This window comes from Caretta caretta, chromosome 5 (genome assembly GCF_965140235.1).
Source record: "Caretta caretta isolate rCarCar2 chromosome 5, rCarCar1.hap1, whole genome shotgun sequence".
Classification (NCBI taxonomy): Eukaryota; Metazoa; Chordata; order Testudines; family Cheloniidae; genus Caretta; species Caretta caretta.
This window is the reverse complement of record NC_134210.1, coordinates 125,339,870-125,626,607: the sequence shown is the minus strand read 5'-3', so window position 1 is coordinate 125,626,607 and position 286,738 is coordinate 125,339,870. Positions and strand designations below refer to the sequence as shown.

The following is a 286,738-nucleotide window of genomic DNA, read 5'->3' as shown; positions in this document are numbered from 1 at the left end:
GGCTTTGGGAGTACATCCAGGAGAGCCGCGAATGCCAGGGCAAAGTAATCCTTTCACATGCTTGCTTTTAAACCATAGTATTTTAAAAGGTACACTCACCGGAGGTCCTTTCTCCGCCTGCCGGGTCCAGGAAGCAGCCTTGGGTGGGTTCAGGGGGTACTGGCTCCAGGTCCAGGGTGAGAAACAGTTCCTGGCTGTCGGGAAAACCGGTTTCTCCGCTTGCTTGCTGTAAGCTATCCACAACCTCATCATCATCATCATCTTCTTCATCCCCAAAACCTGCTTCCGTGTTGCCTCCATCTCCATTGAAGGAGTCAAATAACACGGCTGGGGTAGTGGTGGCTGAACCCCCTAAAATGGCATGCAGCTCATCATAGAAGCGGCATGTTTGGGGCTCTGACCCAGAGCGGCTGTTCGTCTCTCTGGTTTTCTGGTAGGCTTGCCTCTGCTCCTTCAGTTTCATGTAGCACTGCTTCGGGTCCCTATTATGGCCTCTGTCCTTCATGCCCTGGGTGATTTTGACAAAGGTTTTGGCATTTCGAAAACTGAAACGGAGTTCTGATAGCACGGATTCCTCTCCCCAAACAGCGATCAGATCCTGTACCTCCCGTTCGGTCCATGCGGGAGCTCTTTTGCGATTCTGGGACTCCATCAGGGTCACCTCTGCTTATGAGCTCTGCATGGTCACCTGCAGCTTGCCACGCTGGTCAAACAGGAAATGAGATTCAAAAGTTCGCGGTTCTTTTTCTGTCTACCTGGCCAGTGCATCTGAGTTGAGAGTGCTGTCCAGAGCGGTCACAATGGAGCACTCTGGGATAGCTCCCGGAGGCCAATACCGTCGAATTGTGTGCACAGTACCCCAAATTCGAGCCGGCAAGGCCGATTTAAGCGCTAATCCACTTGTCAGAGGTGGAGTAAGGAAATCGATTTTAAGAGCCCTTTAAGTCGAAATAAAGGGCTTCATCGTGTGGACGGGTGCAGGTTTACATCGATTTAACACTGCTAAATTCGACCTAAAGTCCTAGTGTAGACCAGGGCTAGGTTAACTGTGTCGCTGTAGGAAGCTAATCCTGATGCTGAGGGCATGATTCTGGCCTATTTTTCACTAGTTGTAAAGTGGTGTAACTGCATTTATTTCAGTGGAATGGCCCATGTAATTCACACCATTCTTCAGAGAAAGCAGAAGCAAGCCCTAGATCTGAAAATTACTATTCCAGTCCTGCCTCCCCACCACTATCCTCCTGCTGCACCTCAATCCTGGCCGATAGCCCCCTACCCTCCCACTCCTTCACTCCTTAGCCCTCTGCTCCAAACCCTGCTGCTGTCTCTCAGTGCTGGCCCACAGTCGCCACTCCCATTGCAGTTCTGGGTTCCCTCGCACACCAGCATCCCTCATTGCTATTCCAGCCCCGGGAACCCAGCACAAATCTCTGTTGATGCCCCTTAATACTGAACCACAGTGCCCACTGCTAGTCCAGTCCTGGGCTCCCTGCTCCCAGCTCTGCTGGGGCCCCTCACTCCTGACCTGCAGCCCTCCCCCACACCTCTATCCAATAGTCCCACCCTGGGCTCCCCTCACACAGCTCGCCCTTCCCCTTTGGCTATTACAGTTCTGGGCTTTCCACGCGCCTAGGAGACGGGATGCTCCGCCAGAGAATGTAGTTCCTGTAGTGGAAGAGGAGACTCGGGCTCATTAACAGGAGTGGCTGGGTTTTTCCCTTTGTGCCCTGATGTGAGGTGTGAGGGAGACTGGTGTGTTGAGACCTGCTCAGAGATTCTCGGCAGCCCCAGTCCTTGGGAATTGGATCCTGTTTTTAAAAGCAATCACGTTAGTTCGGGGGGAGGGGGGAAAGAGGAGGGTCTGGTCATGAGAAACAGGGAAAAACGCAAAGGAACCCCTGCTCTGATGGTGAGGTCTAGGCTGCCTTGGGCACGTTATTGGACTCAGGAAGAGGCTCTTTGGGTTCAAGGGAGGCTGTCCAGTTGCACAGTGGCGCCTGTCCAGCAAAGGAAAGAGAGGCTGAACGGGCTGCTGGTCTTTCCATGGCTAGTATCAGTTACTGCTGTGTCCGAGGAGGGGACTCTGGCTTCCAGGGACCATTCATAAACCCTGGTCACTGGTGGAGCCATGGTGCCCTGGAGTCTGTCGGTTTGAGAATCCCGTCCAGGGCTGGAACCGTAACACTGAAGGAAACACCCGCCCATCCATTCCAATTCACAGAAATGAAACAAATCATTCAAATGATTTCCACCCAGTAATTTGCATAGCAGCTTGTTGCACTATGGCCAATTGTTGCATTTCAGCCTCTTTTCAGGCTTGCAGGATCTGACTGCAGTCCTTTCCCTGGCTAGAGATCTCATCTTCTGTCTTGGCGGAGGAGGAGAAACAAGTTAACAGAGAGAAGCAAATAGCTGGTGGGAAAGCGCTAAGCAGGGATACGGGGATAGAAGCCAGGTTTTGCTAACACCCACCCACAGGCCAGTCCTTGTCAGAGTTGGCACAAGGAGCAGATCGTGAAATGCAGCAGCTGTAAGTGATCCAAGTGCTTCCTACCTCCGGGAAAAATCAAGGCAACTTGAAAAAATGATTTGAACAAAGACTCAGGCTGTGGGGCCTGCAGGGAAGAAGATGTCCTACCTGCCAATCAACTAGTGAGCCATCACCTGCCCCGGCAGAACACCGGGGCTGTTTAAAAAAGAAACAGCTTCCTTTGTATCCCCACTGAGCATCTGCCTGCACTGAAAGGTACCCACTGCCCCTTCCCTCCCGGGGGTGTGTGGCAAGGATCCCACCTCGGCTTGCTTTGGGAGAAGTGTTGTGAGAAGTTAGCCCTCCAGGGATCCCCCATCATGCACTGCACTCACCTTGGCTCGTGGGGTCTGCCCAGGGGGCCGTGAAACCCAACAACCCAATGAGGAGCGACTCAAGTCCAAGCAGGCTCAGAGGCCCTGTAAAGGAGCATGCCAGGGTGACAGCATGGGCAATGCCAGTCCATTGGCTTGCCATCTGGCCCACGTGGTTGTGAGGAAGTTAATTGCCTGGGCATGCTGTCCTGTCTTCCAACCAGGCCTCACTTCTGCCCCAATTAAAGTCTGGGGCAAAACGCAATTGGCTCCCTAGGAGTGAGATGCAGCCCCTAAAAGAGGGGCCACTGTGACCTCACGCAGCAGAGATGCCATATTAAAGCATGGCGTCTGGCTGCTTTCATAGGTCCTTCCCTTTAAAGAGGCAACGTCACACTCCTCCTGGGGCCTGGGAATCCGAGCAAGGCTGCCTGCCTGAGTCTGTGGGCCGGTGCCCTGAGCGACAGAAACTGCCCCGGGCAGGGCTGGGCTGTGACATGGACTCACATGGAGCAGCCTGTTCTGCGAATGGGGCCACCAAGGGGGTGGGAGGAGGCAGTCCCATGGCCCTGGCTCACGGAGCAGGGCAGCCATGTCAGAGATGCCCTACCTGCCAGTCAACCAGCGCACCACCACCTGTGCAGTCCCCATCCACCTGAGCCTCCCAAGGAGGGATTATGCCTCCTTGGGGCATGCGCGTTTTCCAAGCTCCCTGTGGGACAGCGCAGCCAGAGGTCGAATGCGGCCCTTTGTGGTGGTGACTTGGGAAACCCAATAATAATCGTTTCCGTATTTGTAACTTTTCCCGCCCTTATTGGGCTTAGCAAAAACGGCCAGTTTTATCCCATCTGCTGGGGCTCCCGCATCGGGCCGGGCCTCCGGAGCAAAAGGGGACGAGGCTGCCAGGGTTAAAGCTAGGAGCTATCCCATTGCATTGGTATTCAGCCCTTATCCCAGAACGCTGGAGGTGGGAGGGCAAGAGCACTCAAGGAAATTGTAAGAGTGCTGGGCAGTGCGGGGGGAGGGGGAGGAGACAGGTCTGGGGAGGTGTGGGGATGAAGACCTGAAGAGAGGACATTAAGGTCCCAGGGAGTTGCCGATGGTGTCTTTTAAAACAAGACTGGGTGAAATCCGATGAGAATTTGAGTGAAAACTAACTTCCCCTGGGTGTTAGAGTAAGGCTCTGTCTACACTGGCAAGTTTCTGCGCAGTAAAGCAGCTTTCTGCGCAGTAACTCCCGAGGCGCACACGCGGCCAAGCCACTTAGGGCGCAGAAACTGAGCCGCTGCAGTGCTGTAAAAAACCCACCCCGACGAGAGGCCAGGAGCTCTCTGCGCCGGGGCTACAGTGCCATGGTGCCAGTGTAGACACCCTAGTCGATTACAGGGCTGCGATTGGCCTCCGGGAGGTGTCCCACAATGCCTGTTCTCGCCTCTCTGGCCATCGGGTTGAACTCTACTGCCCTGCCCTCAGGTGAGCCCCACCCCGTAAATTCCTTTGCAATTTTGGAAGCCCCCTTCCTGTTTGCTCGGTGACGCGTGCAGTGGTCTCAGTGCGTCTCTCCAGGTGGCCATGCCTGCTCCATTCACCCGGCGATCCCCCGCTTGGAGCAATGCCGAGCTGCTGGACCTCATCGGCGTCTGGGGAGAGGAGGCTGTCCAGTCCCAGCTGCGCTCCAGCCATAGGAATTATGATACCTACAGACAGATTTCACAATGCATGACAGAAAGGGGCCATGACCGGGACACACTGCAGTGCAGGGTCAACGTGAAGGAGCTGCAGAACGCCTGCCACAAGGCGCGGGAGGCAAACCGCCGCTCTGGTGCTGTGCCCATGAGCTGCCGGTTCTACAACGAGCTGGACACGATACTCGGTGGTGACCCCACCTCCGCTGCGAAGGCCCCTGTGGATACTGCGTTGGCTCGCATGCCAGTCAAGAGTGGACCGAGCCAGGAGGAGGAAATCTTGGATGAAGATTGGGAGGGGGACCCAGAGGCAGGGGATGACTTGGAGGTCAGAGATGCATGCAGCCAGGAGCTCTTTTCTATCATGGAGGTGCCTAGCCGGTGACAGCAGTCGGATCTTGGCGAAGCGCAAACAGGAGAGCAGGCTCCTGGTAAGTGGATCTGATTTTGGGAATTGCTGAAGTGAGTTGTTGGGGGTAGGAGGGTTGCAGAAAGCAGGCTTGTCTCCCAGCACATGCCTAGTCTGAGCAGTGGAACAGTCTGTTGATTGACTCCCTCACTTCACTGGAATCTCCCTCAGAGATCTCCAGGAAACTGTTGTGGAGATACTGGGCAATCCGCTCCCGCAGGTTCCTCGGCAGAGCTGCTTCGTTTCTTGCCCCATTAACAGTAACTTTCCCATGCCACATTGCTGTCATGGGGCCGGGGGGAGGCAATGCTGCACACAGGAAGCCGCACAGGGGCTAAGGCGGAAGCCGGAGGCTTGGAGAAGAACCTCCCTTGATTCCCTGCCCACCCTCAGCAGCGAGATGTCTTCCATAATGATCACCTCCTGTGGAAAGCATGGGGACAGGAATGATTATCAGGCCCATCCTACAGTGCTGGCTCTCCCCAAGAGCCACGTGCCCAGTGTACAGCAGGGTCCGGGAAGAGTGATTTACCCTGCCCCTGTGGCTATTCACCATCTGGGGGGTCTTGTGACTCGTGTGTGCTTGCCTGGGGTCAGCCAGTTAGTGACAGGTATGTGAGTACTGGCTCTGTTTTAAAGCACTGATCAGTGTTGTCTGTGTTGCAAACAATACTGCTTCTGTAAAATGTTGCTTTTAAACTTCACAGAGATGCCTTGGGAGCCCAGCCTCCCTCTTTGTTATTGGTGGCAGAACAGCTGCACAGAATTAGAAAGCGGCCACGAAGAACTGAGGAGGACTTTCTCTGTGAGGTTATGACGCACCCCGCCGCCAAGAAACAGGAATTGAAGGAGTGGCGGGACACTGAGAAAAGGGACCGAAAGGAGAACGTGGCACACCAGAATGAAGTCATGGAGCGGCTCTTAAACATTATGGAGTGCCAGGTGGACATGCTCCAGGTGATACTAGCTCTGCAAACCGAGCAGCTCCGCGCCCGCCCTCCCCTGCGGCCGCTGTCACAAAACTCTTTCCCATGTGCCCCTCCCAACACAACCAACACACTGTTATCAACCTCCTGGCTCCAGTCTGTACCCCCACTACCCACTGCACTCAACACCCGTCCCTCTGCAGTTTGGCCCTGCTGAAGTACAGCACCCGCTGCATCGTACTCCAGAGGAGAAGCTTGGGTATGATCCCTGGACATACACAAATCCATAGCCATCCCGGGACCCTTCCTCCTCTTGAGACCTTCCTTTCCCACACCCCCGATCTCCCTCCCTGCTGATGAATTTTTTCATTTGACTCTCTTCTCTGGTGTTGTCTTTTAATAAAAGAATTGTGTTTGTTTGACAGCAATCTTTATTCTAGTAAGTGAAAGCAAAAAGAGCCCTGCAAAGGCAACATACAGTTATGTTAAGGCCCCTTCTTGCATCATCTCCTAGCATTACAAGCACTACACTCCCGAGCATAGCAACAAATATTAGTGGCTTTCAGCTTCAAATTGCCTCCTCAAGGCATCCCTGATCCTGATGGCCCCATGCTGTGCCCCTCTAATAGCCCTGGTCTCTGGCTGTTCAAACTCAGCCTCCAGGCGCTGAGCCTCAGCGGTCCAGCCCTGAGTGAAGCTTTCTCCCTTCCCTTCACAAATATTATGGAGCATACAGCACGCGGCTATAAGAATAGGAATATTGTCATCGACCATGTCCAGCTTCCCATACAGGCATCACCAGCAGGCTTTTAAACAGCCAACACTCCACAGTCATTCTGCACTTGCTCAGCCTGTTGTTGAACCACTTCTTGCTGCTGTCGAGTTGCCCCACGTATGGCTTCATAAGCCACGGCATTAAGGGGTAGGCAGGGTCTCCCAGGATCACAATGGGTATTTCAACTTCCCCTACAGTGATCTTCTGTGCCAGGAAGAAAGTCCCTGCTTGCAGCTTCTTGAACAGGCCAGTGTTCCGAAAGGTGTGTGCGTCATGCACCTTTCCAGACCAGCCTGCGTTAATGTCTGAAACACCCACGGTGATCCACAAGCGCCTGGAGAACCATTGAGAAATACCCCTTCCGATTAATGTACTCGGTGGCTAGGTGGTCTGGTGCCAGAATTGGAATGTGCGTGTCATATATCGCCCCTCCGCAGTTAGGGAAGCCCATTTGTGCAAAGCCGTCCACAATGTCATGCACGTTGCCAAGAGTCACAGTCTTTCGAAGCAGGATGCGATTAATGGCCCTGCACACGTCCATCAACACGACTCCAACGGTTGACTTTCCCACTCCGAACTGGTTAGCGACAGCTCGGTAGCCGTCTGGAGTAGCCAGCTTCCACAGTGCAATCGCCATGCACGTCTCCAGCGACAGGGCAGCTCTCATTCTCGTGTCCTTGCACCGCAGGGCTGGGGTGAGCTCCTCACACAGTCCCATGAAAGTAGCTTTCCTCATGTGAAAGTTCTGCAGCCATTGCTCCTCATCCCAGACGTGCATCACGATGTGATCCCACCACTCAGTGCTTGTTTCCCGAGCTCAAAAGCGGCGTTCTACTGTGGTCAGCACCTCCGTGAACGGCACAAGCAATCTCGTGTCGTAGCTACTATGCATGGCGAGATCAATGTCGCACTCCTCTTGCCTTTGTAGTTTCAAGAATAACTCCACAGCCACTCGTGACGTGTTAGTGAGAGCGAGCAGCAGACTGGTCAGCAGCTTGGATCCATTCCTGCAGCCCGAAAGAGGCAGGCCGTACAGTAACAAACCGTTGTTGAGAGATGGCGCCAAATGCGGACAGAAGCACAGGGACTGCTGGGATGCGAAGCAATGCATCAGGGGGCATTGGGACAGGACCCAGGATGCCCCGCGACCCTCTCCGCCTTCCCACAAGTCTTAGCAGCAAAAGAGAAAGAGGTGCTCTGTGGGATAGCTGCCCAGAGTGCACCGCTCCGGATAGCACCGCAAGTGTGAACACGCTATTGTGCAGGCAGCTGACAGTGTGAACACACAACAGCGGGTTTCCATCAGCGCTCTCTGAGCAGCGCTGTAGCTGTCGGTGCTGTAACTCTGCCAAGGTAGATGTGCCCTTACTGTACTAGGGCCCTTCCCCACAACCAAGCACGAGTGGTCACAGGGCAATCAGCTGAATGCCAACAAAGCTGGTGAGTCACTGGTTTTTCAGTTCAGCCAACAAACCAAAAAATTAAATAAAAAATACATTTTGGATTGAGCCAGAAACGAACATTTCTCAGTGAAACAAAAAAGGACAGAACATTCCGTTTCCGATGGAATGCATGTTTTGTTTAGTTTTTAGGTTCTTAATGACTGAAACCATTTGCCAAAATCAACCCAAAGTCATAAATTGACCCGATCGCTGCATTTTTTGGCGAATATTGACGTGAAACATTTCACCAGCACTAACCATAACTATCCAAGGCAATGCAATGGCTAAGAGAGCTAATGGGATCCTTGGGTGTATAAATAGGGGAATATCAAGTAGAATATCACCTCTGTATATAGCATCAGTGAGACATTGATGGCTTCTGTGCCCAGCTGTAAGTGTCCACACTTCAAAAAGGATGTTGACAAATTGGAAAAGGGTTCAGGGAGCAGCTACAACAATGATTCGAGGTCTGGAAAACCTGCCTTCTGGTGAGAAAGTTTAGGAACTCAATCTATTTGTTTAGCCAAGAGAAGTTAAGAAGTGGCTTGATCATGGTCTATAAGTACCTACACAGGAATAGGTTTCTGATAGCAGAGGGCTGTTTTATCTAGCAGAAAAAGGCAGAAGCTGGCCCAAAGGCTGGAAGCTGAAGCTAGACTATTCAGACTAGAATAAAGGTGCACATTTTTAACAGTGAAAGGAATTAATCATTGAAACTACTCACCAAGGGATGAGGTGGATTCTCTATCCAGAAAAGTCTTTGAACCAAGACTGGCCATCTCTAACAGATGCGCTCTAGCTCAGGTAGAAGATCAGATTCACTGGATGGAATTCCCTGGCCTGTGTTATACAGGCGGTCAGGCTAGATGGTCAGAATGGTCCCTTCTGACCTTAAAGGTTATTAATCTACTAATGGGGCTATGGATTAGCCATATGAGTAAGGGTTGCAGAATGGAGCCCAGTTTATGCATGTTTGTATTCAGGGTGAATTTGCTTTAAATAAAATTCCTGAGAAAGTTTTGTACAGTGTCACTGTCATGCACAGAATCACAGAAATAGTCACTTCCTCTAACGCTGAACAAGGAACTTTATTAGAATAAGGAAAAAGTACTGTCCCTAGAACTACTTTCTCCCACGCGCACACACACTGCTTCACTGTAGAGCTTCTGCCTAGACCTCCCCACCCCCTCCCATCTGATTTCCCACAATGAGAGAAGAAAAATTCAGCAGAATGTAGTCAACTTTTCCATAGCTTTCAAGCAGCCCTGGTCAGAGATACTTACTAATACAGTTGAAAGTAAACAGTTAACTAAACCCCAATTCACAGTCTCCCCAGTCCTTCCACAACAAAACTCTACTAACAAATGCCCCACAATCAGAGGCTCTGGGAATTCACCCTCTAACCAAAGGGTTGTGTCGAGCCCATGAAAGACAGTGGGCGTTCTTCCATTGACTTTTCTGGGCTTTGGATCAGGCCTTTTCTCTGCTAACTTTTGATCTTGAATAAGACTCCAGTAACAATGAAAAGAAACCTTACATTTGTGGCAGACACGTCCTTCAATGGCTATTAGCCAAGATGATTGGGGATGCAGCCTCATGCTCTGGGTGTCCCTAACCCTCTGACTTCCAGAAGCTGGGAATGGGCGACAGGGGATGGATCACTTGATAATTGCCCTGTTCTGTTCATTCCCTCTGGGGCACCTGGCATTGGCCACTGTTGGCAGACAGGATACTGGGCTAGATGGACCATTGGTCTGACCCAGTTCTTAAAGAGCCAAAGGAATGTTGGTGACAAACCCCCGTTCTTCAGCACAGCCTAGTTCATTGGAACAGCTGCAATAACGCACCCTCCAGGATCAGTGTCTCAGCTACTGTCTTAGTGCAAAGCCAAGCAGGCCAGGGTGATGACAGGAACAGTTGTGTTAGACTGCTGAGCCCTCTCAAAATCGTAAGACAGCAAAACCCCCAGCCTGCCATGCCCTGACTCACACAGAGGGGCACTTTCTTCAGCAAAGAGCCCCCGGAGGGTACTCACTCAGGAGACCCTGTATGTGCAGCCTCCTGGTCTCTCTCTGGTAGCATGGGGTGCTGTGTGCCCATCTCTGCTGGGCGTTCCTGTTGCTGTTACTTGCCACCGGAGCTGTCCCATTTGCCATCTCGGAACGCAGTGCGCCCTGCCTGAGCTCCCTCAAAATAATTTGAACATCTGCAACATTTGCCATGAGCTGTTGTGGTTTTTTTCATCTGATGCATATTGATTTCTTTCTGGCCTATTACTCCTCTTACCTGTGCCAACACCGGAGAGGCCAGACAACACATCTGCTTACGTGTCACTGGTGCTGTTTATTTATTAAACTGTCAAAACCCATTCGAAAGCACAACCGAACCAGCTGTGGAACATTGCTTGAGCAACGCTCGTCTGCCTGTTGCAGCTTTTGTGCACCTCCTTCCCACACCCAAAGTCCTCGGCTGGCTGGCTGTCTAAATACCGCCGGTGTTTTGAATGCGGTGCCGAAGTTCAAGTGTCTGAATCCATCCCACAGAGCCCCCTCTCTGCCTGACAGAGCAGGAGAGTAAGAATGAATAGGGGCAATCGGAGTGTGGATTGCAGAGGGGGGCAGTCTGGTGTGGCTACCCTCCAAACATAAGTAACTCCTGATGCGAAAGCCATGCAGAGGCATTGCTTTTCAGAGGCTGTCCTTCCAATCACCCTCTGATCATCAAAATGGAATTTCCTCCACCTGAATAAATGTGTTCAAGGGGAAATCTGTCCCAGGAGCAAGGCAGGGGATGGGGCAATTTTATGGATTCATTTTTCTCCCGGCTTCCTCTGAGCTGTCAATAGGCTATTTGATGTGAAATTGCTGCCGTGAAATGATATTGATCGTTTTTGCTGTACGTGTCAGAGGCAGCCCAAACACTCCTGTATTGTGTTTAGTTTCTCCGGGGCCTTATCTCCTGTGATGCACCTCCTGCGCACAGCAATGCCTGTGGACAAAAAGCACCAGGAAGAAGGAGTTAAGGCTATGAGCCTGATCTGTAATTTACATGGAAGTGAGTGCTTGGGCCTAATGTGGGAGGTGCAGAGCTCTGGCAAGTCTCAGGTACCCCCACCCCCGTGTACACAGCACCCTCAGGATCTGGCTCCTTTCCAGGCTCAGTGTGCAGGTACACCACCAAATGCTGGCCAGGGAATGCCAAGCTCAGGGCACTTAAAATCCCTACATCTATGCAAGTGTGAAAATGCAGAACTAAAGTTTGCTAGGCACCCTTCACTCTGCTTCCATCCCACACCCCATTCTGTGCACCGCTGATTCTCCCCTGCCTGGTGCCATTCACTGTGTGACATGCTCCTGAGTCTGTGCCTAATAGCAGGGTAATAGAAATCCAGGTGATTTGTGGAGTGGGCCGGGCCGGGAATCCCTGGCTGTCAGCTGCCCTGCAGCCAAGCTCGGGAGAAGCTGGTTTGTGTAGTGTATGCAGAAGGCGAGAGGGGGAAAATAGTAGCATCCCTTGATTACAGGGGGAGTGTGGACGTGTCTTTGGTGCCTGTCCAAAGGTACATGACAAGCTATCGATGGAGCTGGTTTTCAGGGAGAAAGAATTATAACAGGGACCTAAGCCAAGCTTCTGAAAAACAAGTGTTCAGCTCTCCATCCTCTCTGGCTCTTCCTGTCACTCATGGCTGTGACATCTGAGCTCCAGTTGCAATGTACCGTACACATTCAGACAAGCTTTTCAAACACAGGTGCCTAAAGGTAGGAATTAAAAGTAAGTGGCCTGATTTTCCAAAGTGCTGAGCACCCTGCAGCTCATGTTGACAAATCAAGCCCTTTCCTTAGCTGCCTAACCATGGGTCTGTAGTGAGGCTGGATATTATAGGTTTCAGAGTAGCAGCCATGTTAGTCTGTATTCGCAAAAAGAAAAGGAGTACTTGTGGCACCTTAGAGACTAACAAATTTATTTGAGCATAAGCTTTCGTGAGCTACAGCTCACTTATTATAGTCACTCTGTAGCTTCTTCAGACTCAAGCCATCAGAAGTGTGCCTGCTTTGACCACAGATCTGGCTACGTCTCCACATACAGCTGGAGCCCAGATGGCTTCTGACCTTAGTAAGGTGGTTGGTCATAGTCAGAATTCAGGCATAGCCACAAGAACATAAGAAAGACCTTACTGGGTCAGACCGAAGGGCCATCCAGCCCAGTATCCTGTCTGCTGACAGTGGCCAATGCCAGGTTCCCAGAGGGAGTGAACCTAACAGGTAATGATCAAGTGATCTCTCTCCTGCCATCCATCTCCACCCTCTGACAAACTGAGGCTAGGGACACCATTCCTTACCCATCCTGGCTAATAGCCATTAATGGACTTAAACCCCCATGAATTTATCTAGTTCTCTTTTAAACCCTGTTATAGCCCTAGCCTTCACAACCTCCTCAGGCAAGGAGTTCCACAGGTTGACTGTGCGCTGTGTGAAGAAGAACTTCCTTTTATTTGTTTTAAATCTGCACCCCATTAATTTCATTTGGTAGGTGAAATATCTGCATTGCACTAAGCAGTGGGCTGTAGCCTCAAATGCATTTGGTTCCTTGAACGGCCGTTCATCCGAGATTCACAGTGAGATGCCATGGGCATGTGAAGGCTTCCACAAAGCGCTCCTGTTAGTGATAATGGACGGGACATGAGCGAACCTCCTGCTTACCAGAGGGAGAATATTGAACACGTTTCTTTTCCCCTTCCCAGAGGGGAATAACGAAACCAGCACTACTGTTGGCCCACAGTGGGGCCTGAATGATGCCATGCATGAGAAAATGATCAACCCTTTGAGGAGCTGAAATCTGGAAGGTGCCATGGACAGGACCGTAGGGGTCAGAATGAAAATGCCTGAGAGGAGATATGGGGATATGGCAGTCAGTGTGGGGACAAGGTGGGGAATCTGACCCAGAGGAGAGCTCCTGGCAGCCCAGGCAGGAAGGGTGCGGGGACCATAGTGGAGTTAGACATAGAAACAAATACCCGTTGGGTTACTGCATCAGCTCAAAGCCCCCATTGCTAGGTGCTATCCCAGTGCTGTAGCCTAATCTCCCTGTCAGGTGAGCAGCATCCACAGCCCCGCAGGCATCATTAAGTGACTTCTGGGTTCTGCTGCACCCAGGGTTTCTGTCTTTAACGAGCTTTTAGTGCCGGTTCTCTCCTCAGCTTAAATGATGCACGTAGCTCATCCATGTTCCTTCTGGCTCGGCAGCCTGTCCCATCTCCATAGTTCAGGACCTAGAAGGCACCCATAGGCAGCCTTTAAAGGCACTGGGACAAATTTAGCCCTGGTTTAAGCAGCTCAGGTCCACTGACTTCCGTGGAGTCCTCCCTCATTGTATCAGGGCTGAATTTGGCCTGTGATGTGACTCTGGAAACAAACACCCCCCATTAATGTCCCCAGTAATTGCACTTCAGCATCATTTCAGCAACTCCCCTACGGTTCCTTGGGGGCTGCTGAGGCCAGTCGGCACATCCATGCTCTATGTCTAAGGAAACAAAGCGTTGGACTATTCCTGTGTCTCAACCTGTGTCACCTCCTTTCTGCTCCTCTCACTCATCCCCAAATCATTTGGACACTGCTCCAGCCTGTGTTTAATAGGTAATGGGTCTAAAAAACAGAGAAATGTTCCCACCAACTATCAACAATTGCTGAAGGAGTATGGGACCATTGGGTCACTCTAGCCAAGGCCTGGGTTATCTAGGGAAGCCCCAGCAGCTCGAGGGGAAAAGGGCCATTACATTTTTGCTTATTCGTTTTCACTTCGGGAAGAGAAAGCACAAGCCCAGACACTACAAAGGGAGCTGAGATGGGCCTGCTCTGCATTCACTGAGGCCTCAGCTCCAACACCCAAGTGAGGAAGATAATGTGCAACCAAGAGTTTTAAAAGAGCTGGCTGAGAAGCTCACTGGCCCATTATTGTTGATTCTCACTAAGTCTTGAAACAGTGGGGAAGTTCCAGAAGACTGGCTGAAAGCTAATGTTGGGCCAATATTCAAAAAGGATAAGTGGATTACCCAGGTAGAAATAGGCCTGGGCAAGATAACAATGTGGCTGATACAGGACTCAGTTAATAAAGAATTAAAAGAGGGTAATACACTTACTACCAATCAACATGGATTTATAGAATGTAGGCCCTGTCAAACCAGCATGATATCTTTTTTTGTTGAGTTTACAAGTTTGGTTGATGAAGGTAATAGAGTTGATGTAATATATTTAGACTTCTGTACCATTTGGTTTGGCTGAATTACCATGTGACATTTTGATTTAAAAAATAGAACAATATAAAATTAAGATAGCACACATTAAATGAATTAAAAGTGATAATCATCAAAATGTAACTAAATGAGGAATCCTCATTGAACAGATGTGTTTCTCATCAGCTCTTGGCCCTACACTATTTTATATTTTTATCAAAGACCTGGAAGAAAACATAAAATCACCACTGATGAAATTTTCAGATGACTCAAAAAGTGGGTGAGGGGTAAATAATGGAAAGCAAAATCACTGATATAGAGCAATCTGGGTCACATGGGAAGTTGGTACCAGCAAACAATATGTATTTTAATAAGGTTAAATGTCAATGTGCACCTCTAGGAACAAAGAATGCAGGCCGTAATTACAGGCTGGGGGAAAGTCCGTCCTGGGAAGCAGTGACTCTGAAAAAGATTTGGGGGTTGTGGTGCATAATCAGTTGAACATGAGCTCCTAGTAGGACGCTGTGGCCAAAACGGGTAATGCGATCTTTGAATGAATCAACAGAGGAATCGCGAGTAGAAGCAGAAAGGTTATTTTACCTCTGTATTTGGCCCTGGTGTGACTGCTGCTGGAATCCTGCATTCAGTTCTGGTGCCCATGATTCAAGAAGGTTGCTGATAAATTGGAGAGGGGTCAGAGAAGAGCCATGAGAATGATTAAAGGATTAGAAGACCCGTCTTACAGTGAGAGACGCATGGAGCTCAATCTATTTAGCTTAACAAAGAGAAGTTTAAGGGGTGACTTGATCACAGTCTATAGTTACCTTCATGGGGAACAATTATTTAATCATGGGCTCTTCATTCTAGCAGAGAAAGGTCTAACACGATCCAAAGGCTGGAAGTTGAAGCTAGACAAAGTGAGACCAGAAATAAGGTATACATTTTTAACAGTGAGTGTAATTAACCATAGGAACAACTTACCAAGGGTCATGGTGGGTTCTCCATGAGTGACAATTTTTAAATCAAGATTGGAAGTTTTTCTAAGAGATCTGCTGTAGGAATTATTTTGGGGCAGTTTTCTGGACTGTGTTATATAAGAGATCAGACTAGATGGTCACAACGGTCCCTTCTGGCCTTAGAATCTATGAAGAAAGGCATTCAGGCTTCCCTTCATAGAATCATAGAATCTCAGGGTTGGAAGGGACCTCAGGAGGTCATCTCGTCCAACCCCCTGCTCAAAGCAGGACCAATCCCCAATTTTTGCCCCAGATCCCTAAATGGCCCCCTCAAGGATTGAACTCGCAACCCTGGGTTTAGCAGGCCAATGCTCAAACCACTGAGCTATCCCTCCCCCCCAAATGTGTGTAAATATTGAGCTATCCCTCCCCCCAAAATGTGTGTAAATCCCCCTTGCCAATGTGTGTAAATATTTATGCCAGGGGAAGCAGCTAAAATTCCCAGGAGGGAAGGGAAAGCGTCTGTCGTTCTTCTCTTTGAAAGACACCCTGGAGAGGGAGTGGCCTATGTATGGCTTTACTGTGCTACAGGGAGGAACAATGGAAGAAATAGTCCAGCATATTTAGTCTTTTTCACCCACAGGTCTCAAAGCACTCAGTAAAAATAGGTGAGTGTTGTTATCCCCATTTCACAGGTGGGGAAAGTGAGGCAGGGAGCAGTAAGTAACTTGACTAAAGTAGCACAGTGGGTCAGTGGCACAGCTGTCCTGAGAACACAAGTCTCCTGTCTTCCAGTTTCATGTCCTTACAAAGGAGAATAGGAAGAAAGTTCCCATATGGGCAGATTAAGCCATAAATGCCTGCTGCAGGACTCCTTGCACTTTTCTCTGCAGCATCTGGTACCGCAGCTGTCTATGACAGGGCACTGAGCTGGATGGACTGTGCCGCTGATCCAGAATGGCAGTTCCTCTGATTCCTGCACAGTCGATGGTAAGACACCTCTACTGATGGAGGGAAGGCTACTTCCCCAAGGCCGAAGCTGAGCATGAAACATGCCCTGAACAGCTCTTCAGAGCAGAGGTGCGGCTGAAGTGTTCATTGACTGATCATGGGGCGTCCCCCTGCCTGAGCAGTCCCCTCTGGTCGGCCATGCAGCCTGTTTAAATGAAGATGTGACCTTGGCTCTCTCTTCGAGGAAGGGAAGTTGCTGGAGCCAGTGTTGAGTGACAGCTTTATTAAATGTGCTAAAGGAGGAGTGCAGGGGGAGGGTGCCTGAGGGACAAAGCCCTGTTCTCAGGTCTGGCTCGGAGATCAGAGCTGCCCTAAGCACCGTGCTAAGCCAGCCTGCAGTCACCCACACAGTTAATTTCACTCTCTTCTCGTTGCCTCTAATGTAATGACCAGTCAGATCTACCTGCTTGGCAGAGACAGCTGGTTCTCCACCAGAGCTGCACTGCTGTGTTGTCTCTCAGCATTTGTAGAGCTTTGCCACCCGAGGGTGAGTATAAGATATTGTATCTTCATCTTCTCAACCATTGTTGGCAAAAGCAAACAAGACTTCCCTTTTCCCTCTGCCGCAATTAGACAAATATCGAGTCCTGCTTTGAATCACTGAGCCTGCTGTCAAGGCCTGGGTTTCATCAGGAAGGCTGCAAAAACAAATACCAGCCATAAAAATATAGTTACCTAGAATAAAAGCAGGCAGGGAAATGAAATGACCTAATGTGCTGGATTAACAGCTGCACTAGTTGAGGAAAGATGGGTCGAATGAGATGAAATGATTAAATAAAATCGTTGCTATAACTTACTGTAATAGCAATATGCAAATTCGCCTTAATTCATAGCCTGCATTCCGTAGTAGCTATTCCTGATCTTTTATATCTATCACTATCTTTTAATACCCAGGCCAGAAAATAAATTGAACTGCCAGCAATTCTGTCAGTGATAAAAACAATTCTGTCAGTAAGTAAAATGTACTTGCAGAGATGCAGTCGGAACCCAGGCCATGCAAACACTGCAAAAAAAGTTTGCATTCCTGCTGATGCAGCTACATACAGCATTACGGGAACCAGGTGAAAAAATGTATGTGGCACAGGAAGTGTGTGACACCAGACCCCATATGCTTCACAGTGATATTATTATGATATGATTGACACAATTGTGATGAATTTTATGCAAGATAAGTCACGTGAGGTGTCATGGGAAAGTTATGATTTGCTGAATATGATTATCCAGCTAAGCTGACTGGTCTGTAATTCCACAGGTTGTCCTTATTTCCCTTTTTATAGATGGGCACTATATTTGCCCTTTTCCAGTCTTCTGGAATGTCTCCAGTCTTCCATGACTTTTCAAAGATAATTGCTAATGGCTCAGATATCTCCTCAGTCAGCTCCTTGAGTATTCTAGGATGCATTTCATCAGGCCCTGGTGTAAAGCAAATGCAGCTTGCCCCTTAAGAATCTGCAGCCTGTTTGTATCATCTCTTAGGGTGAGAATATGCTAATTCATATCCAATTTATTTAGTATATTATGCTTAGTTTGCATTTTTTATTTATTTGCTAGGTAATCTGCTTTGTTCTGGTTGCTATCACTTATAATCACTTAAAATCTATCTTTCTGTAGTTAATAAACTTGTTTTTGCTTTATCTAAACCAGCGAGTTCAAATGAAGTGTGTGGGAATCTCAGCTTAGGGGCAAAAGGCTGTTACATATTCCTCTCCACATTGAGGGAGGGGGCGAATTTCATAAGTTTAGGCTGTACAGTTCCCTATTCTGGCCCTAATAAACAAGCACAGAGAGACAGGCTTTCTGGGCAGTGAAACAAGATTTCTCCAAGAGGGATGCAGATACATGGATGGGCCTTTATTGTTGCCAGTGAAATTTTGAATTCAACAGTTCATATTCTGGGACTCCAACCCCCTATCAGAATTACTGCCAAATGCTGAGAGAGACTCAGATTGAGGGTGGGGTCTGGTAGTATTCAATTGCAAACCATACCGGCCCTATGAGGAGGGTCAGCATGAGCTGTCACTGAAATAGTACTTCAGTGGTTCTAGGCTTTGTGCTGGCTCCACATAGGAGCAAATTTCCACCACAGAGAAGGAGTCAGGGCTCATACAATAGGCCCAGCTAGCTCAGAATGTCCCCCAGCTCAGAGGCCAGCTCTGTTCTGGAAGAGCCTGGAAGAGCATTCCCGGCAAGAACACTGCTCATCCCACCTGCAGAGACATTCTCACTCCCAGTCAATCTACCACAGAGAGCTGTTGAGTGGGGCTCTACACAGGCCACATATTCACCTGCAGCTTGTCCCTTTGTGTGTGTTCTCCCCAGACAAGAGGAAAGACTCTTGCGGGGGAGGGATCGTTCAGTGGTTTGCGCATTGGCCGGCTAAACCCAGGGTTGTGAGTTTAATCCTTGAGGGGGCCATTTAGGGATCTGGGGCAAACATTGGGGATGGGTCCTGCTTTGAGCAGGGGGTTGGACTAGGTGACCTCCTGAGGTCCCTTCCAACCCTGATATTTTATGACTCTCTGAGGGGCCAGTGTGAGCATAGGGAAGGCCAGAGGAAGAGCAGAGGTCAGTGGTCTCCCAAGGAGGTCTGGCTGAAATTCTTCACACAAAAAAAGTGCAAATTTAGTGACACAAAAATGCTTTAACAATATGTGTCAATTTTGCAAATTTTTCAGTTAGGAAAAAAACTTACCCCCCCCCCCCCCCACACACACACACACACAAAACCCTGAACAATTCCAAATGGATGGTTTCTACATTTTTGAAACGAAACATTTAGTTTTCGGTATGAAACAACTTTTTGTTTCAACATTTCCTCTCCTTTTATTTATTTATTTTTTAATCCAAAGAGGTTTCAAAATGCTCAATCTCGAAATGGTCTTGTCAAAACGAAACATTTCATTCAGCCCAACCCAGCTTTTCTTTCCAGTTTTTGAGCCACCAAAAATGTCGAGCCTTTTCATTTTTTGGCCGATCCGAAATAATTGTTTTTCCAACTTTTCAAAGTTGTCAATGAACCAAATAATCCGTTTTCTTTTTTGCCCAGCTGTAATCCCAGGAAAGGGGAAAAATCTGGCCATTTAGCTACCCAGTCCTTGCAGGGGAACTAACGACACTAAAAAGAAAAGGGCTTTCAGTAAGGAAGATCCTGTCCCCTTTTCTCTGGCTATCCCTAGCCCATCCAGACCTCAGTGCCCGTTATGTGCCTTTTGAAGATGGAAATACCAGCCTGAAAGAAGAGAGAGGGTGATTATGCTTTTATAAGTAAAAACCCTGAGCCTGAAGCATACTCCAGTTACTGAGACCCCGGGATTCCTGGCTGACCTATGGCCTCAGTGGATAACATTTCAAGTGCTCACACCCTTGCTTGTGAGGTGTTCAGCTTTCCAACACTTTCCATAATAAGAAAGCAGGTGACTTTATACTGTCTGAGTTGTTTAATGGAGACGTGTGTCTGCCTTGCAGGGATCCTGTTCAGGGCATAGGTGCCTTTGATACAGAAGAGGGGGAAAACAAACAAACAAACATTCTTTCTATTCAATGCGGGGGGGGGGGGCTCCTGGGAATATGCTTTCAGAAGTCATTTCTTCAAGGCCCTCGCTCTTAGCAGCCTGTAAGATGCAAGCGGTGTCCCTTTGCAAGGTGAACATAACCCAGATTCTTACGGCTCGTATTGATAAACGGAAAGATGGGCCAAGCATGCACAGAAGGCAGGTTGTTCAGTGTGAGCTGTGGGCCTGCATGGGATTCCTGAAAGGTGAGGGGGGCAGGCTGGGAAGCAGCATGGCTGGAGTAGCTAGAGATTGGGCTTCTTTCTGTGGCGGCTAAGAACGAGACTGTGGTTAATGCGCAGAACTAGGGTTCTGATCCTGGGGCTGGCACAAGCTTGTCTACATGGCCTCGGTCAAGTCACTTGACCCGTCTGTGACTCAGTTCTGCCATCTGTAAAGGAGGGGGACTCATCCTTACCTAGCTCATGGGAATATGGTCCATCTCGAGTCACTATACTGGGAAGTGCTTGCAATGCCTCGGGGGACACCTCCATGTTAAGGCACCTCTCCCAGCTACTGGCGGGATTGTCTCCAGCACTGACATCTGTGAAGGGAGGTAAGGCCCTGCCCCATTGGAGCCATTACAGTCCAGCTCTGGGTCTCCTGAGCGAGGGTGTGAGAGGAGCCAGGGCCCCATCCCCAGAGCAGGCAGCTCCCCCCCAGTGCAGCCGGCTGGGCACAAAAAGGGTGATAAGCCGGCCCCCTTTCAGGGCTGCAGGAAATGACTGGCCCCGGGATGAGAGGGTAGCAGGACAGGAGCTGTGCCTCTCTAAGCCACGCTCCTTATGCTGCAGTTTAGCTACACACCGGCCCTGGCGCTGGGCAGCACTACGGGCTCTAAGGCAATTGGGTCCATAGTTATAACCAAGCAAACCTTTGACTGCACGTGGAAACTTTCCGCCTCTTTGTGAGATGGGTTCAGAGCCCCCGTGGCTGAGGATGATGTGCCGTCCCAGCCGCCGGGGCGTCCCAGATTGCGCAGAGCTCATGCTGACCTGGAGATCTATTCTCCAGCACGGGCCTCTTCAGCTTTTGCAGCTTGTACCTTTAAAATGGTTCAGTTGCTTTTCATCAGACTTGGCTTTACTTGGCAATGGGATGGCGAGTCCGGTCTGTGGCCTGACTTTGAGAAGGGCTGTCGGCACCTGTCTAGCTAGCCTTGTGCATGTGCAATGCCAGGGCATGCACATACCTAGCAGTGCAACACAGATGCAAAGGTGCAGTCATGATCTCACTGAGCTCTTACAGTACATCACGTACAGTAACTTGCTGTGTGGAAGGCTGTATAAGAAATTCCTGTTTGTATTCTATTACTTACTGACATCTTATAAAGAGAGACATTTTAAGGCATTTGCAGAAAGGAGGAGATTGACGGTTGAGCTTTCATCCTTAGTTCTATCATGGTAGAGCCTGATTTTGCAAAACTTACTATTGTATTCATTATTTGTTATCTGCAGTGTGGAAGCACCCAATTCAGGATAAGGGCCCCGCAGTGGTAGGTGCTATACAAATACATTGGCAGATAAGTTCACTGCCCTGAGGAGCTTACAATGGAAAGAATTAACACTATTTTTTCAAGGAATGTTCATAACCCTGCTAAGAAAAAGCTTTATTTCATCCCTTCTTGTAGTTCTGTTCTCCACTGAACCTCAGAGGGGTTTATTACATTTTTTTAGAATTATACTTTTAATCTCATGTAAAATGAGATTTGAATACTAAAACAATACTTGTATGGAATATACAGGAACCGTATTTTAGAGGGCCTCAGTGAGCCCTCTACCAGTTCCCATTGTATGCATTATTCCAAGTCCAGACGACATTGTAAAATACCCTGCTGCAATGCCTAATGGGTTAGATTTTTCTCCACTGTAGTCAAAAGATAGTCTTATATGGCAGCAGTTAAAAGAGTAGTAATAAATATGATGAGACTTCCTGCCTCAGGGCACAATGTCTTTGCCAGCTGAGGCGAAGGAGAAGTATACCGGGTGGGACAGAATTGCACAATTGTCCAGGTGCAGGGGATTTTTCACATTCCTCTGATGGATGTGGGGCTAGTGTCAGAGATGGGATGCTAGACTAACTGGTTTGCTTTATTTTGGCAATTCCTTATCTTAACCAGTGATACAGCGTTCCTTTTCTACATGACTGGTGTAGAGAAAGTAGATAAGGAAGTATTGTTTACTATTTCTCATAACACAAGAACCAGGGGTCACCAAATGAAATTAATAGGCAGCAGATTTAAAACAAACAAAAGGAAGTATTTCTTCACACAACGCACAGTCAGCCTGTGGAACTCCTTGCCAGAAGATGTTGTGAAAGCCAAAACCATAACAGGGTTCAAAAAAGAACTGGATAAATTCATGGAGGCTAGATCCATCAATGGCGATTAGCCAGGATGGGCAGGGATGGTGTCTCTAGCCTCTGTTTGCCAGAAGCTAGGAATGGGCCACAGGGGATGGATCACTTGATGATTCCCTGTTCTGTTCATTCCCTCTGGGGCACCTGGCATTGGCCACTGTCAGAAGACAGGATACTGGGCTAGGTGGACCTTTGGTCTGACCCAGTAGGGCCATTCTTCTGTTCTGTTCTTCTGTTACATGATTATAAACATTGGTTCAAAGTTGTTTAAAACTGTGAGTCAGACCATAGACCCGTTCTTGCAATTCTTACTCAGGTAAATCTCCAATTGATTTCAAATGGGAATTTTGCCCAAAGTAAGGACTATAAAACTGAGACCGAAGTCTGTTACCATTGGGGGGCGAATTGGTGTAATTTAGCTGAGATGAGTTTCTTATATGAAAGCAGTTGGGCACATAGGAGTCACTAGAGAGGATCAGAGCCAGGGCTGTCTCTGGCAGTGGCTAGTGCCAGATGGTTCAGAGAAAGGTGTAAGAACTCTATAACACACATGTGAATAATCTGCCTGCACATTAGGTCTCATCCTAGTCTCTAATAGTTAGAGATTGGTTTGAATCCTGAAGCAGGAGGTTTACTATCCCTGCAAAAAGGGACAGGTTCCTTCCCCACTATTCTTTTTTTGCCTACTTCATGAAAAGCCCTGGATTTATGATTATTTATGATTATTGATATGACAGTAGCACCTGCAGGCTCCAGTCAAGAGCATGGCCCCATTGAAGCCCTGACCTTCAAGAGCTCGTGTTGCACAGTTGTGAACTGACAAAGTATTATTATCTCCATTTTATAGATGGCAAACTGAGGCCCACAGAGATTAAATGACTTGACTAAGGTCATTTGGGGAATCTGTACCAGAGCCAGGCACGGCACCCAGGTCTCGTTAGTCCCAGTTTAGAACATTCAATACTATTCAATATTTTCATTAATGACTTGGATAATGGAATGGCGAGAACGCTAATAAAATGTGTGGATGACACCAACCTGGGAAGGGTTGCAAGCACTTGGGAGGACAGGTTTCAAATTCAAAATGACCTTGACGAATTGGAGAACTGGTCTAGCCAGCTTTCTATCCACCTTATAGTCCATTCATCCAATCCAATTTTTTAACTTGCTGGCAAGAATACTGTGGGAGACGGTATTAAAGCTTTGCTAAAGTCAGAGGTGAAAGTAAGCCGGTACGCCCTGGTACGGCCTATCGGCAAGAGCCGGTGCACTGTACTGGGGCAGCCCGGCTTCCCCAGGGGGCAATTTAAAGGGCCTGGGGCTCCCAGCAGTGGCTGGAACCCCAGGCCCTTTAAATTGCCTCCAGAGCCCCGCTGCTGGAGCCCTGGGGTAGCAGCTGCGGGGCTCCGGTGGCTATTTAAAGGGCCCGGGGCTACCCTGCTTCTACCGCCCTGGCCCTTTAAATAGACACTGGAGCCCCGCCGCCTCTAACCCAGGGCTCCAGGGGCTATTTAAAGGACCGGGGTGGTAGAAGCAGGGGAGCCACAGGCCCTTTAAATAGCCCCCAGAGCCCTGGGGTAGCGGGGGCTCCGGGGGCTATTTAAAGAGCTGGGGCTCCAGCTGCCTCTACCGCCCTGGTCCTTTAAATAGCTATTGGAGCCCCGCCCCTTCCCCAGGGCTCCAGAGGCTAATTAAAGGACCGGGGCAGTAGAAGCAGGGGAGCCCCAGGCCCTTTAAATAGCCCCCGGAGCCCTGGGCTGCTGCTGCTACTCCGGAGGAGAAGGGGGGGCCACTTACCTTACAGGGTGGGCTGGGGCTGGCTCTGACCCCCTCAGCCCCGCCCCTTCCGCACTAGCCCCGCCCCTTCCGGGGGCCAGAGCTGCCCCAGCGTACTGGTAAGTCACTTGACTTACTTTCACCCCTGGCTAAAGTCAAGATATATCGCGTCCACTGCTTTCTCCACATCCGCAGAGCCAGTTATCTCGTCATAGAAGGCGATCAGGTTGGTCAGGCATGACTTGCCCTTGGTGAATCCATGTTGACGGTTCCTGATCACCTTCCTCTCCTCCAAGTGCTTCAAAATGGATTCCTTGAGGACTTCTCCATGCTTTTCCTAGGGACTAAGGTGAAGCTGACCGGTCTGTAGTTCCCCGGATTCTCCTTCTTCCCTTCTTTAAAGATGGGCAAGATGGATTTGGAGTACTGTGTCCAATCCTGGGCACCACACTTGAGGAAAGATGTAGATACATTGGAGAGTGCAGAGGCAAGCAGCAAAAATGATCAAAAGTTTAGAAAGCCTGACCTACAAGGGAAGGGTAAAAAACTGGGCCGGTTTTATCCTGAGAAAAGAAGATTGAGAGGGGACCTGACAACAGTCTTCCAATATGTTCAGGGCTGTTCGAAAGAGAATTGTGATCAACTGTTCTCTGTGTCCACTGAAGGTAGGACAAAAAGTCACGGGCTTAATCGGCAGCAGGGAGATTTAGGTTAGATATTAGGAAAACTTTCTATCTCTCAGGGGAGTTAAGCTCTGGAACAGGCTTCCAGGGGCAGTTGTGGAGTCCCCATCACTGGACACTTTTAAAAACAAATTGGGCAAATCCTTGTCAGGGATGGTCTAGGGTTACTTGTTGCTGTCTCCGTGCAGGGGCTGGACTTGATGACTTCTCAAAGTCCCTTCCAGCCCTACATTTTTTTGGTTCCGTGATTAAGCACAAGGCCATTCTTCCTCTCTGATTGACTAGGAGTCTGTCATTTAATACATCTCCCCCTGTGCTATCGATGTTCATTAGTCACTTAAGCAGAAACTCATATAATCAGAAGTGAGATGAATCAAATTACACCGTGTTCTGCTTATCACAATTGTATTAAACCAGGCTTGCTTGTCTGAAGGTGAGAGTTTAATCACCTTCAGAAGTTCTACAGCCAAGAAGTCCTGCAGCATTGTGCTGTCAGCTTCCGTAAATCATTCAGTGAACACCCATTCTGAGTGTCAGGGGAGAAACTGCTCAGGGGTCGCTCTACTCCCACGAAGCCTGCTGGTGTTTTGCAAAGTTCCCAGCATGGAACAGGAAAGAGGATTCTGCAGCTTGGTTCTTCTCTCAACCCACCCACCCTGCAAATACGAACGGCTGGTCATTGTCTCTCTTTCAAACTGTGAAAATCTTCTCATACTCCCTGGATCTTTGTTCAAATGTATTTCACCAAGCACATTTTCCACAGCATATGGCCAGAAGTTTCACTTCCAGACCTCCCAAAGACAACTTCCTGTTCTTCTGTGTTTGATTGTTTGGTTGTCTCTCTTCTTTAGCTGTTCTCCTGTAGTTTCTCATCTCAAAACTGGACTGAATACCGTGTGTCTGTGTAAGTCCCATATAGAGTGAATATGGGACTGCTCAGAGTGGATAAAGTTGCACTGAAGCACTGCAATGTCCCGGCTCGGTTGATGAAGTTGGAGAGTTGAGGCTGATAGTACTTGGTGACTAAAACCTGCATATTGATGACAACTCTTCTAAGTTAGTTCAGGATTTCATGGCTGCCGTGGGACCACTGGCTACTGGTATTGAAGATCTGCACCAGCTCAGCAAGAAGCAGTGAGTTTGACTCAAGAATCTGGTGAGGTTCTCTGGGCTGTGTTATGCAGGAGGTCAGAATGGTCCCTTCTGGCCTCACAGTCTATGACGCTGAACAGATGCAGTTGGCCATACTGTTGATCTAGCATTTGAGATGGAGCTGGTAGAGGGGCAAGTAGGCCATTGTATGAGCTGGATATCTGGGTGTTCCCTCCTGTGGATGGAGGTCAGGCAAACCTTTCCTTCTTGCATGATCTGTCTAGGAGAACGGGAATGTTTCTGAGGGAGAGGACTCTTACTCTGAGAGGCCAGTCGGTCCGTAGTTCAGAAGGTTTTTACCACAGTCCTTTGTTCTTTCTTATAGATATCAGAAGTCCCATTCCTGGGATTGGTTGCCAGGTGACGTGTGATGGGTGATGTGAGAGAGGAGATAGCTGGAGCATGTGGGGTGCAAGTCTCCACCTGCAGTTGGTCACTTCTGTTTCTGAGCTCCTATGCTGCGATTTGCGGGAGACAAAGAGGAGGGTCTCTGGTTTGCCACATCATCCATGCAATCTGAAATCAGCGGATTTGTTCTGGGTGGTGGACAGCCAGATTAATCCAACTGTCTCCACTTGATAGTTGATTAGAATTCCTCCTATTGAGAGAAAATTTCTAGGTGTGTTGTGGAGAAAATCACTCAGATTCCACCCAAACTGCCTGTGACTGTAGAAACCAGGGAGTTCTTTGAGAGGACACAGTCTCAACTTGCAATATCTAATCCCCACTGGACTGGAGGGGTGAGGAGTTGGCAAAGTACGTTGGGTCAAATGCCTTAATTTAGCAAAAAATGCCAGGGCATCTTTAAGAGTTTTGCAGAAGCTTATAAAAGAGAGCTCCTCATGCTAAGGTGCACAACCCTCACTGTATCCTCCCTCCTGAAAAGAGCTGACAAACCACTCCAGGGATTGGAAGCTGTTTTTCTAAGGACTCTACATCTTCCACACCTGGGCTGAAATCCCTGACTTCAGCCCTCCGACCAGCTAGTATTGTTAAGCATCGAATTTAAAACTACAGCATCAGGAACATTCAGAGTCAAGGCAGAAACCCACTTCCCTTCTTTCATGTAGATGTGATTGAAGTGGATACATGAAAACAGACAAGGGAGAGATGGCAGTGGTCAAATTTCTACAGACAGCCCAGCGTGCCGGGTCAGCCCCTACGGCTGAAATCCTGCTCCTATTGACGTCGCTGGGAGTTTTGTCATTGACTTTGCTTGTGCCAGCATTTCACCCTAAGTGTTTTGCTGGGCTGAAAACAGGAGAGTGACGGCTCTGGTTAGAAAGCAGAAGCCAGCAGAGTCCTGCGATAATACTTCTAGCATCAGCTGAATTTATAAGAGTCCTCGCCAGGTGGGTAACGGTCTTAATAACATATCTCCCTCTTCCACACTAAAATGCCATGCTCTGAAGCACTGGGCCATTGGGGGTTTATGAGCAGAATATATTTTGTGTGGCTGTTCTAATGGAAGGCCTTGTCCTCTGGCAGTTAGGTGATAAAACTGAGTTATCCGTGTTTATACCAGAGCTTGGGATCAACAGCTTCCTTTAAAATAGAAAAATATTTGGCTTTGCAGCTGTAGGGCTAAAAGTCATTCCTGGCTGCAAGCCACACAGGCCCTAATCCAGGTTCTTTAATTGCTATAAATCAGAATATTCATAGAATCATAGAATCATAGAATATAAGGGTTGGAAGGGACCCCAGAAGGTCATCTAGTCCAACCCCCTGCTCGAAGCAGGACCAATTCCCAGTTAAATCATCCCAGCCAGGGCTTTGTCAAGCCTGACCTTAAAAACCTCTAAGGAAGGAGATTCTACCACCTCCCTAGGTAACGCATTCCAGTGTTTCACCACCCTCTTAGTGAAAAAGTTTTTCCTAATATCCAATCTAAACCTCCCCCACTGCAGCTTGAGACCATTACTCCTCGTTCTGTCATCTGATACCATTGAGAACAGTCTAGAGCCATCCTCTTTGGAACCCCCTTTCAGGTAGTTGAAAGCAGCTATCAAATCCCCCCTCATTCTTCTCTTCTGCAGGCTAAACAATCCCAGCTCCCTCAGCCTCTCCTCATAACTCATGTGTTCCAGACCCCTAATCATTTTTGTTGCCCTTCGCTGGACTCTCTCCAATTTATCCACATCCTTCTTGAAGTGTGGGGCCCAAAACTGGACACAGTACTCCAGATGAGGCCTCACCAATGTCGAATAGAGGGGAACGATCACGTCCCTCGATCTGCTCGCTATGCCCCTACTTATACATCCCAAAATGCCATTGGCCTTCTTGGCAACAAGGGCACACTGCTGACTCATATCCAGCTTCTCGTCCACTGTCACCCCTAGGTCCTTTTCCGCAGAACTGCTGCCTAGCCATTCGGTCCCTAGTCTGTAGCTGTGCATTGGGTTCTTCCGTCCTAAGTGCAGGACCCTGCACTTATCCTTATTGAACCTCATCAGATTTCTTTTGGCCCAATCCTCCAATTTGTCTAGGTCCTTCTGTATCCTATCTCTCCCCTCCAGCGTATCTACCACTCCTCCCAGTTTAGTATCATCCGCAAATTTGCTGAGAGTGCAATCCACACCATCCTCCAGATCATTTATGAAGATATTGAACAAAACCGGCCCCAGGACCGACCCTTGGGGCACTCCACTTGATACCGGCTGCCAACTAGACATGGAGCCATTGATAACTACCCATTGAGCCCGACAATCTAGCCAGCTTTCTACCCACCTTGTAGTGCATTCATCCAGCCCATACTTCCTTAACTTGCTGACAAGAATTTGATCACTCTGATCGACTTCCTGGGGGCAGTCAAGCAGCAGCAGAGGTTGGCGGCCAGTGTCCTGGGGCCTCGCTTCAAAGGTCACGCAGGAGGGCCGCCTATGGTGGTCCACTGCAGCGCTGGCATCGGCAGGACAGGTACCTTCTGCGCGCTGGACATCTGCCTCTCTCAGCTGCAGGACATGGGCACGCTGAACGTGCCCCAGATGGTGATGCGGATGAGAACGCAGAGGGCCTTCAGCATCCAGACCCCCGAGCAGTACTATTTCTGTTACACGGCCATCATTGAGCATGTGCAGAGAGAGGGCCTGCTGCCCCCCACTCCCACACGGGCAGGCCAGGAGAAGAGCTAATGGGGACACAACCCAACCCGAGGGCAGGGACTGGCTCTCCTGTCAGTCACGACCAGCCCGCCTTCCTCACAACCAGTCTGGATTCAGCAGAGCCTTCAATAACCAAACTCCTTTGTCGTAGGGCTCCAACCTTTCCTTGGCTAGCTGGTTCTGATGAATCACAGCTAGTAGCCACTGACTAGCAACTCGTGGTCTTAACTATTACCACCTGCTGTTGAACTGTGCCTTATTCAAACCAAATTGTGGCTGCCACTTGCCAGGGGTAACTAGAGATAAGTGGGAAGAGGATCTGCTCCTCAGTATGATTTTGTTTTTGTGGGACCACCTGAAATCCACCTGGAGGACTTGACTTAAATAAATATTCCCACATCCCAGCAAGAGGAATTTGGGGCCTATAGGTAGTTGTACACCCAGAGATTTTGCTAGGATGAGGTTAAATCGATATCCGTGAAATACCTGCTGCATCAGGCTTTCAAGTATCAGAGCATTGCTTTCTGGCTGTTATCTACCATGTGTATTGTAGTAGCGCCAAGAGGTCCTGTCATGGATCCGGCCTGCGTTGTGCTGGGCACTGTGCACACCAGGGAAGGCCCCTGCCACAGAGAGCTCCCAGTCTAGAATGAGGGCTGGCTGCTCCTCGTGGCTGAAACAGACCGACAGGGTGTGGGCCGGGAGGGGAAGGTCCGTGAACTGCCGCGCCTGATGTTATTCTGAGGAGCTCACCCTGGGCTCGGACAGTCCAGCTGGTTCATCCCACCTCACGCATCTTAACTGGCAATAAAGGTTCTCCAGGCCATGTTATGTCCGCACTGACACCGGTGCTACCCTCATTAGCTTTCACAAATGTAACCCGGGCATTTCATAGGCATCACCGAAGACATTATTGGAAGATGGGGGTGGCTAGTTTAGGTGTCGCCCAGAGCATAATTTGGCCTGTAGAAACGTTAGCGCTGGTTAGGCCTTGTGAGATGAGAAGAACCCAGCTTGGCTGGCCAGTGTGCGTGACTTTACAGGACTGACAGCTAGGAAAATGTATCTGCTCACTTTCTCACTCAGTGAATTTGACTCAGTTAATATGGACCATGTTATTCTATTGATACTAGGTCACTTTTCAGGTTAGAAGTGCAATCTAAAAGGAAGGTATGACGCCGGCAGATCAGGTACCAACTCTGGCCAAATTGATTGCTGGTCTAGTCTGTGTCCCCTGTGTGTTAGTCTGGCTAAGATGGGTATTGAACTTGTAACAGTGTGTTTAGTGTTTAGACTTTATGAAATGCTTGTAAGTCACTGCATGCATTAATCTCGCTTATAGCATTTGTATCACAGGCTATAAAGTTATACTGAAGATTGTAGAAAGTGTTTGCTCTGAAACTGTGAACCCAGTCAGGAGGGATCATCTCCTGCCCATCAAGAAGCCCATCAAAATTAAATGGTCCGTTGTGGGACTTCACAATACAAAGACATTGCTAATTGCCCCCCTGCACCCATGAAGAGGCTACGTGCAAAGGGCTCATCCCATCAGCTTGAATTCTGGAAGAAGGAACTAAAGATAGCTGAGCAAAAAAAACCAAACAAACCTCTTTTGCTGTTTGGACTCTCACAGGGCCAGAGCTACGAACCAGAAGCAGAGATCCCCAGGGTCAACCTGGGTTAGCCCTCAAAGACATTCAGAGCTGACAGATTGCTACAGCTTTGTCACCTTTTAAAACTATACACTGCAACTCATTTGTGTGTATGCCTACTTTAACCTTGGAATAACTCTCATTTCTTTTTCCTAGTTAATAAACCTTTAGTTAGTTTACTACAGGATTGGCTATGAGCATTGTCTTGGGCGAGAGACCTAAGGTATACATTGATCTGGGTTAAGTGACTGGTCTCTTGGGACTGGAAGCAACCTGAATATTTTGTGGTCTTTGCTGTATAGCAACCAACTGTCACTAAGACCAGCTTGCTTGGGTGGCAAGACAGACTGGAATGCCCAGAGGGGCTGCCTAGGACTCCATGATAAGACTGTTATAGTTCTTTAGGAGTTTACATTTGGTATTGGGTTGGTGAAATCTAATCATAGAGCATACCATGAATTTGGGGTCTCTGCCTGCTTCTTGACAGTCTGCCCTGAGCACTCATGGTCATGAGCCACTCCAGACACTTGACAGAAGAAATGGCAGCTGCTGACACATATGGAATATTCATTCTAGTGGAATATTAGAAGCATACCTGACTTACATGTATGCATAGATTTTAAGGCCAGAAGGGACTACTGTGATCATCTAGTCTGACCTCCTGCATAGCACAGGCCAGGGATTTTTACCCAGTGATTCTGGCATCAGAGCCAAAACTAATGGTCGTGACAGAGCAGGTTGTTCAGAAAGACTCCAAGTCTCGATTTAAAGCTGCAAATGATGGAGAATGCACCACATGCCTCAGGAATCTGCTCCAGTTGATCGCCCTCATTGATAGACATTTGATCTCATTTTGAATTCTTTTTACTTGAGCTTCCAGCCCTTGGATACAGTTATCTCTTTGCTAGATTGAAGATCACTCTGGTATAGATCAATCCATGACTAAGGCTAGAATTTAGTCACGGGTATTTTTAGTAAAAGTCATGGACAAGTCACGGGCAATAAACAAAAGTTCATGGCCCGTGACCTGTCCATGACCTTTACTATAAATATCCCTGACTAAATCTTAGTTGGGGGGGATCTCCAGGGCGCCACTGCTCTGGGAGGCCCCAAGGAACAGCCCCTCTGGCTGCTGCTCAGGCCGTCCACGGGGCCAGCAGCACTAGCCGCTGTTTGGGCCATCTGTGCAGCCAGCAGCACCAGCTGCTGCTCGGGCGGTCCCTGTGGACAACAGCTGGGGGCCACCGAGCCGTGCCTAGTGGAGCTGGCTCTGGGGCCACTCCAGCAGCGGATGGTGCAGGTGGTCTCGGGGCCATCTGGTTAGGCGGCCCTGGTGTCAGCCGCACTGGCTGCTGCAGAAGTCACGGAGGTCGCGGAAAGTCACGGACTCCGTGAGTTCCGCAACCTCCATGACAGACTCGCAGCCTTATCCATGAGTGACGAGGCTGTGGGCAGAAAAACACATGAAAAACTCTTGTCATGAAGGCACTGGGCCAGGAATCAGGAGACCTGGGGCCAGTTCCCAGTCTTGTGACTTCTTGTGTGACCTTGGGCAAACCACTTGATCTCTCCTTCCCCCATCCATACAAAGTGAATTATGATTTTCCCTTTCCCTACACTCGTCTGTCTTGTCTGTGTAGATCATAAGCTCTTTGGGGCGGGGTTAAGCTCTTATTATTTATGTGCATAACCCAGTGAGGCCCTGATTTCAGCTGGGGCCAATAACAGTGGATCGGGTGGACAGCAAGGTATTCAAAGCAATGAAGGAGAACACTGAGTTATGCGACAGGGTAGTGTACAGATGGACTGATTGCTTTGTTTCTCTGAGTTTAAATGAGACCACCTTCCATTATTTGAATGTAAAATCCTCTGTTCCTTCATCTACATACTGAGAAACCGTCACCAGAGTCATGCACATTCATAAAGCAGATGGTGGGGGCCGAGCTGCAGAGAATACAAAGGGTGGATGGAAGTCGAATGTTCTGCACTGCTTTTGTCAAGGGAGTTCTTGTTTTGAATTTCGTATTTTGAGATTTGACAGACAAGAACATCTCACACATTAGACGGAGGTAGAGTTATACAGCGTATTGGGCAATTAAGGGTAGCAGCAATTCTGGATAATGATTTTCATATTAGAAATTATTTTGATTACTTTGAATGTTAACAAAATATACTTCTGGGTGTCATCAAAGCTGGGGATGAAATAGAGAAGAGCCAGCTGCTAGAGAGTGGGAGTCATTATTTTCTTTGGGATCATATTATACGTTGTCTTTCGTACACTATTTTAAAATATACAGTATCTCACTTTGATTATACAGTAAGCTACAGCTGACAGCAACTTCCTCTGCCCCATTCAAAGACAACATTAGCACCATCCGCTGTCTGAATAGTCTTCTTCTGTATGGTCAGACAGATACAAACAGGCATCATAAAATACACTGGCCAGACACTAGAATTGTGGAAGCTCAATCATGTGTTAATAACATCACCTGCTTGCTTATGTCAAGCACTCCATGGGTACCTCAATCCCACTAGCAAACACACACATACTTATTAGCCCCTTTGCTTAATTTGACGCCATTGCCAGGTTTCTTCCTAAATCTTTCAAGTTGTATAAAAGGAAGTTATGTGAGCTCCAACAGCAGCCAAACAAATGGTCTCTAAACTAATGCACTAGACATTTAACCTTTATTGAGCACAGTTGTCTCTATAATGCACAGGTGACTACAATTAAAATCTGTGCATGCAATTTTTGTAACATTCCAGGAAAAATAATTGTTTTGGTATAGTCCATGACAGAGAAACATAAGATGACAGGGGTCAGATCCCTCACTCTGACATCTTCTAGGCACTTATCTCCTGGGAACAGCTACTTATTTATTGTATTCTGCAAGGCTGTGATCTTTAGCAGGTGTTTTTCCCTTGACCAGGCTATGAGAGCTGTTATTTGCCAAGCAGCCTGGTAGAGCAGGACAATCTGGGAGAGCTAGTTACTTCCTTCCTAATCCACTCGGCTCTGTGTGAAGGACAGCTCCAGCACAGAGAGGCTGATCCAACTGTCCCAACATTATCCGTTCATTCTTATAAAATCCCACTTCTTTCTTTTTGAATTCTTGCTGTGGTTTTGGCACCAGACTGATGGCTCAGAACCTAGAAGGTCTCCAGTGATTTACAGAACAAGGGGTTCTCCCCCATTTGCCTCCATCCACCAACATTCTGAGTGACGCCAGGAAGTGCGTCATGGGACAAACGATGTTAGTACCATGTTGTAACTTGCATGATGCTAAGCTCGACTGTGTTCTTAGTGTGGACAGGGACTGCCATGTTTAAAATGTGCTGGCAGGACAGAGCTAACTGTTTGAATGCAGATCATTTTTGCAGTGAAAAATTGTGAGTTTTTTTCCACAAAAAATGTTCGACCCGGTCGAGCACGGACATCCAGCCTGAGATGGATTGGGACTGGCAGCGTGGAGGGGAAAGCCTTGGCAGTGTCACCAATACCAGGAGCTCAAAGCTCGTGAATCAGGCCTCAGCAAAATCATGAGGGGGTTTAAAAATCATGCAATCTTTAAAAAAGGAATATACTTGGTGTGCTTTATATTTGCCTTCTGGTTTCTGAGTCTTTCGGGTACACTTGAGTTGCATTTTCAAATGTTTCTCTGCAACCACGTGGGCTAGAAAGTTCCTTTTTAAAACAAAATCTAGGCCCCTTACCTAATCTCCCGCCTCCAGGAGCTGGAGCTTCAGAAAAAGCACCCAACTTGCAATGAAATCATGAGGCAGCAGGGTATCCAATTAGCAACTCCCTGAGTCTCCGCCTGAAAAGCCCACTTGTGGAAATGAATCCGAAGATGCTAGTTCTGAAATGTCTCTTCTGGACTAGAACTCTGTGTGTGCACATGGCGGGGGTGCAAACGGCCTGTGAGGTCCTGGTGGACAGACTGCTCCTCTTGTCTCCAACCAGCAGTAAACACCTTTAGATGAGAAAGAACATGACGTGGGGGGAAAGACAAGGTGGATTTAGCAAAGTGTGCAACTCATTCCGTCTGCAAAGAGGACATTGGACCCTGCTTGTTTATGAGTAACCACGTCTAATTCCAATAGGGTTGTGTTGTGTTTTTTTCTGAGAGAGTGCCAGTTAATACAATAATAGCACATATACAGCCGCCATCTGAGAAGCGCCAACACGTAGAGAACAAAGCAATTGCAGATGCTTTTAGTGTCCTCCAAGTGCCTGCCTAGCTGCACTTCGGTTACATCGCCTTTGTGTAACATCCTTGGATGGTTTAGCCACATCACTTCATGCCAGAACAGGCTAATTTTTCTCTAGCCCCGCCAGGTTTCTCATTCCAGGCTTCCAGCTCTTGGCTAACCAGAATGGATGCCGTGCAAAGAGGGCACTGGAGTCTGCTAGGAGATTCAGTGATTCATGGCGGTTCCGATGGAACTGTGTTTCATTTTGACATAGGGCCTCCCTTTGAAAAAACGTGACTGTTGAACCCACTCAGAATATAGTATGCCAACGTTTAATGAAACGTGGCCGTTGGCCCTGTTGGCCCACATGTAACAGAAGCTAACCAAATGCACTGGAGATGATGTCATAATAGTTCTCCTGTTGGGTTAAACATGCTCATACTTCAGATTTCATTAAAACTTAATGGACAAGCAAGGATATCCTCAAACCCATCTCTATTTTCCAGTGTAGGTAGCGTTTGTGCAGCAGAAAGAAAGGACCCTTATTTATATGCAAGGAGTTAGGAGCTTAAAATTCAAGGTGAGCTAAACATACCACGCGAGGAAATTCATGAAGGAGCAGCACGGGTGGGGGCCCACTCTACATGTGAGTCTTTTAAGTACCTTCATTGACAAGAACTCCCCCAGCTGATGGCCTCCTGCAGTGAGTGCTCTCACAGGAAATACCTTGCCAACAGCCACTTTCCTTTTCAATTCTCCGTCTGTATGTATTTGTGCTGGGTGCTCGATACTGGGTGATGGGTGTGCTACAATAGCGAGGGTGCTTCTGCTCACCACCACCTTGCTAGTGTTGCTCACAGTGAGAAGTCACCAAGGGAAGTGGTGGACTCCCCATCTCTTGGTGTCAGCAACTCAAGTCTGGCTCCCTTTCTGTAAGATACCCTTTAAGCCAGAGGATATGAGGGCATCACAGGGCTAAGCGGGTAAGGTTCTCTGGCCTGTGCTATAGAGGAGGTCAAACTCAATGATCTCATGGTCCCTTTGGGCCTTAGACACAATGGAGCAATGAAGATGCTTTCCCAGAGAGCGAAGTACAAAACCTTTGGGGGCCGTGTACATCCAAAGTGACCTGTCCTCAAAAACAAATACCATCTCTAATAGCATTGACTGGCCTCACAAAGCCAGGAGGCCTCTAAATTTTACAAGTAGGTAATACAGCGACTGCATGTTCCTAGACCTGACCCCGTGTTCCCCCTTACCCCATGCTGTTGTGCCCTACACCCACCCACTGTCCGGTTACGTGGCCTTGTGTGCTACTTCTTGGTGGGTCAGCACAAGCAGGCAGCATCCCCAGAGTGATGACACAGAGTGACACAGAGCTCAGTACGCAACAGAATGGGTGTTAATCACTGGAAGAGGGGACATAGGAAGCTCCCGTCCTGCCTTTGATACTGCTGACTTCAAGGTGCTTTCACCTGCCCTCCCCTGCCAGCACACTCCCACCCTGATCCTCCTCTCAGGGGAATTTCCTGCCTCCTTCCTGTCTGGGCAGAGCCACACCCACCAGGACCCACCCCAGTGTGCCATGCACACTGACCCAGCAGTGCAGTGACTCTGAGATAGTGCCTTGCTGCTATCTAGGTCCCCTCCCATTGGGTGCCATGGCAGGGTCGGAGGTCCCAGACTGCATGCTCTTTGGGGCAGGGACTGACTGGCTGCCAGCTGCGTTTGGACATTCCCAGCACAGTGTCTCTCCTATGTGTGTACCCGAGATGTGTAGACACACTGACAGCGAGCAGCTAGCCAGGTGCCGTGCAACCAATACCTCACAAACACCCTGACATAACTACAGCGCAGCAGCCGTGGGACCCCCACCAGTGAGCCTCAGCTGCCCCCTCCCATGATCCTCCATTTCTAAAGGGCTGCGGGAAAGAGGAATATGGCAGTGAGCCCCAATGGGTGTCGGACCAGGGATATTTCAGATTGGGGCTGGGAGTGAAGTCCCACCCCACAGGGCCCTCCCAACCAGCCCCCAACCCCCTCGCATTCTGCCGGTGCAGCTCCCGCCGCAGCCCCCCTGCTGATCCCAGCTGTGGCGTGTCCCTGGGGAGAGAGGCACCTCGCAGGTATGCAGGGCCAAAGCCACCGAGAGCTTGAAAGGGCAAACCCAGCTCCTCACACTCCCCCTGGAAACCCAGAGGCAGCAGTGCGGGTTCCAAGCACCACAGCAAGATACGCCATTTAGCCCCCAGTGCCAGCTTCCAGATGGCACCAATGCCTGCGGGGACATCGGCATCGCTCACAGGCTCCGGGCCTGCATCCAAGCCGAAGGCTCCTCCTGACCTGGCCATGACAGTGAGGTGTCTGTGGTGGGCTGCACAGACCCCACCCTGGCCAGGAAGGGGTTAACAAGCGCCTGTGGGCCCAGTCATCCCACCTGGGAGAGGAGCCACGCCTGGAAGGGGGGTTAGAAGAGGGAAAGCCCAGCTCAGCACTGTGAAAGAAGGCCCAGCTGGGGACAGGACCTAAGCAGAGACTCCTAGATGTCATAACCCACTTTGAGCACATGGGCCTGGTGCGGGATCTGCTTGTGTCTTTTCTCTTTTGCCCCGCATAACTAATTTGGTTCCTCTTTTGGGGGCCCTCCAGACAGGCAGCCGGGGGACAGCCTCTGAGGGCCCAGTAGGAAGCAGCCTGGGGATACAACAGAAGGTCTCTCATATATTCCACAGACGGTACCTGGACTGGAACCCACCGGCCCACCTATGGCAGGGCGTGAAGGCCCCAGGGCCAAGGACTGGCAGGTCCAAAAGCCTGAAGTTGGGCCTAAGCTCTGGCGTGACTCTGCCAGACCAGTGGGAATTCAGTGGGAACTCAGTGGGAACTGCCAGACCAGTGGGAACTCAGTTGTCCCCAGAAGGGGCTGGACTAAAAGTGACCTGGCCAGAGGGCCGAGTCTTAGGAAGAGGCAGACCACTGCATGGCTAGCATGGGCCATTGCCAAAAGAGGAGGAAAGCTGCTAGGCCACACCCAGCCAAGAGGGGGTGCAGAGACTCCCTGTTGGGCCCCCATGGAAAAATCAACCTAATGGAGAAAAACCCTGCACACAGACCCCAGCAAAAGTTCCATGCCGCTGTGGCTGGCTGGTGGGGGATGACGCCCTATGCAGTCCAGAGCTGCAATGGCTCCAGCCTCCTGCTGTTCCAGTGGGGCCCTGATCTCTGCTGGTGTCTCTGGGGGCTACTTGAACCCAAATACTACATACTTCTGGGGTGCAAGTGCTTCGCTCAGGCATGGAACCCTGTTGGGGTGCTTTGCTCTGGGACGTCTCTAACACGTAGTTTGGGTTATGCTTGTTATTTTCAATCTTTCCCCTTAATTAAACCCTTCTCTGTCTCAACAGAAATACAGTTTCAAAATGTGGGCTCCACTCTCTTCGCAGTGACATCAATGGGAAGGAAATCGCAGCTCACATTTTTCCACGCCTCAAATTCTTGTGGTTTTGTTCTAAAGCTGGAACACAGCGTTTGCGCGCGAGCTCCAAAACTGCAAAGCCAGGTCTCTTCGTGCTACTGTGCAGACACGTCACTGGGGCGAAGAGACAAACGAACAGTCCTGAGTTCTCTCATATCCTGAGCAAGAAACGAACCAGCTCTGGGAATCTGAAGGGAAATGTATGAGCAACCCTGTGTCCATACTGTATGTGTTATTCTCCAACATATCTGAAGAACTCAATCTCACACGCATGGGCCAAGTCAGCTCCAATCTGACAAGGACGCAGCCTAAGGGATCCTTAAACTCACGTACTGCACAGGGGCTTAGATACCATGGCAATGAACATGGAATAAATATCTAGCGGGATTAGACAGAAATGTCACTAGGGGCTTGATTTTCTTCTCGCATACACCAGCATTAGTCCGTTGGATCTAGTGGGGCTGCTCCTGGTTCACACAGACATGAAACCAGAATATGCCTCTTGCCTAGGTCCCCATGGCCTATCGATTCTCTTCCCACGCATATCCATCACCTCTCTTCCCTCTGCCCGCAGCAGGTGCAGATTAACATTTAAAAGAATTCCCTGAGATGCAACACAGGGGGATTTGCCTATCCAGTAACTCCAATAATTCACCGCTCCAATTACTCAGGGCGTTCTGGAAGCCACATTCTTTAATAACTCAAAAGCTTGTCTGCATGCTTAGACATATCAATTGCATTAATGCAAAGAAAAGCCACACTGGTGGTATAATGCAAAAAGGCAGCTCACATGAGCAATCGTGAAGCTGTCCAGTCCAAATATCCACCCCTCGCACTGTGAGCTCATCTGAAGTAAGGGCCGGGCTCCTCTAGCTAAAAGATCTGATTTGTTAGCTTTGTCGGGGCCAGTGTTTTATAGCTGCTTCTAATAAACGATGTTCACTTTCTGTGGAGACCTGCCTTCCCCTCTTCCTGGGGTCTGGCTTTACTGGTAACTCAAACCCAGCTAAACACAGCTTGCATGCCAGTCAGGGTTGTTCCTATGCATTTCCCCTCCAGAACCTCTCTGTCCCAGCAGCTCCCTCTGTCAGAGAGAGGGAATCCCACTGGTCTTTGAGCTTCCAACCTTCTTCTCACCAGCTCCTCCAATAGTGCAGCAGTCTCATGGGATATGGGCTCCTTGGACAGAGAAGGAGGTGGCCCGAGGCTGGGATAGGCCTACACCAACGCAGCCAGGCTTGCCCACGACAGATTGTGCTGATCCCAGTGGAATTCCCTTCTTTGAGGGTGGCATGGGGGTATGTAACAGCAGGGAGCACATGAAACAGCAGGGAGCACATGGGGTGCCCTGGGTTCTGCTCCCGGCACCACATGCAGGGTCTGGCTGCTGCTCCGGCTCTGCTACCGGCCCCTCATTCGGGGTCCCGCTTCTGGCCCTCACGTGGGAGCCCACCGGGGTGCTGGAACAATCTGTGTAGTAGGGGTGCTGAGAGTCATTGAACCAAACTGTAAACCCTGTAAGTGCAAACTGGTCTCCATATTGGAAGAGAAGCTTAAAGGACTAGAGACCCAAGTATCAACCCTGTGCTGCATCAGAGAAAATGAATTCTTTCTGGACAGAAGCCAGCATTTGGTACTGCAGGCACAGCATGCTGAAGAATCAGAGAGGGCAGTACAAAACGGGGAAGAAAACTGGCAGCATGTGACCTCCAGAAGAAGAAAGAGGAGAGCCCATGTACCCCCAATGCACATAGAGGTAAGAAACCGATTTTGGGCTCTCTGCACAGGTACTATGGTGGAGAATGGTTTGGAAGCGTTATCTGAGGGAAGGAATCAGAGGGAGACCCCATCAATCGGAAGGCCTGGGATGCATTGTCCTAGGGATGGGGGTTCCACGATCACCACTCCCAAGAGGAGGAGATGGGTGGTGGTGGTCGGGGACTCCCTCCTCAGGGGGACACAGTCATCCATCTGCAGACCAGACCAGGTAACTCGAAAAGTGTGCTGCTTGCCAGGAGCTAGAATTCAGGATGTGACGGAGTGTCTGCCGAGACTGATCAAGCCCTCAGACCACTACCCCTGCCTACTTCCCCACGTGGGCACCATGATACTGCCAAGAATGACCCTGAGTGGGTCACTGCAGACTACGAGGCTCTGGGAAGAAGGATAAAGGAGTTTGAGGCACAAGTCATGTTCTCGTCCATCCTCCCCATTGAAGGAAAAGGCCCAGGTAGGGATCATCGAATTGTGGAGGTAAATGCGTGGTTGCACAGGTGGTGTCAGAGAGAGGGCTTTGGATTCTTCGACCATGGGATGTTGTTCCAGGAAGAAGGATAGCTAGCAAGAATCATAGAATCATAGAATCATAGAATATCAGGGTTGGAAGGGACCCCAGAAGGTCATCTAGTCCAACCCCCTGCTCGAAGCAGGACCAATTCCCAGTTAAATCATCCCAGCCAGGGCTTTGTCAAGCCTGACCTTAAAAACCTCTAAGGAAGGAGATTCTACCACCTCCCTAGGTAACGCATTCCAGTGTTTCACCACCCTCTTAGTGAAAAAGTTTTTCCTAATATCCAATCTAAACCTCCCCCACTGCAACTTGAGACCATTACTCCTCGTTCTGTCATCTGCTACCATTGAGAACAGTCTAGAGCCATCCTCTTTGGAACCCCCTTTCAGGTAGTTGAAAGCAGCTATCAAATCCCCCCTCATTCTTCTCTTCTGCAGGCTAAACAATCCCAGCTCCCTCAGCCTCTCCTCATAAGTCATGTGTTCCAGACCCCTAATCATTTTTGTTGCCCTTCGCTGGACTCTCTCCAATTTATCCACATCCTTCTTGAAGTGTGGGGCCCAAAACTGGACACAGTACTCCAGATGAGGCCTCACCAATGTCGAATAGAGGGGAACGATCACGTCCCTCGATCTGCTTGCTATGCCCCTACTTATACATCCCAAAATGCCATTGGCCTTCTTGGCAACAAGGGCACACTGCTGACTCATATCCAGCTTCTCGTCCACTGTCACCCCTAGGTCCTTTTCCGCAGAACTGCTGCCTAGCCATTCGGTCCCTAGTCTGTAGCGGTGCATTGGGTTCTTCCGTCCTAAGTGCAGGACCCTGCACTTATCCTTATTGAACCTCATCAGATTTCTTTTGGGAAATGGGATGAGATGGGATCCACCTAACAAAGACAGGGAAGTGCATCTTCACAGGCAGGCTTGCTAATCTAGTGAGGAGGGCTTTAAACTAGGTTTGCTGGGGGATGAAGACCTAAGCCCTGAGGTAAGTGGGGAAGTGGACTATAAGCCAGCTGTTGATCAATGACTCAACGTCTAGTTGGCAGCCTGTATCAAGCGGAGTGCCCCAGGGGCTTGGTCCTGGGGACGGTTTTGTTCAACATCTTCATTAATGATGTGAATAATGGGATGGTATGCACCCTCAGCAAGTTCGCGGACGACACTAAGCTGCGAGGAGAGGTAGATACGTGGGAGGGTAGGGATAGGGTCCAGAGTGACCTAGACAAGTTGGAGGATTAGACCAAAAGAAATCTGATGAGGTTCAACAAGGACAAGTGCAGAGTCCTGCACTTAGGACGGAAGAATCCCATGCACCGCTACAGGCTGGGGATCGACTGGCTAAGCAGCAGTTCTGCAGAAAAGGACCTGGGGATTAAAGTGGACGAGAAGCTGGATATGAGTCAGCAGTGTGCCCTTGTTGCCAAGAAGGCTAATGGCATATTGGGCTGCATTAGTAGGAGCATTGCCAGTAGATCGAGGGAAGTGATTATTCCCCTCTATTCGGCACTGGTGAGGCCACATCTGGAGTATTGTGTCCAGTTTTGGGGCCCCCACTACAGCAAGGATTTGGACAAATTGGAGAGAGTCCAGTAGAGGGCAATGAAAATGATTAGGGGGCTGGGGCACATGGCTTATGAGGAGAGGCTGAGGGAACTGGGATTATTTAGTCTGCAGAAGAGAAGAGTGAGGGGGCGAATTTGATAGCAGCCTTCAACTACCTGAAGGGGGATTCCAAAGAGGATGGAGCTTGACTGTTCTCAGTGGTGGCAGATGACAGAACAAGGAGTAATGGTCTCAAGTTGCAGTGGGGGAGGTCTAGGTTGGATATTAGGAAAAACTGTTTCACTAGGAGGGTGGTGAAGCGCTGGAATGGATTACCTAGGGAGGTGGTGGAATCTCCATCCTTAGAGGTTTTTAAGGCCTGGCTTGACCAAGCCCTAGCTGGGATGATTTAGTTGGGGTTGGTCCTGCTTTGAGCAGGGGGTTGGACTAGACGACCTCCTGAGGTTTCTTCCAACCTTAATCTTCTATGATTCTACAGGATGGAAACCACCTCAAGCCAGAGGGTTCTGCAGCACCCCAGCACCTCCGGGTCCAGCACCTATGCCTCCCACAGAGGTCGGTGCCTTTCTCTGCTGGCGATGTTTAGCCGTGACTGCTCGTGGCAGCTTGACACCTGAGGAGGAGTGGGAGGCAGAGGAGGACTTCCCTCCTCACTTTCAGTCCACTGGTCAGGGTACTTACTTGAGAGCCCTCTGGTTTAAGAACCCCACCTGAGGGGGAAAAGGGATTTGACTAGAGCGTCTTCCACCTCGCTAGTGAGCACTCTAACCGTTGGGCAGTGGGACATTCTGGTGAGCAGGGGCCCCTCAGTCTCTCCTGGTGAAGCTGTGCCCCTGTTACTAATTGTTGAAAGAGTGACTGGGGGGGGGGGGAGGGACTCTGTAGCCCGCTGGTTAAAGAACTCACCTGGCAGACACAGGATTCAGTCCCTCTGCACCACTAACTCTTAAATTCTATAGCCCTCGTCCAGCAGCTTCAGCAAGAGAGACTGAAGGAGTCCCCCAGCAGACTATCTCTGGCCTAGCACCAGATCCCTGTTCAATCCCCTTCCCATCAGGAGGAGGGGGGACTTGAACCAAGAGTCTCCCACCTCCCAAGGGGGGCTACCACTGGGCTAAAAGTTATGAGGGAGCTCCTCCCCCAGCTGTTTGGGGTGAGCTGACGTGCAGGTCCTATCTGAGCACGCCTACTGGATTGTGCCCCGCACACGAGTGCCATTGGCCTATCCTCCCCGGATCATACCTCGTCCCGGCCCTCAGGTGGGGGAGCGGAACCCAGGCCCCTAGAGGGAGGCAGTGGTGCACATGCCCAGAGGCAAAAAAACACAGACACCTGGGGAATTTTACTGCAAAAACGTCAGAGCCGCAGGAGTTTAGGCACCAGCAAGATTCAGGGGCTGTTTTGTGAGTCATAGTGGAGCCTAAAACTGGGACTTCAGTGTGAACTGTATGAATCTAGGCTCCTGTGTCTGTGGATAATCAGAGACCGTTGTGGGTCACAGGATAGCCACGGATTTAGAGGAATGCACCACATGGCCACTCTCTATGGGCCACGAAGGAAAGATTTCCATAAGCTAAACCTACCTCACTCTGATTCTAGTAGGAGTTTCTCCCATTCTGCAGGTTTTTTCTTTGTATTCCAACACCCACCCCTTATGAGCGACTTTAGATACCCCCTGTGTAACTTTGAAAGTTGTGCCTGGCCATCACTTCTGGCAGGAGTGTCCTTCAGCTAGCAAGATGGACAAATAGGTGCAATAAATAGAGTGCGGGAGAAAGACGGTCATATAACCAGACTGCAAATACTACCCATAAATCTTCACCCCCAGCCTTGGCATGGATCTCAGTGAGGCAGAGGGGAAGAAATGACCTGATCTCTAATAAATCAGCTTTATTAACAAACCCCGCTGTTATCTTTGGCAATGGAGGAGCAGGGTGTATAACTTAAACAGCTTCTCACCTCTCCTGTGACTCATGCCTCTTTCATGTCTTTGGTCAACACCATCTTCTCACCATCTTATCTAGTTTTCACAAGGTCTCATGAATCAGCAGCTTCTCCTCCTGCTTTCTTGTGCTTTAATACCTGGGGTAAAAAACCTTTCGTCGCCTTTTCTATTTGTAGGGGCTTTTAGCTTAAATAAGTGTCAGAAGAGGTTTCAATCCTTCCCATATTGCTTAGTCCGGAGTTCTACTGGAGGCCACACACCTAAATGCAGTTCTGCTCACAGAGGACTCAGAAAGGATATATTTCAGAGTAGCAGCCGTGTTAGTCTGTATCCGCAAAAAGAACAGGAGGACTTGTGGCACCTTAGAGACTAACCAATTTATTTGAGCATAAGCTTTCGTGAGCTACAGCCCACTTCATCGGATAAGCTGTAGCTCACGAAAGCTTATGCTCAAATAAATGTGTTAGTCTTTAAGGTGCCACAAGTCCTCCTGTTCTTTTTGCGAATACAGACTAACACGGCTGCTTCTCTGAAACATATCAAAAGAGACTACCTGTACTTTTCAGAGCTGAGAGAAATTTCTTGACTAAAAGAAATTTCCCATCAGAAAATGTGATTGTTTTGAAATAGAAACCTTTCATGGGAAAATGTTGATTTAGACCAACTTTTTATTTATTTATTTTCTGATTGGGAGAATATCAATTTTTGGCTTGGCTTGGCACTTCAAAACAAAAGATTTCATTTCAAATTGATCATTTGAGAGCAGAAAGTTCATTTTGACCTTTTGAATCCTTTCAGTTCCATCCAAACAATGTTGACATTTTCTATTCCGGTTCAAAACTTCTTGGAATATTTTGACTGTTCACTATGATTTGGAGCAGAAAGTAATTTTGAAATACCTGAATTTCCTGTGAAAGAAAAAAATCTCATAATCTAATACTTCCCTGGAGAGAGCGCTTCCCTTTTGGATGTCAATAATTCATGGTAGGAAAGCTGCAGCTGCATGTCCGAACTGATGAGAGAGACAGAATTGTCTCCTGGCTATTGGCATTCTATGTGAGCGTAAATATTTGGTCACCAGTGTTATTGGTGAAAAATCAATGCTAGTTAAGCATCATAATGACAGCTCCATACTTTTCAGAGTAACAGCCGTGTTAGTCTGTATTCGCAAAAAGAAAAGGAGTACTTGTGGCACCTTAGAGACTAACCAATTTACATGAGCATAAGCTTTCGTGAGCTACAGCTCACTCCATACTTTGATTCAAGTAGCTTCATGGAACATGCTTCTCAGGGAGAAATGTTAGATAGGACATGAGCTGTAATTCTCAGACCAGAGACCAGGGACTAGAATCAGCAGTTCACAGGAATGCTGGGCCCCAACCGCTGGGATAATGGTCTTCTGCTGGGTCCCACAGGGTGCCTGCCCTCCTATGGGAACCTGCTTCCAAGCCGGGAACGCTGATCCTTCTTGAGACTCTTGGTCTGGTTCTGAGATCTGCCTACCTGTGTTAGGAGACTGGACACAGAGGGAGGGATCGCTGGACACTGACGTGAATAGGAGTGCAGGACCAAGCCATTAGGCCTCGATCCTGCTCCCATTATGACGTCAATGTGAGTTTTCCCCTGTGTTCAGTGGAAGCGCCCTTGGGGAAAACCCAGTCCCTAGCCAGGGAGACAGAGCCAGAGCAGTTCCAATGTGTGGCTGGGAGGTGGGACTGGATGCAGAATGACTGCAGAGAGGGTATTCATGCCCAGCAGTGCAGAGCTCAGACCTGTGGGCTGCCATGCGTGCCAGGGCACTGGTGTAGGTAGCGGGAGGGGGGGCACAGAGACAGGGCAGCAGAACTGCTGCAATGCAGATCCGTTCCCTTACTTCTAGTGGGGGAGTGGCTGCACACTGGAGTGACTCCACTGGTGAGCTGCAGCTTGCGGAGCGGGGCAGGATTCCTTCCCCTTGCCAAGGGGCCCAGCACAAAGCCCATTATTGGGGGACACCCCTGAAGTCACTGGGTCAGGGCATCGCTCCACCTTACCGGGCCCTCCGGCTTTGCCTCCTGTGGGTGGTTCACAGAGTTGCCTCTTCACTCTGTGATGGGAGCATTTGCATTCAGCCTCCTGAGACCGATTGAAGGTATATGCCGCCGAAACGTGCAGGAAAACATAGTGGCACATTTCCCTTTCAATGCAATAGGTCAGGAGACCCAAAGGCCAGGAAGCACATTCCTTTAGGGCCGCTTCATAATTGACTTACTCCTAAAATGCCACTCGATGGTCCAGGCCATTTCCAGGAAAAATCCAGACAAAGCAAAACTGCTCAGATGAAGAGGGAAGAAAGAAAACTCTTTACCGTAAATTAAAGAAAGAGTCAGTAAATGGACGTAGTGTCAGCGAGCAGTGTCATCTCTGACACATGGGGACAGTGGTTGGCAGCCCCACATCTCTAACCTGGGGGACGCAGGGGGCTTCGTCATGGGCTCCTAATAAGAACTATTCTGTCTTAACCTGATTTACTGACACATGACGTATAATCCAGTCCAATGGAATGAGAAAGAAGTAAAAAACCCCTGGACCTCCCGGGGCCCTTGAATCAATTTACAAGAAGATTTGTGATAATTCCTTATAGATGAAATTATATTGACAACTTAGTTAACGACTTGTTACGCAATTTAATCTTTGTTATGCATGTCTGTGTTAGCAGTCAGGGAAACTGCATTACCTTGTCAGCCCACACTGAAATACAATAAAGAAAGAGTAGCTTATATATAAACTGGCTGAATTCTAAAACCTCAGCAAGATTAATGATTAGTTAAAAATCCTGGGCCAGATCCCTAGATGGTGCAAGCCAGCACAGCCCCATTATGTCCCCACATGGGTTTTTTAAACGTCTTTATCTACTTCCCTCTGGCTGGAGGGTGACTCACAGGCCTGGGTGCCCTGAGAATCGTCACAACCCAGGTCAAGCCAGCACACTAAAAATAGCAAGGCAGCCACAGCGGCACGCGCAGAGGGAGAAGCTCGCCACTAAAAGACGTGCCTAGCATCACACTCGGGGTGGCTAACCCCTCCCGCTGGGCTACACTTCCGATGGCGCTAGGATGGGTATGTGTCCTTGAGCTAGAAGTTCAAACGTACACCGCCAGGTGTCCTTAGGGTCTGAGTCTGTTTTGGATCAGCCCTCTGGGGAGAAAAAAGATTGTCAACTCACCCTGCCAGCTCAAGGGGCTGGATCACAAGGAGTTGTTCATGTTCCACCACTCGCGACCGCGGATGGTTTTGATTGTCGTTAGGGTGGTGAGGAGCCTTTTATGCCTCGTTCATTGGCACATTAACTGCAGCATGTGGACCGCATCTGAATTCACACCACATCCTCCTGGTAAGAAGCATGACTGCCATGTGAACCGAACACTTGTTGCTTTGTAGGCAAATGTCTGACCGCAATGCCAGATAAAAGCAGCCGGCAGCAATAGGAACCTATGCGTGGTGCTGTGTGCCAAAGGGACAGAGCCTGCAGTGCTCACTCACCCACAAGCTCCATCGGGGTTTGCCCCAGTACTGTTACCATGTTATACACCTTGAAAGCAGCGGGGCCTAGTGGATAGTGCACTGGACTGGGTTTCAAGAGACCTGGGTCCTAGCCACTGCCACTGGCCTCCCAGGTGACCTTAGGCAAGTCACTCTGCCACTCCGTGCCTCAGTTTCCCCATCTGTAAAACTGGGCTATGATACTGACTGCCTTTGTGACACACTTTGAAATCAATAGCTAGAAAGTGCTATACAAGAGCTAGGGTTTATTATTATAATCCCTAGGCTGTTTCCTGCTATATTCTCTCACCATTAGGGGAACGAATCCCTCCCAACCCCCTACATTCAGTTCCCCTTTCTTGCATTGTGATTCCTGGTTATTGCCACAGTAATCTGTGCTTTCCCAGGCCTCCCCCCTGCAGCCAGCCGAGGTAACAGCAACACAGCCATGGGCGCCTCTGCTCGCCAGGCGGACTAGTGGGGCTGTGCCAAGCCACATGTTGTCTGTGTGACCAACAAAGCACCTTGCAGTGATGGTGAGAGGCTTTCTGTAGCACAGCCAATCGATTCAGATACACTCTGCTTTATGGATGACGTGCAGGAGCAAAGGGGAAATCCCCTTCTCTCCCTTTGTGAGAGATAAACAGCTCTGTGCAGGATAGTCACAGCTAGGCTGGGGAGGTCCAGTCCATGCTGTGCGGGTGTGAGGCCACAATGCAGCCTGCCTTCTATACAGTGATAGCAGTCCTAGACCCACTGTCCGCTGTGGGTGGTAGGGGGACCAGTGGCCACCCCAGCTATGCAAGGGCGGCATGGCTAGTCCTTCCACGGCTGTGCTGCTCTTCTGAGGGCCACCCCTGGTTCACTGCACAGCCCAGGTATACAGGGCTCCAGGCCCCAAGCCAAAGCCAATGGGAGTTTTGCAGCAGGCCCCAAGCGGCCTGGGTTGTCTTATGCTGGCCTGGTGCACCTCTGATGAGCTTACGTGCACAGGCCCCAGCTCCAGCCACAGCTACCACCAGCTTCACCCAGGGGAATTTTCAGCGGTGCCTACGTGAGCAAACCCACCCTGCTCAGGCACTTTGTAAATCTCATGAGGTGCCTGTCTGCCTCTTTGGGCAGCTACAGACCGGTGAAAATCTGGCACTTACTGACACGGCCAAGCTCACCCAGGGGGTCTGTGATGGAGCCGGGAACTGAACCCAGGACTCCTAGATCCCACTGCAGCGCTTTCACCCTCAGGTCACCTTCCCTCTCTTCCCAGGCAAGAAAGGGAACCATTCCAACACAACCCTCCCCCTGGGGCGCAGTATTCCTCCAGAAACCAATCCGATGGCAACAAAAGAGTTTGCTGGGGTTATGCTGGGGAGAGAGATGGATAGTTTTGAACTTGTGGAAACTTTACTTGTCAAACTGTCAGATCTAAGTGTTGGGGATGACACTTTGTGCCTGGGAAAACATTAAAGACTCACAACTCTCAGGGATCTGGAAGTGGTGTACAGGAGCTGTGAGAGACCCAAGCCCGGAAAGCAAACAGGCAGGAAAACCACAATCTTTGCTCTTCAACAGGGAAGAAAGAACCTTTTGCCCATCGAGCAAAATGCTGTGGAGATGAGGGAGGGAAGGCAGCTTTCCTGAGTTGTTCCAAACTAGGGGAAGGGATGAGCAAAAATGAGACGTTATGTTTTCTGGGATCTGCATCAGTTACTCAGCTTCTGGCAAAGATCAGAGAGGAGAATGTAAAGCTCGGAGGGGGCTCACACAAAGGAAAAGAGGAAGATTAACTCTGCTCTTTCCTGGGGCCTTCCTCTTCCCTTAGGACTCAGCTCCCTTAAGATTGCTGAAGCTGCCAAGGGCCGGTTGTACTCAGAGATGGCGCTTGCTAGATTCATCTCCTATTCAAGTGAAATGGAATTGCCCTGGCCAATGGCAGCTGGGGAATGCTGGGCCATCTTTGGCCACTTTTGTCTCTTTTGCAAATCCCTGCCCTTTAATAGCCATAGACAATGTAGGCGTATTTCCCAGTCACTGCACACCCCCTCTGCGCTGACCGAGGGCAGAGGTTACCGGCTCCAAGCAATGGCCAGGAAGAGCCATGAGAAGGGTTAGGTGAGGGGATAGTGCAGGGAGGGAGCCCTGGGTGTTCTGTTGATTGTGACTGGAAGTGCTACATGCAATAACAAAGAGAGTGCAGGGGATTTATAGCAACTAGGGTGAGCCTGGGGTGAAAGGGCGGGCACCCATACAGCATCGCAAGAATCATCAGATGCGGTTACTCCCTTTGGGCTCTGGAATAAACCACAGTCTGGGCTTCATCAACACGGCTGCAGGTTTTTTCCTGAAAACTCACCCTCCGTTTCAGAGCAGAGGTGTGGGAAAACAAGGCTATGTCACACAAAGGGGGCCAGCAAGGGGCTGAGGAGCCTGTCCACTGGAGAGCCAGCCCAATCTACCCTCACCCCACAGCAGCAGTTGCTGTCCTGCAGGGCTCAGCCCGGCTCCCTGCCTTGTGACCTAGCCCACCTGGTCGCAGTGCTGCTCAGGTTTGGAGCATCCACCCCGCCACAGATGGGGGCAGAGGACCAGACATGCCAAAACCAAGGGGAGATCATGAGCCAGGTCGTAATGCCCACAGCGGAAAGGAACCACCACTGCAGGGGTCCTGGACTTTATTCAGATTCAAGATGACTGAACACCGTGACCTCCACTCCAAAACTGTAGCTCTATTCATAAACTGAGGCGTTTCCACAGCATCAAACTCTATTTTTAATGTACTTGGAGTTTCCTGCTTTCTCAGTTTCTGGAGGAAACTCTGATGATCTTTGTGCACTCAGTGAGACAGGCACGTGCATCAAAGTGTGCCCCCATTTTACAGGGCAGAGCGTCTGAAATAACAGCATATGATGAAATGTCTTTGTTTTATCCATTTGTGAAGGAAATCCCCTATGAAAACTCCCCACCTTAAATAAATGTTACGCTTGCTCCGTGAAGCACTAAAAACTTAGAAAATGCTTGGAAAACTCTCAGTCAGCCCCCTTGTGATCCTGCCTTACAATGCAGCTTTTTAAAGATGATCACATGGTATTTTTTCCACAGAACCTGTGTGTAACAGGTGGTGTGCACCACTGTGGCGCCTCCTGCTGGTTGCTCTGGGAATTAGCTCTGTCCATCAGCCAGGCACCCCCCTCTTGTGGTGTCTCACTCTCTATCACTATTTCTCCACCATCTCCGGAGACCTGCATTGCTCCCAGACCACGGCATCCTCTTCAGGGCATGGCCCTCCAGCTGTGCCCCAACTCAGTTGTCTCCCCCCTTCTGGGGGAACCGGCAGTCCTTCGCCCAGCCTCTCGCTGCAGTGGCAAACTGCAGCCCCTAGTCCAGCCCTTCACTCAGGGGCAAACGGCAGCCCTTTGGCTGGCCACTTCCCTCGGCAACCAGTGCGGGGCCAAGGCCCACCCACTGCTCTGAACCCCAACCCAGGGACCCTATAGCTGGCAGCCTCTCCTTCCCCTCTGCTGCTACCTGCTTTCCCTGAGCCACTTCCCTATAGCCCCAGCACCTACTTAGCCCCTGAATCAAGCCCCCAGATACTTCTCTCTCAAGCTCTATGGAGAGACTATGCTCCTCTCTGCCCTGCAGCCCTTCTTATAGGCCCAGCCTGGCCCTGATTGGCTGCTTCTAAGTCTTTCTCTGATTGGCTGTGGTCTGCATAGCCGCTCTAATGGCTGCTATTAACCCTTTGCCAACCAGTAAGGGGCAGCTGCCCCATCACATCCTGCCTCACTCAGGGTGCAGCCTGTACGGTGCTCAGGGAACAAGGCAGTAGTTCATTATTTCTTTGTTATCCGCTCTGTTCAGTGTGTGGCCCTGCCTCATTCACAGCACTCACTAACAGAGTCGATCTGGGGAGAGTTTGTGATCCAACCCCGAGTTTCCTGCAAAGAGAGGTGGATTTGTCCCTTAAAAGTTGGCAGATTATTGCCGATTAATATGGCTAAGTCACTGTCCATTTGTAGACTAGCAGCTTTTCATGAAGAGTTTAGTGTAGTATAATATTGGTAACCACTTCCTTGATTTTCATGACAAAGCTGGTAAAGATACTGAAGGGCAGTCCTATGGTTTTGGCCCAGGCCTGGGCATCAGGAGACCCATGTCCTGTTCCTGGCTAGTCCAGACATTTCTTGTGTGACCTGGGAAATTAAGACAGAATTTTTAAAAGTGTCCATTAAGTTTGGGTACCTCCATTGGGAACATCCAACTTTTGACATCTAGGTAGGGCCAGATTTTCAAAAGCACTCAGTACCCAGGAGTTCCCACTGTTCGGTGCCTAGAAGGCAAGGGGAGTGGCAGGCATACAGCACCTCTGAAAATCAGAGCCTATACTTACCGTCTCCCCAGTGGGAGCCTGAAGCCTTTAATGTGCTGCAAAGCACTTTGAGTGCGAAGGTGGTGTCTAGGCGCAAAGAATTAAAGATGAAAAACAGAACCAGCATGCTTCCTGTCATAGGGCAGTAAATATTCCTAGCCTCTCATGAAGTTGCCATTGCAGCATCTGGGCATCCAAACCAGGGGAAAAACATGCCCCATCTGCATATGCTTTAACTTTCCTTTTAAGCAAACCACAGTGAGGCCTGTCATGTCTGAGCAGAGTACAGTATTAGTACATGCAGCTGGAATTTGGATAGGGGTGCAGCTGGATCACAAAAGTTATCAAAGAAAAATTAGACCTTCAATGATTATTCATTAGGCAATTTTTTAATATAAGTGAGTAGAATATTTAATGCATCATTATACAAATCTTCTCAAGAGACTTGGCAGTAACATCTTTGTTGCCTTGGTCAATTACAGGATCCATCACTCAGGCTGACTTGAGATAAAGAACAAAGTACTGTGTAAAGATAGCATTTACATTTTCCTGGGAAAAATACATGACCTTCTTAAATATCTCTATCTCACAAAGACTTGCTTTCATCTCTTTCTGTTAATATTCACCGTCAAGGCTGGTCCTGGGGATTATGACAGTTCTATTATATGTTAACAGGCCAACCCATCTTCTGTTTGAATGCGTCAAGTATGTTGTACTGGGAGATCAAATCTTAAACTGCTTTGTTTTACGGAAGCTGATTCACTAACGCTCTGATGCATCAAAGATTCATTACACCCAGGCTTCACTTTACATCCGTGAGTTGTTCCAGTGGTACTATGCAAATTAAGCACGTGAGTGTTTGCGGGCTTGGGACCCAGGGCTTCCAGATCTGTTGCACACTTTTCATCTCATTCCGGAGAAGTTGGCCTTTTCACCAAGTTTTGAGTTTATACGTTCCTTCTGTGCTTATAATCAGCTCCAAGCATGTGCAAACCTAGATCCCCTCTAGTCAAGGTTCATTTAAACTTCCCTGGACCTAGGCTAAAGATAGTGGCCAGCCCATTGCAAAATCCTCCCAACGTGACCAGGTTCGGACATGCCACACTGAAAAGATACGATTGCTAAATGCTGGTGGACTTTGCCTAAATGGGGAGCAATGAACCTCTCATTGACACGGATGGAATGAAACATCTGATAGCAAGGTCCACTCAGAAAGTACACCTTTGTCTCAAGACGTATTAATGGCCTAATTAAGGACAAGAAGCAACTTCAGTGTCAGGCTGATGGCCGATAAACAAAACTAGGATTGTGAATTCCTCAGCAGACCAAATCACACAGACTTCTGGTGTGTCTCTTTCTCCCCTGGTGTCTAGAAATTTCTGGATCCACGCTGTCCGTCACCTCTGCTTCTTTGCCGGGGGCCCATTGATGCCTGTGGGTGAAATCTCTTTCCACTCTTTGGAGGCATACACTTCTTCTGCCATGTGTACTGCATATTAGACATTTCCTGGTAAGGGTAAGCAAATGCCAAATGGCTCTTACTGTGGTGGGAGAAGAAACCCACACTAGCATCAGCAAGCAACACCTTAACACCCTGCTAAAGAGCGTCCAAGCAGAAGCTGCAGGGTTCAATCAGCATGTGCACTGAAGGAGCTCCCTGGTATAGCATGGGAGACAACAAAGAACAGCAGTGAGCCAGTGCACCGGGGGCAGGAGGAAAGCCCAGAGACATGGCTCTGTTTTACTCCCAGTGGAGCCTTTTTGTTTTGTGGTTATATAGAAACACAGGGCCCGATCCGCAGCGGGTGTAAATCCACCTCTCTCCATTGCAGTCTGTGGGGCCAGATCCCCAGCGGGTGTAAATCTACCTCTCTCCATTGCAGTCTGTGGGGCCAGATCCCCAGCGGGTGTAAATTGGCTCTCGCTCCATTGAAATCAGTGGAGCACACCAATATACAGCTGAGGATCCATTTATTTCATCTTTGGACTCTGGTGGACGCAGCCTGGCTATGGTCCATTTTTCTTCACCATTTAGTTTCCTTCTTATTCCCTCATTCCGGGGTTTCCATGTCTGGCCATGCAATAGGGAAGTCTGCTGAACCGAGGAGGAAACTGTCCTGGGGTTTATATGTATTTGCTGACTGTGGCTCCCTTTCCCGAGGCTTTCCCTGTGAATTGTGGGAGAAGGGGTCTGGTGCAGGGCCTGTTTGATGGAGAACAGTGGTCTGGAACTCCCAGGAGGAGGGGGAGGGCTTGGGTGTACTGACGGGCTCAGGGGAAGGTGAAGTTATGGGGGCTCGCATTCTCCCCATCCCTTCCACCCCCACGCTCTGCTTTCAACCCTGGGCTTGTTTTCCCAGCGCAGAGAGGTGTGGAATGCTGCCCTCGCCCGGGCACTGGCGTCCTGCAGAATGCACTGATGCTATCTGCCTATGCCTCGCGGCATGCATGGGACCAGGCTTGTCAAGAATTTTCCTATTTCCATGATGAAAACTGATAGTTTCTTCCTACCTAATGCTCAGATTAGACGCCACTTGACAAATTGGCCCAGATCCCTGGGGCCAGCCCAGCTGCATTTGGAGCGTGGGAAAGGTGGCTCTGAGCCTCAGCCGCACTGGGGCCGTGCCTAAGGGCAGCGCTAAGTGACACCAGCTAGCACAGTCTCCTTGGCTCGGCTCCACTGGCAGGGACTAGCTGGAATACCGTGTGGTCTGGCTCTGCCTTCTCACACAGTGAGCGTGGGCCCGGCTTAGAGCTGGGTATGCTGGCGTCATACGCCCTTGGAGGGCAGTTCCCATCCCTGCTGTGCGGATCAGCCCAAAGGGGCCTGAGCAGGGGCCCCATCGTCTCTCTTAGTAGGGTGGAGAAGGGCTCTGGAATCATTTTGCTGCCCGTATATGGACCTTCCCCACATCCCAGTACTTTGTGATGTTCTGTCCCCTGGTTTTCTCTTTCCTCTTCACTTGTTTGGCAGTCTGTTTGCCCAAGGAAGATCAACTTACTTCTAGCATTGGGCTATTCAAGAGATCCTACTTAGGTGAGCACTGGAGAGACCACTGCTGGATACTGTGTCCAGCTATGGTATCCACTCTTCAGAAAAGAGGGTGACACATTGGGTAGGGTTCAGAGAAGAGCAACAGGAATAAGTTGAGTTCTGGAAAAGCTTCCTTACAGCAAGAGACTAAAGAAGCTCAATCTATTTGTTTATCCAAGAGAAGAATTAGGGGTGACTGGATCAGCCTACAGTACCTACATGGGGAAGAGTTTTGGGAGAAGAGGGTTCTTTAATCTAGCAGATAAAGGCAGAACAAAATCCTGTGGCTGGAATTGGAAGCTAGACGAGTTTCAGACTAGAAATATGGTGGACATTTTTAACAATCAGGGGAATTAACCACAGGAACAACTTACCTAGGGATGTGGTGGATTCTTGATCACTTGGAGTCTTTAAATCAAGATTGGTATCTGTTTCTAAACTATATGCTCTAGCTCATCCATAAGATATGGGCTTGATGCAGGAATTGCTTGGTGAAATTTTATTCCCTGGGCTATGCAGAAGGTCAGACTAGACAATCATAATGGCCCCTTCTGGCCTTAAATTCTGTGCATCTCTGAATCTTCATGACCAGTTTTCCAACTGGTTTCAGTAAGCTCTGTTCCCCTGCCTGAGGTTCTACAGTGGGCCCTTTCCTGCTGCCATCGAAGCTAATGAGAGCTTTGCCATTGATTTCAGTGAGCGTTGGACCGGTCTGAATGGTGGCTTGGTTGGAGACCAGCGGTGGGGGTCAGAGAGTAGCAACGCACTCAGCCCCAGCCACTTACCAACCCGATTTTTTTGTCACTGACTTTTCTTTGTGCCTGTGAAAGAGGGCGGAATGCAAGTTTGATCACTACCTCTCTCCTTAGAAAAAGCAGTTGTCCTGCCAGCTCTGAAGAAACCGCTCCTGGAGCACAGAACCTACGAACTACTGCCCAGTATCAAACCTGCTGCTCCTGAGCAAGGACGGTCAGAAGCGTGTCGGGGTCATCTAGCTGAAGGCAATAGGCGAGACACCCCCCTGCCACACACACGCACTCACAATCCAGACCGAGCCCTGGACACGGAGTGCAAACCGCACTGGAGGCGGGGAGTGGCTGCACGTGTAGATGCGGAATGAGACGGGAGAGAAAGCCGAGTCTGTCCGTAGCAGGGTGCTCTCCCACATCAGTGCTCCCATTTCTTTCCTGCCTGCTTTCTCTGGCCCAGCCCAGGCGAGAACCAAGGTGAGCTGAGGAGGAAGTGGCCACTTCAGGGTCCTCCTCGTCCCCTCTCAGGTGCCCTCACATACCAGCAGCCTGAACCATGGGCCCCTACACCCGCCTCATCCCTGGAGCCTCAGCTCTGGAGGGACCCCTACCACCCTTCCCAGGTGCCTCCTCACCACACTCCTTCCCTCACCCCTCCCTGCTAGCAAGACTTGCCCTCAGCTGATGGGTCTGTCCCACTTCCTGGCTGGTCCCCAGCGCTGGAGGATCCACCGTGGTTTCAGCAGCCGGCAGGTGAGGACCCAGCACGCTGCAATGTGAGCCCGCAGAGCGGGACCTGGGTGCCAGCCATGACAGGCTCCCAGCTGTGATGCGCACGGTTGCTAGTTAAAGTGGTTGGGCCATGGCCTGGTGCCCCCCATCCCTGGCTCCTCGGCCTATAGATTCATAGATACTAAGGTCAGAAGGGACCATTACGATCATCTAGTCTGACCTCCTGCACAATGCAGGCCACAGAATCTCACCCACCCACTCCTGGGAAAAACCTCACCTATGACTGCAAGCACATCAGACCTGGCTTCTGCTAATGACACCCCCCGGCTCCCGCCCCCCAGGATACCACATGAAGTTCAAGATCTCAGCCTGGCCTTGGATCTGGGTTTGCCTCACGCTCAGAGCCATGACAGCTGCCACCAAATCCACAGTCTACCCCAGGGGTGAGGCGGCTGGGTGCGGCACACAGAGCTCTCTCTGGGGAACCCCCATAGGCTGTCCGAGCCGCCGCAGACCAGCCCCGTGCCCATTCCCGGAGCAGGGTACACTCCTTCCACCTGCCTCCGCTGCACAGGGCACTTCACAAACGGGGAGTTTTAAAAGCCTGGATTGAATTTCTCCACTGGGAGAGGAGCGGCGAAGGAAACCCACGCGGCAGATGCCTCCCTGGAGCTGTGGAGGCGAACGGAAAGATCCTGGCATTGCTCAGCTCCTTCTTCTCAGGCCAGTCCTAGAATGACCCTCTGGGTAACTGCGTCTCCTGCTACGCAGCCCACAAGGCTCAGTCCTCTCCCAGTGTTGTTCACCCGTCTGTAGGAAGCTGGTGAGAAGACCTGGGCTGCCACGCCCGCCGCACACAGATAACAGCAACCCCTTTCCCTCAAACACAAAACAGCACCACCTCCCCGCTGGCTCAGTGCCCAGGGGAGAGCAGCACCCAGATGGAGAACAGCTGGCTAGAGCTGAGCCCACAAAGATCGAGGCGATGCAGTTCGGCAAGGGAGAGCTCTCTGAAGAACTTACCTGATCGGTAGCATTCCCACGCCGGAGAACACCTGCCCTCGTTGTGGTAAGGGTAGAGGCAGGGTTCCTGGAAGCCCCAGTTCCTGGCTGCAGTACTCTTCCCCCAGAATTGCCTTCTACAGCGAGCTACCCTGTGCAGACATCACCACATGCTGAAATCAATGGAAGCTGTACAGGTGTAAATCAGCAGGCATTTACATTTCCCAATCTGCAATTTATATACCTAAGCAAGGTCAGGCCTGCTGCAGCGTGTGGTTTCCAGAGGAGACCTGCCTTTGTTTTATTTAACGGTCGGAAGGTCTGCAGCACGCAGAGGCAGATGACTTGTCCAAGTTTACACGGAGTCATTAGCTTGGAGTGAGACAGAATTGGGTCCTTACCATCTCCTAGTGGGCAAAGCAAACGGCCACCGTGTTGACAGGCTTCTTAAAACTAAACCAAACTAGGAATTGAGGCAGTAGCCAAAGCCAGACGACTGACTCAGGCTTGCTGTTTAGTAGGGAGCGCGTTGGAGGAACGATTTTGATGTGTGCTGCACGGCATGGTATACGGCAAAATTAAATATCAGCGTTTACCTTGGAAATAACCAGTTTTCTCAGGTCGCAACAAACCAAAACATGTCTTTGCTGGAAATATGTGACTAACCATGATTCATTTCCAAGCACCCATGCTGCCGAATGAGGTTTTCAATTCGATTCAAGTTAGCTATGCAGGGACACCAGCCTTCGTAAGCAGGAGGTGTTCCTGTGAGACTAACACAATTGCAGCTTTCACGGTACTTGTGGGAAACAGTTGCAGGCCCATCTGCTGGCTCGTGAGCTGGAATTAAACTGTGATTTTTATGGGATTAAAAAAGAGAAGCAATCTGGTTTTCTTTAATTCCCGTTGTTCTAAATGGACAAGGTAGTCAGACGATTTCAGCTTTGAAACACTGTGGCTGGACACAGTGACTCTTCAGTTACACTCTTTGCAGACGGGACAGTGCCCACGTGCAGGTGCCTCTTTCTCTGTTTGCAGGATTTATTTTATTGTGGCCGTGCTGAGGAGCTGCAGTCATGGAGCAGGGCTCCGCTGTGCTAGGTGCTGTACGAACACAGACTAAAAAGAGCAGCCCCTTCCCCAGAGAGCTGAAACTTTAAGACAGACCAGTCTCATTATGTTGGAGCTGGAGTATAGACCAAAGGCTAGATCGTGTCCCTCGTGTGCGGGTAAAGTCAGCTCGGAAAACTCCACCGGTGGGAAGCTCAGAGAGACTCACCAGTGGGAGGAATGGGGTGTGCCTGCTTGCAGGGTGAGCGCAGTGGTTCTCCGATGCTGCAGACAGACTGAGCTCCATGAGCGGCAGGGATTGCAGGGCAGAGCAGGGCAGGGCAGGGAGGCTTATGCTTATTGGAGCCTTGTGGCAATCACCTGGCCTGGCTCCACGTCACTCCCCCTTCAGAAGAAAAGGTTCACACCGCGGGGATTCAGTGCTGCTAGGGACAGAATTTGGACCTGGTTCTCTGAGGCTGAGCAACCTCAGCCCCCAAGGACTGCAGGTCTGAAAATAAGGCCCTTACTTCCCACGGTGTTTCCTCATTAACCAGGCTGTTTGTTCCATAAAAACTTGGAAATAGGATGAGAACAAGGGGAATGTTTTTTTCGTTCCTTAATTGTTGTCAGACACCTCAGAGATTTCATTGTAATGCTTTTACAATTACACCTCTTGGACTGTGATACTGCAAGTTTGGTCTTGGACCTGGAAGAATGTGGGATGCCATGGCCAGCTGGATGAATAGCAGCTACTTCGGGCACAGCAGAACAGAAATCTCATAGCAGTCCACTGATAAGAGGAGATTCCCTCTTGCTCTGCGTGCTCACTAACAGGCTGTAGGGGAGGTGATCAGAGGGAGGGAGTCTGGCTCAGATCCTTGGTGTCGTTTGTAGAGCTAACTGGGAATTTTCCATCCAAATGATTTTTCAACAAAAATGCAGTTTCTGCAAAATCAGTGCAACCATTCTCCTCCCTGGGCTGGGGTCCGCGGCTGGACTACATCTCCCATGAAGCACCATGGTGTCCCCTCATGCATCAGGGAAAACAGAGCACAGACAGATGTAGTTCAAGTCTGAACTGAGGTAAAATTAAATGTTTCGATGTTTCCGAATGGACATATTTTGGAACTTTCAGGGGTTCTGGAAAACTTTAGCTATTTCAACTTTTCCTCCCAACTTTAGGGGAAAAAAGATGTCAAAATATTGGAATTTCCCATGGGACAGAAATTCCGAATTTTCAGCAAGCTGTAATCATTTGCGATTATGTTTTCCCCTGCAGAAAGCCACTTATCACGTGAAAAGAGAAGGGGCTTATTTTTTGTGGTACAATTTTTTTCAGGCTGAGTCTTTGTGTGTCTTCTGACACCCTCACGACAGCAGCACATGTCCCTGAGACCACGAAGGTTGTTTACTGCACTTCCAGCTAGCAGACCTTTCAGCACGAATTCTTTATTGCTAGCGTCTTGTTCAGAATGCAATGGCCCCCTTTGCTCAGTGCTTTGAGCCACTGTGCTCATATTACATGTACTCTGCATTCCTTACATGGGTTGCTCATGACTTTAACCGGTCCCTGATGGGCTTTAAAATGTTGAAGGGTGTAGGCCGTGGCTTCATGAAATCATCTTCTTGAGCTTTGTCCTGAACGGGGTAGCGTCCAGAGCTCAGATCTCCCAACCGGGTGGTCAGAAAATGGGGAGAAGGGTCTGGTGGAAAATCTCCACAACAACAAACAGAACAAAACATTTCCATCCACATTTTCCATGGAAATTTGCAACTTAACTGTGAAAACTTGAAAATTTTCAGGTGAAAACTTTTGATTCAGAAACGCTACCACAGTGCATCATGGCAGTTGTAGTTCTAGTACCTTGTACTCCCCTCACCCTCCCCATTCTCCTCGCCCGACTGGCCTACATCTCCCATGAGACACCAGGATCTCCCCTCCTGCTGAGCCACCTCAGGGCAGCCCGAGAGTCCCATGGATTGAGGCGGTGCATCCTGAGGGTCCCATGGATTGAGGTGGTGCATCCCATGGGGGATGTAATCCAGTATTTATAAATCAAATTTGGTGTTTGGTTTTTCGACAAAAAGTCAAAATTTTCTGAGGAAGGAGGAGACTTTTCTGGGGGAAAAGAGTTTAATTGAAAACCCAATTTTCTCTCAAAAAACAGTTTTTGTGGAAAGTTTTTGACCAGCCCCAGTGGCAATCTTTTACACCTCTCAGGGATGCCACTTTTCTGTCTGAGGCCACAGGCCATTCAGAATTTGTGGCCATTGGCCAGCTATGTCACTCACTTCCCCTTGACATTTCTCTCAGCCCCTCCCCTCCACACTTTTTAAACATCTAAAACCTTGGCTCCGTGAATATAACTCCGTATTTGGAACCTTTTGGGTCAGTGGGGACAAGGTTGGTTGGGAACTAGGGAGTTTTTTAATCAATACAATTATTATACTCAATGATAAAGGCAAAAATTGAGGTCCAAAGTTTCCCGCGAGCTAGGCCCAGATCTAGTACGTACTATGTAACACAGTAGACAGATCCCATTTACTTCAATAGGATTTAAACGTGACCCAGTCCTGCAAGCTGCTTTGCATACGCAGACCCATATACCCACATGTAGCCCCATTTCATTCACAGATTGCAGGACCAGACAGGACCATTATGAGTATCTTGTCTCACCTCTTGCCTAGCACAGGCCAAAGAATGTAATTGTAGTCCAGATGGCTCCTCCACGGGGCTGGAGCCCTCCCCTTCTGTAAAGAGTGCATGCCTATATTTCCCTCCCTTCAGCTAAAACTAATCCAGTAATTAAGCCAGACATTTTGTTTCTTATTTCCAGAGATTTAATCGCAGTGTTTCACAGAGGGCAATATCTAGCTCTAGCATGCTTCCTGTGGCAGGTAATTCTTTTAAATATGCATTTTTCAAAAAGAGGACTACATCACAGCTACCTTGCTCCTCTGGAAATGCTGAGCTGGAAAACAACTTACAGTAGCGAGCCCATGTTTTACTGATGAGCTGTGGGGGTCTGAGGCAGTCTCTTTTTGGGGGGCTATAATTTTAAAAATAGCTCATTCAGCATCTTGTTTTGCACATGGCTAACTTCACACTTTATCTTCCTATTCAGATGTGAGCCTTTCTGTTTCCAAGGGCTACATCTGCATGCAAGCCACAAAGAAAATCAAATTGTTGTCTCAAAGAAAGACGAGGCTATAATAGCTGGAAGTCTGTATTGATGGGGTGCACGTTCTGTTTCGTTGCAAACTCTGGAGTCTTCAGATAATTTATTAGCCTTTTTCTATTTGCAGCTGTGAATGATATTAATGCTTTGTAGACACACTTTTAACAAATCTCACAGGGGAAAAATGAGGGTATTAAACCTTTAGTGGCTTTAATAAAGGAGACTGTGATCCGTATCAAAATGAACAAACCCAAGACTGTGCAAGTGACCTAGATCTCTGGCCCCTTCTCTTCCCAGCCCAGCCTCTGAGCAAACGCCCAGGCCTGGGAAATGTAGTGAAACACAATACAAGTCACTGCCCTACTCCCACCCAAAATGGCTGTATTTCCAAAATGTTGACAATGTACCACTTGCAATGAAGACAGCACTTGACTGTGGGAAGGAAGGAGTGTGCTCCAAGGATCAGACCAGGTGGGGAAAGGGAAGAGAGAGACCCAATTGTTTTACATGACACGTTATTTTAAAAAGAATCCATTTTCCTGGCCCTACTCTGGAGAACGACCCTAAAAATGGCATCATGGGCATCCTTCACACGTGGCTCTATCAATTCTGCTCAATTTACACGTAAAATCACAGTGGGTGAAATTCTGGCCCCACTGAAATTAATGGGAGTTTTGCTAACTGCCTGCCCTGCAAACACTTCCAGGACTGCGAGAGTTGAGCTGAATTTCTTCCTTCTCGTATATTATCCCCACGAATTAAACGTCTGCACTTCAAATTAGCCTCAGCTACAGCCCCATTATCTTCAAATGATGCTCTCAGTCACACCTAGGCAATTCCATTGCCTCAGCTCGGTTGGTCTGGGAGAAACAGAGCCCTGCTCCCTCTCTCCACTGTGCAAGGCTAGCAGGAGGCCAGTAGCAGTCCGGCTTTATTGCAGACACTAACCTCAGCAGAGACAGCCCTGAACACTCCCACCCAGAGCAGAGCTGCTGAGCCAGAAAGGGCCATGTTTACATTCCACCTTGTGCAATGCTGGACAGGGTCCACTGCTAAAGCGGGGAGGAGGGGACGTCCCGAGGCAGGGGATTGCTAGTAGCTGGACAGGCCTCTTTTAGGCTGGGTTCACCAGCTTTCTACTCCGACGCAGTTAATCATAGCTGACAGCTTCATTTCCAGGTGAAGACAGCCTGTCGCACAGGCTCCTTCCCTCCGCAGTATTCATGAGGTTTAGGTTCAGATTCTAATTTATGCTTTTTTGCTGACTGCTGATCCCGGTTCAGGCCCTGCCCTGGACGAGATGTACACCATAGCCGCAGATGAGCCCGGCCAGGCCTGCTACCCTGGTGAGTTGGGGGCTTGTGGAGTTTTCACTTACCCCTTCTGTCATTAGCAGGGTGGCCAGACATTGGTCAGATGGTGCCCTAGCACAGGCAGAGTCTCCTGTCCCGCTCCCCCAAAAATAAGCAGTAGGTTAACACACTATTTACTCGAGGCTCCCCCCTGCCCAGGTTACTCACCTCTGCTTTCTGCCACTTACTTCTCCAGCTCTTCCCCGACCCACCCATGCTGGAGCAGCTGTTCACATCTGACTGGAGACAGGAGCGGTGCCTCACAAGGGACCAGAGCCACCTGACTTTCAGCCCAGCTCCTACCATAAGGCCAGATCTCCCCTGGAAGACGTCTAGTCATAATGCCACTCACTCCCCATCCCCAGGCAACAATTGCAAAACCACATTGACTTCAATGGAGCCAGATTTCAACCCCAACATCGCATGAGTTGTCAGCATGGTGCACGAGAATGGACCACAGTGTGCCGTTGGTGTTTGCACCAAAGAACAACCACAATAGCACAGCTCAACCTGCCTTTGAAGACAGCATTGCAGACTCATGTCTAGCTTGCTGCCCTCTGCCTCCCCAAAGCCTCTTCCTGCATTCCTGCTTCCCAGCATGCCTGGGCACTGAACATCGGGCTCTGAATATTTTTCCTCCCAAGGATGGTATTGGGCCCCACTCCTGCAAACACGGAATCATCTGCCTCCCTTCTCTGATTGGCACGGGCCAGATCCTGGTCCATGGAAAGACTCCCCTTCACTTCAGCAATTGTACTAAACCCTGTAGGAGAGATTTCTTGTCCCTGTGTAACCCCATTGATTTCAATGGAAGTTGGATCATTGACTTCAATGGAGTTACACCAGCAATGCATTTGGCCCTATCCGTGCAGGTTTTTCACATATCCCTCCCTGCTCTTGTCGCTACAGTAGCTGTTGTTACAAGGCTTCTTGACTTCCTCATTGTCCAGACTTCTTTCCTTTTCGCTTAACCTTATAGACAGATTTTTAGAAGAGGTTGAATCTCTGACAGTCAAGTAATTAATTTATTTGCCTCATTTAATTCATTCAGGGGTCTGCAGTCTCGCTTGTACTTCTTTTAGCCTTTCTATATGTGTAAACACTTATTCAAGGAGGCAGTATGGTCTTGGACTGGGACTCAGGAGGGCTGGATTCTAATCCTGTCCCTGCTCTTGGCCTGCTGAGTGACCTTGGGCAAGTCACTGTCCCTATCTGTGCCTCAGTTTCCCCATCTGTGATATAGTAGCCGGGGTTGTTATTATGACCACCTTGTACTATGGCTCCAGAGATGAGCACCTGTTCTCGGCTCCATTATCCGAAATTGTCAATTATATTGAATCTCCCTGTCAGTACTGGCTCTCCCCTGCCCCCATGAGCTGCAGTCCATGGGAATTCCCAGGCATGTGTCAGGATTCCCAGCCCTGTTCTTGTGCTTTGCTTTGCCCTGGCACTGAGCGGAAGCAGCATGATGTCTTGCTTTCTTTAGCTGGACCAGCTTCTTGAGCCACCTACCAGGATTTCTGGCCTGTTTCTTCTGCTGGATCCCTTTCGGTGCTCTCATTCACCTGCTGGATTATTCACCTCTTGGTGCTTTTGAGCAGGGGTGTCAAAGTCATTTAATCGGGCAGCCCTGAGCCAATACCCAGCCATTTCGCCCGGGCCACGAAGTTCAGCAAAAGTCCTTAAAATAGAAATAACTAAAGTTAAACCAGGCTGGTAATTAGACTCATTTACTTTTGATTTTAGTGACTGCTACCTACGTTCCTCAGTACCTAGCTTCTCTTAGCACCCTTCAGTGCCCTTTCCCCTCACCTGGACATGTGCCAGCTTCCACCAGACTTTGCCACTCCAGCGCCTCGTGAACATGGCCAAGCAGTTCTACACCTGTACATGAGGGATTGCTGCATTGGAGTCCGGCCTGCATGGCTGCGATCTGGAGAGCTCATCAGCATGCTGCTCTCTAACTCACCAGTGTGGACCCTGCAGGAATGCACTGACTGTTCTTAGTGTGCACCGATCTAGTCCTGTTTGACACAGAATACTTCAAAGCACTCCAGATGGGGAAGTTAGAGTCCAGCATGCTGGTCTGCCATACAATTCACACCCCCGTAGTGCAGACTGCAGGGTCATGTGGACAAGCTTAGATATTTATGGGAAGTCTGTTAGCCGGATGAAACTATTCCAAGGGCTGAATCTGGCCGGTGAGCCATAGGTTTGAGAGCCCGGCTTTACACCAACAATGCAGACACCCTTCTCCTCTCCTTCAGGGGCTGACAAAATGTCACCCAACTCTGGATATTAATTCTATACTAGCTGCAAGCACCAGAAACCAGAGGTCACAAGCCAGCGCTATTCATTAAACTGAACGCAGGAATATGCAAATTCACCAACTTCATAAAATTATATATATATATTTTTTCTGACAGAGCCGAGATTGGACTGGCGTAATAATGAATATAAATTACAGAGAAATAAAATAATCCATTTCCATTAGTAACACCTGTCGCCAAGAAAGAATTTAATGCCATGCAAATGACGACAAATTGCATTATTAGGGTACTGCTTCCCTAGGGTTGCCCCCCCCCTGCGTGATACCATGCCAGTGGACATATCCCGAGGTGTCCTAGCTAACACTTATCCCTGCTGCTCCCATCATTTCACTGTGGCGGGGCTCTGGCCAGGGTTTTCTCAGTGCGGGGTCCTGGGATGTAGAATTCACTTAGAATCCTAGAATCCTAGAATATCAGGGTTGGAAGGGACCTCAGGAGGTCATCTAGTCCAACCCCCTGCTCAAAGCAGGACCAATCCCCAACTAAATCATGGGGGCTTTGTCAAGCCTGACCTTAAAAATATCTAAGGAAGGAGATTCCACCACCTCCCTAGGTAACGCATTCCAGTGTTTCACCACGCTCCTAGTGAAAAAGTTTTTCCTAATATCCAACCTAAACCTCCCCCACTGCAACTTGAGACCATTACTCCTTGTTCTGTCATCTGCTATCGCTGAGAACAGTCTAGATCCATCCTCTTTGGAACCCCCTTTCAGTTAGTTGAAAGCAGCTATCAAATTCCCCCTCCTTCTTCTCTTCCGCAGACTAAACAATCCCAGTTCCCTCAGCCTCTCCTCATAAGTCATATGTTCCAGTCCCCTAATCATTTTTGTTGCCCTCCGCTAGACTCTTTCCAATTTTTCCACATCCTTCTTGTAGTGTGGGGCCCAAAACTGGACACAGTACTCCAGATGAGGCCTCACCAATGTCGAATAGAGGGGAACGATCACGAACACTTCCCTCCTTTTCTCTGCCTTATCCATGGGTCAATTGAAAATCTCAGGTTTTGTCCCCTCTCAGCTCTTTTTTTTTTTCCTGGAGGGGTGGGAGAGAGTTGAGGGAGACAAGCAGTTGGGCGGGACAAAGTTTGTAGGGGCTACGGAGGGACTAGGGATGAGTCGTTCTATAATTATAACATTGGTACGTGTCCTCAGGCTGAGCACACTTTAAATATGAAAATAAATCATAACAACGTTGTTCTCCTGGAGGCCTGGGGTTGAGCCTAGCTAGAAAACTGCCCAGGGCTAACCCCCTCTGCATTCCCCAATCACCAAGGGTTCTCCTGGAGAACGTGGGAACGAGCAGACCAACCACGCTGCCCTTCCCTGCTCCCACACTTCTCTCCGGACCAACACGGGCCTGGCCCGGGGCTCTCCAAAGGCCATTGATTCTTCAGAAGGATGGGGCTCCAGGGAAGAAGGGTGCTAGTCAATCCTAGGGCCTGTAACCCTTCTAGTGCTGTGCCTGTGACAATAGCCCTGCAGCCTGGTTGGCAATGGGGGCAGTGGTGGGCCCAGGCTCAGCCCCGTGAGAGAGAGGAGCTCTGAGAAGCAGCCAGCAGCTGTAGGTGACTGCAGGGAGGAAAGACCCAGGTACCGATTCTGCACTTGCCAAGGAATTGTCACAGGTAAAGAGCAGGGGAGATGCTGGGGCTGGAGGCAGCCTGGGAGCCATAGCCTGGGAGCTGGCTGTGAAAGGAAGGCCAGGCAGAAGGCAGACTTGAGAGCTGGGGCTAGGAGACTGATGGAGAAGCTGGGAAACAGGCTATGACAGCCCCAGGGTAACTGCCCCTTTAGCCCCCCTCCAGGGTCTGCTCCAGGAATGCCCACTCAGGCTTCTAGCCACGCTACAGCTCCCCTGCAACCCGCTGTGAGTATCCCAAGCAGGCCTGACTCACGTCCAGCCCCTGTGCTTTGCTCTCTCTCCAGGGACAATGTTGGCTCTGATTTTCCAGGAACCAAACAGCTCTTCCAAAGCAGAGTATGCCGATTTATGGAAAACACACTGAACAATAAAAAGGTCCAAACGCATACTAACCACCCCCGAAGTCGCCCATTACCCGCACAGTGGATACTGTGCTTCCAAGCCTCCCCCAGAGTGGGGTGTGCCTTTGGACCAAAGCTCATGTCCATCCGTTGAATCAAAAAGAAGGCCCCTCTGTCAGGTTAAGCTCAGCCTTTTATACCCAAAGCCCTTTCTTTGTCTCCTAGGAACTCCGGTACTTGCCTGAACCAGTCTATGTGAGCCACCCCCGGGGTGGTACTTCTCTGGAGGGGTTTACAGGCCCAGGGACGGCCGTAATCGCACCCCACTGTTTGCAATTCCTGGAGGAGCTGTGGTCACCTTCCCCCATGGAGCAGAACCCAATCCGTAGGCCGTAACAATCCACAAAACAGCCAGAAATAAATTGAATACGATACGGTCCCCAAAAATACAGTGTGTGTCTTTCACAGCTGCGGCAGCAGGATGCAGGGGGAGCAGCCTGCAAGCAGGGAATCGAAACAACCGCTGGAGCTGGAGGACAAAAGGAAAATGCAGAGTAACCCCCTATCACCACTGCAGTGGGACGCGGTTCTCTGGTCAGAGGGCCCTACAGATCAGTGCTCCCTGGCCCTCCAATACAGGAATGGACCTGAAGGAGATCTAGGCCTGAGAGGCCCCAGGAGGTGAAATTCCTTTGCTCATCTTTATTCCCGCGGGGAAGAGTTAGGAAGTACAGGATTGATCAAGTGTTACAATAGCATCAGGGTACCTGAACTCTCATTTTCTGTCTGCCTAGTAAAGGGTCCTCCTTCGCTCAGAGTACCAATGACAGCCCACCAGGAGCTAGTCAGCAGCAGCGAGCACGCGCCTCCAAGTTTGCAGTAGCCAGAGCATGCTCCCAGATATGGAGGAGGGAGGGACTGGGGTAGCTCAGTACTCAGTGACACCCTGGCTATACGGCGCCAGACTAATGGTCCATCTAGCCCAGTATCCTGTCTTCTGACAGGGCCCAATGCCAGCTGCTTCAGAGTGAATAAACAGAACAGGTAATTATCGAGTGACCCATCCCGTCTCCCATTCCCAGCATCTGGCAGTCAGAGGCTAGGGACACCCAGAACATGGAGTTACATCCCTGACCATCTTGGCTAATAGCCATTGATGGACCTATCCTTCATGAGTGGAATTTGTTACAGTATTGCGACATGTATTTTATATTACAGAGAAAATCCCATTAAAAGAATAAACTCCCAGTGCACCAAAAGGCAAAGTACACAAGAGTAATGACCTGTCAAAGGAATTAATCTGTCAAATGAAAATATTTTCTGTATAAACTCCCCCAAACGTTACATAAACCAGAGTTCTCTTTAAAGGTGACTGCTAAGTTTTGGGAGGCATTAACCCTGTAGATCTGTGCTGCATGCTCCCTGGAGTGTGAGAGAGAGGGGCACTCCGTATATTATTCTCAATGTATTTCTTTTCTTTTTAGCTCCCTTGGCATCACACTGTTTGGCTCGTGGCAATGTGAGATCAGTTGTCACTGGGTATGTCTGCCCTGCAATGTAAGCCAAGGGTTTGAACTCAGGCTCAAGCCTCACCCTCCTTCTGTCTACACACAAATCACGCTACCTTCGGACTCAGACCCAGGGTCCCAGGACCCCACAGGGGTCAAGGGTCCGAGTCGGATTCAAGCCCTGTTGCTTTGTAGTGTAGACACAGCCCCACCAGACTCGTGCTCTGGGAATCCGCCAAAAGTATCCCCCAGGCCAACTTTCTTTGTCCTCTGGACAATGAAGTTTGGCGGACAGCCAAATTTTCCCACACTGCACCACAAACAGAGGGCTAGAACAGCCACATTTTGGGAGGGGGCTAGGAAGTCTGGGATATGGGTAGTTGGACGTGGGCCCATATAATGCAGTACCCGCTAGAGCCAGTGTTCAACAGTTCCTAACCTGGGTTTACAAATAAGTGTAGACACTCAAGCCCTAGGTTAACAAACCCAGGGTCTGCTAACTGAGTTCTACTACCCCTGGGCTTACACTGCCGTATAGACATATGCACTCAGATTCCACAGACAGTGCAGCAGACCCTTAGGCTATGTCTATACTGCAATTAGAGATCAGCTGACAGAAGCCAGCCACAGATTCGGGCTCTCGGGGCTCAGGGTAAGAGGCTGTTTAAATGCAATGCAGGCATCTGGGCTTGGGCTGCAGCCGGAGGTCAAACATCTACATCTCAGTTAAACAGCCTCTCGCCAGAGTCAGCTGGCACGGGCCAGCCGCGGGTGTTTAATAGCAATTTAGACACACCCTTAGTGATTCAGTCACGTCTCTTCCACTAAACAGCACGGTTTTAAGTTACACTTTGAGATGTAAAGTATTGAATAATATAATAGAATGTAAATGTTTACAGAGCACCTGGATGAAGCCAATGATCAGGATAAATCTGCATAGCTTCTGTAAGGGCAAACCATGCTTCTCTGACGGTCAGAATTCTTTGAAAGAGTTAAAGCAGTCGATAAAAATAACTCGTGGATATAATTTATTTAGACTTTCAAAAGGCTTTTGATAAAGTTCCTCACAAGAGGCTATTAAGGAAATGAGGTAACTAAGGAGTGGGAGTTGAAGTCCTATGAGGGATTAAAACTGATTTAAACTGGTTAAGAGATTGGAAGCAAAGGGAAGGACTAAATGGCCAATTCTGAGTCTGGAAAGAGGTTTATAATGAGATGCCTGTGGGATCAGTACTAGGATTGCTGATGTTCAGTAATAATTACCTGGCAGACAGGATGAAGAGAGAGCCAGCAAAATATGCTGATGACAGAAAATTATTTAGGTTAGTTAAAACTAGGGAAGATTTTGAGGATCTCTCCAGAGAATCTAAGAAAACTAGGTAAGCAGGCGACACTGACAAAAGAAATTCACACACACAACATAATATATAAAGGAAAGACAATTTGAACTAGATCAATGCCACAGGGTTTAGAATGAATAGTAACTTCTCAAGAAAAGATCTTGGCAACAGCACCGGCAGCTCAGCAAAGGCATCTGCTTAATATGAAGTGCAGTCAACCCTGCAAACAAGGGGCTAGGTGAATAAGGAACAAAGCTACGTTAAGAAAAGGACAGAGAATTGGACAATGTGATAACCCCATTACACATCCTGTAACTGGCTAGGAGCAGGCAGAGCCATGCGGAGCTCCAGGTCCAGCTGGGGGACTGGTGTGTTTGATGGTTGGCCAGCAGAGCACTCTGGGGCAGAGGACGTCCCGGTTTGCAGAACAGTGCAAGGAAGTAGGAGGTGTACATTGTGCCTGACTGCCTTGCACCCCCTGTCCAGACTGTGGATAGCAGCGCAGAGAGGAGAGCAGCCTCCATGGAGGAGCTCTGTCCCCCACTCGTGCCCTTCGGTGCAGAATGGGATGGGAGTGGGGGAGCCTAGTGGTGCCAGTGTGGTGGGGGGCAGTCCGCTCTACCAGGCGTGTGCTCACACAGAGCAGGGGAAACCCCAGAGGCAGAGCATGACTCAGAGCCGCTCTGCCTTTTGGTCTGCTCTTGGGGCAAGGCAGTGGCATGCTGCCCAGGCCTGGGTACAGCCAAAGCTGAGACCTGTTTGGGCACTTGGGGCTTGTTTTTTACAAGACACCTGAAGGTTCAGACAGGCATCAAGTGAACAGTCCAAAAGCGCCTAGGCTCTGAGCTCCTACTGACTTCAGTGAGAATTAGGTGCCTTGAAAATCCTCCCGGCTGCCAGCCTGCCCCTTCAGGCACCTAAATACCTTTAGAAATCTGATCCTTGCTGTTCAAGCCAATAAAGCAACAATAGACCAACACCTCAGAAAGGTGGCAAACCTGACTAGCAGCACTCGATGGCGGGGCAGCGGCCGACATGAGAGGAGAAAGAGGTTTACATACAAGGCAGAGTGTGAAGACACCTGTGCACCTTTCCCCATACTAGGAGAACACAGAAGGATGCCAAATGGATACCAGAAATGACTTTTTTTTTTTTTTTACACAAGGTACAATTAGCGGAGTGGGATGCCACCTGGGTGCTTAGTGATTCGTATTGCTACAGATAACACCTGCAGTCACACAGAAAACCGACTGTCACAAACTGGTGACTACCTGGGATCAGAAAATGATTTCATACGCCACCATAGGATGAAACTAAGGGTATTTGGATATTATACACCTCCCTCTGCCTTACTTGACATTAGCCACTCTTAGAGTGGGGATCAGAAAAGGTAGAACATTTGTCTATGGCAGTTCTTAATATGCAGAATGTATACGATCCTTTGCTCAGCCTGCCCAGGGCCATATTAACCAACAGGTCTGTCCTCCTCCCAGCCCCCAGTCTGATACAATAGACCAACTCCAGGTTTGGAAATGAGGGCATCCCTGCCTATCAATCCATAGCACTGTCTCCATGGAATATCATCTACTCTTTTTCTTATTATCTTAATTATAAATGCCATTAAAATTTATTGCAAGACTTATTAAGCATGCAAACCAGAACTACAAGAGGAAACAATGTCCCACAAACTCAAAAGATGCTATGTAACTTTTCTATTTAATTAAATTTAATGATATAATTACTTGTGCATACTCTTAGTCAGCACAACCCAACAAGTAGTCAAGTGTGTTAAGAAACACATCAATTGCCAGCTATTATCTGTCCTTAGTGCAGATAAAATATTTTTTGCATCATGTATTATCTAAGTTTTAACAAGTTGCAAACCCTGTCCTAATATGACTGACTATTGCAGGAGGTGTGCAGAGACCTTGCTTTTCAGGTCATTGCGTTATAGGAGGAGAAGATTGTTCACTATTTCCCAACCCATTTTTAAAGAGTCATTACTTCTGCCACTGTGCATTCACAAGAGTCAAGGATTTTTTCCTAGGGTTATAGAAAAATCCCCAAACGGTCCCCAGCCCCTCCCAATCTACCACCAAGCTTTAGCTACAGCCAAACCATTGACCCTTGAAATTACTAACTGTGTGGATTAAATGAATCTTTGGAAAACACCTCTAATGCTATCAGCTGTGATATGCTGGCGGGATCAAGGCTGCCAAGCCTCCAGCATCTCCCGTGAAACTCATGGCAACCCTGTTACTCAGCTCACAGGCCTGTGGGCACAAAACATAGTCCCCCCACCCACCCCCGCTGCCTCACCTCCCCCAGCTGGCAACAGGCCAATGTGGAGGTGGAAGGCTGAGAATGGGGCAGGTTCTGAGAAGGAACAGATTGGAGCCAAGGCTGAACACGGGAGCTACAAGAACAGTGAAGTCCCCAGAGCTTTGGAAGAAGCTAGACTCTCCTGTTCTAGGGCATAAACAAACCTCTGGCTATGGGAGTGAGGAGAAGACTCTCCCTGGGGGAAGGTTATCTCATAGCTGTGCTGCTGGTGCTGGGAGCCTTGCACCTTCCTTTAAAGCATCTGTCCCTGGCCATTCTTGAGACAGGAACCTGGACTACACGGACCCCACGGCTGATCCACTTTGGCAATTGCATTGCTCCTCAGAAGGTTATCTTGAGATTGGAGACAGTGGAGGCTGCTAGCATGCATAAAGGGGCAGAATCTTGATCTGTATTTGGCAGACAGTGCAGAGACTCCAGGATGGATATAACCTGGCTACAGTTGCTCAAACCAGAAATGCAAGCATTCCACTTCGTGCTACCTAGATGACAAGAGATGAAGGAACACCAGAGGAAGTTGTCTTGGGAAGGAATGATAATTGAACCCTATGGTCACAAGGGAGAGGCTGTGCTCTGATGAGGTCATTGCAACATAAAGAAGGGTTCAGCTTGCGCCAGTTTTACAACCGAAAAAAAAACAAAAACAAAACAAAAACCACCTTTCCTACCGCGTCCTATCCATGATTTTCCAGAGAAAAGGTGTGACCAAAAGCCAGGCCAAGTTTATCTGTACAGGCAGAAGACTTCATACAAAAAGAGAACACATCTGTAATTAACTTTTAAAGGAGAACATGGTTCCAGATGGAAGAGCACAAGAAGGGATGACAGTTACAGTGTGCGTTTCACTGTGGTCGGGTGGTAGTGACCTCAGGATATAAATTAAGTACCAACTTGTGCATCACAAAAGACCCCCCAAAGCGTGTGCATATAATGGACGTATAGGTACGGCTTTCCCCCCTTTTCTGAACAGAGATTAAAAATCACAGTGCACACAGTGATTAGCTCTTGGCATCTTTATCACTTGCCGAGCTTTAATGAAGTAGTTGAGTATCAGTTGTTCTTTCAGCCCAACTTTGCCCTTGATGAGTTTCCTAGGCTCTTCATCTCTCTGTAGTTATTATTTGTATCACATTAGCACCCGAAGCCCCAACCAGGACTGGGACTCCAGGTGGCAAGGGTTGTACCAACACAAAATAAGACACCTCCTGTCCCAAAGAGCTTACTGATGAAAATATCATCCAGCTATTAACGTTCAGGGATTTAAAATGAAAACAATAAGGGCAATAATCAGCAGGGATATAAAACCTTCCTGGTCATATTTTAACTGATCTGAATAGAAGCGTTTTCTCTTAGAAAAGGTGACCTGCAGGGGGAGACAAAAAAGATGGACTGTATTGTTTGTGTGTCTATAGGATGGAAAGATGCCCAAAAGTTTGGGCAGGGGGGAGGGTTAAGTCTGCTTTTTTCAACATTAGAAATATCAGTTTTGGGTGAAATCCTGGCCCCACTGAAGTCAATGGGCATTTTGTCATTGATTTCAACAGGACAGAGCTTCACACATCAAGTCTAGCCTTTCCTGGTTCATTGCAGAGCTCTTCCTAAGGGACCCACAGATGTGAATTGGGAGTGCTCTCAGACATTAATGGAAGGGAGGGTGTTGATTCCTTCATTGCCAGATAATTCTAACCAACCTGCTGCAGGGGTGAACAAAAACACCACGACTCTTCATGTCCTTCCTCTGAGATCAAACCGAGAGAGTCACTATAGGCTATTGTCTCTCCACCTCTGCGTCTCCCACCTCTGCAGTCCTACAGAGCTCACTCCTCTCCTGTATTCAGTGAGGGTGATATATAGTTGGGAGAACTGGGGAGACCATACAGACTGCTGCCAGCAATATGCCAATGACACCCAGATGCACATCTCCTTTCCATCACACATAAGTAATGGCATCTCCCAGCTTTCTCCCTGCCTACCCTAAATCAGCACCTGGCTGAAGAACTGCTAGTAAGACTGAGGTGAGACCGGCAGGAAGCACTCTGAAGAACTGGCCTCCTATAGAACCACAACCTTCCCTAGTGAGGTCCTGTCCTCTCAGAAACCAGGGGGACCTTTCGGGCTCCTCAGTGCTGCTGGGGTCCCAAACAGCAATGACACCCAAACCTGCCCAGTCCGAACGGCCAGAGACCAAAGACTGCTCACCCTCCTCACAGGGACAGCTGCAACCGCGTTGATTCACACAAATCTCCCCTCCACGTCTGAGTTATTGCGGTTGTTATCTATAAATGAAGCCACATGCCCTGAAAAAACTTCCTCTGATACAAAACACAATATCCTGTCTGTTTAGCAACACAGGTCACCACGAACACAACACCCCAGTGCTCTGCACTGGCTCCCTACTGTAATAGGTTCAAGGTGGCTCTCCCAAAGGCAAAACCCGCCATGCAACAGGCCTTTTGGGCCTGTGTGGTTGCCTCTCTTCCAGTGACCTTAAAGATTTTAGGGACTGTCTCCAAATCCTCCTCCACACCAACAGGGTGTTGCAAACACATTCTGTTGACATTGTCTGCCATTTCTTGCTGAGGACGGATCTTTACAAAGCAGCAGATCGCTGGGGACACAGTTAAAAGACATCCCTAGAAATATGCTTCCCAAAGACAGACTCTCATTTTAAAACAAATCTACAATCAGTTCAATTCTTACAGGGCCCGAAAGGAACAGAACTAACTGGCTCTGCCAAGACAGTGCCCGCAGAGCCAAATGTGCCATCTGCTCCCGCCCAGTGGCCAGCCTGAACACTGCATTGCTTAAGCTACATCTGTCAGTGTCAGAGTAACACAACCACTGGCTAGAGGGAGGGAAGAGGCTCATCCGTCCACCCGGCCAGGGCAAGCTTTCTCCCCACAGCACACTTTGAAGAACCTTTCCCAGTCTTGCTTTAAACGTCCCAACGTAAGGTGGCTTCTTACTGTTTCCCTCAGGAGATCTATTCCACAGAGCTCACTGCTCTCTCCTCCTGGTTTTCATCATTTTGCTTCAGCCCATGTTTGGTGCCCAAATTGTTTGCTTGTGTCTGAGTTTGGGCTGCGAGTGCATTGAGGGCAGGGTCGCTGTCTGCCTTTATGTTTGGCACAGTTTGGCGCAATCAGAGCTCAATACATAAAAAGCTCTCCCCGGCACTGTCTTTATTTCACCGGGAGCGGATTCCCCGGGTCCTTCTCCGCACTCCCCGGGAGGAGAGGCCCGTGAGAGTCCGGGGCGTGTAGGAAAGTGGCGCCTGGGTGACCTTAGCCCTACAGACCAGCCCGAATTGTAACGAAAGCGCCGAGCACGTGTAAGCGGGACACGCGTTCAATGGTGCGTGTCGGAGGCGCTGGGACACGTGTTGAAGCAGGGAGCCCTCCCTGCGGCAGCCGGGCGCATTGTCCATGGGCTCGGCGAGGTGCGCTGCGGCTGGGGTAGATCAGAGCCGTCACAGCCTTTCCCCAGCGGGAAGCACCAGGAGCCGTCCCGCCACCGGAGCGCCCAGGCTCGGCGAGCGGAGCCCGGCAGCCGGTGAGGGCTGGGGGAGAGCCGGCGCCGGGGGGAGGCTGAGCGGCAGGAGCGCAGGGCGCTCGGCGAGTGGCTGGGGCAGGAGGCGCAGCTAGTCCCCGGGCCGAGCCAGGGCCGGGCCACGGAGCAAGTTCCCCGCCTCCCCGGCACCTGGGCCGGCCCCTCCCCCGGCCCGGGATAGGCAGGGGCCCCCTCGCCGGGGGCGGGGGAGTCTCCGAACAGCCGCGTCCCCGCCTCCCCGGTGCGTGCTGAGGTCAGGCCGGGCGGGGAGCGCGGCGCAGCAGAGCCGGGCTGGGGCGGCTGGCAGTGGGGCAGCAGCCGGAGCGGAGCGGGAGGCTCGCTCGCTCGCTCGCTGCCCGGAGCGGGAGCCGGGGAAGCGGCGCTGCGCGGCGGTGCCCGCGGGGAGCCCCCGGCGCCGGGAAAGTTGCGCGCGGGGCAGGAGGCGGCCCGCATGGCGGGGCAGGGGCTGCCGCGGGCCGGGCGCGGCGGTGGGCAGCACCCCTGAGCGCCGGGCAGCGCCCCGGCCCGGCCCCCCGTGCGCCCTCCCCATGGGCGCTGCGCCCTAGCGCCGGACCATGGCCAAGTGGCTGACCAAGTACTTCAGCCTGGGCAACAACAAGGCCAAGAGCCCCCCGCAGCCGCCGCGGCCCGACTACCGGGACCGGCGCCCCGGGGCAGAGCTGCTGGCCGCGCACCGCCACACCTCGCCCCGCCTGGCGCCCCGCCACCTGTGCGACGACCCCGGCGAGCTGCTGCGCGCCTACCGCGCCCAGAAGGAGCGCGACTTCGAGGACCCCTACAGCGGGCCCGGCTCGTCCCTGCGCAAGCTGCGCGCCCTGTGCCGCCCGGAGCCCTGCGCGCCCGAGGAGCCGGCCGCCAAGCCCCCCTCGGCCGCCGGCTCGCCGCACCTCTTCCGCAGCCAGAGCGAGCGCCGGCCGCCCACCCCGCCCGACGGCCGCTACCTCTCCCCCAAGCACCGGCTCATCAAGATCGACAGCGGCTGCGAGGGCGGCACCGCCGCGGCCATCACCTGGAGCCCGCCCGGCGGCGCCGCCAAGAAGGGGGGCAAGTGCCCGGAGCCGCCGGAGAGCAGCGCGCCCTCCGCCAAGCCGGAGAAGGTGAGCGAGCCGCTGGGCGTGGGCGGGCGGGACAGCGCCTAAGGGACCGGGCGGCCTGCGGACGTGCTGGGTCTCGGGGCGGAAAGGGCAGCGGTCCCCGAGGCTTGGCAGGGCTGGGACCCGCGCCGGGGCTGGGCAGTGTGCAGCGGGCACCCAGCTGCCCTGTCTGCGGGAGCCGGAGTGACACCGGTTCTGCACACACCTGCCGGGCATCTTGGAGACGCAAGGTGCGAAGTGCTTGAGGGGAGACCAGCTAGGGGGGCAGGTTGTTTCTTGGTCAGGGGCCTGGCCTCCCTGGGCACCGCTAGGCTCCGACTTGGTGCGTGCAGAGGGTGGCTCAACTGCTTTCTCTGACCAAATCAAAGAACAAGATCTGATGCCATCATGTGTCAGAGGGGGGGGAAGGAAAAGAGGAAGGAGAGATGTCCAGGTCAGTAAAGGGGGAGAGATTTTTAATTTCAGCATTGCAGGGAATAAGATTTGGAAAAGAGAAAAAGAACTGTGGGTCAGGCACTCCAATAACCAGAGTAATCAAAGGAGTGTAACACCAGCGACTTGGTGTTGGCACTCGGAGCTGGCAGGTGTTAGCCAGGTTGCTAGGAATGCTGAGGGTACATCCCCACCTGTTCTGTTACTGTCTGTGATTTTATGTCACCAATGCATCAAACATCAGAAAGCTAGTGAAGCTTTTTACAGGTTTGGCTGTGACCTACTTTTCCTGATATTCAATCCATCTCATTATTTTGTCTTCAGATATGAAAAGTGATTTATGTGCTAGAAGCAGGAGATTTCTTGGGTTCGCTCATTTGCATTTTCCCTGAAGATGCTCTCTGGAAATGATTTTGTGATTTAAGTTATGGGTGCTGACGATGTAACTTTTTGGCATCTGTTCATAGGGAAAGCAGTGTACATCACCTGCTTCCTTCTGCATGTATTGCTGATCTTTCTGTAGGCAGTCGTACTGAACAAATTACAAAAGTTGATTTTAAGAATAAGGCAAATGGTAGTGAGATTGCTTTTGAGACTGTTTATTTAAGGGAAACTTGTGCCCAGTGTTTGGAGAGGCTTTTTAAAAATATACATTCTCTTCCATACAACTGAATTATTTTGCTGGTCACTACTGACTTCTGGCGTGGGTGCTAGAATATAAGAATACCTGACCAAGATGTGATTCAGCACATGAGGTTCGCTCCATATGTCTGTCACTGACTGCGATGAATTTTATGGAAGGGCTGCTTTTAGTCACTTATGTCAAAATGTAAACAGACACTCTATGGTGATGAGCACCATAGAAGTGCCAGTAAATGAATGGGAGGGGAAGTTCAGTGGCAAAGGTGAAGCAGAGATTAAGGTTGAGTAAAGTCCCATTGATTACGCCATATCTTTTGGTGGTTTGTGCAAGAGACGGCACAATACTGAAACAGACTTCAGTGCTTGAGGCTCAACTGTAAATAGTTTGCTTTCTTCTCACAGCAGTGGTTCCCAAACTTTGACAACCTCTGAACTCCTTTCACTAAAATGTCAAGTCTCGTGAACCCCCTCCTAAAAATGAATATTTCTAGGGATTTTCTCTTTTACCTGTGTATAAATGATAAAAGCAGTGATCTTGGAAATATAAAATTTGTTTTTGACATGCTTATTACACACTATTTATTATTTATCATTACAGTATTTTTATTACATTGTGAAAATGGCAACACTCTTCCAAGATCTCACTTTCGTAGTTTGTATCATTTTGAGTTAAGCCTGTTTATAAGACAAGGCTCCTATGTTTCATCAAGGAGTATCAGGTGTAAAACAGCATCAAGGTATTTAAGAAGCCAACTCAATGAGTTCCTCCCACATAAGCATTCAGGTCTTGAGCAGTCCAGGCAAACAACGCACGTTACAACAAAGCTTAAACTTGTTCTTCGTAATAATTTTAAAAACAATACTAGCTGCCTATTTAATTTTAAAAACAGCAAAACGTATCCACCTCCCTTTCCATTTCTTGTAAGGAGTCTTGAAGTTTAAATCTCCTCAGTGTGATAGATAGGCTTGCTTTGATCTGCTTAGCTCTTGGCAGTCCAGGGGCTCCGGGCTGCCCGTCCCTAGGGAAAGCTCTGTCCATCATTAGGGAATTTTTTCCCCGAGAACCCCCTGTAACATTTCACGAACCCCAGTTTTGGACCCACTGCTCTACAGGTACGTACCAAGCACTGCAAACACTAGACCGTCTATGGAGAAATCATGGTGGCCTTTGTACAGGGAAGTAATATAAATCATTTAAAAGTGAAGCAGGTATCCCTGCTTTTATTATCCTGATAACCATAGTCTAGTTTTCCCTTAGCGCAGTAGTGACTAGTTTTTTAATTCAACGGTAGCATACTCTGGAGCGTACAGGAGAGATTAATGTAACAGTAGGTTCATATAATCTAAATATTTGCTGGATATTATCAATTTAAATTGGGTAAGTGTGTGCATGTTTAGGCATATGACCTGGTTGAATTGAATAGTAACACATTGCCATGAAGATTTAAATGAATAAATGATATTCTGTCCTAACCTAATTCCAAATAAATCAAGTTGTCAGGATAAAATAAGATTAAAACTCCAAGATATTTATTGTATTGTCAGTCATATGTAGTCACTGACTGGAAACACTTCTTTTCAAGGAAGTGAGTGATTTAAAGTTATTAATTCTTATTTCACTTCTCCATAGGCCACATGGCTTGAGATCTGTATTTGAAAGTGGCATGCCCCAGGCATCTCCTCCTCTGGGGCATGTATATTCAGAAAGTACCTGCCTAGAGGGCATATGCAATACATAATAGTTGCTCATTGGGCATGAATTTCTAAAAATCACGTGACCGTCACAAGCAAAATCATTTTACTCAATTTTAAATCCTACTGGAGCAAATTTTTTTTTTTTTTTTAAATAGCAGCTTCTAAATCTGCAGCCATGGCAGCCTGTTAAAAAACATGTACAGTATTTACCCATTAGATTGGAACAACTCAGGGAACTGCTCTTTTCAGGTCTCTACTTGTTTTGAGGCTACATGCTTTGTTAAACAAAACAAAAACCCAACCATCGTTGGTTAAAAATAGTTTGGATAAGCAGTTAAAGGCTCTTAAAGTAGCATAATGCCAAAAGTGACTTGATTGTTGGATGGACTCTTCCCAAATCTCCGTTATCTCTTTTCTGCTTTATATAAGTGTGTGAGAGAGAGACAGAGAACACAAACTCTACTTAGCATTTTGAAAAACAAAACTGGAACCAGACCATGGCTGTGGTGTGAAAGCCATATATACTTGACTATTTTTGCCTGAGTAGTGTTGGTCTTGTTTCCTGCTGTGATGGCTCATCTCAGTCATGACAGTAATGTACCTGGTCTCACGGGGGGGAAAAGAAAAGTGCCAGATATAAGTTGTCCGACTTCCTCTGACTCTAAGTGTGTGCTCAGACGGTATATACACATACATGGTACCAGGCGAATATTCCACATAATAGGATTTGGAGGTTATTACTGACTTTTCAGTGTTCCAAGAAATCCAGCTATAGACTGTGGACTCAACCCAAACAATGAAGCTTTCCTGTTTGGTAACATCAGATGATATTTCTGTTAACTTTCGTGGGAGGTGTTAATTTCCTGAACACTGACTTTCTCAGCTATAGAACAAAGAGGAACTACATAACTTTCCAGCTGAATTATTTGCTTCCCCTCAGTTGTGGAAATGAGAAAACTCTGGCTTTTCCATTACTCTGACAAGCAGTGGAAGGGCCTGGAAAGTTGGCCCAAAAGACAGGGAGTCACTCTTTCTATGAAATACTCTTTAGAATCTTAAGTTCAGCACAAGATTCTCACAGGTATTGGTTGACTTTTTACTAATATTTATGTTTCAGTGTCTAAAGATCCCAGTCGGTGCTGGGGCCCCCTGGGTGACAGTGTGATCTACTCAGTGAGTAAGGCCCTGGGCCATGGGAGTTGGGGAACCTAGGTTCTCTTTCCAGCTCTGGCACTGATGTGTTGTGGGACCATGGGCTGGTTAGTTCACCTCTCTGGGCCACTGTTTCCTTGCCTGCCCTGTCTGTCTTGTCTGTTTAGATTGTCAGCTCTTTGGGGCAGGAACTGCCTCTCGTTATGTGTTTACAGCAGCTAGCACAATGGGGCTCTGATCTTGGCTGAGGCCTCTAAGCGCTACTGTAATACAAATAATTTGCTAAGCACTAAAGGACAAGCACTCGGGAGACATGATTCTCTGCCCCAACAAACTTGCAATATTCCCAGATAACCAAGAAAAAGCGGCATTCTGCATAGCTCCAACCAAACATATGGCTTTACTTTACGCTTTTTGCTTTAACAGTAACACAGTGTCATAAATCTGCTCATGTGTTAAACTGTCTCATACATTAGACGTCAGTAATTGAGCTGTGCAGTGGGTATAGAACAGAGCTTTAAAATGAATGTAAACGCACCCCAGGAACCCAGTGCCATTGTGGAGTCCTGGCCCTGACAGCATGTGGCAAAGCTTACTGTGTGATGGCCTGTTCGTGAGCCTTATGAAATATGTTTAAACCAATGGAAAACCCGCTGATCTGGCCCAGAGCAACGGTGGGGCAAAAATGAAACCTAAATACTGTTGTCAGCTGGAGCCTCTTGTGCTGTGAAGTGCCTTGTTTGCTTTGTAACTGTTTAGTATCTGTCTTGCACTGCAGATGGAGAGGTACTTAGGAACCTAAGAAGGTTACTAGGCTGTGACTGTAACTTTTGGAAATAGTGGTGGGTTTTTTCTTTTTGAACTTGAGACTCCTCCCCTACATAAAGCTCGTAAAAGCAAATCCATTAGGTGCTGATGCAGTCAAAAAATTAGTTCCTGCAGGAATATCTGACACGATTTAGTTAACACAAAATCAAGCTGATCCCTCACTGGCTGTCAAAGTTGCATGCACATGTTTGATGTTGTGACTGGCGACAGTCTGTGACTCAGAGGTATCTGAAGAATCAAAGCTGGTGAATTTGGGGAAAGAGAGTCTTACAAGGAAAAACATCATGGAAGTGAAACCGTGGGAATCAACTGTTAAAATATCTAGTAAATGCATTGTGGGTATGCAAACCTGCATGCTCCAGAGACTTTCACATCTAGTTACTTCTGTGGGAATTCCATCTGGGTATTTCAGGACAAAACTGGGCCCAAAGAGCTTAGTGTACGTACTGGGCTTTTTTGCTCAAAGCGGTAGTTGCCATGGTACTTATTTCCTAGAACTCTTTGAGGTGGAATTGAGAGGGCCTGATTCATCTCTATCTTGCACTTTATGCCTTCAGGTAGGTGTGTGCAAAATGGGGATGAAGCATATCAGTAGCATCCTCCCCTGGTGGGAACTTTCACACACCGTCGCCTTCACCCTCTTCCACAGGTGTGAAGGACAGCGCAAGGTACCATGCAAGAGAGAATCGGGCCCAGAATGTCCGCTTCTATTTAAGGCGGGCTTTTGTTAAAAGCTTACGTTTGGTTGCATTAATTAAACTTTGAGTACAGATTGTTTAAAGCGACTAAGCCAAAAGCGCTCCTCTTCCTTTAAAAGGTCTGAGTGGTTTTCCTCCCTAAGATCATCTCAGGTTTCAGACTGTGGAAAAAGTGTTTGTTTTAATCACTGTTCTCGTTTCGTAACAAATAACTTCCTGCAAAGTCTCCTCTGCATTAGCCATGGAATGCAGTGACACATAGCAGGTGCAAGACTTGCTGCCAAAGAAGTGGGTGTATTTGATGGCATAATAAATACTCTTAGTCTGAGGGGGCAGAGCAGAAATGCAGGTGGGGCGCACAAACGCCACATGGCAGCTGCTGGGTGGCAGGGCTCTGTATCTGAATGCCAGAGCCTCGCTGGCACAGTTGGCTGCATTCTCTCCCAAGTTTTGAGGAAGGTATGTCTCTCTGTTCATTTGCACCCATGCTGCTTCATGTGGCCAACAACATATTGCAGCATGAAGAAAAACGTTTTATTTCGTTCTAAAGAACACCGGACGCACAGGCTAAAAGTTATGTGCAAGATGGCTTTGTTGTTTTGACCAGGACAGTTTCATATATTTCAAGCAAGATGGGGATATTCTGTCTGAGCCTTTAATCTGGAATTAGTGATCCTAATATAACATTCCTGTTCAGAGTGGTGATATTTTTTTAAATGAGATTTTTTTAAATGTTTTAAAAATATTTTTTAAATGAGATTTCTTTGACACATTCTTAAATATTTCCGGTTTCTTCCTTGCTGTGTAAAGTATCAATCTGTCTTTTGTGGACTCATTGCACGTAAGAAATTAAAACAACCAAAAATGGGTCTACTGTACATGGTGATGAAGTGGTGTAATTGATACTAGTATTTAAACAGGCTTGAAAGTTGTAGGATTGCTGTGCACAAGAGGCATGTAGATTTTGAAGGACAAAATACGAGTATGTTCTTCTACGGTGCCTCTTATCTGAAGATCTGTAAGTACTTCACAAATGTTGAATTGTAACACTTGTTTGAGCATGTGTACACACACACAGGTGTGATTATTCTAGTGACAGGCCAAGTACAGCAACTGTCTAGCATTGGTCAGCAATCCTGCCACAGTCCAAGGGAGAAGTATCTCCACTTAGAATGGTAAGGGGCTATCCATAGGCAGAATGTAAGTATCTGCCGTGGACTTACCCTGGGAAGAAGTGCCATGCCATAGGATGATATGGTGAGGGGTTATACTATACATTCCTATTGACAGACTGCACGCTGGACCATCATGGAACCCCTTTTCAGTGCTGACTCAGTAAAATGCCACCCATGAAATAACCATCATCTAGCTAGTCCTCTGAGATCTCCCCTCCAAGCATTGGCCCACCCTGACTGCTTGGCTTGTGAGATCTGTTCAGATTACAGCCAGGAGGGTAAGGTTGGTGGACAGTAGTCAGGGGAGGCTAGCATAGGAAAGGAAGAGGAGAATTTGTAGGTTGGTATGCATCCGTTTTCCTTCAGCATTCCAGTATCCTCCGTTTTTCTCCGATTACGAAATACCATGTTGTAAGCACTCACTACTCATGGAAACTTTCCAGTCAAATATCTTCAATATAGCCCTGCGCACATGAGCAAACTCTCTTCCATAAATAATTGAGGGTACTGGTAACCTGAGAATCAAATGAATTACTTGAGAAGTTAGAGTAATAAATGCCATGGATAGTGCATCTTCAGTGTCCCTGACCACCAGGCCTGTTAATTACTTCTAACTGCTTGTATTTGATGTCTTGTGACACTGATTTCCTTCCCCCGCCTTCCTGCCTTCCTTAATAATTGTAAGAATAGATTATTTCACATCATGCATCTTTTCCTCTTTCCGGTCCCTCATTCTGTCTGCACCTATTTTGTCTCAAGAAATGGTGACTTCCCCATCGGTGAGCATGACCTGAAAGCCAGTTGCTTGGCTCTTTTGATCAAGAGCTCTCACGCGCTGGGTCATCATAAAGCTGTTTTTTTGGAAATAACTTTTGATAGTCTCTTGACTGCTGTTTTAAAACCAGAACAGCTGTTAGGTCTGAAGCAGCTTCCTTAGCAGTGAAGGGTAAAACTGGAAAGCTTGTGGCTTGAGCATTGCACATTTCATCACCGCAGTATCTGAGCATCTCACAACAATCTGTGTGGTATGGGAATATTATCTCTATTTTTCCAGGCTGGGAACAGAGCTGCAGAGAGGTCAGAAGAAGTCCGGGTCAGATTGGGAGAGGCCCAACTTCTCCTGAGTGCTTCTTGCTTTTTGGGCACCAGTGTTCTTGTAAAGTCAGGTGACCAGATGTCCTGTTTTTAAAGGGACAGTCCCCTTTTTTGGGACTTTTTCTTATATAGGCGCCAATTACTCCTTACCCCAGGTCCCGTTTTTTCACAGTTGCTATCTGGTCACCCTATTGTAAGGTCAAGTTTATGTTCTGAAGGTGGTGCTTTTTCTATCAAAAAGACTGAGCTGAACCTACGTGTGTCCACCCTTCCCTGGCAGTAAGACACCGGCCAACCTCCTAAACCCCCATAACAAGGGTGATTCTATTTTTTGTTCACTACTTAAGGCATGTTTACACTTAAAACACTGCATTGGCACAGCTCCAGCGCGTTAATGAAGATGCTCGACACCGACAGGAGAGAGCTCTCCCGTTGCCATAGTTAATCCACCTCCCCAAGAGGCGGTAGCTGTCTGGATGGGAGAAGCTCTCCCTTCAACATAGTGCTGTCTACGCGGGGGGCTAGGTTGATATAATGACATTGCTCAGGGATGTGGATTTTTCATACTGCTGAGTGATGTAGTTGTACCGACATACGTCTGTAGTGCACACCAGCCCGTAGTGGGGAGCGTAATGCATTAATGTCTGTGACATGCTCCGATCGTGTAGTGATAAGTGTTACAGAAAAACCTCCAGAAAATAAACTTGATTCAACCACAGTTGGTTGAGTTGTCACTTAGAGCAATGTGGTGAGCAAAATCTAGATCTTCCAGTGCTCTCTTGTTGAGCTGTACAATTCCTGTGTTGTATCTATCTGCTTTTTCTCATGATGAAGTCAGTGGCGATGTCGAACAGGAGAGGTGAGATTATATTCTAGTTTGGCACCAGTGTCTAGGGTGAACCATTCCCTCAAGTCTGCGTGTACTTTCTGTGCATGCTGCATCGCAAAAACAATGGGGTTAATTCGTTATGAAAAAATATATCTACTGAGAACCCCAGCAACTCCCCATTCAAGCTTTACTTGAGAAGGTAAAGGAATAGTAGAGAGGAATCTTCATGTACCTTGGCAGTAAAGTGTAAGCCAATGGGAATATCTGGAAGGGAATAATGTCATGAATTGGCAACGTGGCAACTGCATTCCCCAGCTTACACAAGATTGGGTGTACAGACAATCTGCTATTTTAGTAGTGTGTCAGGAGGATGCTAAACAGTAGCTACAAAACTTCAATATTTTTAAATGAGCAAGTACAGATAACTTGCAGCCAAGATTTTTAAAAGAACTGGCTGAGCAGCTGGCTGGACTGTTAGCTGTTTGCTTTGTAAAATTGTGTAAAATGGTAGCTATTAAATGGAATGAATTTGTAACCGATACTGAGATTTGTTAACTTTGGAGATAAGTAGTTGTTAAATGCTATGCAGAAAAGAAGATGAAGACAGGTGTTAAGAATGAGGCCCAAGCATCTGCTATAGCAGGCATGCCATTGGGCAGCTGGAGAAACATGGACAAGGGGCCTACCAAAATAATCTCTCCACCAAACAGTATTTAGAGAGGGAAAAGTTTTGGGCTTCAACAACACAGAGAGTGACACAGGCCAGACAGCATTGGTGGAGCCTTGTTTGTGCCCTAAGCTATGTCTGATGGATTCAGAACAACCAGTAAGTCTGAGCTTCAGCTTGTGGAGGAGAAAAGGACCTTTTGGTGTGGGTGTGTGTGAACTAATCTGTGTTTGCAGAGAACGTGACCGGGTTCCATCTCCAAACGGCGAGGCAGTGCTTTGTCTTTCATGGGTGATGTTTTGTCACAAGTGAAAAGGATGAAGCAGCCCAAAATCATTTTTGTGACATGAGATTAAAGAATGCAATGGGGGCAGAGGGGGAATGTTGGGTCACATGGTGGTGATCTGGCTGCAATCTGAATGGTGATGTTGTGGGCCATTGGAGGAGATCATTTAGACTTCTGCTCACGGAGCGTACATGTTGCTGGAGATTGCTTGACCCATGGCTTTTAATGCTATCTTATGTACTGCAAACCAGTCTGCGACTAGCCCCTTTTGTGTGATTCTCTCTTAAGGGTCTGGTGTGAGTGCCTTGCTTGTGGATGCTAGCTGTTGTAATAAGGGTACCGTATGTGACTGTGTGTCTCCTGTTCCTGCTGCCAGACTGCTCCCCTGGTACGGCAGTAAGGTTTCCCCACAAATGCTGTACTTCAGGAGCAGGGTGTAAGTCCTTCAGAGCTCTTGGGATGATACTGTTCAGCCAAGAGTAGATGTGTGGTGCTCATAACTATCTGCTGGGTCGGTCTCCTGGATCCTTCTCGCTGAGGACCTCCCTCTGTTGGAATGGGTTGCAGCGGGTCAGTTTGCCCCTGGAAGCTGTGTTGGCCTGTCCCTATCACACAGTGAATGTGTGCGTAGCCTGCCCTAGTTATTGTTTTAACTGATTTATTTGATAATGGCTTGGATCTCTCTTGTGCTTGCCCACTAAACCACTGTGTGGATCACGCTATGCGGTTGCCCCTCTCTGTGACCAGGGATCCCAGCGGTGGCTTAGCAGAGCATTGGGCTGCTAGGGAGAATGCAGCAGCCTGTGGTCCTGCCTCTACAGGCATAGACTGATCTAGAATTCTTCCAAAACTCTCTAAGCTTGGCTTCTAGCTTCTCAGATCCGAGGTCCGGGAGGGGGGTTCTGAATACCCCAGCTAATGATAAACTTCTATCTTTAATGACTCTCCTTCCCAGGGAATTGTCACAAGGAAAGGCTAGTAATGTGCTCTTCTGCCTATTTACCTAGCATTAAGGAACCAAACTTACTGGCCCAGATGAGCGTGCTCTGTAATATCGGGTATCGGCTACCATTTCTTTGTATTCTCGTTCAGTCTCCTCCACACAACCTTTGCTCTGCCCTAGGATTTGTCTGTTTGGTAGCACAGCTGAAATTCATTAGCCAGCAATGGGTTAACGAGCAGGCTCTGACTGCAGAGAACAAATAGCTCCTTATTGCTACTTGCAGCTCAGTTTGTGCACTCTGACGTACTTGGGCACTTCTTGCTCGCTCTCGGATGGATTTGTGCTAGGTAGTACCCATTCTCTCGGGAGTAAAGGATGAATGCAGAGGTGCGCTCTACCATGTTAATGGGTAAGTCCTGATGAAATTCTGCACTCTCAGGCTGATGGGTGCAGGCGACACCATTGTTTGAGGTTGGGGAGGAAGGACAAAATCTACCCCATTTTCATTCCTGGTGCTTCTTCCCGGACAGCAGTACTAAAATTCTTATGCGGCTGCAGTTCTACTTGTAGATACATTAACGCTTTCTTTAATATGCAGTGTTCTGTGCCTAGGTTATTCAGTAACTTATGTTTTCAGCAGCCTCTGACTGTGTTAAATGCTCAATGTATCTTATGCCCTAAGCAGGCTTCAGATATAGGTTTGGAGCAAAATCAATTTGGCCTTGTTACGACTGGCTTTTGTTTCTTTCCTTCTACCTCTAACAGAGCCACATTCTGAAAGAGTCCTCAAAGGAATTCAGTAATGATGAAAACTGCAGCCAGCGGTTTAGCCTCCACAACAGGGAGCTTGCTGACGGCAGGTTTTTAGAATAGCCCTTTAAATTTTAGCTGGAAAACCAACAAACCACTATTACCCAACAATTAAATTGCCAAGAGCCACGGTTGGGCTCTGAGTGCTTCAAATGGTTTTAGTGGATTTTCATCTTAATTTCTTTTTAAATTACTATTGTGAGTCACTCTTGGGTTTTTCTGAATATTTGTAGTCAGAAATAACAGTAAACCATTGTCCCTTTGATATAGCTGTCAGGAAGTGCAGCGTTTGGTTGGTGACAACAGGTTTTCAGCTCTGAGACTTCTCTTGCTTTCAGATGCATTTTCCTTGTGTTTCTAAGTTGCATTCACTTGCACTCTGAAATTTCGTCAGGGTGACTTTCGTCGCTTGCCTTTTCATATGGTGCTTCTAAACTTAAGGATGCAAAGCATGTCACTAACTACGTATACAGGGGTCATGTTGCCCCCTGCTGTATTCCATCACCTCTGATGTATGATGTGTAACCGCTCACAGCACCATGACGGAGTTCCTGATGGGGAAAAGTGAAGGGAGAATGTGTGTAGACATAATATATTATTCGGCTTCAAAATAGGTAACTGCTTGCTCTTACAAGAAGTGCCCTGATGTATTAAGATCTTGTTGTATTAAGATAGACAGGAACTAAGCTCTGATTCTCATTGAAAATACAGTACTACCAATAACCCAAAGCCTAACACACCCCAGGCATGCTGGAGGTACTGGTGTGTAACTCTCGCTCGGCAGGAAGAGTGCTCGCTAGTGAGCTTACAATGCTACTGCAGCAATTCTCCGATCTGAGGACTAACCAGGCCTGACCTTGCCAAGCTCGTGAGATCTGAGAAGATCACAGCCCACGGTGGCATGGCTGTAGGTGAAAATGTAACTTCTCTTGCAAAGCATCTCAATTGATCCTGGCACAACAATGTTCAGAGAGCACTTTAAAGGAATGCATACCCTCCAAGCATGCACATTTGTTAATTAGCCTGTCTCTACTTTCTACAGGTATAGGAAAGAAATTCCAGTTGAAGTTCTTCTGCCCACATCTGCTCTGAGACTCCCAGTGCAATGTGCACTGGTGGGAAATCAATGTTTGCTTTTTGAAAACGCTGCCTTTTGAACAAGAATCTCTGTGTCACGGGGAGAAGTGTTTGTGAAAGTGGGTCTGCTTGCCCCACTCTAGCATGCGGTGTGGTGAGGGCACCTTGGTGTGCTCACATGGCTTTCACACCTTGTGGCTACTCAGTAAATCCTCTGTGCCATTGGGAGGCAACCGGAGATCAGATACAGTGAAGAGGGGATGGTAAGTGAAAGTTTGCCAACACCCTCTGTGCACCTATCTCCTTTCCAAGCCCCCCTGCAAAGGAGGGACTTGGCTATAGCTGATGCTGGGCAGATGAGCTGGAGTCGAGCCAGAGATCTCCTGCAGCAGGTCTCTAAGAAATAGTCACTTTGCAGGCAGTTTAAATCCTAAATCTCCTCTGTGAGGATTTGCTGCTGCTGGCAGCTATGTATGAACCGCTAGGTTTAGTGAGTTCTCAATAGTAACAAAGAAAATAAGTTAACGGAACCTTGCAGGCCTTTCTAATCCCTTCTCCCCGGAACTGCCAAAGGAAACGGCTTTAAAAAGTATGTGAAGTTCAAATAACTGAGACTGATTCTTCTCAGTGGAGAAGATGAAATGAAGGATCTGAATTAGTGACTGGAACCTGCTGGAGACTATTCTCCTTTGGCATCTTAGCAAAAAGTTTCTGAGACTGGCTCTGGGCCTGCAGAGCTCTACTTCAGGAAGAGATCTGTTTATCTCCGGTACTCATCTGCCCCCCAGTCACTGCAGTGTCATGGAGCCTCAGGATCTTTATTGTATTTCTCCTCGCAACACCCTAGGGGCAGGGCAGGGTCGACATCTACATTGGACAGCTGGGACCCGAGGCATAGAGAGGCCAAGCGACTTGCCCAGGGTGACACTGGAAGTCAGTGGCAGAGCAGGGACTTGGATCCAGGCCTTCTAAGTCTAGGCTAGTGCCCTGACCACTGGTCCATCCATAAGAACCTAAGAATGGCCATACTGGATCAGACCAAAGGCCCATCTAGCCCAGTGTCCTGTCTGCCAACAGTGGCCAATGCCAGGTGCCCCAGCGGGAATGAACAGAACAGGCAATCGTCAAATGATCCATCCCCTGTGGCCCATTCCTAGCTTCTGGCAAACAGAGGCTAGGGCCACCATGAGCAATTAAGAAATGAAGGTGTGTGTGATCTGAATTTGGGTCCCAAGCTCTTTGCTGAGGGCCCTGGGTTAGCACGGGATGAGGCCATCTTGTGACTTTCCACCCCCACCTCCCCAAAAACTAAAACTACTGATTCCAGGGCTCCAGAGAGTCCCATCTGGCCCAGCACAGTGGAAAGAAATCCCCTGTTAGCATGGGCAGCTGGTGATCCGGCCGTTGGGTGGGAGACTAGCCCCTGTCGCCTCCCATCCCCCTCCCGCGCAGGAGCCCAGAGCACCTCCATCGCGGCCCCAGCACCAGCCACCCCGAGTCCCTGCAGGAGGCCAGCCCCAACCAGCCTGCGCCAGGGCAGAGCGCAGGGAACTGCAGGAGGGGTTCTGGGGGTGGAGCATGGACAGGGCCATGCCAGGCTGTTTGGCACAGCCTCCCCCAGGCTACGCTACCTGCCACCCATGCCTGTTAGCAGGGTGCAGGAGTGGGTTTCGGGTGAAGAGTCTAATTGGGGAGTCCTAGTGGAGCCTTTCCACTAAGCCAGAACAGCGAGCTAAGCTCTGAGCTGCCGAGGCTGAGCAATACAGTGAAGTGTCCTGACTTGACTTCCTTAAGGGTGGGAGTTGAAAATGAATCTGTAAGAGACAGTTTGCTCGTTAAGATGTTGCCGGAGGCAAAGTTGCACAGGGACTAGGTGCCGCCACTGCACTTTAGGAGACCTCGGTACAAATTCTTCCTTGGCTCACCCATGAAAATGAGGTAGGTGCTCTAGTCTTATTCCCTAGCAAACCTTTGCTCATACGCTGGGAAACTGCCACGCAACTTCACGTGCTTGCCAGTGCCTGCTCCAGGGGCCATGGACTGAAACAGCAGGGTATTGCGGGTCAGAACCCAAGTTCCTGGCCTGAGCTGCGTGGGGAAGTTCGCCCAGGATCTGCTTCTGCTAGCACTGTTAGTCAGTTTCGCTGTCCCAAGCCTGACCTAGGCCTGGTGTGCTCTCCTAAAGAAATAATCAATCTGCCTGAGTCAGCTGTTCCAGGAGCTGCTCCTTCTGCGGTAGCAAGAGCTGCAACTGTGTGAAGGGGGCAGAAGTGTGGGAGATAACTAAGGGGGGTGGAGGGGGACTTACCCTGAGCTGCTGGAGAATCAAGGCTTTTGATTTCAACAATTTCCACCCCACCATCAACTTCAGCCTGGACCAATCCACACAAGAGATCCGCTTCCTGGACACGACAGTGCTAATAAGTGATGGTGACATGAACACCATCCTATACCGGAAACCTACTGACCGCTCTACTTACCTACATGCCTCCAGCTTCCATCCAGGACACATCACACGATCCATTGTCTACAGCCAAGCCCTAAGATACAACCGCATTTGCTCCAGTCCCTCAGACAAAGACAGACCCCTACAAGGTCTTTATCAAGCATTCTTAAAACTACATTACCCACCTGGGGAATTGAGGAAACAGATTGACAGAGTGAGATGGGTACCCAGAAGTCACCTAGTCCAGGACAGGCCCAACAAGGAAAATAACAGAACAACACTGGCCATCACATACAGCCCCCAGCTAAAACCTCTCCAGCACATCATCAACGATCTACAACGTATCCTGGAAAATGATCCCTCACTCTCACAGACCTTGGGAGGTAGGACAGGCCTCGCTTACAGACAACCCCGCAACCTGAAGCAAATACTCACCAGCAACTACACACCATACCACAGAAACACTAACCCAGGAACCTATCCTTGCAGCAAACCCCGTTGCCTACTCTGTCCCCATATCTACTCTAGCGACACCATTATAGATCCCAACCACATCAGCCACACCATCAGAGGCTCGTTCACCTGCACATCTACCAATGTGATATGTGCCAGCAATGCCTCTCTGCCATGTACATTGGCCAAACCGGACAGTCTCTACGTAAAAGAATAAATGGTCACAAATCAGACATCAGGAACGGTAACATACAAAAGCCAGTGGGAGAACACTTCAATCTCCCTGGACATTCAGTAACAGATTTAAAAGTAGCCGTCCTGGAACAAAAAAAAGTCAAAAATAGACCTCAAAGAGAAACTGCAGAGCTACAATTCATTTGCAAACTTCACACCATTAATTTGGGCTTGAATAGGGACTGGGAGTAGCTGGCTCACTACAAAAGCAATTTTCCCTCTCTTCATATTGACACCTCCTCCCCAATTATTGGGAGTGGACCACATCCACCCTTACTGAATTGGCCCTGTCAACACTGGCTCTCCACTTGTGAGGTAATTCCCTTCTCTTCATGTGCCAGGATATTTATGCCTGTATCTGTAATTTTCACTCTATGCATCTGAAGAAGTGGGTTTTTTTTTTTTTTAACCCACGAAAGCTTATGACCCAATCAATCTGTAACTCTTTAAGGTTCCGCCGGACTCCTCGTTGTTTCTGTGAATACAGACTAACACGGCTACCCCTCTGATACAGGGCTTTTGTGAAATCTCTAGGTTGTGAAACTGGCCTTCCACCTGTGGCCGCTGTGATGTGTGACTGGAACAGAACCACTGCCTGGTGGGGTGGGGCAGAGCAGCTGCTGCTGTGAGGTGAGAACGAGCCTGGTGCTGTTAGGGTGCCCGAGTGGGTTGCCATCCTGACTCTGGGGGAAGGGTGTGAGAGCCCCTGACAGGGCAGTGGGATCATGGTGCCGCTCCCTTCCTCTCCCACAGCCCTTTGGTAAGGTGGCAGGAGGGGCACTGCACACTGGGCCCTCTCGGCCTTGTAAGAGGATCTCTACGTGCTTGGGTTGTGTCAGCAGGGGAGACCCCCATATGTGGGCCCTCAGCTAGGGTGACACAAGGGGCTGCTGGTGCTGGTCTTCCAGCTGGCTGGGGCCCCACAGCTCCTCAGCAGGCTGCTCCCTGTTTTCTGAGAGGGCTGGGGTCGGCCCCAGAAAAAGGGAGCGCTCCACCTTCCCTGCAGAGGCCTGTGTGTAGGGCCAGCTATCTGTCTGGGTGTGGAGAGCGGCGGCCCGGGTGGGCGTGTAGGGAGGAGAGCAGGGGGCATTAATTGATTGGTGCTTGGGGCTGATGCTGAGGCACAGAGCTCAGCCTGCAGGATACCAGGGTCCTCGGGCCAGGGAACTGGGAGTGTGGCTGGAAGGCTGGTGTGTTCTGGGCTGGCAGGGAGGCTCGGTCCTTACACAACACCTGTTAGCCTATGTTCCTCCAGCCCCAAAGAGAACCAGGAACCCATTCACCTTTGTGCAGGCAGCACTAGAGAAGCTCTGCCCCCCAGAGCCCCACTGTTACTTTCCCTTGCCGAAGCCCCCAGTAGATGTAGAGCTGCTCAAGACTGGGATGATCTCGACCGTGCTATAAGCTATGCTGTTAGCTCAGTAATTCTCAATGCCACTCCTTGAACCCAGGGCATGCGGGCTGTGACAGCCTGGCTTGTGGTGCTGGGATGGCTTCTGCCGGCCAGCTGCCTTGCTGCTGGCACCTCAGGACGGCCGCTTACTAGAGCGCTCGTTACTGGTGTTGTACACACCCTTGGTTTTTGTCCTGACCTTTGTCTCTGCTTTGTAATGTTCAGTTTCTCACTCCAGGAATCCTCCAAGAGGAGCGTCCAGCAAGGAGAGGAGGGAGTGAAATCGGCCGCTGTGCTATGTTACACTGACCCAGTGGTGCTGGCTCTGGCCCTGTTTCGCTCGCTAGCCTCGCACAGGAAAAGCGTTCTGCACACCACAGCCATAATCCCTGCTGGCTCATTCCCCGGTCATTTAACCGTCACTGACGCTGGAAGCCTGGGGCAGAGCCTGCACTGAGGGACAGCTGTAAGCTCGCCAGGGATATTTTAAAGAATGTCTAATAATACAGAGGTGTGTCTCCATGGCTTAAAGACTTTATGCCATGCTGCTTTGTGTGGGGCCAACCTGTCTATTTAACTTCATAAGCCAGCTCAGGCATGAAGAAAATTGAGAAAGAAATGACAGCATTTCAGTCCAAATGGCAATAGTGCCGTGTGTGTGCAGTTAGAAACACTTGTTACGGAGTGCAGAAGTTCGAGCAAACGGGGATCCAGGTGAAGTAAATTAAATGCTGAAATTTTCCCAGGGAATGTGCAAAAACAGGTTGAGGCAAAAATGGGGTGTGCTTGGCTTCATATGTTGTAGCTGGAGAAAAGTCCAAACGCTATTTAAAAACCATTAGACGCATTTTGTGTTCACTAACTTGCACTGTGCTCTGTCTAAGAAGGAAGCACAGGAGTGACTGCACTTCCCTTGTTTAATGTAATAGGCATCACAGAGAGGAGCATGTTGAAATAAGAAATGTAATCGCTCTTACGTTGGAAATTTAGGCCTTCAGGTGCACTTGATCAAGCTATTTGAGAGTAAAAAGTATTGCAAAGAAAGCAAGTTTGTGTGTGTGTTTTCACATCATGCATCTTGTGTAGCCAGACTTCTAGAAAGGATGACTCTTTGATGGCTTTTGGTCTTTAAGAATATTGCTACATATTATCCCATGGCTACGGTGTAATTGGTGCTGTAGTTGCTAAATTCTAGGGTTATTTCCTATTACCGATGACATTGAAGTTTTACTGAAATAACTGCCGCACACACAGCATTATATAATGTTTTTATTTATGATGCTTCAGTGTAGGTTCTGAACTCTTTTCTCCTGTCTTGCAGCTAACAAGAAGCATTGACGTTACCAGTGGGCTTGACGGAAAGTTCAGGACAGAGTTAAGGCATTGTCATTTGGGATTGTACCTACAATCCTTTGAAGTGCAGTTCTCATCTACTGTTTTTTCAGTGTATCCCTGGATCTTCTTGCTTCATGCATTTAGAGCCACATCATCTGACTTCAGTGACAAAAATAAAATGTCAATTGCTTTTTACACTCTTTTAGCTCTGTTGGCTCTGCAGGTTTGAGAGGGAGTGAGTGGGATTTTTTGACTCATGTGTGTGCAGCATCAGCAGATTTACTCACTAAGTTCCAGTTGTGGAAATCCCCTGAAGGAGGTGGGACTGTACATGTGTTGTTGTGGGTCTGACTTGGGCTGCAGACCCTCTAATACTGGGGTTTCGTGATCAAACAGAAAAGAGCCTGGCTTGATTTTTGCAGCATCCAGGCTGAGTTTGCAGGGCTGACAGTAGTGTATGGAGAGGGATTTTATTTAGGCTATGTCTACACTACGCACCTTTTAGCGACACAGTTGTGCCACTACGACGTGCCGCTAAAAGGTGCGCAGTGTAGCTGCTCTTTGTTGGCGGGAGAGAGCTCTCCTGTTGACCAAACTCCCCCACCGACAAAGCGCTGTTGACACCGGTGTTTTTCCTTGGTTATTGACTGCCTGCGTTGTTTGGTGTAAAGGATGTTGACACTTAATTGTTGGGATGCTGGGAACGGTACTTGGCTTGTATATCTCCTTTCTTTGTTAGCATCCAGATTCCTTTTTCCGTTTTCTCATTTCAGAATATTTTAAATGATTATCCCCGTAATAGCTGTAACTTGGCTATACTACACAATGCACTAAAATGCACATTGACTAGCACATTGTCACACGCAATACGGACTTGTGCTAGAAATGGTTTTTGGTGAACATTGCCAAAGCAGCTGGGAGTCTGACATCAACAAGAGGTTAATTGCAAATTAAAATGAAAGCCTCCTGCTCACTAAAGCATCCCATTCTGTAAGGTTACTAAAATTTAGTCAGCTGCTTGCCTAAACAAAAGGGCATCACACCTGATAAAGGACAATGGTCCTGAGTGGTCTCCGCTTCCTCTGGAATTAACAGGAGTGGAGGGTGCCTGGCATCTCAGAGGATCAAACCCATAGTTGCCAGACTTGTTGAAGTTTTAATAACACTTTATTAACCTATTTCTTTTGCAACAAGTTCATTTAAATTGCAACCAAAAGATTTGCACATCTTAAAGGGAATGAATAGATGAGCTAACTTTCACTTTGTTTCACACTCTACTTTTCTTTGGCTTTCTGGCTTCAGTTTTGTTTTTTCTTCTCTAGACAAACCAACGCTGCAGTTCCACATTCTGTCAGTTTTTGGCAATTATATGTGTGTATTTGTTCAGCTTCTGAAATATGGGACCTTGGCTATCAACCTGATGCCAGTTACGTGTGTAATTGACCAGGGTAGCATAAAGCTGACAGCTGGAGCTGCAGAACCTGGTATCAAGAGACACATTTTGGTGGTAGACTAGGAAGAAGAAGAAGAATACACTCCAAAGCATTGGGGCCAAATCACGGTTTCCATAAATTTCATAAAATAAACTCCAGTGATCCAGACCATGGAAACTTACATATGATGTGGCCTCTACAGACAGTAGGGTGGTGGCAGGCATCGTATTGTAAAGCAGGGAATATAAGGATATATAATATAAAATAGAGTTGGGTGAGTCTGCTATTCTGGATGGAAAATTAATATAACCTGTTGGGTTCACTTAAATCTTGGGAGTCTACAAACATGAATCCAGCTCTTCCTTTAGAATTAAAGCTTGTCCAGCAGATAGTCTCTGAAATTCTTAAGTTTAGAGTAAAGTTATTGTTATAAGTTTCCCATCAAGATTTCCTATCCCAAACCCCTACTATCATTTAAATCTCTGTACTTGATGATTATAAAAATAATCAGTGCAAATGTCAAAGGGATGTAGTCTCCTTGGAGACAGAGCCCCATCTGGATCAATTTCTAGCTGTGGCATTAAGGGTGGCTTGGCTGGATATTCAGTTTGTCCATCACTGGTGATCTGATTGGCCACCAAAGCTTTTGGCGACCATGTGACCCCCCCAGTCATGTAGTGGCATTCCTTATTAGACACATTTCATAGGTGGTTGGTCTTCCACGCTAATAATACCATTGCTCATGGAAGTGGCTGCTGAGTTTGGCTGTGAATATCCTCCCTGTTGGTCTTGTCCTGCCACTTATTATGGAGCAGCTGATGATCAAAAATCTGATATTCTTCAACCTTCTTCAGTGCTCCCACTTCACTGCCCTACAGTGAAACTGCTACGACTGTGGGTCTGTCAATCAGCAGCTGTGTAGCAAGCTTCAGAGGCTGCTGAAGAACCCCAAGAAGAATTTTTCATGGGGAGTTTAATTTCCACATGCCCTCAAGGTGCTTCTATCTCACATGGCCTAGCAAATGGAAACTATCTCCTGCCCCTTACAAACAACAGTGTTTTCAACTCTGCCAGCAGCACTGCTCTGGCAGATCCCATGTAGCCCCCATGAAGCAGGGGCTCATCGCTTGGGCTCAGTTTGGAGCCTCCATTTAGATCTGCCAATGTAGAGTGCTTGCAACATTTGGCCCATGTATGATTCTTTAACCAAATAACCTGCATCTGCAATCAGAGGGCCCAGTCACAGTCCCACCGCCCTTAATGGGAGTCTTTCCATTGGATTGAATGGGGGTTGTATTGGCCCATTGCTTTGGTTTTTGAGATCTAGAATCCACTTTTTGTCTCCTGTCTCGCAGTTGGGGGAAGTACTGGTTTGAAAAACACTACCTGGGGCAATGTGGTGGTTGGCCTAAATGAGGGTTTTGAGTTTAGCACCTAAATTAAAAACTTGACGCCCCCTTTATAAGCTGGAAAAACGGTGCTTGTATTCTGAAGACCTTTCTGATGCATTTTTACATAGGCAGCTGGGCTAATGGCGTTACATTGACAGGCTGTTTTAAAGGAAACCGCTGCCTGTAGGTTTGTTTGGGAAGCGAGACAGGAAGACCCCTTGGGTGCTGAGGAGGGAAATTTGGTACTTGTTGAAATTTTGCATCATTGTAAAAAGTAGGCAATAAATGTTGGTGCATAGATGGGCATTTTACAAACACTTATTTCCGCTGTGACTTGTGACTGCTTCCTTGTAAGCGTACACGTCTGGAAAAATGAGGAATTCACATTACGTTGTGGAAAATCAGAGTTTGTTTAACACGCACTTTTTCAAAGCTAGCTTAAGTTCATGTATTTCTCCTTTTTAAAAGAAGAATCTCTCCTCTGCCTTCGCTGAGCCCTACCTGCCACTTTACTGTTACGGAGCGGAATTGTATAAGGGTGCCACTGACGTGCCTTATGCATCTTCAGTGACGTCAGAGGGTTTGACACCTTCGCTTGCCTCTCTGCCATCGCGTAAGCGCCGCTCCAGGCAGAGTTGTTCCTGTCTCTATCTTCACTATAGCACATTAGTTACTCTGCTCTAGATATGCTGAAAATTTCCCCCCTTGTAGTCAGTCTTAGCTTTTAATAAAAAGAACAGGAGGACTTGTGGCACCTTGGAGACTAACAAATTTATTTGAGCGTAAGCTTTCGTGGGCTACAGCTCACTTAATCGGATGCATGCAGTGGAAAATACAGTAGGATGATTTTATATACACAGAACATGAAACAATGGGTGTTACCATACACACTGTAACCAGAGTGATCAGGTAAGATGAGCTATTACCAGCAGGAGAGGGGAAAAAAACCTTTTGTAGTGATAATCAAGGTGGGCCATTTCCAGCAGTTGACAAGAATGTGTGAGGAACAGTAGGGGGGAAAAATAAACATGGGGAAATGGTTTTACTTTGTGTAATGACCCATCCACTCCCAGTCTTTATTCAAGCCTAATTTAATGATGTCCAGTTTGCAAATTAATTCCAGTTCAGCAGTCTCTCGTTGGAGTCTGTTTCTGAAGTTTTTTTGTTGAAGCATTGCGACTTTTAGGTCTGTAATCGAGCGACCAAAGAGATTGAAGTGTTCTCTGACTGGTTTTTGAATGTTATAATTCTTGACGTCTGATTTGTGTCCATTTATTCTTTTACGTAGAGACTGTCCAGTTTGACCAATGTACATGGCAGAGGGGCATTGCTGGCACATGATGGCATATAGCACATTGGTAGATGCGCAGGTGAACGAGCCTCTGATAGTGTGGCTGATGTTATTAGGCCCTGTGATGGTGTCCCCTGAATAGATTTGTGGGCACAGTTGGCAACGGGCTTTGTTGCAATGATAGGTTCCTGGGTTAGTGTTTTTGTTGTGTGGTTGCTGGTGAGTATTTTCTTCAGGTTGGGGGGCTGTCTGTAAGCAAGGACTGGCCTGTCTCCCAAGATCTGTGAGAATGATGGGTCGTCCTTCAGGATAGGTTGTAGATCCTTGATGATGCGTTGGAGAGGTTTTAGTTGAGGGTTGAAGGTGATGGCTAGTGGCATTCTGTTACTTTCTTTGTTGGGCCTGTCCTGTAGTAGGTGACTTCTGGGTACTCTTCTGGCTCTGTCAAACTGTTTCTTCACTTCAGCAGGTGGGTATTGTAGTTGTAAGAACGCTTGCTAGAGATCTTGTAGGTGTTTGTCTCTGTCTGAGGGGTTGGTTGTATTGTAGGGTTTGGCTGTAGACAATGGATCATGTGGTATGGTCTGGATGAAAGCTGGAGGCATGTAGGTAGGACTAGCGGTCAGTAGGTTTCTGGTATAGAGCGGTGTTTATGTGACCATTGCTTATTAGTACTGTAGTGTCCAGGAAGTGGATCTCTTTTGTTGACTGGTCCCGGCTGAGGTTGGTGGTGGGATGGAAATCATGGTGAAATTCCTCAAGGCTTCTTTTCCATGGGTCCAGATGATGTCATCAATGTAGAGTAGGAACATTAGGGGACAAGAGCTGAGGAAGCGTTGTTCTAAGTCAGCCACAAAAATGTTGGCATATTGTGGGGCCATGCGGGTACCCATAGCAGTGCCGCTGATTTGAAGGTATACATTGTCCCTAAATGTGAAGTAGTTATGAGTGAGGACAAAGTCGCAAAGTTCAGCCACCAGGGTTGCTGTGACATTATCGAGGATACTGTTCCTGATGGCTTGTAGTCCATCTTTGTGTGGAATGTGGTGTAGAGGGCTTCTACATCCATAGTGGCCAGGATGGTGTTTTCAGGAAGATCACCTCTGGATTGTGGTTGCCTCAGGAAGTCAATGGTGTCTCGAAGATAGCTGGGAGCGCTGGTAGCGTAGGGCCTGAGGAGGGAGTCTACATAGCCAGACAGTCCTGCTGTCAGGGTGCTAATGCCTGAGATGATGGGGCACCCAGGATTTCCAGGTTTATGGATCTTGGGTAGCAGATAGAATACCCCTGCTCGGAGTTCTAGAGGTGTGTCTGTGTGGATTTGTTCTTGTGCTTTTTCAGGGAGTTTCTTGAGCAAATGCTGTAGTTTCTTTTGGTAACCCTCAGTGGGATCAGAGGGTAATGGCTTGTAGAAAGTGGTGTTGGAGAGCTGCCTAGCAGCCTCTTGTTCGTATTCCGACCTATTTATGACGACGACAGCACCTCCTTTGTCAGCCTTTTTGATTATGATGTCAGAGTTGTTTCTGAGGCTGTGGATGGCATTGTGTTCTGCACGGCTGAGGTTATGGAGCAAGTGATGCTGTTTTTCCACAATTTCACAGTGCTTCCGCCGACGTGCACAGGCTATGTAGAAGTCCAGTCTGTTTCAACCTTCAGGAGGAGTCCACCCAGAATCCTTTTTTTGGTAGTGTTGGTAGGAAGGTCTCTGTGGGTTAGTATGCTGTTCAGAGGTGTGTTGGAAATATTCCTTGAGTCGGAGAGGTCGAAAACAGGATTCTAGATCACCACAGAACTGTATCATATTCGTGGGGGTGGAGGGGCAGAAGGAGAGGCCCCGAGATAGGACAGATTCTTCTGCTGGGCTAAGAGTATAGCTGGATAGATTAACAATATTGCTGGGTGGGTTAAGGGAACCACTGTTGTGACCCCTTGTGGCATGTAGTAGTTTAGATAGTTTAGTGTCCTTTTTCTTTTGTAGAGAAGCAAAGTGTGTTGTAAATGGTTTGTCTAGTTTTTGTAAAGTCCAGCCACGAGGAAGTTTGTGTGGAAGGTTGGTTTTTTTTTATGAGAGTATCCAGTTTTGAGAGCTCATTCTTAATCTTTCCCTGTTTGCTGTAGAGGATGTTGATCAGGTGGTTCCGCAGTTTCTTTGAGAGCATGTGGCACAAGCTGTCAGCATAGTCTGTGTGGTATGTAGATTGTAATGGATTTTTTACCTTCAGTCCTTTTGGTATGATGTCCATCTGTTTGCATTTGGAAAGGAAGATGATGTCTGTCTGTGTCTGTACGAGTTTTTTCATGAAGTTGATGATTTCCACTCCATACGGCTAAATTCAATGCCTTGCATAATGACAGGTTTCAGAGTAGCAGCCGTGTTAGTCTGTATCCGCAAAAAGAACAGGAGGACTTGTGGCACCTTGGAGACTAACAAATTTATTTGAGCCTAGGTAGTATGCATGTTACCTATGTAGTAACAGAAATTATGATTTTTTGTAGAAATACTTTGAACATATGAATATCACTTAAAATTACTGTAAAGAGAACATTAAATCATAGTAGCGAACTACTATTGAGTCAAAACTGGTTGATGAATTTATAGGTGGTTTCACTTTTTTAAACCTCATATTCAGTGGGTTTTTTCCATGTGCTATTCTGCTACAGCCAAGACTAATTGATTTTGTTTATAGACTCCTGAAAAGGGAGCTTTATTGCAAGTGAATAAATGCGTTTAGATAGGTTACATGGGAAGAGTATTTAGTGGAAAAAATACTCTATGTGAATGATTAAAAGCAAATACCTTTTTTTGGCATAGTTTACCAGAAGGGTGGATTATGTGAAGCGTAGTCTGTAATAAACCTTTGTAATCCACCTGATATCCAGTAATTAATGATGATAGGATTATTCCAGATCTAATCTGATAGGATATCTGAAACACTGGTCTAAATGACTTACATGCTAAAACTAATCCACTTGCTGTAATCTAGAATGGAAAGCTCCCCCAGGTTTTGTAAGGAAAGAATCTGAGTGTTCATTCATGTGACTAATGTGACTTGTCCTCCGCTTGCTAACGTCAAAAGATCAGTTACAGTGGGTATGTTAGCCTGCTTGTAACTTGGGGGCAGAACCAGACCTAGCAGCAGGAGAATGCCCCGCACCCTATAGCAGACTCTCTCAGCCCCCCTGTAAGGAGGCAAAGCAAGCCTTGTTCCTATTTCATAGATGAGGGCAACTTGTGGAGACAGAGAAATTCCAAAGTAACGTGATGGACAGTAAAGCTGGAATCAGAATTTGGTGGTTCCTCTCTTGAGAACGCTTGGAGAGGAAGTTCCCCTTGGGCTGCAGTGAAGGGACAGACCTGGGGTGATTGTTTGCTTCAGTTGTTTTTCTGTTTTCCATTTCTCATTGGCCTCAAGGCCCTGGTCCAATAAAACACTTGCAGGCATACTTAACTTTGAGCACATGGGTTGTTCCATTGAAGTAAGAAGCTAGTGCTTTGCTGGGAACACCTCACACCCTTCCTTAAAATGGGCTGCTCTTGGGGTGACTCGCCAAAATAAAAAATGGTTCTGCCCGGATTGCTGTGTACCAATATGCCATCGACAAGGAACACCAGTTCTAAGGCAGAGTCATGCTGAGTTGGCACTGTCCTTCCCCGTGTGCATGGATTCATTTAAATACAAGGCAACAGAAATTGTGTTTGGAGACACTAGGAAGGCAAAGCTTTCAGAGATGGGAGCAAGTACCTTCTTCTCTATTCTTCTTGCTAAGCAGTTAGATTTTTCTGTCTTCTGAAAGGTTGGGATCTCATCTGGCTGTTTGCCTTTGCTTCTGAGAAGGATGAAGAGGTATTTTCAGTGGGTCTCCTAGAGAGAGTCCTCTTGAGAAGATACATTGGGATTCAGAGACTCTTGAGATGGGAAAACAGGGTTTTCCCCAGGCCACCTCTTCAAGCAGCTTGGATTTCCAGTGGCAATTCCTTTTGGAGTTACTGGTGCATGGAACAGTAGTAACTTCTCTGCTTCTTCCTCTGCCGCCTTCACCAGGGATGGCGAAGGGAGGAGAGCTGTCGGCAGCACAGCTTCTCCGGGAAGTTGTCTGCAGGACAGGCTGTGATCTGTAGGACTCTGCACTAAGTGCCACATGGATCTTGGTGGGTCTCAGCCTCTGTGAAGGCAACAAAACACTTCATTGCTTTTTTCATTTCCATAATATGGCTACGAACATCTCTTTAAAAATAATAATTAGATTCTGCAGAATGCAGCAAAATCCACAGCCACACCCTCTTTCGCTGCCCTGTTTGTACTTCTGTGACTGGGGCAGAAGCTGGCATTGCATGTGACATGCCTTTTTTATGCAGGGCACTGTGATAAACTTCAGTTCGAGGAAACTGCATCGGTAGGAAACTCCTCCAGGTTTCTGACCTTGATGGTCTTTGGATTCAGAAAAAGGAAAAGCTCAGCTGTGCATTAGAGCCGCTGTAAACAATTCCTGTTATTGTTAGGATGCTACTTGCTGCACCTCTTGTAAATTTCCTCATTGCAAAGCAATTAGATACACTTGAAGGGCTGAATGTTTTGTGCTCTTTCCTTAATAAAATATGCTGGATGAAACGTTAGCGAGCCAAATGGATAGTTTCGGATTTTGTGGCTTTCAGAAAAAATGGATAATTTTAGAATAAGACCCACTTGCTAAGAACTCCTAGAATAATTTTCCGTTTTGGTCGTCCTACAGATTGTATAACGTGTTGTTTTTTTTATAAGTGGTCATAATGGGCCTTTGAGAAAAATCCTTCCCCACTTACCAGTAAGAGAACTCCACGTTAATGGAGCACTGACTATTAGACCCATAATTTTAGACTTGCATTCAAATTGTTATGCATTGTATCCTCTTGTTTTTCTGTCAACTTGAACCTCACTAAAGCACTGATCCTGCACCATAGAAGTGACTGGGAATTTTACCACTGATTTCAGCGGTTGCAGGATTAGGCCCGATAAATAATAATGCAAAGATGAAGAGTTGCTGTTGCTCATGGACTGCTGCCTTATTAAGCATTGTAACCTCAGTTTATGAAAAAGGTCTGGTATACTTTCCCCAGCACTGGGCCAAATTCCACTCCATTAGTACTATATTTGGCTTGCCTTTAACGGCAAACTAGACTAGTAAATACGTTAATTTAAGAAAACATAAGATGAAGGTTTTGAATTGGAAAAACTAGGTCAGCACGAGTCAACAGCCCAGTAATTATTTTGCACGTCTCATCAAAGTCTCCCGTTGCAGTGAGAAAGAGGTAGAAGTTCCCGCACTGGCTATACTGGGCGAGAGGGATGCGGAATTGCTTCCTTACTAGGGTGACCGGATAGAAAGTGTGGAAAAATCGGGACAGAGGGTGGGGGGTAATAGGTACCTACATAAAAGAAAGTCTCAAATATTGGGACTGTCCCTATAAAATCGGGACATCTGGTCACCCTATTCCTTACTGATATTGACTATATTGAATCTTTCAGATTCTTTCATGATTAGCACTGAGACCCAGGAGCTTCTTGTTAAAACTACCTCTGGCAGATGACAAGATTAATAGTTAAGAGAAGGTGAATCATTTATATATAAACTAAATTTAAATGAATTCTGCAGAATTAAATCAGCCTTTAAACTTTCATTGTCTAGTACTCCAACTTCTGTGATGGTTTGCAAATTCAGCTTCTTTCCATTAAGCAGTAAATGTGAGGCCAGACTTATTCATATAGATTGGGTGGGATGTTTGCTTTGCTAATCAAAAGACTGTAAATAGTTGAAGGCATCTTGCTTTGAATGTTGGGCCATGTTTGTTTGCGTTTTAGTAGCCATTATTATTTTCTCCTCCTCCTTCTTTTCAAATTAACCATTTTTATTGTTCCCTTTACAATTGAAAGTATAAAGAGAATTGGCCCCATCCCTAGTTTACAAAAGTTACAACTGGAGTATTAGTAAACAAGAATTTGAAGACGGGGGAAGGCTAGTATACAGTCAGAGAGCCTGTTCCCTTTAAGTTAAATGTACTTTCTCGGCAGCGTCTGGATTAAAGCCTGTATTAGCCACACAGCAATCAGTCATCAGTTTTTTCACTAATCGACTTCAAGCAAGGTCTTTTGTATTTGTCAGTCATTTGAATAAACATCACCTGATGAAACAAGTGTGCCATGGCTTCTGATAGCAAAAAAAAATTTATCAATAAAACAAACCGCTGTAAAGAAAAGGTAGTGTAAAAAGAAATTCAGTTCTGTACAAAATGGATTCAGTATATTCTCGGAAGAAAACAAGGCTTGTCTTATTATGTTGCAGTTTCCCCCTGCGTTTGCAAACTTTTAATCATAGCTCTTAAAAATGATTTCTGCAAGCTCTCGTGATGCTGGTCTGGTTTGCTTGGGGCATAATGCTTGAAAAATCCATTCTCAAGGCTAGATAGTGACCTAGCCTGGAACAGTTCCTAAAAATTAATTTTGACGAGATCCCCATCGGCACTGGCTAGCATAACCGTGTTTACAGAAACCATTTAAAAACTAGCTTTAAAATCTATTTCTGAACAAAGGCAGGGCTCATGTGGACAGGACCAAAGAAGTTGCATGGAAAGTGGGTGTAAACAACCGCTGGTTGGAAAGCAGAATATCTGGTGGTAATATTGGTAGCTGCTTTGGGGATAAGCCACCCGACTGACAATTTCAAACTCCCCTCCCTTTCTCTCAGACCTCTGGTTAGTTCCCTCTCTGCCAGAGAAGAGGAATCCACAAGCATAAAACTTTCAAAGAACCCACAGGATTGGGCTCATCCTGCTGAGTTTGCTGTAATCTCTGTTGCATGCACGCACACATTCTAAAATTTCTAGCTCTTCTGGCAATGAAGATGGCAGTGATAGTCCAATGTACTTCTGTCCTGTTGAGTTTGCAGCCAGACAAACTGAGAGCAGAGAGGTGTCAATGCTCCTTATGCATCATGCTTAAATATATGACCATCTAAACGCCCATGTAGTTTCTTGCTTCACTGCCGAGTACCGTGCAGGGTACCATAGCTACTGCAGTTGTCCACTGCAGCTGGACTTACCTTGGACATCTTGACTTTCAATGAGAAACTGTGTTAGGAACATGCTCTCTTTTGCAGTGGCTGAAGAAGCAGTTGAAACACAGCTGGAAACAACTGGGTTTAATTTTGGTTTTGACTCTGAGGGCCTTGCCAAACAAACAAAAAAAGCCCACAAAAGCTTCTGCTGCCAACTCAGTGTTTTCAAATGAAAGCAAAACAAAATTTGGCATTTTTTAACTTCTATGTAAGTGTAATGAGTGTATTGTTTTTCGGTGTAAATGCTGTTAATTGGCTGAATTTCACACATGATAGAAATTGATTTGTTGCATCTGATGAAGTGGAAAGCTTATACTCAAATAAATTTGTTAGTCTCTAAGGTGCCACAAGTACTCCTTTTCTTTTTGCTACTCTGAAACCTCTCTCAAACTATATTATCCAAAATATAAACACTTACTACAAGTTTCATATTTTTCTAAAATGTATAGTACAGTAAATTGCTTTAAAATTAGAAATCTATATTCGACTATTCTAAATTGCTCAGTGGCCTACGTATTTTTTTCAGATATTTTTAGATGTTTACTTATATTCCTCACAAAAAATGCCTGTAAAACCATTTAAAGTGGGTTCTCAGTAAAGTTGGGGATATTAGTGTAATCAACAAAATTCAGTTATTTGGAAGGGGGGAAAGGATACATTTTACCAGTTTGTGGAAACTGAGGCCCTGCTGTCTTACTGAGAGCACCAGAATAAAGCAAGCATCTGTTAGAAGTTAAACACATACGTGTGTGTGTAGACACATACGTGTCTGTGGGGAGGGGGGAGAGGAGGAGAGGGAGGCATTGGGTAGCGAGCTCTGTAACATGCAGATGATCTCCTGCTAGCGTTTTAAAGAGAAAAGGTATTTTGTGGAACTTCAGAAAATGTCTCAGGTCCAGTCTGGCTCTCGGAACTCTTGGAGGCACTCAGAATGAGAGTCTTGCTTCTCTTGACTAGGCGACGCACCTGGAAAACATGATAGTAGCTATCCTCCCCCACCCAAACAAAGTGATTGGGTGTGTTATTCCATAAGTAGATAACGTGACAGGGCATGTGTGGAGTTTTTGCCATATAGCACAGGAGAGCATTCACGCCTACAAGGCTTTTATATGAAATAGGCACTGCTTGAAATGCAGAAAGACTCCAATTAATGTGCATGAAATGCTGATCACCCCACTGAAATTAAATCCTTGGAAAGAAAATGCAGCAACAAGAAACAGTGGAAATACCCGAGTTAGCCACACTTTCTTAGAGTGAGGATGACTTGTCCTTAGTGTGCAGGGGACATACGTTTACATCTCTTTGTTTTCGTAGCATTGCGGAAATCTCTGGTCTCAAGCTGCTTTCTTTGTGCTCAGAACTATTCTGTAACCGTGTAAAATGTCTGTCTCAGGTACTTCTCTGACCCACTCACTCTAGTGTGTGAGTGCTTCACAATCTTTAATGCATTTACTTTCATAAGGCCCCAGGGAGGGAGGGAAGAGCTGTTGTGGCCATTTTATAGATAAAGGGAACTGAGCCCAGAGAGATACAGTCACAAAGGGTGTTTGTAGCAGAGCAGGAATTGAACCAGGGTCTCTTAGAATCTAGGCTAGTGCTCCAGCTACTGGCCCATCATTCCTTTCCTCCCCAAAAATTCTGTAAGCTGCCTCTGAGTTCTTCAAAAAATAGAAAAACTGGGTGGGAAGAGTACGTCATATTAAGACACATTCTAGAACCCTCTAGGCCAGCTCCCTTGAGCTTCCATGGAAGCTGTGATGTCACCAGCATTGTACCAGGTTATGAGGAGCATCTGGCACATGCTGGTAAAGTTACTTACCTCTGTGAGTTGCTCTTAAGCTGATGCTGTCTGAAACTGAGATGGTGACAATCAATTGACCGACCCATAGGGCAACTGATGTTCTTGGTAGGTTGAGTGGTCGGAGTTCTGCTGGGAGAGCTAATTAAACTTCATGATCCCTTTATGTTGTTGGCGTCTTTGACGATCCTTTTGCAGCCTTTTATGCATTGAGACCCGACTATGTTCCTTTTGAGTGTGCTCCCTCCTGATTTATTTTCTGGCTAGCATCACTAGATGCACGGAGAGCAGAAAATCGTTTTCTTCAGTGAGCATGTTGAACACAGCACTGTCTATGGTACAGTTATTCTCCCTTGCTGAATCCCTTCTTGATGGTTACACATAGCAAATGGTTGGACACACGCAGAACAGAGCACTAAACAGTGCTAGTTTATTTAGACCAGGGGCTTTCAACTTTTTGTAGTGTGGAGTCAACCGTCCCTCTGTTAACAGAGGGATTGTCTCATGAGCCACCTCTATTCTCTCATTCCCCAGTCATGTGGACAACATTCTCCCATTGCTAATATGGAAGGTGTTAGTGTGAATTTAGCTGTCTTTTTACTGTAATGTAATAGCTTGAAACATGGAACCAGCCAGTTCTCTGCAGGCCCATAAGCAAGCGATTCATTAACCACCAGTGGTTCTCGACCCACAGATTGTGAACTGCTGCCCTAGGCCAGCTGCCCTAGGCCAGTCCCTAGCTAACCTCTTACTGAGGAACTGAAGATGGAAAAGAATATATTCCTGGAAGATGAATGCTGAAGCCTTATTACAAAGCGTGAGGATAAATACGATTAAGGGTGGATTTTGTTGTGTGTTGGTGATGACTCTCTCCTACCTTCTCCCCACAGTCTTTGTGGGCTGTTGCTTCTCATTGTTCCCTGGGTGACTTACACTGTAAGCTGAAAGTATCTCCTGTGAGAGGAACCAGACTGACCCCAGAAGGCAGAAGCCTGGTCTGTCTCTCTTTTTTTTTTTTTAAGGCTTCCAGTTCAGGGGTCTGTTGACCCCGCTGCTACGTCTGGCGGTTCAGATGGCAGTGGTTAGTCAGGGGACTGTGATTGCTGCGGTGGCAAGGGTTGTGTCCAGCTCCCTATCCTTTTGCGGTTTCTAGGTTGGACTAGTGCCGTGCGCGTGGTCAGAGCTGCATGAAGATTGGAGGGAAACTGCAGCTAGTCCTGAGTGCTGCTGTTCGCTTTCTTAGTGGTTTATGCATGCAGTATCTGACACTTGTGTCCTGCAGTCTGCACTGGCTTCCAGTTCACTTCAGATAACAACGGCTAGCTGTTGGATTCAGCCTATAAATGGAGGGGGTGGCCTTGTAGCTGAGCCTGCCTTCTCTTAGAGATCTCCTTGGATGCTAGGGCTGATGGGCCCCTAGATTTTTGTGTGTCAAGAGACAACTGGCAGGGCAGGATGCTGACTCTCTGGGATCTGGTTGGCCATGCTACAGAGCTTACCCTCTTGGGCTGTCCCTCAATCAACCCACCCCCTAAGAAGGGTCTGGAGGCGTGTGATGGGCAGGGAGGGAAAGTTACTTACACTGCCTGTGGCAAGAAGCATTTTTTAGATCATAAGAACAGCCACATTGGGCCAGACCAAAGGTCTATCTAGCGCAGTATCCTGTCTTTTGACAGTGGCCATTGTGTGCACAGTGGCTAGCACGGTGGGGGGCCGGCAACTGGCTGGGGCTGCTGGATGCTATCCCAATGCAAACCGCTCCTGTTGTCGAAGTTATTTCCATTACAGTGGCACTGGGGGGGGGGGGGGGGGATGGGTCTGATAGGTGTGCTATGTAAATTACTTAAATGCATTTATGCAAAAATAATTAAGCATTTGGAAGCGTTAGAGAATTCTTCTCCTTTTGGCCTTAATCTGGAAAAAGGTTCCAAATAAAAGCAACGTAGGGCTTTAACAAACTGCTTTAAAAAAAATCTCCAAACTTCTTAGAAACTGTGAGGATTTGCAACTGTCAGCAAGTATAAAAGAAACCATATGTCAGCATAGGCCAGCTGCTTTATCTAGGCTGAGAATTTGTAAATTCTAATTTAAACTGAAATAGTAATGCAGGCAGCTGGGGTCTCTCTGACAGCATGGAGCTAGAGATCTAATTTTAATAAGAAAATACAGATAGTGTTTTAGAAAGAGCTGGTCCCTGTGTCTGTCCAAGTGAACACTGCATTATCTTGTTACTTCTGCAGCCCTCTGTGTTTACGCATTTTATACGCCATGTTTTATTTCACATATTGATTTCTAGATTATGATGAATAGCCCAGCACTTCCACCATCCAGACGACATAATCATTTTTCCGCTTGAGGGGGAAAAGTCCACGGATCTCTTACAGGGTTTTCCCCTGCTTGCAGAATGCTGGAGACAGAACTGTTAACAAATCATGAGCTTGATCCTGCGGACAAATCCACATACCATGTGCCTGTGTGAATCTCTACAAGGATACACATGGGAATAAGGCTCTGTACATTCAGATCTGTTTGCTGCATCTTTGATTAGGTCTCGTCCTATAAAGCAGGTTCATCATTTCAGTCCCTGTGGTGGTGTCTGGTACCTGGAGCACTTGAATATGTTACCGTCGTGCTTTTAAACCAAATCAACATTTGACATTCTCCTGCTGGACAGCATTATATGTCTAATTTTTCCCTTAATGCTTTTCGGCAAATAGAGAAGAAGAAATAGCAAATAAAGCACATTGTCCTTGTGAGGCTATTTTTCTGTTTCATGTCATTTTAGTTCAGTTATTTTAAAGAAAGGCAGCTATTACAGTGTCAGTATCTGGAATAGGGGGACAGCAGGGAGCCCAAGATACTATCCATCAGCTCTTGACAAAGTGGTGTCAGGGAAAGTAAATGGATGGTGTTTCAGCTGTAGGGCTTTTACAGATAAATATGCCCTTGTTACTGGGAGGAATTACTGCTGCATGATGCACATTGTTGTCTTTGTGTTGAGCGCACACAGCCGCTGACACTGCTCTGACAGCCCTGCTGATTACAGCTCATGCATACATTACTGAAGATGTCGCATTTTTCATTGAGTTAACTGTATCTGCAATAACAAGCCGTTCATTTCATTGTTAGGTGAAACAAAAGATTGCTCTTTCTCCCTCCTGATTTGCTTTGTCGTCTTAGTGGTTTTCAGTTTACCCAGACCCTCAAATATCTTTAATTTATAGGTGGAAAGCGGGCACCGTAGGTTTATACGTAAAACAGCCAAGAGAAGTAATTTAGAACTGCAATAATTAACTTTGTGCCTGGAGGGATGACACCAGGCAAAAGCTCTTTTTTTAAAAGTACGAGTTACAAATACCCTGGCTTATAGTGTGCGCTGTCAGACAGCGACTCCTCTCCTTTATTGTAAGCGACTCTCTCTCTCCTGTGTGACATGCAGGGACTCAGGCCATGATTCTTGACCATGGGAGTGCTATGCGTTAATGCATTGTGAATCCCCCCTGCGTGTGCGCACAGACACACACAAAACAAACCCATACGATTGCTAGGCTGTAGGGCTTTTGGTAGGATTTGTCAGAGGATGCTTTGGGGTTCCTCAAGCTCGTTGAATCCTGCCCTCATATGCTCAAAGACTACCTGGAAAAAACGATGGCGACCCAGTTGCCATCGGCCACCTCTCACATGGGGGGACGGGAGTGCGGGTGCTTGTGCTGGATTCATGCACAGGTCCTAATCTGGCAAAGTGCTTAAGCAGATGAGGTGCCCCGTTGGCCATAATGGGGCTCCTTACGTTAAATGGGGAAGTTCACGCAGCCATTCGCAGTGGCGCTCTTGCGTAGAGTACTGTCTGTAACCATCTCCTCCTCAGTCCCTGCGAACTAAAATTGGTCTTTTTGCCATGTCCCACACTCCCTCCCTTCAGCCTCCTCACCCTCACCCTCTGGGCCTGCGTGTGGCTCAGTCCCTGCCCATCAGTCCCCTCGCTGTGGTGACTGCTGTCTCTGACTCCGCCCTTGCCTGGGTGGTTTCACCCAGGTGGCGTCTGAAGCCTGGAACTTTAAATCCAGCTCACCTGGTGCCAGACGCATTCATTTCCATTCATCGCTGGCTTCATCCTCACTTCAATCTCTACTGCTTTTCTACGCCCTGTCTGCTCCGCCCCGCCCTGTTCCCAGTGTCCAAGCTACTGGGGAATGCAAGTGTGTCTGCGGTACAATGCAGCTTGCCTTCTCTTTAGTTCTTCTTCCTTGGTCTTTCCTTCTTCCCTATGCCTGCCTTGTCCACTCCCTCCCTTTTCAGCATCAGGCTGATGTAGATGGGAAGCTCTTTGGGGCAGCGTGGGCCTTTTCCCTTGTCTCTGTAAAGCGCTGTGCAAAGTTACAGCACTGTAGATTTTTTTAATTCATCCGTGGGCTCCTGCCCTCGCCATGTGGCCACCAGCTGCCCGCCGCTGAATGGCTGCTGTGGCCTCCAGCCCCCATTTAACAGGTGGCTATGTTGGAGGCAGCCAGCAAGGGGTGGGAATGGGTGGAAAGGCAGCAGGACCTAGGTAACACAGTACCCAATTACACCTGCGCCCATCCATCAAGGAAGAAAGGGGTGATGCTTGCATTTGCTTAATTTCAGTTTACTTTCTTGCCATCTAATTTCGCATGCATTTATGACAGGAAATTGAGTGGCCTTCTACAGTATTTATAAAGAATAAAAATTATGGGTCAGGTGGAGAAACTCGGCCTCAAGGAAGGGGCTTGGCCTCACGGTCTTTTTTTTTTAAATGGCAAATTAGAAACAAAGCCTGGACCATGCTTAGGTTTTATTCAATGTGATGAGAAGAAGATGTGTGTGTTTTTCCTAGGAAGTAGCTTGATGGTATTATAAGGTACCTTACCAGTTTTGTGGTTTACAACTGAGTAAATAAACACAAGAGTTAACAAAGCACGTAAAAATGATCTTAAGTACTGAAAATGTGTGACAAGGAGAGAGGCATTCTGGAGAATCCGAGAAGGTATTGTGATAAATTGGAGCCCCGTGGTAGATTCAATTGTGTTAAGCATTCAGATCTCATTAATTTGCTACTGTCCCATTATTCCTTGGGTGGTGATCTGAGAGTCAGACTCCTCCGAGGAGAGCCGCTTTTGTGAGAGGTCCATGGTTGAATGAAGAGATACAAGCGCTGACCCCTTGATTTGAGGAGAGCACTTAAAGCAAGTGCTTTCTGTTAACCAGATGTTTAAGAGCTTCGTTGAATCGGGGCCTTACTTCCAATACTAAAAGGGGTTGGCTAAGGCCTCTTGTGAAGCTTATGTGCTCACTTTCACTGGGCAGATGTCACCCTTTCCAGCACTTGTTGCTGATTTAGTTTCACTTAGTTTTAGCTTGTGAGTCCCAGATTAAAAAACAAAACAGAACCAAAAAAACCCCTTCTCCAATAAAAGTATAATTTTCTTCATTTCAGGTCTTGATAGCAGATGACTACTCGGATCCGTTTGATGCCAAGAGCGAGCTGAACAAAGCGGTGAAAGGAGAAAACACTGGCTATATGGAACCTTACGAAGCCCAGAGGATAATGAGCGGTAAGAACATGGGCACTAGGCAGGTGTCAATGAGATCGATATTTGATATGGGGTGTCTGACACATGACTACTCTGGTCTTCAACCTAGCTGAGCCAAGGTCCTTCAGCTGCGTAACACATTGAAGCAAGTATGAAGATCAAACTGAGTCTTGCGTAGGTATTTGAAACTACATTTAAGACCTTCAGGAATAAAGTGAGTGAAGGAAGGTTGCAACTTGCAGCGCTTTCTGCAGGAGAGAACTCAGACAAGGCCAATGCAACTTTGTGTGGGGCGCTCTTGTGGTGGTTTAAAACGGGCTTAGATCAGGTTGGCTTGGATCAGTAGACTTACAGGTAAGTGTCCACACACAAGGTTGTCTTGGTCTAACTATCCCGATATGAAATCGCACAAGTTTCATAACTTGTTTAACTAAAGCGACTTTAGGTTAACGAGTGCAAATTCTGCATATAGGAAAGCCCTGGCCACTGCGAGGGAAGGGAGGCACGCTGCTGCTTGATGCCTCTAGATTACCTAAATTCCTGATTATCTGAATAAAATCCTTGTCTCCTGGGATATTTGGATAATCTGAAGCACGCACAGATAAATCACCACCTGAATTCACAATCTGCTGTCTGTCTGAGACTTTGGTGGGTAGCCTGTATGCCTTGTGGGTGTTGAGATATCACCATGATACCATGGCAACAAGTTTAGTATAAAAGCACAGACAGACGGACAATCCTTGGGCTCTGGCTGGTGAAGCTTTAATTCTGATCTCAGTGGCTTTTTGCATGGAGACCTATGGCATGTTGCTAAGATGCTGTCTTGTACAGTAAGTTCACCGGTACATTAAACAAATGTCACAAAGGGCCCTATCCAATGCCAGTGCAATCAATGGGGATCTTCTCATTTCCGCAGTGGGCATTGGATGCAGTCCAAGCAGGATTATAACACCTGGGGAAATGAAGCAGCAGGAGAAGCCAAAGCCATATGAAGCAGCCATCTTGTTTTCGTATAAACGGCCATACTCCTGTTTTTTTAAATAGCACACTTGAAGAGAGGTGCAGAAAATCACCCGTGATTGCATTGTTTATAAGCAGAATGCTTTCAGTGTCCTGTCAAGGTGTTATGGGCCCTTCTTGTTTTTGTTGTAAATCTATTCAGCCATCTTCTTAGGAAGCTTTCTAGATGAATTGGGTAGAATGCATTCTTGCTTTCACTGCTATTGAATAAATGGTCATTTAGTTTCAGTGTAAATGTCATGGGGGTTTTGTACGTTTTTTCCCCCCTTTCATGTTTATAGTGCTTTCACTTCTTCACAAATATAAATGTTTGCCCTACATAGAAACTTTGTGTTTTAAATAATCCGTGAAAAAGACAAGACTGTTACATCAGTGTTGCAGAGCGCATTAGCTGAGATAACAGGCGATGAGTTTGTGTGGATGTGCTACTAATTCTTGAGAGAGAGAGTGAGTGAGTGTTTTACAGTAGTCTTGGTCCAAATAGCGTTTGCCATAGTGGATGCACTGGCAGGCCAATTCTGTTCATATATCCCTCTACCCCGATATAACGGGGTCCTCGGGAGACACAAAATCTCACCGCATTGTAGGTGAGACGGTGTTATATTGAACTTGCTTTGGCCCTCCTTGTTCCCTGACCGCCCCCTCCAGAGGCTCCCTGTTCCCTGACTGCCCCGCCCCCTATCCACACCCCCCGCCCCCTGACAGGCACTCACCGGCAGCGGCGGGAAGCGGAGCAACGTGGCCCCAGCCTGCTCCACTCCGCCACCTCCCAGCCGCGGCGCTCCGCTTCCCGCCACCAGTGAGTGCGCGGGGAACCCCTTCCCCCAAACCCCCTCCCATGAGCGACACGGCTGGGGCCGGGGCGAGGGAAGCGGAGCGGGCTGCTCCTGGCCCCCCGCTAATCCCCTGGGCCACTCTGGGACTGCGGGGCCTCCAAAAGTGCCCCCCCACATCTGCTGCCTCCCAGATCCTGGGGGGAGCCCCTGACCGCCCCCTCTGCCTCTTATCAAACCCCTTGGCCCTGGCCCGGCACCCTTAATACACTGCTGAGAGCAATGTATCAGAGCTTTACCACGTTGTATGCGAACCCTCGTTATATTGGGGTAGAGATGTATATAAGGTTGATGTTTAGAACACTGCAAGGATGTTAAAAATACTTGCAAATCAGGAGTCCAATCAAGCAAAGTGAATGCTGAGCTCTCTGCTCCCATTAAATTCAGTGGGAGTATCAGATGCTCAGCATCTCTTAGGACTTGCCCAGCACCTTTCAGGATTGGACCATTGATTTGTTGTCTGCTACCTAAGGGAATGGTTCAACTCCTATGAAAGCCAGTGGGAGCCTTTCCGCTGACTTTTGACTGCAGTTGGATTATGTCCCTTTAATATCTAAGCATCGTGCTTCTTGATGCTTTATTCCTAGAGGAAAACCAGAAGGCTTATTTGTTGGAAGCTTTCAAAGATTTCGCTTTGGAGTCCTGTGTCGGCGTGCAAGGATCTGTTACTTATAGTATGCAACTGCTGTAATGTATCGTGTTAAAGAGCACGTTCTTACTCCAGTCTTTGTTGTTGTTTGTGAAATGTTCAGTGCTGAATTCCTCCGTGAAGTTGTTAGGTTGGCTGTGGTGACTGACAGGTGAAAGAGCATGTTACAATTGACAGAGATGAATGAGATTTCAGCTGATACAGAGAACTGGCTTAAAACGAAAAGTACTCTGATTTGTTTCAAGCACTGCTTGATCCCAGATCGCAGAAGTCTGCAAACTGAGGCAAAACCTGCCTTTATTTCCTTTACCTGTCCCAAACACATCCGTTGACTTCTCCCAAGTATCCAAGTTACCTTCCCAGGCTTTAAAGATATTTCAGAGCTACTTGCTTAAAAAAACCACAAACAAAAGATGAGGAGTACTTGTGGCACCTTAGAGACTAACCAATTTATTCGAGCATGAGCTTTCGTGAGCCACAGCTCACTTCATCATGAAGTGAGCTGTGGCTCACGAAAGCTCATGCTCGAATAAATTGGTTAGTCTCTAAGGTGCCACAAGTACTCCTTTTCTTTTTGCGAATACAGACTAACACGGCTGTTCCTCTGAAACCAAACAAAAGATGGAAATTCATGGATAAAAAGATTCCGAACAATGTAAAACAGATGAAATGGAAATCTTAACGTTATGTGTGTTTCCCATGTCCATGAGTGATAGGTGTGTGACCAACCGAGTGTATCTAACTACTGTTAACCAAGGTACCAGTGCTGCATGGACCCTGGCTGTAGTTAAGGAAGGCTCTTTGTGGGCACAGGTCTATCCAAGCAGAGCACCTTGCCAGGCAGGGACCTAAAATCTTTGGGTTTCATGCTGCTCAAGATAGGGAAGAGAAGACACGTGGGTTAGTAATGAGCAGAGACTTCTTGTAACCTTAGCTTCTCAGAATGGAGCTCCAGTTCTTAAATAGACTGAAAGAAAGACAGATTATCTGGAGAAATAAGTTTTCCCCCAGAGTCCCAGCCTTCTGTCAGAAATAAGCTAACTGTTTTAATTGTATTAAGTAGCGCCAGAGCTCAAGCAGGAGAATGATTATGTTCTTTAGTGACAATAACTTTGATCATGTACCTGACAAACAGAGTTTGGTTGTAAACAAGCGAATTTTCCTTACAGTACCGCGTAGTCCTCCAAGCACTTAGTCTGCAACAGCAGCGAGATAAGACAGTGAACCTTAGCCGTCACTAGTTTGCCCGATCCAACGCACTGTCCAGTGGTAGACGCAGCTCTCATCTGGTTCAACACTTGCTTTCCAGATAGTGTCCCAAAAAGCACATTCTTTGCCAGGCTTGTTGTTTAGCTCAGTCTTCATGCTAACGTCTGTAAATGGGGAAAAAATCCCTTCGTGGCCCGAGTTTTAAGACTGATGCTGCGGAAACCAAAATGTTCCTGTTACGGAGCAAATTTGCTTGTTCTCCTGGCAGCAACTGATGTTAGTTCCCAGCCACTCAGATTGGAGAGAAATGGTTATGGGCTGTCTTCAGTGAATGTTCTTCTGACTCAGGGTCCCGTGAACTCTCTTCGTCTAATCGTGAGCTCTCTTCCATGTTCTAGGGTGGGACCTTGGCTACCCAGTTCCTCAGGAAACCTAAGCCACTTTTTGGACTCCGTTCCTTGTGGTGGCCTAGCTAATCTTTATTTTTAGAAGAGGTTTCTTTCAGCACCTAGCATTAGGAGGCGCTGGTCCTGACTGGGGCCTCCCGGAACCACTGTAAAATGAATAATAAGCTTTGTGAGGTGTTGGAGGTGATTCCGCAGTTCCAGTTGCATTGAGATCCCTGTTTTCACACGTCAGTGATTGAATTTAGTGTCAAAATTTGGCAAAAAGGATAACTGATATTTTCCATGAAAAATATTTACTAGTTTTTAGAGAGGAAAGCTTTTAAAAATATTCCCTTGCTGAAGTATTGCCCGGCTTGCCTTGGAGTTTGGGCTTCCTATAGCTACACCACCGTGGTTCTTCCACTCCAAGGTATTATCAGAAAGAGAATAGTAGTTTGAACATAAGCCACTTGTCAGACTTTAAAAGGAAACTGAGGTCCTGCCATTGTTCAGAATTGCTGTCCTGAGCCGTGCAAAGGTTAGCTGGGGACATGCTCGTGGCGTTAGCTACTTCTCTTCTTGGCAAATTACTGTTTTCTCTGTTAGTGTCACATGATTAATTCTGGCTCTATTTGAAAAACATTTCATGTCAATGTTCGCCTGAGATTTCAACCAAAAATTCAGCCTGTAGCCGTTGAAGCTGTGGGCACTGCATGTTTTGGATGAACAAATTGGCTAGATTTGTTATCCAAGGCATAATTGTATTCCTTTCCATTGCCAGGGATAAAAACAAGGTTTAATAAAACCCCAACATTGTCTTCCTTTATTCTTGTGGAATGAGCCTGCTGTTTTAATTATGTCACAAGTGGGTAGGCAATAGCCTTGATAGCATCATTTAACGTGTTAAACAGCAGGACAGAACTATATAATTGATTCTTCATTTGTTGTCTTATGGTCAGATCTGTGGTTAAGACTGAACAAAGACCTTGGGCAGCAAAGCCCTAAATGCATTCAGTGATCCTGCTTGTTCTGCATTTATGCCCTTTACTTACTCTAGATTTGCTTTCACTTCCCCAGGGATGTGCAGTTTAATGGATACAGTGCTTTACTTGGAAGACCCTTCTAATGCATTTCATGGACACTCATATTAAGATGTTGGGTCAGGGAGTGTCATGGGATCTCTGTCAAATACTTCGGGGAAGATAGCTTCATAAAAGGAAAGAATTACAATGCAGTTACTAAAAGTCCAGACGTCCGATTATAATGTCTGTTGTTAGTGGTTGGCGTTTGGAGTGCGTATTAGTGTCGGTGGACATTTTCTAAAGAGAAGATCCATAAAGGCACAATGCAGCCCTCAGAAACCAAGGGCCAGCCAGCTGCGTGCTGGGATCACTGTGAGGTGCAGCAGTCCAGAGGAGCAGTGGGATCTGGTCTGCTCTATGAAGCTCTTTGATGTATAGGAGGGAGTGCATCTGCTCTACATTCCTTCCTGGGGTACAGCGCACTCTTCCAGGGGCAGATCTGCCCTTCGGGCTGGTGGGAAGAAAGATGGAGGGAGGGAAAGGTAGAAGGATGGCTGCCTCTCGACCCCTTTTTGAGGTGCTGGGCATCCTCATACCAGTACACAGGGACCAGCCCTTGCACTCTCTTGAGTAGGGACTGCAGTTGTGCCTGACTCTTAGCAGGGCATGCAAGGGATGGGGTGTAACAGGGGAGTTCCCTGTGCTCCTGTATAAGGGCTGGGCACAGTCTGGGTCTGAACTTGGCTAGGACTGTTAATGGCTCAAAATGGAAAACTTCACAATGCAATAAAATGTTGAAAGGCTCAAATCCTGCCAGTGACTTGCTTGAAGCCATGACCCTGCTGGGTGCATCAGATTTTGCAGGATCAGGGCTAAGCAATTAGTTAAAGAAGGGGGGGATCCAGTTTCTGGCAGAACACGTTGGTAAAAGTTGCTCGGTCAGCGTGTCCCATTCGGTCCTTAGCAGAGGGCTGGAAGGCAGCTTTATAAAGGAGAGTTCAGTATCACGGTGCTGTCATGGCTGCAGGACACTCCCTAGCCAGAGCGTGTCTGGCCCCTGCTGTTTGGAAAAGAGGCAACTACTGGGATTGCTGCTAGGCTGCTGTCCCCAGGTGCTGCTCAGGGGCTCCATGGGTCATGTCCGATTCTGGGTAGTAGATGTCCGGTGCGTGCTGAAGCTTCCCCCACAATCCCTGTGTAATCACTGGCTGCTAGAAGGCAGAACGCCACCTCTGTCCTCCCTCACCCCACAACCATCTAAGGACCTTCTTTCTGGCTGGGGAGAGGTGGAGGGGGGGGGAAGGATCTGTGCTCTTCTTGGCACGGAAAGGGGCCCTCCCTGCTGCGGGGCCCCTGGCCTGTTCTTCTAGCTGTTGCGAGTGGGGCATCTCTACTGCTTTACCTCTCCCAGCCTCGCTCTTCTCCCACGCGTCGGCCCAGCACGTGCGGCTGCTCAGAGCTTTGCCAAGAGGCAGCAGAGTGAAACGGACATGGTTGCTGTCGGTCTGGGTAGCCGCAGAGGGACTCACCCCTGTTTTGGTGGTTTCACTGATCTGCGCTGGGGGCTGTCTGAGGGCAGCCTGGTGTCTCATCCACCAGGTTCTGTGCCTCTTCTGAGGGGCTACCCGGCGGCAGGAATTGGTGGCTGAGGCCTGTGTGCCCTTGCAGGGGCAAATGGCTGAATGGATCTGTCGGGCTTGGGTATCGTTGTTGAAGAGACCTATGAGATCGGATGCTAACATGCTTTTATAACTGTACACCTGGTGTCTGCACCTGGGCTCTTAGCACTGAGTATCACCCCATTTGGGGCAGGTGCTCTGGGCCGGGTGGGAGGTGGGGAAGGGTTTGGGGGGGCTGCTGTCCCCCTGCAGCTGGGGATGGCTGTGTTTGGCAGGACCATGCTTTTTCTGAAAACTGCAGCAAGGCCCATTCTGTGCTGTCCTCCTCCTTCTCCCCAGTGCTTCAGAGGCACCTGAGCAGTGCCGTGCATCTCCTTCTGTGCAGCTGGGCCCTCGGGAGCAGTGAGCTGAGCCCTTGGGCGGGGTGACCCATCTCTAGCAGCTGAGTGAAACAATGTACTCAGCAGACTGCTCACTACGCTCGACAAAGCAGGACTCTTACAGAGCCTAGCGGAGAGGGTCCAAGTGTGGACCATGACTCGGACAGCTTGCGAATGCAGTTATACAAGGACAGCATGCAGAGGAGCGTGTGTGTGTGTGTGTCACTTTATCAGAGGGATAAATGAACACTAATTACAACGTTAATCTAATCCACTCTGAGACTCTGTCCAGTTACCTCTGTTGTGACAGTATTTTTTTTGAGCACCAAATTGAATTAGTCTCTATTTCAACTTCTGATTTCAGTTAGCAGGGACTCAAGATGACACACAATTGATTAAACAAAGATCAGTTTGAAAGATGATGTAATCTTTGATTGGGTCTAATTTTATGTCCCAAACCGAAATACACTGCAAAATGTCTGTAAAATTCATGCTCTCCTGAAAGAACAAAAATGAATTCCCATCCCTCCAAACATCAGCTGGCAAAGCAGAGGGTGCTGGGGCTTGAGTCTTCTCTGTCCCTGGACAGTGCACTATTGGGCATGTGTGCCATAGCTGGTGTTTGCACATCACACCATCCCACAGCTCTGTCTGATCCAGCGCTGTCCTGGTCTCCTTGTTAAAATTCAGCCTGCCAAGTGAAGGAAGGCTTGGGGTGACTTCTGTCTGCAGTGTACTTCACCCCCTCCCCAGAGACTGGGTAATCAACATCCCTGCCAGAGATGACTTATTCCCAGAATCTAGTGCTGAAAAGCAAACGTTTTGGCCTTTGGAATGGATCAGATTGTGCCGGGAGTTGACTATTTTCAAACAGGTCTGTGGGAAGGGTATTCTCCACCTCCCCCAAAGCCCATTTCACATTACACAAGCTGAGCTCCCTGCTATGCCATTAATATAGTCCGTGTGTCTTTCAAATTGCAGAATGACTCCAATACGCAGAATGCGTGTCTGTTTGAAGGTTGCACAGAGGCCAAGTTGCGATCATTTTTCACGTACTGCATGTGTTTAAAAAAAATCCCATTTGGCTGTATGTAAAATGCAGCCCTGTCCTGTGTCCAGACGTGTTCCTTCTCTAGAAAGGTTTCAGTCTGCTTCTGTGTAGGTTTCACTCTACCGTTCAGCCTTTCCTAGTTAAACCATATACTTTCCCATTCCTCTCAATATCTCTTAATACAGCTGTGGTCCATCTTTAAGAATATGCAAAACCATAGTTAATAAAAATACGGTTGTTTTAACTACACACAGATCTCTTTCTGATGTTACTTCATTTCCAAAGTGTGTTCTGTCAGCCCTTGGAACGCTAATGAGCGTGGTGTGCGCTGTACCCAGAATGTATCACACTTTTCCCATGTGTCATCTGTTTGCTTGACTAATTCAAACTGGAACTAAGATGCAATTTGTTTAATCCGTGAGATGGTAATTAACCATCGACGTGGCTTCCCAGGTCATGGGGTGAGTTCTCCAGCACCGAGGAGCCTTTACACCAGAAGGGGACGACTTTCTGAAAGAGAAGAGCTAGCACAGCCTGACGTTCTGGGCCTGATGCAGGAAGCACGCAGGGAATTTCTCTGGCGGTTGGCCTGTGCTATTCCAGAGGCCAGACTAGGTGATCCTGATGGTCCCTCTTGCCTTAAGATCTAGGATTGCTTAATAAGCAAAGGACGTCTCTTAGTACTAAACTTACACCCATGTCCACGCATTCGTCTCTTCCAAGGCCTGGGCCACAAGGGAGCTGAGCAATGGGGACATTGTGTGGGATGGTGGTGTGTGACGGGGGCGGGGCGTGGGGACAGACCAGATAATCGTTCTTCTCTCCCGCAGACGCATGCCCTCAATGGAAGAGTGGGGGGGAGGGGGGGAGGATTAACCCTTTGAGGTACAACAGGATCCCTTCCATGCTGTTCCCATCCTCCTCCCCAGTACTCAGGAAGCGTGATACTTTTGTCACCTGCTGCGGAGCCCCGGTCAACGGCCTGGGCCCCACTCTGCCAGGAGCTTAGACACTGAGCAAAGGGACACTCTCTGCCCCAAAGAGCTCAATAAACCCTTTGGCAGGTTGCTGACTTCCCATTTGCCAGTCCGTCGAGTACTGTTCCGACTGTCCCCTCCTGCAACACTGTGAAACACATTGTGTTTCGCTATGGCGGTTCTGCAACCCACCCCTCTCCTGCGGCAGGACATGCTGGGCTTTGCCCTCACCTGTCAGGCCAGACCTGAACCTTTTCCATTCAGTACCCACTCTGTCATCTCCTTCAAAACTCTGACAGCCAGGGATTCCCTTCATATGCGCCGCACTTCTCCGATGTGTCCGCCCTAGCTGTTTGTGTGATCAGCCAGGGGCCCATCTGGCTGGGCAGCCAGCATTCCCTTCAGGTAGGTGTTGCTGGGGAAGATTGGCAAAGCAGGAGCCTGGGTGCACGGAGGAGATGTGAAGCAGCGATTCAGGGTGCTGGTTTGAATTGCTGTTTGTCCTGAGGGCTGGCAGCTTTTCATTTAGCCTTTCCGCTAATTTTCTCCTCCAAACTAGAAATTGGAAGACGTATGAACAGAGAGCTGCCTCCTGGGGAGCTTCTGTTTCTCCCTGGAATTCAGGGCGTTAAAGTGCGAGCAGGGGCAGGACGGTGCTAGTCCTGGGGGCCACCCTTGCCACCGGGAAAGAGAGGTTTGCCATTAGTACAGTGGGCATAGAATGGCCAGTGACTGTCTGGACAGGGAAGCTAATGCTGGCGGGTTTTGCATTGCACAGTGCTCTGGATGCACATCTAGCATTCTGTGATCTGTGCTGCTGCCAGGTTTGTACAGCTCCTAGCACAGTGGGTCCTGGTCCATGACCAGAGCTCCTAAACACGGCCACAACACAGATTGGGCTTCTAGAAAAGCGATTCCTTTGTTTCAGCCTTCTGCAAAATTCCTTGTGGATGGGAGAGTCTCGGCATAGCCAATGTCTTCCCATACTGTGGCCTGTCGTATTATTTGCCTGGATTGGGAAGTGCAGTATTGCGACAGGCACTTCCAGCTTAGGCGACTCAAAATAGATGTCCTAGTACAACATCTACCGTATGTCTCTCTTCAGCTCAGGAAAGGCTTGGACCTGTTGCCAGTGAGAAGCTTGCTAGCCGAGGATCAGCTCTGGGAGGACCGGGTTAGGCAGGGAGTCCATCCAGTGTCCAAGTCTACCTCCCAACACATCAGTCAAGCAGGGTGCCCAAAGTCAGCTCCTTGCGCTTGGCTCTTCTTGGATCTCCTAGCTAAGCAGGGTTGGGTCTCGGCAGCGTCTGCAGAAAGAAGGGCTGATTCAGCTGGAGGCACGCTTTCCTCTGAGTCCGGACCCACGGGGTGCCCCAGCAGGGCCCTGGGGCTCGCTGAATGCAGTCCTGAGCACTTGGGGGGTACTTGGCATCCAGGGGGCTGTTTGGGATAGTGGGAAAGCTTAGCCCAAGTGACCGGCCTCAACGAAACCGTAGGAAATTGGTATTTTCTTCCCACTGCTGGCTTTGTTGCCATACGTTGTTCTGCTTTTGCCCTGCCCGGTGTGGCTGGTGCAGACGGGCTGGCACACCTCCCTCAAGGCTGCTGTTTGGAGGGTGGAGTGATTTTGGTATGTAATATTTTAAGCACTTTGTGGCTCTGTGTAATGGAGTGGAGAATGTAATTGCTGTGTAGGGTGTGGTTTGCCTTCTCTCCCTCCCCTGCTCCCCATCACAAAGATACTTCCAAGGGATTGCGGAGTGCCTTTTGGTTCCTAAGAATTAGTCTCAGAGCTAAAACCGCCCTCCAAGAACTGCTCCCCTAGGCTTACTAACATGAAGCCATTCCCTTTCATTTCTTCCTTTCCTGGACCTCCCCTTCGATGGGTTTCGTTCGCATCCTCCTGCTTGCCACTTGTGCTGCCTCTCCCCCCCGCTCTCACTGTTGCTGTTCCCTTTGTCTGTGTTTGTCCTGTAGGTAGGTCTGTGTGAGACCTCGCTTCTTGTTGTGGTAGGGGGTTTTCTCCCAGGATCCTCGGCTCTCTCGTGCCTCCTTCACGTCCCCTCTGGCCGCAGGTGGTGGAGCATGACTCCCTTCACAGCCAGTGCTTGCTGTGAATTCACTGACCAGAGGGAGTCCCTAAAGAAAGGTGTGCAGCGCTGCCTCCCCCCCCCCCCCCCCAGTGCAGACTGCAGCCTTCTGTTCTCCCCCCACCAAGCAAATCTGATTCCCAACCAATGTCCTGCCTCCTGGTCAGCTATGAAACTCCCTCCATGTTTCCTCAGTTATCCTTTCTCTCTCCCTTCTGTGTGCATTTCCCCTTTCCTTTGCAGTCTGGTCCTCTTCCCCCTAGCCCTGTACCCGCTGCTTCCCTGAGCAAGCAGAGCAGTAGGAGAGTTAAAGTAGCTCAGTTCTGGGGGGGATTGTTCAGCTCCAATCTTGGTGGCTGGACTGCGGGAAGTTGTGTGTCCAGGAGCAGAAGGTGGGGTTGTCTTTTTTTTTTTTTCTACTGTAGAACCTCAGAATTATGAACACCGGAGTTACGAACTGACCGGTCAACCCCACACCTCATTTGGAACTGGAAGTATGCAAGCAGGCAGCAGCAGAGACCAAAAAAAGCAAATACAGTACAATACTGTGTTAAACATAAACTACTCAAAAATATAGGGACAGATAAAGATTTGACAATGTAAGGAAACTTTTTCATTTAAATTAAGAAGGTTAAAAGCAGCATTTTTCTTCCGCATAGTCGAGTTTCAGAGTTGTATTAAGCCAACTTTTAGTTGTAAACCTTTAAAGAACAACCGCAATGGTTTTTGTTCAGAGTTATGAACAGCCCCGTTCCCGAGTTGTTCGTAACTCCAAGGTTCGACTGTACTTCCCTTCGCCCTTCCCCACTCCCTTGTATTATCTGCAGAAGCAGACTGCTTGCATGTCACGCTAGCACCAAATGCCCCGCCATCCACCTACCAGGGGCGGCAACATGAAGCTAACTGAGATTACAGTAGTTTTGGACTGGTGTTGCTGTTGTCCCCTCTCCCTATGGAGGAGTACTAGCCGCATCACTCTGCAAGATTAGCTTGAAAGTGCTGGGAAAGCAGCATTCCCATGGACCTGTACCTGCTGGAAACCAACCCCTGGACGCCAGTTCCCCTTGTAACTCTAGAGGACGTTTTTTGTTTGAGCATGTAACTTCATGCCGTGCAGCGACTGTAGGCATTTCAGATCACGGTGAGTCAGTTCTTGCAAAATACTTAATCCTTTTAGGCAGGTGGTTTCTGGCACATCTCTGCTGCTGCTGGTAAAGAAGAAATGATGGGGTGTAATTGCTTTCCTATTTATTAGGTCTCAGTCCTTACTGGTGGTAGTTTGTGACCAGGTCTGTTTCATGAAGACACATTCAGAAATGAGGATAGTGGACCTAGCAAAACAAATCTGTAATCTATAGACACTAGCAGCTATCTGTGGCTGGAAGTCGATCCGTTTGAGGTATGCTTGCTAGCTGAATCTTCTCTGAGAAGAGGGAAATAGCTGCCCGGGGTGGAGAATGAAGAGCCACGTTGCCCCTTAAAGTTTGGATAGCAGGCACTACATTTTAAACATTTTTGGCCCAATCTTGTAATCCTTACTTGGGCTAATCAGTCCAGTGGGACTCTGTCCTGAGTAAGGACTGCAGGATTGACCCTTTATTGTGGGAAGAAGCAGCAAAATTTTGGGGCACATTTCAAACTTCATCAATTCAGATGCTAGCCTTTAGAATAGAGGCCAGATTTAAAGAGCATTTCAGGGCCAGATCCAGAGCCCACAGAAATCAATGGGAAGGATCAAGCCCTGGGAGATAATGGTGACGTGTGACATTTGGATATCTAATATTCCTGACTAGCATGAATTGCCTATAGGACAGCAATTACATAGCCAATGTAAATAGGCTGTATAGTAGTCACGCTGGCTACGTGAGATCTGGAAAGCCATTCAAAGATGTCGGCGGAGATGTCCGCTCTGATGCACACGTTCAGCAGTTACATGTTTGGGGACTTGGATTGACGGAGGAGAGACAGCAGCTCAAAACTATTGGACAAAGTCCTTCTGACCCTGCTTTTTTGTTGGTCCTTGCTCCATTTTAGAAATCTGGCTACAGCTTTCATTTGGAAATGGTTTGAAAAAGGGGAAAAAAGTGTGCTGGAGAAATCAGGCCTTACCACACTATTCCCCCGCTGTTGTGAAATAGAAAGGGAAGTCTAACAAAACAGGATCCCTTCCTTTTTATTACCTTGTATGCATGCAAGGTAAGACATGACTGAAAGGATTCTAGGGCTGTATCGAAAGAAACCCTGGCCTTCTCTTTAACTATAGCTACAAAGACCTTGTGTCTGATGTGAAATTACAGGCAGCTGACAAAATGGTGCCTTTGTCCATGCTGAGTGCTTAACATCATGTGAGTTAACATGAGTTCTAACCCTATAACTTTCCCGTGTAGGCAGGGTCAAAATGAGGGGTGAGCATACTCTTCATACTCGTATCAACAAAATAGAGCATATCAGACAGCACTTTACAGATGCTTAGTTGTGGCAAGTGTCACTCAAAACACAGATGATGAGAAACGCTTTATAATTTTTGTAGAAGGTTGAGTGTTTCAGTCAGCAATTTGCACTGTTTTTTCTATACGATTATACTGTGCTTTTCTTCTTCAGGTGGTGATTCCTACTGTATTCCACTGTGGGTTATGCATGCTCATCACGCGCCTGGAGCCAGAGAAATTGAAACTAGTGTCTGTTGATCCACACATGTGTCTGGGCTCTCCTCGTGCCTCTGTATGAGGGGGGGGAAAGTGTAGGGCAGACTGATGGTGTCTCCAGTTCCTTCTCACCGCCACAGGGTCCAGGTCATAGAATCATAGAATATCAGGGTTGGAAGGGACCTCAGGAGGTCATCTAGTCCAACCCCCTGCTCAAAAGCAGGACCAATCCCCAATTAAATCATCCCAGCCAGGGCTTTGTCAAGCCTGACCTTAAAAACTTCTAAGGAAGGAGATTCCACCACCTCCCTAGGCAACGCATTCCAGTGTTTCACCACCCTCCTAGTGAAAAAGTTTTTCCTAATATCCAACCTAAACCTCCCCCACTGCAACTGGACACAGAACTCCAGATGAGGCCTCACCAATGTCGAATAGAGGGGAACGATCACGTCCCTTGATCTGGTCGCTATGCCCCTACTTATACATCCCAAAATGCCATTGGCCTTCTTGGCAACAAGGGCACACTGCTGACTCATATCCAGCTTCTCGTCCACTGTCACCCCTAGGTCCTTTTCCACAGAACTGCTGCCAAGCCATTCCGTCCCTAGTCTGTAGCGGTGCATTGGGTTCTTCCGTCCTAAGTGCAGGACCCTGCACTTATCCTTATTGAACCTCATCAGATTTCTTTTGGCCCAATCCTCCAATTTGTCCAGGTCCCTCTGTATCCTATCCCTGCCCTCCAGCGTATCTACCACTCCTCCCAATTTAGTATCATTCGCAAATTTGCTGAGAGTGCAATCCACACCATCCTCCAGATCATTTATGAAGATATATTGAACAAAACTGGCCCCAGGACCGACCCCTGGGGCACTCCACTTGACACCGGCTGCCAACTAGACATGGAGCCATTGATCACTACCCGTTGAGCCCGACAATCTAACCAACTTTCTACCCACCTTATAATGCATTCATCCAGCCCATACTTATTTAACTTGCTGACAAGAATACTGTGGGAGACCGTGTCAAAAGCTTTGCTAAAGTCAAGAAACAATACATCCACTGCTTTCCCTTCATCCACAGAACCAGTAATCTCATTATAGAAGGCGATTAGATTAGTCAGGCATGACCTTCCCTTGGTGAATCCATGCTGACTGTTCCTGATCACTTTCCTCTCATGTAAGTGCTTCAGGATTGATTCTTTGAGGACCTGCTCCATGATTTTTCCGGGGACTGAGGTGAGGCTGACTGGCCTGTAGTTCCCAGGATCTTCCTTCTTCCCTTTTTTAAAGATTGGCACTACATTAGCCTTTTTCCAGTCATCCGGGACTTCCCCCGTTCGCCACGAGTTTTCAAAGATAATGGCCAATGGCTCTGCAATCACAGCCGCCAGTTCCTTTAGCACTCTCGGATGCAACTCATCCAGCCCCATGGACTTGTGCACGTCCAGCTTTTCTAAATAGTCCCTAACCACCTCTTTCTCCACAGAGGGCTGGCCATCTATTCCCCATGTTGTGATGCCCAGCGCAGCAGTCTGGGAGCTGACCTTGTTCGTGAAGACCAAGGCAAAAAAAGCATTGAGTACATTAGCTTTTTCCACATCCTCTGTCACTAGGTTGCCTCCCTCATTCAGTAAGGGGCCCACACTTTCCTTGGCTTTCTTCTTGTTGCCAACATACCTGAAGAAACCTTTCTTGTTACTCTTGACATCTCTCGCTAGCTGCAGCTCCAGGTGCGATTTGGCCCTCCTGATTTCATTCCTACATGCCCGAGCAATATTTTTATACTCTTCCCTGGTCATATGTCCAACCTTCCACTTCTTGTAAGCTTCTTTTTTATGTTTAAGATCCGCTAGGATTTCACCGTTAAGCCAAGCTGGTCGCCTGCCATATTTACTATTGTTTCGACACATCGGGATGGTTTGTCTCTGTAACCTCAACAGGGATTCCTTGAAATACAGCCAGCTCTCCTGGACTCCTTTCCCCTTCATGTTAGTCCCCCAGGGGATCCTACCCATCCGTTCCCTGAGGGAGTCGAAGTCTGCTTTCCTGAAGTCCAGGGTCCGTATCTTGCTGCTTACCTTTCTTCCCTGTTACCTTTCTTCCCTGTGTCAGGATCCTGAACTCAACCAACTCATGGTCACTGCCTCCCAGATTCCCATCCACTTCCCCTACTAATTCTTCCCAGTTTGTGAGCAGCAGGTCAAGAAAAGCTCCCCCCCCCCCCCCAAGTTGGCTCCTCTAGCACTTGCATCAGGAAGTTGTCCCCTACGCTTTCCAAAAACTTCCTGGATTGTCTATGCACCGCTGTATTGCTCTCCCAGCAGATATCAGGAAAATTAGAGTCACCCATGAGAACCAGGGCATGCGATCTAGTAGCTTCCGCGAGCTGCCGGAAGAAAGCCTCATCCACCTCATCCCCCTGGTCCGGTGGTGTATAGCTTCAGCTTCGGCCTACAAAATAGGAATTAGATTTCGCTTTGTAAATAGTTCTAGCAGTTTTTACAATTTAGTGCTTTATAGATCTTAGTGTTTAGATTTAGTCTTTTCGGGGGAAACCCTGTTTAGGTACCGGACTGTGCTCAGGACTCTGGGCTTCAAAACCTGCGCTTCCTGCCCACCATGCTTCTCAGTCAGCAGAACCCTCAGCACTGGCTGTACTGCCTTGGGGAAGCCCACAGCAAGGCGAGGTGTGGTATCTGCCAATCATTCCCCAGCCACACCGAGAAGGGCGGGAATTTTGTGCAAATTCCTCATGGAGACGTCCATGAGGCCTCATCGGACCCAAGCAGGGGAACACCTCACTCCCAACTCGCTGGTGGTTGAGGCTGCATCTTAAAGGGCTAGATAGCAACATCCCCGGTCTGCTTCTGTCAATAAAGAGGGCAAATGCCTGGACCTGTGGGGAGAAAGATCTTTTCATCATATAGTCTCCAGTTCAGGATACCTAGTTATCAGACACTCCTGGTTAAATAAGACTTCCTGAATTATGCCAGGTTTGTGGAGTTTACTGACAGCCTTCCACAACAGGGCAGAGCTCGTTTCCAAGCTCTGGTAGATGAAGGCAGACTGATGGCCAAGATCCCTCTCCAATCTGTGGTGGATGCCACTGATACCTTCTCTAGAGCTATGGCTACTGCAGTCATCGTGTGCGGGGGAGTCCTGGCTCCATGCGTCAGGGATCCCTAGTGAGGTCCAGTATATCATTGAGGACCTCCCCTTGCATGAATCGCAGCTCTTCAACAAAAAGACAGACGAGTCCCTCCCTACCCTGGAGGATTCTATGGCTACCCTCTGCTCACTGGGGATATACACGCCTGCGCCTAAGAGAATGTTGAGCTGCCCATTGTTTAGACCTAGACGAATGGCTCAGCAGCTTTTCCGCCAGAGGCCCTATGAAGCACCCTGCAAGAAGCAGAGGATTCAAAGACCCTCTTCCTCACACCCTCTGCAACGGGCTCTGCATCTCAGTCCCTGGCTTGATGTTATTTGCGGCTCTCAAGCGCTCATGAAAAATTAATTAGCCCAACCTCTCCTAACTCCCACACACTGTTTGGGGGTCACTGAGCACTCCTTCCACACCTGGAGTGCAATAACAATGGACAAGTGGGTACTGAATGTCATCCACCTGTCCGCATGACAGAGATTGCATCCCTATTTCTTCCAAAAAATGAGTGTGTTCTCAGACAAGAGGTGGACTCCCTATTGGAGTAAGGAGTGATAGAACACGCCCCCCCCTCAATACCAGGGGAGCAGGTTTTATTCAACTTTCTGGTACCCAAAAAGAAGAGTGCTGGAAGACCAATCTTCGACCTCCACCATCTCAACTGCTTCCATCGCAAGCTCAGATTTCTCATGGACATCCATAATCCCATCTTTAGAAAAGGGCACATGGTTTATGGCCCTTGATATGAAGGGGGCCTACTTTTACCTAGACATTCATCCCAGTCACAGATGCTTCCTCAGATTCACGGTGGGCTCCGACCATTTTCAGTACAGGGTGATCCCTTCTGGCATAGTGACTGCCCCCAAGGTCTTTACCAACGTACTCCTGGTAGTCGCGCTCACATCAGATGTCGCAGCCTCATTGTCTTCCCCTATCTCAGTGACTGGCTTCTTGTCGCCAAGTCCTGCCAGGAGCCTATGTGTTAACTTCTGTGATGCTGCACCTCCTCTCCTCACTGGGAGTTGGCATAAATGCTGAAAAATAATCTGTTCTCACCCCCATGCAATCTCTGGACTCATTGAAGCCACCTTGAATGTTATCCCCACAAGAGCATATTTACCCAAGGGCAGATGTAGGCCATGAACAATATCATAGTTTGATCACAGACAATCTCCAGTGCAGGGCAGGACATGGCTGTCTCTCATAGGTCATAGGGCTTCGTACATCTACATCACCCAGCTCCCAAGACTCCACCTTGGTTGCCTTCAAAAGTGGCTGCAATCACTCTATTCTCCAAACCACTGTCCCGTGAACCTCCTGGTAAGAGTTCCCGCCAAGGTAGTGTCTTCCCTGCTATGGTAGGCAAAACCTCGTCAGGTATGCATAGGATCCCCTTCCTCACCGGATGGGACCATTATTACAGAAGCATACCTATTCGGTTGTGGAACCCACGTGAACAGCCGCACAGCACAAGGTACCTGGATGTCTTGAGAGTCCAGGATGCACATCGATATCCTGGAGTTGCTAGCAGTCCGGAAGACATGCGAGGCCTTTCTCACCAGGTCCTTATAATGTCGGATGACGTTACAACTGTCTTCTTCATCAATGATCAGGGAGGAGCAAGATCTGCCTCCCTGTGTGCAGAAACAGTCAGCCTGTGGAACTGGTGTGTCAGCAATCAAAACAGCCTATTTGGCAGCCTAACTTCCGGGGAAGCAAAATGTGCTTGCAGACTTCCTCAGCAGACATTTCACAGTCAACCACACATGGGAGCTCCACAACTTAGTACTGCGCTATATCTTCAGTCTCTGGGGAACCTCAATCAGGGAACTGTTCACCTCTCAAATGAACAGGAAATGCATCCCACGTTACTCTAGAGGAGCTTTAGGTCACATTTCTGGGGTGACACCTTGCTTTTTCCTTGGTCAGACCAGTTCAACTATGCCTTCCCTCCACTTCTGCCACAAGTTCTATGCAAAATCCAGCAGGACGGGGCATCGATCCTCCTGATCACCCTCTGCTGGCCTAGACAGTTTTGGTTTCCCAACCTCCTATGCATGATATCCCTGACTACCAATCATCCTCCCAACGTTTCCTGATCTCCTGACCCAGTGAAATGGTAAGATCAAGCACCCCAATAGACATCTGTTTCACCTTAGGGTTTGGTATTTGGATTGGCATCGTCCTTAGAGCATTCATGCTCCAGGGCCATGCGAGACATCCTTTCTAATAGTAGCTAAATAGAAGTGCTTTTCTTCTTAGGCACAGCAAAGGAGCATTATCCCAGAAACTGCAGATATTCCTTTCATATTGGACTGTATCCTCTCTCTGAAGACATCCAAGCCTGTCCATCAGCTCCTTGCTAGTCCACTTGCTGGTAATCAGTGCATACCATCCACCTTCTCAGGGCTACTCGGTTTTCATGCATCCACTGAGAATCCGATTCTGGAAAGCCTTCCCGATACTCCCCAGTGGGGCCTGAACCTTGTTTTCTCAGTGCTCACAATGCCCCCCCTTTGAACCTTTAGTTTCTTGCTCCATGTCTCTTCTCTTCCCCCTCTCTCCCCCCCCCCCCCCCGCATGAAGGTAACTTTTCTCAGAGCCATCACTTCAGCTAGATGGGCTGGCGAGCATGGAACGATTATGGCAGATTCTTCTTATTCTATATTCCATGAGGATATGATTTCTTTGTGTCTACACCTCAAATTCACCTCCAGAGTAGTTTCAGAATTTCACCATAACCAATCGATTCACTTACCTGTGTTCTTCCCAAAACCTCACACTTCTGCAGGAGAAAGAAGACTCCTCTTCCTTTATGTTTGACAGGCCTTGTCCCTTTACCTGCAAAGAACAAAATCGGTCAAGAAATCCCTGAGACCACTGGTTGCTATAGCAGAAAGAATTAGGGGGCATGCCATCTTCACTCAGAGAATCTCCAAATGGGTCTCTGGGTGCATTCTACTCTATCAACTATTGAACCCAACCCTGCCGCCCTCCTATGGAGTGAGAGCTCATTCCACAAGAGCGTGAGAAATACAGCATCACTTCAGGAGCTGCCCCTCCTGGGTATCTGTAAAGAGTCCATGTGGAGTTCCTCACACTTTTGTGAGGCAGGAAGCTTAGGTACAGGACTCCTCTGTTGGTGCCTCCGCTCGACTCTTAAATCCTCGCACCCGCCTCTTACTTCGGTGCTACTTGTTAGTCACCCACAGGAATACAATAGGGACCATCTCTTGGAGAAGAAAACGAGGTTATTGACCTGTAACTGGAGGCTCTCTGAGCAGCGTGGTCCCTCTCTGTATTCTGCTACCCGCACTCTTTCGCCTTTGGAGCATCTCTGATTCGCAGTGGAGAAAGAACTGGAAAGATGGTCAGTCCACCCTGCCCTGTATCCCCTTGGATGGAGGCATGAGTCAGTCAGGGCATGGGTGCAGATCAACAGACGCTACTTTCAAATTTTTCTGCTTTGAGCACATGGTGCGTATGCAGAATCCCCCGTGGGATACAGAGAAGGGCCACACCGATGAAGAAGCTTCAGTTACAGGTCAGGAACTTTCTCTTCTAATGCTTTCAGATACTGCTGCTGCTTTGGTTGACACTTGCCAGTTTATTAATTTTAGATAAAATGGTTTCAGTGCTGATCTTTTTATTTTCATAATTCCATCCATACAGCTCACTAGAGGTTAAAAATGGTTTTTATTTTAAGAATGCAGTTTGTCTACTTGCTCTAGAAGCTTGGAATTAACTTTCACTTTTGCTAAGGTTTGTTTAAAAACTAAGTCTCTTGCTCCAGTGAAAGCTTTCCTATATGCCCTGCTCTGCTTTTTAAATCATGGCCTGATAAACCCGATTTAGCAAAGCACTTTTATGTGTACTCAACTCTGAAGTCAGTGGGACTTAAACACATGTTTGTCAGTTTGCTGAAATGAGGCCATAAATTAAACTTGAGAGAAGATACACTCAGATCCTTGATCATATTACACTTGTTCCAGGGTCCTAAAATAAACCCACTTTTGGGTAGCTAATTGTAGTTTACAAAATATTTTCGCATAGTTTGATGTTGTGACAATCTGCTGGGGTTCCCAGAATTGCGAGTTACTGTGTAACCCCTCTCAGCCGCAGCAAATGAGTTTTACTGTGCTAAACTGTGTGTGATAATCCCTTGACGCACCAGCTTGTCTGCCTGGCCAGCAAACTCTTCAGGACTCTCCCAGTCCAATCCTTGCCTTGCAGGTAACCGTGAACCCCAACGCACAAGTTCCCCGTCTACCTGCAGTGTTTAGCCCTATCACTGAACACTTAAAGACGTTATGAAGCTTGTTGCTCCTTTAAAGAGACAATACGTGGCAGCCTGTTAGCTTAACTGGGGTTAACACCTCCTTCCCTTCAATCAGTGCACTGAACTGGTTCATAGTAAAAGTAAACAGAAGTACATAGGAGTAAGTGATACCGAGGATAAGGAGTAAAGATGGAAAGGAGCAAACAAAAGTAAAAATATGCTTCTAAAGCTAAAACCTGATGATGATTTAACAAACGAGAGTTTCTTCTTCAAAGAAGGGTTTCTCAGCACGTTTCTTTTCCAGCCTGGCTGACCAGGACCCTTCACTGATCTCAAAGTGCTCCGTTCCTTTGTCCTTTTCAGGTGAAAGATGCCAAAATGGCTTTTTCCTCTCTCCTTGTATCTTCCCAAAAAGTGCATTGACCCTGCTTCAAGAGGCAGGAAGGCTTCCTGGGGCACAGTCTCCATCTCTCCGTGGATTGATCATCTTTCCTCACTTGCTCTCCTGATGGCTTTGTTTACCTTGCATGTAAATGTATCTTCATTGTCTCTGCCTGATGATCAGGCTGGTCAGACAAGTAAATACACATTCCTTTGTCTAGGGCAGACTGGCTCATGCATTGCCAAACCCCATTTTAAGAACATAATTGTAGCACACATTAGTAATTCTTCCTGTACACCTTGCACGTATACTACATGATGATTTTCAGAACCAGCATATTACCAGATAGTATAATATCTTGCATGACACCATACAGATACAGATTGACAGCGCTAGGTGTAGTGAGTGTGCCAGGCCTGACAAAAGTTGATGAGGCAGAGTAGTGAACCACCAGTGGTCCTTTGTGTCTCACGTATCACTTGGTTCAAAACTTTTTTTCCTTGCCCTTTAGGCCCTGATTCAGCAGTCAAACCAAACTTAAATAACAAAGCACAATGATTCTTGTAAGCACTTTAAGCATCTGAGCAGTCTTGTTGACCTCAGTGTGACTGCGCTTTAAATTGAGGATCTCTGTAATTGCTGAGATTTTTCAAAGCCGCCTAAGGGATCTGGAAACTGTTCTCATTCAAATGATGATGAGATTACTGGTTCTGTGGATGAAGGGAAAGCAGTGGATGTATTGTTTCTTGACTTTAGCAAAGCTTTTGACACGGTCTCCCACAATATTCTTGTCAACAAGTTAAAGAAGTATGGGCTGGATGAATGCACTATAAGGTGGGTAGAAAGTTGGCTAGATTGTCAGGCTCAACGGGTAGTGATCAATGGCTCCATGTCTAGTTGCCAGCCAGTGTCAAGTGGAGTGCCCCAGGGGTCGGTCCTGGGGCCGGTTTTGTTCAATATCTTCATTAATGATCTGGAGGATGGTGTGGATTGCACTCTCAGCAAATTTGCGGATGATACTAAACTGGGAGGAGTGGTAGATACACTGGAGGGCAGGGATAGGATAGAGAGGGACCTAGACAAATTGGAGGATTGGGCCAAAAGAAATCTGATGAGGTTCAATAAGGATAAGTGCAAGGTCCTGCACTTAGGACGGAAGAACCCAATGCACCGCTACAGACTAGGGACCAAATGGCTCGGCAGCAGTTCTGCGGAAAAGGACCTAGGGGTGACAATGGACGAGAAGCTGGATATGAGTCAGCAGTGTGCCCTTGTTGCCAAGAAGGTCAATGGCATTTTGGGATGTATAAGTAGGGGCATAGCGAGCAGATCGAGGGACGTGATCGTTCCCCTCTATTCGACATTGGTGAGGCCTCATCTGGAGTTCTGTGTCCAGTTTTGGGCCCCACACTACAAGAAGGATGTGGATAAATTGGAAAGAGTCCAGCGAAGGGCAACAAAAATGATTAGGGGTCTGGAACACATGACTTATGAGGAGAGGCTGAGGGAACTGGGATTGTTTAGTCTGCGGAAGAGAAGAATGAGGGGGGATTTGATAGCTGCTTTCAACTACCTGAGAGGTGGTTCCAGAGAGGATGGTTCTAAACTATTCTCAGTGGTAGAAGAGGACAGGACAAGGAGTAATGGTCTCAAGTTGCAGTGGGGGAGGTTTAGGTTGGATATTAGGAAAAACTTTTTCACTAGGAGGGTGGTGAAACACTGGAATGCATTACCTAGGGAGGTGGTGGAATCTCCTTCCTTAGAAGTTTTTAAGGTCAGGCTTGACAAAGCCCTGGTTGGGATGATTTAATTGGGGATTGGTCCTGCTTTGAGCAGGGGGTTGGACTAGATGACCTCCTGAGGTCCCTTCCAATCCTGATATTCTATGATTCTATGAATAGGAACAGGGTATCCAGAACTTTGAAAAATGCCACCCAGCATGTGCAGATTGGGGCCTTAATAGGGCCAGTCCTGCAAATACACATGCAGATAACTCAACTCCTGTGAGCAGAGTTAGTAGACTGTTGGTGTCTGCAGCATCTGGCCCAATGTTCGTACAACATCTTGAAAAGGAGGAGGAAATATATGTATTCTTGAATCACTGTGTAATATTGTACAGCTCAATATGCATGTAGTTAAAATAACCTTTGATGACTGGGAGAGTCTTACATGAGGCAGATTTAAAAACCTTTAACACTAAATCACTTTTCATTGAAATAATAGTGCAAAACAAAATATTAAAATAAATTAATAAAAAAACCAAACCCTACTTATTGTAGAGTGTTGGCTGGTCAAGCATAGTGCTGTGAGTTTACTGGTTCTTTATTTTTGTACCTTACTTTAAGTAACATTTCTTTAATTTGGTATCTGTTCAGGTCTGTGACAGCTGATTTGATTTTTATTTACACTGAAAAAAAGAATTGCACTTTCCATTTGGCTTCTCCTAAACAATAGTGTAACAATCCTTTTGTTGTGCCCCCTCTTTCCGTTTATTTCATATAACAGGGACCTTGCTGGTGGCCGTGTGAGGTCGTACTACAGTCACTTGTTGTACAGACCCTTGTAGTAGAACAGAATCTGGCCCTTTGATGCTTCCGTGCTAGGCACTGGGAAGTCAGATTTATCTGCCAGCTCTACAGCAGGAGGAGTGTAATGCACTGTAGCTGTGGATCTTGAAAATCTTCAGAGGCAGAGACGAAATAGCTGCTTAGTTTCCTGTTCTGATGCTTGCGTCTTGGGGGATTAAAAAACTGGCCAGCGCCCATCCAAGGTCACTTTACCTGTGTTTCTAAGAGTACAGACTACTTCCAAGAATCGAACAATATCTTCAAGTAAGAGAAGAAATTGTATAGATGCTAACAATGTATCAGCTGCAACAGACATACGGACGCAATTGGTACAATGGAACAAACGCTTAAACTTGTGACCAGTTCCTTTAAAGCCCCTGGCTGGCCTCATGGATAGGGCACTGGTGTGAGACTCAACTGACCTGGGGTCTATCCCCGTCTCTGCCACTGACCTACTGGGGAACCTTGAGCAAGTGACTTCCCCTCCCTGTGCCTCAGTTTCCCCGTCTGTACAATGGGGATAATGATACTCACCTCCTTTGTAAAGTGCTTTCAAATCTGCTGATTAAAAAGTCCTGGATAAGAGCTAAAGATTATTAGCTCTTAAGTGCTTTGGTAAATTGTGGCCTAAAAAGCATTTAGTGGAGTATGTTAAGGTGACCTTCCCATGTGAGCTGCAGTAGTGCAAATTCCCACAATTTCACATCTTCTGTAAAGCACTCAATGTATTTTTTTCTTTAGACACAAGCCACAATTTGTTCTCCAAAGTCACTTTCTTCAATTGATGCCTCTGTTTAAAGAAGTTAAAATAACTCTGAATTTATAGCAAGATCAAGAAAGAAGTAGAGGAGGAAGGGACCACATGAGGTTGGAGCACAAGGTGTGTAGGTTGCTAGCTGTCGCAATTGCCTTAGCAAATACAGCACTCCCCTCATTCAGAGACCATGTGTCGGGAAGGCTGCAGACCTATCAGGAACTGAAGCGAGTAGGACACTTTTCAGGCAGCGGGCCACAGAAACACTGGGGACAGAGAGAGAGGGATTTTCTTACACCTCTGTTGAAAGAAACATACATGCTAAAATCAGAAGCTGAGGAATGTTGGTTTCAATACTTATAACAATGTGTAGCCCTTGAGTTCTAACATGCTCTAGGTTTGATTTTTCTATATAGCTGATAGTTGATTAAATGGATTTGTTTCTAGAATTAGCTAAGGCGTATCTGCTTGTCCTTTCGAAATCCCCAAGGTTCTGGAGTAGATCTTCAACTTGGTCTCTTGTTTTTCAGTTAGCAGAGGCTGAAAGTATGACCCAGAGGGGAAGGGGAGAGCAGCTTGCATTGCTATGTAGCTGCCCGCTGACTGTGTGGCATCTGAAGGGATGCCCAATGTGATGCCCTTGAGGGTGCTGAGAGTTGGGGAAGAGATCTCTGGGTTGACATGGGATGCCATCCAGGGGAGAGAACATTATTCTAGACATTCAGCTTATTCACTGAATTTCCAGATGCATGAGTCATCTTTGATTCTACTGTAGACCTTGGGTATTCAGCCATCGGTGGCCAGGCACTGGCAGTAGCAGCTCTGCCCCAAGTATGGACAAGGAAGACAGTTTGTCCTACCTGAACCCAGAAAAAGCCTCCCATGTGCAAATTGCAGCTTTCCTTGTCTTCACCTGGGGCTTGCACTGGGTAGCTACCCCAGCAGCTGAATCGGAGCTGGTCCCTAGTACAGATGAGCTTTGAGTGACTCCAAATAACTGGAGTACGTGGATAATGCAACGAATCATTTCTGCTCTACTTCATATCTTTCTTGGAGCAACACACAGAAAGAAGAAGCAACGCACAGAAGAAGCACAAGAAAGAATGTTACTTTTATCACTGAATTCCAGGCAAAATCAGGTAACCGGGGTGTGGTTTGTGTCTCCTTCCCCACTTCATGCCCCCCACCGTGTGTTATGCAAACGAGTAAACTTCAGCTTTCTCAGTGAGAGGTACCAAAACCACATTGTACTTACAGGCACATACAGAAATCTCACTGGTAGGTGTGCATAGCTCTCCCGCTGAGAGAGGTGCCCTTAAAAATAAACTTGTGCGCAAGGAGATCTCGAATATTCCAAAACCACAATACATTCAAGAGTGCTTGGTATTGAGAGCTTCTCACTGTTAAGAGAAGTAGTCAGCATTGTAGATCGTGAGAAATTACTCCCATCTCTGTTGATCTGAGGGGACGCTGTCAGCCATTTAAGACTCTGGCATGGGAAGGTAGATCTCCTGCATTGTCTGTTGGATCAACCTTCTTTCACACTTAGGTTTTTTTAAAAAGTTAACATTTGAAATGTATTGTTTTAAATTAACATTAATATTTCAGGCAGTTTCAGTCATGCGAACCGTGCACGTGGGCATAATGGAGTGTGTATTTAAAGGCCTCTTCCAAGGATGCCAAATGGCCTTTTTCTTTAAGGGTTGCACAGTTGTAAATGAGGTCAGAATTTGGCCACTCTGAAATGGAAGGACTTCTGTGATGAAGGCAGGAGCAGCTGAGTCGTGCATAGCAGTTTGGGACAGGAAGTGACGAATGATACTGTTCAGCTGAAATTTCTGGGAAAATGTAAGGCGACTGTAATGATTCAGTCGGTTAAAATAATGGCACAAACACCTGTGCAGATGGATGCTGTTCGGATTCAGAACAAAAAAGATGGTATTTCACCCAAAGTGCTCAGTGTCCTTTCCAAGAACTAACCAGCCCTAGCCTGCTCCACTGGTGAGTTCTAATGGGATCTGAGGCTCGCAGCCCAAGGTACTGGTAGCTGGTGGGGAGAGGAAAAATTACTCTGTACTGCGGTGCTAAAAAGCCTTTAAAGTTTTCGGTATGTAGCTTTCCTCCCTGACTCTGCCCCATCACTCCTGCTGTTTTATCTCCCTATTTGTTTTTCTATCCATCTCCCATCCCTCAGATTAGTTTTGTGTTCTTCTTACTCACCCTTGCTTTTTTACTCCTTTAGGCGAAGGCTTTCAACAAAGGGAAATCTGGTAACATCCTGATCTGTGAAGCATTAACTAAAATACTGCTCTCAAACATTTTAGGTCAACTTTAACTTTTTGCTGCTGGCTGGTTGCATAAACATGTACTGCTCTATAATTTTTAAACATCCCTCTTTCCAAAATATATTCCAGTCCAACATGGTCATAAATGACCGAATATGATGTCTCCTATCATGAAACCAGATTCAACTCTCTTCCTCCTCCATCCAACTGAAGTTAAGATTAAAATATTTTATAGCAGGTTACCAGTTGTCCAATGGCAATTCCTCTTAACCACCTCCATGTGGACATATGTCCCGGATGACTGGAAAAAGGCTAATGTAGTGCCAATCTTTAAAAAAGGGAAGAAGGAGCATCCTGGGAACTATAGACCAGTCAGCTTCACTTCAGTCCCCGGAAAAATCATGGAGCAGGTCCTCAAGGAATCAATCCTGAAGCACTTACATGAGAGGAAAGTGATCAGGAACAGTCAGCATGGATTCACCAAGGGAAGATCATGCCTGACTAATCTAATCGCCTTCTATGATGAGATTACTGGTTCTGTGGATGAAGAATGGATGTTTTGTATCTTGACTTTAGCAAAGCTTTTGACACGGTCTCCCACAGTATTCTTGTCAGCAAGTTAAAGAAGTACGGGCTGGATGAATGCACTATAAGGTGGGTAGAAAGTTGGCTAGATTGTCGGGCTCAAGGGGTAGTGATCAATGGCTCCATGTCTAGTTGGCAGCCGGTGTCAAGTGGAGTGCCCCAGGGGTCGGTCCTGGGGCCGGTTTTGTTCAATATCTTCATAAATGATCTGGAGGATGGTGTGGATTGCACTCTCAGCAAATTTGCGGATGATACTAAACTGGGAGGAGTGGTAGACACGCTGGAGGGCAGGGATAGGATAGAGAGGGACGTAGACAAATTGGAGGATTGGGCCAAAAGAAATCTGATAAGGTTCAATAAGGATAAGTGCAGGGTCCTGCACTTAGGACAGAAGAACCCAATGCACAGCTACAGACTAGGGACGGAATGGCTCGGCAGCAGTTCTGCGGAAAAGGACCTAGGGGTGACAGTGGACGAGAAGCTGGATATGAGTCAGCAGTGTGCCCTTGTTGCCAAGAAGGCCAATGGCATTTTGGGATGTATAAGTAGGGGCATAGCGACCAGATTGAGGGACGTGATCATCCCCCTCTATTCGACATTGGTGAGGCCTCATCTGGAGTACTGTGTCCAGTTTTGGGCCCCACACTACAAGAAGGATGTGGATAAATTGGAAAGAGTCCAGCGAAGGGCAACAAAAATGATTAGGAGTCTGGAACACATGAGTTATGAGGAGAGGCTGAGGGAACTGGGATTGTTTAGTCTGCGGAAGAGAAGAATGAGGGGGGATTTGATAGCTGCTTTCAACTACCTGAGAGGTGGTTCCAGAGAGGATGGTTCTAGACTATTCTCAGTGGTGGAAGAGGACAGGACAAGGAGTAATGGTCTCAAGTTGCAGTGGGGGAGGTTTAGGTTGGATATTAGGAAAAACTTTTTCACTAGGAGGGTGGTGAAACACTGGAATGCGTTGCCTAGGGAGGTGGTGGAATCTTTTTCCTTAGAAGTTTTTAAGGTCAGGCTTGACAAAGCCCTGGCTGGGATGATTTAATTGGGGATGGGTCCTGCTTTTGAGCAGGGGGTTGGACTAGATGACCTCCTGAGGTTCATTCCAACCCTGATATTCTATGATTCTATGATATGGCTTACCTGTATTTATCTATTGTAATCTTATGATTGCTCTTTCTCTCATTAATATTGCATTATTTGAATTCTCTCTCTAAAATAGATCTAGACAAATCTGGAAAAAGCCACACCTTTAGGTAACTGAGCACAGAAGGCTTTCAAGGAGACTCGAAATCAAATATGATTAGTTAATTAAAAAGTCTGCCACCATTTAACAGAATGAAATATGTATGCTGTGGGTATAGAATAATTAAACTGCTGCTTAGAATTGGTTTATCAAAGTGATACTTTGAACAATATATTGGATCAAACAGTCACACTAAATATTAGTTTGTTGTGATAAAACAAACTAAAAATGCTGCATATAGGTAAAAAGATCTTGTTAAGCCATCTTTGTCATGCTGAGCTGACGGTGAAAGTGGTTAATATTTCCTTTCGTTTTGCATCCAAACGCCGGAAGCCTCTGGCAGGGAGTCGGGAGTGAAATCTGAAGCAAATGCCTCGTGTTTTTTTTATATCAGCTGTAATTTGACAGCTGCTGCTCCCTGGTTGGTTTTTTTTTTTTTAAACCAATGAGCTGTCCTAGAGATACTGGCTGAGCTGTCAAACAGCATCAGTTCATTTAACTTCTGGATCTATGGAATAGCCTAAAACCAACATTTTTTGTACTGTACTTAAAAAAACCAACTCTGAAAGGTTGGTGGCTACATTTCACGTCCCCTTCCTGGAAATGGGAAGCAGCAGCAGTGTCTTAGTCAGACCGTCTGCCTCAATGTCCAGCTTACTCCTCACTTCTGCCAGCCTTCGGGTTTTCAATCTTGAGCTCTCATCACCATATTATCTGAGCATCTCCCACCTAGCAAAACAGGATCACCATGCACTCTCATGCCTTTCACTTGTCTCTGGCTAGGATGGCTCAAAAAAAGCTGCTTGAAGTAGCTGTTTTTGGGGGGCGGGAGGAGACTTGTGAATTGAAATGGAATATACGGGTCCAGAGGGTCAAAGGTGTTACCGTGACCCTGAAACTGTCCAACCTCACAGTGTTAAACATGGTTTGGTATACAGAAAAAAGAGATGGGCTGGACCTGTTGACGTCCACTTCCGTTTCCTAACAGACACAACAAAGACAGACACACGAGGGGAGAGCGAAGAACAGCAAAGGGAGAAAATGTACCTTCGGTCTCTGATGTTGACTTTGACTTTCAGTCTCATTGCTGGATAGACACAGGCTCAGCAAGTGCTCTTATTAGCTGCTCTGAGACCGGGCAAACTTTTGTACCAGCGCCAGGCTGTTTAGGGCATTGCTTTCAGCTGCCTCTTCCTGGTCGCAGGCTTACAGCCTGGTTGTGAAATAGAAGTGTTGGCTGGCTAAGCCAAACTCTTACTAGGCAAAAGAAGAGAGACAGCAAAGAAAGAAGGTGAAGGAAGGAAAAGGACACACAGGGTTGATGGCAGAGTAGGCAAAGTCTCACATCCCAGGTGGTGGTTGGGAGTTAGCTGAAGTCAGTGGAGGTGGCGGAGCCAGCTGGGTCCCTCTCTCTGGCCAAGTCTGATCTGGACATCTTTCAGGGAAGGCCCAATGGTGCTACAGTAAATCCTGGGAAATGCTGAGGATGGCAGCCGCGATGGTGGGACTTGCGCCTTCCCCTTATTTCATAGAATCTTAGAATATCAGGGTTGGAAGGGACCTCAGGAGGTCATCTAGTCCAACTCCCTGCTCAAAGCAGGACCAATCCCCAATTTTTGCCCCAGATCCCTAAATGGCCCCCTGAAGGATTGAACTCTCAGAGGGTGGGAGGGTTTTTACTCGGAATGTGTAACTGTTTTTTAGTTTACAAGAACAAACGTCTGTCCGACACTTCAGAGAAAAATGCCTCCATTAAAGCTTCAGTACTTCAGCTAATATATTGGGGATCTCAGTCAACCTTCCTGAGCTCGTTCCAGGAGTCTTCCAGCAAAACCTGGGCAGACCCCACTTGACGTGCCTGAGAACTGGAACGTACAAAACAAGAGCAGATAAAACAAACTGAAATAAAGCAAGAAACCACCCGGTCACCCGCCCCTTTCAGGCCCCCTGTAGATATGCCAAAGAAAATAAAAACTGTCTTGCAATCCCCTTTTAGATGTGGTTCATGCTGTGAAAATGGTTGTGATCCCTCTGCTCTGGTGGTTTGAGAGGAGGGGATTGGAAAACAAAGGTGCTGTCTGGAAATGCTGTCAGGAAGTGCTGACTCAGCAAGATCCTGACCGGAATTAATCTTTTATGCCAGTCAGATAGGTCATGTCATAAAGGAAAAATATCCACGTTTAACCCACAAACAATATCTAAGAAAATATGGCTATTAAAAAGAAGGGCTTTGAAAGAGGCAAATCTGTTTTATAGCCTTGAGCTATTATGGATGTTGAATTGTCGTTGGCTTTTGTTCTAATGCGGTTGCTCTCTGAAGGACAAAAAGCAAGAGCTTGGTTGATTGTCACGTTAAATACGGAAACGATCGGAGTTAGTTTTACTCAAAAATATTAAAAACAAAAAAATACTTGTATTCAAATCTTGCTTGATGTTGACAAATATTCTGTATAGAAGTGAGTAGTACACCTGTCTAAATAGCCCAATATGTTGCGAATAGCCACATTATTATTAAGTGCTGCTGTACTTGAGCCAACAGCAGTCAGGCAGTCACTGAAATGGTCTTGAATTGAAGCTGGGTTTTAAAGTAAGAAACCCATGAAGTTCGGATGTGCAGACAGATGACAAAAAAGCCTTGTAAACAATGCCGTACGGAATGTTTAAACTTCAGGTTTGCAGAGTAACTCTTGTTTTGACCCCTTGCAAATGGTGTTTTCTGAGATTCGGCATGCCAACCCTCCACACCAATAGATTCTCTGCCAAGCTCCCCAAGTGAACAGGAACCCCCATAGGCCGAGGATGGATGGGAACGCTTTCCCATTATTAAAATCATAGCCTGTCTTCCACAAGAGGACAACCACCTTCTGCCAGACAGACAATTCCCTCACGAGAGCTGTGGAAGGGTCAAGTAGAGATTGTGTCAGAGTCCTTCTCCTTACTGTCATTGGCTAGGTTTGAGGGAGTTCTCCCTGCAGACCATCTGGGTGGTCAAAACAAAGTAGCTCGCTCCAGTATTCCCGTACTGAGCGGGAGGGAGGAAGCTGGCATTAATTACCCTAACTGCATCCATGTGCAGGACAGTCTGGGCTGTATAGCGAGTCTGCTCGGGCAGCGTTTCAGCCCCGGGGTTGCAACCAAAAAGTGGGTTTAAATAGATGCCACTTGTGCTTCCCTGTGTGTTAACACCTTTTGCATACCCATAAAGCTATTCCAACAAGTAGGTGCCACCGATTAACCAATTTAATGCAACGCGCGAAGCATTATGGGAAAGACTGCTCTGGGGCGTGAGGGTCTCGTGTCCCAGCCCCCCCCGCTGGCTGCCTCGGGAAGGGACGTGATGGGGCCTATTGGCCCGCCTGCCTATTTCTGCCTCCCGTGTGGCAGCCTCTGCTGGCGCCCAGCTGCCTCGCAAGCGGCCCACCGCGCTGCTTGGCGGACATGTGGCGGCTCTGGGAGGGGGAGGCAGGTTGAGAGAGTAGAAGAAGAAAGCAAGTGCAGCCCAGCAGAAGGGAGCTGCCTGGGTCTCCCACCCAGCCCCAGCACAGTCCCTGGGTGAAAACTGGGCAACTTTCAGCACCCTGCCTTGGGCTGTAGCAGCCCCTTCTGACCCGGCACAGCTGGTGAGCACTGGGGGGCAGGAAGGGGGATTATTCCTGCCACGCAAAGCAGTGGGGGATACCAGAATCGCAGGGGATGGAGTCCCAGAGGAGCGGTGGGAAGGGGAGAGTCCCTGTGGGGCAGCTTTTCAGCCAATGCACCTGGCGCTCCAAAAGCAGCTGGGCCTCACAGAGCCCTGCATGTGTCCATGCTTCGCCCGGCATTCTGGGCGCTCGTGGTGGGGCCGGGGCTGGCTGTACACCCTGTGGCCCTGCCATCCCTGCTGGTAGTGCCACGGGGCTCGCTTCAGTGCCAGGGGCCGGGCATGCACGTTTGGCATTTCCCGGGAAGTTGGCAGAGCTGGGCAGCCGGGCGCAGTGCCCTGCAGAGCGCGGGGGTGATAGGGGGCAAAGGCAGACGCTCTGGGACTGTGCCCCACTGCGTGCTGGTACCACGCTCCTGGGGAGGCTGCACGGATCGCCAAGCGGTGGGTGAGGAAGTAAATGGGGAGGCTACAACGCTGGCAGGGTCCGTGACAGGGCCACGCCTGCGGGCACAAGGGGGGTGATGGTGCTGCGTGGTGGCTAATAAGTATTTTGGGACCAAAATACTTGTGTGTTTTCACTTCAGCTATTTTCCGGGTCGGGACTGGCCGTCGATGTTTACAAATGGGTCCTGGTCCAAAAAAGTTGGAGAGCCACCGTGCTATAGCTGGTATCTCAGCACTCGCTCCTGGGGGAGGTTTCACTTTTTGCAGTGGCTGCTTTACCGCACAAGGGGCCTGGATTTGGACAACAGCCTCAGAATCCCAGGGTGGAAAAGTTATAAACAAGTCAACTTTCCTCAAGGACCCCAGCTCGACAAGCTCGGTGCACCTGGTTCCAAGCAGTCTATATAAGGGCCATGGGTTTTTAAAGCTAGGAGGGACCAGCGTGCGCCTGTAGTCTGGCCTCCTGTGGAATGCAGGCGGTAGAATTTTACCCTGTTACCCTTGTATCGGGCTCACTTGTGTGTGTGGCTAAAGGAGATCTTCCAGAGAGACAACTGCTCTTGATTTGAAGACGAGAGATGGAGGCCCTCCACCACCGTTTGGTAGTTTGTTCAGAGGTTAATCACCCTCCTGGTTGAAAACGTGTGTCTAATTTCTAATTGGAATTTGTCTGGGTTCATTTTCCAGCCATGTTTTTTTGGAAATTAAAAAGCCCTCTGTTCCTCAGCTCTTCATATGCCAGGAGCCCAAAGTGCAAGAGCTCCCTGACCTGAAGAGAGTTTGGCCTGTTGGTTTGTTGCATTCCTTGTACTGACACACAAATGTGAGGGGGGCAGGAAGGGGGAGTTTCTGTTTGCTTCCAGGGCCATGAACAAAGTTAAAAATACAGTAAATGGATAAACCCAGAGAGCTGAAAGTGACCCTATACCCACCCCATCTGGTACATGGCCTTGAGGCTTTCCAGGAAAACTTCTTCAGCGATTTGAACCCGCATGCTCTGACACTTGGTCGGCACCTCTTAACAAGAAACTCAAGTGTCCTACTAAGCTGTGAGCGTGCGTTCGGATGTGGCTGCTTTTTGCATTAGGCCTTGTAAATAAAGCAAAAGGGATCCCTGAAGGAGGAAGAATGTGGTGCTCGGAGAGAAACTTCTTGTCAGTTGTATCCTGGCTTTGATGTGGACTTAATTAAAATGGTGAATTCCAAAGCGGTGACACAGATTGATCTGATTTTCCATTAATTTGATAAGTACATAGTAATTTTTTCTGAGATCAAGTAATTAAAGAAATTATACATAATGGGTTTTTCTTTAATTGAGGGATAAAGGAGAAGTGACATTCAGGGCTGTTCAACTGGGCAGAGTCCCCCTGTAGTTGTTACCCCACTGGAAGTTCATATTTGAAGACATTTTTGTCATACGTTGCTTCGCTGGACGTTTCCTTCTAAACCCTTATTCACATTGGTATGTTGTCATGGACTGCAGCTCATTAATGGTGTTTACAGGAAAGAGACACTTGAAAATATTCTTGAGCAGCACCTGTCTCTTGACTACCAAAGTCTCTTCCTCTGTGAATGCTGTATAGAATCATGACATAAGAGTTCATCTCACACTCTAGCTTGTTAAACTCGAGATGGGAATTGTTATAACACAGTTGTCAATGTTACCATGACCGCCGAAGTACTGTGACCACCAGCACGCCTTGTACAGATTGTTCAAAGGGCAGCTTCCTTGCGACTAAAGGAGGATTAGCGTTTTCTCCTCAGTAATTCCTACAGAAGTCAAACCCTGGCTCTAGTGAAAAATGATATAGCCCTCTTTCCGGATTGTTGTAAAATGATCATCACTCATATTCAGCTGTTTCTTGCCCTGCCTTTATTCATATGGACATGGGTAGATAGACAATTATTTTGACTTGTTCTTTAAAATAGGTATGTGGGCAGTCTGTCCTGGATTTGTGCGAAGCTTTTGACTAAATATGGGGAAAAAAGGCACAAGACACTGAAAAGTAAACAGGGCTAAACAAAATAATGTCCCTCCCATGAATGGACAAAACTGCATTTGTTTTCAAAATCTCCTTTTGCTTGATATATGGAATCCTCCTTACTGCTCCTCTTTCTGTTTCCGTTTGATATTATGTCCATTTGGCAAAGGTGTTGTCCTGTGTTCCTAAGGAGGCCTAATGAGAAAACATGGCTTATCTTTTTTGTTTATATGCAATCAGTATTCGTGCGGCTCTCAGTATTTTGACTAATTCCTGCTGTAGGGGAAAGCAGAGGAAGGCAAATGGTTAGATTTGAGTAGCTCCTGCATACACCACACACTTCTCAATTTCTTTGCATTTTTCAACACCTGTTTTAAAGAAGGCCCAATTTTAGTCTTGATGCCTGACTGTGCCCATCCTAGAGGAGTTTTTGGAACAAAATTCATTGCTTAAAAGGACACACAGAGCTCAGCTCCAGGATGGGTTATGGAGATGTACATGAAATGTTAAACTATTAGCAGGTATCTGAAAACACCTTCAGTAAATCAAAAATTAATCCCATCACCCACATTGTGGGAGACACAAGCTTTGATCCAACACCCGGGTTGCTGCTCCTCTGATCTGGTAAAGAATGAGTTTTGCAGAGGCTGGGCTTTTCAATAAACTAGACTTGAGTTTGGGAATGGAAACCAAAGTGTAGATTGACCCTGGGTCTTTACAGGGTAGGTCTACGCTGCAAGGGGGGGAAAAAAACCAAAACCCGCAGTGGTGACAAGTCTGAGCCCAATTGACTTGGGCATGTGTTATGCAGCTAAAAATAGCAGAGTAGATGTTCTGCTCCAGCTCTGAGACCTACTCTCTCACCGGGTTTCAGAGCCTGGGCACCAGCCCAGGCGGGAACATCTGTGCTGCTATTTTTAGCCCCATGGAGTGAGTCTGAGTCTCTTGACCTGGGCTCTGAGATTTGCTGCCATGGTTTTGGTTTTGTTGTGTTTTTATTTGCAGTGTAGATAAATGTACTCAGTGTTGGTTGCATGACATTGTCAGTGGAATTACTGCATCATCCTATCCCTGATGTGGGGTATCCAGGGGAAGCATTAGTTTATTATCTTGCATGGCTCCAGACAATAAAGTACAAGCGAGTCTAGGGACAAACTGAGTTTGGTACTGTACTGATGCAACAGGCTACCACGGAGTCCAGAGAACTGGTCGCTGGCCAAGCATCACCAGACGTTCTTAAACCAGACACTTCACATGAAGGAAGGATTCCTGCTCCTCTCCCTTTCCTCACTCAGGGAATGGATAGGGGACCTGTCTGGAGTAGCTGCCTAAGAGACTGGCATTAATTTATTCTGAAGAGCGGAAGTCTGCAGAGATTATACCAGTTTTATGGTGGCAATTAAAACTTCTGATCCAGCACTCCTCTAATGGAAAAGAGGATATTGGGGGGAAAGGGAGAATATGGAATAAATGTCTGCCTTCAGATCACTGCAAAAACTAAAGGAATTCCCATTTTGCTTTCAAAACTAGGAGTGTGGGAGGCAAAAGAATTCAGTAAAAAATCCTCTGCCCCCAGCTTCCCCCCATCCCCCCGAAAGGAATTCTCCTGGGTCGCAGTCCTGGGCATCACCATCACTCCACTCTGAGCACTTTGCCTGAGTGTTGTGCTGTCTTGACACACGCTTCACAGCAGACACAGATGGCTGGCTCAAGCCAATACCAGAGCAGGAAGCAGCTCAGCTGGGTGGGCTGAGTTAGAATGAGTGATGCCACTTGGAGCAGAACCTGGTCTTTGGTCCCTGCAGAGTGGCTAACCCTTCATCTTGTGAAGATAGTCCTAAGGCTCCTTTCCAGACTAAGTTTGGGAGAAACAAGCAGTTATGTTCCCCTTCTCCAGCAGGAGAGACCTAAACACTTCCCTTCCCTGGACCCAACTCTTTATATTTGGGGTGTCTCCTAAAGAATCCTCCTCTTAACCTTCTCTATGCCCATAGGTTGGCCCTGCGCATTGGGGTGATAAGAGTCAGGAATTGCACTTGAGGGTGAGCAGGGCAGGGGACAGTGGTTGTGCAGGCCTACCGAAAAGGGCTGAGGCCAGCTGAGCCTTCCAGATGTCTCTGCTCTCTCCTGTTCCTTTGACTCTGGTGCGAATCAACTCCTGAAGCAGTGCGGGGGGAGGAGGGTCTTGTCAATGTGATGTTGCAGTAAAGAAAGAGGAGGGGGATGGGAGAAGACTGTACTAAGAGAGAGGCTCATAATTGAAGGATTTTATAGAAGAATCAGTGACAACTGGCATACAGTTAAAGAAAGAAAATCTGGACAGGACCCACGGGCTTCACTGCAGTTGCCGACAATCCGTGATATTATAGATTGCCCACGCACTAGTAGGTTTCGGGGAGGCTCTCAAAGGCACAAATGGGAGTTAGATTCCCCACTTCTAGCTGCCCTTTGTGCTTTGAAAATATCCTCTTTCCTCAGTGCTTTCAGCTTCCCCCAAGTAATCTAGACACCATTAATGACTGCTTCTTGGAGCAGCTAGTCCTGGAACCCACAAGGGGAGGCAATTCTTGATTTAATTCTCAGCGGAGCACAGGGTCTGGTCCAAGAGGTGAATATAGCTGAACCACTCAGTAATAGCAACCATAATATAATTAAGTTTAACATCCTGGAGATGAGGGGGGTGGGAAATACTGAAGATGCCCACCACAGTAGCATTTAACTTCAGAAAGAGGAACTATACAAAAATGAGAAGGCTAGTTAAACAGAAATTAAAAGGAACAGTTACAAACGAAATGCCTGCCAACTGCATGGAAACTTTTTAAAACCATCATAATAGAGGATCAAACTATATGTATACCCCGAAATAAAAAAAAAAAAAGGACCAAAAAAATTCCTCCATGGCTAACCAACAGAGTAAAAGAGGCAGAAGGAGACAAAGGCATTCTTTAAAAATTGGAAGTCAACCCTTAGTGAGGAAAAAAGAAAGGAACATACATTCTGGCAAGTCAAATGTAAAACTATAATTAGGCCAAAAATAATTTGAAGAACTACTAGCCAAAGACTCAAAAATTAATAGAAAAATTATTTTAAGTGCATCAGAAGCAGGAAGCCTGCTAATCAACCAGTGGGGCCACTGGACGATTGAAGTGCTAAAGGAGCACTCAAGGAAGACAAAACCATTGCGAAAAAGCTAAACTAATTCTTTGCATCAGTCTACACTGCAGGGATGTGAGGGAGATTCCCAAACCTGAGCCATTCTTTTTAGATGACCAATCTGAGGAACTGTCCCAGACCGAGGTGCGGGAAACACAGATGAACATGATTTGTTGGAGAAGAGTCAATGTGGCTTTTGTAAAGGGAAATCATGCCTTACTAATCTGTTAAATTATTTGAGGGAATCAACAAACATGTATAACAATGATCCAGTGGGTAAAGTGTACTTGGACCTTCAGGAAGTCTTTGACAGGGTCCTCACTGAAGGCTCTTAAGCAAAGTAAGCTGTCCTGGAGTAAGAAGGAAGGTCCTCTCATGGATCAGTAACTGGTTAAAAGATAGGAACCAAGGGGTAGGAATAAATGGTCAGCTTTTACAGTGGAGAGAAGGTAAATAGCAGGTTTCCCTAGGGGTTTGTATTGGGCCCAGTGCTGTTCAACATAGTCATACATGATCTGGGGAAAGGAGTAGACTCTGAGGTGGCCAAGTTTGCAGATATGACAAAATTACTCAAGATACTTGAGTTTCAAAGGCATCTCACAAAACGGGGACTGGGCAACAAAATGGCAGATGAAATTCAATATTGATAAATACCAAATAATGCACATCAGGACTGTTCAGCTTGGAAAAGAGACGACGAAGGGGGGACATGCCTGGTGTGGAGAAAGTGAAGAGGGAAGTGTTATTTACCCCCTTCATATCACACAAGAACTACGGGGTCACCCAATGACATTAATAGGCTGAAGGTTTAAAACAAACAAAAGGAAGTATTTCTTCACACATCACACAGTCAATCTGTGGAACTTGTTGCTAGGGGATGTTCTGAAAGTCAAAAGGATAGCTGGGTTCAGAAAAGAATGAGAGAAGTTCCTGGAGGATAGGTCCATCAATGAGTATTAGCCAAAATGGTCAGGGACACAACTCCATGCTCTGGATGTGCCTGAGCTTCAGACTGCCAGATGCTGGGACTGGATGATGGGATTGGTCACTTGATAATTGCCCTGTTCTGTTCCCTTTGAAACGCCTGGCATTGGCCACTGTCGGAAGACTGGTTACTGGGCTAGATGGATCAATTGTCTGACCCACTGTGGTCATTCTTATGTTCTTATCTCATAGGGTTTTATGATGCTTACCATCATCACAGTATCTGAGTGCCTTCCATGAAAAATCAATAGCAGTAACAAAGTCACATGAAGCCTCTGGCTTTTCCTCCCTCTTTGGGGGGCTGTAAAGACACTGTTGGGGTCTGGGTATGCTTTGGTAGAGTGTTGTAGGTTGGTTTGGTGGTTTATTTTTAGTTGGGCTTCCTGTTAAATCCTGAAGCATCCACCGATCATCCCTTCAGAACTTCGTTATGCTTCCCAGTGCTTTCTCTTTCGGAATAAGACTCACTAATAAGAAGGAAGAGGGGCTGCATTCCCATGTGTCTTTCCCTCCAGTCCTAGGCATTCTGCATGGATTGGAAAGCAATTTGCTTTGCTTAGATTAAAAGCTACCTATTGGTTAGAGCTCTCCATTGCAGTCTGTATTTTGGAAATGCGTCCGTCTGTCCATCCACTGAGCAGATGGCCGCAGCACACCAGTGAAGCAAGCTTTTATATATGCGGTTAGAAATAGGTTTTTATATGTGAGGTTGGGCTGTAAGGCTCAAGTGACGAGTGATGTGACACAGAAAGTTTCACCTCTAAGTTACTGGTTTAAATCTAGTCCGGGTTGGGCGTAAGTTTCATGAATGTGCATGGAAGTGTACAAAAAACAGCAACAGTCTCTGCTCTCAGGAGTGGGAAACTGCACCAGTTCCAGGAGTTGATGGCTGGTCACGGAAGTTGCCAAATCTCAAGCATATACAAGAAATGCTGTGACTTGCACCAGGGTGCCAGAATCTGGTTACAAACAGGGGTGTAAATCTTGGCTTTCTTTGTCCATGCCAGTGCAGCTTTATCAGTGGCTTGTCATTGGCTGCTGAGTCTGGGCAGATTCCCCAGGTAGACAAGGCCTGAGTCCACAGGAGCAAAGAACCCCTCTTCCCGGGCCTGATCCAGCTCCCGCTGTCCCCCATTGAGTCTTTCAGTGAGAACTGGATTGACCCCTTGTCTGTAAGTGGGCGTCCTCAATTATCTGAGCAACCACCTTTCTGAAACAGGATCATGATCCCAGCTGCCGTTGGGAGACTTGTCTCTGGTAGGTGGGGCTCAAGAGAGTTGAGACGGACCAACACAAAATCGAAGTAGAGGCAGAGGCCGCACTGTTCTTTGTCACTATGTTGCTTTAGTGGAGCAACATCTTGTCCAGTGTCTGCTGCTGTTTAGACTCTTCTTCTGGGGCTTATTCATTTGAAATGTGAATGCACATTTCAAAAGCTGCACTGTCACAATGGATGCATCAGCTGCACACTTCTGCATGTCCTACTGAAGATGAGCCCCTTCCCCAACAAGTGCTTTCCAGAAGGCCATGGGACTCCCCTTGTTCAGGAACATGATTTTAACATGGGGTTTATTGACGGGACGGTGGATCCAGATGGCTAGAGCACAAGTTCATATCTATCGCAGTTTATTATTGGTCACTCATTGCCTATTTAATTCACCCTTAATCATTCAGAGACTTCCAATAGTAAACATCTTTATGTATAGTTCATCTGTCTGTTTTGAAAATTTGCTCACAGAAATACGTCTAACTTTTGGATGATAAAGCTGTCTTCTTTGTCTTTGATGCCAAGAATCCTGCAGCTAGAGGTACTTAAATATTCATGTGTAACTGGTGAGGACAGTATTACATTGGTATTCAGTCTCAGATGGATAAGATTTTACATATTATGCAGCAGGTACAGGCAGATTTCCCTCTTTCTACTAATAAATACCCAGGAGGCTAAAAAGCTCGATCCAGCTCTCCTGGGAGGAAATTCTGTAAAGGATAGTGTTTTGGTAAGTGGCCTTCAGTTCTCCCCAGGACCGCCTTCCTTTCTCTTCGTTCTTCATATAGGTCTACAGTCTAAGAGGAGTGGTGTACTCTGAACTCGGAACTGGGAGACAAGACTTCCTGATTTCTAATCGCTGCTCTCTGTGGGACTGATCCAGCAGAGTGCTTTTAGTCAGGCGTATGGCGAATACTTCCGTTGCAGTCCCCTCGTGAGGTCTATTCAGGTGCTTAAAGTTAGGCACATGTATAAGTACTTCGCTGGATCCAGCCCTTCGCTCTCGCTTAAGAGGCACTGGTAGCAGTCTTCACGTGAAAGAACCATAAAATCATTGCAAAGTATTTTCAGCAAGCAGCTCAGTAAACAGGGTGTGGTTAGTTTAAACTAACTGCTTCACTCCAGCCACCTCACAAAATGCTAAGGCCATGAACCTGTCACTTACATGGTAGTTCATTGCCATTCATGGGGACAACTAATATTTATAAAGCAGTATTAGATTTTATCCTCGTAATGTAATTCTTGATGTGCATTTTTCATACTCATCTAGAGCTTTTGTTTCTCTTGTTTATTAGTAGCAGTAAAGCCATAAATAGCAGTCAGCCCTGCGTTATTTAGGAAATTATTTCCGAGGTTAGCTGTTCAGGAACTTGTACTTTGTAGCAGTTTCATTTCCAATGTGTTATCTGCACTGTCTGATCTAGTTGAACAAAAGCTGGCTAACCAGGGTTTTTGGGAAACCAGCTGAATAATTGCAATAGAACAGATAAGGTTGGGCTTTAAACTATGCACTAATGTGGGAATCTGTGGCAGGAAATGAATGGGTCTATTTGTCTTACTTACAGCTGATCTATTTGGGTCAGTACACTTTAGAATCTGACACAACTGTTGAGTCAGAGCAGATTTGTCATGCCACAGCTGATTAGTCTGCTGGTTAATGTATCTGTGTTTCATTACCCTCTATCTCTAATTTCTCAGTGATGCATGCAAAAGTGACTGTGTGCTGTCTGATTGATAAAGCAGTGTCTTAGGCAGGCATTTCCATCAGGGATGTTGGGGAGTCTCAGCATATAAAATGTTGAAAAACACATTATAGCAACGTGGGGTAGCAGGACTAGAGCTAGCCACATGATTGATTACTTTTTTACACAGATTACAAACATACTTAACGCTGAGGCTGTGGCAGAAGCCTGGACGTGTAGGAGCTGAAGAAGAGCTGTGTGTGTGGCCTGAAAGCTTCTCTCTTTCACCAGCAGAAGTTGGTCCAATATAAGGCATTCCCTCACCCACTTTGTCCCTCTAATATCCTGGGACCAACACAGCTCCAACAGCTCTGGAAATACACAGACAAACTCTGGGGCACCTACAGTGCAAAGGGAGTGAGAAGCATCATTGTCCCGTGTATGTAGGGGTCCCTGGCAGGTTTAAACTGCCACAGCAGACATTCCCCACCCCACCACCAGCACCTCCAGTTTAGAAATGTGCCATGGCTGGAGCCTGGCACACTCCAGCACTCCCCTGGAGTCAGCTGTCAGGCCTGGTATAGATTGACCCAGACCGTCAGGGAGGCATCACTGGCTCTTTGGCAGTCTGCCGTCTGCCGTCACCCCCCCCCCCGCCTTTTCCCCATGGAAATCTTGGCCCTGGGGAGAATTCTGGATGCAAAGTTCCAGAGCATTCTTTAGCCTGAAGTCTAGCCACTTGCACTTGTGGTTTGGTGATTGTTTAAATATATTTGAATTCGCCGTGTTGCACTTTCCAACGTTTGGCATTTGAAGCGAAACGCTCTGGTGTCTTTCCTCCTGCACTGTGCATGGGCCCTCTACTGTTGTTGATGTGATGCACGGGCACTGAAGGTAGAATAGAGCCCAGTAGGCTCTGCAGCCCCCATGCCTTGCCACACCCCTTGTAAAGACTGCCCCTTTGCTTGCTGTTGGATATAATACAGCTTTTGCCTGAAGTGTCTTATCTTCTTTTCTTGTAATGATCGTTGCAAAATAAATACACGGAGAGGGGGAAGAGTTTTACCTCACAAACCCTAACAGCTTTGATGGAGCAATTAGCCTCTCTCTTAAATAAACATTTAGTGTCATGGAATATGTGTGTTGAAGCTTTCACTGAGGAGCACTTGGCTGACCAGCTAACATTGCGGAGCACTCGCCAATGTGGTACTGTGCTCCAGTGAAAGCATTTTCTTGAGGAAATAGAAGCATCTCAAACCAGTACATTAGTTTGTAGCCTCCTTAGATGGCACGACCAAGTGTCTGCTTAAATATATTAGATGTTCCCCCCACTCCCTCTGGCAGGGCCTGCGAGCCTGCTGGGCAGTGTAAGTAAGATCGGAGGGAGGGTTCCACCTCTGGGCCCTGGCCTCTTTTCACCCAAACTGGAAAAGAGCTATGCAAAGCCTTTAGCTAACGGGCACAGCACCAGCAGGCTTACTCCTGTCCTGAGCTGGCTGAAAGGCTGTAATGTAAGCACACGGGAGGCAGGGACGGGGGAGAGCGCAGCCTTTGGGGTAGCCCAGTAGGTATCTGAGTAGCCCTGTCTGAGCTGGAGAATGTTTATAACCGGCCAAGGGGTTTGCTGCTGCTGCCCATCACCACAGTATCTAAGCCCCTTCTGTGTAAAATCAGGAGCAATAGCGAAGTCCCTAGTGGACTCCATGGAGTGTCTGGCACTTCTCCCTTTTTGCATTAAATCTCTACTTGGAATAGGGTGTGTGCGGTTTTCTTTAAATTGTATTTGATTGTGTTGAGCTTTTGGGGTTGACTTATTCTGAAGGCTAGGTTGGCTGGGCTTTTTGGGCAGAAGGAGAGCCCGTGTAACTCTGTGCTTTTCCTAGTTTGGAAAGGCCTTTGCGAAGAGGAAAGATCTGCAGTGTTTCCTAGGGGCAGCCAGAGTCTGCCTTTTATCTCCTCTGGAAGCTTGTTTTAGTCTGGGATCCTCTTGGCTGAGAATGCCTTTTTGTCCCCAGCTCTTCCACGCTTCGCTCGGGATTGTAGGATTTGCATGGGCCCAGAAGAGAGCAGCTGCCTCGGCGGTTCAGAGTTCCAAATTTGGTCTTTGATGCAGCTCTTTGGTTGACGGTGCTGTTGTGACTGTATCTCACTGTGGGGCTGGCGGACTGGCTGCTCATGCTGTTTGGTAGCAGAAATGCTTGGTGGGTTTTGTATGTTCCCCATTAGTCAGCTGTGCCAAAGGTGGCAAGACACCTAACCACTACTTGTTGTTGTTGTTTTGTTTCCCCCTCCCCTCTTCTCCCCACCCCCCCAATTGGGTATGCGTACATTCCCTTCCCCCTCCCCACCCCTATGGGTAAGTGTGTTCCCTATGAAACACAAATCACAGTACTGGACCTGCCAGACTGACTATAACATCAGTTTCACTTTGGGGCCTTCAGGGTGATGTCAGAATGCTGTCAATGTCTGTTGTGACCAATGGGAATAACATTGAAGCACCAGTATAATAGGCCTTTGTGGCATAGGTGTCGTATCATCAGGACACCAACACGTTGTGCATGGAGACACAGCTTCAGTCTAAATGTGGCACAGTGTGCAACACGGATCAGACAGTTCGCAGTCCTGGCAGGTCCATCCTTTGCTGCAACCGTAGTCCAGATGTGATATTTTTAAGGCATCAAGATTCATTAAAGATACGACAGGATGTTTATTGCATAGTACCACTCAGTGCAGATGCTGGTACTTGGAGACAGCTGTTCTTCTTTTGCCAATTAAATGCTGATAAGCATTTCCTTGACTTCAGGGTACCTTAAATACTGTGCCTAGTACAAATATTTACATAAAATACTGAATTGTGCCTTAATCTGTATTTCATTGTGTTAGAAATATAAAAAGAAAAGTTTCCTGGACTTGTTTCAATCAGACGTAAACTTGGAATATTTCCAAGGGTTTTAATTAATGTTTTGCAGCAGTGTATCAGGCTAGATTGAGCTATAACTATTTAGTAGTTACATTATGGAAATATTTGGCTCATGGATAGAGGAAACAACTTCCCTTCTCCCCCAACCGGAAACGAATGTGTTTAGGGTTAGGGACGGGGCTACATTTTCTTGATCTGCTCACTTTCAGTTTCCTGATGTCTTATTTTCAGCGTGAGTAAGGAGCTGTATAGGTTCCGGAAAAATAGCTTTGTTATCTACTCCATTTACTTTGGAGGAGGAGAAAATGTTAGTCAATCAGTCTTGTTCTCGGAAGGCACAGTGCCGGTCTCCAAAACAAAGAACACTTTCCAGTTTTCTTTAGATAATGTTACTTCTCTGTTTGCAGGGTTTTTGCTGCTTCCCTATTTAACTCCAAAAGTATTCCCTCAAGTAAGAGGGTACCATGGGAATGCTGCAAATACTTAAGTTGTTTAGTAATTTAGGCTACTGAAAAGTTTAAGAGCAACTTTAGTGCTAGTGTATCTGCTACAGCAGTTATCTGCTTCCTGTTGATAGTCGTAGCTCTCTATATTGTATGTATGTTTCTTTGTCAAAGAGGAGTTTGGCAGTTGGAAGCCATAACCATTTTTGCTCAGCCTGTAGGTCACATAATCTGACACTCCTGAAAGTTCTGAATTCTTTTAGCTTGCTAGTCAGCCTCTGAATTTCACACAGGAGCCTGAAAACCTGGAGCATGGCTCTGCTAGAACCACTAACTGCAGAGAATAAGAATTGCAGGTAAGTTTATTCTTCCCATTGTGGTGACTTTCAACCTGCTAGCAACAAAAGTGACAGTAAGTTTCTTCCATTGAAACTTCAATTCCCTATACTGCTGTTGAATTTTATTAGCTTAATAAGCATAATTATAGAAAAGTGCACTTCAGTATTGAGATCAAAGGGTAAAATTAATAAATGAGAAAATCAGGGCATTAAAATTTGTTCTTCAAAGAAAGCAGAAAATAATCTATATAAAGATTTAACAGCCTTTTGTTCAATGCATTCTTGATTGCTCTTGCTTCTATTTGAATGAAAAGATCCGTGGCCTTGTAATCCGCAAAGCCAGACTTCGAAAAAGCGAATTAACACACTTTCAGATTCCTTGGTCATTCCAAGAATTATTTTAGTGCTTAGAGCTGTAGTGATTGCAGCTTCCATGAAAATCCATAAAAAGTGCCCCAGCACAAATGTTCTGCCTCCTACAAATAGCGAATACTTAAGTATTCCAGTCCTGGCTGCGCTGTCAGCGTGCATCACACTGTCACTGCTTTTGCAGCAGCTTCTCCGTTCAGCTTGCTGCTGACGGGGAAAGTGCGTGTGATTTAACTTTGAGACAAATCACATTCTTGTGTAAATAGTCATTTGACATGTTAATGAAGACTGAAATTCAAACAAATTAAAGGGATCTTAATATTTCTCTGCTTGCATTAGTGCCTGGCTTCAAGTGGAAAACCTTTCTGCGTCAGGGTTCAGACACATGTCTGTTTAATACTCGTGTTCTCTGAGTAGAAGGCATGAAATAGCAACCTGCCAAATCCTTTAATAAGGTCATTTTTCTATGAATTTGCTGGTGCTTTGTAAAAATAACTTTTGACTTAAAACGTATGACTGCTGGCTACTGCCTTTCATGGGTTCCTATGGGGTTAATGGTGTCTGCAGCACAAATGCAGGTACAGATCATTGTTCTCTCTGGACTCTTGGTTTTAGGAAGATTGTCCTTTGTAGTCTTTGAATACAAAACACATTTCACATTTTAGTAAACTGCCAGAGACGCTAAATATGGCTGTGATTTTAAAGGGGGTGAGACGCTTGTGGTTCTGATCCAGCAAGGGTCAGGAGTGTATTAATAGTGTATAGCTGAGTGCAGCCTATGTGATCTTTGACAGGGAGAGTTTTCTTAATGTAGAATTCTGCCCTTGAGCAAAAGTCTTTTACGAAGACACACTTTCAATATAGGCACTGAAGAGTCACTGTATTTCACTATGTAAAAGTGCTAATGATGTGGAACGACACTTTTCTCATACACTTAAGATGCTGTAGAAGAACTAGTCAGATAACTGTTTTCTCGGCTTTGTTACTGTTACAAAGGTGGGAGTGTAGTCTGAAATCCACGGCTGTGCATTATCTGGAACTGTGTAGTTTAGATGCATCACTGGGTTTCAGTATGATTTCCTTCACGCTTATTTGCATCTTGACTGTATGAGTGAACATTGGAAATGCTTCTGCCCAGCAGTGAAGTTGTTCTTCCATAACTAGTTCTGATGATTTATTTTGAAGTATTGTTTTTAACAATAAACTTTTAATCAGTTTTCTTTTTGTATGTTGGAAAGTTGGATTATGCAGTTGGGGTGGTGATATTTGCAAGTCTTTGTTGATCTATTAAAAATAATCACTTTTCAGTAGCGAAGTCCAAAATTATGACGGGGCCTTGGAGGAGTAAATTTTTATCAGTTAATGTTGATAAGCATTGATTTCACCGCACACGCGCACGCGCGCACACACTGCCATGAATAACCATTATAATTTACAGATAGGCAAAGTCAGAAAACTGCTGTTTGGGAGTTTGATGTAAGGATATTTATGCTCTCTATTTTGAGCCAATGTTAATAACTTGTGTTTTACAATTAGAAAGCTTTAACTTTTTGAATCTCAGCATCCCCTGTCATTAAATAATTGTCTGACCAGCCCTGCCCCTGTGTTGTTCTGCAACTGAGAAAAATGCTTTGAAATAAGCATCCATTATATGTAGATTTTTACAGATAATAAATAAAAATGGAATTCTGTGACGCCGGATTGTGATTAATGTGGGTTCATGATTGTGTTTTGCATGTCCCTAGATTCCAAGGCCAGAAGGCACCATTGTGATCAGCTAGTTCAGTGGTTCTCAACCAGGGGTCCGGGGCCCCTGGGAGGCCACAAGCAGGTTTCGCGGGTCTGCCAAGCAGGGCCAGTGTTGGACTCACTGGGGCCCAGGGCAGAAAGCTGAAGTCCCGCTGTGTTGGGCTGAAGCCCGGGGCTCCGAACCCTGCCACCTGGGACTGAAGTCGAAGCCTAAGTGACTTAGCTTTGTGGAGACCCCTGTGGTATGGGGCACAAGGCAAATGCCCTGCTTGCTACCCCCTAATGCCGGCCCTGGCTTTTATATGCAGAAAACCAGTTGTTGTGGCACGGGTGGGCCGTGGAGGAGTTGTAGCGTGTTGCGGGGGGGGGCCCTCAAAGTAAAAGGTTAAGAGCCCCTGAGTTAGCCTGACCTCCTGTATAGCACAGGCCAGAGACCTGCCCCACAATCGTTCCCAGCACAGAGCTCTTAGAAAAACATCCCACCTCGATTTACAACTTGCCAGTCATGGAGAAATTTACCATCACCTTGGGTAAATTGTTTCAGCAGTTAATTCCTCTCACTGTTAGGCTCTCTTGGAGAGGCCAGAGTAACCTTTTCCAAATGAGTAACTCTACAGGGCTCTTCTGTTTGTTGCCGTGTTTGCTCGTTGTGATTCCTGCTCAGGGTATTGTGGCCTTTACCAAGTACTTGAGGTCTGTCTGGTCTAGTAGGAAAGTGAATGTCCGGCTTTGAACCTGATGGCTACTGCTGCTGTACAGGAGCTGGCTCTGCAGAGCTTCTTGGGGCCTCCAGACTGACCTTTCCCTTTTTCAATGATGTCTGGCCCAGCAGAGATGGGTTCCAAAGCTGCAGTTAAACTCTTGAATCCCAGGCAGGGCAGAGGAGACCCCTCCTTGCCTCGGTGCAGGACCCTGCTCTCCCTGCAGTACACATAGCTTTAGATCAGAGCCTTGGCAAGCTGGGAGCCAGATGTGTTGGTGGCCATATGGACATTTTAAAGGGTATGTGCAATAAAATACCCAGATCAGAATACTTCCCCTACGAGCCGTCTTTGTACTCAGGCAGGAGAGGATTTCAGTGTGAGATTGGTCTTTCCATTTCCAAAAACTGTTTCCCAATGTGCCCTTTCTTTTCACTGCAGTAGAGCTGACTGTTGTCCGTGTACTACAGGAAAAGCCAAATGTAAAGACTGTCAGTTATCTTACATTTGGAAGATCTGAGGCACACTGCATGCTCCCACAGCCCATACTGAGAATGCTCAGGTGGCCCAAGGGTGCCCTTTGCAAGAAGCCGAGCCAGTGGGTTCTGCGCCGCTTGTGCAGGGAAAGCCCCTGGCGGGCTGGGCCGGTTTGTTTACCTGCCATGTCCGCAGGTGCGGCCGATTGCGGCTCCCCCAGGCCAGAGGGGGCTGCGGGAAGGGCAGCCAGCACGTCCCTCCGCCCGCGCTGCTTTCTGCTGTAAGCCATGCACTGTAATTGACAGCGCTGTTTGCCCTAGTCAGACTTCTCTGGAGAGGTTTTTTTCCCTCTAAAATGAATCTCACAGAAGGACTTCGGGAGAGACATTGACAGGCAGAAATGGGTGTCATGTGTCCAACTCTCATTGGCTTTCCAGGGGAGTAAGGTGCCAAATTCCCATTGGAGCCTTCAAAGCTCTCCCTTTGAACCACTGCTGCATGGGGTTGATATGCTTTTTCCTCAGAGAGCGGAAATAGTGTAGCCATCCTGGTCTGTCCCGGATTTCATCTCTTGACTATAATGGCGGCACTGATGGAAAACAGCAGCCATCAATTTCGTCTGGGAATGTTCTGTAGAGTAATAGGCAGGGATGGGCCTTGTGTATTTCATAGAATCATAGAATATCAGGGTTGGAAGGGACCCCAGAAGGTCATCTAGTCCAACCCCCTGCTCGAAGCAGGACCAATTTCCAGTTAAATCATCACAGCCAGGGCTTTGTCAAGCCTGACCTTAAAAACCTCTAAGGAAGGAGATTCTACCACCTCCCTAGGTAACGCATTCCAGTGTTTCACCACCCTCTTAGTGAAAAAGTTTTTCCTAATATCCAATCTAAACCTCCCCCACTGCAACTTGAGACCATTACTCCTCGTTCTGTCATCTGCTATTTGAGTCCTTCAATTGATGTTTCCTCCTTTAAAGAAATACTATTGTAATGCTGCTGCTAAGTAGTAATGTCTGTAACTTGTAGGCCGTATCTTGGCAGTGTGGCCCAACGGAGAGAACCTGGACTGGGTTCTGACCCTGGCTCTGCTGCTGCGAAGGGGCCCAGGACAAGACACTTTCCTTTCCTGGCCTTCCATTTCCCCAGCTGTAAAATGGAGTTAATGATACATGATCTCCTTTGTAGAGTGCTTGGAGACCTACTGATGGAAAGTGCAAGGTGGGAGCGAGGTATTATAACATTAGGGGTGTGATTCACCACTGTTACTCCAGGTCCATTGCGGTGTTAACGCCTGGATTATACCCTGCTGAAACTGGACTGGCGCAGTAGAGACCCAGGCCCACTATTTATATCAGCATGACTATTTTTCTGTGTAGTATCGGCATATTTCTTTTTTTGGTAGTGATCCAACGAATAAAACAGACACATTAGCATCCATCCGACGTAGCCTCCCAAATGCCTCTGTGTACATCTTTCTGTGATCATGAAGACCTCTCTCTGTTTCTGTGACTGCTTATGGGTGCTGCCATGTATCAAAATGACATGGGGAATAATGGCGAGCTCAAATGTGCTGATACAACCAGATCCATTTGAAGTGCTACTCATCAAAGTGCTGCACGGTTACTGTGATCTAGTCGCCACTTCTCTCCCCTCCAGTATTTTTATCATCATCTGGGCAATAGGAGAAATCATTCACATTGTGGCTATCTTTAGTTCCTGCAAAATATTATTGACAGAGACCTGAGTCTGTTTCATGTCAGTTACCTAATAGAGAAATAAATTTGGAAGCTTTTAAACAGCTTGCTGTCTGCAGCCACGTTTTCACCTGTGTTTAATGCTATACAGTTGTTCAATATATAGGTATAGTCAGTGGTCAGCCTAACACAATTATTTTCTCTCTTTGCTACAGAATTTCAAAGGCAAGAAAGCGTGAAGTCCCAGCAGAAAGGCATTCAGCTCTATGACACGCCCTATGAACCAGAAGGCAATGGTGTGGAGTCAGACACTGACAGCTTGGTGAGCCAGCGCTTGCGAGAGAGCAAGCTGCCACAGGATGACGACAGGCCCGCAGATGAATACGATCAGCCCTGGGAGTGGAACAAAGTCACAATCCCAGCCTTGGCAGGTAGGAATCCTGGGTCTGGTCCACACCATTGTTGCACCATTGGTCTGGTCCACACCAGCGCTCATGCCCAGAGTGAGGAGGGCTCAGTGCCCTGAGCTTTGTCCATGTTTGAGGGCTTTTTAAAGAAAAAATTAAGTCATTTTGAGATTTTTCCTTCCATCAGTATAAGAAACAATATCTGACTTGTCAGTATTCCAGCGTAGATCTTGCAAAGAAACTCCACGATGGGTCCAGTCTCTGGTACACTAATCATCTCAGATGCTTGAGGTGAATAACATGTTGCAGCACTAGAACTGCTGAGAAATAGCGTTCCTTAAGATACCCTTCGGATGGCTCCATAAAGCTAGCTACTTAGATGTGCATGGCAAGCGGAAAAGCTCATGCCTTCCCTAATACATTGTATTAAAACAACTTTTCAATAGTTGTTACAGTGAATAAATGTGTTTATTTGAGTCAAGCCTGTTGATACACACATGAGTAACCTGCATAGTTGGTCTTAAATTCACCCCCTTGCACTATTAAATTAGCCCACCTCAAAACTCACTGTTCACTAAAACGTTGTATCCAGACAGTCATGCCTGTACATCCATTTCCAGTGCTCCAGGCTTGGTGTCCACCCAGAGCCAGTGGCAGTATTCTGCTTCAGACAGGCTAACTGCCTCCGTCTCACTGCTCACAGGGTCGGGGATGGGCCACAATGATGCTTTAATCCTCTATGCTGAGGTCTCTTGAGCCTCCACATCCAAACGGAAAGGTGGTGGAGGGTTCTGAGTCGGGGAGAAATTAACGCTCAAAGATCTGACTCATTGAAGGAAGCTCTTACTGTTCTGGAGTAAGGTGAGTTTCCAGCACCTGTTTTGAGTATTGTAATACCGGCTATAGCCTTGCTGATTCTCTAGAATAATATATAGTCACAAAAATCCAACGTTTTCTGTTGAGGTTAAATGGCCACAGTGGAGCTGGAATAGGAATTGGGGGTTGACAAGGTAGTGATTTTTTTACGGCTGTACATACTGTAGTGAGATTATCAGGTGACTCTGCTACTTAGTCATTCATCTCTTTTCTCGTGTAGGCAGGGTACAGTCTTTGAATAAATGCTGTGTGTTTTGTGATGCTGTTTCTTTTTGGGAGAGCTGTTGCAAACATGGAGAATTTTTGCTCTTTGCTTTAATCCCTCTAATGAGTGCCCATTCTTGAGGCAGAGCGGGTTCCTGAGGACTCGCCATTGGTGCTGGGGCTGAGATTTCTGAGAAGAGGGACTTGCCTGCTTGCTGTTTGTGACTACCTCTCTTTGAGAAGAGGGGTGAAAATAAAACAAGTTACACTTAAAAAAACCTCCTCCCCATCAGTGACTTTTCCTCCGATGGGAAACGCTCCTGCAAAACACCAACCTCTGCTCAGCAGAGTGGCAACAATATTCTAGCTTAGGGTAGGAGTTGAAATATGCAGTGAGAAAACTATTGTTCTGCTATTTGACTAAGCTAATAGCAGCATATGGGGCGGGAGGAGGTGATATTGAGCTAAATTTGTTAATAGTTGCTTTAATGTACGAAAAGAGAACCACTTCTCACACATCTTATACATAAACAAATATGATTTTTTTAAAACAAAGGAGGCGCAAGGAGCATTGGTTCCCTCTTTCTGTGACTGTGTACAATTCACTACTTCACTCCCATGATCCTTGCATCAGCCATTTGGAAAGGCGGGTGAGCAGATCAAGACCTAGTACACACACGCGCGGCTCCGTCTTCTCTTCCTTTCTAGCGGTGAATTTACTCACTTAGCCCCATGGTTGTGACCTGTCCCAAAGGTTTTCCATCTTTCTGAAATGGAACTGAAAATGCACTGAGGGACCATCAACGAGAGACTTGGTGCTTTGCCCAATGGGGCATTTGAAATATTGGCATCTGGCATACCTGTTTATCTATGGAGGTGTCCCCCACAGCCAGGGTCTTTGAATCCTTCCATAGGGTTCAGTGCATCACCACTGTGTAGCTTCTAGCCAGCCCTCAGGGTTGGGAGAGAGCTCTTGATGACCTTTCTTTTCAGGCCATTACAAAGCGGGCAATGCATGAAGGAGATGGGCAGTGAGCGCACTGCCCAATACGGGAGCAGCTTATCTTCACTGGCAAAGGACCGTCACCTCGTTATTTCCCAGCCCAATATTGTCCAAGCTGTCAAAGGCACTGCTGGCCCCCACTGGGGTTTTAAGCCAGGACAAGTCTGAAGTTCAAAGAAACGTGTTTGGATGGTCGCTTGGAGTCCCCTTTATATGTACCTGGAAAGAGTCTGTTGGGGGCCCTAGAGACTGCCCGGCAGGTCAGTTTTTGTAAGTGTAGTTATGTGAGTTATGTACTCGCAGGTCAGATTGCGCTAGGCATCGCAGTGGCAGGAGTGTAGGAGTGACAGCTGCTCTGCCAAACCAGAGACCACTGTTGACTAGCGGACGCTGTGTTTCAGCTCTTTAAAGTGTAGTTTTTATCTGTATCATGTATGATGATCGCTCTGGGATTGCGCGTCAGCTCTGCGCATGCTCTTCCTAGACCATGTCTATTGTATACTAGGAGCTGAAAAATGTAAAAGCTAGTGGGGAAATGACGACTTGTTCTCTGGCTCTGTTGACACTTAAACATACAAGAAAGTTTGCGTTCAGCTTCCCTCTTGTGTCAAACTGATGCATATGTGTGAATGCAAACTCACATGATCAAGCATTGGTGTTACCAGGGTGCAAGTGTCTCCATTTTTATTTCATGTTTGAGTAACACGCCAGTGACCAAGGGGAACTTTATTCAGCTTCCCAAATCAAAGTTCCCTCTGAGCTGGGAACAATCCTGAGAGGGGGAAGACCAAAGAGCTCTACTTTGGGAAAGCTTTCGAAGTACCTGGCAACAGGAGTTCATCAAGAAAGTTCCTTGTTAATCAGATGCATTGCTAGAGTAACACTGTACTAAGGCTCCGGAATGAACCTTCTGGCCTCTGTAAGGGAATCTTCGCTTTATATGACCTGCTTCGTTAAGAATACATTGAATAGCTTTCCAAATTAAGGGCAATATTCTGCCAACGCTCTAGGGGTTAATGCTTCTGACCAGGTGTAGCTCTGTTAGCTTCAGTTGCACAGTACGTGGCAATAGGTGCTTTCAGGATCTAAACATATAATTGGCATTCCCTGCAATCTGTGCTATTTATGTCACTTTGTGTGGCTGCTCAGTGGTACGCTTGGTGTGCTGACTCACTCCTTTTCTTTTGCCATGCTGTTCATTTGGCGGCTGAGCAGGAGGGTGTTGGGTTTGTGAACAGGCTCTCCAGTAACCTTGACCATCAGTGTAATTCCCTGGATGGCTATGCGAGTGCAGTCACTTGTTTAAATTCCCAGGATGCCATAAAAGATTAGGAGCATTTGGCTTTTGGCGAGTATCAGGAACAGAGAGAGACCCTAAGGGTCTGATTTCACAGAGCTGCAGCCTGCGCCGCTTGTGAAGTGAAATGACATAGCATCGCAATAGGAACAGAAGGCTGTTGTGGGTTTAATCAGCCTTACGGGCCACCTTGGCTCCAATCAGCAGGGGTCTTGCATGTCAGCCATTTCCACATCCATTCCTACCAGACTGTAAAACTCACAAAGTCGAGGTAGTGAATGGTACGGTCTGTCCAGACTTGCATCACCAGGTGGGTTCTGCAATATGCTTGCTATTCACATTGCAGAGCCAGCCAAGGCGTGGAATGCAGTTCGACCTGTGAGAACCATCCTGTGCTCTGGAGGAGGAGGAAGACCGTTCGGCTGGGCACTAGTAAAGGCTAGATGAATTTTAAAGAAGCAACTGACAATCCCCCACATCACCTCCACCAAGTGTCTCAATCTTGGGGAAGTTTTTCTGTGGCTTAATAGACATTCAGCCTCCAGGGGCTGTTACTTCAGTACCTTTCCCTAAAAAGATCATGACTGCCCCTCTTCTGCATGTAACGGGATGGTGGAAGAGTACGTCAGACGTCGCACTTGCATTGTAATGAATACGTGGAGAAGCGCACGGCATGAGCTGTCCTGCGCCATAGCATGGTGCTGTTTGGCTGTCTGCGATTGTCAGCGCCAGGTTCGGTGAGCAGACATCATGCTTCTGCCTCTTTGCCGCTTTTCTGTACTTAGTTGTTTTTCTGTCTGATCTGTGTTTTTCAAGCCTAATGACTGGCTGTAATGTACACCCTCAGTGGTCGTGTTCAACCTCGGAAATGTGTGTGTATCCGTCTGTCTGGCTCGCACAAACACAAAGATGGCTTTAAAAACCAAGCTGCTCCTCCCGTGCATTTGTCCTTCTGCCGCACAGAGCGGGGAGGAGAGGGACTACTGGCTCCCCCTCGTTAGCCGTGTGGAGTCAGCGTGGCTGTTGGAGAGCAAGCCGGGTTGTGTTCTGGTGCGTATGCTATTAATAGAACTGTCGGAACAGTTCTGACGGCAGGCTCTATCTCAGGGGTGAGATAAGAGGCACGAACAGCTCCTGATTCGTACAGGCCCGATTGTGCGTTGCTGGGGTGGGATTGGGAATTTTTTAACTGGTCAATAGACTAAATTAGATCGGAGTCATTGAGAGCAAATAAATAAGTAGCCAGGGAGTTGCCTGGTTGTTTATAGTGGCTTCTTCATTATTCCACTTTAAGGAATGTCCTGGACTAGGGCAAGCTTTTTATTTAGGGCCTGATCCAAAGCCCTTTGAAATCTCGAGGAGTCTTTCCATTGACTTCAGTGGGATGTGGCTTAGGCCCTGGTTTAGGGTGACCAGACAGCAAGTATGAAAAATCGGGACAGTGTGTGGTGGGTAATAGGTGCCCATATAAGAAAAAGCCCTGAATATCGGGACTGTCCCTATAAAATCGGGACATCTGGTCACCCTACCCTGGTTTCATTGAACTCTACTTTTGTCATTTATTTGTATTGCGGTAACGTGTAGAGGCCCAGGTAATGGACCCGTTTCTGCCAGGCGCTGTATGAACAAAGAACACACAGATGGTCCCTGCCCCAGGAGCTTACAGTCTCGTTCAAAGATAATATATGGATTAAAATATCGAACGCAACAAACAGGCTTACGTAGAGTCTACCAAATGGTTGTAATTTACAGTGTCTGCTTCAGCAGGTCTTTGATTAGGTGGGACCTAGGTACTGGTTTTGCTTTGCTAATGTTTTAAGCAGGCTGTCGTTCATGCTAGAAGATCAGAAGGGTTGTTTTCCCTTGGCCTGATAGAACAGTTGCAGGATTTTGTGATGCCAACAGAGTGGCTGGCTTCAGGATCCTTGCTGGGATCTGGACTCTCTGCCGTGCATTACTGAATGGCAGGTTTATTGGTTTTATTGCACTGTAGGCGAGGTGGGCCCATTTCCATAACAGACTTAAGAGGTGTTAAAGATTAACTAGGAAGAAGGAGACCGCAAATCAGTAAATCATGCAGCTTCCTGAGGCTCTAGAGACTCATTGTTCTGCTGTTACTCCTGTGCACATTGTGAGCAGTAAGGCTACGTCTACCCTAGAAACTTCACAGCGCTGCCGCGGGAATGCTCCCACGGCAGCCCTTTGAAGTGTGAGTGCGGTCACATGTGAGCGCGGGGAGAGAGCTCTCCTAGCGCTCCTGGTAATCCACCTCCACATACCACTCCACTGACACAGGTAATGCTCACCCAATTGGAGCCCAACCTTACCGGGTGTCTCCTCAAGCTAAAACTGCTATAGAGCAGGAGATCCAGGGTATGCTACAGATGGGAGTAATCCACCCCTCTGGCAGTGCATGGGCATCTCCAGTGGTTCTAGTTCCCAAACCAGATGGGGAGATACGTTTTTGCGTGGACTACCGTCAGCTAAATGCTGTAACTCGCCCAGACAACTGTCCGATGGCACACACAGATGAACTATTGGAGAAACTGGGACGGGCCCAGTTCATCTCTACCTTGGACTTAACCAAGGGGTACTGGCCGGTACCACTAGATGAATCCGCCAAGGAAAGGTCAGCCTTCACCACCCATGTTGGGCTGTATGAATTTAATGTGCTCCCTTTTGGGCTGCAGAATGCATCCGCCACCTTCCAAAGACTTGAGCCTGTCCACACTAGCGCTTTAAAGCGCTCAGACTTGCTGTGCTCGGGGGTGTGTGTGTGTGTGTGTGTGTGTGTGTGTGTGTGTGATTTTTGACCCCCCCGAGCCAGCAAGTTAGAGCGCTATAAAATGTAAGTGTAGACAAGCCCTCAGTTAGTTCCAACCAGTTACCCAGACATACCCCCTCCGTGGGGGAGTGTCAGGGAGTTGGAGCAGTATTGCCCCACTGAGCTTGTGGGTCAGTTCACCCAACACTGCCAGCACTAGTGGGGTTTGATCCACTCCTGCTGGTGCAAAAGGTTGGTGGCATTTGCACCATAGACCCCAACCCTAGGGGTCTGGCTGCGTAGCGAGGGCAGTTCTAATTCTCATTTGGGAGTCTCTCCTCAGTGCTCCTGGAGGGCCATGCCTCGGCATATTGCCCAGCCATTCCAGCCATGCCCACACTTGGGTCGGTGCTGGCCTGCTGTGTACCTCTGGTGGAGAAAGTGTTCCAGGAGCCTGGAGCTGCTGCAGCCCTTCTCTTGGCAGACTTGACCCGCTTGTGCCCTGGGTTACACCAGTGGCAGTTAATCCAGGGGTGAGCAAGAACTGGAGTATAGAGGAGTCAGCTGAGCGAGGATCACGAGGGTGACCCTTTTTCGAGCGTTAGCTTTCATTTAGCTAGGAGACTTCGGATGAAGTTCTGCAGGGCCACACAGGAGTTTAGCAGAGATGAGAGCTGCGTCGCAAAATTCCATGGACATAGATTTTTAAGGCCAAATGTAATCATCCGGTCAGACCTTCTGCTGTACCCAAGCCATAGGCAGGGCTGGACATGCCCCTCTGCCTGCGTGATGTGTTGTCTGTGCTAAAGTCCTTTCTAAACAAAGGAAATGCTATGACGGTGTGAAAAGATGGTGTTAGTGTCAAGTCAATGACAGATACACTTACATAACCAACGTTTAAAGACTGGATTCTTTGGGGACACTTATCCCTTTCCAGCTTTTCTGTAGTCCTTGTGCAGCGTAGAGCACACGTTTCTCATTGGGAGTTAAGTTCTTGTCATTCCTCGCATAGTAGTTTTGATCATTTTCCAACCACAAAGAATAATCTCAGTTATTGTGAGCTTCCCCCACTAGGGTGCTGTTTGTGTGCTGCCCAAACACGGTTTTCCTTTGAGGCAGTCTGTGAAATGTTAAAACAGAGACTTCATTGTTTGTCCAACACTGAGAATGCAAATCAAATACTTACTGTGTGAGTGTACAGTACCGCACCACTTCCATGTAAAGTGAGGTCACACCTGAGTACACTTGGACAAACTGAAACCTTTTTGAACTAGGACTACAAAATACCTAGAAAATACAATCTCCCTGGCTTTTTTCAAAACTAATCTTGAGTTTACGTGTGTTTGTGCACGTGTGTGTCAAACTAGACAATGCTCTTTATATTCTATGCATATAGTATAAAATGAATGACTTGTATTTGACCAAAAACAACAAATAGTTGGTCTCTTTAACATATTACCTCTTTCCCCTCAGGCCCCTCGCACACTCATGGGAAGACTGGTTCTTGAATAATATTGATGTTTTTAATGCACTCTTTAGTGCTCTCTGATATTGTATTAACTGTTTGAACCTTGAATACATTTTTTTTTTAAAAACCACAGCTTTTGTTTTGCACCTATTATTTCTTTGTTCTGTAATGTGTTAGATTAAGATTAATTTTTAGTTTGCTGCATGTGGCTGTAAATTAATTACATTCAGTCACTACTGTTTGGTTTTACGATTTGTCTAAATGTAAATATTCTTTTAAGGGATTACAGCAGTTATCTTTTATGAAGACCCACTAAATTAAAAATATTGCCAGCTTAAAATTACATACTACAAAAAAGGAATTTAATTAAAAAGTATTACAATACATTTGAATTTTTTGTTGGTCCCGATCTGCATTTTTACTTCTGGATTATAGCGTTATGAATGGCAGTTCTTTTATTTAGGTGGTTGAGATTTCTGTGATTATACTTGTCAGTCCCTGCCACTTGCTGTCTTTAAAATATATGGGTATGATTATTTGTTGCAAGTGAACATGTCAGTATTGTCATTGAGCGTAGCGTCAAGCTGTTGTCTAACAGGCTTTCCTTATAGTGTACCACATTTAGTTCCCGTGAAGAATAAATATTTATATCGGTGAACTAAAAACAGGAGCTCTCAACCGTAACTCTGTAGAGATGGCCCATGGGGCAACTGTTCTGTCCACTTCCCTGGGATAGAAAATCTCCTTCAAGCACTCATTCACAGAGGGTAAGCCCAGAGGGGGCATTGTGATCATCTGCTTAGACTGTCGCTCTTTGGGGCTGGGGTCCATCTTTTTGTTCCGCAGGGGGGCAGCACCCAGCACTGTTGGGGCCCGGTCCATGTTTGGGGTGTCTAGGCTCTATGATCGTATAAATAATACAAATAGTCTGCCCTCCTGCAGAACGCAGACGATAGGACTCGCCCCAATGAATTCCTGTTTGAACTAGAGCACTTTGTCAGTAACCGAAGCCTGCGCGGTTATTGAATGGTACGTGGGATTTTGTTTCATTTTAAGCAGCGGTTAGTTTCCTAAGCGGTAAATAGAGCTCTAAGAGTGGAGAATTCACACACACACACACACACACACACACACACACACACACACAATCTATAGAAGAGGGGGGAGCGTGAGCCCCAGTACCCGAGGGTGTGCTCAGACAAACCAGAGAGGCGACAGGTGCAGCGAGCCTGGGACAGTGACATGCAAATGATTTTTTTAAAATATATTTCTACCCTTTTATTGCTGCCCTCTGCTGCACAAAGAACGCGTAGGTGAGTTTTCTCTTCATCTTAAGTGTCAGCAACAGAACTGGCTGAAACTTTCAAAACATTAATAACATTTTGAAATTTGAAAACGAAGCCAGATGTGTTTTTAAGGAAATGTTTGGTTTACTAGCCTGATACTTTGAAAAACTGCAAAAGGGTTTCAAGCTCAACTCGTCTTCCTGTGCAGCTCACTTTAAACTGACCTCTGTTGTCTCCCTTCTATTTGTGAAGGAGAGGGGAGAAGGAGCTACTAGGAAGCAAAACCATCCAGCCTCCTCTCTTGTTCCCTACCCCAGCAGAGACGAGGGAGAAAATAGTTTGAAATAATCAAAATGTTTCACTTTTAACATTTAAAATGAACTCGAGCCTGGAAGTCCAAGCTCCGAGGCTCCCGGCTCAATCTCTGGTCCTGCACCCCATCAGCCTTAGCAGAAAGCGAGGAGCCTAGAAGCCTAGCTATCTGTTGTTTACCTGATTTTTTTGTAGGGCTGATTTATTATAGGCTCGCCAATGATCTGACCAGAAGACTTAGGTTCTTGTCCCAAAATCATGATACAGAATGAGAGAATGTAAAGAGTTCAATACTTTGTCCGGACCCTCGGGGTATGTGGCAAAGACATCGGGGTATGTGGCAAAGACATCAGACTGTGGCCAAAGCCAGGGCTTTAGAGATTTTTATGAAAATAAAGGAAAGAGTTATCAACACCCCAAACCTCAGAGCCACATAGTAGTAGTACAGTACTATCGATCCTTGTGATATCATCCCTTTACAAAGCCACTTAAGCTAGTATACTCACGCCCTTCCTTGGGGACCTGGTAGTGGGAGACAGGACCAGCCTGGTCTCTGGCATGCCCAATGCGTTTGATGATCCAGGTTCCTCCACTCCTGAGATGGTGGCGATCAGGGTGGGTGTTTAGTCGTTAAACTGTATTGCAAAAGCTGAGCTGATCGCCAAAACAAGAGAGTCCTTAAGGGTAAAGAAAAGGAAAAAGAATCCTCTCCACATGGTGGTTCGCCCTCTTATAGGGTCATGGCATTATCCTGAGTATTTATATCGGTGCCCAAACTTCCATGCGCAAATCTTATTTCCTCATCCAGATACGTCTTTTCCTCCAGGGCAGATTGGAAGAGGCCCTGGAGGTTTTTCGCCTTCCTCTGTAGCATGGGGCACGGGTCACTTGCTGGAGGATTCTCTGCTCCTTGAAGTCTTTAAACCACGATTTGAGGACTTCAATAGCTCAGACATAGGTGAGAGGTTTTTCGCAGGAGTGGGTAGGTGAGATTCTGTGGCCTGCGTTGTGCAGGAGGTCAGACTAGATGATCACAATGGTCCCTTCTGACCTTAATATCTATGAATCTACACATACTGTATAGGTTAGAATATTCTTACGTATTAATAACACATCCATTAAAGCTCTCCTTCCCCTCCACCCCCCAAATTTCCTGCGAAACAGAAATTAAAACTTTCAAGCCGCTCTAGCTGGGAAGCTTGTACTGCCTCCACGCACACAGACACACGCTGGCCAGGTGCCCGAATCAGATGCCTAAGGCCTCCAGCCAGAAACAGAATCTGCAAGTTCCTCTGAAACTTAAACAGGATTTTTGCACAAGGAATGTTAGACACTGATTTTAAATACCGCATTGCTATAACAATATTACCGTTTAGTGGTAGGTTGTCTCTCTTTTTGGCTAGGATAAATAAAATATTTATTTAAGGATATTTCTTGTTGGCTGGAGGCATAAAACTTGTTCGTTATATTTCACAGAGTCCCAGTAGAGAGAAAATATCCATTTTACCGCAGCTTCGTGTGTTTTGTTTCTTTCCTAGTTGAAATAATAACTGATTATGTGTTGGCGCTCTGTGGCATATGCGCACATGCTATTTCATCTTGATTTGGAGAGTAACTCATTCTTCAGTAACTATGGTACGTTTTCCAGTGTGAGAAGGAAATAGATCTTCCTGTTGTATAGGTCATGGAATATGTATGGCTATGTTTGACCCACTTCTGCCCCTAATTTATAATGCTGAGGTAGAGGGGCACTTGGGAATTGATCTTACAACTGTAAACCTTAAGACAAACCTTTTAAAATTGCAAATTAAATGGAAAAAAAAATGTTGTTTCCCTTTCCCCACATTCACTGTGTTTCGTTAAGTGCAATCTTTTGGGATTTGCATAACACCTAGGACACTTTGGCTAGAGCCCCTAAGCACGGAATATGTAAATAGTTTGGCTCAGATCAGCAATTGTGATTTGTACCAAATATATGTCTGGCATGCTGTGTATCCTAGTGAGCTGAATTCTGGCTGTGCTGGGTCATGCTGATTCCTGTCCTGTCAATTAAATGGTGACTAGGCTGGTCATCCAGGCTGGCTTTAACAAAGTGTCCTGGATGCAAAGCTGCAGGGTGTGTACAAACCATTCCAAACTCTCTGTTAGTCACTGCAAACTTATGCTATGGTAATACCATTGCCCTGGAGCACTAGATGGGTGTTTAGCATCTGGCACTGACCAAGCATGTCCAGGAACATTCTTGATATGACGGTTTCCCTATGGTTGCTGTTGAAATTCTCAGCAGGTAACCATTGATCTTCGTTTGCAATCCTTGCCTCTTAATTTACAATGGTTGCCTATTCCAAACCCTTGGAAAGACTGGGTTGTGTTGCACTGGATCCACAGATCTGCTGAGAATCAATAATTCATGATCTTCAGTAGAGAAGGAAAAATCCTCTTCCAGAGGTGAGTGGGCAGCTCTCTGGCAAACATGGGGCCCTATGACATCAATTTCTATTGCACTTGAGGTGTGCTTTTTAACTAAGCTCTTTAACCCATTTTGTTGCCAGGAGAAAATCAAAAAATGTGAGCTGACTTGTAAACCAGTGCAGTGCGGTCATCCTGAATCTGGAGCCAGGCAGCTCCAGTGCCTCTGCTGCTGCTCAGCCTGTTGTCCAGCAACAGCAGCATGAGCCTGTCAAGACTGGACCATTTTGCAGCTGCTATTCAGAAAGCTGTTGGCGGCAGTGAAACATGTCAGCTTCATGCGGCTGCTGCTGCTGTTCGAGAAATCTCTCTGGAGCAGCAGAGTCCGCGCTCTCCTTTTTTATGGGGAAGATGAATGACCCAGGGAAAGTGACCCAGGAACTTAGAGCAGGGAATGTAGATATTAAAACCTCTGTGACCACATCTGTGCCCTCTTCCTTGGAGGACCACAGCTATCAAGACATGGGGTTGGATAAAAATTATGACGGTATGGTGCTCCCTAATAAGCCTCTTAAGTGTCGTTTTTATGAGCACTTATTTCAGTTTGGTTTCTGTTACTGATGTTCCAGTGCCGTGAGAAATCACAGGTTTCCAGAACTGACGCTCTGCTTTGGCTGGAGAGACTGGCGGATAACGTTTTTGGTTTTGTCACTCATTTTACTGCATTATTTCAAGACAGTCTTGCCAAACATTGCCTGGCTGGCTGCGTTTTTAAATAATTGCTGATCAGTCAATGCATTTGATATATTCATATAACTATGTATTGTCCATGTTTTCGCCTGGATCATTGTCCAAGGAATTCCATATACCTTCAGAGGAACTGGGTTCTTGCATCTTCTCTAACCTGATTTCTGTTTGAATCACATCCCTAAAACAAGCAAAATTAAGTCTCTTCAGTATAATGCAAATTGCTCGACACTGAGCAGTTCAATGTTGTGATGGAGATGCAAGTCAAATGTTGAAAACAAGCACTGTTGATGGTTGTCTAACAACTGCACTAAGTTATCTGATGCAGTATTTTAGGACTGTAATGTGAACTATCAGAAAGGCTCCATATTAAGTTAAGCATCTTGGGTAAACCACTAAGTCCCATGTCAGAAATGTATATTTATCCTCCTTCTAAAGCATAAAGCCCTCTAAAATGCTGCAGTTCTGGTCTCCATTGTTAGAATTCTTTTGTCAGTAGATTCTGGAGAGGTAACTGTTGTCTCTTACAAATCTCTTGCAGCCCAGTTTAACGGGAATGAGAAAAGGCAGTCTTCTCCTTCACCTTCAAGTGACAGGCGTCGACAGCTCCGAGCTCCAGGAGGTGGCTTCAAACCCATCAAGCATGGCAGCCCAGAATTCTGTGGGATCCTGGGAGAGAGAGTAGATCCAGCTGTGCCACTGGAAAAACAAATGTGAGTTAACATGGAAAACACTGTGTGTACACAGCTCTTTATCTGCCTAAGTGAGTGGCAGGTGGCTGGAGGGAATGAGGCCTGTTAGCATTCCGGTCCTGTTGTCCCCTGTACTTCCCGGTGTTTCATGCTGTTACAAACCCCTAAGCATGCACACAAGGAACAAGAATGTCACCAGCACTGAGGGTTCACTTTAGGTTATCTCTAATTGTTATACAATGTGTATATATTATGCTGATAGGTGCCAGGGGGGAAACAATAGAAGTCTGTCTGAATGATGCTCTGGAGCTGTAATCTTCATGACCTGTGTGAATTGTGAGTGGCTCATTTTTGTGTTTAAATTTTTATCCGTATCGATCATACTGATAGGCTTGAAATACAATAATAAAAGCCCTGCTTTAAAGTCTCTCTAATAGAAGATCTTGTTTATATAGAAAGTAGTCATACTGTTTCCGATATTCATCCCCTTCCACCTATCGATGAGAGCAGTCTCTGGGTTAACCTGGCTGGACCTGTTACAATACCAGGATAAGGAGAGGTCATCAGAGCAATGGTGATAATCAGCTATGGGTTTATTAACTCCACACCTGCTCCTAAGGCACTCTGGGAAGAGTCTCCAGAATCTCTCTCTCTCTCTCTCTCTCTTCCCACTACAGGGATGCCTCTTGTGTTCCCTGTGCTTCCATGTCACCCAGCGGATGACTGAGCAGAGCTGCATGTGTGGTTATGAGTGGTAGAGTGATCTGGTACCATACGTATTGCTGCAGATACTGCTCAGCCATGTGGCAGCACGTTCTGCAAGTGGGATTTGCATCTCAGGTTCTCCAACCCATCCGCACAGTCGTGTTACCCCTTTGGCATCACCCAAAGCTTTCAAGTGGCTACACATTGAAAATGCAGAAATCTCTAATCTAGGAAACTGCAACCGTCAAGGGTCAGTCAACACCTCTGCTATAAACCCCTGGCTTTTACAGGACTATAACTTTGGCTATAAAAATTCCCTCTGGGATTTAAATGGTTTTAGCCAAGAAACTACCATCAATTTCATATGACAAAGTTAGATAAGAATCAGTTAAGTAGTTTGGACTCTTTAAAGAACACGAAGTTTAGTAGGGTGGGGATGGTAGTGTAACTTGGAACATTTGGTGGGCGAGTAAAACAGGACATGATTTGAGGTCAAGATTTAGTGGATAATTTGAAATGCAACAACTGTGTTAAAATAGAAAGTAAAAACCAGAGATCTGGCTGTACTTCTGTCTTCAGTTCATTGGGTGATGGTCAGATATTTATACCAGACTCCTGGTTCATCAGCTTGATGTGAAATCCAAGATTGAATCCCTGCAAAGGAGCAGCTTCTGACTTTGGGAATATAGTAGCACCTTGCTAATTTGCACCAATAACTGGGAGACCCTTTGCAACTTTCTGGATTTTGTGAATTGGCAAATGTAAAGGACTGAAGCTGTGAGGTGCTGAGAAACCTCAGTTCCCATAACTGCATCTCCAGGATCAAGCCTGAAATGAACAAATCATTTTTTAAAAGCAACAGTAACGTATCACAAAATAGGTGAGCAGGTAGTTTTTTTTTTTTTTTTTTTTTTTTACAAAATATGCTGCAGTACATCTTGAAATGCAAGCGTAAATGATTGGTTTAAATTGAGTCTTAGTAAATATGACACCTTTCTGCAGCATCTGCTACTAAATCTTTGCTGAGAAGTGGAGAGAGACAGGGTGTGTGTGTGTGTGTGTGCACGCACGTTCAGATTATAAAGTGAGTAGATTAGTGCAGGGTATGTTGGCAAGACACAAATGTCCGATCCAGCTAAGAATCAGGAAATTACTTTTAGATGCCTGGGGTTAAGGGAAAAACAAACCTCTAAGCACATGTACCTGGCAAGTCAGAGACCTGAAGAAATTGAGTGGAACTGCTCCGCTTCTCCCATATACGAGGCAAAAAACGAGACAGTGAAGATGATGATGTCTCTTCTGTACTTCCTGCCTCTCACTGGAGATGAGCTCTTCCTTCCTCCCTCCCCACCCTGTAAATAAGGTCCATTGCGGCTACTCTAGTCCTCCAGTGCCCAGCTCAGAACTGTGAGGAATGTAATGCTGCATAGCAGGTGAGCTGCAATACATGGACATGGCAGGATGAGTAAGTGATGCAACTACCTGGGCTTCAGTGGTGTTATAGCTGCTTACACCAGGGCTGAATTTGGCCCTCACTCTACGGGCATGTTTACATATGGTGGTGTTCCCGATTAACTCCATGGCTGGATGCTGTTATTCCAGATCTAGAGTTCCTTGATCCTGTTTAGCTAATAGCCGTTTAGCTACGTTAATCAGGAACCATGCCATTCAATGACATGAAGATTCAATTGTGCAAAGTGAAAAGGCACAGCATTAAAGGCCTGATCTACTGCACTTTGCAATCAACGGGAGTCTCTCTATTGACTTCACTGGGAGCTGGAACAGGCCCTACTCGGGTAGAAATACATGTTCACATTTGAATGATGCGGACAAGTTTTAGTGTTTTTGCCATACATTTTTGCTGGGTCTCTTATTCGCATCCTTATGAGACTTGGAACTCTAGAGCTTCTTCTGTTTTACGTGTTTATGCAAGCATACTTGCTGGGGCTATTTCACTGCTTCTTGGTCATGTCATTGGCAGCTGAGTCTTGACATGTGTGAGGGGGTTGGGGGACGGGGTGTTTTAGACATTTGAAGAATAGACAACCCCAGTGCAAACAAAATAAACCTATCCATTGAGATTCTAATGCTGCCTAAGGACACACTGCCATGCTAAAGCCTAACCTGTAGTTGGCTTTGGAAATCTCTGCGGTATTTGGGTGTCTAGTTTATATGGCTATACTATGCAAAGTAATACACTGACTCCCCAAAGCCCCATTAGCAATATTTATCTCTGATACAGAAACATAATCGCCATCAGCAGTTGCCCCATGTCGGATCAGGCTGCTGTTTTCTCCCATCACATTATAAAGCCCAAATTCTCTGTTGCAACCCACACATGAAGCCGTTGCACAAACCTTGCTCGCTTGCGCACACTCTGGCTTGCACATTCACACACGTCTAATGCAGCTGCCCTGGGCCGGGAGGTATGCATTAAGCCCTATGGCTATAGCTGAAGTGTGTAGATTTCAATCTCATCTTAATGGGCATTGTCCTGTTGTTGGCTTAGATGTTTTGTTTTGTTTTATTTGAGGATTATTAATTTTTTTTGATGAATGGCAATGATATTTTTTCAGAGCACCCTTCCCGATTCCATTGTTCTGTCGCTTTGTGAAATCTGATAATGTTTGTGTTTTCTTCTGGGCTCAGATCACCTCATCCATTTGATAACACTTCTTTCAATTCAGTTCTCAGAACCCTATCAGGATAACCTCTAAAATTCTTACTGAGAAATATCCCCTACCTGTAAATATCTGATGGGGAAAAGCCTTTTCTGCTCATTTTCATCCTCCTTTCTCAATACTTCTTGTGACTTCATTTCACGGTTAGTATAGGCTATTCAGGGTCTTTACTCTGCTCTCTGTCCTAATCCCTCCATCGGTTGAGATATTTCATTTCTGGTGGAGACTCTGGGTGTAACAAGAGAGGGTGACGTGATGACTATTTAATACTAGCAGCAAGCTCGGTTTAGTGCCTTACACCAGATTTCGCTAGCAGGATTTTTCATAGGGCTAACGTTACCACACAGATGTTGAGGAGCATAACGGATTGCCCTCCAGGGAATCTCTCCGGCAATGACTTTGTTCAGTGGTAGTGAGTGCCGCTCCCTTCTCCGAGGAAGTTATTGGGGTAGTAAATTTAAAACAAATAAAAGGAAATGCTTTTTCACACAGCACGCAGCAATTCATGGTGTTCAAGGCCAGTAATATTTTGTAGTTATGCTTGATAAGGTGGGGGGAGGGAGGGAGGGATCAAATTTTCTGCATCAGGGTGTCAGCTGCGCACTGCAGAAGTAAGGAAGAGATTCTCCCTGTGCATGCACATCATTGCACCACTGACCAGGCATATCATGTGTCTGGTGCAAGCGGGGAGGTCTGCTTTCCTCTAACGCCTTAGCTTGTGCATTATGGGACTAGTGCAACCTGATCCTCTATGGCAAATCCTAGGGAAACCATGCCCCCACAACCTTTAGTTTGCAGACATGCTTGCAGATGAGGAAGGGTTAATTTCTCCCTCCCCCGCCTTCATGATGTAATTAACGAGCTTTCAGAATGCCTGACTATTTAATCTCTCCTTAAACGAACTAGCCCAATAGACTTATCCAGGGGGTTGAATAAAAACATTCTGCATTGTTCACAGGTGCATTTAGAAAGAGTGCCTTTGGTTTAGCGCGTCTGTTAAGGAAACGGGCACACCTATTTCTCATTTCTCTTTCATGTTTTCTCATATTTCATATATAGCATTTCTATTATATAGCAATCCTGATGTTCCGTTTTTGTTCAGTTTTTACCCCCCAGTTAGATTTATACAATTGGATAATTTCAATTATTTAAACTACCGATACACTCCCTTCTGTGGGTGGCAGGAAGCTTGTGTGGGTTGGAGACCAGAGATTTTCACTTCTCTCCTATCCTAGGATTGTGGCCATCATTTTCTTACCATGTCCTCAGATTGTGCCATCATTTTCTTACCATGTCCTCAGATTGTTACCAAACACTGCATGAAAAGGTTCATATAGACTCTGCTGGTATATACATCCTGATTTACATTTCAGCCTTCTTGGACGCTCCCAGGAATCATCATCTTAAATTGTAACTTGCAGTGTTGTTTTGGCCAGCTTGATCCCAGGATAATGGAGAGACAGGGTGGGTAAGGTAACACCTTTTACTGGACCAACTTCTGTTGGTGAGAGACCGGCTTTCAAGCTGACAGGGAACTCTGTCCTTTTCACCGACAGAAGCTGGTCCAATAAAAGATATGACTTCACTCCCCCTGTCTCTCTCAAATTGTAATGACAGCCTTCTAGAACATAACCAATGTATTTTATTGGAGTGATCCTCAAGCTGTTAACCACTGATTCAAATTAAAGCACTTATGTGGCTAAATGTTCTGTTAGTTGAATATTTGTTTACTTATGTCTTCATTGCTTTTCCTTTTTCCTAGATGGTATCATGGCGCAATCAGTCGGACAGATGCAGAAAACCTGTTACGATTGTGTAAAGAATGTAGCTACCTTGTAAGGAATAGTCAAACAAGCAAGCATGACTATTCTCTTTCCTTAAAGTAAGTACAGTTCCGTAAAACGTGGTGGGCACAAACTTATAAACAGGGCTTCCTTTGGTGCGACAGAATTCAGTCACTTTTGTGGCACTAGTGAGGCTGGATAATGTACCCAAAGGCACTGTAGAATGCTGACTGTCAGCTTGTGTTGTGTCTGGTGACAGTTCCTGGATTTGGCATTGCGCTTCTGGGGTGTTAAGGGATTTTTAGTCTTTGCTTGGCGTGCTCTTAACAAAATACACTTGGTCTTTTCCAGCTTCTGATTAAAACATTCATGGTCTTTCTGTTTTGTTTCAGCTTTTTAATAGACACCCATTTCTTGCTTGTTTTCTGTTTTCACAAAGACTGTCTTTCTGGATGGAAGGACACTGGCCACAGTTGGCAGACAGGATACTGGGCTAGATGGACCTTTGGCCTGACCTAGTAGGGCCAGTCTTATGTTCTTGTGAAATGTACAGTTGGGGGAAGCTGGTGTGTAGATTGCAGTGCTGAGTGAGAGATGGGAGGAGATTCCTAACAGCTAAAGGGTCACACTTAAGGCCCATGGAACTCCCAGATTAAGTAATTATCTTTTGTGCTGGTCTCTTCCATGCTTCCACTTAACAATTCTTCCCTTCCTGGCTTGGCTCCTTCAGAGCATGCTCACGTTGTGCGTATCCACTCATCATAGGCTCAACTGGTTTGAGCGTTCATGTCACTGTTCCAGCAGCTAAGGAAATGCTGTGTTAACCAAAGTCACAACCAAACCCTCTTTGCCTGCGTACGGCAGGAAGAAGCCCCTTCATGGGCTACTCAGCCCTTGGGTCTGGGCACGCAGGCGTAAGGAGGCTTATTTACACCCTCCCTGGGACGGGTGCGGTGGGAAACAGGTCTGTGATATGGGCAGGTTGTAAACGACTATGCCTCTGTCGGAGGATACGTCAGCACTGCAGTGGGACCCCCGCGGTTGGCCTGTGCCAACTGACTCGGGCTCACGGCGCTCGGGCGAGGGGCTGTTTGACTGTGCTCTAGGTGTTCAGGTTCTGGCTGCAGCCTGGGCTTTGGGATCCTCCCACCTTGCAAAGTCCCAGAGCCCAGGCTTTAGCCCGACCCAGTCTCTAGCCTCAAACAGTCCCTTAGCCCGAGCTCCACAAGCCCGTGCCAGCCTCAGGGGTTTAAGTGCAGTGTAGGCATACCCCGATTTGTGATGCTTCCTAGGGCAAGTTCTGGGATGGTGCAGTAGGCCCATTCCTACTCCATTGGGGGGGAGGGGCACCTAAAGTGTCACAAGGACTCCACACTTGTACACAACTCTAGCAGTTAGCCCGTTTCAAACCTCCTACCCTTAAAGCTACAGGCCAAATACTCGGCAAAGTCTATTGACTTCATGTTCTTAGATTTGGGTTTATACTTCCGTTGCCTTCAGCAGATGTGTGCCAATGTGCACAGGCTGAGGGTCTGCCCTACAGGTTAAAAATATGCTGTACAAGAATATTAAAATCCAAATTCCTCTTTGTATGTGTGTCAACACTCCTGTCACACACAGGCTTCCACTGTGGCTTTGTGCTGTCGTGTGCAGAGACCCACCCAGAATAGCTGGAATGCAGTTTCTGTGTAGATGATGTCCTTCTCTGATCCTCACTTGTCTTCTGTGGGTTGTCAGTTATAACGATTCCTCTGGTTCTCTGAGAACCTTGGAATGAATGACACCTGGCTCTGCTGATTTAAGTATGTTTAAATTATACATTTAATAGATTTTAAGGCTAGAAGGGAACACCAGGATCATCTAGTCTGTTTTTCTGTATGACACGGGACAGAGAATTTCAGCCCAACGATTTGTGGTCAAACTAGAGCATAGCTTTTAGAAAGACAGCTAATCCCGTGGTAGCCTCCAGATGATGGAGAATCCACCATGTCCACTGGGAAACTGTTCCACAAATTAATTACCCTCGCTGTTAAAATTTTGCATTTTTATTTCCAGTTTGAATTTTGCTGACTGAACTTCCAGTCATTGGATCTTGCTATGCCTTCGTTTGCTACATTAGTGAGCTGTCTGCTATGAGTAACTCCCTGTGTGGGTATTTAGTCTGTGTTTTAAATCACCCCGTAACCTACTCTTTGATAAACTAAATAGCTCGAGTTCCTTTAATCTGTCATGATAAAGTACGTTTTCCAGACCACGGGTCATTTTTGTAGCTATTCTCCAAACCCTTCCCAACATGGGAATACAGCAATGGTCTCACTAGCGCAATATACACTCTAGCAAGGTAATACCACCTCCCTAGTCCTTCACAATAGCGTTAGGCTGAGAATTGGCCCCCTCTAGACATAGTTCCCCATTAACAACTGCGGTTTGAGGCTGATCAGTTAACCCTTGTAAATCCCTTTAATCTGAGTTGTGCTGATTTTTAGATAGTTCTCCCTTTTCAAGGAGAATGTTGCGTGGTGCTAAGTCAGCTGTCCCAGGATATTCCCTCAGCACGGGTCCTGTTGTCAGCCACACTTGTACTCATGTCAGAGAACAATAACATTCTTTCACAGAACTGTTTTTTCCAGGAACCCACATTGGTGGTGGTTAATTGTATTATCATCCTTTCAACTCTTCCATGGTGATCCTGTAGCTGCCATTCCATGACTTAGCCTGATATTGGATCCTGGGCAAACAGGCCTTTAGGTTATGTCTACACAGCAATTGAAAACCCATGGCTGGCAGGGCTCAGGCTAAGGGGCTGTTTAATTGCAGTATAGACATTCAGGCTCAGGCTGGAGCCCTGGCTGTATGATCCTGCAAGGTAGGAGGGTCCCAGAGCTTGTGCTGCCCCAAACCCAAATGTCTACACTGCAATTAAACAGCCCTGTGAGCCCCAGTCAGCTGTCAGGGGCCAGCCACGGGTGTCTAAATGCAACGTAAGCATACCAGAGGTTACCTGGTTCATACCAATTGCCCTTTCTAAATATTGGCAAAGCACCAACGTTCTTCCAGGCCTTTGGAATATCTCCAGTTCTCCAAGATTAACATCAGTGCTCTGGAATGCTCCTTTAAAATTCTTGGGTGCAAAAAACTGGTTTTAAAAATGTTTGTCGTTGGCAGACAAGGTTTTAACATCCTCCTTGGCTACTGTTGGACTGGAAAGTATTTCATCATCGTTATATGGTGAGACTGCATCATCCAGCTTCTTCCCAAATACAGAACAGAAATCCTTATTGAACGCTGCTTCTGCCTTATCCTCATTGTTGTCACTTTTCACATCTCCATCGAGGAGGGGACCTATACGTTTGAATGGGTTCCTTTTGTTCCTGACATACTGTATTTAGAAACATTCCTTCTTTTTGTCCTTAGCCCTGTTAGCCATGGAAAAGTTTGATACCTTTTAGCTTCTGACATAAATCGCCTGCATTTCTTTAACATCGGATTCCTATTTGCTGCCAGCTGCCTCCCTGGTTTTCCATGTATTAATGTGTTCTTTCATTGTATTGCATTGCTGCTTTCATATCCCCTCCTAAAGAGGGCTGTTTAACAAAATCATAGACTCATAGAATATCAGGGTTGGAAGGGACCTCAGGAGGTAATCTAGTCCAACCCCCTGCTCAAAGCAGGATCGATCCCCAATTTTTGCCCCAGATCCCTAAATGGCCCCCTCAAGGATTGAACTCACAACCCTGGGTTTAGCAGGCTAATGCTCAAACCACTGAGCTATCCCTACCTCCCTAATAGCCCTTTGGCTGCTGAGGAACTGTCTCTCTTTGGGCCTGAAGTAAGATGTTCTTCTGGACCGTTCCCAGGCATTAGTTACCTGTCTCTGTTGAATTATTTCCTCCCATTGAGTTTTTTCCCATAATTATTTTTAGCTTTTGGAAATTGGCCCTTTTCAGGGGCCAAACATATATGGCTGTTTGGTTTAATTCTGCGTGCCCGAAACAAATGTAACCAGGTCATCATGATCGCTTACACCTCGGCAGCCCACTCGCTTCAAGTTCAGTGAGTAATCTCCGACCTGCCTCATTGACTTCACTGCTGCTCCTTCCCAGATCCTCATTACCGTTTATCTTGTGGTGCCGCCTGCTTCCTTCATTCTTTTTGTTGGAGAATGAAACAAAGTGCATGTGTTCTGAGTATTTTGCCCTTTTCCATCTGTATTATTGAACTTCCTCTGTATTTGGTAGTAGCTCTGTATTTCCCTTTAGTATTTGTTGCTGTCCCTGATGCAGGTTTTAAAACCTCACACTAATTCTGTGCTTTTAGTTTGGTCATTTTTAGCTTCATTTGGCAGCTTTCTTTCAGTTTTACTCCTACCAGGCTTCACTGCAATTGCACGCTCATCTATTGTAGTTCTGGTTGTGTAATCTTGGTGTGGCTGTCCTGTGTGCCTTCCAGTTCCTACTTTCCAATAAATATCTGAGTAGTTTAGAATCCCTGGGGAGTGTGAGTCCTGACGACTTTGTTGCTCTGTGTTCCTGGCGTAGGTTGTTTTTCACATGGGTTTGATGTGTAGCATGCATCTAGCGTAACTGCCTTGCCTTCCTTTTCCAATGCCCGCCAGTAGACTTCTGCTGTTACTCTTAGACCCTGATCCAGTATTGCAAACCACATGACCCCACCCATGCACTCACCTAGAGCCCCTTTGACTTCAGTGGGGCACTGCATGATTGCAGGGGCCCACCTGTGTGGCTCTTAGTGCAATTATCTGGATCCTGAGACTGATGTAAAGAAGATGAAATACTAGACCCCATTGATTTTCCTCCCTTGTTATCTCTTTTATAGGTTCTAACATTTTATACCGGGGTGTTCAAAGAAGGGTGAAAGAGCTAGGCTGCTAAAACCCAGTGCCAGCCACCTTCTCCCTTGAACGGTGTGAGCCCCAATCCTGCATATCCTTACACATGCAAGTACCGTAACTCACAGTTATGGTCCCAAGGAGGGTTACTCCTGTGAGTAAAGTTAGTCACATGTAGAAATATTTGTAGACTGGGGCCTGCGGTGAGTTCAGAACTAATTGACAGCTGGTCTGGAAGGGACCGCCCTTAGCACCATCAACAAGCTGTTTTCTCAGTCAGAGACCATAAAAGACCAAGATCATATCAGAGTTTTCTCTCCCCTTCCTTTTCTAAGACAAGTAAATGAAGTGCAGCCATCTGGCTCCTGGATGGTGGTCACAGTGACCCTCCGTATGGACATTCCCTGACCCCAGCTGAGCCAGACCTTTCTTCATAAAGTTCAGCCTGCTGCTCATTCCCCTCCACCCCACCCCACACATACAAACCGAAAGTTTCAGAGTGCTTCACTGCACAACTTCAATACCCCGCTGACCCACAGGAGAGCAATCAACAGTTACAGCGTAAGGACAACCGTTGCAGAAACCAGCCCTGGATTCAGAAGGATGCTCTGTTTCCCCCTGCTAGACAGACACACAGGCATTCTTGGAGGTGTGTGGGGTGGGGGTGGGGGGTTGTAAAATAAGATAAAACAGAATATAGTGTTCGAGGCTCTTGAATGCTACTGTAAAATAAATGTTAAATGTGTACAATATACAAATAAGATTCAGTGCTGAGCCTCTCCACTTCGTAAATTATTTTAATGTTGCAATTATAAAGATGTAAATTAGGAACTGTCAGCTACTACCGTGTTTGTTTTAGTGCATTTGGTAGCCTAGTATAAACAAACATGGTAATTAGTGATGATATTCCATTTATGAAAAACAACTTCAGTGTACATTATTAGTTTCCGAAAGACATGCCTAGTTTATTGCTGTCATTAGTGAGATGTACCCTCCAAAATAGTTGTTGTTATTATTAATAATAATTAATAATAAAAAGCTCTTCTGTACCTCAGTTGCATCTGAGTGTAGCCCTTGCTCCGTGTTTGTTGACCTGGTAGGTCAGGGGTGGGCAAACTTTTTGGCCCGAGGGCCACATCGGGGTTTGAAACTGTATGGAGGGCTGGGTACTGAAGGCTGTGCCTCCCCAAACAGCCTGGCCTCTGCCCCCTCAGAACCCCAATCCATCCAACCCCCCCTTCCCCCCCTCCCCGCTCCTTGTGCCCTTCCACCCCACCCCCGGACTCCACCCGATATCCAACCTCCCCTGCTTCCTGTCCCCTGACTGCCCGCCCCACACCCCCGCTCCCTGACAGGCCCCCGCAGGACTCCCATGCCTATCCATCTGCCCCATCCAACTGCCCCCTGCTTCCTGTCCCCGACTGCCTCCCGGGACCCCCTGCTCCTTATCCAACCCCTCGCTCCCCGCCCTCTTACCATGCTGCTCAGAACAGCAGGAGCTCACAGCCCTGCCGCCCAGCCGGAGCCTGCCGCGCTGCCCGGGAGGAGCAGCGAGGTGAGGCTGCGAGGGAGGGGGGACATCAGGGGAGGATTCAGGGACTAACCTCCCTGGCAGGGAGCTCAAGGGCCGGGTAGGACGGTCCTGTGGGCCGGATGTGGCCTGCGGGCCGTAGTTTGCCCAACTCTGCAGTAGGTCATAGTTAGCTGGGAAAGAGAGAGACTCTGATCAGGGAGCAGCTTACTGTCAGAGTAATTAGAGTGTACCTGCGCTCAGAGTCTCTGTTTTAAGACTGTATTCTGCCTTCCAGCTAAATTGAGACCCATCCCTGCCCACTACTTTGGCACATGTTGCACATGTAATTCTTATCAGGATGTCCTTGGGAAGGTCTCCTGAGACACGTCATAGCTCTGCTTGCAAAGTATTGGTTGGTGAATTTAAACGTTATTTTACAAAGACCTCCTTTGAGCTGTCTGGAGCCAGTGTTGTTGGGGTTTTTTGGGGGTTTTTTTTGCCTTCAGAGAGTAGACCGTTACAGATTCACACTTGGCCACCCATCTGCTTTCAGAGGTGGAGTGAAGTTCTTGTCTGTTAGTTCACAGAATAGCTAGTAAGAGCCTGATTCTCACTGCGAGAGAACAGGAATTACAGGGGGAGTGATTTTACTGGCCTGGAAGGATCAAAGAAAGCAGACTTGATGTGCATCTGTCAGTCCTGAGCTTCATTTTGTACTAAATTGGTAACAAACTGTGAAACTGACAGTAAACAAACATCTCCATCATAGTTTCATTGCCAATTAGTCACATATCTCTTTAATCTCAAGGAGCTAGTTTTGCCTTTGGTGTTATTGGCTTAAAATACTGGCCCCAAGAAATACTCCACTTTGACAAAGAATATGGCCTGACTCCTTTCAAATAAGATTTAAAAAAAAAAAATCTCTTTCAAGGCACAACGGTTTTCAGACTGGTCAGTCTTAGGTGTGCTTTTCATTACTGATACCTCACAATTTAATTGCAATGGAATGCTAGAAGGACATCTTCGGATACCTTTCCCACCCATCCCCACCCAAACCACTGTTCACTAATTGGCTGTATGGCTTTAGAGAGAAAGGAGCAACAACAGGAATTCAAAGGTAGTCCAGCAATGGCTTCCTCATTGATTTATGCGGTGACCAATTTTCCAAGGGGTACAGTAGGCATGTTCCATTCAGTTATGGACAGTCAGCTATAACTCTTGGTTTGTAGCTACTGCCCTCTTGAGCGCAAGAAACAAGAGTTTCTTTGTAAAAACCCGGTAGCCCTTTATTTGTTTTACAGAATAAACCTTGTCCTTGTTAATAAACGTGGGATCAGAGAGCCATTTCCAGGTCTCACTTCTTTTGCGCTATATTAAATAGATGCTTTCAGTTTTCTGACACCCCTTTAGATAGAATGTGAACTTGAACAACTGCAGTGTGTAGTTGGTTTTGTATCGAAAGGTTTGCGCATAGAGGCTAACGATGGATGTTGGTCTGTATATAACTACGGCTGGAGCAAGGCAGAAAAATGTTCTTCTGTTTTGTTTTGGACAGACCTAGGGATCTGAGGAAGCATGAGTTGTTTTATTCTTCAAGTCTATTCTCTCTAGGTTCTTTTTCTGTGCTCATTGCTCTAATATCTGAGCTCCTTCCAGTAGTGCATTAAGCAATATAAGTAACATCTGCCATGTGGTATTAATTCTCTCCTCCTCTCCCACAGAAGAGAAGTAGGTGCAGTTGAGTGTCTTGCTTTCGGAGTGTGGTTTTTAATACGTATTTAGCTCTGTATTTATATTAAAGAAGGCAGATCAAAGAAATGTGTCCACCCCTTGGAGTGGAAACATGGGAAGATTTGTGATGGTCGTTCCTTCTGGGGGATTCGTTCCAGAGTCTCAGACCAGCCCTGAGAAAGTCCCATATCCTGCACAGATGAGCTTTGCCCCTATTAGCGAGAGTGCCGTTGTGCCATGAGACCAGAGTTGTTGACCATGGTCTTCATCCCAGAGCTTTAAGCTGTTTGACGTGCCCTGGGCCCAGGCCCTGGCGCGCCTTTTAGATAAGGACTGAAGCTTGGAGCTAGATTGGGAGGTCAGTGTGTAGGGGAGGATGTGCTCATGGTAGTCTATGCTGCTGAGGAGATGCACTGCCACGTTCTGTACTAGGTGGAGTTTCCTCTGAAAGCTTCGTGCCCATTGCTGTAGTCCAGCCAAGAATAACAGGCCAGGTCGTTGTGTGCCAGGATGGGACAATCTCTCCTGGCCAAGCAGAGATGATAGAAAGTGTTGCTCACAGATGCTGCTATGTGAGAGCTCAGGGTCAGTGACGAATCCATGAGCAGCTCTCCTGAGCCAGGGGCCTGAATTGACCAATAGTGGGTGTGACAGGAGACTGCACCATGGCTGCGAACTCTTCCAAGTGCTTCCCTCTGCCCGCCTGCATCACTTGTCTTACTCACGTGCAGTGAGAGCCAGTGGCTAGGTGGTGGTCAGGAATAAGAGTAAATTGTTGGAAAACGACTTGAGAAGGCAGCTGTGCCCAGCTAGGGAGAGTGTTTGACAGGGTTCTGTGAGATTGTGGAGAGATGAACACTTTTGTTAAGAGGACAATGACAGTCTTGTATTTCAAACTACACGACTGGGAATCAGGTGATAAATGTTTATTTCTGGTTCTGCTACAAACTTCTGTGTGACCTTGGGCAACGCACATAACTTCTTCTTGCTTCAGTTTCCCCATCTGTAAAATGGACATTGATACATCGCTATCTGCTGGAGCTACTGTGAGGCTTACTCCGTTAATGTTGGCAAAGTGCTTTGAGACCGTCTGACAGAAGGTGCTGTGCAAGTACCAGGTATTACAAGGTGGTATCCGATGCTTTGAGAAAACCTGGCATGGGTCTCGTCTCATAAAATGGGGGTGGGGGGTAAATCGTGATTTTAAACGGTCTCTGGGTGAACCAGTCTAGTGCTAGTGTGAAGCTGGAGGCTATCTAGCAAGTCAGCATGGTACCCTTCCCTAAATGCCCCCAGAGCTGCTCGCAACTTGGGAAAAGCACTTGACTCATGTCAGGTTGCTGTTATTTACCCAGTCTCCATGTGGGGATTTCTAAATCTTCCCGCTGTGACCCTGTAGAAATGCAATATCCTGTTGTAGCGATTGGGGGACGCCTGGATCCAAGGGCTCTGGTCAGTGTTTGCAGAAGTGGCCGTTGGCTTCGGTGCTTTATTTGTTGCATAACTTGGGGCACCCCAGTCCCAAAGCTCCCTCTTACTTCAGGAGGAGCTGCGGGGGGGGCAGGCGGGCAGCCCTTCTGAAAGTCAGGTGGGCACAAGTTGGAGCACCCAGAGCAAGAGATCCCCTTGGAACAGCGCCTGAGAATTAATATTACAGCTGGTATCATTTGCCACTGCTCTGCGCCCCTGTATCCAGGCGCAGGAGGGTCACCCAAATGTGGAGTGATCAAAGGAAGTACCATGGAACTCCACATGTGCACCTCTTTCTGCTGCCAGCAGGGAGCACGGGAGGGGAGAGGGGTCATTCCCAAGGCTTCTCTGCCCTCTGCTGTTCACTAGCTGTTACACTGGGCTGGTGGTAGTCAGCCTATGAGCGGGGAAGGAACGGTGCGCTCCTCGGCCAGGGCAGCATACCAGGCCCGGTCTCCCCATTACTTGCTCCAGGGGTCCCTTAGTGGGAACAGGCACATGGTGATGTCTTTGGAATCCCAGGGGCAGGAAATCCACCCGAGGATCTGTTGTCTGTGGCTTAGTGGCAGGGTTTTAAAACATCTTCTAGAGTTCACGGTGGGAGACAGTGCTTCCACTGGGACTTCTCTCTTTGCAGTCTGACATAGGCGTGCAATGGGGGTGAAACCGAATTCAGTGTTAGACCAACGCCATTTTACACGGAGTCGTGAAGACAAAAATGGTGCCTTTGCTGTGCGTGTGAAGAGCCCTCCCTTATTCTAGCACGCTTGATTGCTGAAACGGTTCAGTTTGGGTGTTGATACAAAGATGGCTCTGTTAGGACTCTCTGCTGTTTTGTTCAGCGTGCGGAGGGGGAACATGTTCTGAGTAGATTCGGAAATAAGCCATAATTCAGTACATAACCACAAAGATTAGCTTGAAAATGTGTATACGTCTCCAAGGCTGAAAGGATTAACTCTTCTTAACAGGATGAAAAGAGCAGTGCAGATGACAGTGTCCTTCGATGGTGTTACCAAGTATTTGCTGAGATCTGCAGCTCAGGATGCTAGCATGCGACACGTCCACACTGGCTGATTCCAGAGCATTGTCCGAAGTTGTGAAAGTTAGGGGAAAACTGTTTCCAGCCAGACCGCATGCCTGCCCCCGCTACCCTGGTGCTGGGAATGTGGCTGTATTTATGTTCTCGGGTGGGGTGGGGTGTTTGCACCTGTCGCAATGTCTCATTCAGCGAGCTGGTGGCACAGATGATTCTGCCCCCGATTCCTGTGGGAGCAGGATGACGCTTTCTGCCTTCCCTATAGGCAGCTCCGCAGTAGCTCAGTCTACACATGCACACAGCAGTTGCTATAAGAAAGGAGATGGGATACCGTGGTACGAACTTCCTGTGATCATTCCCAGCTTTCACCTCTTCTCGGTGCAGTTCCTTGTTCCCCTGGGGGCTCTCTCCCTGCCTCAACTGCAGGTTCTTGTCCCCCCAGCTCCCTTTCCCACAGCATACTGTCTGCCTCCTTGCTGCTAGGTGCTCTGCTCCCCGCCCTCTGTTTCCTCCTTGTACCTACCAGTGACTGCAGTAGGAGAGCAGACCCTGAGCTCTTCCGCTCTCAGCAGCCCAGTGCTGGGGTTTCCTTCCCCCAGTGCTGAGGGGGGCAACAGCTATTCCACTGGCTGGGGTGTTCCAGAACATCCTCCTGTTGCAGCCTGCGGGTTGGTTGGGTGTTCGCCCTTTCCAGTAAACCATGAGCCACGAGAGCAGCTAAGTCAAGTGCTGATTCATAAATATGCTCCATCGTTAGTGTGATGTTAACACTGTATCACTGATGTATCGTACTGCATCTGTGACAGTGTTGCCAGCCGGTCTGACCGGGTTTGTACCTGCTGTGATGATACGGGCCGCCTTCACCGTGGTGCTCCCCGGATGGGCTTCGTGGAACGGATGTTGCTGGAGGCTACCCGTGAAGGCAATTTCTCAGTTAGGAAAAAAGGTTTTTTTCTCCTGCTGATGATCGCTCACCTTAAATTGGTCACTCTCGTTATACTGTGTATGGCAACACCCATTTTTTCATGTTCTCTCTCTGTGTGTGTGTATATGTGTGTGTGTGTATATATATATATAATTTTCCTACTACATTTTCCACTGCATGCATCCGATGAAGTGGGTTTTAGCCCACGAAAGCTTATGCTCAAATTTGTTAATCTCTAAGGTGCCACAAGTCCTCCTTTTCTTTTTGCTGATACAGACTAACACGGCTGTTACTCTGAAACCAGTTAGCATAGTAATGTCTCCGAAGCTGTTGACAGGGCTAATGAGTAAATGCAAACATCCTGCAAATGAACGCATCCTGTGATCAAACGATATGCTGAAAGTCAGGGAAACACTTCTATGCATTTAAATGCAATCCAGAATTCACTAATAGCATGGAAAGGGGTAGGACCTGATTGTCAGAGGCGCTGAGCAATGAAACCAATGGGATTTTGGGTATTTAACACCTAAAACAAGGAGTGATGAGAATTTGACATTAAACCAATAAGCAGTAAGGAAGAAAATCCATTTCCATAGAGCTAGGAAAGCCAATCTCAGCCAGGTAGCTGTGTGCCAGAAAGAAACGCATGGTATCATTGTTCCTAGGTCACTCTACGGTGTCATCCCACTTCGGTGCGGTGAGCTGCGAAGCCTTCTCTCCACACCTTGGGGAAGGGGGTGCTCTCTAGGGCCTAACCCGAATACCTCTGGGAGGGCTGCGTGGCTGTCAGGCTGGGGGAGGGAAGGGCTTTTTCCTGTCATGTAAGAGTTCTGAGGAATATTATTAATACTTAGGCTTCCCTAGCAAAGCTGGCTCTCCGACTTGACCCAGAGAATGGGTGTTTCATCAGTTCTTGTCTTAGTGCTGTGATTTGTCACTCAGACCTGCTTCCATGACAGACAGCTTGGCTTGAGGCTAATCACTGTTGGCTGACTTGTCCAGGGGTGTCGGGACAGAACCTCTAGGTGCTGGCCTGAGCATAAACAGTGGGGCTTATGATCACTGTCCCCAATGAGTGGGGCACAGTGAAGATGGGGGAGGAGCTGTGCGGAGAGCTGCTCTGCCTGATTGCCACAGCAGCAGGCCGTGTTGAACGCCTCTGGGTTTGTTTCTATGATGCAAATAGCCTGTGTTTGTCAGCTGGTGGGGAGAGGCCAGGGAAGCTGTCCAGTGCCAACACGCTCTGAGTGAGTGTCCCAGCTGCATGAATATGGGGCAGCAAAGTTGATAGGCAATCACAGACCGGTGAGAGACTCCAGCACTGTGTCGGGCCACAATGTTCCCTGCCAGGCACTGGTGTTCATGTCAGAAAACGGGGTCGGCTGCAGAAACATGTCCTCTCCTCTCCTGGAGACGGGGTAGCTAGCGTCAGAGTGGCTGTAATTCTGTGCTGGCTGATTCCCGCGTACTTTCACAGCGGGGAGTGTGCTTCCCTCCCATGCTCCAGTTGGGCAGCAACAGAAACCCTTTTGGTAACTTACAGTGCACACAGACACTCTGGGAGCTGTGCCCCACTGCATAAGGTATTGATTCTTCTTACAGACCAAGCACATAACATAAGAACAGCCACACTGCGTCAGACTAATGGTCCATCCAGCCTAGTGTCCTATCTGCCGACAGTGGCCAATGCCAGGTGCTTCAGAGGGAATGAACAGAACAGGGCAATTACTGAGTGATCCATCTCCTGTCGTCCCATCCCAGCTTCAGATGGTCAGAGCACCTCTTGGGGAATGTTGGCTCTCAAGTGCAGATTGCTGTCCCACGGCTAGTGTCGAGTCCCATTTCCAGGACATGGAGAATGCAACGTTTTGCTTTACAGAATAGACCCCGCCAACGTGGTGAAGTTGCTGTGTTGTGTGATCTTCGTTAGAAAGGGAGCTCTGAGTCAGCACAGCTCATTCTCACTGCAGGGTCAGGGTGCGAAATCGGCTTCCCTCACGCTGGGGCCAGCCACGCCTGCCATCTATGATCACTAGCACCCCCTTAGGAAGGGGTGTTTCATGCTCCCCCTCCACGCCAGCCATCAGACTGGCCCTGTTCTGTGCTCTATCCGGGGCTGGGGGTTAGCAGGCGTCGTGCTGCCTTTGTCTGCCTGAGGGGTCCTGCAGGCAAAACGCCTCCGGAAGCTGCTGTCTGTGAACTGCAGCACCACGGCACTAGCCACCGACCTGGCTTGGTGGCCGTGGGCACGCCAAGCCCTGGAGCAGTTAGCACAAAGGGCTGTGTCGCATTGACAAGGGTGTGTAACGTGGACATGGGGTCATCGGCAGTAACAGCTGGTGCATACACCCGCTTGCCGCGTCTGAGAGCGGGACCCCAGCCGCGCTCTCTAGCCCGTTTCCCCGCCTGGCCCAGGGGGAGCCAGCTCAGAGAAGAGGAGCGGGTGAATGGGGAATGCAGAGACCTACGCCCACTGCTCTAGAACCCAGCAGGCCGGGAGAAGCAGAGGGATATTTATTCCTCCCCAGGTTTGCTATACAGAGTTACAAAACAACACTTCCCCAAAGGCACTGGCAGAGACACCAGTCCAGGCCATCAGTCTGCCGGGCCATTTATCAGGGTGCCGGGAGCCCCTGGTGAAGGTAACTAAGATGGTAATGGATACTGAACCGTGCATGTTCAGCCACGGCTTGAGATTTTAATAGTTAAAAGTAAAATAAAAAACCCTGCAGATCCAGAGTCTTCTGCCAACTTCCATTTAAAGCAGGAGGAAATGGCTGTGATTTAGTGCTGCTGCTGTTCCACTGTAGCCTTGAGGTAAGACGGCCCGTCCAGGCTCTCGAGGCAAGGAAACCTCCATGACTCGTAAATCACCCTCGATGAGTAGGCGTATGGTTCCTCACCGCATTCCTGCAATGGAATAAGAGAATGCACAAGTGAATATTTTCCAAGGTGAGAGCTGAGATGGAAAGATCCGCTCAGTCTTTGTAACATAACATCCCACGAATATTTCTGGCCTTACATCTCATCTTCATAGGCCTTTGTTCTAAGGTAGCAGCTTTAGCTGCTGTATATAGCTTGTTCTTTCTTGTTCCTCCATTATTTTTAGACAAAGTCTGCAACTAGTAGTCACTACTGAAAATATAAAGATGGGAAGCACCAAGGGCCACTGATGTGCATAAACAGCCAGGTGCAGCATCACTAAGTGGTGGTTTCTGCTAATAGTCCATGCACAAGTGATGGAATCTGTCCATAAGAATGTAGACGGTGTGGTCACATACAGGCTGCTAGGTCAGCCTGAGATTAAAACAAACAGGCTGGATCGTCGCCCTGAGAGCGCAGCCCTGGTTCTGGGTGCTGCAGCCGAATTTCCAGGCAAGCTGAGGAGGTAGCTCGGCCTCTCTTTAGATAGTGCCTTGCGTGCTTGGGAGGGCGTGAAGCAGTAAGCCAGCCCCCCAAAGAGATTACAGCTCCCCAAAGCACAGCGGGCTCTGAAAGGCTCCTAGCATCCCCCCTGCGCACTCCCCAAGGCCCAGTTGCAGTTTGGCTCCAAGCTAACAAGAACGTCTCTTCCAGAGCCGACATTTGTGGTTATTCCGTTTCCTCTTTGGTTAATTATCCTCTTGATGCTAACGCTGAGTCATTAGCAGCGTTCTGCCATCTCTTTTCAGATTTGTATGCCCTAAGATCAGTGACTGCACGCCTTTGATGCAACTTCAGAGTATCCTTGTGATTCTAAAAGTAACCCAGGGCTGAAGTCCCTTGAGGCCAGGCTACAGTCACAGCCCAGACAGGCTCTCTCTGTCAGTGCGTTAGAATAAGCTCTCAAGGGGGCAGTTATTGAATTTCTTCTCTGTTATCTAATTGCGTGTCACACTTCGCTGTTATTTCTTCTAAGTGTAATAGATTTGAGACGTGATTACTTCTCCAGATAGAAATATCCGTAATAAACGCAGCTGTATGGAGATGCTGTTAACGAAACGGCTTTTAAATTACTGCAATTCCTTTTCATTTTTTAATTACTATGCTCTGTACAGCACTAAGCTGTTTATCGGTAGCATTTTCCTCCTACCGTGATCCCGTTGAACATAGAGGAGTCTGGCAAACGCCTGATGCGGGTTATCTTACGCTCACCCGGTGTGTCCGAAAACCTGCTCTACGCCCCTGGGTATTGCCATAATATACATATTTAATTCACTTGTGTAATTATAGCCAGTTTGGACTGTAATTAATATTTACACTTTTCAGGCCGTTAATGGACACACTCCTCACTAGGAGGGTTCATCTTTTATTTATTAATGGAAGGAGGATTTTTTAGAAGTGTCCCTTTTCCAAACTCAGTAGTGGATTTCCCATGGCTCCTTTTGATCTGTCCATCTGATGTGGTAGCCATCCTAATGCTCAGCGCTTTCCTGCAGCCATCCCGGAGCTCTGTACAAAGGAGATGGCTTTTTACGCGCGTGAGCTGCGGGAGGTCACACAGTGGGTCAGGAATAGAATCCAGGCGTTCTGACCTGCAATCTCGTGTCCTGGACGCTAGGCTACACTCTGGCCACTACAGAGTGACAGCCCCTGAGCCAGAAAGGCTCATTAAGGGTCACCCATGACCTCCTGCAACCGTAGAAGGCTTGTTGGCCTCCAGCTGCCTGTTCTGGCTGATCAGGGGCTGAGAAGTCTGCTAAAGCCAGTGGGAGGGGGGCTTAGGGGCAGTGAGGAACACCTGAGACCCATACTAGTGGCCCCAAAGAGCATAATGTTTGCAGGACCTGAGGGTGGGGGGCGGACCCAGTGAGTGCCTTAAGAGCAGGAGACTGTTGCCCACTGACTTGGCAGGCCTCCTGCCCAGAACTCCTAGGAGCAGCTGTTTCCTTCAGCTCTTCCAGGGGCAGTTGTCAGCTAATGGCTGATTTGAAGGGTTCCAGCAGTACATCGTTGTAGTTATGGATGTGACTGCATTGTGGTACAAAACCTGTAGAGGAGATACTGGGAAAGCCGTGGCATCCAAAGGTAGATAATCTTCATAAAATTGGATTTTACCCCACCGTATCCCTCCCCCTCCAGTTTCATAGGTATTGCACAGTTTAAAAAATTCAGCTCCTCACAAATGCACTCTAGTGAATGAACTCTCTCTATAAATGTTGATGATTTGTGTTGATGTATGTGTGTGTTGAATTAAAAAAAAAAAAAAGGCAATCAGCTCTGAGATTAAGTAAATTTTTGGAACTGTATTACTAGCAGTCATGCTGCAAAACCCTGTAATTAACGTAGGCACATTCTGGGCCAAAGAATAAAACCAAATCTTTGTTGTGTATCAGTGCATAAATCAATTGCATTAGAGGGCACAGAGATGGAGATTTAATTTAGAGAAAATTTTTCACCCTGTGGAAATAGGTTGTCAAGAAATTGATAGAATACCAGCCAGGAGTGGATTTGCTATCCAAAGTCCAAATTACAAAGAGATGAAACTGACCTTTCTAAATTGCATTTCCAAGTCTTCTTAAGTGTTGTTGAAGCTGAAGGTGCTTTGCATATTAATACATTTAGGAGTGCTACCTTTCCCATTTTTGTTCATTAAAATGGTGCTTCTTCTGTCTGTTTCAATTGGGATTGAAGTGTAATGAGTTGCTTTTGTCCCCAGCTGTTACATCACTCAGTTTGTGACTAGCATTTATATTGCTTTGGCACAAATGTCTCATACATAGTTACGGAAGGGAGAAATGCTGAACTTTAGGTCATCCTGCAGTTGGAACTCTCAAAGGGGCAAGGGGAATTCTGAAGGTGAAATAACAGTTAGTAATTGCGCAACCGTATGCATTTAAAACCGGTGTTCATTTTCATCTGAATGTTGCGTAGATTCCTGAGCATTTCCTATTCAATGAAACATGCACCACTGTCTGTGAGGCTTGGCGGGGTTTTAAATTGTGCGTTTGTGCCATTCTGAGACCTTCCCCGATGTGCTTGCATTTATTTTCTCTATTTGGTGCACTGTGTTCAGATTCCAGGAGAAAGGAAAAATGACACCCAGATTATACATCAAGATTAGGTGTCTAGGATTGAAAGGTCTATTCTTTAATGTCACGTGGCTGCTTTTTTAAAGGGCTAATGTCGGGTTGGGTTTTTTAATTAAACATTGACATGGGGTTCTGAAGCTAGTTGTGTGTGGCGAGTTGTGTGTGGCATCGCTTGGTGATTTTGTTTATTTCACATCATCTCGTTTTTATTTATTGAATTTTAAAATTGCATTGGGTGCACTGTACCGGGAGACTCTGGCTCTATGCCTACAAGTTCCAATAATGTTTCCATATTTGGCAAGAACAATCTGCAAACTACTCTCCCTGTCGTTGCCAAGTGAACATGAAATGTGATGAAAACCAGTCTTGTCATCCTAACTTCACTCAAATGTCATTGAGTAATGACACCATAAACTGCCCCCCCCCACCCCCAGTGTCTCTCTTTTGTGCCACAGGAAAGCCGTCCATGTCCAATCGGTTTGCAGTGTGGGAGGATATTTAGCCAGTGTTGGGGGGGATTTGGACTTTTTATTGTCCTCCCTCTTGGGGGGGGAGTCCGTAGCAAGTTTTGAGCCAGCTCCTTCACCATGCTGCCAGCAGCTCCCAGCCCAGTGGGGGCTGGGCCTGGAATGCACTGCAGGTCCCTGATTGGTGGTTGGCTCTTTGGGAGCCATAGCCAGCGGGTGTGCATTAGAGCTCCCTAGACACCAGCTCCCCAACATCTGTCCTTACCCCCGGGGATACAGCAGAAATCCCGCCCTTCTGGGTTTTCCTCAGCAGAGTGAAATAAAGCAGAATCGTGTCGCTGTCCTGGCTTCCTTCTCTCCACATCTACAGCATCAAGTGAAGCTCGACAGGGCAGCCAAAAACACTCACTCAGACACAGACAGGACTAGGGCCCTTGCACAGGGCAGCACCGTAAAGCTCGCCTTCTCCAGGTGCAAGGACATGTCAAGGCAGCTACACATAATCAGGTCAGCCCTGTGATCTCCAGCATGATTTGCACTTTCAGTTCACTGTAGGCTGACGCTTGAGCAAGGGTCTCCGCTCTCATGCGAGCGCTTTGATATTTATTGACTGACCCATTTGGAACAAGAACTGGTCTGGTCAGTGACAAATGCACAAGGCTAGATGGGCCGGTCCTGCTGGCACTCAGGGGCCGGGGGGGTAGCAAAGACGAGGAATCCCTTTGCAGCTCTCACCAGTGTTTGGAGGGGGGAGGAGTTCAAAGGAACCACCCCCCAGGACAGACATCTCAGGGGATCCGCCAGAGCTGTCAGCGCTTCTCAAGCAGCCCCAGGGCCCACTCGTCCAGCTCTGGCCCCACTGATGCTGCTGGGGCCAGCAGTGAAAGGGGGCTCCACTCCCCGGTTGGTAACACCTCCAGCGCTTGGCACTTGGCAGCAGGCTCCTGGTAGGGTGGTGGGAGGGAATAATGCAGGGAGAACACCTGTTGCACTCCCTCCTGAAGCACAGATTGCAGACTCCATGAGGTCAGGGGGGACCCACGCTCCAGTTCGTTACACTGTGATAGCACCTACCAGGCTAGGGCCGCACCATGCAAGGTGCTGTACATACAACTCGATTGTAAGCCCCTTGTGACAGGGTCTTTCATTTATTAACACACAGGTTTATGAAATCTATCCAGATAATAGGGGGTGAAGTTGCTTAGGTTTGCCTTCTTTATGCATCTGGCTCATCTGGGCTCCATCTCCCGAATCCAGTAGCAGAACAGCATCCCGATGAATGGTCTATATTTACATTTGAGCCAAGTCATAAAGTCGTGGCTGAAGGAGGAGAGCAATACCACACCTCTAATTAGAGAGTAAGCCTTTAAAACTCTGTTGAATGCTGTTATGTTTTGGTAGCGTGGTGGTAACACTTAAGTACGATTTCCAAGAGAGGACCTGGCCCGCAATGGGTATGAACTTCAAAGAAATCTGTTCAGGCGGTTTAGTCCACAATACAGATGAGAAGTGACTATTCGGAGGACATAGGAGATCTCTTAACAACCAGCGTACAAGTTCTATTTTAGTAAGAGCCACAGTTATCTGTCCATATGTACAGACTCTAATGCAAAGTCCTTCAGCCCGTGGAATTTAGTGTGTGTCTGAGCAGCAGTCAGGTTTACATGACGGGAGCAACTACCATCTAGCGGGGCGCTAATTCATGAACTCAGGCTCACATATCAAGATGCTCAGAAAGTCTGTAAAAAAGAAAATCTCTTGTGCAAGTGCTAAAGTATATGCTTGCTTGATAGATGGCTCCACGTCCCTGGGGTGGATGGGAGGTATTTTCAGAATTAGTACCATGCCAGAACATATGCTCATCTAGCGTTCTACAGGTTTCCAGCCTGACGCCCAGAAGAGAGTGGCAGCCCAACCAGGCCTTAACCTCGTCTGTGCACTTGCTTCTCCAATCTTCAGCTTGATCTAAAAGTCCATATTCAGATCCATAACTATTGTATCTATATTCCTTGCTTGCTCGGTGGTCTGTTTCTGACAGTCTTGGGAGTGGGAGTCCCTTGGTAACACCCAGCCCTTAATCCATATTCACCATGGAGTCAGTATAAGCTTTGATAACCTGTCAGAAGCCAGGCTATTCAGGGTTTAGGCTGATATGCCTTTCAAGCAGTTGCAGTTGGAGCCTCCCCACCTCCCACCCTCCCTGAGACACTGCACTGGTCTCGGTCAAGCATGGAGAAGTCAGCCTTTGCCCCAAGCTTCCTGGCTCGTTTGGATTTCAAGCTTATAGCAATGCGCTTATTTTAGCTGGAGATTAGTTTACAAGTCGTCTAAACATTGCAAAAATGTGTCAAACCAGGGCCAGACTGCTCTGACTGGTGTACACAGGGAGTAATTCCACTTGAAGTCATGAGTCACATCCGTGTAAGTCTGGGTGAGAACAGAAGATACCTCTGGCATCTTCTACCAACATGCAGAAAAATATTTACTGAGGGCCTGATCGTGCACTCTCAGAAGCATGCATGTAACTCCCCGGGCGCGAGTAGGCTGAGACGATCAATGTGATCTGAGTTACGCACATGCTTAAGGGTTTTCAGGACTCGGCTTGTAGGATAGAAGAGCCCAGATTTTTGGAATCCAGAAACCTTATGTGTATCTGTGAAAGCAGTGAGACCAGAGCTGGGTTTTGGAAATCTTAAATCTTGTTAAAACATTTCCTAAGCCCTTGCAATGTAACTCAGATAGCAAAAGAAAATCTTAGTTCCTTTTCCCTGTACATTTTGGGAAGAGCTAGGGCATTTTTTATGGTTCTTCAAATAAACATTTTATCCAAAGTGGTTTCTTAATGTGTTCCTACTCCACTTACGATCTAAACAGAAGTGACAGGGCCCCTGCTGTTTGCAGACTGGCTTTCCTCAGAGTACCCTGTCATTTGAAGTTATCCAACAAGCTAACAATCTGGCCCCTCTTTCAAAGCAGCTAATGGAAATCCTTTAAGGAGAACCGAGGCTGACACTGCTATAGCTTTCCCACCTGTTCGATAATGTTGCTGAGGGACATGTTATCAGCCAGTGCTAGAAGAGATGCTGTTAATTGCTCTGTGGAGATAGTCACTGTCAGGTACAGAATGATCTATCATTGTGTCGTCTCTTCTTGGAGAATACAGCTGAGCCAAAAACAAAAAAAAAAAACACCCCACATACCAGAAGGTTGATTTCTATATGCTTCTATTTGAGGATTCGGCACACCAGTTGCTAGAACCATCCGTGGACTGGAATTTCAGTTTCTCAGGAAATTCTGCAATTTTGAAATTTCCCGTGAAACAAAGTGGTTTAAAAAAAAAAAGTTTTGTTTCAGTTGTCTGTATAATATGCGGAAAGTTTTTTCAAAATGAAAAATGGAAATAGTCCTTAAATGCTGAAATGGAATGTTTTGACATAATTGAACACTTCATTTTTTAAACGAGACTTCATCAGAATCAGCACATCCCATGGAAAGTTCCAATTTTGATTAAATGGTATCTTCTGATTTAAAAATAAATGGACAGAATTTTTGACCAGCTCTTTTGACCAGTCACCATAACTTGAATCAGAATTTTTTAAATTATTTTTTCCTTTTTTTAAAAAAAATGAGAGAAAGAGAGAGAGAAAAACAACTCTGACATCTGTCACGTGCTGCCACTTTGAGCAATGCCAAAGCAAAGTAAGATGAAGTGTAGTTTGAGAAGTTGCCTATAAAGAATCCTCCCCCCAACCACTGCCACACACACAGGCATCCTCTCGCCACAATTAGTTAACTCAGTCTAAGAAAAATGCCTAGGAAACTTTTAATTCAAAGGTTCAGTTTCATGACAGTAGTTTTGCTGCAACATATTTCCCTCAGTGCAGCGTAACTGTGTCACAAAAACCATTACATCAATGTAAACAGTTTGGGTCTGAAAGTGTTTAAAAGGCATTTATGGCAATGGTTAGTGTCTACAAATATTCACGCTCTGCATTCAAAGCCCAGGGAGACGAATGAAGTAAGAAAAGGAAAAAGAGGTAAATGCTGTATTCAGTGAAGCTTTTGGTTTGCTTCAGTAAAACAGGACCTTGGCGAAGAATAATTGTGCTAATAGACAGTCAGCAAAATGTGATTGTATTTTTAGAAGTCCCTTATTGTACATAGGCCAAGATTTTCACAAAGACCCAGCAACTTCTGTGGTTATCAGTAGGCATTGCTGGGTGTTCAACACTTAGGCAGATGGTCTGATTTTCAAAAGTGTGGTTTTAAGAGATTATGCCTAGACCCTGGCCCTGTTTTTGAATTTCTTAGGTATAGCGGATGTCAACTTGGCAAGTAGCAATACTGGGAACGAAAAATCCAGAAATATTAAAAATACTAAAAACATACTAAAATTTAGGGATAAATTCTGCTCTTGCTTTTGCAAGTCAAACTAACTTGATATTTTTTTTTTTATGTGATTGCAAGGTTGGTTGATAAAGGTAATAGTATTGATGTAATATACCAGGCGGGGCCGAGCTGCGGCTTGCGAGTCACATGCGGCTCTTCAAGGGGTCAATTGCTGCTTGCGGAGCTTGGGACTTCACCCCGGGGGTGGGAGAGAGGAAGCGAGCTGGCAGTCACGGCTCCAGCCCCACAGAGGGGCGCCATGGCTCACTGCTTCACCCCCACAGGAGAGGGTGAGCCAATGCTTGGGGCTTCAGCGGCACATCCTCATTATAATAGGAAATTGAGTCACTTTAGTGCTGTGATCTCCTTGCATGCTGCACACTACAGGTGGTGTTTACTGTTCATAAGTCACACTTGAATAGTTTTAGATTTAAATGTTAACCCTACATTAATTTTGTGGATGACAGTGACATCTTCAAGAAGATGTAAGAAACGCAAGTATGAAGAAGAAAACTGAAGTTTTCAGCCAGAATGGGAGGAAGATTTTGCATTCACTAGTAAAGATGGCAAACCCCTGTGCCTTATCTGCAATGCATCACACTCTCACTACAAAGCGAGCAACTTGAAACGTCACTACAAAACGAATCACAGTAACTTTTCCTCTACATACTGTGACAAAGCCCTGTCCTTGTCTCCGTGGGTCCCACATTTCCTGGCAGATTTTGCTAGCCTCAGAGGCTCACTGTGATCCTCCACGTAGCCCTTCTCTCTCTAGAGGCAAGGGTCACCGCCTACTGAGCCATTTTCATCTTAAGCCAGTGAGGGAGGTGAGGAAAAGCTATCCTCCCTTGCACAGTCTCTGTTGTCTCCCAGTCTCAGTGATTAATTGGGGGTGAGGGAGGAGCCCAGGCCCGCCCTCTAGTCTGGGCTCCAGCCCAGGGACCCTAATAGTATCAGCTATGGTAGCTGACTTTTTAGAAACAGGATGTGTACAATTCCCTGGGCTACTTCCCCACAGCAGCCCCCCCTTCCTCAAGATCCACTTTACCCTTACCTCAGGGCCTCTTTCCTTGTGCCTAATATGGTGTGTACTGCTCAGTCTCTCCAACAGCACAGCTTCCTCCTACAGCTCCTGACATGCGCGTACCCACCTGACTAACTGGGAGGCTTTTAACTAGTTTCAGCCAGCCCCTGATTGTCTTCAGGTGTTCCAATCAACCTAGTATCCTCCCTGCCTTCTGGAAAGATCTTAATTGGCCCCAAAAGTCTTAATTGACCTGGAGCAGCTGCCATTTGCTTATTCTGGTAACAGGGATTTGTTTAGCCTGTGGCTAATATATCTGTCTCCCATTACTTTACTAAAGCCATCTGGCATTGCCCTGCTACAGTACCCTCCTGCGTCAGAATTAAGGGAAAACAAGCTAACCACATTAAAATTACACCTCAACAGTCAACAGACAGTACTTTTGGTGTTCAGTAAGGAAGCTGATACAACAACTGAAGCTAGTTTTTTATGGCATGGAATATCGCTCATGCAAAATGTCCATATTGTGATGGTGAATTTGTTAAGAAGAATATTGCAGAAGTGGTTGCCATTTTAGATCCAAATAACACAAAATTTCAAAAACTAATATAGAAAATTCTAATTTCACGCCACACTACAGCGAGTCAGATTTGGCTGATCAGTGCTGATGTTGCAAGAAAGATGCAAAATTATCTAGAGAATTCTCTAGCTTTCAGCCTAAGCTGTCAACAAATCCACAGATATACAAGATAAGCCACAACTAGCAATATTTGTTTGCTATGTGTCTGTGGCTGTAATTGTGAAAGAAGAAATGTTGGACTTAGTGGCACTAAAAAAAACAACCCGCGGTGTTGACATGAAGAACACACTCGACAAAGCATTGACAAATGCCGATGTATCAATGGATAAACTTGTCAGTGTTGCAACAGATGGAGCACCTGCAATGGTGAGGGGGAAAGTAGACCTTATCGAACTTTTGAAAAGCGATCCCAAATTTCTGGAGTTTCTCCCTGTTCTCTGCATCATCCATCATGAGTATCTCACAGGCAGATACTTCAAGTATGGAAAATGATACGAAAACAGTCCTGGAAATTGTTAATTTCATCCGCTTGAATGGGAAGACTCATCAGTAGTTCAAAAGTTTCATTGAAGAGCTGGATCTTGAAGCCAAATGTAACAATGTCTCTTTCTACTGTATTGTGAGGCAGTTCTCAACCAGCAATGTCTTAAGTAGGTTTGTGGAACTGTTGGAGCCTATCAATGCTTTCCTTGAAGAAAAGGAAAAGTCCTATCCACAACTGAAAAATGAGCAATGGATGCTGGATCTGACGTTTTTCACTGATCTTATGCATCGTCTGCAAACTCTCAACTTGGCACTCCAAGGTAAGATTATTTCTGACCTTACTCAGATAGCCTTCAGCTTCCAGAACAAGTTAAAGCTTCTGCAAAGAGGCATTGTGTCAAGAGACTTCAACCACTTTTATCTCAAGAGTAGGGTAAACACATTTCCCTGAAATCTAAGTAGAAGATCACTAACTTGAAGAATACAGAGGTAAATTATAAGGACTGATGGATGACTTTCGGGCCAGGTTTGAAGACTCGTAGAAGCTGAGATCCTCCTTCACTTTCTTGTAAACCCATTCATAGTTGATGTGACCAGTGATGGCTGTCCAATTCCCAAAACTGTGGGTACAGAAACTTCTACTGTAGAAATGGAACTATTGGAACTCCAGGAGGATCAGGCTCTAAAGATGATGCATAAATCACAGTCTATAAGCGAGTTCTGGAAGCAAATGCCAGGAATGAAGTATCCTCAACTCAAAAAGACTAGCATGTGACTCATTTCAATTTTTGGCACAACATACTGTGTGAATCACTGTAGTCCATGATAAAATTTGTAAAATCGAAACATCGTGCAGTCCTTTCAAATCAATATCTGACTGAACTCCTCCATACTGCCTTGACAACATATCAACCAGATTTCCAAAGATTTATGACCAGGATGGAGACCCGCAAAGCCTCTAGCTCTAGCAGTAATTAGCCATGATACAGTAAGTAGGATGTTAATATTTTTAAAGATGCATGTGTAAAGGTTGTTTGTGTCTTGTGGCTCTCAAACTTCTTAAGATTATTGTATGTGGCTCAGAGGGTCAGTAAGTTTGGCCACCTCTGTAATATACTTAGACTTGTGGAAGGCATTTGATTTGGTACTGCACAACATTTTGAATTAAAAAAAAATACTAGAACAATGTAAAATTACCATGGCACACATTAAATGGATTAAAAACTGGCTAACTGATAGGTCTTGAAATGTAACTGTAAAAGGGGAATCATCATCAAACTGGACTCTTCAATCTGGCAGAGAAAGGTCTAACACGAACCAATGGCTGGAAGTTGAAGCTTGACAAATTCAGAATGGAAATAAGGCATCATTTTTTAGGAATGAGGGTAATTAACCACTGGAACAATTTACCAAGGGTTGTGGCAGATTCTCCATCCCTGACCGTTTTTAAATCAAGGTGGGATGTTTTTCTAAAAGCTCTGCTCTAGGAGTTATTGGGGCAGGTCTCTGGCCTGTGCAATGCAGGAGATCAAACTAGATGGTCACAATAGTCCCTTCTGGCCTTGTCATCTATGAATTCCTGTTTGGTCCAATGGCACCTGAGTAACCCAAAGCAGGACGTGGGGCCCAGGTTATTGCAGCCACATTATATAGCCTGTATGTACTCTACGAATGCTCCATGAGTGCAAGACCAGCATGAGGACGCCTATGTAATGATACCATTGCTGTGGCGGGTGGGCATGGGGCAGAGAGGCCATGCGCATACACACTGTGAACCGTAGCATACGATCCACTGGCTGTGAGCTGTGCCGCTGTGGGCTATAGCTGCTCCTGCAGCAGCAGCCGTGGTGGGGTTGCGTGGGCTGCACCTCGTGCTCTACTCTGGGCATGCTGCCCCCCCCCCCCCCCGAGGTCATCTAGTCCAACCCCCTGCTCAAAGCAGGACCAACCCCAACTAAATCATCCCAGCCAGGGCTTGGTCAAGCCGGGCTTTAAAAACCTCTAAGGATGGAGATTCCACCACCTCCCTAGGTAACCCATTCCAGTGCTTCACCACCCTCCTCGTGAAATACATCTAGACCTCTCCCACTGCAACTTGAGACCATTGCTCCTTGTTCTGTCATCTGCCACCACTGAGAACAGTCTAGATCCATCCTCTTTGGAACCCCCTTTCAGGTAGTCGAAGGCTGCTATCAAATCCCCACTCACTCTTCTCTTCTGCAGACTAAATAATCCCAGTTCCCTCAGCCTCTCCTCATAAGTCATGTGCTCCAGCCCCTAATCATTTTTGTTGCCTCTGCTGGACTCTCTCCAATTTTTCCACATCCTTCCTATGGTGTGGGACCCAAAACTGAACACAATACTCCAGATGAGGCCTCGCCAATGCTGAATAGAGGGGAATGATCACGTCCCTCGATCTGCTGGCAAAAGATAACAGCACTGTGCACAATTGACTACATGCATTCTGCCCACCTCTGTTGTTATCTGCCTAATTGTCACTGATTTCGTTGGGAGCTAAGTGCCTGAAAACCTGTTGAGGATCTGGGTCTTAGTCACTTGCCCCTCTTTGATTTTTGGGCACAGCAACATGGGGGAGAGAAACTTAAAAAGTGACTGTAAAACCACGTGGCCTGGCAGGAGCAGGCTCGGGATCTGTAGCTACTTAGCAAAGACCTCAGTAACAAATGTGTCAAGAGGCCCTGAACATTATGGGGCTGGGAAGGGGAACAAACTCCCATCAAACATGTTTGAGGGTGCTGCATTTAAACAGCCATAGCTTTCGAAGTACTATACTTGGGATTGGCAATCTTTGGCACGCTGCCTACCAGGGTAAGCTCCCCGGCAGTCAGCACGTCCCTCGGCCCGCGCCGCTTCCTGCAGCCTCCATTGGCCTGGAGCGGCAAACCGCAGCCAGTGGGAGCTGCGATCAGCCGAACCTGCGGACGCAGCAGGTAAACAAAGCGGCCCGGCCCGCCAGAGGGCTTACCCTGGCGGGCCGCGTGCCAAAGATCGCCATTCCCTGTACCACACTGATTGTTTTCTCACCCTTATGCAGGATGGTGAAAAACGTCATCCCGTATTTCTAGCTGCAGCCAGCGTGAGCACCGTTATTGTGACTGGAGCACAGGCAAAGTGGGAAGGGGCAGGGGAGGAGTCAGGCTCTCATGCTGACGTTACAGGGAAAAAATGCTTCAGCCAGCTTATCTCCGGCTTTCCAAAACCTTTTGCCTTGCGGCTGCATTTCAGCCCAGAACAACGTCCAGACCCAAAAAATTGGAGAGAATTATGAACAAGTGAAAAAAGTGGGCTGGAATGGAATGTTGAACCCAGCCGTAAGGATGCGGTCACTGCAGTTGGCTACAAATAGGCAGTGAAATGGATCTAACAAAGTGATGCCCGCTCTTAATTTTAAACATTCCCCAGCGGTTGCTCAGTGGCGCAATGAGTTAATGTAGTCGCCTTCCAGCTACAAAGACCTGGATTTAAGTTACAACTTGGGCTCTCAGGTGGAGTGGGTGTTTAGCAATTTCATCAGAGTTCCTAGTGAATCTGTCTCCATGTTTCAGAGTAACAGCCGTGTTAGTCTGTATTCGCAAAAAGAAAAGGAGTACTTGGGGCACCTTAGAGACTAACCAATTTATTTGAGCATGAGCTTTCGTGAGCTACAGCACTTGAGCTGTAGCTCACAAAAGCTTATGCTCAAATAAATTGGTTAGTCTCTAAGGTGCCCCAAGTACTCCTTTTCTTTTTGTCTCCATGTTGTATATCACCATGCAGCTTTGTACACGTGGCAGGATCTTCACAGGAGACTGGGGACAGACGTGGCGGGGGGGAGGGGGGGTTGCAGACCAGGGTTGAGGGTCACTGGCGGAGCTGTGTGATGAAGTGTATCTCCCACCACTCTGCTCTGATACTCTTCATAAACCAGCGGTAAAACAAATGATAGCACATTTAAAGTCAGGACGGTCTCTCTTCTTTCAGCTAATTGAAGGCCGTTCTTTTCAGGGCCTTCGCTGTGTCCTTATGCTAAGCACAGCGTTGCTGAAGAAATGTAAATTCAGGGTAATAAATGGATTGAGGAGATGGAAGTGTCAACGTGGAGACAAGTGGGAAATGGGTTAGGAGAGTTGCTGATTTCCAGCACTTTTCCCAAGATGGAAGTCTATTGTTTTGAAGTCTATTGTGAAGGTAGCCAGATGTTCTGGTGATGGGGTGTCTCAGAACAATCACGCTGATACCAGTGAGAGCAAAGGTGGCCCGGAAGCAATTTCTCACCTGGGTAGCCTGTTGGTAATGAAAGTCTTTTGGTTCTGTCTCTCTGCCTAGTAACATGGGGTGCTCTGTGGACAGTGCTGTTAGGGATTTCAGGACTGGTTGTAATTTGCTAGGCGTGGTGGAGTCAAGCATTCACAAACTGTGCATTAGTCTCACGCAAGCAGCCGTCTGTGGGCAGTTTGATGGAGCCAGTGGTGAGCATGGGCTGCGTTTCCCTCCCACTAGAACGGATTTGTCCATGCTACCTGTTGCAAGGAGGAGGGGCCATCCAGTGAGGATGTGATGAGGGCAATGATTGAGCCTTCAGGGCCCGATCCTGCTGTCGGTAAGGTCGGTCACTGAGTGCAGGACCAGGCTGCTCAGAATTACGGTACAAACTGAGGAAAGGCGTGCGTTCAGCAGAGGCCTGGAGCCATGATTTGATGCGGAAATCTGTTCTATTCCACTTGGCTTGGAAATTGGTGGTGCTGATTCTCCGTGTTCTCCCGGTCAGAGGAGCAGAGGCTGACAGTGCCGGGATTCCCGTAATAGGGTCACAATCACCAGCACACGCGGGCAGCCGCTCCGCCTGCAATCACACACGTACTGTATGCAAGTGTTTTTAAGTCATTTTATCCTGAAGAGAAGCGATTTAACATAAGTTACTCTGCATTCTTCATGAAATATGCATTAAGCAATTACAGCTGAAAGGAAGAGGGATAGGGCAGGCATACTTGCTGCAGGCAATGTGTCCCAGCAGCTGCAAAGATGTGTAATGTATTATTAAATACCTTGATTATTAGGAGGGGGACCGTTCCTATTATTAGGGTCTGTCTAGGCAATAGTATTTAATAATCCTCTAGATCCGAAATTGCTTTTTGTTATGCTAATGAACAGTGTTAGCATAGATATGAATGGCGTTCTGTATTATTTGAAAGCTTTGGTGCATTAATTAGGCAAGTCACCTGCTCTGAGGGCTGTGCATTTGTGGCTTGCTCCTTCAGCTTGTTTTATCAAAGAAGAAGAAAATGACCTAAGCACTCTGCTCTTTTGGAGAAACAGGGTTGCTGTTTCTGGCTTCTTTAGCATTGTTGTAAACTGATGGTGTCATTACAGTGCTGTTAACAGAAGCTATGTTTCCGTGGGTTTGTAATCAAGGGAAAAACCAGCTGCAGAAATCTGACTTTGCCCTCAAGTGAGGGTCTCTGATATGTAGGGTGGTACCGGAGAATGCCACCATTATACCGGAATTGGTCTCCTTCTGAACAAAAGATTGGCAGCAGGTGCCAGTCAGAAGTAAATCTTTCTGATGCCATAGCCCGTGGCACAGCTCACCTCTGCTGCCGTCTGCCTGGTAGCCCTCTCCCAGCTTTCTGTCATGTTCCCCAGCCAGCCAGACCCTGCTGATCCAGGCCTGGTCTGACCGGCTGGGCTGTCGTTGGCAGGAAATGTAACAACCATGAAAAATTAGCAGAAGGGCTGGGGTGTCCAGCTGCAGCAGGATTCTCCAAGCTTTAGGGTCACGTTCTCTGGTTCCTGGCATGAGTGGCCCTCACCCCTCCAGCTGGGCTGGGGGATGTTGTCAGGAGCAGGTCTGGGTGGGGGTATATGCCTGTATGTACCGTGGCCAGAAGCAATGAGCCCAAAGCAGATGTGGTCCTTCGTTGAGCATTGTCTTTTGGGTCAGGCTGGGCCTTAAGCATAGGCACCGCGAGAGGCTGCTTTGGGGGCCTGCTCCTTTGGAGCGGATGCACACTCAGCAGTTCATGGACATCCTTCCTCCTTTTGCACAGGAGGAAAAGCGGTTCATTGCCAGACTCTCCAGCCCGTGCCTCGGACCCCACTGTGCTGTGCTGAGGCCCTGGAGGGCTGGATGTGGAAGCAGTAAGGGAAGTTGTCAATCTGAGTCCTGTATTTCCTGACCCCTGTGGCTATCGCATGGCCACTTGGCCGACACCCTGTCGTGTGCTTGGCCCAGCCCTTTCTGCTCTCCGTCCTCCTCCAGAGCCACCCTGTCACGGACACGCACAGGCTGGGGCCTGTCTCCTCCCTCGACCCACACAACTCAAACCCACTGCTGCTGCCTCCCCACAATGCGAGAGTTCACATGCATCCAGGGTCTTCCCATCTCCCACCGACTCTATAGGGACATAGGACTGGACAAGATCTCCTGGGTCATCGGGTCCAATCCCTGCTATCGCAGGCAGCCCGTCATATAATCCCCACAACAAATATATCCAGCTCCACCTTAAAGCTAGTGAGATTGCCTGCCCTCCATCGTTCCAGAGCTTCGCCGCTCTGGTGGTTAGACACCTGCTTCTCGTTTCTAGCCTGTATTTACTGCTGGCCGGTTCGTACCCCCTCTGCCATGGCAGGCCCCCTCTCCGCTCCACTTTAAATGCCACTCTTAGGGATGCTCTGACCACGTAAGCTCCTCTTGGAAGCCCTCCATTAGCTCAGTACCTCACACCCAGTCTTTGTTCTGGCTTTTAAGGCTTTCCCAGCTCTGCTCCTGCCATAGTATCCCATGGCATAACCCCCATCTCCAGTCCACCGGGAACACGCGCCCCAGACCCTCAACCTGCAGAGGTCCCTGCACTGCCCCCTGCCCAGCGTCGCCCTCCCTGAATGGATCTGCAGGGCCATTGCCCTCCCGTCGCTGGGTGCAGTGCCGGAGCTGGGTGCAGGTATGCAGGTTCCGGTTTAATGGAGGCTAGTGCTGCCAATTAGCAATCTGGCAGCCAGCTCCATTGAGCTCCTTGCTTCATTACACTCCTCTTGTGACTTTCTAGCCCCTGGTCTGAACTGGCTTGGGCAGGCTCGTGCCGCTGGAGCAGGGCACGGAGAAGAGTGTATACGCGCCAGAGAGCAGGCTCCGTCACACCAAATGCGTGGCTGGGTGCTTGGAGCTGGGCAGTGAATTGTCTAGCCAGCGTGTTCCGTACAGCCTCGGCGTCTCCCATCTCCCGGGCTCTCTGAAAGGACCTGGCTTTGTTTCACCAGTCGTAGCATTGGGTCCGTTATAACGACCGTGTTCATTCAAGGTGAAATCCCAAGAAAATGGGGAGGGAGGACAGCGCTTTCCCTGCTGCTCCCTCTCCCATGGGGTGGGTGTGGAGAGCTCTCTGCCTGTTTATCTGCCTTATCCCCAGTGCATTGCTGTGTGGCGTGGCACTTGCTCAGCGTCCCATGGAGTGAGTGCTGGGCAGGGCCTGGAGAGGAAAGGAGTGTCGCTGTTGGGCCGCTCCTTTGCTCTGAGCAAATGTTAAGGACGCTTGTTCAGTGTGTCACCATCGACTCATGCGGGCGCTAAGGGACTGGATAAACCCTTCGCTCCGAGCAGTCCAGCCATGTCCCTGTGAGCCAGATGCCGGCTGCAGACACCAGCACGCTGGGAAAGAGAACAATTATTGGCTGCCTTAGCAGTACCCTGCTAACCTCAAAAAGGTCCCCCAGAAGTGTCCCAGCCTGGGATTTTGAAAATGCGGTAATGTGTTGTCCTAGTGCAGAAGCAAATTGTCTTGTGAATAGGGTCAGTTGGTTGCTTTGAGGACACTAACTGTTCTGGGGTGACTTCATAGTATTGAGCATTCTGCTGGGAACATGAAGAATAATGTTAACACCTCTTTCTTCCTTAATATTATTAAAAGTAGCACATCACTCCACTCTTCTTACCTGAGCAATAGACCTGAAGACCTTTAACAGCCTGCTCTCCAGTTCAGGCCAGATTCTTTAAATTCATATGCACCAATTTCTCTGATCCTGCTAATTTAATGGCGGACTCGTAAGCCATTTACCAGCAAAGGAAATCCACAATGAGCTGAAGGGAAGGGAACAATATATCTCCTCATAAGAACGTATTTAGAGATGTTACCCTTGGTTTGCAGGAAACCATTTAGAGAGCAATTAAGTTTCAAAAGAGAATCATTCCTATAAGAAATTGAAATTTAAATCAAGATTTAAAGCTTGCAAAGCTGTAATTACAGGGTCTGCAGTGATTTCTGCTCAACAGAGAAGGGTCATTTAATCAGAAAATTGCTTCAACAAATCTGGAAAAACTGAGCTTTCGTCTCTTCCCTAGGAGATGCTGTTTCTAGCACATGGAAGGAGAGAGCTTTTCCAAACGCTGTTTTCACAGAAGGGTGACAGGTTGTTTTTTGCTATAAATTAAACATTGAGCTTGCTGGTAAAGTGATGCTACATCCTAGTGGAAGCCGCTGTGGCAAGATGGTCCCAAGGAAGCAATGCTAGCCACGCCACCCCTTGATTCCTTTTGCACCACGTCTAGCAGCCAGGGCCTGTTGTTTTTATGTCGTCCCCGACCCCCACTCCCCGCAGGGATCCAAGATTCGCTGAGTGGGCGTGTGCCGTGCTTCGTTCTCAGTCCTGGAGTCCACAGGTGGTGATGACAGCCGCTGCCCTGTGTGCCAGGTGGTGAGGCCTGTGGCCCTGTCCTGCCCTTGCTGCTGTACAGAGCAGAACAGAGCCCTGTGGTGCCCAGGGCCTGGAGTCCAGGGGTGTCCCTAGCACGGCAGCTCTGCGCCAGGCGGGTGGGGTATGGGTGGGCAGCTGCTCTTGATGCTTAGCAGCTCGAGCAGTTGCCGTGGAACTGACTTGCCTCTTGCATGGACAGCCTCCGGGTCATTGCATTTGCCTGTAGTGTGATGCCCGTGGAAACGAGGGACGCGGCTCACTACCTACAGCCACTGTGTCCTGTGCAGTTAGGCCACGCCTGCCCTTCTGGGACAATGCGCCAGGCAGACTAGCCAGGGCAGCTCTGAGATGTGCCCCCCTCGCTATTCACCAGAGGGGATGTTGCAGTTTGATTCCTCCCCCCACTGTGCCCATCCCCTCAAGAAGGGGAAATTAAGGCTCATCGATACAGCTGGGAGCCCGAGCAGGAAGCCAGGGCCAGAAAACACTTTATACGGTATCTCCAAAGCCAATCCCTGCACTCCTTGGGCTCGCTCAGGGCCGGGCGGCGAGATGGCTTTGGGCACAGGAGAAGCGGCCTGCCCATGCACCGCTGCCAGGACTCGCTGCTGCCCCTCCCAGGAGCCAGCTGTGAAGAGAGGGCCAGGAGAGGGAAGGCCACAGCGGCACCGCCCTATCCTGGCTGGCACACGAGTGGGGGTGCTGTTCCCATCCCTCGACCGCGCCCAAGGGGCTGCACTGGCAGAATTCTGGCTCCTTGTCCTACCCCTCTCGCCACATTAGCTGCCGGAGACACAGTCACCTGGTGGGGTAGGGCAGTCCCACACCACCCGCTCTGCAGGGCTGTGGCCGGAAAGCCCTGGTCCAGCCCGTAACTCGCCTCTGTCCTTGTCAAGGCTGAGGGAAAGGCGGGGCCCTGCTGTGCTGGGAGGATCCGGCTAGGCTCGGGAGCGGAGAGGCTTGCTCTGTCTGCGGCAGTCCCTGTGCGGGTGCTCCGAGGGTTGGACTCCGCGGGGCTTGGGGCCCTCGGCAGCAGGAATCCAGCCGCCTGCTGATTCAAAGGATATTGCTGGACCCCTCTGGGAAGGGGTTTTGCACAGGTGCCTGTTACCTGCTGGTGGGGGTGGGGGCTGCATGGGGTTGGGAGCCGGAAAGCTGCAGCCCGACTCCTCTGCAGCACCTGAGACCCCCGGGTACTGCCCCAGGGAGAGTTCAGCGACCTCCCCAGCCCTCTTGCAGGGGCTGACTGAGAAGGGCCTCGCGTTCATTTAAAAGGCTGAAATGTGTCACTTCTCCAGGCCAGGGCCCTTGGCTTTTCCCGGCCTGAGTCCCTAGCTAGTCGCAGCAGGGAGCTGGCGATGTTTAGCTGTCCTGGAAGGGGCCACCAGCTGTTCTCGGGCTGTCCCACCCCAGTGCAGCTTTGGCACCCCAAAGACCAGACCATGGCCTTGCTGGGATCCCTGGGGAAAGATAGGGCTGAAACCCCAGAAGTTTCTGGGAACGAAGGCTCAAAGCCATTGAAAGGGCTCGTTATCTCTGGGGCCTGCCGGGCACTGCTCCATGTGGGCGAGCGTCAGCCCAGAGCCAGGGGTCCCCGCTGGCATGGACCGGCTGTCTGTGCTGGTGCAGGGAAGACCTCACTTGCCGCCGTGAGCTGCTAGCACAGGACAAAAGGCTGGCCTGAACGGTCTGCGCGGGTGGGCTTTTGTCTCGCTGTTCTTACGCAGCCAGCGGCATGTCGCCAGCGAAGAGGAGCCGCATTTGGATGCCGACCCTTTAATTGTGTCTGGGGGGGGGAGGGGGGGCGTGTGCAGGTATTAACACCCTCTCCTTTGCTTCCTTCACAGGAGCAGTCAAGGCTTTATGCACATGAAACTGACAAAAACCAAAGAGAAATACATCCTGGGTCAGAACAGCCCCCCGTTTGACAGCGTTCCGGAAGTCATCCACTACTATACCACCAAAAAACTGCCTATCAAGGGCGCAGAACACTTGTCCCTGCTTTACCCTGTAGCTGTCCGGACCCTATAACACTCCAATCTCACTCCTTCCTGTGGATGGGAGGTGACGGGCAAGCAACGAAGCAGGAATTACTGCTGCATCGATGACCAGAACTCAGAAACTTGAGGTTGAAATGGAGATGTCCTGCCTTTCATTTCTGATGTGTGCTGGCTGTCTGAAAACTGTTAGACAGTCCTGTGTGTATGGTACTCTTGCACTACTGTGTTTCTATTTCCATGTGAGGAGAACAGAGAGCCTTCCTGGGGGATGTTTCTGTGAATGAAAAATTGTTTCCAAATCCAAAGAACTGCTGTCAAGGGTAAATAAAGCAAACCTCTTCCTTCGATCAGGAAACTCCAAGAATATTTGTTCTTTCACTCTCCTGACTTAATACCGGTGTATGATCAAATAATCTTCCACCGGTGACATGCTGTCCTTAACAGACACTGAAATGGATGCAGATTGTTTCCGGGCTCAAGGAGAAATCAGCACATGACTGGCTTAACATGCAAGTCCTTATAGCTCTGCCCACTCACCCCATGTTAGTGTCTCTCTTCATGCACTGTCTGTCAGGATGATCCAAACACAGGAGTCTTTTGTCTCGCACAGTGTGACTAGGAGATCTTAATGAGTAATTTTACAATAGCAAAATGTGCTTGATTATTTATGAATAGGGTATGTAATTAAAATAGTGGTTTAATATATATTTTTTATCCTTTTTTGGTACATTAATAAATCTCTGAGGGTTACTGTGTTCATTTTGCAAGTGTCATTCTGAGATCAAGGCAGGCAGTTGATCCGCATTTTCCGCTCTGCCAGTGCAGCGTGCGGTGATGTATCAGCTGTGGGAGAACGTCATCTGAATGTGCCCACGTGCTGGGTTTCAGACCTTAAAAGGCTGTCAGAGGCCACGCTTCTTGTGTCCATTTTATCTGGGCAAATAATAGTCCCACTGGGGCAACTGACCCATGGCATCCAACATCCTTTCCACCTCCGGCATGGAAGAGCATGTGATAAATGGGTTTTCCAGCTCTCCAAGAGAGAAGCACAGGGTAGGAGAATGCGGCACTGCATGTTACAGGGAATTCTCGAAACTTTCATGCGAAGAGCCTGGTGCCCCTGCATCTGAAAATATTATGGTCACTGGTATTTCCTCCCCCAGCAGAATATCCAGAGTCACGGAGTATGAGGCCAGAAGCGACCACCAGATCATCCTGTCTAAGCTTCTGTACATCACAGGTCGCCTACACACTAAACCCAGAGATGGAAATGAGACCAAGGTCTTGCAGCCCCTCCGGAAACGAGACTATTACATGCTACAGGCACAGTGCAGGAGGGACCAAGGGGCACCGGTTTCCTGGCAGGGAAATTATTAAGTGAGAGATACCCAAACAAGCCTGGCGCATGACCCCCACCCACGCGCTGCAGAGGAAAGCAAAATCCCCCCAAGGTCACTGCCAATCTGATCTGGGGGAAATTCCTGCCCGAGTCCCCACATGGTGATCAGTTAGACCCTGAGCACATGGGCAAGAACCAGCCAGCTGAGCTCCTGAGAGAGAGATTGCTCGATGCCACCTCCAAGCCTGGTCCACCCCGCCCAGTGTCCCATCTCCAGCCGTGGCCATCCTTGATGCTTCAGAGGAAGGAGATCCAAAAACCTTCCCCGATCCCGAATACACTGTGGGGGGAGGAATCCCTTCCTGACCGCTGCAGGTGGCCAGCTGAAGCCCTGAAGCATGAGCTTTAGGGACATAAGATGGAAGTGAGCCCAAGGGCTGTTGAGCCCTGACCTCTGCCATCACAAGCAACACTGTCCTACCCCATCTGTGCGTAGCTGTATCTCATTACTGTCAGATGCAGAAGATGTACTACCTCCACAGTGCAAACGCAGCGGCCTCCCCAACTCAAGAGATGGCTGGCACGCTCTTTGTACGCCTGCTGAATAGGATAACTGACAAACTGTGTTTGCACGTGAATGCTGGAACTGGTGAAATCCAGTAGCCAGGTAGTCCTGATCCTGGTCTGTCATCACCTCGCCGTCTAGAACACTGTGTATTTATACGTCAGTGACTGGAGCAGAGATTTGGTTACTTGCAGTTTACAGACTTTACAGACTGCAATAAGGCTGTGAAAAATGTCTGTTATTTAATTCACCTTTCTCTCCACCTCTCTCCCCCTCATACATGCTTTGAAATAAGTGCTGATTGAGAAGTGTAATGGGATAATCATTACTCTAATGCCTGTAAAATACTGCTTCATTGTACTGTATAATGTGAAAAGAACCTCCAGGATGTTCCATAATGATGTTTCCAGATTGATAGTATGCATTTCGCTGCCTGGTTTTTTTTTAACCCTGTCTGTTCCAGATGTGAATTGGGTATAGGGAATTCCAGCATTAGTTCGAACAAGTCTGTGAGCTGGTTGTTAATACCAAGGATAGCTCTGTATAATACCGTGGTCAGCTCATGGACGTTCCAACTGAATCTGCATTGCAGGAAGATGGCTATGGTTTCCTTACCCTTGAAGTGAGGGTTGTGTGGTGGTCTTTACAAATGGCTGAACTTACCCTACAGGTTCCCTGTTCATCTGCTCCTCAGTGACTCCCCCAGGACATAGGCAGGCAGTGGAATTCCAGATGTTACTTCTCAGATACGGGGATGTGGGGGCCACTTTTGGTTTAACATTGGGGCAGATAGGAGTGGAGAGAGCTTGTGACTTGGGCTACATGGGTCCCAGCGCATATAAATAAGGACACTTCCTTCCTCCCTGGAGCAGGCCAGAGGTGAATTCTTAACCCCCACTCCCTGTTCCTCCAGAGCAAGGAGGAACCCTGGGAAGGGTGTGTCTGAGTCCCACTTGCCCCAGCCCCAAGGCATAACCTTAGCCTAGCCTTCCCCAGTGATCCAAACTTCCAAGCTGCCCTTTTTGCATCTTCAAGTGCATTTTGTTTTTATTCTGTAACTTGTCTCTCTGTGGTTTTGCGGTGGAATAATCATTTTAGATCCCTATGTCTTCACCACAATGAAGTGCAAAGACCAGGAGTCAATTAACGGAGAGCCTAGCCAGGCTTTTGTGAGCCGGGGGTGGTGGGGGGAGAGGAATTGTCAAGTAAGGTTTTGTACAAGGGCCGGATCCAAATGCCATTGACGTTGGTGGGAGTGACGTCCATGACCTGTGGGTCTGGGCCGACGTGATTAAGGCAGTCGGATCAAATCCCTACAGCCATGTGTGTAGCACATAATACATGCTGAGGAACAACCTGAGGCCTGGGCTACCTTAGAAAATTAGGGTGGTTTAACTACATCAGCCCGGGGTTTGAGTAAACCACCCCCCAGAGCGGCATGGTTAGGCTGACCTTAGCCCCCATGTAGGCAGTGCTAGGTTGACCTCGCTGCCAGCTCTGGGTCACCTACGCTGCTGGGAGAGCCCCTCCTGCTGGCATAGGTATTGCTGTACTGAAGTGCTCCTGGAGCATGTAGGTGTAGACAAGCCCTGAGTTTGGGAAAGGAAAGAGTCTCTCCAACCAGTGTGTTCTAATGACGGGGGTGGGGGGGAACTTTTGAAAAAATAAATTGCTCAGTAACCGCGGCATAAATAAAACCAGGAGTTTGTTTGCACTGTAATGTTGTCTTTGTTTATTTAAGTGATTGTGTGATATTTTTCCAGTTTAAAAAAAAAAAAAAAGAAAAAGAAACCCTTTGTACCGTACAGTGAAAATGTGGTCTGTTGCAGTTTGTGATATTGCTTATGGCTGAGAGAACAAGTAGCAATCATGCCTGTAAAGTCCATTAAAAGTTTATTTTAAAAAATTATAAACCTCTCCCTTTTCTTCCTCTAATTGTGGAGGTTTCCTCTTTGTCAGCATGTATTCAGATTTTCATGAACAGCGAACAATGGAAGCTATTCTTCTCTTGGAAAGCCACTTGCATTCAGGTTTCTTGGGTTTTGTAAGGCTGGCGTGGCCGCAGCGTGCAGTGAAAATAATTATTATGCCATATTCTATTTAGTCCACATTCTGCCAGGCATCTCAGCCCTATTCAATATTCTGCCTTGCCAACTACCTTCAGTTCTTTCATTGCCCCTAGAAATTCCCCCCTCTGCAGAGGGTACAGCACAAGGTCTAGGGTAGTGGTGCCCAAACTTTTCATGGTGCGCTCCCCCACCCCCTTACCAGTAGTGGAATCTGCCCATGACCCCCTTCCCCCATTACTACACAGTTGGCTCAGCAGAGGAGCTTGAGCTGGGAGCAGAACTGGGGCAGGGGATGAGCTGGGGCTAGAGGAAAGGAGGGTGGAGCAGGGGGCAGAGTGGAGCTGCAGCTGGAGTCAAAGTGGGGCTGGTTGGGGCTCCCTCCTTGCCCCCTGTGGGGGCTGGCCCAGATCCTGCCATGCACCCCTCCAACATTCCTCCGTGCCCCCCCAGGAGGTTGCGCCCCACGGTTTGGGGACCACCAGTCTAGGGCATCATTTCGATCCCTCAAGGCATCACTTTAACCCCGTGGTGTACGTGCAAGGAGACCCGTGCCCTGTAAATGTGTGTGTGGTTGGGAGACCCGATCTTCTCTCTCGTTACACTGTCTTCCCTGTGTTACTGCCCTTCAGCACTGTTACTCTCCGGTGTATAAAGCAGCAGGGTAAAAGTGATCGAACTCCAGACTGTCGTGCAGCTAGCATGGAGTTGATGGTTGTGGAACCTGCACTGTCTGTTGCTCCTGAAGGGTTTTTCCACATTGTGCAGCGTTTGCCTTAGTTTGCAGCTGATTAAAATGAAAATAAATGATTATCAGATACCTCTGGGGCGAAAGGATGGATAGGCTTGTTCTTCTGGAAGGAACCAAAAGCAGAATCAGTTACCCAGCAGGGGTCTGCTTTGGCATTGATATAAAGAAAAGAAACTGCATTGAATTCAGTCAATTAATATTCCTACTTGTTTGTTGTTGTTCTTCATTTCAATCTGAACTCAGGCAGGTTCTTGCCATCTGGCGGCTAGTGGGACTTTCTGTGTCCCATGAGGTGGTGCTTTCACTGTGGCTCCGCCCAGCCATGCCAAGAACCTCAGTACCCGTGGCCCCTTTGCTGAAATCAGTCCCAGAAGGTGCAGGTGAAAGTGAATGGGCCCAAGTTTCCAGCAATTGTCTGCGACTTTGGCTGCCCAATCTGGACCATGAGTGGCTGCTTTCAGAGGTGCTGAGCACACCAGCTTCCAGCGACTGTGGTTGGGGCTGCGGGAACTCGGCAATGCTTTAAAGTGGGCCACCCAAAATAAGAGAGCAGTTCCGAAACGGGGCTTCGGCACCTCGACTTCTCTTTCTCAGCAGAATAAGGGGCAAGGCTTATGGCAGGGCCGTGCGAGGAGCCTGCAAGCTCACGGGAGCTAACTGAGAGATTCCTACTGCCTTGGAGACTGGTCCAATGGCCACTCCATTGACTTCCCAGAGGCTGGAGCAGATGCCCACTGCTGAGCAAAGGGAGCGCACAGTGGGTGGGGTGTGACTGTCCCTGCACGCAGGCACAAACAATGGCTCTAGTGGGGGAGAATCAGGTCATCCCCTTCTGTGCTGCCCATGATGCCTTTCATGGGCCCCGATGTTGCTGCCAGGAACGCGGCCCCACCAAACAAGATGCAGATCTTAGGGGTTCTTAATGCAGGCTGCCATTTCCTCACTGTAGCTTCCTTTCGTGCACAGGAACCCACCGTGAAAATGGGCTTGAAGTAAAATGGCCCAGCCCGGCTGTCTGCACCGTCTGAACTGGAGTTAATGCAGCGAGGAGAATGAGTGGGCCTGACGGCAGCAAGTCCCATTAGAGAACGGTGGATTGTAACTTTCTTAGCACGTTCTAAATCAAATCCCGGACATGAGGCTTGATGATGGGGTAAACTCTTGGCAGCGTTACAGTCTGTGGGAGTTCTGCCATTGACTTCAGTCGGGCCAGGATTTCACCCATAATTATCACTAATTAACATATCACACCTTCACTTTTAAAAATTCACTTTTTTTCCTATAGGTGAATACGCTGTCGGGAGCCTGGTCTGTGGATGGGAATTGCTCCTTGTAGGGGAGTGTTCTGGATTGAGGATAGAAAAAGAGGCCACCATTGGCTGGTTAAAGAACACGATGGTGCGGGTTAGGCAGTTCTTCACACTCCCAGCATTCTCTCTCGCACAGGGGTGTAAATCAGGAGGAGGGACTTGGCTGCGATGAGAGGGAGAGAAGGAATGGCCTGCGAAGTGCCTCCCAAGCTGGCAGCTGGGGCGGGCAGAGGCAGTTTGGTGGGTATGGGATTTTAGTGGCTTAAGACATCTACCAAACGGCAGGAGAAGGACCCAGACAAGCTCCCGGAGCTGAGTGGAAGAGCTGTGGCTGCCAATCGGATTGGGACAGGACGGGGAAGGAGGGGACAGTGGGCACTGGAGTCTCCTTGGGCACATGACAAGAGTGCCTGACCTTCGCTACCCTCCTCCTCCTTCTCCTGTCTCTTGGGCCATCCCCGCTTTGCTTCTCACAGGCGGCCTGGAGCTCTTAGGGCAGAGAATGGGGCTCTGGTACCTCACCCGAGGGCGCCCAGCAGCTGGCAGTTCTCAGCCAGCTGGTGATGGACAGCAGGAGGCTACCCAGTGCCACCAGCTCTGAGCCCCTTGGCATGCGACGAACCACTGGGTTGGGGAGCGGCGGGGTTCCATTGCCTCACCCCATGGCTCCAGCATGGGTTCCTGGAGCCTCAGTGTGTGCCTGGCTCTGGGCTCTGTTGTGTGTGTACCTGTCTTTGCCTTCTCCGCACGGCGATCGCACCCTTCTGCTTTGGCCACGGAGCTGCCCCTGCTCAGTGACAGGTGAGCCCTGCGCTGCGGATCAGCCCAGCAATGGCAGTCGGGGGTGGAGCTGGAGGAAGTGCACAGCCTCGGGCCATCAGTGACTGGCAGATACGCTGCGGGTTTGCCAGTTGGTGTCCCGGCAGGGGATGCTCCTCCCGGCCCAGGACTAGTTCAAGGGCTGGGGATTCTGAGCATCACCCCTCTCTTCCGGGCGGCAGGTATAAAACACACACACCTGGACCACGGTGATGATGCACTGTCTGTAACTGACCGAGAGACCTCACGCAACAAGGGCTGGCTGACCATTATTTGGGGAGGTGGAGGTGGGAACGTTTTCAGAAGAACGACTAGGAGTTTTGTTTTCATTCAAAATTGTTCACTTCCCCCTCCCCCGCCCTCTTGCTTTTTTGTCTTGCACTAGAAAAGTGTGTTTTTTAAACCATTGGTTGTTTCCATTGGTAAAGCGGGAGCAGTGAGCGGGAAGGGGAATCTTTTTCTAGTAAGGATGAAAGGGAGAACAGTAAAAAATCGGCGAGGAAGTGCAAATTCTCCTATTTAAAAAATGAAGTATTTTGAATTTATTAGAAATTCTTTGCTGCCAATTATTTAAACCCCCCCCCACAAACTTTCACACTTGATTAAACTTTTTTTTTTTGACTCAAACCCACCTTTTAATGGAAGCAACTTCTTCCAGCCTGAATTGGAGCCAGCCTCCCAGGGCCATACAGCCACCGAGCTCGTGTTGTCCTGCACGGTTTGTAAAGGGCAGACAACCTAGAGTTAGGAGCCCTACATTGTACCAGCATTGCGACTACTGCGCCAACCTGCGGGCAGGTAACCCCCCTCATGAGACGCTGGTGTGGGATGTGGAAAAGGATGGGGGGGGTTAACGGTTAATGCTGTCTGAATCCCAAAGGCTCCGGTATCTCCTGATGCGGGGAAACCTAGGGGAGCCCCAGAACTGGGGGAGGGCAAAAGTGCCTGAAAACCACCCCAACTCTCCCATGCTGCACGGTGTGGGCACAGCTCAGACGCTGGCCCAGCACGGACCTTTCCTGCCCCTGTGGAGCGGTGCCCTGCTGTCTGGAGCGGGCACATCCCCGAGCAGATCAGCCATGGAGCGGGCCTGCCACACCTGCGGAAAAGGGGAGAGGTCCGGGCGGTATTGTGTGACGATCCTGAGCAACATGTGTGTCGACTGCCCTTGGCAGGCTGATTCACCCTGGAAATGGCTGTGAAATCTACCCGACGCTGGGGATCTTTAGCACCTGCGCTCCGTGAGCCCTGCGGCTGGTATACCCAGAGCTGGCCCACTCACCGCCCCGAGTGTGGGGAAACCCTCTGCTTAGTGCACCTGCTTTTCAGCTGGGAGCCTTCCCGAAGCATGAGCATGCAGGGCTGGACACCGGCTAGAAGGAAAGCGGGTCCTGAGGGTTCGGCTAGGGGCTGCTGTCTATTGAAAGTGAAATGTTTGCAATGAGTTTGGGAGGCGGGGGGGAGATGAAAAAGCAAAGGAGAGCACAGTTCTCATTTGGACTGGAGATGGGGGCAGATTTGTAAGAGGGAAGGGAAGGGGCCGGGCCAGTGGAAGAATCATCATTTGAACTCCAGATTGGTTCTTTCTTTCTAAGGGATCAACTGTAGCGCACCCAGACGTTCTGGGCCGGAAGCAGGAATCCCTGGGTGAGGTCCCTGGCCTCTGCTATACAGGAGGTCAGACAGATGATCGCAATGGTCCCTTCTGGCCTTAAAAGTCTATTAAGACAACTGACAATCCACGAACATTTTATTAAGGCCTCGTCTGCCCACAGCGTGGTGCTCCTGTCACTGAAGGTCTGATTCTGTACTGGTTTAGCCAGACCGGTCCCCCTTGGGGCATGGACGCTCTGATCGGTTTAAAGCAGGTTATTCTGGTTTAACTTACCTCCAAGCTCACAGGCACAAGCGAAACAGCTATGACCAGCCTTAAACCAACAGAGATCCACACACCAAAGATGCACCTGTTTGCCTGGGTTTAATTGGACCCATTGTTTAGACAAAGCCTTTGAGTTCTAGTTACCAATAGAAAGACAGAGATTATTTTAAGTGCCTGGTCTCTGTACATATAACCCCAGATTTTCAGATGCTGGCTTCTGTGTCTGCATACCCAAATCAATCCATGTGTGTGTCCACACCTGGGGCTCTTCCTTCGGCTTTTAGTACAGCCCCAAAACACAGGGTTAAACACTGCTAGCTTTTCAATTAGCGCAGCCTATCAGGATTGGTGGAGGCCCTCTGGGCTCTTCACAAACTGGGATCAGAGTCACATGACATATACACAGGTGGCGGAAGGGGCCCATTTCATAGCTGTCCTACGTAGATGCAATGCTATTGATTGCACTGGAGTGGGTCAGCCTTACCCCACTGGTGACTGGGTCCCAGCATGTGCTGCCCTCGCAGAGTTAAATCAGATGCGCTGGTTTATCTTCTGCTGGATTTAGAGAACATTGTTTTTCACACATGGAACGTTCTCTTGGAGTCACACCCGAGAGACCCAGTGCAGGGCTGTGATGCGTGTTACCTGAAACTAGTAATATTCATGATATGAAATTTCCGGTGTTTAATTTGTACTTGTGTCACTTACCACAGAGGTTCTCAACCTTCTTCTTTCTTAGCCTCCCTTCTCTTCCCCCTCACCCCATGCTATAAAAACTCTACGGCCCATCTGTGCCCCAACAACTGGTTTTCTGCACAGCTAGTGGATTTTGGCGGATCCTCTGAAACCTGCTCGCCACCCCATGAAGGGGCCCTGGGCCCCTCCTTGAGAACCACTGACTTACAGCATCTGCGGTCAGCTGAGGAGATTGGAAATGAAACTTACTCACTGCAGTGTTATGATCCCTTGTAACAAGGAAATAATCTAAATTCCCCGGATGGGGAGTGGTTTGGGATCTGTTCGGTCACCTTCCCCTGAACACAAGAAATGGGAGGCAGATAGGCCCCCTGGGGGTTAGGTGCCTATATACCTTTGAGGATCTGGGCCATAACCCTTCAGTTCTCCTGTATCCCCATCTGCCCCCCCTGCCCATGTCACGCCCACAGTTGCAGGGTGCTCACTGCAGGGCTGTGTTCAGGAACAGGTGTCACGCCCCAGGGTGGTTACTCTATAAACGGGGTGTGAACGCAGCGCTGCTCTCCCTGGCACAGGGCTCTGCCCAGCGGCTTCCCAAGGTGCACTGATGTGTCCAACAGCTGATGTGCCTTGCGGCTCGTGGGTTGGAAGTTAACCCTGTTGCTGAAGGGGTGGGTCAGTGATATTGTCTGTACTAACTGTACTCCAGGATCAATTTCTCAACCCCGGCATTATTAGTTACGGACCCAGAAATTAAGGGTCAAGTTTCTCCTGGGGGCTGCTTGGGCAGTCCTACCGGGTAGAAGTCCTAGGTGGGCAGGAACTAGGACTGGAGAATTTGTCAGCTGTTCCTGTCATGGGGAAATAACCATCCAGAATCACAAGCCACGTGCCTGGCTGGACAACAGCTGACACCCACGCCCAAGGCATTCCTGACAGTAACTCATTGTCATAGGAGTTATTAAAGCATCTGCTGCTGTTCTGTCCAGGAACAAGTCTACACCGCTCTGTCAGGGTCTCCTGCCCTCCCATGGAGCTTGCTGTGGTGTTTTCTTCCAACTCTTTTAAGGACGCCACCCAGCTGCCTGTTTGGGATTGGGCACGTCGCTAATGCTAACTCGCTGGCTAGTACACTCCCAAAGGGCCCAGAGCTGAGCAGCCACGGTACCGATCTCCCCAGGTGGAGCTGAAGGGAGCTGGGGGCACCCCCTGTCCCCCCAAGGTCTCTCTGCTTGCACCCCAAGTTGGGGTAGGCTCAGGGGGTCTCGCAATGAGCACTGCAGTTCCCGGGCACTGTCTCGGAGCTGCAGGCACCACCCCACACTGAGGTCTGTGTCTGGCTGATTTCATGGAAGCGTTCCTGAAGGGGGAGACGGCGGCCGCTCTCAGGTCTCAGACATTTCAAGCTCTGCCCCCCGCGTACCCGTACCTCTCCCCGCTGTGAGGCCAGGTGATCCGTCACCGGTTTCCACTCAGCTAACCCCCTTGAGCCCAGTGGAGATGGTCCAGATTTATACCGGAGATCCGCGGCCGGTCTGGCCAGTCCCGGGTAGTCACAGCCAACGCAGCTTCCCTGGGAACTGGGCTCCCAAATCCCCTGGGATGCCTTTAACCCTCGGCTCTGCCCCAGGCCTCACCCTGCTCCCGTGTGATCTGGGCAAGGAGCCCTGATGCGTGGCCCAGCCCTGTGCACGGCTGTGGAGTGTTGGCTCCTAAAAGAACGGTCAGCAGTGAGCAGGAGGGCTAGGGGCAGCAAAAATGCCCCTGAGTTCAGCCAGAACCGCTCCTGGGGATGGGTGAGAAGCACAAGGGAGAGCCAAGGGTCAGCTGCCATTGGAGGTGGCAGGCAAGCAATGGTGGGCCATTGCTGCCACCACGTGGGGGAATTCCAGATCACAGCAAAGGGTCTCTGCAGCCCGAGGCTGAGGCCAAACTGTGCACAGAAATCCCTGCTATTTGCTTTTCCTCTGCGCTGGCCTGAAGCAGCACGAGCGGTCACTGCACCCAGAGGTGGTGCACAGGATTTTCCGAACATGGGGCACTCCCCAAGTGGACCTGTTCGTGACCCGGCAGAACTGCCGGTGTCCCCGCTTCTGCTCAAGGGGAGGGCTGGGCATGGGCGTGATCTCCGACGCCTTCCTTCTGCCCTGGTCAGGCCAACTTCTCTATGCCTTTCCCCCGATTCCAGTGATCGGCAAGGTCTTGGAAAAGATAAAAACGGACAGGGCCTGGGTCCTCCTGATCGCCCCAGCATGGCCCAGGCAACATTGGTACGGGACTTTCACGAGCTTGGCAGTCAACTCACCGTGGCTGTTGCCGTCCCGCCCAGACCTGCTCTCCCAGGACCAAGGTCGTCTCCTCCACCCCAACCTAGCGGCACTTCACCTCACAGCGTGGCTGCTCAATGGTTAGGTCGGGAGGAGAGGACTTCCTGGGAAGGGGTTCAGCACTTCCTCCTGAGAGCAGGTGACCCTCTGTGCGTCAGGCCTACCTGGCAAAATGGTCTTAGTTTTCCCGGTAGGCTGCTAGTCGGGGCGTCTCGCCTGTGGCTGCTCCGATCCAGCTTATATTAGACTACCTCCTTCATCTTAGAGCCCAGGGCCTAGCTCCCTCGTCCGTCAAGGTGCACTTGGCGCCATATCGGCCTTCCACCCACCAGTGCAGGGTCACACGATATTCTCTCATGCCATGACTGGCCGATTCCTTAAGGGCTTGGATGCCTCTTCCCGTGTGTTAGGCCCCTGGTCCCACAGTGGGACTTGAACTTGGTGCTGGCTAGGTTAACTGGACCTCCATTTGAACCGCTAGCTACATGCTCCTGGTCGCACCTCTTGTGGAAGGTAGCCTTCCTGGTGGCGATCACGTCTGCTAGATGGGTCTCGGCGGGCCGGGCCCTGACCTCCAAACCCCCGTACATGGTGTGCCATAAGGATAAGGTCCAGCTCTGACCACATCCTTCATTCCTCCCCAAGGTGGTCTCTGCCTACCATATGGGTCAGGACATTTTCCTGCCATTGCTCTGTCCCAAACCCCACAAGTCCAGTGAGGAGTGCCGCCTCCATATGCTGGATGTGAGACGGGCTCTGGCTGTTTACCTGAAATGTACAAAGCCATTCAGGAAGTCCTTGCAGCTGTTCATCGCCTCGGCCGAATGCATGAGAGGTCAGCCGATCTCCACTCAGCAGCTCTCCAACTGGATCACCTCGTGTATCCGTACTTGTTACGACCTGGCGGGAGTCCCTCTGCCGTCGATTGTGAGGGCACACTCAACCAGGGCACAAACCTCGTCGGCTGCCTTTCTGGCCCATGTCCCTACTCAGGACATCTGTAGGCCTGCCACATAGTCATCGGTTCACATGTTCACCTCACATTATGTGATCGTCTCCCAAACCAGGGAGGATGCCGGATTTGGCAGGGCTGTACTCTGTCCCAAGTGTCTGTGGACTCCTACCCACCTCCAACGGATATAGCTTGGAATCACCTATTGTGGAATGCACATGAGCAATCCCTCGAAGAAGAAAAGACAGTTCCCTTTTCCATAACTGGTGTTCTTCGAGATGTGTTGCTCATGCTATTCCACACCCTGCCCTCCTTCTCCTCTGTCGGAGTTGTCCAGCAAGAAGGAACTGAGGGTGGGGGGAGCGCACAGCTCCCCTTATACCACGCCATGCAGGTGCCACTCCAGGGATCGCTGGGGCACACTCCCTTTTGGGTACTGCTAGGGGAAAAACTTCCGGCACCGGTGAACATGGCGAGCACGCACACCTATTGTGGAATGGACAACTCGAAGAACACCAGTTACAGAAAAGGTAACTGTCTTTTCTTGGCCTTGAAATGGGCCATTACTGAGAAGTTTTGTGACTACTTGTATGGTGCTAGCTTTCAAGTGTGGACAGACAGCAATCCGCTGACTTACAGTGTTGACAAGTGCTAAGCTGGATGCTACAGGGCAGAGATGGGTGGCCGCCTTGGTGAGCTACGAGTTCAGCATTCAGTACCGATCAAGGAGAAGCAATGTAGATGCAGATGCACTGACCCGGCATCTGCAGCCATTGGAAATTGCTGTGATTCTTATGGATGGAGTGAGAGTTATTTGCAATGGGAGTGATCAAGAGTCAGAGGCCCGCGAGAGTCTTCATGGTTGTGTTGCAAGAACTCTGGGTCTGCCCCCTGAAAGCGTGTCATCTGCCTCCGTGAACTATATTGTGTTGGACCAATCTCCCTTGTCCATGCTCAATGCTCCTGACTGTGAAAAAGCCCAACTGCAAGATACTGACATTTGTGACACACGACTTGCAAAAAGAGAGGGGCGAAACCCTGCTGCAATTATTCCATGTACCCCCGAGGGTAGACCGCTATTGAGAGAATGAAGCAAGCTAAAACTGATACAGGGAGTGCTGCACCAGATCACATTAGATCCTTTACAAAAACAACAAACACAACACGTGCTACCAAAAGAGTACAGAGCCCTGGCCATGAGGGCCCTGCAGTATGGCTTTGGACATTTGGGAATTGAGAGAACCCTGGAACTTATTCATAGTAGGTTCTACTGGCCCCGGATGGCCAACCATGTATGCAAGAAATGTGCTCGGTGTGTTCAAAGAAAAACTCTGCCCACTAGAGCTGCACATCTGAAGAATATCACCAGCAGGAAACCTCTGGAGCTGCTAGGCATTGATTTCTTGTCTTTAGAAGTGGACAGGAGGAATGTTGGGAACATTTTAGTCGTGACTGACCATTTTACATGGTATGCACAGGCATATCCAACACATGACCAGAGGGCCACCACTGTTGCTCGAGTGTTGTGGGAGAAAGACTACTGGGGCGAATACCACGACTGCCGCCCGGCAAGAGCAGGCAGGGTGAAAAGGGTGCATCGGGGAGCAGTGCAGTGCAGGTATCTGCCTGTCAGTCTGCATTGGAGAGGGTCTGAAATCCAATCTAGAACCACTAATTAAACTCTGCTCTGCTTAACAGTGGCTGGACATGCCTCAGCAGCCCTGGAAAGCAATCAGCCAGGAAGAGGATTGGGTGCAGCACTGAAGCATTGCAGATCTGCCCGTGGCCAGTGCAGCGATTGATGGCACTGAGCTTTCAGCCTGGGCTAGAGACTGCAGGGATTTGTAACATGCAACATGCCAAAGAAAAGGAAAAGTCCACGTGAGCTGGGGAGGAGCACGTGAGGGTCATCACCTCTCACCAGGTGCATGTGAGCAGCACAGCCAGGTCTGTCAGTGACACCTGCTCTCAGGACACAAGATCTGCACCACCCCACTGCTCCTGGAATGGGGGGACAAAGCAGACTCTGCAGAGCCACGCCACAGCGTCCACTGGCAAGTGGGTGGGCAGACCACAGTTCTCCCCTTGGCTGCTCCAGGGACAGCTCAGCTGTGCACTTAGAGGGCTAGAAATATGGCCTCAATCTAGGCCCACATGTAACGGCAGCTAAGTGTCCTGACTCACAAAGGCTTGAGTTAAAGTGACAAAACCAGAGGGAGCTAGAATTTCTTTGTAGACCTTTGTTCATCAAGATTTATCCCAGAAGCTGGGAATGGGCAAAGGATGGATCAGTTGATGATTCCCTGTTCTGTTCATTCCCTCTGGGGCACCTGGCATTGGCTGCTGTCGGCAGACAGAATACTGGGCTAGATGGACCTTTGGTCTGACCTAGTATGGCTGTTCTTATGTTCTTATTTGAATGGAGATTTTCTTTCTCCCCTTTTCTGCAAGAGCTGGATTTTCCCAGCTCTCCGCAAGCTTCCCCATCTGGGCACTGGGGACAGTTGCTATGTCCTGTTGCCCTTGGTGCGTCTCATGCTTTGGTGGCATGCTCATTCATTAGGTTGCTATTAATGTGTGGAGCGTTTGTGATAAAAGGTGCCAGGGACAAATGAAGGCTGTTTTATTCCTAGCGATCTTAGCGCATTGTGATGGAGGTGGAGCTGCTCTGTGATAACTGAGGAACACTCCGGTGACCTGGTTATTGGGATGTTTGCTGTATGATTATGTTGGGTTAGTTGAACAGGGGGAGCTGTCTGGAAAAACAAGCCGGAAGTGAAATAATAGTTCAAGCTAAACCATACCCCAGTAAATGTTGCAGGGTTGTTCTGAGACAATACGTGAACTGTTCGCTTTGAAGACTCTGCCTGCCAGCTCCAGAACTAGTTTGGACAAGCAGGTCTCTTGCTCTCAGGCTTGTCTACACGAGGGGTTAGCTTGCACTGAGTTCACGCCCACTAACTAGTGTGCAATACACAGTAATAGCATGCATGGGGGACACCTGAACCCTTTGCACTGTGTACATGTGGGCGGGGCTTGGTGTGCACTAAACACGTGGCATTTTGGGTGGGTATCCCATAGTCCTTAGCTTTGCTGCTGAGCTGTGTGCATGCTGGGATTTCCCTTGCTGTGCATTGTGGGACGCTTAGCAGAAGCCAGTGGAATTCTAGGATTTGGGGTTGGTGATAAATAAGAGGGGGCACCCAGCCAGCCAGTTGGCTATGGTATCCCTCTTGGTGGTTGTTCTCTACTTGCTTTACCTGTAAAGGGTTAACAAGCCACAGATGAAAGGAAGGGAGTGGGCACCTGACCAAAAGAGCCAATGGGAGGGCAAGAACTTTTTAAAATTGGGAAAAAACTTCCCTTTCTCTGTGTGTTGTGGTTCTCCGGAAAAGAGGGGAACAGGGAGTAGTTATGCTATGAGAAGCTTAAGCCAGATATGAAAAACCATCAGATCATACCTAGAGATTGCTTATCTGAAACCCCAGAAAAGTAAGTAAATTAGGGAATGTCTAGAAAGACGCAATTAGGTTTATTTCTGTTTATTTCTTATTGGTTTGAGCACTCCGCTGTGCTAACCCCAAATGCTTTTTATTTTGCTTGTAATTTATTTTACGCTGGACCTCAAGAAGGTTAATCTTGATGTTTACATTTTGTAAATGGGTTTTTAATCTAGCAAAAGCTGAAGTTCCAGATATATTTTTTTTTCCTCTTTGTTTTTTAAGAAAATGTACCTTTTTAAAGAGCAGGATTGGATTTTTGGTGTCCCAAGAGGTTTGTGCCCATGTTGTTAAATTAGCTGGTAGCAAGAGCTGATTTCCTTTGTTTTCTTTCTCAGCTCTTCCTCAGAGGGAGGGTGAAAGGGCTTGAGGGTACCCCACAGGAAGGAATTCCCAAGTGCACCTTTCTGGTTTCAAAGGGGTTTTTTGCATTTTGGTGGTGGCAGGATCTACCCATCCAAGGTCAGAGAGAAGCTGTAACCTTGGGAGTTTAACACAAGCCTAGAGTGGCCAGTATTAATTTTTAGAATCCTTGCGGGGCTTCACCTTCTGTACTTGAAGTGCCAGAGTGGGGAATCAGCCTTGACAGGGTTTGTCAAGGTTCTTTCCCCACTCTGAACTCTAGCGTACAGATGTGGGGACTTGCATGAAAACCTCCTAAGCTTACTTTTACCAGCTTAGGTTAAAACTTCCCCAAGCTACAAACTATTTTACCCTTTGCCCTTGGACTTCCACTGCCACCACCAAACTTTATCTGGGTTTATTGGGAAAACGTTGTTTGGAAACGTCTTTCCCCCCAAAATCCTCCCAACCCTTGCACCCCACTTCCTGGGGAATGTGGGGTAAAAATCCTCACCAATTTGCATAGGTGACCACAGACCCAAACCCTTGGATCATAGAACAATGAAAAAGCATTTGGTTTTCTTACAAGAAGACTTTTAATAGAAGTAAAAAAGAATCACCTCTGTAAAATCAGGATGGTAAATACCTTATAGGGTAATTAGATTCAAAACATAGAGAATTCCTCTAGGCAAAACCTTAAGTTACAAAAAAGACACACAGACAAGAATATTCATTCTATTCAGCCCAGCTATTTTCTCAGCCATTTAAAGAAATCATAATCTAACACATACCTAGCTAGATTACTTACTAAATTCTAAGACTCCATTCCTGTTCTGTCCCGGGCAAAAGCATCACACAAACAGGCCCAGACCCTTTGTTTTTCTCCCTCCTCCCAGATTTTGAAAGTATCTTGTCTCCTCATTGGTCATTTTGGTCAGGTGCCAGTGAGGTTACCTTTAGCTTCTTAACCCTTTACAGGTGAAAGGATTTTTCCTCTGGCCAGGAGGGATTTTAAAGGTGATTACCCTTCCCTTTATATTTATGACAGGGTCAAACTCCAAAAATCCCAGGATTCTGCTCTCTCCATCCCATGCTTCCTCTCTGGGTGAGCTACCACCTCTTTGGAGCTGCTGTCAGCCAGCCAGGGCGTAAGAGAGCTCTGCACCATTGTGTTGGCAGCTGCGAATGTGCAGAAGCTGGCTGGACTTTTTATGAGCACTTGGCACAAGGTGGCTACCTTCAGCCACAGAGCCAATGATGTGGCTACAACTGTGGCTTTTCCAGCAGCAGCAGTGGCGGAGGAGAACAGGATGGGGGGAGGGATAGCTCAGTGGTTTGAGTATTGGCCTGCTAAACCCAGGGTTGTGAGTTCAATCCTTGAGGGGCCCATTTAGGGATCTGGGGCAAAAATTGGGGATTGGCCCTGCTTTGAGCAGGGGGTTGGACTAGATGACCTCCTGAGGTCCCTTCCAACCCTGATATTCTATGATTCTATGTTGCTCAATAGTTACACATTCCTTGTCTGGGTGAGAACATGCCAGGGTAGGGGTCTAGAAGGATCAGTGGTTCTCAGCCTGCAGACCACTTGCAACCCAGTCAGCACACAGCTCCGGTCCATATGACATCCTTATGGCCATATCGGTAGTATATATATTGTGTGGATGCGGCCATGTAACACATAGCCAGCCGCATGTGTGGCCCACAATGGTAAATAGGTAGGTTGAGACCCACCAGTCTCTAGGAATGTAAGGGAGGCTCATTCAGTGGCATGCCCAGGCTGCGAGGCTGGAAGCTGGTGTGAGCTGTATGCGAGAGGAAGGGTGGGCTGAAGATAAAGGCACTGGCCTGGCCCTAAGGAGAGCTGGGTTTTATTCCCAGTTCTGCTACAGGCTTCCTGTGTGACGCTGGAGAACTCACCCTGTGTTTCAGCTCCCTGGCTGTAAGATGGGGGTGATTCCATCTTCTCCATTAGCTACAGACACTGGAGTGGGACTCGGCAGCCCTGGTTCGAGGCCCAGCTCCGTGACTGACCTGCTAGCTGACCGTGCTCTCTCACTGCCTCAGTTTCTCATCTGTAAAGTAGAGATAAATGTAAAATGTGTGGAGATCTCGGGAGGGAAAGGGACTAGATCCGAGGGAGGGGTCGCACTCTGGGTCTGGGGATCACAGAGCAAGCCGTGCCTAGGAAGGGGACCCTACTGGGCAGCTCTGTTGAAGGGCTAATTTACCAAAGGGCTCCATTCCAGTGTTTCAAAGGGGAAGCCAGAGAAGGGGACTGGCTCCAGGGTGCACATTGCACAGGGGGCTTCTTCCCCTTGCAAACTGGAGAGTGGGGCACTCAGATGCCCGGGCCGTCCAAAGGGCAGGAAGGTGGCTATTTTAGGTCCTGGACGAGGACTGGTGTGGCTGCAGGCAGGGTGGTGCTGTATGGAGTGAGAGCACCAGTGATTGAAGGAGGCTGCGCTTTTAGACTAGTGACAGGCACCCTGGCTGGAGAACTGAGCGCTGTGCCCTGTCAACTGCCTTTGGGGTTTCCTTCGATAGTTGCAGTAAATCTCCTGGGCCAGACCCCCGGCTGTTGCTGATCAGTGTCGCTCCTTTGACGGGATCTAGTGGCAGGTTCTGGCCTGAAGCTCTGGGACTTCGGCTCACCCTAGGGGCAGATACGGCCCCAGATGTAATTACACTGGGGAAAATCAGGCCAGGAGCATTTCAAAGGGAGAATCTCCAGGAGTGCGACAGTTGTAACAATTCTCATAAACTCCTCGAGGTATTTCTTAGCCCTGGTGGAGGCAGGGGCAGGGGATGCCAATCTTAGGCACTAACTAGGGCTGGACCTAGCTCTAAAAGTGACCCCATGGCTGCAGTGAGGTGAGGCGAGGGCATTAACCCGGCTGTCCCAGGCAAAGCCCAGTGTGAGCAATGAGTGGAGCAATGAGTGGAGTGCTGGCACTTTTAGAAAACTGCAGTCTGCCGCTTCATCCCACTCCAAGCTCGCTTTATTTCACTGATGAATGCAGCACTGCCCTCTCCTGCAAACAGATGGCAAAAACCCGCTCTCAGCCAGGCTGCTGTTCTTTGTATAAGTGCAAGAATCCAGCTGTTCCATCCCCTTGAAACTGGCTCTGCCAGCCAGAGCCTTCTGCCCCTTCCCTCAAACTGAGTTATGCTGGAGGATGGGGACTTGCCCTGTTTTGTTGCTGATGGGACCCTACTTGGCAGCTTCAGCCCATGGAGGCTCACAAAGGTTTGGCTTAGTGGGATCAGGAGTCCACCAGTTAACCCTCCCTGAGGAGGGGGGGCCACTGGCATTAGCTTTGGAGCTGGATGCACACCAGGGAATAAACAGGGGAGCACAAGGCCCCCTTGTCTGTCAAAATCATCCGTCCCACACAGAAAATGCCAGGTGACGATGTGCCCAGCGCTGAGCTGGGGCAGTGCTCACACAGCCATTGCCCCAGAGAGCCCGGCAAAATGCACTGGTGGGGTGTCGGGTGCATAAGAGATGCAAACCCGGTGAGACAAAGGTCCTGTTCCTGCTCCGCTTAAAACACAGGGTGCTTTGGCCAGTGACCCCCCCAAGGAGGACAGGGCAGGGCGGATGCACTGAGCACAAGTCATTATGCAAGGTAGCCTATTTCCCCTTGTTTTTTCCTACAACCCCCCCCCCCCCGACGTTCTGGTTAAACTTGTATTTATGCTGGAAATGGCCCACCTTGATAATCATACACATTGTAAGGAGAGTGGTCAATTTGGATGAGCTATTACCAGCAGGAGAGTGAGTTTGTGTGTGGGGGGGGTGGTGAGAAAACCTGGATTTGTGCTGGAAATGGCCCACCTTGATTATCATACACATTGTAAAGAGAGTGGTCACTTTAGATAAGCTATTACCAGCAGGAGAGTGGGATGGGAGGAGGTATTGTTTCATGGTCTCTGTGTATATAATGTCTTCTGCAGTTTCCACAGTATGCATTTGATGAAGTGAGCTGTCGCTCACGAAAGCTTATGCTGAAATAAATTGGTTAGTCTCTAAGGTGCCACAAGTACTCCTTTTTTTTTTGAGCACAAACAGCCATTCAGGCTCACAGCAAGCCTAGCAGCCATGGGCAGAGGAGGCTGGAGCAGGCCATGGGGTAGCTGCTGTAAGGCCCAACAGAGGCAGCTGCTCCCCGGGTCCTTTGCGGGGAAGGGAGGACTGGAGTGAGAAGCATGTGGGGTGTGTTAGGGCAGAGGTGGGCTGAGTCGGGAGAGAGAGAGAGACATTGCATGTCCCAGGGAAAGCAAAAGAGGCAGGCAGAGTGCAAGGCAGAAGAAGACTGGACAGCTAGGAATGAGGGATAAAAGCAAGCACCTTTCCTACCCGCAGACGAGCCAGCACCGTGCTCCGAATTTCTCCTGGGGAGACTGAAGGCTTTGACTGAGTGCCATTGCCATGGAGCTGACGTTATTTGCAAGTGATGTCACGTGCCATGTCGTCAGCCCCCAGCTCTGCACACAGCAGGACAGGAATGACACCGTGACTCACGGACTTGAGTTCATCCTGGGGCGTTGGAGGGTGAGGAGAGCCAGGCCCCGGTGGCTGGTCGGTAAGCCATCAGAGCACTTTGGTTCCTTGGCTATTAAGAGAATTGAATTCCAGCTCTGAGCCTGGAGAGGGCAGGGAAGGGTGACATGGACGCAGGGCTTTGATCACAGGACGGTATGTGCTACATGAGCATGTTGTTTAACACAGCAGCGAAACCAAAGGCCCAGTGAGGTTTTTGCTATCAACTATCCTGCCTCAGCAACAGACAGGTACAATTCCAGCATTTTACAGGCTCCATCCGAATGGTTTAGAGAGAGTAGAAGGGGCATTTCTATTTGCCCTCTGGCACAATCTGCAAGCAAGGGGACATTCAGTGACATGGCTTGGCAGCCAATATACAGCTGATACCAGGCAAAACTTTCCCATGCAACTCACAATTGACCAGTGGAACTCATTGTCACATGAGGTTCTCCTCTGTGGATCAGTACAGAGGGCATGAGTTGTTATAGCCCTCAGCTACACAGCGTCTTTTTCTTATTTCACGAGGAGGGTGGTGAAGCACTGGAATGGGTTCCCTAGGGAAGTGGTGGAATCTCCATCCTTAGAGGTTTTTAAGGCCAGGCTTGACAAAGCCCTGGCTGGGATGATTTAATTGGGGATTGGTCCTGCTTTAAGCAGGGGGTTGGACTAGATGACCTCCTGAGGACCCTTCCAACCCTCATCTTCTATGATTCTAGGAGGTCATTGAGGCCAAGACCTGAGCGAATTTCATAAAATGATTGGACAAAACTATCCGGAGTTACAATAGCCATACTGAAAAATAACCACGAGCTTTAGCAGGGACCTAACTGCTCTTCCCCCCCCCCCCCCCCCCCCGCTTCAGGGCATGAGCCGACCTACGCAGGGTTAGGAAGAGGCTCGCCCTGTGACAGATTAGCCCAGAGCTACATACTGCAGGATTTTCTGCACCTTGCTTTGAAGCGGCTGGTGCGAGCCATTGTCACAGCAAGAGGGCCGGCGGGCTGAGCCCATTTGGCAGTTCCTCTGTTCCTAAGTGTGATTTTAGCCCTTCAAACTCTAAATTCCTACAGGTCCGTATCAGGCTGAGCTCCCCATCCTTGTTCTCCTGCCCTCCCGCAGTCTCTGTCACACACAGTGTTTGCTGTCAAAGCCCACGTGCCTGGTGACAGTGCTTTTCTCTTTATTAGCTGTGTACACAGCGATAATTGGGCGCAGTGACCTGTGTGAGTGGCGGCCTGCCCATACTCTGCTTTCCCCCCATAAACTAGCCTCGCTGGTCATTATTATTCCAGAGGCAGTCAGCTGTGTGATGATCACATTGCCCAAGTGCACCATTATGAGGGGTAATGAGGCGTGGGGAAATCCCTGGGTCCCGAATGATAAACAGCCGCTGCTCTGCGCCCTTCATTGTTATGTTGCTCCTTGATTTTCTGTGTCTGAATCTCCGTTTCGCTCCGCCCACCCCATTCACTCCCTTGCTGTTGACTTACTTTCATCCACTTCTCTCCCTGGGTGTCCCCTTGCACCCACACGCTTTCCCCTTTCTTTTTCTGGCCCTTGCCCAGCCCATCTGTCTTGCCGGCCGAGGCCTTTTCCCTGCTGTTTGATCACATTGGTTTTGTGGTCACTGCAGAGGGTGCTGTGGTTCTGCACTGAGATTGATAAGGCACGATAACAATCTCGAATGTAAAATCCTAATGGAGACAAGACTCTGTAGCTTTTAACCTTGAAGTAGTTGGTCAAGGTTAACCCAGGGTGTCTATAGCTATAAATGTTCATGCTGAGTCACGTGAAAGTATGTGAACTGGACCCATACTCAGGTGGGGGAAATTAGGGTCTAATTGTTTATTGAAAACATCACCAGTTTGTTTTGTTTTTGTTTTCCATCACAGCTGGCTCTCTCCGGAATAGGATGAGTTTGTGCCATACATGTTTATTACGTTATTATTTGTAGCACCGAGGAGCCCTCGCTGTGCCCTCCATTGTGCCAGGTGCTGTACAAACAGAACACAAAGACAGGCCCGCCCCCGTTCAATAGGGCAGGCCTCATCTGGAGTACTGTGTCCAGTTTTGGGCCCCACACTACAAGAAGGATGTGGAAAAACTGGAGAGAGTCCAGCGGAGGGCAACAAAAATGATTAGGGGACTAGAACACATGAGTTATGAGGAGAGGCTGAGGGAACTGGGGATGTTTAGTCTACGGAAGAGAAGAATGAGGGGGGATTTGATAGCTGCTTTCAACTACCTGAAAGGGGGTTCCAAAGAGGATGGCTCTAGCCTGTTCTCAGTGGTAGCAGATGACAGAACAAGGAGTAATGGTCTCAAGTTGCAGTGGGGGAGATTTAGGTTGGATATTAGGAAAAACTTTTTCACTAGGAGGGTGCTGAAACACTGGAATGCGTTACCTAGGGTGGTGGTGGAATCTCCTTCCTTAGAAGTTTTTAAGGTCAGGCTTGACAACGCCCTGGCTGTGATGATTTAACTGGGGATCGGTCCTGCTTTGAGCAGGGGTTTGGACTGGATGACCTCCTGAGGTCCCTTCCAACCCTGATAGTCTATGATTCAGGCTTCAGTTTGTACTTTGGCTGAGAATAGTGATTTCTGCACTGCGTTCCCTTTTAGCCGGTAGGCTGAGGTTGACAGTACTTCTTGGCCCCTTTCTCTTCATCGTGATGCGAGACGGAATAGAAGCTAATGCTGCTCTGTGTCCCAGCTGCTGGGCCAGATGCTGCTCTGCGTTCCCATGGACCAGTATCACGCTGTTGAAACAATAACACAATAATTCCCGTGGCGCTTTTCAGCCAGTCATGAGCCAAGATTTTCTTGTAACGACTAGGGCCAGATGGCTGTCAGTTAAACCAAATAAAGTTAAGGGCGTCTTTCTTAAACCTGTAAGGCCCAGCTCCTGAGTGGTGTTTCAGCACTAGAGGGAGGCCCCCAAGTAGTTTTGAGGATTTGGGGCTAAGCCCTTTGGGGCAGGGCCTGTCATCTACTATAAGGCACCACCTTAGTTGAGAGTTTTCAAGGCTTCTGCATCATACATGGTAAATGAAGTCTTCCCAGCGATTATCTGCCTAGGTCTGCATGCCGAATGCGTGTGTGCAAATATTCTGCATGTACAGCTGTGTCAGGTTAGTTTCACGCACCCATAGCTAGGGAGGTATAAATACTGACTTGGTAAGGATGCAGCTTTGAAAACCAAACAACTGTGTTGTCCTTCTGGGCATGATTCAGCGCAAAAGCTCATCTCTGTAGTCTGCCAGGCATTTTATTCCAAGGCCATCAAATTAGAACTGATGACCTAACCCTCCTGCAAGCAGTTCCATGAGTCCCCTGTAGCCCATAGTCACTCAGGGATGCAGCTGTCCTGCCCTGGAAAGAAAATGACAAAATCATTTGGAATTGACAGATGTAACAAGAAGCGCTGTAACGTCTCTGGTACAGAGGGGAGACTGGTTTGCCCTAGGCCCAGGAGCACATGTGACAGACGTAAGCATGAGGAAGAGTGGGGATGGTATCTGAGTAGAGAGAGTGAGTGGCACTGGGAGGATTTGTGACAGGCATTTAGCTTAGCCTTTGCTCACTGGCAGGTTGGTCTGGTTGGGGCAGCCTCCCTATTCCAATCACTTTGCCAGTCGCTGCATCCTTTGCTATGCTGATGGTTTGCTGCTAAGTCCATCTTTGGTGGCTGGCAGGCACGAGCTCCTTGAAGCCAGAAACTACCCACAGGAAGAGGTTGGGCCTGGTTCTTTGACACCAACTCCAAAGCGGTGTGACGTGACAAGGTAGCGAGTGGATGCGGGGTGGGAGAGAAGGGGGAGCATCAGTTCAGCAGGACAAGCTTAGCAGCAGCACCAGCTGGCCACCAGGAGACCACCCCCTAGGGCAGCTCTTCCGAGACAGAATCAAGTGTTTTCCCTTGTGCAAGACTCATATCTCCTGTGTTGCTACTGTCAATTGGCATCAGAACTAGGGTCCTGCTCAGCTCAGTTAAACCAGCCACTCTCTTTCAGGGCTGGAAAACTCTGCTTGCTCAAACGTTAGAGCCAGTCACTTCCAAAAATGGGGCATAGGAACTCTAGGTCTGGGGAGTGTTGCTCAGCCCCTGCTGATGGCGAGAGTTGCTCTCCTGTCTGGCCAGAAAGAGCGGGGTGAGCGGAGAAGAGGGCCAGGGCCTGTGGACAGTCACAAAGTCAAAACACAAATAGCTCCCCCTCCGTGACGCCCAGGCGGGAGCCCTGAGCTCTACCCACCAAAAGCTACAGGGAAAAAGAAACAGACAGACCAGCCCCGATAATGCCTTCTCAGCGACACAGGGCGGGGAAGTGAAAAGCCAAGGTCACCCAGCTGGCAGCAGCAGGGGATAGAGCCCAGGTCCCCTGAGTCCTGGTCTCGGGCTCTGGCCGGTAGGTGACACTTCCTCAGGGCTCCCATTGCTTTGGGTTGTTTACAGGAGCCATCGGGGTGGCAGCAGGACGGCTGTAAGCACACAGCAAAGGGGGGCTCCGAGAAGTTCCATAGAGGCAGCTGGCGGGGGGGAAAAAAACACCCACCCACCCACGCAACCCCATATGCTTGTGGTGTCCCATTCTTGCCAAGCCTGGGCCTGTGCCAGCAAATGGCTCCCCCAAGCATGCCTGGCTGCCCCAGCGGGCCATGGGTGACCAGAGGGTGCGGCTCATCCCCTCCAAGGTGCCAATGAGCCTTATCGGGGAAGCGCCAAACAGCACTGGGCCAAGCCCCCGGGTGGGGTAAATCAGTGTGGCTCCAATGGTGCTGAGCCCCTTTACAGCAGCCGAGAGGTCGAGCCACCTCGTGGTAGCAGTACTCGGGCGCTGTGCATGGGCCGGGCATGCCCTGGTTTGCTTGGGCAGGGCTAACTGCATGGTTTTGTTTCACTGCCCGGGCGGGGCGAGGCCCAGCAGTTTCCAGCAGGTGAGGAAGCAGCCTTGGTGGGGCTTGGTTCACCTGTGCATTGCGGCTCACTTCCTTGCTTGAAACCTCACCCACCCCGAAGCAGCCGGCCAGTGAGTGTGTTTGACAGACTCGCTGGGCTGCTTGGGGCATGCAGGTTACTGAGGCACGTCCCTGGTGGGGGCGAGGTGCCCAGCCTCCTCTTGGGGGTGCTGGGGACACACCGTGAATAGGCCCCCAGGGTTTCCCCACTCAGGATGCTCTCTGCACAGCTTTTCCCCTCGCCACTAATTGTGGGATCAGCTAGATGCAAACGTCCCTGGCCACTTTGCTAGCAGGATCCCGGAGCTGTCTCACAGCAATGCGCCCTCCCTCCCCCAGCTGTGGCACTAGGGGCTCACAGGTGCTCCGACAGGGCCTAATTTGTAATGAAAGAGGCAAGTTTTTTACTTTCGTAACAGCTGTGAGAAATCCAGAGGTGCTGCAGCTCTGCCCTGGCATGAATTAAGCCCCGTACTCAGCTCATCATTTGCTCAGCACAGCCCACGGGCCTCACCCTCTATAAAAAAACCCCAAAAGCCAGACACCAGCCCTGCCCCACAGTGCTCACAGCCCAGGGGCGAGGCCTAAACAGACTGAGCCTTAGTAGTACCGGGCGTGCCCAGTCAAAGGGCACTTCCTCCAGATCCCAGCTGCTCTTCGCTTCTACTTTACCTAGCTCCACACACCATAGGCCTCACAAGCTGGAGGTGCTGCCAGGAAGCAAACACCAGGCCATAAAAGTGACTGGTCTTTGAGAGGCTGGGTGGTTTGCTGGAGGGGGTCCCCCCCTTCCCATTCCAGGGCAGGAGGGGCTGGGAGTGGGCACTAAGCAAGGAGACAGGATGGAAAGTGGGCAGATACTTGTCTCATACATAGATCCTATATGCTTTGGAGCAAGGACCTACTTTCTTCTGTCTGCATAGCTCCTAGCATGGTAGGGCTTTGCTCTGGGAGAGGGCCCCAAGGCCTGCCTTGTCTCTACAAAGTGCAATGGCAGAGAGTTACCTATGTGGCAAAGCTGCCCACCAGGCCAGGAGACCCTCCAGGGTTATAGTTCAGAGAATGCACTGCCCCCAGCGCTTTCCCTGCTAACACCTAACATGATTGTGACATGTAGTTCTTCATCCAGGGCCAGTGCAGATGCTGCCCTCTACCCCTAAGCAGGGAGGAGACAAGTGGTTTGAAGGCAAAGATGCCTCACACCATTTGTTTTTAAGGGGCAGGGCTACCTTGGGAAATGAACATTGCTAACCTGCAGTCACCTCTTAGTGTGAACAGGGACCTGTGTATTTGAACCCCTAACACAGGGCTCCTATGTGGCATATACTGTAACTTAGTCTTTCTGTAAGGGGGAATAGTCCTGCTATTGTGGGGAACTTTCCTGACTTCTGTACTACGCCCGTGAAGTGAGCTAGCGAAAGGATCTGAGTCCCCGCTCCGACTTCCTTTACCCAGTGGCCTCCCTGCCCTTGAGGACTCCCCTTCCACTCTCCTGTCTGGCAGAGTCCTCGTAACCCCAACAAGGCTGGGCCCAGGATTCCTGGGGGGCTCGACCCCCAACCCTGCTGTGGTCACCTAGGACAGGGGCTAGGGTGTCCCCGCTCCAGGGTACTCTCCCTGCACTGGGCACTTCCTGGACTCACTGCTCATTACGTACAATTTAAAGCAAATGCAAGTTGTTTAATCAACAATTAATTTAAAAAAGGAAAAATAGGAAAGGTTAAAGGAAACACATCACCCCACTCGGAGCAGGGAACATCACAAACAGTGTCTCTGGAATGTCCGGGCAGTTCACAGTCTGTTACTTGTGAGTCCCAGGCCACCTTCTCAGGCCCTGGCTGGGCTGCAGGGATGCTGTGGGTTGGACACTCGCTCTGGTGGTGGCCACACGCTCCCAGGCTCTAAGTGGTAGGACCCTTCTTCCCAGTGTTGGCCACCGCCCTGTCGGGGTTATGATCCAAGCCTGGCCTGCAGAGCCCCTTGGCTGAGGCGTCTCCCTGTGCTGGGTCTGCTGCCCAGGGTCCCCCTCGCTCTCCCCAGCTGCTCACCGCATCCAGCTCCACCACTCGGTCTCTGCACAGCTGCTGCTGCTCTGCCTCCAGCTCCCTGGGCTGCTTCTCTGGCCCCTCTGCCTCTGGTTGCTGCAGCTCTGCTCCCAGGACAGGTCTGCGCTGCAGGCTGCTCCTGTGACTCTGCTCCCAGCACTGACCTGCTTCCTGGGCTGCTTCAGCTCTGCTCCCAGGGCAAGTCTGCTCTCTCTGGGCTGTGCCTCTGGCTTGGGGGCTGCAGCTCTGTTCCCAGCCTAGGGTCTGCTCTCTCTGGATCTGGCACAGCTCAGCTTGGGCCCCTGCTTTCTCTTTAGCTTGGCCCCACTCTGTCTGACCCAGGCAAACCCAGCTCTCGCAGAGGACAGAACCTCCCTGGCCTGCTGACTCCCTGATTAGCCTGCCATTCAGGATGACCTGGAGCATTGGCCTCCCCCCCTTGTACCTGGGGACTATCAACCCTTCCCCTTTTAGTACTGAGAACTAGCAACCAAAACACCCCCATTGAATGTTAGTAAGGGGCAACAGTCCCCTTACATTGCCTATTGGCCCAACTTCCGTTAGTTAGAGGCAGGCCTTCTTGCTCCCTAGGGCTGGGAAAGGCACTCAGTGACTGTCCAGGTCTTTCCTACACCTGAAAACAAGCTTTGGAGCAGCAGCAAGCTTGCTCTCTCTCCCCCACAGCAGCTGGTGCAAGAAGAGATATTACCTCACCCACCTGGTCTCTCTACGCCCCTGGGAGAGAGAGACAGCGCTCAGCCACACTGCAAACTTGAATTGCCTTGGCAGCCTAGACCCTGACTTCTGTCTCTTGGACTCTGCCCCAGGGGCAAGCTCCAACTGCGGGGGTAGGAAAATGATCAGCAAGCTTGCCTGAGGCCTGCAGGTACAGGGTAAATAGCCCATCTCCGGGCAGCCCACGGGCTCAGCCAGACCCAGTGAAGGGCAGGAGCTGGGCACTTCACACTGAAGGATTGACAGCTGATGGATCAGAGGAAGAGGGTGGTGTGCCAGAAGTCGCTGGAGGGCTGGCCCCTTCCCCTGGGCCCTCTGCATGGCCCTTCTCACCAGGGAACGGCCCCAGAAGCTGTAGCAAGTGTTTGTTGGGAAGAGACTCAGTGCATCAGGCCCTGCTCAGACAAGCGGCTGCAGAATCCTGCCCCCTCTAACAGTACCTCCTGCAATCAAGCCTTAAATATATGCAAGATGCCTCTACAGCCAGCAACCCCCCCCGCCCCCATGTCTTAGCATCTAGCCCCTGCAGACCCACTCTCCCTGCCACATGTCCCTCCAGCTTCTGTGGTTCCTGGGGCCCTCACCAGCACACTGGTGAGCTGTGCCTTTAAGAGACACCATCAGCTTGTGTAGGAAGTGTATCCCACCATACCTAAGGTAGGAGAGTTTGCAGTGTAGAGTTTTAGTTCAGCTGACCAGTGGGAACGATTCCTGTTGTTGTACCAATAAAATAAAAACCAGCAGGATCTTAAAGGGAAAAAGGCAAAATGCCACATTTATTGTGAATACAGAAAGAATCATAGTAAGCAGTTAGTTATAGCTATAAGATTCCATTCAATCTCATATTTATTCACACATTCATTCATACAAACACACACACACACACACACACACACAGGTTCTGCAAGGTTGTTATCATAGTTACCAGCCTTAGAGTTGCTCATGCCAAGCCACTGGCCAGGTGGCCTGGACATGAGGAGGGAGCAGGGCCTTGTCAGATGCTCATCTGATGCTCCTGGAAGTTGGTTTGCAGAATCAGACCCCAAAGTTCTCACTTTTTAGAGTCTATTTTTATAGGAATTTCTTCCTATGCCAGTCTATGGGAATTGGTTCATTATGCTGTTGCTGAATCAATCAGCAGATAGCACATTCCTGACGGCTCCAAGAGGTTATCTTGTTCTTTGGTTCTCCCATTCTTGAGGCTGTTGGGTGGATTCCAGTCTGCCCTCCGGGGGGGTCCTCTGGTTATTTCCACTTGACGCCTTCTTCAGCCGATGGACACTGGATTCTTAGGCTGGCACCTCCCTGATCATTCAGTTATTAGCCACACCAAGCATCCATCCACATACATCCTCTATCTCTATTTTAATCACAATTGTTAATACAACAAAAGGGTGGGGAGTCTCTGGGTGCTGTTTCTGTTGTTAGAGTATTGCTTTGAGTCTCTCTCTCTGTGAATTGCTTTGAGAACAGACTCTGTCTTAGAATGTACTAACACAATTAGCAGCTTGCAAGTTTCACACATAGAGGGAGAGAAACAGTACCAAAAACCAAGAGACCTCTTAATTAATAATACCCTGGAATTTAAACTCTGGGGAATCAAACTCATTTGTGATTTTAATACAGAACTTCTTTAATATGATCCAACACTGTAACATCCCACTTACAGGCAAGCCTCATTGCAACTCAGCCTCTAGCCCAGTACCACCTACTAAGAGCCTCAAGGCAGCAGCCAGATGCAGGTTTGAATATTCATATGAGGGTATATTTGACTTTGCATGCTCTGGCTGAGTCAGCTCCTCCCTTTTTAGGGGGCACAAGCCATGGAAATTGGGGGGGGGGGGGAAGGGAGAGAGAGAAAAGATGGTTACAATAGCCTTCCTTCTCTAGTTGGAGGGAAGAGATTCTTGCCACCCATCTGCTTCCCCCAGATCACAGACTGAATTCTCCCACCAGTGCCGCAGCAGAAATGAAGTCTGCAAGCAGATGAGGAGAGAGGTTTTAAACAGCATGGTGGTTCTGCCTCCATCTCTGCTCTGTGTATGCCAGGAGCATGCCCTGCTGAGCACCTGGGTAGGGGAGAAGCCATAACCCCCTTACTACAGAACTTCAACTGTCTTCAGTCAATACTTCTCTGGCAGGAGAAGTGCCTGCCGCTGGCTCAGTTTCCTTAATAACCAAACATGAGTCAAGGACCCTTATCTGTATGCAGAGGAGTATTTATTGTGGAAGAGCCAATAGTTTTACATTGTGTTCCACTCTTAAGTCAGTCACAGGGAGGGGCGGACGGGGGGGGTCTTTCTAGGGGCAGACACTGGATTTTGTCAGGGGAGCAGCATGAGACCAGCCTCTATACCTCAACAATGCAAGGCTATTAAGAGGACAAAAGCTAGCAACCATCACAAGGCCATGTGCAGTGGAGCAGAGATGGTACTTGCAGAACAGACAGTTACTATGCATTGTCTTGAGTTTCCATGCTTAAGGCTGTACTCTAAAGGGAAGAGTTGGTTTTTTTTTTGGAAAAAGTGTGAGGTTCTGCAATATCTGGTCAGACGTCTGCACAGCAGGGGCAGGAAGACCAGAAAGCAGACCAGGTCCCATCCTCACTCTTTTTATACCCTTAACAGACAGGCCAGAGGAAGCCCTACCAAAAGGTCAGAGACAGGAGTCTCTGAAATAAAGGGATTGGAGGTCTGCTCCCATTCTCTTGGGGGAGACATTAAGGCCATAAATCTTAGGGCCTGCATCAAAGAGTGGTATTCCCACTCAAGCCTCACCAGGAAGAGCATCAGAGGTATTCTAGCAAGTAGGGACTTGAATACAAGATAGACAGCCTTATATATATTGTATGTCCAGCTGTCTGCACACTGCAGAGTCATTATGTGCAAAGTAACGGACAGACTCCCATCCCAAAGCCAACTATGGCTGGGCTATTCTAGCTGTGAACATTAAGCTCCATTTGAGCAGTAGTGAGATGTATTGCATTAGATCACCATACAGCCACTACTTCAGGCTTCCACTGGCACCTCTGCCTTCTCAGCCTCTGCCGGTTCCTCTGCCTTCTCCGTAGAGTCTCCAGCAGGGGCAAAGGGTCCCACAATCCATGTGAGGGGAGTGTTCTGCACCACATATTCCAGCAGCTCATCCAGGGACTCCTGGGCTTTGGTCAACTTCTCCCGAGTCTGGGTCAGGATACCCTCAGACAACTCCTGGAGGGATTGGACATGGGAGAGCTCCAGACTTCCTTCTCCAATGTTCTGGTAGGCTTGCTGGACCTTCTCCTGGAGAGTGGCAGGGAGACCCTGGATGTTGGGCAGGAGGCTATGGCAGGTGGGCCACACCTGCAGGATGAGGTTATGGGAAGTGGCTAGAGCCTGGGCCACCATCTCCTGTAGAGAGAGATAGGAGGGAGAGTGACTATGTGCGTGTGAAGCTCACTCCTGTCATGACATGCTGTAGACACAAGGTGCAGTGCAACAATGCAAGAGAGGAAGGATACCTCTGGCTGCGGTGAGCCGTTGTCCTCACTGCCTCCTGGCTGGCCCTTGCGACACTCCAGCCATATCTGCTGCAGTTTCTCCTGCCCATCATGAGCCTTCTGACCCAGGGCCTGTTCCATCTAGGAGATGGAACATAGGATTCCACAGCAACAAGTCACACACTTACATAACTAATAGTGACTGGAGGAACTGCTTGTTCACAGGACACAATTCACCATCTACCACTACAGTGGGGCTGGTCAGGCCAGGCAGATGCTGTAGTCTATAGGCCAGTTTGTTAGCCTGGGATAGAATTTTGGGTTTGAGTTCAATACTCTTGTATTCTATAAGAATGTGTGAATAAAGGACAGAGACACTGCATTGCTTTTGCCTGGCCAGATGGGTTTGTTATATAATGGGAACAAGGAAGAACAGTTAAAGCGTTACAGGGTATAGTGGGAGTGGAATATGAGCACACACTGACAGGCTGCCTAGCTCCTTTAAGCCATGGTCAAGCAACCAGTTAGAAGGGGCAAGTGGGTGGAGGGAGAATAAAAAAGGGAGGTGGAGGCATATAAAAAACCCTAAAAGCCAAAGAAAAGCCTGGCCTTGGCTAGAGCACAACCTCACTCCTTACCCATGGGATACAAAAGAAGTGGGACAAAGACTCCCGACTTATGACTCCAAAACAGAGCATGACATAACGTGCAAGGAGGTGCAACTAGGGGTGTCCACTACAGGTCTATTTGGGCCTGCTAAGGAGGTGGCGATGGGGACAAAAGAGGCTCTGCAGCATCAAAGCTGGGAACAGGACACTGGGGAACAGACACTACCAGCGTGTAGAGCTATAAATACGCTTGCTTGGAACTAATCCCAATAACATTGCATTGCCTGCACTTCAGACTTCTGCTTTCTGTCTGCATGACAAGAACCAAGGGAGAGGGTGAAGGAAAAGCCTTCTCACAGACACACAGCAAGTTATGTAGCTATCAAGACAGAGGGCTTTACCCAAAGCAGACCTGGGAGGGAGGGGTTTAGTGTTCCTACCAGGTCAATGATTTGCTGGAGCTGGGAGAGGGCCTCCAGGGTGTGCTGCCTGGCTTGTCTCATCTTGCCCAGGGCATGCTGGTAGGCTCGCTGGCGCAGCGTGCTCGACAGGGAACCCAGACGCACGTAGTAACTCCGCTGCTCTGCGGGAGCCTCTCCAGGCCCCTCCAGGGATACTGCGAGTTTAGCTGGAAAGGAACAGGAGAACCAGGATCTAGTCAGCAGGGAGCTGACAGGCACAGGATGCTTTCAGACCGTGTGCCAGCAAGCCACTCTTGTATTATTTTAGTTTGGGCTGTACTAGAGCCGAGAGCTGGAGAAAGGGAGCCAGCACAATATTACCTCTGCCTTCAAACTTTATCAGAGTTCAAACATCTGCCATAGGGGAAGTTAACTGAAGGTAACTCGAACTTCTAGACTGTGGACCGACTCCAATTGTAGAAGTGTTCCCAATTCCAGTTTACACTGAGCTCTTGCATAGCACTTGCTACTCCAGTCTCCTATCCAGCATCTCAACTGGACAGTGACCTGGCTGGCATTGCCTCTCAACTGAGCAGCTGTACTGTCTATATGTGCAAGAGACAAGCCTCACCAAGCTACAAAATGCTACTGTGCATAATTTCAGCAACAGCCTACCATGAGCACAAGTCTTGCCCACCCCACTCGCTACAGTGCCATTGAGCAGGAGATCTCACAAGCACCACATGAGTGGATCTAGGATACCCGCAGGGACACTTAAGACTCCGGAATGGGGGCCGCAGTTGACCACTCTGCTCCCTGGCTTGAGTGAACCACCTACAGCAAGATTAAAGCTAGTTTGTGCAGGAACAGGCGCTCACTCAAGGCTGGCCCTAAGCAGAATCTGAAAGCCACCACTTGGGTTTTGAGCATATGATGCACCTCCAGCCTTACTTTTTAAACAGAGAGAGAGCCATGCTTAGCATTAGTATTACAAAGCCACACCAGGGGGACCACAAAAGTAACCCCATGTGACAAGTGCAAGTTATGATGCACTGAACTCCTGTATACCAGCAATGGGTACAGTATGAGCAAGTTACACCTGGGCACCACCATTGATCTGTGGTATGGGGAGACGAAGCTTCTTGTCATCCAAGTTACCCCTAGGGCCATACCAAAAACCTGTGTAGGGGTATCAGAGACAGGGATCACGTTTCTTTAGGTTTATGAAGTTCCTCATCCGTCATCGGGAGGTAGTGATCCACCAATGACTCAGATGTTTCAAGTACCAAGTCAACACCGCTCATGATTATCTGCCCCATGCTGGAGCCCATCACTGTGCTCATGCTGCCGGTCACTGCTGGTTTGGTCACTTCCACGCTCTCCTGGACAGCCCCTTTGGCCACGCCCACCATGCTGGTCACTGCATCCTTTGCCTCAGTGACCGTGCTGCAGACTGCATCCTTGGCATCTGTCTGTGTGGATGATACTAGCTCTTTGGCATCAGAGGCCACCTGCAGGCAGAGGAAAGGTCAGTTTATGTCCACTCAAAAGAGCAAGAGACACTTACACTTGGGCACCAAATTGGAGCAGTGAAATCCCCCTACAACACAAGCACTGACTCACCTGAAACTCCTCTTCTCCCTCTGCCTGAGAGAGCCTTCTGTTGGCTGATGCAATGCTCCTAGTGGAGATTGCATGGACCGCCCCTCTCCCCTCCCTGGGAACACTTTGCTTCTGCAATCTAGCAGCTGTGCTCGGTCAGAGCCTTCCTCAGCTAGGGCAGTACCAGGTCTCAAACCGCTGCAGCCCTTCCCCTCCACAGGGAGCCCTGAAACAAAGGCTAGAGTTACCTGGTCATCTGGCTGTTGGAGGATGGGCAGCTTCTCCTCCAGTTTGTCCAGGCTCTCGCAGGCATAGTCACTGGCTGATACTAACAGTTCTAGGATTAGATACCAAAAGCCTTTCCATTTCAATAGGCCATGCATGTTCAGGGGGGTTAACCAAGTTCCTTGCACCCTCTATACATGTGAGGTCACCTCCTTTTCCCTCTTTGAGAGGTGAACTAGTCAGAGGCTGGAGTAAGTTTGTGCTGGAGTCAGACTAGACCTCAGGAAGTGGTTCCTGTTCCTATTTGTGAACAAAGTCACTAGACCACGCTGCCCATGTGAAGGAGTGGTTTACTTCTGCTGGGAGAGGCCCTCAGGTGGGAGAAGGACACTTTGTGAAAAGGAACCTCTCCTCCAGACAGTTCATTCCAGCACCTCTGTTCTAGCTGCCATGCCAGCACTGCTCCAGAACATGGCGCTGTTTGCGCCCCAGTGGAGTTACGCTGCTGGCCAGGGGTGGATTGTTGGAGAAGGTCTTTTTGGCTGGCAATGCTCAGCCTTACTCCACAGGAAACTGTGTTGCTCACCAGCAGGCTGGGGTGGAATAAAACAGAAGGCATCCAGTACACTACCTGGAGACCGAGTTGGGATTGTGAGAATGGGGTCTGCTAACAGCAGCAGGCATAGGGAGTTGTGTAGGAGGCTCCAGCTAAGCACTGCTTGACATGTCTCTGGTGGCTGGTACCAGAGGGTCTAGCAGGGGAGCTGGAACAATATGTATAGTGGAGGTGCTGAGAGCCATTGAACCAAAACTGTAAACCCTGCATATGATAGAAACCACTTCAAGCCAGGGGGATGCGGCAGCACCCCTGGCATCTATGGGGCCTGGTGGAGTTGTTTCTGCACCATTAATTAAGGGAGATGCAGACCTGTCATTTGTTTCTTGTACATTGTGACCAGCACTGAGTGGGAAGGCTACATGGCATGTTTGTGTTGGGAGCTCTTCAGGGCTTGAGCCTGGACAGCAGGACCCTGGATTTCAACTGAAGCCAGTAACAGGAACGGAGTTACGTCTCAGTGTGGACATGCTGAGCATAAGGGGTATAGGAGACAGCTCCACTCCTCATTCGGGCACAGCCCAGATGCAGCAGTCAATAGCAGTATTACAAGGCTGTGTATGAAGCAGATTAAATCATGGAGACATGTCAAGCCCAAGACATGTAACTGCTTTGGCCTGGTGGTGTCGAACTGTGCTACTCCCAGCAATCAGGAAGCTTCATTCACAGTTCTTTGTATTTGGCGTATAAAATGGTGGACCCCATGTAACTGAATAATGCGGACCATGGTTCAGAGTGGTGTTTGGTACTCATGTGCTATGTTGATGGGCATTCTGCAGCACCCATGATGTAGTCAGTGGGGATACCGGGTGAAGCAGGGAGCCCTTATCCCAGGATGAAGGAGTATCATGCACCTACACAGGAGAGGACGGCTCCATTTCTCACTCGGGGAGGACATTTCTGTCTTGGGACTAACTTGGCAATTCACTCCCCATCCCCCTGCATATGCTTCACTCACCCTGAGGCTCTTGCTGGTCCAGGATGGGCTGGGTCCCACTGACTGTGGCAGATGTGATGGTCCTCACTCCAGTCTCTGCCACATCACAGATGGATCTGATGACAGGATGGGTCTCTTTGATGGAAGTGTAAGTGGTGGAGACCATGTCGTAAGCAGCACTGACCAAGGGCAGACTGGCCACTCTGCTCACCAAGTTCTAACAGGAGAACAAAAAGGAGAGTCATGACCACCATTGCTTGCTAGTTAGTATGAAGGACTATGGGTAGGCCAGCTACCTTTACTCTCCATCACCCCCTTCAGATTTGAAGGTCTGCAGCCTCCTGGGCAAAGGAGGCCAGACACAGTAACACCAGAGCATTAAGTCTGTCAGCCACTTCTTGGAGAGCCCTTTGATGGTGTAGTGACTTCCTAGGATGGGGCAGGCCTCAGTGCAACCACGCTCACCAGTCATGCTGAGGAGCAGCACTGTATTCCCATCACAGACAGAGTGATGGTTAGCTACTACTGTAGGTCACAGTAGCTATCTAGATTTACCAGCCAAGTTGGAACCTGGACTCCTCAGGAGGGCTGATGATGCTTCTTGTTCTGCTATCTAGGTCTAGGAATAGGCTGGTTCGCCACCACCATATGCCTGGGGCTAGAGCCACTGCAGCAGTCACTATAGGATGATGACTGGCTAGAAGTCAGAGCAGCCAGAACTAGGCTCTCTCTCACCTGCCAGATTTCCAGCACACACACTCACCTGTTGCTCCTGCTCCCCTCTCTTTGAGGGAGCATCCTGAATATCATTCTCATTAGAAGACATGGTGAAGCCAAATGCTGCTGGGGAAGAGACCACCACAGAGGTTAGCCTACCAACAAGAGGCAAGCGGTGCCCAGACTAACAGCTTAAATGCAGACAGTGTGTTTTATCATTCCTCAAGTGCCCAAGGCAGTTCTATTGAGGGCAGAGTCATCTTACCCATTACCTTTTCAGCCACTCTAGTTTACTCCAAGAGACTAGAGCCAACCAATGCAGCAGCTCAGTCATGCCACTTGCTTGCCATAGAGGGGTGGCCAAACCCAGAGGGAGTGGCACAGGCAGGTCTGGGAAGGCTGTGTAGGTTATAGTGACAACAGTTGCTTTACAATTTAGCAACCGGTAGTGAGTGTTCCTGCAACACATGACCAGCAAGAAGCCCACAGCTCCCTCAGCAGGTGCTGATTAATGATGCTGGACAAAGCAGTTAAGAGATCAAAATGAGAGAATACAGCCAACCAAGCTCACCATCCGACCATCAAGCGGCTAGGAGAGCAAGGGTTAGGATTTCAACTGCACACAGAAATAGTTAAAATGGGGACCACAAGCAGTTTGCCTTGTTTATAGCGTTTCCCCTCATGTGGGGTTCAGAGAAAGACAGGTTTAGAGTTGGAGGAGAAGCTTGAAGGGAAGAGTTTCCTCAAGTACATGAAATACCAGCTACTAAGCTTGAAAACAAGCCTAATGGAAGGTAAACATCCCCCTGCAGAGAGACGGCAACCCTGTGACCATCATCATGGGACCATTTCTAAGTGGTTAAGGACTCCCATTCTCACAGTGAGAGAGCTCCCCTCGCTAGAGGCACCAGAGTTGTTGACCAGGTGTTAGAGAGTCAGACCACTTGATGTAGAGATTTAAAGCCCCATCAGAATTTCAGCTAAAGCAGCAGATTTGTCTTTTCTATGATCATATTCTACCTGTTTCTCATTAGCCCTGCCTTACTAAGCTCATTGATTAAACCTGGTTAATTGATTCAGCTTCCCAAGGCAGGTAATTCCTATCTGCAGCTGATTAGTCAAGACCTCATAACAAAGCCATAAACCTTTAAAACACAACAAAAACAAAAAAAATCCACCCACTCATCCCCACCCCCCCAAACACTCTTGGGTTTCACCCAGGAAGGGTGACTGGGCAGCACTGGGACTAGCCTGACACTCAGGATTGGCAAGAAAGTCTCATAACTCCCCCTTCTTTCCTCTTCACTAATCCAGAGTTTCACAGATCACAAGACAAACTCAAGAGCTTTCATCTCTAAGCATCTCCCTTCTAGGCCAGTACTGAAAGGTCTGGCGTTTGTTTCTCAGTAATGCAGATGCCGCACACTGAAATAGGTTAAATTAAAATCACACATTTCACAGCTGAAAAAACAAACAAAAAAAACCCCCACCAAACACTTCAGAACAGGCTAAACAACCCCTCTCTCCCACAGGCAGGCATAGTTATTTCAATAAAAACCACAGCCTACCTCAGCAAGGTTCTCCAATCAGTTCTCAGCTCCTGCACTGGTACAGTATACAAATGCTGCTCAGGCTTTATATACCAGTGCTGATATCATCGGAGGGCAGGCCTAGACAGACAGCACCAGAAAGAAATCAGAGCTCTCCACCCTGACCAATGAGTAGCTTTGTAGGAAACACCTTTTCCCCTTCAGCCATCTTAACAAAACAACAAGTATTAATGGAGCCCTAACATTATAGATTCATAGGTTCCAAGGCAAAAGGGGCCATTGTGATCATCTACTCTGACCTCCTGTATAGCACAGGTCAGAGATCTGCCCCCACCTCCAATAATTCCTAGAGCAGAGCTTTTAGAAAAACATCCAGCCTTGATTTAAAAATGGTCAGTGATGGAGAATCCACCATGACCCTTTGGTTAATTTTTCCAATGCTTAATTACTGTCACTTGTAAAAATGTATGCCTTGTTTCCAATCTCAATTTGTCTAGCTTCAACTTCCAACCATTGGATGGTGTTACACCTTTGACTGCTAGATTGGAGAGCTTATTCTCAAATATTTGTTCCCTATGTAGATACTTCCAAACTGTGATCAAGTCATCCCTTGGCCTTCTCTTTGTTTAGATAAATAAATTGACCTCTTTGAGTTTATCACTATAAGTCAGGTTTTCTAATCATTCTCTGGCTCTTCTCAGAACCGTCCTCAATTTGTCAACATCCTTCTTGAATTGCGGACACCAAAACTGGACACAGCATTTCAGCAGCAGTCACATCAGTGCCAAATAGAGATAACATAACCTCTCTCCTCCTACTCGAGATTCCCCTGTTTATGCATCCCAGGATCACATTAACACTTTTTGCCACAACATCACACTGGGAGCTCATGTTCGGTTGATTATCCCACAAATATTTTTCAGAGTCACTGCTTCCCAGGATAGATTCTGCCCCCAACCCAATCCTGTAAGCATGGCCTACATTCTTTTTTCCTAGGCATATACATTGAGCCATGTTAAAATGCAGATTGTTTGCTTTTACCAAGTAACTTGTCCTCTTTATTATTTACCACTTCCCCAATTTTTTTGTCATGTGCAAATTTTATCAGTGATTTTATTTTTTTTCTTCCACGTCATTGATAAAAATGTTAAAATAATATAGGGCCAAGAACTGATCCCCCTGGGACCCCACTAGAAATACATCAACTCCATGGTGATTCCCTGTTTACAATTACATTTTGAGACCTATCAGTTAGCCAGTTTTTAATCATATGCCATCTGCTAGCTCATTTTAACAGGGATATTAAAATAAATCAGAGATTTCTCTGGAGTGTAGGCAGCAGGGCTATCAGGGGAATAGTGAGAGCCATAATTTTAGATGTTTTATCAGTGTGATTGGCTGAGAAGTACAACCACTGAGTGAGACAATGTCTCTCAGGGAATGCTTAGGGCTCATTATTCCTGCCCAGAAGAGCTGACCACTTCAGCACAGCAGGATTCTACTCCTATATGGCAGCATAGCTAAAAGATGGCACTTGGACAAAGCGATCAGCTCATTTCAGGTCTCCCAGGCTCCCATAGGAGGCCCCAGAATACACTTAGCTTGAGGCTGTAGCCCCATTCCACATTAGGGTGTGGACCCTGTTGTTCAGTGCAATTGGGCATTTTCTGTGGTTGTTTGCTTCACTGTCTATTTTGGGAAAGGCCAGCGTGTTTTCTTTGGTCCAGGACCAGCTAAGCTGTCTCCTTGGTTAATTTCTGGCTATCCTCGTGGATTCCATTTATAATTTTAGCCTGTATTTTCACTAGCCCCAGCTTGTCTAGGAATACTTTTAAATGTGTTCCACAGGTCTCTGGTACTCCTTGGCAGCTTGGCTACATTTTGGTACTGCAGCTGCTGTGACAATTTCCCCTTTGGTGAAAACTGAGAGTTACACGATTGCCTGGTGTGACATGGACCAGGAAGCACCTGTGCAGACTTCCTGAGGAGAAACATTGGCATAGCACATAAAGGTCTCATTTTCTTGTGCATGTGGTGTATTTTCTAGTCTCTCATACTCACAGGTGAGTGGTGTGGAACAGGAGAGACATTTTCACAAAACTTTACATAAGTGTTTTAGTTCATTGCAGAGGATTTTGCAAGCCACACATCTGGGGCTAATTGAATTTTTTTCAGTCAGAACTGACATTCAGTGAAACTCTAGCAATTGAACCAGGGATGCTTAAGTATAAGCTTCTACATCTTGAGCTAAAGGAGGCCATAACATATATTCACAAGTGGTTTATACTAACTGAGGCCTGACTGATTTGGTTTCTTTGAAGCCCGGGAACTTCTAAAACAAAACTAGAGTCTTAATAGCATTCTTAGAAAGAACAGGAGGACTTGTGGCACCTTAGAGACTAATCAATTTATTTGAGCGTGAGCTTCCGTGAGCTACAGCGAATACAGACTAACACGGCTGTTACTCTGAAATAGCATTCTTGTAATCTGAGAAAGGAATGCTGTCAATGGAACCACACTGACCCCCTTTGATCATCCACAGCAAAGACACCTAATACTTGAGCTAGGGAAATTCTGTAAGTAACTTTGGTCAGAGTGACAACTCAGAGAAGGGAAGAGGAGTTCCCTCAAATTCCTTTGGGTCATTTCCTCAAGTGTCTATACTGGGCCAAGTTCTGCTTTCTTTGAAATCCAAGCAGGGATGTTGAGTGCAGTAGAAACCAAAGGAAGGACCTAGTTATCTGAGCATTGTCTGCAAGCTGGTCTGGTTCCTGGGCAGGTGGTGACTGTTGAGGGTGAGACTACAGTCACCTTTCAGGGGAACATTTTACACCAGTACTTGTAGCAGTGAGGATTCTTTAGCATCATCCTGCATGAGATCAAGTTCCCCAACCCTGCCTGACTAGAAACACTTATCAGTGCCAGATTAGCTTCTCTGATGAAGGCTTTAAGCATCTCCTTTGTCAGGCCATAAAGCCAATGAGAGAGGTTGAGGGGCAGGACTCAGGGAAGGCAACATGTAATTGGTCAGGCTAAGAAATGGGGAAGAGAAGGCAGAATGGCAAGCCCCAGAAATCTGAGTGGTCCAGGGCAGAGCATCATTCCCATGGCCAGGGACTGAGCAATACTCCCCACCCTGCATTGTCTTCAGTGGGTGGAGAGGCAGAACAGCATCCATGGGAGATGGCATTTCCTGACATTGTTAGCACTCTGAGTCTGTTCAGCCCAGGACAGCAAGTAAGCAAAGGAACCAAAGTCAGGCTACCCTAGTCAGGGAGAGCTGGTCTCCAGGACATGGCTCAGTCAGAGGGTATATTCAAGGTGGGATAGCAAGACAGGAAGAGATCTGCAGATGAACACAAGGACGAGACTTGTCTGAAAGCGGCTTGTGTTTATTGTGGAAGAGGCTAGCTGTGTTAACATACAGAAGTGCTTAGTCACCAGCAGAGACCTTTTATATCTACCAGCCCATATGCACTTCCATTAACAAGGCTCAGTTACCTTAGAGAAACCCAGCACCAGGAATGAGAGAGATGGAGGAACACCAATAACTGAACTAGCAGTATTGGTTGAATGCTGTTTGAAGGAAGGCCAGGTGAAGCCCTCACACTGGACAAATGATACCTTAGAACCTCTAGGTGGACTGGAGTCAGCCCCCTGTAACCAGCATGTGCTCAACACCTCAGGATTCCCAAGGTAGTGGGGGTCCCATCTCTGACCCACCCTTCTCCAGCCTGGAAGTTGGGCTTGCAGGAAGCGAGAGCCAGCTCAGTAGGACCCATCAGTCTTAGAAGTCAAGTCACCATGAGACACATGCCTTCTGAAGGCTTCCAGCTAAGGCCCATTTAATAGGTGGGTGTTCTAGACAGTTGGCTACTCATGAGAAATTATTCTGTCCATCACTTATAGTGGGGAGGTGACAAAACTAAGGTATTAGAACCGCAAACCCAGGGCAGATGGGCTCATCAAGGTGAAAAGATTTGCCTCCATTCCATGAGAGTTATTGCAATAACTCCTGTGACATGCTGTTCACCACAAACAACTGCAGCATGGTGGGGTGGGAGAAGAGAGGCAGATATGGATATGAAATGTTCAGGCTGTGCCACTGGCTCTGCAGAGGAGGCGAGAACCAGCGGAGTCTCCAGCAGGAGTGAAGGGTCCCACGATCCACGTGAGAGGTGTGTTCTGCACCACGTATTCCAGCAGCTCATCCAGGGACTCCTGGGCTTTGGTCAACTTCTCCCGAGTCTGGGTCAGAATACCCTCAGACAACTCCTGGAGGGATTGGACATGGGAGAGCTCCAGACTTCCTTCTCCAATGTTCTGGTAGGCTTGCTGGACCTTCTCCTGGAGAGTGGCAGGGAGACCCTGGATGTTGGGCAGGAGGCTATGGCAGGTGGGCCACACCTGCAGGATGAGGTTATGGGAAGTGGCTAGAGCCTGGGCTACCATCTCCTGTAGAGAGAGATAGGAGGGAGAGTGACTAGGTGTGTGAAGCTCACTCCTGTCATGACATGCTGTGCAGCACTGTCACATTGAGTCTTTGTGAGAGGACAATGACACTGACTGCGCCCCACATTCACAACAGCAGTGCTGTTATGTGGCATTTTGTACGAAGTATGCCTTGTAAGGCATCATTCTGAAAGTCTTAATCTGTTGACCATTAATATCTCAGATGGTGTGCACTATTGTTTTATATGAAGTTAAAGTTTTGCTATGTATGGGTTACTAAAGGTGTTGAACACACCCACAAGCAGCTTTTGAGGTACAACAATGAAGAAGCTACAGTGCTGATGGCCCTTCAAAGACAATGGCCCATGGAAGAGCTTAGGCTATCTGAAACCTTCACAGGAAGACTATGAGTCATGGCTGCTATGACTCAGCAAGGCACGCAAGGGCATGACACCATATTTTTCCCCACAAGCTGGGCTGGAAACTTGCCAGGAACCCTTTGTTCCAACCTATGTTGAAAGACATCTCTTGGCCTCACTCCCCCAAACAAGAGGTCTCCTGGAACCCCCCTGAGGGGCAGAGACTAAACTGGGGGAAGTTTAGCCTGGGGCCAGAATGGATTTCTAGCCTATGTATGGAAGCTTGGTGGACTGCTCATATCAACCAGGGTGAGATATTGCTAATTCAAACCATATCTAGTATATTAGGCTTAGTTTGCCTTTATTTGCCAAGTAATCTGCTTGCTATCACTTCTAATTGCTTGAAGTCTATCTTTCTGTAGTTAAACTTGTTTTATGTTTTATCTTAACCAGTGTGTCTTTAAGTGAAGTGTTTGGGAATCCTAGCTCTAAACAGAGGCTGTTGCATGTCTTCCCTACATCAAGGGGAGTGGGGGAAGCAAACTATTAATGAACTTATGTTTTACAGATCCCTGTGCAGCATAAGATGGTATAATTCTGGGTTTTTGCTGCAGTAGGGGTGCAAGGCAGGGGAGTTAGGAAATTGGCTGAAGGCCTCCTGTTTGTCCATGAGTGGCTTAGATAAAAGTACTCAGGTAACTCAGTTGGGTGTGTGGAGCCACCTGCTGTTGTGTTGGGTGATAACAGTTCCTGGAGAGTCAGGCTGTGTATCAGCAGAGCAAGGTGAGAAAGGCCACCCCAGCTGAGTTGTTTGGGAGCTGTGGTTCCAACCCCATCAGATACCTCTGGCTGTGGTGAGCGGTCATCCTCACTGCCTCCCAGCTGGCCCTTGTGCCACTCCAGCCACATCTGCTGCAGCTTCTCCTGCCCATCATGAACCTTCTGACTCATAGCCTGCTTGACATGTTCTATCTAGAGGATACAGGGGTTCAGTCACTATGTGGGACAGCAGAGAACAAGAGCTCCTCCCAGTATTGCTCCCAGTGTGTACAGGGGAGCAGCAGAAGCTGAGTGAAGCAGACAGTGCCACACTTGTGATACCACTAGGCTGGAGACCCTTCACCTGGAAGGGAGCTGTTGACTTCTGCAGCCACCAAAGACCAGTGTCACAGTACACCCACTCCCATGGATGCAGGTATCATGCACCCAGGACTACATGGCACTCAGCTGGGCTTTGAGCTATAGTTGTGTGCAGACACTGCATGACTGCCCCCCCCCGCTCACATGGTCATTCAGGGACATGCAGAGCTTGGCAAGCAACTGTCTGATCTTCAGTGATCAGAGCAGCTACAGGGGGAAAAAAAACACAGTAAGAAAAAAGGTCATACCAGGTCGATGGTTTGCTGGAGCTGGGACAGGGCCTCCAGGGTGTGCTGTCTGGCTTGTCTCATCTTGCCCAGGGCGTGCTGGTAGGTTCGCTGGCGGAGTCCGATAGAAAGGGAACCCAGACGCACAAAGTAACTCTTCTGCTCTCCAGATCCCTCCACAGGGGTTGCCAGCTCACCTGGAATACAGCAAGGGAGAAATTGTCAGTTGTGATGAGACCTGAACTGCAGAGTCAGACCCCAGGTCTGGTATTCTGTTCCAGGCTATGGACTCATAGAATATCAGGGTTGGAAGGGACCCCTGAAGGTCATCTAGTCCAACCCCCTGCTCGAAGCAGGACCAATTCCCAGTTAAATCATCCCAGCCAGGGCTTTGTCAAGCCTGACCTTAAAAACCTCTAAGGAAGGAGATTCTACCACCTCCCTAGGTAACGCATTCCAGTGTTTCACCACCCTCTTAGTGAAAAAGTTTTTCCTAATATCCAATCTAAACCTCCCCCACTGCAACTTGAGACCATTACTCCTCGTTCTGTCATCTGCTACCATTGGGAACAGTCTAGAGCCATCCTCTTTGGAACCCCCTTTCAGGTAGTTGAAAGCAGCTATCAAATCCCCCCTCATTCTTCTCTTCTGCAGGCTAAACAATCCCAGCTCCCTCAACCTCTCCTCATAACTCATGTGTTCTAGACCCCTAATCATTTTTGTTGCCCTTCGCTGGACTCTCTCCAATTCATCCACATCCTTCTTGTAGTGTGGGGCCCAAAACTGGACACAGTACTCCAGATGAGGCCTCACCAATGTCGAATAGAGGGGAACGATCACGTCCCTCGATCTGCTTGCTATGCCCCTACTTATACATCCCAAAATGCCATTGACCTTCTTGGCAACAAGGGCACACTGCTGACTCCTATCCAGCTTCTCGTCCACTGTCACCCCTAGGTCCTTTTCCGCAGAACTGCTGCCTAGCCATTCGGTCCCTAGTCTGTAGCGGTGCATTGGATTCTTCCATCCTAAGTGCAGGACCCTGCACTTATCCTTATTGAACCTCAGATTTCTTTTGGCCCAATCCTCCAATTTGTCTACGTCCTTCTGTATCCTATCCCTCCCCTCCAGCGTATCTACCACTCCTCCCAGTTTAGTATCATCCGCAAATTTGCTGAGAGTGCAATCCACACCATCCTCCAGATCATTTATGAAGATATTGAACAAAACCGGCCCCAGGACCGACCCTTGGGGCACTCCACTTGATACCAGCTGCCAACTAGACATGGAGCCATTGATCACTACCCGTTGAGCCCGACAATCTAGCCAGCTTTCTACCCACCTTATAGTGCATTCATCCAGCCCATACTTCTTTAACTTGCTGACAAGAATACTGTGGGAGACCGTGTCAAAAGCTTTGCTAAAGTCAAGAAACAATACATCCACTGCTTTCCCTTCATCCACAGAACCAGTAATCTCATAATAAAAGGCGATTAGATTAGTCAGGCATGACCTTCCCTTGGTGAATCCATGCTGGCTGTTCCTGATCACTTTCCTCTCATGCAAGTGCTTCAGGATTGATTCTTTGAGGACCTGCTCCATGATTTTTCCAGGGACTGAGGTGAGGCTGACCGGCCTGTAGTTCCCTGGATCCTCCTTCTTCCCTTTTTTAAAGATTGGCACTACATTAGCCTTTTTCCAGTCATCCGGGACTTCCCCCGTTCGCCACGAGTTTTCAAAGATAATGGCCAATGGCTCTGCAATCACAGCCGCCAATTCCTTCAGCACTCTCGGATGCAACTCGTCCGGCCCCATGGACTTGTGCACGTCCAGCTTTTCTAAATAGTCCCTAACCACCTCTATCTCCACAGAGGGCTGGCCATCTCTTCCCCATTTTGTGATGCCCAGCACAGCAGTCTGGGAGCTGACCTTGTTAGTGAAGACAGAGGCAAAAAAAGCATTGAGTACATTAGCTTTTTCCACATCCTCTGTCACTAGGTTGCCTCCCTCATTCAGTAAGGGGCCCACACTTTCCTTGGCTTTCTTCTTGTTGGCAACATACCTGAAGAAACCCTTCTTGTTACTCTTGACATCTCTTGCTAGCTGCAGCTCCAGGTGCGATTTGGCCCTCCTGATATCATTCCTACATGCCTGAGCAATATTTTTATACTCTTCCCTGGTCATATGTCCAACCTTCCACTTCTTGTAAGCTTCTTTTTTATGTTTAAGATCCGCTAGGATTTCACCATTAAGCCAAGCTGGTCGCCTGCCATATTTACTATTCTTTCGACTCATCGGGATGGTTTGTCCCTGTAACCTCAGCAGGGATTCCTTGAAATACAGCCAGCTCTCCTGGACTCCTAGCTACAGGCACTGATGTATCACAAACACACAAGGTGAGGATCACTACAATGAGGGAGCAGGCAGAGACATGGACACCAGTATTCATTCCAGCTCTGTCTCCCGGATGAGATGGGAGATTCCCCTCCACCCACCAATACCATATTTTCTGTAAAGAAAGGATCTCCGGTAAACTGTTTCCAGCTGCCAACATTTACTGCAGGATGTCCACTAGCTGCCACCTAATGGGCAGAACACAAGCCAGATTCTCAAGTTGCAAGAGACAGCAGGCCTATGTGATCAAGGTGGGCTGCATGGCCCTCGTTACCCCACAGAGCATGAGGGAGCACATTAGGAGGATACAGAGGTTAACAAAGCTCCATTCTGCTATTGTGCCATGGAGAGCCAGCACCAGTATACTTACTGAGCTCCTCCTTGGTCATGAGGAGGTAGTGATCCATCAACTGCTCAGATTTCCCCAGAGCCATGTTCATGCTGCTGGTCACTGTGGATTTGGTCACCTCCACGCTCTCCTGGACAGCCCCTTGGGCCACACCCACCATGCTGGTCACTACATCCTTCGCCTCAGTGACCGTGCTGCAGACTGCATCCTTGGCACCCACCACTGTGGCATGCACTCGGTCTTGGGCATCTGAAGCCACCTAGAGGCAGGTGTCAGAGGAGAGGTCATGGCCACATATGCCAGAGCTACAAGATGGGTGGGGTTTTTTTTTGGGGGGGGGGAGGAGGGAGAAGAGGAGGGGGGTGGAAGCATAGCAGGCACTCCCTCCAAGTGGAGAATGCTCTTCTGTGGAAGCTTTCTAGCATACATGCCCCCCACCCCCTGGCCTCCTTGTGCAGGAGTTACAGCTGTGGGAAGCTCCAGACAAAACCTGGATTTCAAGAAAGTGTTTGTTGCTAGTTGGCAGGTTGCTACTTGGCAGCATCAATGGAGTAGATGAGGCAGTAATTCTGTGGTCTGCCTACAAACCAGAAAGTGTGTTTTTTGTAACCAGGGTGCAGGGTTCTTACCTTCTGCACAGTCTGTTGTAGCACTGGAAGCTTCCCCTCCAGGGTGTCTAGTCCCTTATGGGCATATTCGTTTGCTGCTGCAACTACAAAAGGATCAGAGTGGTTTCCCTCAACTCCTTCCTAGGTGTTCAATCACAGCAAGCATTTGGGCAGGGGGACCCCCGGCCCTGATGTCCCTTTGATGTAAATACCCTCCCCATGTGTCGTGTGGGGCTAAGAACTCAGGTCCTGGCTACTAGTTCCAGGTTCAGAGTGCTGGCCCCAAGATCCCTCAGGAGAACAAGACAGCCCCCCAAAGCAACCAGAACCTCTTGAGATTAATGTTCTGTTGCACTCTAGCTCTTGTCAGGGATTCCCATGGGCTTCTGCAAGCCTCACTCCAGTGTTTTTAGACTGGTTAGTGCCCCATTCTCTTTATGGGGATGGAGAGATCAGGGTTGGATGCCGGACGCTGCTCGCTCTCAGCTGGCTTCTCCCAGTCCTGGGAGAGGGGGAACCGTGCCCTGCCCCACAGCAATCCCTGCAGAGCAGCACTAGTCCCCATGGAGTGTTACCTGCCCAGTGTCTTGTCCCAGGACCTGTGTCCAGCTGCAAGGAGACAACACACCAGGAAGGGGGCACTGTCTACAAACACTCATTTGCCAGGACATGAGAGTGAACTCAGGCAAGATCTGTCAGTTACCCACCCCAGGCTGTTCATACAGGAGTGTTCCTGCCTCCCCTCCCTTACTCACTCTGTGACTGCAGCTGGTCCAGGATGGGCCGTGCCCCGGTGAGGGCAGCAGAGGTGATGGCCCTCACCCGTCTCTGCCACCTCACAGACCGCTTTGATGGCTGGGTGGGTCTCTTTGGTGGCAGCGTAGCTGGCAGAAGCCATCTCACAGGCAGATCTGACCAAGGACAGGCCAGCCACCCTGTCCCCTGCAGTCTGAGGGAGGGGAAGGAGTCAGCTGGGGAACATTCGCTGTCTGGGGCACATGGCTGGACCAAGCGACTCCTCGGTCTGTTACCCTCTTGGGAACGTTAACTCTGTACCCAGCTAGCCACAGAGCTGGGTGCCGAAGAGTTCAGCGCTCCCCCATCCCAGGCCATTTTGGTTCCTCCACACCATAACCCAGCTAGCTCAGCGTTAATAGTTAGTGACACCCCCAGAATGATCCTTGCTTCCTTCTGCACACGTACGGCATGGCAGTTCCACTCCCAGCAGCGTAGGGGGCTATATCCATCTATTGTATCCCAGCTGGGAATCCACAGCTAAGCTCTAACCCCATCCTTGCTGCTGACAGGGTTAATACAGCTAGTCCTGGGCTTCCTTTCACAAGAACTAGTGGATGGGAAAAGTCCTGCCTGAGGGGTGCCTCTGCACGAATCCCCTTGTGCTCCAGGGTTAGCATCTGCAATCAGTACAGCAGGGACGAGCGCCGGGCTGCTCCAGAACTATTCTGGTTAGCACTCGCCAAAGCCAATTTGGAAGAAAAGCGAACAACAAAAACTTCTCTGCAAACTCTGATTTGAACTGTTTGGCAATCTCCAAACACCAAGCAGTTTTGAAACAAGCTTTGGGGAATTGACCTTTTCGGTTACAGCAACGGCAAGAGTGAAAAGAACATCAATTTCACTTAGCTGCTCTGTGGAGTGGGAGCCTCCAAGACCTCAGATACCCTGCTCCAGACAGGCTTCCCAGGACTCTACGGGGCTCCCCCTCAGAGTGGCAGGTTTCCCTGGGAAGCCTGCTTGCATTTCATCAAGAGTTTTGTTGACTGGGCAATAGATTTGGCAAAACATTTCACTCCAGCACACTCAGCATTTTCTGACACAATGAAGTTCTGTCAGGACAGCAGGACGCCAGCTCCCCAGCATGGACCTACCTGTTGCTCCTGTCCCTGGGGCTCAGGGCAGGCAGCCTGGATTTCACTCATGTTACCAGACATGCAGAAAGGAGATGCCACTGCAAGAACCAGGAGGGACCCTTAAGGGATCAGCAAGCCTCAGGCTTCCAGCTGCACCACAGATTGCAGCCTCTCACTCATTTCTAACAGCTGCTGCAGTCCCTTGGCCAGTCGGTGCCTACTGCAGTAATGCACCCATGTGATTCCCCAGGGAGGGAAGCCACGCTGCAGGACTAGGTAATGCAGGAGCGCCCTTTTCAGCTCTCTTTTCTGGCTCATCCTAGCTACACTGGTGGCTGGGACCAAGGAAATGTATCCCAGGTCTTGGACACCTCAGTGAGCAGGACACAGGGCCAGGCAGGGGAAATTCCTCCTGCCAGCAGGAGTCAGAGCCATGACAGGGAACTGCAGCCTGGCTGCAGGGTCAGGGTAGTAACTGCACCAAGGGAGGAGTCAGCTTTCCCCTCTTCCCCATGCACTCTACACACCAGGACCCGAACCCTGGCAGAGCGGTAGGAAGGGGCTCACAGCGCCCCTTCAGCAATACAGGCTAGGCGGAGATGGGAGAACAGAGCAGCCCTGAGTGTTTCTAGGGTCTGACTCCTCTCCCTTCCCACAAGTAGACTGGGCTCCTCTGAGCCCCACCTCCTTGGACATGGGAGGAGAGGTCTATGGTCAAGGTGTGGTAGATATGCCCCAGGCCAGGCTGGAGCCTCTTTGCCAAGCGCAGTACCCATAATAGATGGAGAGTTAGCATCAGAGTGTGCAAGGAGACAAGCTCCAGCAGCCCCCCCAAACACCAGCTGTGTGGTCATGGCCAGCCAGGGAGAAGCTGCATAGGAGGCCCAGCTGGGAAGCTAGGATCCCAAGAGAAGAGGTTTCCTCTTGAGGGAGCAGAGCTCTTCCTTCCTGAGCCAGGATCTTGGCTGTTGCTTGTTCTAAGCTCTCACTGAACTCATGGCAGTAGCCAGGGTCAAGAGTGATTTTGTTCTCTTTAAACAGAGAGACAGTCTTTCTGCCCCCATCTCCCTTCCCGCCAGATATTAATCTGGGTCAGAGCTAGACATACAGGCAAGTGCGGCCAACTGAAAAGGGAGAGCAGGCCAGTCATCTAACCCCACAACTTCCCACGCTAACAGCCCTCAAGAACTGAAAGCAGTTCCAACTCTCCAGCTCTCACAATGGAAGGCCAAACACTGCAAGGCAAGCACAGCTTTAAGGTCCATTCCAATGACAGACAAGCTCAAACAAAGCAATCCCCTTCAAACGCAACACTTCAGATCCCAAAGCCATGGTGCACTGGCAGCTCGCAGCCCACTGCTCACCAAGCCTGCACCCTGCAGCTCCCTCAGCCATACACAAACCACCCCCTGCATAGCTTTTATAGCCCAGTGATGATGTCAGCACAGGGCGGGGACACTTGACAGACAGCTCATCAAAGCAATCAGGAAGGTGTACTCTACCCTGACCATTGAGGTCTGGAATTGGGGTGGAGCTTGTTGCCTTGGAAAATGGCAGTGTTACAATTGACATAGGGGGGTATTTGCCTATATAGCGTCCCAGCTGTTCCAGGCGGGGGCCTTGACCACTGCAAAGATATCTGAGACAGGGGAAGCTGTTTCCCCAGCACCGAGTTCTCCTGGGTTCCTGTAGACCAGGGGTGGCCAACCTGTGACTCCGGAGCCCCGTGCGGCTCTTCAGAAGTTAATAGGCAGCTCCGTGTATAGGCACCGGCTCCGGGGCTGGAGATACAGGGGCCAACTTTCCAATGGGCCGGGGGGTGCTCACTGCTCAACCCCGGCTCTGCCCCAGGCCCTGCCCCCACTCCACCCCTTCCCGCCCCCTCCCTTGAGCCTGCTGTGCCCTCGCTCCTCCCCATCCCCAGCCAGAACCTCCTGCATGCCACTAAACAGCTGATCAGGCGGTGTGGGGAAGAAGTGGGAGGTGCTGATCAGCGGGGCTGCTGCTGGGTGGGAGGTGCTGGGAGCGGGGGAGGGGAGGACTGATGGGGGGGCTGCTGGCGTATTACTGGGACTCTTTGGGGATGTACGTTGGTAAATTCTGGCTCCTTCTCAGGCTCAGGTTGGCCACCCCTGGCGTAGAGGGTGATGGGATGCCTGTGGAGTGCTGAGGGGACATTTCCTAGGGTACGCCACATCCAGCACCTGACTGCCCATGGGCAGGCCCTGCCGGTGTGCAGATCTGCTGACCTCAGGAAGGGAGCACGGGCTTCAGGGCAACTCCACCACAGGGGCTCTGGGTCACAGCAGCACAGAGCTAGTGTAGGATCGGGACCGCGAGGTTACCCCTGGGATGGTATGTCTATATCACTAAGGACATCCTCACACATTGCATGTGGACACTTCTCCTTCGGAAACCCTCTGGCTCCCCGTGCTGGCCGAGCAGCGTAATACGCCTCTGCAGTCAGCCGAGAGAGGACCCAGGCTGCTCCTGGAGCGGGCTGGGGGGCTAAAGTCTTTAGTATCCCCCCGGCATAGACAAGGTGAGATGCCTGCATCAGGCCCACCAAGCTGCCAATGAACATCACCCTCACTTTGGAAGTGCCCATTAGCCAGGGAATTCCACCCCAGCTCCTTGGCATGTTTCAATTCAGTCGTTCAGGTCAGTGGGCAGCAGGGTGGTTGCTGCAGCTGTTTGCTTCCCCGTCCACTCTGGCAGAGGCTGGGTGCGTTCTCTGTCCCAGGGCTGGCTCATGCTGTGTGGTATTTCTCCCAGCGGGCGAGTACTTTGTGTAGCGCTCAGCGGAGTGGGGCTCCAGTCCCGGGGGAGGCCTTTGGCCCTTACCCCAGTACCATTCATACACAATAAATCAGACTAACAACTCCATCGTTACCTGAGTTTTGCTTTCTCCTGGGAGCCCTGTGAAATGTTTGACAATCTCTCTGCCATGGTTTCGTGGCTGGCTCTTATATGCTTGATGCCATCACGAGCACTGTACCAGCAACAGGCATTTCCTCAGCAGACTCTCCTGGGAACCTTTTACCTTCGCTGTTCATAGCATTTCCCATCTCCACTAACTGCACTCAGTCTAACATAAGTGTCAGTTCAATACAGGGAACCCCCAGGCTCAGGGGGTATCAGGGGAGCATTTGGGAAATGATGGGGATGACACAGCCACAGGGAAGGACAAAGTGGGGAGACAAGCTCAGGGAAAAGTTTGGGGGGTCAGTCATAGCCACTATGCTCAGCTCTGCCCTCTTCCCATTATCATTCCTGGCCTAGTTACTCCAGTGCCAAGGCCCTTCCCAGCCGGAGTGACAGCAGATCACACCAGGCATAACTTCGTCCCATAACCTCCCTACACCTTTCACACAGGGAGTAAAATCAAAGCAGGGAGTGCAAATGCCTGGAGCAGCTGAGCAGAGTGACAGTGGCCTGGGGCTGAGGCAGGTGCTCACCTCCCTCCTTTAAAGCAAGCCTAGATGTTCATACCCATGTGTCTGTCCCACAGAGGGATGTGAGAGGGCCTCCATCTAAACACAAGATCTTCAGCTTCAGCGGCTGCAAGGGCCAGAGTGGGGCAGTGTTAGGCTCTGATTCTACAATGAGCCCTGCACAAACCAGCCCCTGCATTTACTCAGACCCCCAGTAACTTCAACAGGCAGTTGGGAAGAGTAGCTGAGTTCCAGAGGACTCTGCACAGGTCCAAGTATCCCTAGCACAGAGAGACCATTGCATGGTCAGGGCTTAGAAACCACCTTCCCATCCATAGCCCTCCCACACAGGCAGCCAGCAGAAGCAGCAAGCCCAACCATGTTCAGAACACACTACAAGTCTTCCTACCTGGGATCTACAGCTACAATCACTAATTATCCAGAGGGTGCCACCCAGGAGAGAAAGCCAGCTGGGGGCAGGAAGCATCTCTTTCCTTTTCCCATTCCTCCTCCTAATATTCAGACCATTGGGGTGTAGCTGGTGTGATCTCTATGCTCACATGTGGATCCTCCAACAGGCCTCTGGATTAAACAGTCGAGCCCATTGGTTTGGGGTTTGCTGAAATAACTCACTGCTCTTTGAATAAATACTGCACCCGGTGGGTTAGTCAGTCACTGAATTTGCTTTATATAACTTGAGAGTGGTGCAGCAACATTTTCCATCGGGTTTCTTAGGTCTGACCCTGCTTGGGGATGTGTTAGAACCGCTTCTTCTCTACGGAAAGATTAGCTGCAGGGGCTGCGCTCGGGAAACGGAGGCTGCAATGTTCTTCATGGCGTAAAGAAAATCCAGCTCCCACTTCTATCCATGGAACATGGGACTGGAACACATGACTTACTAGGAGAGGCTGAGGGAACTGGAATTGTTTAGCCTGCAGAAGAGAAGAACGGGAGGGGGGGAGGGGGATTTGATAGCTGCTTTCAGCTACCTGAGAGGGAGTTCCAAAGAGGATGCATCTAGCCTGTTCTCAGTGGTACAGATGACAGAACAAGGATCAATGGTATCAAGTTGTAGTGGGGAAGGTTTAGGTGGGATATTAGGAAAAACTTTTTCACTAGAAGGGTGGTGAAGCACTGGAATGCGTTACCTAGGAAGGTGGTGGAGTCTCCTTCCTTTGAAGTTTTTAAGGTCGGGTTTGACAAAACCCTGGCTGGGATGATTTAACTGGGGATTAGTCCTGCTTTGAGCAGGGGGTTGGATTAGATGACCTCCTAAGGTCCCTTCCAACCCCCATATTCTAGGAGTCTATGAAAACCTGTGTAGCCCCAGTCCACTGGGAGTACAAGACAGGCCCTGTTCAATGAGATCAGGAGTAACTAGCCCTGGGAGCTGCATCCATCACCACTTTGATTACTAGTCTCTATCTTTGAGAGCTACACACCCATTCCTGCTCATGGTGCTGTTGCAGTGCTGAACCCGAGAGACATTTCCTTGCCTGAAGCTTATTAATAGCTCAAGCCAGAGTTAGGATAAGCAAAAGTGATGGAGCTGCCTAGATGACACTACCCACTTGTGACTTCAAGCATAGACACAAGCTCTCAGGAAAATGCATTCCAAGCCCAGCACTGGTCCTACTATGGATCTCCCACAACCCTGAGCCATTAGCCTGGCTAGGTTTACACTAGGCAGTAGGAAAGATTACGCAGGTGCTTGGCTAATGGCAGGGAGGAAGGATGCAGGCTGGCTGATGTCCATGCTTCAGCAAGAGTATCTGCTGCTCTCTCTCTTGCAGCTAGTCTCCCTGTGTGTGTTTTGTTAAATCCCAGTTGCCTGGAGTTGTCAATTCACCATCTTTTCCTAGACACTTCCAACCTGTTGAGCTTCTTGCACTGGACTAGAGGCAAGGCCCGGCAGTCTCCCACCACTGTATGTGACCCTTTTAACTTTGCTCATTACCAGTAGTAGTTCTCAGTTCTCCACACACCCCATTTCCTCTCAAGACCATAGTGCCCTGTCTCAACAACCTGGGTCTTTCCCTCTGTTAGTTGGGTCTCAGAGCCTGTAATGTTGCCTTGCTACCCACTGGAAGCCAGATGAGTGTTCTCAATGGGGAGAACACTGTTGCCTTCTTCTACATGAGAAAAGTCTCAATGGAATAGTGTCAAATGGAGGCACCTGAAGAGATGCCTTCACCCAGGAGATGAGCTCAGCCATTCTGGAGCCCTGCCAGAGAAAGTGGGTGGAGGGGGTTTGTGTGTGTGAAGAAGAGGGGCATGGGGTCACCTGTACAGTATATGTTTCTACAGAGCATGAGCCAGGGAGGGAATCACATTAAGCAGACAGAAATTTGAATGCAGTTGAGGTTTATTGTAACATTAAACCCTAGTTTTACACATTACAAAGCTAGGGAAAAGATCAAGCTCAGGAGCACTTCCTATGTACAGAGGAATAAAGCTGTAGGTATGTCCTGAGAGAAGCAGACTAGCCCTGCAAGGGATGCAGTCCTGCATGACTAGTCATGCCACCCTGTAACTGGTAATACATGGTTCTGGGGAAGTGTGCCTGGGAAAGGACATTCAGGTTCTGCAGAAGGAAGACCTGACCTCAGTCCACCATCTGCCAAAGCAGAACTGTGGCCTCAGCAAGGAGACCCCACACTAGCTATGCAGGCAATTCAGCTGGATTCCTTCCAGCAGCAGGGGGAACCCTTCAGGCCTCCACCTTCTTTCCTTCCTCCACCAGCTCATCAGGATATGGTGGGGAGTCTCCAGTGGGAATGAAGGGTCCCACGATCCAGTCCAGGGGAATGTTCTGCGTCACGTATTCCAGCAGCTCATCCAGGGACTCCTGGGCCTTGGTCACCATCTCCCGACTCCGGGCCAGGGCACTGCTGGACAGATCCTGGAAACAGCCGGCACTGGAGAAGGAGGCCTGGAGCTCTTCTGTACTGCTCGAGACCTGCTGGGCTTTGTCCTGGATAGTGCTGGGAAGGCCCTGGACGCTGCCCAGGAGAGTAAGGCAGGTGGTTTTCAGTTGCTGGGTGAGGCTCTGGGACGTGGCTAGAGCCTGAGCTTCAACCTGCTGGAAGGAGAAAGAGAGACTGGAGTATCTACAGGTCTCCCCTGCAGATGGGGGGGAGTTCGCTGAAGCAAGGCTGTGAGGGCGAGAAGGAGGAGAATACCTTTACGGAGTCAGGATCCTCCTGCCCTTCCAACTTCCCCCTGCAGTACTGGAGCCACATCTGGTACAGACGGTCCTGGCCATTGTGAAGCTTCTGATCTACGGCCTGCTTGGCATGGCTGATCTGCAGGGGGAGAGGGCAGTTAGCTGGGAAGAGCAGGAGGCGGCTGGCCAGGGAAGCTCTCCCACAGCTAGGTGTGGGCAGCAGGCGGGCAGCACTACTGCAGCGACACAGCTGGGCCCAGGAACAAACAGTGCCAATGGCACTGAGCATGGGAGGCTGCAGAGACCATGTCAAGGTTCCTCCCCGACTCTGAACTCTAGGGAACAGATATGGGGACCTGCATGAAAACCTCCTAAGCTTACTTTCACCAGCTTAGGTTAAAACTTCCCCAAGGTACAAATTAATTTTACCCTTTGCCCTTGGAATTTCCACTGCCACCACCAAACTAACTGGGTTTACTGGGAAACATAGTTTGGACACGTCTTTCCTCCCAAAAACCCTCCCAACCCTTGCACCCCACTTCCTGGGGAAGGTTTGGTAAAAATCCTCACCAATTTGCATAGGTGACCTCAGACCAAACCCTTGGATCTTAGAACAATGAAAAAGCATTCAGTTTTCTTACAAGACGACTTTTAATAGAAGTAAAGGAATCACCTCTGTAAAATCAGGATGGTAGATACCTTACAGGGTAATTAGATTCAAAACAGAGAATCCCTCTCGGCAAAACCTTAAGTTACAAAAAAGACACACAGACTGGGATAGTCATTCTAGTCAGCACAAATCTTTTCTTAGCCATTTAAAGAAATCATAATCTAACACATACCTAGCTAGATAACTTACTAAACGTTCTAAGGCTCCATTCCTGTTCTGTTCCCGGCAAAAGCAGCATACAGACAGACACAGACCCTTTGTTTTTCTCCCTCCTCGCAGCTTTTGAGACTATCTTGTCTCCTCATTCGTCATTTAGGTCAGGTGCCAGCAAGGTTACCTTTAGCTTCTTAACCCTTTACAGGTGAGAGGACTTTTCCTCTGACCAGGAGGGATTTTGAAGTGGTTTACCCTTCCCTTTATATTTATGACAGACCGTGACCCACAGCAGCTACAGGGCAGGGGAGAGGGGTCGTGTTCCTACCAGGTCAATGATTTGCTGGAGCTGGGAGAGGGCCTCCAGGGTGCGCTGCCTGGCTTGTCTCATCTTGCCCAGGGCGTGCTGGTAGGCTCGCTGGCGCAGCGTGCTCGACAGGGAACCCAGACGCACGTAGTAACTCCGCTGCTCTGCGGGAGCCTCTCCAGTCCCCTCCAGGGGAGTTGTGGCAAGCTCAGCTGGAAAGGGGAAGGGGTCAGTTGGCAGCAGTGGTGCAAGTAAGGCAGTAAGGTCAGGTACGCCGCACCATTAAGACATTTGTTGCTAGTATGACGTACTGGAATGACATTCGCTATCCACTGAAAACCGCAGGGCTCTCAGGAACCGCAGCAGCGAAAGGAGCAGAATGCTGGCACCTCCTCCGGTGTGTCTGTACCACCCCCAGCTGGCCCCCCACCAGCCCTTCCACGTAGTTGCATCTCCTGTCTGGAGTCTGTAGAGCCCTCCCAGCACGAGGCAGGGTGGGGTCGTTTGGGAGGGAGTCATGTGCCCCCCTACACTTTTGGGTCCCTCCCATGAGTCGCCGTACTGGTAAGAATTAAAATCTACTTGTACCACCGGTTGGCAGGGCCAGGATACAAGGCAGGGATGCGTTCAGTCCTCCCAGAGCTTGTGACCGATGGAATATTTCCCAGGGCACATTTGGATGCCCTGCAGCACTGACCAGTAAGACAGTGGGTAGCAGCACAGGGAGCAGCGTCAGAGCCATCAGACAGGGCGAGCACAGGGCCCAGCATGAAGGAACAAAGGGAGGGCTAGTAGCCAAGCTAAGTTGCAAGGAAGTCCAAAGGAGAGGTGGCTCTTTTGGCACATCAGCTGTGAACACTGAGTTCAAGCCACACCCCAAGACACCAGGGTCACATTGGTTTGTATTCAGCAGAGGGGATCTTACCAAGCTCCTCCTCTGTCATGGGGAGGTAGTAGTCCATCAGCTGCTCAGATTTCCCCAATGCTGCGTCTATGACACTTGCAGCCATCTGCCCCATGCTGGAGCCCATCACTGCGCTCATGCTCCTGGTCACGGCGGATTTGGTCACCTCCACGCTCTCCTGGACAGCCCCTTGGGACACGCTCACCCTGCTGGTCACTGCATCCTTGGCCTCAGTGACCGTGCTGCAGACTGCATCCTTGGCACCCACCAGGTCTTGGGCATCCAAAGCCACCTAGAGGAAAAGGGATCAGAAGAGAGGTCACTGAACACCTAGCGGAAGTGAAGGGCCCACAGCCTCATGCTGCTCCAGGACCAGCCGTGACACTCGTGTGGTTACCTTCTCAATCGGCTGCTGCAGGATGGGCAGCTGCTCCTCCAGTCTGTCCAGACCCCGACAGGCATATTCATTGGCTGCTGCAACTGAAACATAACCACAGAACTCGTTCCCTTAATTCCTTCAAGTGCACAGATCTCGTGGGGCTGCTAATCCGTGTACATTGGAGGACTGGTGTTCCTAAGCAAGTGTCCCCAGGTTACTGATGGGAGAGCCAAGGAAGAGGGGTTGGGGAAGTTGCCCAAGGCTATGGAGCCAGTCTGGTTCATCACACGTTTAGCTCGGGAGATCCGGCTGCCAGTCATCTGTTCATCCACCCCCAGCTTCTCCTAGAGGGTTTCAGGAGTCTCCAGTGCCTGCCATGGGCTCAGGTCCTTTTAGCATTGGAGCTGCTTCCTGTGCCCTCTAGCAGGTATTGCTCCATGGCATTAGGTGCCATACACAGTGCATGTGGCTGTGTGGTACTGGGCCAGCCATGCACACCAGGGATTGTGCCTGGGCACTGCCTGCCTCTAGGCTGGTCCAGCTCACCGCTGGTACCTGAGCAGGAATCCCCCCCCACCAGCAGCTGCTGCAGCCGTCAGAACTCCTCCGCACAAGGCCAATGCCTTGGCCAGGTCACGTCTAGGAGCTAGCGGAGTTGAGAGGAGCAGGAGAAGGGAGTCTGTGGATTCTGTTTGCTGCCAGTTGGAGGCCGAGTTCAGTAGTGGGTCTAGAGCCACTGTAGGCTGAGCCTGCCCCCAGACCCACCTCCCCCGCTACACACACAGGAGCGTTCCTGTCTCCCTTTCCCTTACTCACACTGTGGCTCCAGCTGGTCCAGGATGGGCCGTGCCCCGGTGATAGCAGCAGAGGTGATGGTTCTCACCCCAGTCTCTGCCACCTCACATATCGCTTTGATGGCTGGGTGGGTCTCTTTGGTGGCAGCGTAGCTGGCAGAGGCCATCTCACAGGCAGAGCTGACCAAGGGCAGGCCAGCCACCCTGTCCCCTGCAGTCTGAGGGAGGGAAAGAGGAGTCAGCTGAGGAAGAGCTCCTGGCTTGTCAAGGTGCCCCTCCTGTCTTTCCTTCTGCAAACTACTGATTCTGTAGGAGACTGTCCTCAGAGCTAGGCAGTCTCCGGTCCCTCTCAGCAGGGGTTCAGTGGCCTGACTGTGATATTAGTTACACACCCAGAAGCCTGGTCCCATTAGAACAGCTGCCTATATTCAGCAAAGTCTCAGGAATGCTGCTTCCGTCCTGGCACACCCACCAACAAAACAGAACTGTCACGGTCTCATTCCTGCTCTCACTGATGGAACGGAGAGACCTTCTGTCTTTCCAAGTGCTTTCTCTCCCGATCAGGAACCATGTCTCAGTCCAGCACCCGGTACAATGCCCCTACTGGGTATTATAATCAGTGGGATTTGCCGGTGTTCGAGTGGAGACAGCATACAGAGGGTCACCAGTGCCGATGCTCCTCCTGGCTTCAGGGGGCACTTGTGGGCAGTGACTACGGCACTCTAGAGCTAGAATCATTGGCTAGTGTTGTGGTTACGAGTCCCTGTCTCCAGCAGTGGAGACATTCAAGCTAGAACAGCCCTTCCAGCTGCCAAGCACACCTGCCTCCCCAGGAGGGACCCACCTGTTGCTCCTCTGCCTGGATCTGCACCTGTGGTTCATTTTCCTCAGCAGACATGGTGGAGCGAGATGTCCCTGCAAGACCCAAAAAGGAATATTGAGTGGCTACAGCAGGAAACAGTGAAATCAATGTTGTGTAGGAACACCAGGAGAGCTGCCCCCGGTCCGTTTTCTCTGAGAGCCAGACCAGGTTGTCCCCCTGTAATAAGTCTCTCTCTACAGAGAACAGGCCAGGGCCTTAAACCTTTGATCTAAGGCAGGCTCAGAGACAGCCAGTTCTTCAAGCCCAGGGATGCACTTGTAATCCATACACCTTCTGGGTGTGTTCTTCTGTCCCATCTCGTGGCACCAGGACCAGTTGGAGAGACAGAGATTAACGCATCGGCTCTGCATCTTTAGCTAAGAGCCTTATGGCTTTTAGCTCATGCAGTATAGGCTCATGCATTTAGCTCCGGAGGACCCAGATTTGATCCTGCCAGTCACCAGGGTCTGTTGGTGTTACACACTCCCAAAGCTTCTCCTCAGACTTCTAGACCCAACAATGCCTCCCAAGGGGAGCACCAGGACACCTGCACAGCTCATCAGAGGCATCTTCCTAGTTTAGTCTTTTCCCAGATAATACCAGGGAAAATTCCATTTGTCCCAGAATACAATCACTGACAGAAGTTATCCTGCTGAAGGTAGTAGCCATTGACTACGCACACAGAACACTCAATTCAGAAGGTACCATTGGCGAGCCTTCAGGGACCTCCAGAGTGAGTAGTGTTTAAGTCTCCCCGGAGTCTGAGTTACATAGGAGATGATCATAATGGTACCTTCTGACCTTAATATCTATGAGTCTACATAGGAGATGCCCACTATGGCAGGCTGGTTATTTTAAAGCCGATTGAGCTGGTAAAAATACAAATATTTTCTATTGTCAGTTAAAGACTGGTCTGGTAAAGAAACAGATTCCAGTTCAAGTAAATTGACACCATCACCCCTAGAGGCGAGAGTGAGACCACTAACTAGAAAGCTAGGGCCAGGAAGCATTTCCCTTACAGGAAGGCACCAGGCCTGTTTTCTTTTAGTTTCCCCTGCATTATCTGTTTCAGATACATATTGGTTACCCAGCACTCCAGTCTCAGCTGAATCAGCCACCTCAGTCAAGTGTTTCCACCTGCAGATCATTAGGACAAACCAGAATTCAGACCACAGCCAGCAGTCCCAATCCCCATCCCAGAATGGGGGCAACATAGCTTAGCTCAGGTAGAGAGGTGAGTGGAGAGTTTTTCCAAGTCCAAGCTCTAATTTAGTTCTCCTTGTTAAATAGTCTATTCTTCTCTAGGGAAGCCTCCATCTCCTAGAACATACCATTAATCCAGGCCTCCCAGTCTGGAAGGCAGACAGTTACCTTCCCTGGACTGTTTGCTCCAAAGACTCAGCTAGAAATGCTTTACACAGGTACAGCTAGAAAGTACTGAAAGTAGCTAAGAGCTTCTGATCATTCAATCCTAGCTATTACTGGCCACCAGGCAAGACATTGGGTCACAATCTGTGGAAGAAAGAGCCCCCATCTAAACACCCAAAGAACCAGAGACATAGTAGAGAGCTTAACCACACATCTTACCAAACTTCTACACTCCTAATCTTTCACCAATACTCAGACCTTCCCCAGGTCTCAGCCATTATATTCCTGTGATGATGTCATCATGGGGCTGGACACACTTGACAGACAGCTCAGGAGACCAATCACACAGCTGCATTCCCAACTTTACCCCGTGTGGGCTGTGAGCCTCTGAAAAGTTACAGGGTTTCGGAGTTGCCAATTTTGGCTCCCGTTGGTCTCTCTGAAGAGCGCCTTTATGCTCCATTTCCCTGGTAACATTTTCAGTGTAGAAGGTTTTTTCTCACTAAAACAATCTAAGAGAGGAGAGTGCTGATTGCTCAAAGAGAGTTAGGTTGCCCCACACTGGGCAATAAGGGGTTAAAGACTGAGCGCAGTTAGCAGTTCCAATATAAGGGTCAGTTCAATACGTGGAACCCCAGGCTCAGGGGAGCATTTGGGAAATGATGGGGATGACACAGCCACAGGGAAGGACTAAGAGGGGATACAAGCTCAGGGAAAAGTTTGGGCAGGGGGGAGTCAGTCATAGCCACTATGCTCGACTCTACCCTCTCCCCATTGTCATTCGTGGCCTAGTTACTCCAGTGCCAGGGCCCTTCCCAGCTGGAGTGACAGCAGATCACAGCATGTATAACTTCTTCCCATCACCTCCCCATCGCCCTTCACACAGGGAGTAAAATCAAAGCAGGGAGTGACAGTGGCCTGGGGCTGAGGCAGCTGCTCACCTCCCTCCTTTAAAGCAAGCCTAGATGTTCACACCCATGTGTCTGTCCCACAGGGGGATGTGAGTGGGCCTCCATCCAGACACACGACCTTCAGCGGTTGCAAAGGCCAGAGTGGGGCAGTGTTAGGCCCTGATTCTACAATGAGCCCTGCACAAACCAGCCCCTGCCTTTACTCAGACCCCCAGTAACTTCGACAGGCAGTTGGGAAGAGTAGCTGGGTTCCAGAGAGTTCTGCACAGGTGCAAGTAACACCAGCACAGAGAGACCATTGCATGCTCAGGGCTTAGAAACCACCTTCCCATCCATAGCCCTCCCACACAGGCAGCCAGCAGAAAAAGCAAGCCCAACCATGTTCAGAGCACACTACAAGTCTTCCAACCTGGTAGCTACAGTCACTAATTATGCAGGCAATAGTGCCCTGGAAAAATAGCCAGCTGGGGGCAGGAAGCATCTCTTTCCTTTTCCCATTTCTCCTTCTAATATTCAGACCATTGGAGTGTAGCGAGTGTGATCTCTATGCTCACACCTTGGATCCTCCAACAGGCCTTTGGATTAAACACTTGAGCCTGTTGATGGATCATGCTGGGGTTTGCTGAAATAACTCACTGCTCCTTGTGCCATAAATACTGCATCTGGTGGGTTAGTCAGTTACTGCATTTGCTTTGTATAACTTGAGATTGCTCCAGCAACCTTTTTGATGTGGTATCTTACGGCTGACCCTAGCTTGAGGATGTGTTAGAACCACCCCTTCCCTATGGAAAAATTAGCTATAAGGGCTGTGCTGGGGAAATGTAGGCTGCAATGCTCTTCATGGTGTAAAGAAAATCCAGCTTCTTTCCAAGTTTGAAGCAAATATCTGCTGATGTGAAATCCACTCATTGACCTCACACATTTTATTAGACTTGGACTAAAGAGGAAAGAGCTTCACGGGGCTTGAACACAGAAGTCAGATTAGCTGACCAGTACTCCTGCAGTCTGTACTTCCTCTTCCATATCCCTAAAAGGAGCAGGCTAAGACCTTTACTCATTCCAGCAGGGCTGCACCTAGCTATTGCTTTTACTCACTCTTCCCCGTGAGTTTGCTGGAGGGGCCATTTTTAATCCATAACAGAGCAGGGTTTAAAACACACCTCCAGTTCCACAGGCAGACTAGCTTCAGTAATTGCTCCCTGTCAGTTAGGGAGTTTCTGACTTTTCTGCAGAAAAGGACCTAGGGGTTACAGTGGACAAGAAGCTGGATAGGAGTCAACAGTGTGCCCTTGTTGCCAAGAAGGCCAATGGCATTTTGCGCTGTATAAGCAGGGGCACTGCCAGCAGATCGAGGGATGTGATCGTCCCCCTCTATTCGACATTGGTGAGGCCTCATCTGGAGTAGTGTGTCCAGTTTTGGTCCCCACATTACAAGGAGGTGGTGAAAAAATTGGAAAGCGTCCAGCACAGGGCAACAAAAGTGATTAGGGGACGGGAACACATGACTTACGAGGAGTGGCTGAGGGAACTGGAATTGTTTAGTCTGCGGAAGAGAAGAATGAGGGGGGATTTGATAGCAGCTTTCAACTACCTGAAAGGGGGTTCCAAAAAGGATGGATGTAGACTGTTCTCAGTGGTAGCAGATGACAAAACAAGGATCAATGGTCTCAAGCTGCCGTGGGCGAGGTTTAGGTTGGATATTAGAAAACACTTTTTCCACTAGGAGGGTGGTGAAGCACTGGAATAGGTTACCTCGGGAGGTGGTGGAATCTCCTTCCTTTGAAGTTTTTAAGGTCAGGCTTGACAAAGCCCTGGCTGGGATGATTTAGTTGGGGACTGGTCCTGCTTTGAGCAGGGGGTTAGACTAGATGACCTCCTGAGGTCCCTTCCAACCCTGATATTCTATGAAGAGCTTGGTATCCTCAGTCAATTGGAGAACAAGGCAGGCCCTTTCCAAGGAGATGACCACTTTGTTACTAGTCTCCATCTTTGGGAGCAACACAGCCATTCCTGCTCATGGTGCTGTTGCAGTGCTGAACCCAAGAGACCTTTCTATCCTAACTCAGGCTTGAGCTACTAAGAAACAGGGATGGAGCTGCCTAGATGACACTACCTACTTGTGACTTCAAGCATAGACACAAGCTCTCAGGAAAATGCATTACAAGCCCAGCACTGGTCTGATTATGGATCTCCCACAACCCTGAGCCATGTGCCTGTAGTGTTATTGACCTGGCTAGGTTTACACTAGGAAGTAGGAAAGGTTAGGCAGGTGCTTGGCTAACAGCAGGGAGGAAGGACGCAGGCTGGCTGATGTCCATGCTCAGCAAGACTGTCTGCTGCTCTCTATCTTGCAGCTAGTCTCCCTGTGTGTGTGCGCAGGGGTGCGTTTGGCAACTCCAGGCAACTGGGATTTAACAATTCACCATCCCTTTTCCTGGACACTTCCAACCTGTTGAGCTTCTTACACTGGATTAGAGGCAAAGCCTGGCAGTCTCCCACCACTGTATATGACCCTTTTAACTTTGCTCATTACCAATAGGGGTGTGTGGAAAGCTGAGAACCTACATTTCCTCTCAAGGCCATAGTGCCATAACACACTGGGCTCTTCCCTCTGTTACTTGGTCTCACAGTCTGTATTGTTGCCTTCCTACACACTGGAAGCCAGATGAGTGTTCTCAATGGGCTGTTGCCTCCTTCTACATGAGAAAAGCCTCAATGGAAGAGAGTCAAATGGAGGCACCTGAAGAGATGCCTTCACCCAGGAGACAAGCTCAGCCATTCTGGAGCCCTGCCAGAGAGAAAGGGGGTGTGTGAAGAAGAGGGGGAATGGGGTCATCTGTACAGTAAATGTTTGTAGAGAGCACAAGTCGGGGAGGGAATCACATTAAGCAGACAGGAATTTGAATGCAGTTGCAGTTTATTGGGACATTAAACCCTTGTTTTACACATTACACAACTAGGGAAAAGATCAAGCTCAGGAGCACTTCCTGTGTACAGAGGAAGACAGCTGTATGTCTGTCCTGAGAGAAGCAGACTAGCCCTGCAAGGGATGCAGTCCTGCATGACTAGTGATGCCACCCTGTAACTGGTAATACATGGTTCTGGGGAAGTGTGCCTGGGAAAGGACATTCAGGTTCTGTAATTCTGAGGTCAGCTCTTCCTTCTGCAGTCCACCATCTGCCAAAGCAGGACTACGGCCTCAGCGAGGAGACCCCACACTAGCTATGCAGGCAATTCAGCTGGATTCCTTCCAGCAGCAGGGGGAACCCTTCAGGCCTCCACCTTCTTTCCTTCCTCCACCAGCTCATCAGGACACTGTGGGGAGTCTCCAGCAGGAGTGAAGGGTCCCACGATCCAATCCAGGGGAATGTTCTGCGTCACGTATTCCAGGAGCTCATCCAAGGACTTCTGGGCCTTGGTCACCATCTCCTGACCCCGGGCAAGGGCACTGCTGGACAGATCCTGGAAAGAGCCGGCACTGGAGAAGGAGGCCTGGAGCTCTTCTGTACTGCTTGAGACCTGCTGGGCCTTATCCTGGATAGTGCTGGGAAGGCCCTGGATGCTGCCCAGGAGAGTAAGGCAGGTGGTTTTCAGTTGCTGGGTGAGGCTCTGGGACATGGCTAGAGCCTGAGCTTCAACCTGCTGGAAGGAGAAAGAGACTGGAGTATCTATAGGTCTCCCCTGCAGATGGGGGGAGTTCACTGGAGCAAGGCTGTCAGGGCGAGAAGGAGGAGAATACGTTTGCGGAGTCTGGTTCCTCCTGCCCTTCCAACTTCCCCCTGCAGTACTGGAGCCACATCTGGTACAGACGGTCCTGGCCATTGTGAAGCTTCTGATCTACGGCCTGCTTGGCATGGCTGATCTGCAGGGGGAGAGGGCAGTTAGCTGGGAAGAGCAGGAGGCGGCTGGCCAGGGAAGCTCTCCCACAGCTAGGTGTGAGCAGCAGGCGGGCAGCACTACTGCAGCGACACAGCTGGGCCCAGGAACAAACAGTGCCAATGGCACTGAGCATGGGAGGCTGCAGAGACCGTGACCCACAGCAGCTACAGGGCAGGGGAGAGGGGTCGTGTTCCTACCAGGTCAATGATTTGCTGGAGCTGGGAGAGGGCCTCCAGGGTGCGCTGCCTGGCTTGTCTCATCTTGCCCAGGGCGTGCTGGTAGGCTCGCTGGCGCAGCGTACTCGACAGGGAACCCAGACGCACGTAGTAACTCCGCTGCTCTGCGGGAGCCTCTCCAGGCCCCTCCAGGGGAGTTGTGGCAAGCTCAGCTGGAAGGGGGAAGGGTCAGTTGGCAGCAGTGGTGCTATTAAGCCAGTAAGGTCAGGTACGCCGCACCATTAAGACATTTGTTGCTGGGATGACGTACTGGAATGATGTTCGGTAGCCGCTGAAAACCGCAGGGCTCTCAGGAACCGCAGCAGCGAAAGGAGCAGAACGCTGGCAGCTCCTCCGGTTTGGCTGTACTGCCCCCCAGCTGGCCCCCACCAGCCCTTCCACGTAGTTCCATCTCCTGTCTGGAGTCTGTAGAGACCCCCGCATAAGGCAGGGTGGGGTCGTTTGGGGGGGGTCACGTGCCTCCCCCCCGCTTTTGGGTCCCTCCCATGAGTTGCCATACTGGTAAGAGTTAAAATCTACTTGCACCACCGGTTGGCAGGGCCAGGATACATGGGCAGGGATGCGTTCAGCCCTCCCAAAGATTGTGACCGATGCAATCTTC

General features: G+C 48.4%; 4 protein-coding genes, 1 long non-coding RNA gene and 1 pseudogene across 5 annotated transcripts in view; 2 read left to right on the top strand and 4 right to left on the bottom strand.

Annotated features, from left to right (window-relative positions):
- Positions 1 to 75,960: 75,960 nt before the first annotated feature.
- Positions 75,961 to 222,529, top strand: SHB (SH2 domain containing adaptor protein B). Its single transcript, XM_048850381.2, has 6 exons — positions 75,961 to 77,181; positions 113,826 to 113,943; positions 165,127 to 165,342; positions 178,226 to 178,397; positions 183,525 to 183,644; positions 218,560 to 222,529. The coding sequence occupies exons 1-6, from the start codon at positions 76,639 to 76,641 to the stop codon at positions 218,741 to 218,743; spliced, it is 1,353 nt and encodes a 450-aa protein (XP_048706338.1). The 5' UTR covers positions 75,961 to 76,638; the 3' UTR covers positions 218,744 to 222,529.
- LOC142072232 (uncharacterized) lies at positions 87,939 to 95,527 on the top strand. The gene is made up of 4 exons (XR_012668665.1): positions 87,939 to 88,029; positions 93,175 to 93,270; positions 94,259 to 94,499; positions 95,355 to 95,527. It is a non-coding gene; the product is annotated as an uncharacterized LOC142072232 (long non-coding RNA).
- Positions 222,530 to 250,548: 28,019 nt separating the features above from the next.
- Positions 250,549 to 256,233, bottom strand: LOC125637414 (perilipin-3-like). Its single transcript, XM_075128960.1, has 7 exons — positions 256,171 to 256,233; positions 255,429 to 255,624; positions 253,878 to 253,966; positions 253,255 to 253,538; positions 252,067 to 252,256; positions 251,040 to 251,159; positions 250,549 to 250,929 (listed from the first exon to the last, which is right to left on the bottom strand). Exons 1-7 carry the CDS (start codon positions 256,231 to 256,233, stop codon positions 250,549 to 250,551), a joined length of 1,323 nt encoding a protein of 440 aa, XP_074985061.1.
- A 5,533-nt stretch (positions 256,234 to 261,766) lies between these two features.
- On the bottom strand, positions 261,767 to 269,143 carry LOC125637413 (perilipin-3-like; annotated as a pseudogene).
- Positions 269,144 to 275,181: 6,038 nt separating this feature from the next.
- Positions 275,182 to 279,800, bottom strand: LOC125637214 (perilipin-3-like). Its single transcript, XM_075128274.1, has 7 exons — positions 279,726 to 279,800; positions 278,904 to 279,099; positions 278,106 to 278,188; positions 277,730 to 278,000; positions 276,826 to 277,016; positions 275,691 to 275,813; positions 275,182 to 275,587 (listed from the first exon to the last, which is right to left on the bottom strand). The coding sequence occupies exons 1-7, from the start codon at positions 279,777 to 279,779 to the stop codon at positions 275,219 to 275,221; spliced, it is 1,287 nt and encodes a 428-aa protein (XP_074984375.1). The 5' UTR covers positions 279,780 to 279,800; the 3' UTR covers positions 275,182 to 275,218.
- A 5,492-nt stretch (positions 279,801 to 285,292) lies between these two features.
- The window catches only part of LOC142072262 (perilipin-3-like), a 3,890-nt gene continuing 2,444 nt past the window's right edge, over positions 285,293 to 286,738 (bottom strand). Inside the window, exons 5-7 of the mRNA XM_075128958.1 lie at positions 286,099 to 286,289; positions 285,762 to 285,884; positions 285,293 to 285,661 (exon numbers count right to left, since the gene is read on the bottom strand). Of these exons, the coding sequence (XP_074985059.1) occupies positions 285,293 to 285,661; positions 285,762 to 285,884; positions 286,099 to 286,289 (683 nt within the window). The remainder of the gene's footprint in view (positions 285,662 to 285,761; positions 285,885 to 286,098; positions 286,290 to 286,738) is intronic.

Bases quoted from the DNA above. Each gene is read 5' to 3' on its own strand.
- LOC125637414 (XM_075128960.1), bottom strand. From the start codon at position 256,233: ATGTCTTCTAATGAGAATGATATTCAGGATGCTCCCTCAAAGAGAGGG. The intron at 253,967-255,428 runs GTGAGTGAAGCA...ATCTAATCCTAG, and splicing joins GGACCAGCAAGAGCCTCAGG to AACTGTTAGTATCAGCCAGT. The intron at 253,539-253,877 runs GTAACTCTAGCC...CTCTGCCTGCAG, and splicing joins TCCAACAGCCAGATGACCAG to GTGGCCTCTGATGCCAAAGA.
- LOC125637214 (XM_075128274.1), bottom strand. From the start codon at position 279,779: ATGTCTGCTGAGGAAAATGAACCACAGGTGCAGATCCAGGCAGAGGAG. The intron at 278,001-278,105 runs GTAACCACACGA...CTTTTCCTCTAG, and splicing joins TGCAGCAGCCGATTGAGAAG to GTGGCTTTGGATGCCCAAGA. The intron at 275,588-275,690 runs GTATTCTCCTCC...TCCTTCCAGCAG, and splicing joins AGGATCCTGACTCCGTAAAG to GTTGAAGCTCAGGCTCTAGC.
- SHB (XM_048850381.2), top strand. From the start codon at position 76,639: ATGGCCAAGTGGCTGACCAAGTACTTCAGCCTGGGCAACAACAAGGCC. The intron at 77,182-113,825 runs GTGAGCGAGCCG...TCTTCATTTCAG, and splicing joins CCTCCGCCAAGCCGGAGAAG to GTCTTGATAGCAGATGACTA. The intron at 113,944-165,126 runs GTAAGAACATGG...TCTTTGCTACAG, and splicing joins AGCCCAGAGGATAATGAGCG to AATTTCAAAGGCAAGAAAGC.